This window comes from Oncorhynchus clarkii, chromosome 9 (assembly GCF_045791955.1).
Source record: "Oncorhynchus clarkii lewisi isolate Uvic-CL-2024 chromosome 9, UVic_Ocla_1.0, whole genome shotgun sequence".
Taxonomy (NCBI): domain Eukaryota; kingdom Metazoa; phylum Chordata; class Actinopteri; order Salmoniformes; family Salmonidae; genus Oncorhynchus; species Oncorhynchus clarkii.
In genome coordinates, this window is record NC_092155.1 from 100894 (window position 1) to 341580 (window position 240687).

Genomic DNA, 240687 nt, shown 5'->3' on the forward strand with positions numbered 1-240687 from the left:
CCAATAACAAGGCATAGCCTAGTCGGGAACGGCCCAACAACAAGGCATAGCCTAGTCGGGAACGGCCCAACAACAAGGCATAGCCTAGTCGGGAACGGCCCAACAACAAGGCATAGCCTAGTCGGGAACGGCCCAACAACAAGGCATAGCCTAGTCGGGAACGGCCCAATAACAAGGCATAGCCTAGTCGGGAACGGCCCAATAACAAGGCATAGCCTCGTCGGGAACAGACTAATAAAAAGGCCTAGTCTGGAACGGCCCAATTACAAGGCATAGCCTAGTCAGGAACGGACCAATAACAAGGCCTAGTCGGGAACGCAGGAAATCAACCAGTGAAGAGCATGCAGACAATACAAGCCTTTTATTTAAACTACAATCGACAGATTGGAAAGCAAATGTCTCCTGCTGAAATAGAATACTCTATGCTGTAGGCTGCCAAAATATTTGATCAACTTCCAAGTATTGTTCTACAGAGAAGTGTAACAGGGAAAAGCTATTGGCACGAATGCTTCGGCCATCACCTGCCCGTGTCACCTGCCCGTGACCTGAGTCAGTGAAACTGGAAACTATTTTCTTTGACTAATTTCCTCATATTGTACCCACAACACACCTGGGCTTAAACTATTGATGGATTCAATACAATGTCATTTTTATTGATCTCAGATTCTCAGTGTCAAAGTAGCCTGTAATTTCGATCATTTGTGCAGTATATAAAAAGTCTCCAGTCATGTAAAATTCCATAGAATTGTATGAAATTAATTGATAAAAGACTACATTTTTCCCGGGACCAGGCTACTAATTTTACCCCCATGTGTGCAACTTTTGGCTCCCAAGTGGAGCAGCGGTCTAACAGGCTGACTACACCGCTTGCGTTGCAAAATAAATGTAGAAATCTGTTACTCAATTACTGCACCCAATCAGTTCTATTTCTGACGCAGATCACACTGCCAGTCCTGCCTCTCCCATCTCCTCATTGGTTTATAGAAGCAGGTACCCAGGTGCCATCTCCTCATTGGTTATACCCACATGGGTGACTGAAAGACGAACGAGGTCAGTGGCGGTAATGCACCTAATTTATGAAACGCAACAAGTCAAGAAGAAAAAGCCTGGAAGGAAGAGAGATGACTAGAAACGATTCAGTTGACCGTTTTATGTGTGGATTAATTGTCGTAGTAGAAGACCTTGTGCATTTCATGTCAAATAACTCATCGTTTATATCCAAGAACAAATTAGCTAGCAACAACAAGCTAGCTAAATAGGACAAATTATCGAGCAAGTGCAAGCTAACTAGCTAAAGTGCCATAAATGTTTAATGCTTTTCGACCTGTCCCCAAATTAATATCATTGGTCGAGTTTGTTTGGATTTTTTAACCTGCGTGTCGTGATTGCGTTTGGTGTGAGGGGACAAAATACATTTACGCACGATGACGCACGCGCGCAGCCGGTTTGGGTTCCATGTAAGGCACTGCATCTCAGTAGTCTAAGGCACTGCATCTCAGTAGTCTAAGGCACTGCATCTCAGTAGTCTAAGGCACTGCATCTCAGTAGTCTAAGGCACTGCATCTCAGTTGGCCCGGCATCGTGCGGGTTCGGCAGGTGTAGGCCGTCATTATAAAAAAAAAAAATGTATATTCTGAATTGCCAAGTTAAATAAAGGTTAAATAAAAAAACTTCTGTATGTGCCTCTACACTACACTATTATTTAAAAAATATCCCAGTACCTCAGAGGTCACCTCCCTCTCACATTTTGTTCCGCCCCTCAAATTATACCAATGTAACAGCCTGAGAGCACTGGACAGGTTACAACCACATGGAACCATATAGTCAACATTCCATGAGCATTCCACAGGTCACATTTAGGATACAAAAAAACAGATTAAGATTAGGGTTAATGTAATAATGACGTGGTCAGACAGGATACCAAAGACACTTTTATTTCTGTATTGTCATGGAAGAACACACAGTCGGTCCCACACTGGCCTGTTGTAACTCAGGGACAAGCTGCAAAAACACACTACTCCATCTCCGCAGTGAAAAATCTCTGAGTGAGAGAGGCAGAGATGGGAGTGGAGGGAGGGAGAAAACGTTCTCTCCCTCCACTCCACTCCAGTCTCTCCCTCCAGTCTCTCCCTCCACTCCACTCCAGTCTCTCCCTCCACTCCACTCCAGTCTCTCCCTCCACTCCACTCCAGTCTCTCCCTCCACTCCACTCCAGTCTCTCCCTCCACTCCACTCCAGTCCAGTCTCTCCCTCCACTCCACTCCAGTCCAGTCTCTCCATCCTCCATCTCTTCACAGGGTGATCTTTGTGTTGCGGAAGCTGGAATTATCCCTAAGAAGAAAACACAGATCAATAAACAGAATTCTCCTTAGAGACAACACAAAACACTGAGTGGTCGTTGTGTGTCCACGATGGTGTTAGGTGGGAGTGTGTGTGTGAATCGTACTTGAGGCTGTCGTTGTGTGTCTTGTACTCCATGATGGTGTTGGGAGGGAGGTTCAGAACGCGTCGAAGAGTGTCTCGGATTCTAGATGTCGTCACCTGATCGCTGGCCGTCTTATTCCATATAGACAAGATGTCTTCCTGTAAACAACAAGAACATTACACACTAACCCTGATCGCTGGCTGTCATATAGACAGGATGTCTTCCTAGAGAAACACACATTACACTGACCACTCGATATTCGCGTTCACAAGTCAAACGCTCGTTGTCGAGTCATCGAGGGCTCCCCTGCTCCCCCTCTTCGAGAGGGAATCCTTTGCCAACTTTGTGCCCTTAGTAGTAGGGATGTGACATTTAAAATGTTTAAACACATTTTGGATCGTTAACGTTTAGAAAAAAATCCCTAACCGAAAACCTTTTTATTACAGTTATCCCAAAACTACCACTCGCAGGCCACTAACATACATACAATTACATTTCACAAATACTGTAAGTAGGAGATCGGAATCTTTCAAATTATTTGGATATAAAGCGCTCCGCAACTCATCGTTAACAGCTGAAAAAAAATTCTAGAGTGAGACGGGGAAGTGACATCATCAGTCCTGTATGAACTGACTGAAATGGAGGCAGTACAGATGCTGAAAGGGAGGCGCCGTGAGACCAAACCCGCTTCTGGCAGCCGTGAGATAAGGGACGGAGGGAGTAAGGCATATCTAGAACCAGACTACTAGATACCAATGGTATAGAATGTCAGCTTCAATACCCATAAGGAGTATCTAGAACCAGACTTGTTGGATGTCTGTGAACACGCGGTCATGTATCACATTGAAGTGGGAAACGAAGTACGTACTGACAACATGGAGGAATAACCCATGTTATACTAACCCTAACCCCTAACCCAACAAGCCATCACATATAAGTGGGAAGTGAAGTACGTACTGACAACATGGAGGAATAACCCATGTTATACTAACCCTAACCCCTAACCTCTAACCCAACAAGCCATCACATTGAAGTGGGAAGCGAAGTACGTATTGACAACATGGAGGAGAGGGAGGTGAGCGCCGCCTGGTAGGGTTTCCACTAGTTACCACAGACAAAATTGGCTATATTGTAAAAATGTATGAAAACAAGCTTAGCAGTGTGGTTAAGGTTAGGGTTAACGTTAGCAGTGTGGTTCAAATTCAAATTTATTTATATAGCCCTTCGTACATCAGCTGATATCTCAAAGTGCTGTACAGAAACCCAGCCTAAAACCCCAAACAGCAAGCAATGCAGGTGAAGAAGCACGGTGGCTAGGAAAAACTCCCTAGAAAGGCCAAAACCTAGGAAGAAACCTAGAGAGGAACCAGGCTATGTGGGGTGGCCAGTCCTCTTCTGGCTGTGCCGGGTGGAGATTATAACAAAACATGGTCAAGATGTTCAAATGTTCATAAATGACCAGCATGGTCGAATAATAATAAGGCAGAATAGTTGAAACTGGAGCAGCAGCACAGCCAGGTGGACTGGGGACAGCAAGGAGTCATCATGTCAGGTATTCCTGGGGCATGGTATTCCTGGTTAAGGTTAGGGTTAACGTTAGCAGTGTGGTTAAGGTTAGGGTTAACGTTAGCAGTGTGGTTAAGGTTAGGGTTAACGTTAGCTGTGTGGTTAAGGTTAGGGTTAACGTTAGCAAATTAAAGTTTGTCACATGCGTCGAATACAACAAGTGTAAACATTACCTTGAAATGCTTAATTACAAGCCCTTAACAGTGCAGTTCAAGAAATAGAGTTAAGAAAAAAATGACCAAGTAGACTAAAACAATAATTAATAATAAAAAGTATATATACAGGGGACACCGGAGTCAGTGTGCGGGTTAGCATGTTATTGGAGGTCATTTGTACATGTAGGTTAATAACCTCTTGAAGCTAGGGGGCACTATTTTTATGTTTGGAAAAATAACGTTCCCAAAGTAAACGGTCTATTTCTCAGGACCAGATGCTAGAATATGCATATAATTGACAGATCAGGATAGAAATCACTCTAAAAGGTTCCAAAACTGTAAAAATATTCTGTGAGTATAACAGAACTGATATTGCAGGCGAAAGGCTTAGGATAATCCAATCAGGAAGTGCCTCTTATTTTGAGACCTCTGTGTTCCTATGCAGGACTGTCCTCCATTTAAAGGGATATCAATCAGATTATTTTTCTGTGGCTTCCCTAAGGTGTCAAGTCTTTAGACATAGTTTCAGGCTTTTATTTTGAAAAATGAGCATGAAGGATCACATTGCGTAAGTGGAGAGGTGGGGGCTCTCAGAGTGAGTTGGTGCGCAATTGAGTCAACCGGCCATTGTTCCTCCCGCTGTTATGGAAAAAGCTACATACTCGGTTGATATATTATCGAATATTTTAAACTACCTGAGGAATGATTATAAAAAACGTTTGACATGTTTCTGTGGATATTATGAAAACTATTTGGAATTTCCGTCTGCGTTGTCGTGACTGGTCTTTTCTGTGGATTTCTGAACATAAACAAACAAACGTCGGTATTTTGGGTAGAAAAATCATCTTTATGGAAAAAAAGGAACGTTTGTTGTGTAACTGGGAGTCTCGTGAGTGAAAACATCCGAAGATCAAAGGTAAACGATTAATTTGATTGCTTTTCTGATTTTCGTGACCAAGCTTCCTGATGCTTAGCCTAGCATAGCATTATGTACACTATCGATAAACTTACACTAACGCTTGGATTGCCTTCACTGTAATGCATAATTTCAAAATCTGAGACAACAAGGTGATTAACAAAAGGCTAAGCTGTGTTTCAAAATATTGCATAGTGAATTCATGAATATGAATATTTCCTAGTAATATTATTTGACTGTTGCGCTATGCTTTTCAGTGGTTGCAGACGAAAATGATCCCGCTACAGGGATGCCTTTTGGACCCAGACTTGGTGCTCCGGTACTGCTTGCCGTGTGGTAGCAGGGAGAACAGTGTATGACTTGATGATGAGTCTGACAATTTTATGGGCTTTCCTTAGACACCGCCTATTATATAGGTCCTGGATGGCAGGAAGCTTGGCCCCAGTGATGTACTGGGCCGTACACACTACCCTCTGTAGTGCCTTATGGTCAGATGCTGAGCAGTTACCATACCAGACAGTGATGCAACTAGTCAGGATGCTATCGATGTTGCAGCTGTAGAAATTTGAGGATCTGGAGACCCATGCCAAATCTTTTCAGTCTCCTGAGGGGGAAAAGGTTTTGTTGTGCCCTCTTCACCAATTTCTTGGTATGTTTGGACCATGACGGAAAGGCTCTGGAGCAACGAACCACCCTTGCTGTCTCTGCCTGGCCGGTTCCCCTCTTTCCACTGGAATTCTCTGCCTCTAACCCTGTTACAGGGGCTGAGTCACTGGCTTTCTGGTGCTCCTTCATGCCATCCCTAGGAGGGGTGCGTCACTTGAGTGGGTTGAGTCACTGATGTGATCTTCCTGTCTGGGATGTGCCCCCCCTTGGGTTGTGCCGTGGCGGAGATCTTTGTGGGCTATACTCGGCCTGGTCTCAGGATGGTAAGTTGGTGGTTGAAGATATCCCTCTAGGGGTGTGGGGGCTGTGCTTTGGCAAAGTGGGTGGGGTTATATCCTTCCTGTTTGGCCCTGTCCGGGGGTATCATCGGATGGGGCCACAGTGTCTCCTGACCCCTCCCGTCTCAGCCTCCAGTATTTATACTGCAGTAGTTTATGTGTCGGGGGGGCTAGGGTCAGTTTGTTATATCTAATTCTCCCTTTCTCTCTCTCGGAGGACCTGAGCCCTAGGACCATGCCTCAGGACTACCTGGCATGACTCCTTGCTGTCCCCAGTCCACCTGGCCGTGCTGCTGCTCCAGTTTCAACTGTTCTGCCTGCAGCTATGGAACCCTGGCCTGTTCACCGGGCGTGCTACCTGTCCCAGACCTATTATTTGACCATGCTGGTCATTTCTGAACATCTTGGCCACCATGTTCTGTTATAATCTCCACCCGGCACAGCCAGAAGAGGACTGGCCACCCCTCATAGCCTGGTTCCTCTCTAGGTTTCTTCCTAGGTTTTAGCCTTTCTAGGGAGTTTTTCCTAGCCAACGTGCTTCAACACCTGCATTGCTTGCTGTTTGGGGTTTTAGGCTGGGTTTCTGTACAGCACTTTGAGATATCAGCTGATGTACGAAGGGCTATATTAATACATTTGATTTGATGATGGTGTCCACATCACCAACGAACTTGAAACTCTCGACCAGCTCCACTACAGCCCCATCGATGTTAGGGTTAAGGTTTAAAACCATATTTTAAGAAGAGAAAAATGTAAAAAATAGTTGGGTTTTATGATTTTGTGGCTGTGGTAACTAGTGACAACCAATAGCCAGGAATGTGGTAGATTGAGCTGTATTGCGCCATGCGCCAAACCACACGTGTGTGTGGTGTGTGTGTACGTACCTGGAAGCGAATAGAGACCACCACCCCACAGATCTCCTCTCCCACCATGAACTGTTCTCCCAACATGGCCAGAATAATGTTCTCCCAGAACCTGCTGGCCAGACCTGTCAACAACAACAATATTAACAACATGGCCAGAATAATGGTCTCCCAGAACCTGCTGGCCAGACCTGTCAACAACAAGTGGTGTCAGATTTCACCTCCTGTTTCACACAGTAGACATTCTCCAGTGCTTCTGAAAATCAGGACTACTGCTCAATTCAAGCCATTTTAATCTAGTGTCCACAGATCGATTTCTAAGCAAAATGGCGGTCGGAACCAGTACCAGAACGTCCCTTAAGCCGACGTAGCTAGATAGTTGGCTAAGTTAGCTACTGTAGCTATCCAGTACGTGTTGTGATGTAGCTAGTTCGTTAGCTAGGCTAGCTACTGTAGCTATCCAGTACCACCTCCAGTATGTGTTGTGATGTAGCTAGTTCGTTAGCTAGGCTAGCTACTGTAGCTATCCAGTACCTCTTCCAGTATGTGTTGTGATGTTGCTAGTTCGTTAGCTAGGCTAGCTACTGTAGCTATCCAGTACTTCCTCCAGTATGTGTTGTGATGTAGCTAGTTCGTTAGCTAGGCTAGCTACTGTAGCTATCCAGTACTTCCTCCAGTATGTGTTGTAGCTAGTTCATTAGCTAGGATAGCTACTGTAGCTATCCAATAGCTCCTCCAGTATGTGTTGTGATGTAGCTAGTTCGTTAGCTAGGCTAGCTACTGTAGCTATCCAATAGGTCCTCCAGTAGGTGTTGATGTAGCTAGTTCATTAGCTAGGCTAGCTACTGTAGCTATCCAGTACCTCTTCCAGTATGTGTTGATGTGATGTCTACACTTGAAGGGAGATTTAGAGAATGGTAAAAGACAACATGAGAAGCAAAGCGAACAGGTTGTGTCTTATAATAACAACAGACCTTTCCGCAGCCTGATGATCCACTTCCCTCCGTTCTTATTAGCTTCATCCTGGAGGGTTACACACACACACACACACACACAGTGAATACCAAAAAGGTATGGTTATACTGGATGGGATGCTATCATACTGATGGACTCACCATCTTAGAGACACACACCTCCCACATTATACCTATATATAATAAACATTTAAAAAATAATATCATCTATATACAGTTGTGGCCAAAAGTTTTGAGAATGACACAAATATTAATTTCCACAAAGTTTGCTGCTTCAGTGTCTTTCGATATTTTTGTCAGATGTTACTATGGAATACTGAAGTATAATTACAAGCATTTCATACGTGTCAAATGCTTTTATTGACAATTACATGAAGTTGATGCAAAGAGTCAATATTTGCAGTGTTGACCCTTCTTTTTCAAGACCTCTACAATCTGCCCTGGCATGCTGTCAATTAACTTCTGGGCCACATTCTTGCATAATCAATGCTTAGAGTTTGTCAGAATTTGTGGCTTTTTGTTTGTCCACCCGCCTCTTGAGGATTGACCACAAGTTCTCAATGGGATTAAGGTCTGGGGAGTTTCCTGGCCATGAACCCAAAATAACGATGTTTTGTTCCCGAGCTACTTAGTTATCACTTTTAGATTATGACAAGGTGCTCCATAATGCTGGAAAAGGCATTGTTCATCACCAAACTGTTCCTGGATGGTTGGGAGAAGTTGCTCTCGGAGGATGTGATGGTACCATTCTTTATTCATGGCTGTGTTCTTAGGCAAATTGTGAGTGAGCCCACTCCCTTGGCTGAGAAGCAACCCCACACATGAATGGTCTCAGGATGCTTTACTGTTGGCATGACACAGGACTGTTGGTAGCTCTCACCTTGTCTTCTCCGGACAAGCTTTTTTCAGGATGCCCCAAACAATCGGAAAGGGGATTCATCAGAGAAAATGACTTTACCCTAGTCCTCAGCAGTCCAATCCCTGTACCTTTTGCAGAATATCAGTCTGTCCCTGATGTTTTTCCTGGAGAGAAGTGGCTTCTTTGCTGCCCTTCTTGACACCAGGCCATCCTCCAAAAGACTTCGCCCCAAGCATACTTCCAAAGTTGTGGCAAAATGGCTTAAGGACAACAAAGTCAAGGTATTGGAGTGGACATCATAAAGCCCTGACCTCAATCCCATAGAAAATGTGTGGGCAGAACTGAAAAGGTGTGTGCGAGCATGGAGGCCTACAAACCTGACTCCGTTACACCAGCTTTGTCAGGAGGAATGGGCCAAAATTCAACCAATTTATTGTGGGAAGCTTGTGGAAGGCTACCCGAAACATTTGACCCAAGTTAAACAATTGAAAGGCAATGCTACCAAATACTAATTGAGTGTATGTAAACTTCTGACCCACTGGGAATGTGATGAAAGAAATAAAAGCTGAAATAAATCATTCTCTCTACTATTATTCTGACATTTCACATTCTTCAAATAAAGTGGTGATCCTAACTGACATTAGACAGGGAATCTTTACTTGGATTAAATGTCAGGAATTGTGGCTACGGTGTATGTAAACTTCTGACTTCAACTGTATATATATTAATAACAATGTATTTATCTACATGTTACCTCCCACATTATACCTATATATAATAATATAATGTGTATATCTACATGTTACCTCCCACATTATACCTATATATAATAATAATAATAATAATATATATCTACATGTTACCTCCCACATTATACCCATATATAATAATAATATAATGTATATATCTACATGTTACCTCCCACATTATACCTATATATATATAATAAGTGTATATATCTACATGTTACCTCCCACATTATACCTATATATAATAATAATAATAATAATATATATCTACATGTTACCTCCCACATTATACCCATATATAATAATAATATAATGTGTATATAGACATGTTACCTCCCACATTATACCTATATATATAATAAGTGTATATATCTACATGTTACCTCCCACATTATACCTATATATAATAATAATATAATGTGTATATATCTACATGTTACCTCCCACATGGGTTTGATTCCCTCTTTAAACAGGTGGAAGTCAGAGTGGCCAGTCAGATCTCCCGGTCGCACCAGGTGACTGTAGAATTTCCAGAACTGCTCCACCTGGCAACCAATCACAGCACAAGATAACATCAACCAATCAGCTGGTCACATCCTAACCCTATCAACCACATGTTAAACACAGTGTGTATATGATGAGTGTTAGTGGTGTGTGTGTGTATATGATGCGTGTTAGTGGTGTGTGTACTGACCGATGCGTGTTGGTGGTGTGTGTGTGTGTATATGATGCGTGTTAGTGGTGTGTTTCCTGACCTGATGCGTGTTGGTGGTGTGTGTGTGTATATGATGCGTGTTAGTAGTGTGTGTGTACTGACCGATGCGACCGTGCCGATCTGTCTGATGTTCTGTTCATAACTCTGTGTGTTGGCGGGCCGGGACGGAGTCCTCCGAGAATACCACAAGGTATAGTTATACTGGAGAGGATGTTCCCCTACTGCAGGACTCACCGTCTAACACACACACAGTCAGTATGAGTACCACAAGGTATAGTTATACTGGAGAGGATGTTCCCCTGCACACACACACAGTATGAGGCATTAGCTATAAAACAGGTTACACAGGCTTAATCTGCAAGGATTACTTGAACCCAAATATTAAATCAGATTTGAGGGAAAATAGGATAGATGAGCACAGATAGGCTGACAGAGGGAGGCTGACAGAAGGAGGGGGATGAATCCCATTTGTTCCCATCTGGTCAAGTCTGTCAGTGATGCCAGTTGTAGAATGTAAAGTAATGCTTCAATTCATATTTAAGGAATGGATGTGGTATATTATTACGTATTTCTTTCAAATAGACTGTTGTTGGCAATTAGCACATTTTGCAGGTTGGATTAGTGAAAATATATACGATGAAATGAAAAATCTACAGTACCAGTCAAAGGTTGGGACACCTTCTCATTCAAGGGTTTTTCTTAATTTATTACTATTTTCTACATTGTAGAATAATAGTGAAGACATCAGAACTATGAAATAACACATATGGAATCATGTAGTAACTCCCCCCAAAAAGTGTTAAACAAATCTAAATATATTTGACATTTCTTCAAAGTAGGCACCCTTTGCCTCGATGACAGCGTTGCATACTCTTGGCATTCTCTCAACCAGCTTCACCTGAAATGTTTTCCAACAGAAGGAGTTCCCACATATGCTGAGCACTTATTGGCTGCTTTACCTTCACTCTGGGGTCCAACTCATCCCAAACCATTTCAATTGGGTTGAGGTCGGGTGATTGTGGAGGCCAGGTCATCTGATGCAGCACTCCATCACTCTCCTTCTTGGTCAAATAGCCTTTACACAGCCTGGAGGTGTGTTGGATCATTGTCCTGTTGAAAAACAAATGATAGTCCCACTAAATGCAAACCAGATGGGATGGCATATCACTGCATAATGCTGTGGTAGTCATGCTGGTTAAGTGTGCCTTGAATTCTCAATAAATCACAGACAGTGTCACCAGCATAGCACCCCCACCTTCACACCTCCTCCACCATGCTTCACGGTGGGAACCACACATGCGGAGATCATCCGTTCACCTACTCAGTCTCTCACAAAGACACGGCGGTTGGAACCAAGAATCTCAAATTTGGACTCATCAGACCAAAGGACAGATTTCTACCGGTCTAATGTCCATTGCTTGTGTTTCTTGGCCCAAACAAGTCTCTTCTTATTGGTGTCCTTTAGTAGTGGTTTCTTTACAGCAATTCGACCATGAAGGCCTGATTCACGCAGTCTCCTCTGAACAGTTGATGTTGAGATGTGTCCGTTACTTGAACTCTGTGAAGCATTTATTTGGGCTGCAATCTGAGGCTGGTAACTCTAATGAACTTATCCTCTGCAGCAGAGCTCCTGGGTCTTCCTTTCCTGTGGAGGTCCTCATGAGAGCCAGGTAACTCTAATGAACCTATCCTCTGCAGCAGAGGTAACTCTGGGTCTTCCTTTCCTGTGGCGGTCCTCATGAGAGCCAGGTAACTCTAATGAACCTATCCTCTGCAGCAGAGCTCCTGGGTCTTCCTTTCCTGTGGCGGTCCTCATGAGAGACAGTTTCATGAAGGTGTTTGATGGTTTTTGCGACTGCACTTGAAAAAACGTTCACAGTTCTTAATTTTCCAGATTGACTGACCTTCATGTCTTAAAGTAACGGACTGTCGTTTCTTTTTGACAATTTGTACTGTTCTTGCCATAATATGGACTTGGTATTTTACCAAATAGGGCTATCTTCTGTATACCACCCCTACCTTGTCACGACACAACTGATTGGCTCAAATGCATTGAGGAAAGAACTTCCACAAATTAACGTTTAACAAGGCACACCTGTTAGTTTAAATGCATTCCAGGTGACTACCTTGTGAAGCTGGTTGAGATAATGCCAAGAGTGTGCAAAGCTGTCATCAAGGCAAAGGTGGCTACTTTGAAGAATCTCAAATATATTTTGATTTGTTTAACACTTATTTGGTTACTACATGATTCCATTTGTTATTTCATAGTTTTGATCTCTTCGCTATTATTCTACAATGTAGAAAATAGCTCAAATAAAGAAAAACCCGTTAATAAGTAGGTGTCCAAACTTTTGACTGGTACTGTATGCGTGATTGTGTGTTTAGTGTGTGTTGCGTACCTTGCGTCGATTGTTGTTGATGGAGCAGTCTTCCTCCCGGTTACAGACCGTCTCATCCTGATCCTCTGGGTCGTCATCTTTCAGACTGGGGGGAGAGAATATACACACACATTATACACCCTAACACTCCTGATCCCCTGGGTCGTCATCTTTCAGACTGGGGGGAGAGAATATACACAGAGTGTACAAAACATTATGCTCTTTCCATGACAGACTGACTAGGTGAATCTGTGTGAAAGCTATGATCCATTGCTGTCACTTATCAAATCCGCTTCAAATCAGTGTAGATAAAGGGGAGGAGACGGATTAAAGAATGATTTTTAAATCTTGAGACATGGATTATAATCTCTGGTGGACAGATTCGCATGTAAACAACGACTCACGTAGAATGTGACTACGGGTAGCAGTAGTTCCTCGTTTTGGGGAACGATCATTTGGACGAATCAGGATTAGGCCGGCTGGCTTATTGCACCAGCTGGCTGTGTAACGAGTGTGGCTTTATGACAATAAGGCAAAAACGGGAGTAAGCAAGAAGGAGTCGACTGGGAATGGCAAGAGGAATGTCGAGTTGTCCTGAAAACATGGTAAGCTAACGTTACTGAGTGTCAAGCTAGTTAGCTTGTTGGTTAGCAAGCTAAGTAGTTGCGTTTTACAACCAGACTGTCAGTTTTACACATAGCTAGCTAGATAATGAACTAAAGTGCAATTATCAGAACCCATTATCTAGCGTATGGTAGCTATATCTGTCAGATGTAAAGCAAGGAGGATCATGGGATGTATCAGAAGCTATGCATGTTGACTAACTACCACACGTTAGCTAGATCCAATTAGCTAGCTACAGCCTACAGATGTAACCGGAATAATCTGGGATCTGGAGAGATGGCAGTTAGATGGTCAGAAAGCGTTACCCCAGCCACTAGCAGCTGATGACCTTGGTGATGTGGAGCCAGCATCACCCCAGCCACTAGTATCTCTGTAGCACCTGGAGATGGACTGATAGGGGTAGTGAGTGTGCTTGAAAGTGAGCCCTCACCCCTGACCTCCCACTGATCCAGGGCCTCCTGCCTAACCAGTCTCTCTGACAGGGAGTTACTGCAGGATTATACAGCCCTGACCTCCCACTGCCCCAGGGCCTCCTGCCTAACCCTAACTACAGTCTCTCTGACAGGGAGTTACTCCAGGATTATACAGCCCTGACCTCCCACTGGCCCAGGGCCTCCTGCCTAACCCTAACCACAGTCTCTCTGACAGGGAGTTACTCCAGGATTATACAGCCCTAACCTTAACCCATATTATCCAGGGCCTCCTGCCTAACCCATATTATCCAGGGCCTCCTGCCTAACCCATATTATCCAGGGCCTCCTGCCTAACCCATATTATCCAGGGCCTCCTGCCTAACCCATATTATCCAGGGCCTCCTGCCTAACCCATATTATCCAGGGCCTCCTGCCTAACCCATATTATCCAGGGCCTCCTGCCTAACCCATATTATCCAGGGCCTCCTGCCTAACCCATATTATCCAGGGCCTCCTGCCTAACCCATATTATCCAGGGCCTCCTGCCTAACCCATATTATCCAGGGCCTCCTGCCTAACCCATATTATCCAGGGCCTCCTGCCTAACCCTAACCCATAACATATTATCCAGGGCCACTGGTTGAATTGGATGTACTCAAATTGATGCGCTCTCCTCCCAGACTTTTCTAAAAACATAGTGTCCATCCTCTGTCCCCAGGTGAGTCTGCTGGGCTATGGAACTCTAGAGCAGCCACCCTGTTCAGTCATCTCTGAGAAAGGATGTAACTAGCTAACCCTTTCAATTGCCACATTGTGGGGATGACCAATGCAGTAAAGTTTGGTATAAAACTCATTTTCCAATTGTTAGATTACCGAATAAATACTTTTTCTTAGGATGTTTGGCATGTTGGTTTTCACTTGGTTTCTTTTTTTACTTATGTGGTAACTTCAACATCAAGCACTGAGTTTATGAGGTTAGTGTGGATGAAGGGGAGGAGACAGGTTAAAGAAGGATTTTTAAGCCTTGAGACAATTGAGACATGGATTGTGTACCGGTCATTCTGAAAGTATTCAGACCCCTTTACTTTTGGATGAAATTCAGCTCTCTTCCTAGAGCTGGCCACCTGCCCAAACTGGGAGAGAAGGGCCTTGGTCAGGGAGGTGACCAGGAACCCGATGGTCACTGACAGAGCTCCAGAATTCCTCTTTGGGGATGGGAGAGCCTTCCAGAAGGACAACCTTCTCTGCAGCACTCCACCAATCAGGTCTTTATGGTTGAGTGGCCAGACAGAAGCCACTCCTCAGAAAAAGGCCCAACAGCCCGCTTAGAGTTTGCCAAAAGGCACCTAAAGGACTCTGAGACAATGAGAAACAATATTCTCTGGTCTGATGAAACCAAGATTGAACTCTTTGGCCTAAATGTCAAGCGTCACGTCTGGAGGAAACCTGGCACCATCCCTATGGTGAAGCATGGTGGTGGCAGCATCATGCTGTGGAGATGTTTTCAGTGGCAGGGACTGGGAGACTAGTCAGGATCAAGGGAAAGATGAACGGAGCAAAGTACAGAGAGATCCTTGAGAAAAACCTGCTCCAGAGCGCTCAGGACCTCAGACTGGGGCAAAGGTTCACCTTCCAACAGGACAACAACCCTAAGCACACAGCCAAGACAACGCAGGAGTGGCTTCAGGACAATTCTCTGAATGTCCTTTAGTGGCCAAGCCAGAGTCCGGACATGAGCCCGATCGAACATCTCTGGAGAGACCTGAAAATAGTTGTGCAGCGGCACTCCCCATCCAACCTGACAGAGCTAGAGAGGATCTGCAGAGAAGAATGGGAGAAACTCCCCAAATACGGGTTTGCCAAGCATGTAGCATCATACCTAAGAAGACTTGAGGCTGTAATTGCTGCCTAAGGTGCTTCAACAAAGTACAGAGTAAAGGGTCTGAATACTCATGTAAATGTGATATTGCAGTTCTTTTATTTTTAATAATATTGCACACAAAAATAAACCTGTTTTTGCTTTGTCATTGTGTGGTATTGTGTGTATTGATGGGGAAAAAACAAATCAATTTTAGAATAAGGCTGTAACATAATAAAATGTGTAAGTCAAGAGTTGTGAATACTTTCCTAATGCACTGTGCATTAGTGCCTGGCACACTGCCTGGCACACTGCCTGGCACACTGCCTGGCACACTGCCTGGCACACTGCCTGTCAATCATCTTGCTGCTTTAGACTGGAACTGATGCTTTGTGGTTTTATACTGCCGTATTCAGACCCCTTTACTTTTGGATGAAATTCAAAATAAATATTTGAACATTTCAAGTTATTAATTCATGTTCAGGGGTTACTGCGTGTTCAGGGGTCACGGCGTGTTCAGGGGTCACGGCGTGTTCAGGGGTCACGGCTAGGGGATACTGTGTGTTCAGGGTTACGGCTAGGAATTACTGCGTATTCAGGGGTTTACGGCGTGTTCAGGGGTTTACGGCGTGTTCAGGGGTTTACGGCGTGTTCAGGGGTTTACGGCGTGTTCAGGGGTTTACGGCGTGTTCAGGGTTACATATTGAGAAAGAGGGACACGTTTTGTTTAGGTTTTACACATTTTTCTAAATAAAATATAGTTAACCATGACCAGAAAATGTTTCACTTTTGATGGGTAGGAACCAGTCATTTATGGCACCGTGGGTCACCACAACATGCACCCAGGCAAACAGTGATATCGCTCACCGGGGAAATCTCGTTTAGCGCAGCTGGCATTGTGATGCAGAAGAATGAGTTGAGCACGGTGCTCAATATAACCAATTGTAGCTGGCAGCATGAAAAATGTCCTCAAATAATGGCTTTTTCGCAGTTACTTCAAAACTATGGCAAGCAGCTGGGACATACGATAATGTTATAAAAACAGGCCTCCATGGCGGATTCAATATAGTATTTTCAGTGGAGCCAGGCCTGACTTAAATAGTTACCACTTCCATGTAGTTTACAACCACGCAAGGGTTGCTGTTAGCTAACGTTACCTAATTGGCGGACTGTGGGTAGATGTTACCTAATTGGTGACCGTGGGTAGATGTTACCTAATTGGTGACCGTGGGTAGATGTTACCTAATTGGTGACCGTGGGTAGATGTTACCTAATTGGTGACCGTGGGTAGATGTTACCTAATTGGTGACCGTGGGTAGATGTTACCTAATTGGTGACCGTGGGTAGATGTTACCTAATTGGTGACCGTGGGTAGATGCTACCTAATTGGTGACCGTGGGTAGATGCTACCTAATTGGTGACGGTCGGTAGATGCTACCTAATTGGTGACTGTCGGTAGATGCTACCTAATTGGTGACTGTCGGTAGATGCTACCTAATTGGTGACTGTGGTTAGATGCTACCTAATTGGTGACTGTGGGTAGATGTTACCTAATTGGTGACTGTCGGTAGATGCTACCTAATTGGTGACTGTCGGTAGATGCTACCTAATTGGTGACTGTCGGTAGATGCTACCTAATTGGTGACTGTCGGTAGATGCTACCTAATTGGTGACTGTCGGTAGATGCTACCTAATTGGTGACTGTGGGTAGATGCTAAAACAACTAACATCGTGGTTAGCATCATGGCTAGCGCAGACCGATAACTTACTGTTCAAATTGATTCATCTCAGCGTCGAGCAGTCTTCTTCACAGAGAAGCGAACCTCACGACAACAAGGAGAGTTGATGGGTTTAAACGTTAATCGTTTATCGTTTATTAACCCGCTGGTTACGTTCACTCGCTTCAAACAACACGCAAGATAGCTGGTCGCGGTGCAACTGAAGTTCCACACAGCCGCGGTTCCGCTTGTTAACGGAAGCAGACGGGTCGGTGTATGGGACAAACGGAACGAAGTTGAACACGGAATGCCTCAGCTCCGTTCATTTCTCGAATGTATTGATGATGTTGGTTGGATGGATGGATGGACGGATCTATGGCCTGCTTTCCTATTTTAGATAATTCATAATAAACATAATGTAATACATGTTGCGGACCGGTATGCCCAGGCAGTATCTGAAGAACTGTAGCAGTAATATCATGGTCCACCACAGGAGGGCGCTTTTACCTCAGTTGTTCTAGTCTGTTCTGTCGTCAGTAGATGTAACACAAGCCTGGCAATGACAGTGGTGAAGGTTTGCAATTTTGGGACTTTTCTATTAGTTTATTAAGCCAGGCAAGCACAAACAAGCACATATAAAGTATTTGATTTATTTTGGACATCAGAGCAACCTTGAGTGAAACTTATGAGTCAGAAAAAGGATGTTCATATGATAGGCAAGATAATGTATACAAAACCGTGCAGAACATATCCAACTGACAATATCCTAAAGAAAGTTAACTATGGAGTCAAAGTTGGAGCAGAAATAACAAAATGACAGTTAATGAATGTGTATGCTTAATCCAGTATACACTAATGTATTAAACAACAGACAAAATTCACATTCTACAGAACAACGGCAGAGTTATATCTTAAGTGTAAAACTAATAATGACTCAATAATCCTTTCTAAGAATAAAGTCTGGAAGTTGTGGGCGGAGCTAAAATGTTGTCTGTCAGAAGTATTACAATGTAAACGTACTTTTAATCCGTCTGTCTGCATATTTCAAGACATGACATTTGGGGGTGTAGTGAGATACCCAATGGGCTGGATGATTCTCTTCTCATGACATATATTAAGAACTAGGAAATCCACTCCCCTGGCCAGTCCTGACAATAAGACCGCAGAAACCTGCCCACATCCTGGTTCACTCTCCCCACCTGCCCATTACTCTCGGGGTGAAAACCTGAGGTGAGGCTGATCGAGACCCCCAGACGTTCCATGAACGCCCTCCAGACTCTCGAAGTGAACTGGGGACCTAGATCAGACACTATATCCTCAGGCACCCCGTAGTGCCGGAAGACGTGTGTAAACAAGGCCTCCGCAGTCTGTAGTGCCGTAGGGAGACCGGGCAGAGGGAGGAGACGACAGGACTTAGAAAAACGATCCACAATGACCAGGATCGTGGTGTTTCCCTGTGAAGGAGGAAGATCAGTTAGAAAATCCACTGACAGGTGTGACCAAGGCCGTTGTGGAACGGATAAGGGATGTAGCTTACCTCTGGGCAGGTGTCTAGGAGCCTTACACTGGGCACACACCAAGTAGGAGGAAACATAAACCCTCACGTCCCGAGCCAAGGTGGGCCACCGGTACTTCCCAGTCAGAAAGCGCACCGTCCTGCTGATCCCTGGATGACCAGAGGAGGGTGACGTGTGGGCCCAATAGATCAACTGGTCACGGAGGGCAGACGGAACGTACAGACGCCCGACGGGACACTGGAGTGGAGCGAGCTCTGTACGTAACGCCTGCTCAATGTCCGCGTCCAGCTCCCACATGACTGGCGCTACCAGGCAGGAGGCCGGGAGAATAGGAGTCCGATCCATGGACCGCTCCTCTGTGTCATATAGCCGGGACAGTGCGTCTGCCTTCACATTCTGGGAACCTGGTCTGTAGGACAGGGTGAACACAAAACAGGTAAAAAAAACAAAACATGGCCCACCTTGTCTGATGAGGATTCAGTCTACTAGCTGCCCGGATGTACTCCAGGTTGCGGTGGTCAGTCCAGATGAGGAAAGGGTATTTCGCCCCCTCAAGCCAATGTCTCCACACCTTCAGGGCCTTTACCACAGCTAACAACTCCCGGTCCCCCACATCATAGTTTTCTCCGCCGGACTGAGCTTCTTCGACAAGAAAGCGCAGGGGCGGAGCTTCAGTGGCGTGCCCGAGCGCTGTGAAAGCACGGCTCCAACCCCAGCCTCGGACACGTCCACCTCCACTATGAACGCCAAAGAGGGGTCCGGATGTGCCAACACGGGATCCGAGGTAAAGAGAGCCCTCAGGTGACTAAAAGCCCTGTACGCCTCAGTCGACCACTTCAAAAGTACAGGACCCCCCTTCAGCAGTGAGGTAATGGGAGCAGCCACCTGGCCAAAACCCCAGATAAATCTCCGGTAGTAAACCCTAAAAACCGCTGCACCTCCTTTACCGTGGTGGGAGTCGGCCAATTACACACAGCTGAAATGCAATCACTTTCTATCTCCACCCCTGATGTGGAAATGCGGTACACTAGGACAGAGACGGCTTGCTGAAAGAACAGGCATTTCTCAGCCTTGACGTACAGGTCATGCTCCAACAGTCGTCCAAGTACCCTGCTCACCAAGGACACATGCTCGGCGAGTGTAGCGGAGTATATCAGAATGTCATGTTTCAAGCAGACCACCATGGTCCGTGTGCCCAAGAACACAAAGGCAATCTGCCTAAATGACTACAGACCGGTAAAGATGTATATAGAGGTGTGGTGTAAATAGAGGGGGGTGGTGTATATAGAGGTGTTTATAGAGGAGGTGGTGTATATAGAGGTGTGGTGTATATATAGGTGTATATATAGGTGTGGTGTATATAGAGGTGTATATAGAGGTGTGGTGTGTAGAGAGGTGCAGTGTGTATAGAGGTGTATATAGAGGTGTGGTGTATATAGAGGTGTGGTGTGTATAGAGGTGTGGTGTATATAGAGGTGTGGTGTATATAGAGGTGCGGTGTGTATAGAGGTGTATATAGAGGTGTGGTGTATATAGAGGTGTATATAGAGGTGTGGTGTGTATAGAGGTGCGGTGTGTATAGAGGTGTATATAGAGGTGTGGTGTGTATAGAGGTGTATATAGAGATGTGGTGTGTATAGAGGTGTGGTGTATATAGAGGTGTGGTGTATATAGAGGTGTATATAGAGGTGTGGTGTATATAGAGGTGTATATAGAGGTGTGGTGTATATAGAGATGTGGTGTATATAGAGGTGTATATAGAGGTGTGGTGTATATAGAGATGTGGTGTATATAGATGTGTGGTGTGTATAGAAGTGTGGTGTGTATAGAGGTGTGTTGTATCTAGAGGTGTGGTGTGTATAGAGGTGTATATAGAGGTGTGGTGTATATAGAGATGTGGTGTATATAGAGGTGTATATAGAGGTGTGGTGTATGTAGAGGTGTATATAGAGGTGTGGTGTGTAGAGGTATAAAGTGGTGTGGTGTGTATAGAGGTGTATATACAGGTGTGGTGTATATAGAGGTGTGTATAGAGGTGTATATAGAGGTGTGGTGTGTAGAGAGGTATATAGAGGTGTTTATAGAGTAGGTGGTGTATATAGAGGTGTTTATAGAGGAGGTGGTGTATATAGAGATGTTTATAGAGGATGTGGTGTATATAGAGGTGTGTATAGAGGTGGTGTATTTAGAGGTGTATATAGAGGTGTTTATAGAGGAGGTGGTGTATATAGAGGTGTTTATAGAGATGGTGTATATAGAAGTGTGTATAGAGGATGTGGTGTGTATAGAGGAGGTGGTGTATATAAAGGTGTTTATAGAGGAGGTGGTGTATGTAGAGGTGTTTATAGAGGTTTGGTGTATATAGAGGTGTTTATAGAGGCGGTGGTGTATATAGAGGTATTTATAGAGGTTTGGTGTATATAGAGGTGTTTATAGAGGAGGTGGTGTATATAGAGGTGTTTATAGAGGAGGTGGTGTGTATAGAGTGGTTTATAGAGGAGGTGGTGTATATAGAGGTGTTTATAGAGATGGTGTATATAGAGGTGTTTATAGAGGTGGTGTGTATAGAGGAGGTGGTGTATATAAAGGTGTTTATAGAGGAGGTGGTGTATATAGAGGTGTTTATAGAGGAGGTGGTGTATATAGAGGTGTTTATAGAAGAGGTGGTGTATATAGAGGTGTGTATAGAGGTGGTGTATGTAGAGGTATTTATAAAGGAGGTGGTGTTGTATAGAGGTGTTTATAGAGGAGGTGGTGTATATAGAGGTGTTTATAGAGGAGGTGGTGTACTATATAGAGGTGTTTATAGAGGAGGTGGTGTACTATATAGAGGTGTATAGAGGTGTTTATAGAGGAGGTGGTGTATATAGAGGTGTTTATAGAGGAGGTGGTGTGTATATAGGTGTTTATAGAGGAGGTGGTGTATATAGAGATGTTTATAGAGGAGGTGGTATATGTAGAGGTGTTTATAGAGGAGGTGGTGTATGTAGAGGTGTTTATAGAGGAGGTGGTGTATGTAGAGGTGTTTATAGAGGAGGTGGTGTATATAGAGGTGTTTATAAAGAAGGTGGTGTATGGAGAGATGTTTATAGAGGAGGTGGTGTATGTAGAGGTGTTTATAGAGGAGGTGGTGTGTATATAGGTGTTTATAGAGGAGGTGGTGTATATAGAGATGTTTATAGAGGAGGTGGTATATGTAGAGGTGTTTATAGAGGAGGTGGTGTATGTAGAGGTGTTTATAGAGGAGGTGGTGTATGTAGAGGTGTTTATAGAGGAGGTGGTGTATATAGAGGTGTTTATAGAGGAGGTGGTGTGTATATAGGTGTTTATAGAGGAGGTGGTGTATATAGAGGTGTTTATAGAGGAGGTGGTGTATGTAGAGGTGTTTATAGAGGAGGTGGTGTGTATATAGGTGTTTATAGAGGAGGTGGTGTATATAGAGATGTTTATAGAGGAGGTGGTATATGTAGAGGTGTTTATAGAGGAGGTGGTGTATGTAGAGGTGTTTATAGAGGAGGTGGTGTATGTAGAGGTGTTTATAGAGGAGGTGGTGTATATAGAGGTGTTTATAGAGGAGGTGGTGTGTATATAGGTGTTTATAGAGGAGGTGGTGTATATAGAGATGTTTATAGAGGAGGTGGTATATGTAGAGGTGTTTATAGAGGAGGTGGTGTATGTAGAGGTGTTTATAGAGGAGGTGGTGTATGTAGAGGTGTTTATAGAGGAGGTGGTGTATATAGAGGTGTTTATAAAGAAGGTGGTGTATGGAGAGATGTTTATAGAGGAGGTGGTGTATGTAGAGGTGTTTATAGAGGAGGTGGTGTGTATATAGGTGTTTATAGAGGAGGTGGTGTATATAGAGATGTTTATAGAGGAGGTGGTATATGTAGAGGTGTTTATAGAGGAGATGGTGTATGTAGAGGTGTTTATAGAGGAGGTGGTGTATGTAGAGGTGTTTATAGAGGAGGTGGTGTATATAGAGGTGTTTATAGAGGAGGTGGTGTACTATATAGAGGTGTTTATAGAGGAGGTGGTGTATGTAGAGGTGTTTATAGAGGAGGTGGTGCATATAGAGGTGGTGTACTCTATAGAGGTGTTTATAGAGGAGGTGGTGTATATAGAGGTGTTTATAGAGGTGGTGTTTATAGAGGAGGTGGTGTGTATAGAGGGGTTTATAGAGGAGGTGGTGTATATAGAGGTGTTTATAGAGATGGTGTTTATAGAGGTGGTGTATATAAAGGTGTTTATAGAGGAGGTGGTGTATATAGAGGAGGTGGTGTTTATAGAGATGGTGTATATAGAGGTGTTTATAGAGGTGGTGTATATAGAGGTTTTTATAGAGGAGGTGGTGTATATAGAGGTGCTGATCCCTGACTGTTTGTCCTTTCCTTCCCATCCTCTTAGCGCTCCAATCCACATTCTGACCCAGCTCAGCTGGTTACCCCTGACAACGCTGTGTGTGTGTGTGAGAGAGAGTTGTGAGTAGTCAGGCAGGTTTTTAGTAAGTTATTTATTCTTGTTTTCTGCAGTTAGAGATAATCAGTAATGCTGTATGTATTCTGGAAGGACCACTGCAGGAGCGTAACATGGCTGTTGCTGTTGTCAGTCTCTCAGAGTTCTCAGGATATAGTTCTCCCTCTCCAGCTGGGCGTTCCTTTCTGATAGTTCTTTAATCTGTTCCCATAGCAACTCCACTTCCTCTCTGACCGCCAGCATCAGGTGGGTCTTTACAAGGTCCTGAGTGGACAAATATTAAGAACACCATGACAGACTGACCAGGTGAATCCTATGATCCTTCTTGATGTCACTTGTGAAATCCACTTCAGTGTAAGTAAAGGGGAGGAGACAGGTTAAAGAAGGATTTTTAAGCCTTGAGACATGGATTGTGTATGAGCAAGAGGAAGGATTTAAGTGCCTTTGAACGGGGTATGGTAGTAGTGGTATCCCAATATACCTTGTCAATATATAACTATCACTATATAACAATATACTGTGTCAATATATAACTATCACTATATAACAATATACCTTGTCAATATATAACTATCACTATATAACAATATACCTTGTCAATATATAACTATCACTATATAACAATATACCTTGTCAATATATAACTATCACTATATAACAATATACCTTGTCAATATATAACTATCACTATATAACAATATACCTTGTCAATATATAACTATCACTATATAACAATATACTGTGTCAATATATAACTATCACTATATAACAATATACCTTGTCAATATATAACTATCACTATATAACAATATACCTTGTCAATATATAACTATCACTATATAACAATATACCTTGTCAATATATAACTATCACTATATAACAATATACTGTGTCAATATATAACTATCACTATATAACAATATACCTTGTCAATATATAACTATCACTATATAACAATATACCTTGTCAATATATAACTATCACTATATAACAATATACCTTGTCAATATATAACTATCACTATATAACAATATACCTTGTCAATATATAACTATCACTATATAACAATATACTGTGTCAATATATAACTATCACTATATAACAATATACTGTGTCAATATATAACTATCACTATATAACAATATACCTTGTCAATATATAACTATCACTATATAACAATATACTGTATCAATATTTAACTAGAGATATAGAACACACTGTAAACTGTGTGGTTTATAATCTGGGTGGTGGTGAACTCAACGAAGCGCCCCTTGACAGGAACCTTGAGTGGGTATCGATCACAGATACGTAGCATCTCATCATATTTCAACTAGCCATAAAAGTGATGATGACTGTTTTCTGACCAGTATAGCCGTCCCACCAGTTCCTGTGGGTTTTGCAGAAGACGTCATTGGGGGAGGTTGCCTATGTCTGGACTTGCCGCGTGGACCAATCAGGACGAAGACCTGGGTTTTGAAGTTACGAGTGGGGGGGTATCACAGAGGAATAGGCGGTAAAACCGCGGTGGTACCTGACGTAAGTGGAAGGGTTAGCGGCAGCTACAGCCTTCATATCCCTTGAGGTAGTTTTCAGAACGTTGATTGCTGAATCGAGATCGGATCTCTTCCCTTACTTGCGAGGCTCACCAATACGGAGGTAAATATCGCCATCCTTGGAACAGTAATCGTCTGTTGATCAGTACCTTTAGCTTGTTCGAAGTGAGCGCCACTGTAAATTAGCTTCTTCATGCTAGCTAAGTGTTGCTTCTTGTATCATGTACTGTGATTGGTTGATAGGTTGATAAGGTTGATCGTTCCAAAACCATTGGAGGGGGTGAGCATGGTACCTCCCGGGCAGTTTGCGTTGGGGAGGTTCCAGCCTGAACCGAAATCTACAAGGTGTCGAAATCGTTCCCCATGTTGACTCCCACTGTTGTGTCAAGTTGTCTGGATGTTCTTTGGGTGGTGGACCATTCTAGATACACACAGGAAACTGTTGAGCGTGAAAAACCCAGAAGCATTGTAGTTCTTGACACAAACCGGTGCACCTGGCACCTTCTATCCTACCCCGTTCAAAGGCACTTACATATTTTGTCTTGCTCATTCACCCTCTGAACGGCACACATACCATCCATGTCTCAAAATCCTTCTTTAACCTGTCTCCTCCCCTTCATCTAGACGTGGATATCACAATAAGGTTATTACACAAGAGACCTAGATATCACAATAAGGTTATTACACAACAGAGACCTAGATATCACAATAAGGTTATTACACAACAGACCTAGATATCACAATAAGGTTATTACACAACAGACCTAGATATCACAATAAGGTTATTACACAACAGAGACCTAGATATCACAATACAGACATCACAATAAGGTTATTACACAACAGACCTAGATATCACAATACAGACATCACAATAAGGTTATTACACAACAGACCTAGATATCACTATACAGACATCACAATAAGGTTATTACACAACAGACCTAGATATCACAATAAGGTTACTACACAACAGACCTAGATATCACAATACAGACATCACAATAAGGTTATTACACAACAGACCTAGATATCACAATACAGACATCACAATAAGGTTATTACACAACAGACCTAGATATCACAATAAGGTTATTACACAACAGACTAGATATCACAATACTACATGACATCACAATAAGGTTATTACACAACAGACCTAGATATCACAATACATGGCATCACAATAAGGTTATTACACAACAGACCTAGATATCACAATACATGGCATCACAATAAGGTTATTACACAACAGACCTAGATATCACAATACATGGCATCACAATAAGGTTATTACACAACAGACCTAGATATCACAATACATGACATCACAATAAGGTTATTACACAACAGACCTAGATATCACAATAAGGTTATTGCACAACAGAGACCTACCATTGCTTGCTCTATCTTGTTGTCTATTGCGATCATGCTGCTGCTCGACCCACTGCAAAGACAAAATAAACCAGTCAGAATATGTTGACGTGTGTCTAGGTTCAGTGTCATGTGGTGGCACATGGTTCACATTAATGCTATTCCTAAATCAAACACCTCAAACAATCTAACATATTCCACTGCAGCAAAAACACACACACACCAATCTAAAATGGCACCCTGTTCCCTACATAGTACATAGACCAGGGTGCCTTCACAGTCTTTGTTAGATCACACAGCACAGAGGCACAGAGCCAGAGACCCACTTCTAACCCAGCCAGCTACCCTAACCCCACAGAGCCAGAGACCGAACTCTAACCCAGCCAGCCACCCTAACCCCACAGAGCCAAAGACCCAACTCTAACCCAGCCAGCTACCCTAACCGCTAACCCCACAGAGCCAGAGGCCCAACTCTAACCCAGCCAGCTACACTAACCCCATAGAGCCAGAGACCCAACTCTAACCCAGCCAGCCAGCTACCCTAACCCCTAACCCCACAGAGCCAGAGACCCAACTCTAACCCAGCCAGCCAGCTACCCTAACCCCACAGAGTCAGAGACCCAACTCTAACCCAGCCAGCCAGCTACCCTAACCCCACAGAGCCAGAGACCCAACTCTAACCCAGCCAGCTACCCTAACCCCACAGACCCAGAGACCCAACTCTAACACAGCCAGCTACCCTAACCCCACAGAGCCAGAGACCCAACTCTAATCCAGCCAGCCAGCTACCCTAACCCCATAGAGCCAGAGACCCAACTCTAACCCAGCCAGCTACCATAACCCCACAGAGCCAGAGACCCACCTCTAACCCAGCCAGCTACGCTAACCCCACAGAGCCAGAGACCCAACTCTAACACAGCCAGCTACCCTAACCCCACAGAGCCAGAGACCCAACTCTAACCCAGCCAGCCACCCTAACCCCACAGAGCCAGAGACCCAACTCTAACCCAGCCAGCCAGCTACCCTAACCCCACAGAGCCAGAGACCCAACTCTAATCCAGCCAGCTACCCTAACCCCACAGAGCCAGAGACCCAACTCTAACCCAGCCAGCTACCCTAACCCCACAGAGCCAGATACCCACCTCTAACCCAGCCAGCTACCCTAACCCCACAGAGCCAAAGACCCAACTCTAACCCAGCCAGCTACCCTAACCGCTAACCCCACAGAGCCAGAGGCCCAACTCTAACCCAGCCAGCTACACTAACCCCATAGAGCCAGAGACCCAACTCTAACCCAGCCAGCTACCCTAACCAGTAACCCCACAGAGCCAGAGACCCAACTCTAACCCAGCCAGCTACCCTAACCCCACAGAGCCAGAGACCCAACTCTAACCTAGCCAGCTGCCCTAACCCCACAGAGCCAGAGACACAACTCTAACCCTGCCAGCTACCCTAACCCCACAGAGCCAGAGACCCAACTCTAACCCAGCCAGCCACCCTAACCCCACAGAGCCAGAGACCCAACTCTAACCCAGCCAGCCAGCTACCCTAAGCCCACAGAGCCAGAGACCCAACTCTAATCCAGCCAGCTACCCTAACCCCACAGACCCAGAGACCCACTTCTAACCCAGCCAGCTACCCTAACCCCACAGAGCCAGAGACCCACCTCTAACCCAGCCAGCTACCCTAACCCCACAGAGCCAGATGAGACCCACCTCTAACCCAGCCAGCTACCCTAACCCCTAACCCCACAGAACCAGAGACCCAACTCTAACCCAGCCCCAGCCATCCAGTTGATCCCAGATGAGAGCAGGCTTTGTCTGTGGATTTAGATTATGCAGATTACTTCCTGATTCTATCCACATGTCTCATTGGCAAATCATCACTTTACTTTCCGCATGGCGGAGTCTCCTGTCGGAGCATGGCGGAGTCTCCTGAAGTGTGAGCTCACAGAGCCAGAGACCCAACTCTAAACCAGCCCCAGCCAGCTACCCTAACCCCATAGAGCCAGAGACCCAACTCTAACCCAGCCCCAGCCAGCTACCCTAACCCCACAGAGCCAGAGACCCAACTCTAACCCAGCCAGCTACCCTAAACCCATAGAGCCAGAGACCCAACTCTAACCCAGCCCCAGCCAGCTACCCTAACCCCATAGAGCCAAAGACCCAACTCTAAACCAGCCCCAGCCAGCTCCCCTAACCCCATAGAGCCAGAGACCCAACTCTAACCCAGCCCCAGCCAAAACCCTAACCCCATAGAGCCAGAGACCCAACTCTAACCCAGCCCCAGCCAGCTACCCTAACCCCACAGAGCCAGAGACCCAACTCTAACCCAGCCCCAGCCAGCTAACCTAAACCCATAGAGCCAGAGACCCAACTCTAACCCAGCCCCAGCCAGCTACCCTAACCCCATAGAGCCAGAGACCCAACTCTAACCCAGCCCCAGCCAGCTACCCTAACCCCATAGAGCCAGAGACCCAACTCTAACCCAGCCCCAGCCAGCTACCCTAACCCCACAGAGCCAGAGTCCCAACTCTAAACCAGCCCCAGCCAGCTACCCTAACCCCATAGAGCCAGAGACCCAACTCTAACCCAGCCCCAGCCAGCTACCCTAACCCCACAGAGCCAGAGACCCAACTCTAACCCAGCCAGCTACCCTAACCCCATAGAGCCAGAGACGCAACTCTAAACCAGCCCCAGCCAGCTACCCTAACCCCATAGAGCCAAAGACCCAACTCTAACCCAGCCCCAGCCAGCTACCCTAACCCCATAGAGCCAGAGACCCAACTCTAACCCAGCCCCAGCCAGCTACCCTAAACCCATAGAGCCAGAGACCCAACTCTAACCCAGCCCCAGCCAGCTACCCTAACCCCATAGAGCCAGAGACCCAACTCTAACCCAGCCCCAGCCAGCTACCCTAACCCCATAGAGCCAGAGACCCAACTCTAACCCAGCCCCAGCCAGCTACCCTAACCCCTAACCCTATAGAGCCAGAGACCCAACTCTAACCCAACCAGCTACCCTAACCCCATAGAGCCAGAGACCCAACTCTAACCCAGCCCCAGCCAGCTACCCTAACCCCCTAGCGCCAGAGACCCAACTCTAACCCAGCCAGCTACCCTAACCCCACAGAGTCAGAGACCCAACTCTAACCCAGCCCCAGCCAGCTACCCGAACCCCACAGAGCCAGAGACCCAACTCTAACCCAGCCAGCTACCCTAACACCACAGAGCCAGAGACCCAACTCTAAACCAGCCCCAGCCAGCTACCCTAACCCCACAGAGCCAGAGACGCAACTCTAACCCTGTTAGCTACCCTAACCTCACAGAGCCAGAGACCCAACTCTAACCCAGCCAGCTACCCTAACCCCACAGAGCCAGAGACCCAACTCTAACCCAGCCAGCTACCCTGACACCACAGAGCCAGAGACCCAACTCTAAACCAGCCCCAGCCAGCTACCCTAACCCCACAGAGCCAGAGACACAACTCTAACCCAGTTAGCTACCCTAACCCCACAGAGCCAGAGACCCAACTCTAACCCACCCAGCCAGCTACCCTAACCCCTAACCCCACAGAGCCAGAGACCCAACTCTAACCCAGCCAGCTACCCTAACCCCACAGAGCCAGAGACCCAACTCTAACCCAGCCAGTTACCCTAACCCCACAGAGCCAGAGACCCAACTCTAACCCAGCCAGCTACCCTAAGCCCACAGAGCCAGAGACCCAACTCTAACCCAGCCCCAGCCAGCTAGTTGAACACAGATGAGAGCAGGCTTTGTCTGTGGATTTAGATTCTCACGAGGGACCATTCTGCCTCTCCCACACACCACACTGTACTGCACTCTCATTGGCTCACACAGGCACAACCTCACTTCCAAACCCCACCCACTCAGTGCCTCAGCCAATGACAACATTCTCAGCTGCCCACTCGCTAGGAGTATGCTGATTATCTCTCTCTTTAGAATAAAGAAACACAGCTCTCCCACCCAACAGAAACATGACTGAGGTCAAATACACTCACTGTCCCAGAGGGGGATCTAACCCACACATACCACCATACCTGTCATCCCCCGGCAGATGGAAGCCCCCCCCGGAGCCGAACATGGACCAGCCCGAAGGAGTCTGGATGGGTGTCAAACTGGGTGGGAACACACCATCTCTATCCTGTAGGGGGGAGCTGGGCTGGGAATTAGACACTCTCAACAGGGACTAGACAGGGGGAGAGAGAGAGAGAGAGAAGAAGAAACAGTGAACGGCTTTAAAACACCTCTGTGTGTGTGTGTGTGTGTGTGTGTGTGTGTTCTCACCCTCCCGGTAGCGTCCACATCCAGGCGTAGAGGAGGGGGGATGTTCCGTGGGCGGGGGCTGGGTGGAGGGGGCGTGGAGTTGACCAATCGTAAGTGGAGTCTGTCCAGGTGTGTGGGGGAGGACGGGCCGCTGTGGAGGAGGAGGGGCTTCAGCCCTCCAAACCTCTCCCCATCTGACCCTATTGGCTGGGCCAGCAAGTGGGAGGTACCCTGAGAGTGCACAAGGTGTCCCGTCCTGAGCGCACGCACGTTCCCCAGCAGCCCGCCTGCAGCCCCTCCCCTCTCTAGACCAATCCCCTCAAGCGACTCCAGAGAGTGGGCGTGTCTCATGCTGTCGATCACCCGTCTAAGCCCCAACCCTTCCTCTCGTTCCAGGAAGTCAGTGCAGGTCCATCGCCCCCGGTGATAGGGTTCTCCGTGGCCCTGGCCCAATCGGACGACACGGAACCTGGATCCCTGTCCCGTGGCATCTTGGGAGTTGCATTTCCTCAGCGAGAGGGGAGTCGTCGGCTGGGAGGTGCTTCCCTGCTGGTGGAAGGGGCCAGGCTGGGAGGAAGCAGTGGATTGGCTGGAGGACGGAGGGGAGGGATTTGATTGGCTAGAGGCCTGGGCAGGGGGTGGGGCTTCCCCGGAGCTCTGAGTGTAGTCTGACGTCACACTGGTAATCTGGAAGCCACTCCTCTTCTTCCCTCCACTCATCTAAACACACAGAGACAGAGACACACAGTGAGAGCTGGATGTGCCAGCAGGGCTAGTGTGTGTGTGTGTTTTGATAAGTGGGGGGTTAAGGTTACTGTTAACTGACAGTGGTAGGGTACAGCAGTCAACCACAGAGGGTTACTGTTAACTGACAGTGGTAGGGTACAGCAGTCAACCACAGAGGGTTACTGTTAACTGACAGTGGTAGGGTACAGCAGTCAACCACAGAGGGTTACTGTTAACTGACAGTGGTAGGGTACAGCAGTCAAACACAGAGGGTTACTGTTAACTGACAGTGGTAGGGTACAGCAGTCAACCACAGAGGGAGTGGCAGGGAGCAGCTATTGCACAACACTGGGCTAGCTGTGTGTGTGTGTGTGTGTGTGTGTGTGTGTGTGTGTTCAGGTTATGCAGCACTGACAGATATAAACCAGTTTACCAACATTACTAAATAATTATGACTTAGAAGAAACAGGTGGTATTTCTGCTTCATGACAAACACCAGAGACAAACACCAGATCTCACAACAGCTGGATTGGTGTCAACTAAGCACATCATATGATATAACAATCTGATACCTGGATAGGTGTTTAACAAAAAAACAGGCCCAATAACCATGATTTATGAGCGTTAGTAAAAATAAAAGAAAAGAAGATGAGTTTCTCTGAAATCCTCCCAGATGTTCCCTAGTAAAGTCATACTTGGTTACATTCATATGGCTATTTCACTGTCAGTTATAGACTCACTCCTCTACCTTGTTCTACCTTCTTGTGCTAAGTTGAGGGAAGGATAAATCTTTTCTAATCTTTTGATGAGTTTATTTTTTTTATTTATTTTTATTTTTTTTATTTCACCTTTATTTAACCAGGTAGGCTAGTTGAGAACAAGTTCTCATTTGCAACTGCGACCTGGCCAAGATAAGGCATAGCAGTGTGAACAGACAACACAGAGTTACACATGGAGTAAACAATTAACAAGTCAATAACACAGTAGAAAAAAAAAGGGGGAGTCTATATATACATTGTGTGCAAAAGGCATGAGAAGGTAGGCAAATAATTACAATTATGCAGATTAACACTGGAGTGATAAATGATCAGATGGTTATGTAAAGGTAGAGATAGAGATATTGGTGTGCAAAAGAGCAGAAAAATAAATAAATAAAAACAGTATGGGGATGAGGTAGGTGAAAATGGGTGGGCTATTTACCAATAGACTATGTACAGCTGCAGCGATCGGTTAGCTGCTCAGATAGCAGATGTTTGAAGTTGGTGAGGGAGATAAAAGTCTCCAACTTCAGCGATTTTTGCAATTCGTTCCAATCACAGGCAGCAGAGAACTGGAACGAAAGGCGGCCAAATGAGGTGTTGGCTTTAGGGATGATCAGTGAGATACACCTGCTGGAGCGCGTGCTACGGATGGGTGTTGCCATCGTAACCAGTGAACTGAGATAAGGCGGAGCTTTACCTAGCATGGACTTGTAGATGACCTGGAGCCAGTGGGTCTGGCGACGAATATGTAGCGAGGGCCAGCCGACTAGAGCATACAAGTCGCAGTGGTGGGTGGTATAAGGTGCTTTAGTGACAAAACGGATGGCACTGTGATAAACTGCATCCAGTTTGCTGAGTAGAGTGTTGGAAGCAATTTTGTAGATGACATCGCCGAAGTCGAGGATCGGTAGGATAGTCAGTTTTACTAGGGTAAGTTTGGCGGCGTGAGTGAAGGAGGCTTTGTTGCGGAATAGAAAGCCGACTCTTGATTTGATTTTCGATTGGAGATGTTTGATATGGGTCTGGAAGGAGAGTTTAGAGTCTAGCCAGACACCTAGGTACTTATAGATGTCCACATATTCAAGGTCGGAACCATCCAGGGTGGTGATGCTGGTCAGGCGTGCGGGTGCAGGCAGCGAACGGTTGAAAAGCATGCATTTGGTTTTACTAGCGTTTAAGAGCAGTTGGAGGCCACGGAAGGAGTGCTGTATGGCATTGAAGCTCGTTTGGAGGTTAGATAGCACAGTGTCCAAGGACGGGCCGGAAGTATATAGAATGGTGTCGTCTGCGTAGAGGTGGATCAGGGAATCGCCCGCAGCATGAGAAACATCATTGATATATACAGAGAAAAGAGTCGGCCCGAGAATTGAACCCTGTGGCACCCCCATAGAGACTGCCAGAGGACCGGACAGCATGCCCTCCGATTTGACACACTGAACTCTGTCTGCAAAGTAATTGGTGAACCAGGCAAGGCAGTCATCCGAAAAACCGAGGCTACTGAGTCTGCCGATAAGAATACGGTGATTGACAGAGTCGAAAGCCTTGGCAAGGTCTATGAAGACGGCTGCACAGTACTGTCTTTTATCGATGGCGGTTATGATATCGTTTAGTACCTTGAGCGTGGCTGAGGTACACCCATGACCGGCTCGGAAACCAGATTGCACAGCGGAGAAGGTACGGTGGGATTCAAGATGGTCAGTGATCTGTTTGTTGACTTGGCTTTCGAAGACCTTAGATAGGCAGGGCAGGATGGATATTGGTCTGTAACAGTTTGGGTCCAGGGTGTCGCCCCCTTTGAAGAGGGGGATGACTGCGGCAGCTTTCCAATCCTTGGGGATCTCAGACGATATGAAAGAGAGGTTGAACAGGCTGGTAATAGGGGTTGCGACAATGGCGGCGGATAGTTTCAGGAATAGAGGGTCCAGATTGTCAAGCCCAGCTGATTTGTACGGGTCCAGGTTTTGCAGCTCTTTCAGAACATCTGCTATCTGGATTTGGGTAAAGGAGAACCTGGAGAGGCTTGGGCGAGTAGCTGCGGGGGGGGGGGGGAGCTGTTGGACGAGGTTGGAGTAGCCAGGCGGAAGGCATGGCCAGCCGTTGAGAAATGCTTGTTGAAGTTTTCGATAATCATGGATTTATCGGTGGTGACCGTGTTACCTAGCCTCAGTGCAGTGGGCAGCTGGGAGGAGGTGCTCTTGTTCTCCATGGACTTCACAGTGTCCCAGAACTTTTTGGAGTTGGAGCTACAGGATGCAAACTTCTGCCTGAAGAAGTTGGCTTTAGCTTTCCTGACTGACTGTGTGTATTGGTTCCTGACTTCCCTGAACAGTTGCATATCGCGGGGACTGTTCGATGTTAGTGCAGTCCGCCACAGGATGTTTTTGTGCTGGTCGAGGGCAGTCAGGTCTGGAGTGAACCAGGGGCTATATCTGTTCTTAGTTCTGCATTTTTTGAACGGAGCATGCTTATCTAAAATGGTGAGGAAGTTACTTTTAAAGAAAGACCAGGCATCCTCAACTGACGGGATGAGGTCAATGTCCTTCCAGGATACCCGGGCCAGGTCGATTAGAAAGGCCTGCTCACAGAAGTGTTTTAGGGAGCGTTTGACAGTGATGAGGGGTGGTCGTTTGACTGCGGCTCCATAGCGGATACAGGCAATGAGGCAGTGATCGCTGAGATCCTGGTTGAAGACAGCGGAGGTGTATTTGGAGGGCCAGTTGGTCAGGATGACGTCAATGAGGGTGCCCTTGTTTACAGAGTTAGGGTTGTACCTGGTGGGTTCCTTGATGATTTGAGTGAGATTGAGGGCATCTAGCTTAGATTGTAGGACTGCCGGGGTGTTAAGCATATCCCAGTTTAGGTCACCTAACAGAACAAACTCTGAAGCTAGATGGGGGGCGATCAATTCACAAATGGTGTCCAGGGCACAGCTGGGAGCTGAGGGGGGTCGGTAGCAGGCGGCAACAGTGAGAGACTTATTTCTGGAGAGAGTAATTTTCAAAATTAGTAGTTCGAACTGTTTGGGTATGGACCTGGAAAGTATGACATTACTTTGCAGGCTATCTCTGCAGTAGACTGCAACTCCTCCTCCTTTGGCAGTTCTATCTTGACGGAAGATGTTATAGTTGGGTATGGAAATCTCAGAATTTTTGGTGGCCTTCCTGAGCCAGGATTCAGACACGGCAAGGACATCAGGGTTAGCAGAGTGTGCTAGAGCAGTGAGTAAGACAAACTTAGGGAGGAGGCTTCTGATGTTGACATGCATGAAACCAAGGCTTTTTCGATCACAGAAGTCAACAAATGAGGGTGCCTGGGGACATGCAGGGCCTGGGTTTACCTCCACATCACCCGCGGAACAGAGAAGGAGTAGTATGAGGGTGCGGCTGAAGGCTATCAAAACTGGTCGCCTAGGGCGTTGGGGACAGAGAATAAGAGGAGCAGGTTTCTGGGCATGGTAGAATATATTCAGGGCATAATGCGCAAACAGGGGTATGGTGGGGTGCGGGTACAGCGGAGGTAAGCCCAGGCACTGGGTGATGATGAGAGAGGTTGTATCTCTGGACATGCTGGTTGTAATGGGTGAGGTCACCGCATGTGTGGGGGGTGGGACAAAGGAGGTAACAGGGGTATAAAGAGTGGAACTAGGGGCTCCATTGTAAACTAAAACAATGATAACTAACCTGCACAACAGTATACAAGGCATATTGACATTTGAGAAAGACATACAGCGAGGCATACAGTAATCACAGGTGTTGAATTGGGAGAGCTAGCTAAAACAGTAGGTGAGACAACAGCTAATCAGCTAGCACAACAACAGCAGGTAGAATGGCGATTGATTAGGCAGAGAGGGTCGGATTAACTACACACAGAGCCTAAGTGCGGCTGGGGCCGACAGATAAAACATAAACAAGCAGAATGGATTACCGTGATTAATGGACAGTCCAGCATGCATCAGCTATGTAGCCAAGTGATCAGTGTCCAAGGGGCAGCGGTGGATGGGGCAGGGAAGCTGGACTGGCGAGTGTTATCCAGGTTAGAAAACTAACAATGACCAAATAGCTTGTAGCCAGTTAGCTGGTTAGCTTCTGGAGGTTCTTGAGTGTGTTCTAAAAATGTAAAGATAATAGCGGTTCCGTATCACATTGGGTGAGGCAGGTTACCGGAAGGTATAAACAAATTAAAAATCGAAAAGGGATAGAAAGTAAATATGGGTTCAGTGAGTGTTTGGGACGCGGCGATTCAGACGGTTAGCAGGCCTGTGCTAACAAGCTAACAGTTAGTAGACGGTGCTAAACACGGTAGCAGTTAGCGGACCGGGCTAAACAAGCTAGCAGTTAGCAGGCCGAATTTGCAAGCAAGGAGATAGCAAGGGCTAGAGAGTTAGCCTTTGGGGACGTCGCGATGGGGGTATCTGTTTATTCCTCTTCATGCAGTGACATCGATGGACCGGTCGTGGGTCTGGATATTGTAGCCCAGGAGCTCAAAATGTTCCGTTTGCGATGGGAATCCGGGGATGAAAAATAAAATAAAATAATAAATAGGTCCGTTATGCTCTGGTTAGAGTCGCGTTGTTCGAACTGGCGAGAGCTTTCCGAGCTGAAGGTTAGCTGATGACCGGTTAGCTGAAGACCGCTAGCAATGTTTTGCTGAAGCCGGTAGTTCGTTGGCTAGCTTCAGTTGAGGGGTTCCAAGGTCCGAAGTAAATATAAATACTTTAGGAAAAATAGCTACGTTGGGTGAGGCGGGTTGCAGGAGAGTATTTAGAAGAAGTTGAGGTTCAGCAAAAAGTTTTAAAGATATGTGAAGAAAAAAAAACGAAAACAAACGATATATACAAGGGACACAACACGACAATACGTCCTACTGCTACGCCATCTTGGAGAGAAGTTGAATGTGAACTCTACTCCGTTAAGGAAGACTTTCAGCGTTACGGGAAAACGCAGCGCGAATCTCACCCCCTTGTTGTACAGCTCATAGAATGCAGCCCGGTCCTTGGTCACCTCGCTGTAGTAGCTGGCCGGTCCTTGGTCACCACGCTGTAGTAGCTGGCCGGTCCTTGGTCACCTCGCTGTAGTAGCTGGCCGGTCCTTGGTCACCTCGCTGTAGTAGCTGGCCGGTCCTTGGTCACCTCGCTGTAGTAGCTGGCCGGTCCTTGGTCACCACGCTGTAGTAGCTGGCCGGTCCTTGGTCACCTCGCTGTAGTAGCAGCCCGGTCCTTGGTCACCACGCTGTAGTAGCTGGCCGGTCCTTGGTCACCTCGCTGTAGTAGCTGGCCGGTCCTTGGTCACCTCGCTGTAGTAGCTGGCCGGTCCTTGGTCACCTCGCTGTAGTAGCTGGCCGGTCCTTGGTCACCTCGCTGTAGTAGCTGGCCGGTCCTTGGTCACCTCGCTGTAGTAGCTGGCCGGTCCTTGGTCACCTCGCTGTAGTAGCTGGCCGGTCCTTGGTCACCTCGCTGTAGTAGCTGGCCGGTCCTTGGTCACCTCGCTGTAGTAGCTGGCCGGTCCTTGGTCACCTCGCTGTAGTAGCTGGCCGGTCCTTGGTCACCTCGCTGTAGTAGCTGGCCGGTCCTTGGTCACCTCGCTGTAGTAGCTGGCCGGTCCTTGGTCACCTCGCTGTAGTAGCTGGCCGGTCCTTGGTCACCTCGCTGTAGTAGCTGGCCGGTCCTTGGTCACCTCGCTGTAGTAGCTGGCCGGTCCTTGGTCACCTCGCTGTAGTAGCTGGCCTTGTCTTGGTCACCTCGCTGTAGTAGCTGGCCGGTCCTTGGTCACCTCGCTGTAGTAGCTGGCCGGTCCTTGGTCACCTCGCGGTAGTAGCTGGACGGTCCTTGGTCACCTTGCTGTAGTAGCTGGCCGGTCCTTGGTCACCTTGCTGTAGTAGCTGTAGTAGCTGGCCGGTCCTTGGTCACCTTGCTGTAGTAGCTGTAGTAGCTGGCCAGTCCTTGGTTACCTTGCTGTAGTAGCAGCCCGGTCCTTGGTCACCTTGCTGTAGTAGCTGGCCAGTCCTTGGTCACCTTGCTGTAGTAGCTGGCCGGTCCTTGGTCACCTCGCTGTAGTAGCTGGCCGGTCCTTGGTCACCTTGCTGTAGTAGCTGGCCGGTCCTTGGTCACCTTGCTGTAGTAGCTGGCCGGTCCTTAGTCACCTTGCTGTAGTAGCTGTAGTAGCTGGCCGGTCCTTGGTCACCTCGCTGTAGTAGCTGGCCGGTCCTTTGTCACCTTGCTGTAGTAGCTGGCCGGTCCTCGGTCACCTCGCTGTAGTAGCTGGCCGGTCCTTGGTCACCTTGCTGTAGTAGCTGGCCGGTCCTTGGTCACCTTGCTGTAGTAGCTGGCCGGTCCTTGGTCACCTTGCTGTAGTAGCTGTAGTAGCTGGCCGGTCCTTGGTCACCTCGCTGTAGTAGCTGGCCGGTCATTTGGCACCTTGCTGTAGTAGCTGGCCGGTCCATGGTTACTTTGCTGCAGTAGCTGGCCGGTCCTTGGTCACCTTGCTGTAGTAGCTGGCCGGTCCTTGGTCACCTTGCTGTAGTAGCTGGCCGGTCCTTGGTTACCTTGCTGCAGTAGCTGTAGTAGCTGGCCGGTCCTTGGTCACCTCGCTGTAGTAGCTGGCCGGTCCTTGGTCACCTCGCTGTAGTAGCTGGCCGGTCCATGGTCACCTCGCTGTAGTAGCTGGCCGGTCCTTGGTCACCTCGCTGTAGTAGCTGGCCGGTCCTTGGTCACCTCACGGTAGTAGCTGGCCGGTCCTTGGTCACCTTGCTGTAGTAGCTTGCCGGTCCTTGGTCACCTCGCTGTAGTAGCTGTAGTAGCAGCCCGGTCCTTGGTCACCTCGCTGTAGTAGCTGTAGTAGCTGGCCGGTCCTTGGTCACCTCTCTGTAGTAGCTGTAGTAGCTGGCCGGTCCTTGGTCACCTTGCTGTAGTAGCAGCCCGGTCCTTGGTCACCTTGCTGTAGTAGGTGGCCAGTCCTTGGTCACCTTGCTGTAGTAGCTGGCCGGTCCTTGGTCACCTTGCTGTAGTAGCTGTAGTAGCTGGCCGGTCCTTGGTCACCTCGCTGTAGTAGCTGGCTGGTCCTTGGTCACCTTGCTGTAGTAGCTGGCCAGTCCTTGGTCACCTTGCTGTAGAAGCTGGCCGGTCCTTGGTCACCTTGCTGTAGTAGCTGTAGTAGCTGGCCGGTCCTTGGTCACCTCGCTGTAGTAGCTGGCCGGTCCTTGGTCACCTAGCTGTAGTAGCTGGCCGGTCCTTGGTCACCTAGCTGTAGTAGCTGGCCGGTCCTTGGTTACCTTGCTGCAGTAGCTGGCCGGTCCTTGGTCACCTTGCTGTAGTAGCTGGCCGGTCCTTGGTCACCTTGCTGTAGTAGCTGGCCGGTCCTTGGTTACCTTGCTGCAGTAGCTGTAGTAGCTGGCCGGTCCTTGGTTACCTTGCTGCAGTAGCTGTAGTAGCTGGCCGGTCTTTGGTCACCTTGCTGTAGTAGCTGGCCGGTCCTTGGTCACCTTGCTGTAGTAGCTGGCCGGTCCTTGGTCACCTTGCTGTAGTAGCTGGCCGGTCTTTGGTCACCTTGCTGTAGTAGCTGGCCGGTCCTTGGTCACCTTGCTGTAGTAGCTGGCCGGTCCTTGGTTACCTTGCTGTAGTAGCTGTAGTAGCTGGCCGGTCCTTGGTCACCTTGCTGTAGTAGCTGGTCGGTCCTTGGCTACCTTGCTGTAGTAGCTGGCCGGTCCTTGGTTACCTTGCTGTAGTAGCTGTAGTAGCAGCCCGGTCCTTGGTCACCTTGCTGTAGTAGCTGTAGTAGCTGGCCGGTCCTTGGTCACCTTGCTGTTGTAGCTGGCCGGTCCTTGGTCACCTTGCTGTAGTAGCTGTAGTAGCTGGCCGGTCCTTGGTCACCTCGCTGTAGTAGCTGGCTGGTCCTTGGTTACCTTGCTGCAGTAGCTGTCCGGTCCTTGGTCACCTTGCTGTAGTCGCTGTAGTAGCTGTCCGGTCCTTGGTCACCTTGCTGTAGTAGCTGTAGTAGCTGGCCGGTCCTTGGTCACCTCGCTGTAGTAGCTGTAGTAGCTGGCCGGTCCTTGGTCACCTCGCTGTAGTAGCTGTAGTAGCTGGCCGGTCCTTGGTCACCTCGTTGTAGTAGCAGGCCGGTCCTTGGTCACCTTGCTGTAGTAGCTGGCCGGTCCTTGGTTACCTTGCTGTAGTAGCTGGCTGGTCCTTGGTTACCTTGCCGTAGTAGCTGTAGTAACTGGCCAGTCCTTGGTTACCTTGCTGTAGTAGCTGTAGTAGCTGGCCAGTCCATGGTTACCTTGCTGTAGTAGCTGTAGTAGCTGGCCGGTCCTTGGTTACCTTGCTGTAGTAGCTGGCCAGTCCTTGGTCACCTTGCTGTAGTAGCTGTAGTAGCTGGCCGGTGCTTGGTCTCCTTGCTGTAGTAGCTGTAGTAGCAGCCTGGTCCTTGGTCACCTTGCTGTAGTAGCTGGCCGGGTCCTTGGTTACCTTGCTGTAGTAGAAGGCCGGTCCTTGGTTACCTTGCTGTAGTAGCTGGCCGGTCCTTGGTCACCTTGCTGTAGTAGCTGGCCGGTCCTTGGTCACCTTGCTGTAGTAGCTGGCCGGTCCTTGGTTACCTTGCTGTAGTAGTTAGCTGGTCCTTGGTTACCTTGCTGTAGTAGCTGTAGTAGCTGGCCGGTCCTTGGTTACCTTGCTGTAGTAGAAGGCCGGTCCTTGGTTACCTTGCTGTAGTAGCAGTAGTAGCTGGCCAGTCCTTGGTTACCTTGCTGTAGTAGCTGGCCAGTCCTTGGTTACCTTGTTGTAGTAGCATCCCGGTCCTTGGTCACCTTGCTGTAGTAATCAAATGTATTTATATAGCCCTTCGTACATCACCTGATATCTCAAAGTGCTGTACAGAAACCCAGCCTAAAACCCCAAACAGCAAGCAATGCAGGTGTAGAAGCAGCCCGGTCCTTGATCACCTCACTGTAGTAGCAGCCCGGTCCTTGGTCACCTTGTTGTAGTAGCTGGCCGGTTCTTAGTCACCTTGCTGTAGTAGCTGTAGTAGCTGGCCAGTCCTTGGTTACCTTGCTGTAGTAGCAGTAGTAGCTGGCCAGTCCTTGGTTACCTTGCTGTAGTAGCATCCCGGTCCTTGGTCACCTCGCTGTAGTAGCTGGCCGGTCCTTGGTCACCTTGCTGTAGTAATCAAATGTATTTATATAGCCCTTCGTACATCAGCTGATATCTCAAAGTGCTGTACAGAAACCCAGCCTAAAACCCCAAACAGCAAGGAATGCAGGTGTAGAAGCAGCCCGGTCCTTGGTCACCTCACTGTAGTAGCAGCCCGGTCCTTGGCCACCTTGTTGTAGTAGCTGGCCGGTCCATAGTCACCTTGCTGTAGTAGCAGCCCGGTCCTTGGTCACCTTGCTGTAGTAGCTGGCCGGTCCTTGGTTACCTTGCTGTAGTAGCTGGCCAGTCCTTGGTTACCTTGCTGTAGTAGCTGTAGTAGCAGCCCGGTCCTTGGTTACCTTGCTGTAGTAGCACTAGTAGCAGCCCGGTCCTTAGTCACCTTGCTGTAGTAGCAGCCCGGTCCTTGGTTACCTTGCTCTAGTAGCTGGCCGGTCCTTGGTTACCTTGCTGTAGTAGCTGTAGTAGCAGCCCGGTCCTTGGTTACCTTGCTGTAGTAGCTGTAGTAGCAGCCGGGTCCTTAGTCACCTTGCTGTAGTAGCAGCCCGGTCCTTGATCACCTTGCTGTAGTAGCTGGCCGGTCCTTGGTTACCTTGCTGTAGTAGCTGTAGTAGCAGCCCGGTCCTTGGTTACCTTGCTGTAGTAGCTGGCCGGTCCTTGGTCACCTTGCTGTAGTAGCTGTAGTAGCAGCCCGGTCCTTGGTTACCTTGCTGTAGTAGCTGTAGTAGCAGCCCGGTCCTTGGTTACCTTGCTGTAGTAGCTGGCCGGTCCTTGGTCACCTTGCTGAAGTAGCTGTAGTAGCAGCCCGGTCCTTGGTTACCTTGCTGTAGTAGCTGTAGTAGCAGCCCGGTCCTTGGTCACCTTGCTGTAGTAGCTGCCCAGTACTTGGTTACCTTGCTGTAGTAGCTGGCCGGTCCTTGGTCACCTCGCTGTAGTAGCTGGCCGGTCCTTGGTCACCTTGCTGTAGTAGCTGGCCAGTCCTTGGTTACCTTGCTGTAGTAGCAGCCCGGTCCTTGGTCACCTTGCTGTAGTAGCTGTAGTAGCTGGCCGGTCCTTGGTCACCTCGCTGTAGTAGCTGGCCGGTCCTTGGTCACCTTGCTGTAGTAGCTGGCCGGTCCTTGGTCACCTTGCTGTAGTAGCTGTAGTAGCTGGCCGGTCCTTGGTCACCTTGCTGTAGTAGCTGTAGTAGCAGCCCGGTCCTTGGTCACCTCGCTGTAGTAGCTGGCCGGTCCTTGGTCACCTTGCTGTAGTAGCTGTAGTAGCTGGCCGGTCCTTGGTCACCTTGCTGTAGTAGCAGCCCGGTCCTTGGTTACCTTGCTGTAGTAGCTGCCCAGTACTTGGTTACCTTGCTGTAGTAGCAGCCCGGTCCTTGGTCACCTCGCTGTAGTAGCTGGCCAGTACTTGGTTACCTTGCTGTAGTAGCTGCCCAGTACTTGGTTACCTTGCTGTAGTAGCTGGCCGGTCCTTGGTTACCTTGCTGTAGTAGCTGGCCGGTCCTTGGTCACCTCGCTGTAGTAGCTGGCCAGTACTTGGTTACCTTGCTGTAGTAGCTGCCCAGTACTTGGTTACCTTGCTGTAGTAGCTGGCCGGTCCTTGGTCACCTCGCTGTAGTAGTTGGCCGGTCCTTGGTCACCTTGCTGTAGTAGCTGGCCAGTCCTTGGTTACCTTGCTGTAGTAGCAGCCCGGTCCTTGGTCACCTCGCTGTAGTAGCTGTAGTAGCTGGCCGGTCCTTGGTTACCTTGCTGTAGTAGCTGGCCGGTCCTTGGTCACCTCGCTGTAGTAGCTGGCCGGTCCTTGGTCACCTCGCTGTAGTAGCTGGCCGGTCCTTGGTCACCTCGCTGTAGTAGCTGTAGTAGCTGGCCGGTCCTTGGTCACCTCGCTGTAGTAGCTGGCCGGTCTCTGGTCACCTTGCTGTAGTAGCTGGCCGGTCCTTGGTCACCTTGCTGTAGTAGCTGGCTGGTCCTTGGTCACCTTGCTGTAGTAGCAGCCCGGTCCTTGGTCACCTCGCTGTAGTAGCAGCCCGGTCCTTGGTCACCTCGCTGTAGTAGCTGGCCGGTCCTTGGTCACCTTGCTGTAGTAGCTGGCCGGTCCTTGGTCACCTTGCTGTACTAGCTGGCTGGTCCTTGGTCACCTCGCTGTAGTAGCAGCCCGGTCCTTGGTCACCTCGCTGTAGTAGCAGCCCGGTCCTTGGTCACCTCGCTGTAGTAGCTGGCCGGTCCTTGGTCACCTTGCTGTAGTAGCTGTCCGGTCCTTGGTCACCTCGCTGTAGTAGCAGCCCGGTCCTTGGTCACCTCGCTGTAGTAGCAGCCCGGTCCTTGGTCACCTCGCTGTAGTAGCAGCCCGGTCCTTGGTCACCTCGCTGTAGTAGCTGGCCGGTCCTTGGTCACCTTGCTGTAGTAGCTGGCCGGTCCTTGGTTACCTTGCTGTAGTAGCTGGCCGGTCCTTGGTCACCTTGCTGTAGTAGCATCCCGGTCCTTGGTCACCTCGCTGTAGTAGCTGGCCGGTCCTTGGTCACCTTGCTGTATTAGCTGGCCGGTCCTTGGTCACCTTGCTGTAGTAGCTGGCCGGTCCTTGGTCACATCGCTGTAGTAGCTGGCCGGTCCTTGGTCACCTCGCTGTAGTAGCTGGCCGGTCCTTGGTCACCTTGCTGTAGTAGCTGGCCGGTCCTTGGTCACCTTGCTGTAGTAGCTGGCCGGTCCTTGGTCACCTTGCTGTAGTAGCTGGCCGGTCCTTGGTCACCTCGCTGTAGTAGCTGGCCGGTCCTTGGTCACCTCGCTGTAGTAGCTGGCCGGTCCTTGGTCACCTTGCTGTAGTAGCTGGCCGGTCCTTGGTCACCTTGCTGTAGTAGCTGGCCGGTCCTTGGTCACCTTGCTTTAGTAGCTGGCCGGTCCTTGGTCACCTCGCTGTAGTAGCTGGCCGGTCCTTGGTCACCTCGCTGTAGTAGCTAGGGATCAGCCGGAGTTCAGACCCTTGGAACTCAAGTGTTTTTCTGTTGCTGAGCAGAGGACACTATCCTTCACTGAGTATTGATGGAACCTCACCAGCAACCTCAGGTGACTGTGACAGCATCTCCTCCCCCAAGATCTCCATCAACAGATTAGCAGTAAAGGTGGTAGGTAGCCTGTGGTAGTTTCACTATCTCGGGCAGGCCTGTGATTTTGATGGTTTGGTATCTTGATGGTTTGGTATCTTCTCCAGTACCCATGTCAGTTGATGAGGGACTCCTGAGTCTTCTCCAGTACCTGAGTCTTCTCCTGTACCCATGTCAGTTGGTGAGGGATTCCCGAGTCTTCTCCAGTACCCATGTCAGTTGGTGAGGGATTCCCGAGTCTTCTCCAGTACCCATGTCAGTTGGTGAGGGAATCCTGAGTCTTCTCCAGTACCCATGGCAGTTGGTGAGGGATTCCTGAGTCTTCTCCAGTACCCATGTCAGTTGGTGAGGGACTCCTGAGTCTTCTCCAGTACCCATGTCAGTTGGTGAGGGAATCCTGAGTCTTCTCCAGTACCCATGTCAGTTGGTGAGGGACTCCTGAGTCTTCTCCAGCCCAGTAACCCAATCGCCCATGTCAGTTGGTGACATTTCCAAGTCTGTAACCTGTACTCCCTGGGCTTTCACATCAATTTCAAGTTCTGCAAAAGGTTCATTGAATGTACTTATTTAGCACTTTCATGATAGCCACTACTGCTGGAACATTGTAGATACATCAGCCTTGTACCTGGTGTTGACTGTGTTTGGTGCTGGTTGTTGTTCCGGTTTACGTTGAGAAACAGCTACTAGCAACATGGGTCCGATCTTTTACTTCTCTGATATACAAATATTAGGCCAGTGTTAATATTAATATTTAAATATTAGGCCAATGTTAACATTTAAATATTAGGCCAGTGTTAATATTCATATTTAAATATTAGGCCAATGTTAACATTTAAATATTAGGCCAGTGTTAATATTAATATTTAAATATTAGGCCAGTGTTAATATTAATATTTAAATATTAGGCAATGTTAACATTTAAATATTAGGCCGGTGTTAATATTAATATTAGGCCAGTGGTAATTTTAACATTTAAATATTAGGCCAGTGGTAATGTTAACATTTAAATATTAGGCCAGTGTTAATATTAATATTTAAATATTAGGCCAATGTTAACATTTAAATATTAGGCCGGTGTTAATATTAATATTAGGCCAGTGGTAATGTTAACATTTAAATATTAGGCCGGTGTTAATATTAATATTAGGCCAGTGGTAATTTTAACATTTAAATATTAAGCCAGTGTTAATATTAATATTTAAATATTAGGCCAATGTTAACATTTAAATATTAGGCCGGTGTTAAAATTAATATTAGGCCAGTGGTAATGTTAACATTTAAATATTAGGCCGGTGTTAATATTAATATTAGGCCAGTGGTAATTTTAACATTTAAATATTAGGCCAGTGTTAATATTAATATTAGGCCAGTGGTAATTTTATAGCATTTTAAGCAAAAAAAAGGGTGATAATATTGAGTGATATTTGCGCACCTCACTCCATTACTCACCCAGAACAGGAAGCTCGAGCTACAGTCTATATCATAACTAGACCAGTTGGTAACTCTACAGTCTATATCATAACTAGACCAGTTGGTAACTCTACAGTCTATATCATAACTAGACCAGTTGGTAACTCTACAGTCTATATCATAACTAGACCAGTTGGTAACTCTACAGTCTGTGTATCAAACTAGACCAGTTGGTAACTCTACAGTCTATATCATAACTAGACCAGTTGGTAACTCTACAGTCTGTGTATCAAACGAGACCAGTCGGTAACTCTACAGTCTGTGTATCAAACTAGACCAGTTGGTAACTCTACAGTCTGTGTAACATACCTAGACCAGTTAACTCTCCAGTATGTGTATGATAACTAGAACAGTTAACTCTACAGTCTGTGTATCATACCTACAGTAGGACCGTTGTTAAGGTCTTCATAGAGGACAGCTATAACCCTAAGTATTACTGTTATCGGTTCAACAATCACTCAGCTACGTGCTTGAATGTAATTCCGCTCAGTGACGTCACCGGTAATAACGTACAACGAAGCCTCTATACAGCCTGACCCATCAACAAGTTCCGTCCATTTCAATACAATCCCTTCTCTCCCTCCCCCTTCACAGAGCTCTTCAGATGCACAACTTTCTTTGGTATTGTTTTTCCTTCTTGGTAGAGTTTGTTTCAGGCGAAAGACGACGTACCTTGTTTGATGGTCGCCTCTATGACTTACATGACGACATCTCATCACAGCCGAACAGACACACTGCATAACCTTCACCAGTTGGATGTTGGGATAAATAAATGTCAACTTTATAAAATCAGACTTTTATAAAAATGGTAGAAAGAGTTGGAAAAGTACTCCTCGCCCAATCGCCGCTAGCTCTATCGGCCGTAGCTCCCGTTTCCAGGCTCACCCCACGGTTATAATATCCCGTTGGACCGGAGAGATGAGCAGGGACCGTACTTGGATCAGGGCATGGGGCAAAGGGTGAGGGTCTGCTGCAGTCCCGGTCCGCCCTGTACTAGCAGCTCTTCCATGGAGCCCCGACAGAGACAGGCATCAGTAGAGGAGCCACGGAAAGGGAGAGCAGGCTGGAGTTATCTGTTAGCTGGCCTGGGACAAGTGAGTTAACTAACTACAGTAACTAACTACATTCTAGTTTTAACTAGCTTCTTCTGCTTTCCGCGGTGTCTGTCCGTCTTTACTCTCCCTCCACCCGTCTCTCTCTCCAGGAAAAAGAAGGGTAGCGTTCTGCTCTCACACTATCTACATGTTTATTTATCTTTAGCAAACTGTTGACAACTTTCATAAACCCGGAAGTTCCGCTCCGTGTTTATGGCGCCCTGGCGGTCCCTGCTGGCCAGATCAAAGTACTGCTGTCTCCCTCCAGCGGATGGCGTTTTTTCGTTGTTTTTTCGAAGTGGGATGGGGTCTGATGCCATCGAAGAGGCGTGTGTACACGTGGGGAACTTGGTGTAGAGATATCGGAGGAGCAATGATTTTTTTTTATTTAACCTTAATTTAACGAGGCAAGTCAGTTATTTTCAATGACGGCCTACCAGGGCGCCTTGTTCAGGGGCAGAATGACAGATTTTGACCTTGTCTTCTCAGGGATTTGATCCAGCAACCTTTCAGTTACTGACCCAACGCACTAGGCTACCTGCCATCCCTAACGTATCCCGTATAGCCCGGTGTTATTATTATTATTGAATTTTTTTCACCTTTAACCAGGTAGGTTAGTTGAGAACAAGTTCTCATTTACAAATGTGACCTGGCCAAGATAAAGCAAAGCAGTGCAACACAAACAACAACAACACAGAGTTACACATGGAATAAACAAGCATACAGTCAATAACACAATAGAAAAGTCTATACAGTGTGTGCAGATGAGGTTAGGATAACGGAGGTAAGGCAATAAATAGGCCATAGTGGCGAAATAATTACAATTTAGCAATTAAACACTGGAGTGATAGATGTGCAGAAGATGAATGTGCAAATAGAGATACTGGGGTGCAAAGGAGCAAAATAAATAAAATAGATAACAGTATGGGGATGAGGTAGTTGGATGGGCTGCTTACAGATGGGCTATGTACAGGTGCAACGATCTGTGAGTTGCTCTGTCAGCTGGTGCTTAAAGTTAGTGAGGGAGATATGAGTCTCCAGCTTCAGTGATTTTTGCAGTTCGTTCCAGTCATTGCCAGCAGAGAACTGGAAGGAAGGGCGCCTGTAGCCGGGTGTTATTAATGATAATAGCCCGTAGCTGTGTGTTATTCATGATAATAGCCCGTAGCTCTGTGTTATTCATGATAATAGCCTGTAGCCGGGTGTTAATAATGATACTAGCCCGTAGCTTTGTGTTATACATGATAAGAGCCTGTAGCTGTGTGTTATTCATGATAATAGCCTGTAGCTGTGTGTTATTCATGATAATAGCCCGTAGCTGTGTGTTATTCATGATAATAGCCCGTAGCTGTGTGTTATTCATGATAATAGCCTGTAGCTGTGTGTTATTCATGATAATAGCCCGTAGCTGTGTGTTATTCATGATAATAGCCCGTAGCTGTGTGTTATTCATGATAATAGCCCGTAGCCGGGTGTTATTAATGATACTAGCCCATGGCTGTGTGTTATTAATGATAGGAGCCCGTAGCCGGGTGTTATTAATGATAATAGCCCGTAGCTGTGTGTTATTCATGATAATAGCCCGTAGCTGGGTGTTATTAATGATAATAGCCCGTAGCTGCGTGTTATTCATGATAATAGCCCGTAGCTGTGTGTTATTCATGATAATAATAGCCCGTAGCTGTGTGTTATTCATGATAATAGCCTGTAGTTGTGTGTTATTCATGATAATAGCCTGTAGCTGTGTGTTATTCATGATAATAGCCCGTAGCTGTGTGTTATTCATGATAATAGCCCGTAGCTGTGTGTTATTAATGATAATAGCCCGTAGCTGTGTGTTATTCATGATAATAGCCCGTAGCTGTGTGTTATTAATGATAATAGCCCGTAGCTGTGTGTTATTAATGATAATAGCCTGTAGCTGTGTGTTATTCATGATAATAGCCCGTAGCTGTGTATTATTAATGGTAATAGCCCGTAGCTGTGTGTTATTCATGATAATAGCCTGTAGCTGTGTGTTATTCATGATACTAGCCCATAGCTGTGTGTTATTCATGATAATAGCCCGTAGCCGGGTGTTATTAATGATAATAGCCCATAGCCGGGTGTTATTAATGATAATAGCCCGTAGCTGTGTGTTATTCATGATAATAGCCCGTAGCTGTGTGTTATTCATGATAATAGCCTGTAGCTATGTGTTATTAATGGTAATAGCCTGTAGCTGTGTGTTATTCATGATACTAGCCCGTAGCCGGGTGTTATTCATGATAATAGCCCGTAGCTGTGTGTTATTCATGATAATAGCCCGTAGCTGTGTGTTATTCATGATAATAGCCCGTAGTTGTGTGTTATTCATGATAATAGCCCGTAGCTGTGTGTTACTCATGATAATAGCCTGTAGCTGTGTGTTATTCATGATAATAGCCCATAGCCGGGTGTTATTAATGATAATAGCCCGTAGCTGTGCGTTATTCATGATAGTAATAGCCGGTAGCTGTGTGTTATTCATGATACTAGCCCGTGGCTGTGTGTTATTAATGATAATAGCCCGTAGCTGTGTGTTATTCATGATAATAGCCTGTAGCTGTGTGTTATTCATGATACTAGCCCATAGCTGTGTGTTATTCATGATAATAGCCCGTAGCCGGGTGTTATTAATGATAATAGCCCATAGCCGGGTGTTATTAATGATAATAGCCCGTAGCTGTGTGTTATTCATGATAATAGCCCGTAGCTGTGTGTTATTCATGATAATAGCCTGTAGCTATGTGTTATTAATGGTAATAGCCTGTAGCTGTGTGTTATTCATGATACTAGCCCGTAGCCGGGTGTTATTCATGATAATAGCCCGTAGCTGTGTGTTATTCATGATAATAGCCCGTAGCTGTGTGTTATTCATGATAATAGCCCGTAGTTGTGTGTTATTCATGATAATAGCCCGTAGCTGTGTGTTACTCATGATAATAGCCTGTAGCTGTGTGTTATTCATGATAATAGCCCATAGCCGGGTGTTATTAATGATAATAGCCCGTAGCTGTGCGTTATTCATGATAGTAATAGCCGGTAGCTGTGTGTTATTCATGATACTAGCCCGTGGCTGTGTGTTATTAATGATAATAGCCTGTAGCTGTGTGTTATTCATGATACTAGCCCGTAGCTGTGTGTTATTCATGATACTAGCCCGTAGCTGTGTGTTATTCATGATACTAGCCCGTGGCTGTGTGTTATTAATGATAATAGCCTGTAGCTGTGTGTTATTCATGATAATAGCCTGTAGCTGTGTGTTATTCATGATAATAGCCCGTAGCTGTGTGTTATTCATGATAATAGCCCGTAGCTGTGTGTTATTGATGATAATAGCCTGTAGCTGTGTGTTATTCATGTTAATAGCCCGTATCCGGGTGTTATTCATGATAATAATAGCCCGTAGCTGTGTGTTATTCATGATAATAACCTGTAGCCGAGTGTTATTCATGATAATAACCTGTAGCCGGGTGTTATTAATGATAATAGCCCATAGCTGTGTGTTATTCATGATAATAATAGCCCGTAGCTGTGTGTTATTCATGATAATAGCCTGTAGCTGTGTTATTCATGATAATAGCCCGTAGCTGTGTGTTATTCATGATAGTAATAGCCGGTAGCTGTGTGTTATTAATGATAATAGCCCGTAGCTGTGTGTTATTCATGATACTAGCCCGTAGCCAGGTGTTATTAATGATAATAGCTCGTAGCTGTGTGTTATTCATGATAATAGCCTGTAGCCGGGTGTTATTAATGATAATAGCCCGTAGCTGCGTGTTATTAATGATAATAGCCCGTAGCTGTGTGTTATTCATGATAATAGCCTGTAGCTGTGTGTTATTCATGATAATAGCCTGTAGCCGGGTGTTATTAATGATAATAGCCCGTAGCTGCGTGTTATTAATGATGATAGCCCGTAGCTGTGTGTTATTCATGATAATAGCCCGTAGCCAGGTGTTATTAATGATAATAGCCCGTAGCTGCGTGTTATTAATGATGATAGCCCGTAGCTGTGTGTTATTCATGATAATAGCCCGTAGCCAGGTGTTATTAATGGTAATAGCCTGTAGCTGTGTGTTATTCATGATACTAGCCCGTAGCCGGGTGTTATTCATGATAATAGCCCGTAGCTGTGTGTTATTCATGATAATAGCCCATAGCTGTGTGTTATTCATGATAATAGCCCGTAGCTGTGTGTTATTCATGATAATAGCCTGTAGCTGTGTGTTATTCATGATAATAGCCCGTAGCTGTGTGTTATTCATGATAATAGCCTGTAGCTGTGTGTTATTCATGATAATAGCCCATAGCCGGGTGTTATTAATGATACTAGCCCGTAGCTGTGTGTTATTAATGATAGGAGCCCGTAGCCGGGTGTTATTAATGATAATAGCCCGTAGCTGTGTGTTATTCATGATAATAGCCCGTAGCTGGGTGTTATTAATGATAATAGCCCGTAGCTGCGTGTTATTCATGATAATAGCCCGTAGCTGTGTGTTATTCATGATAATAATAGCCCGTAGCTGTGTGTTATTCATGATAATAGCCTGTAGTTGTGTGTTATTCATGATAATAGCCTGTAGCTGTGTGTTATTCATGATAATAGCCCGTAGCTGTGTGTTATTCATGATAATAGCCCGTAGCTGTGTGTTATTAATGATAATAGCCCGTAGCTGTGTGTTATTCATGATAATAGCCCGTAGCTGTGTGTTATTAATGGTAATAGCCCGTAGCTGTGTGTTATTAATGGTAATAGCCCGTAGCTGTGTGTTATTCATGATAATAGCCTGTAGCTGTGTGTTATTCATGATACTAGCCCATAGCTGTGTGTTATTCATGATAATAGCCCGTAGCCGGGTGTTATTAATGATAATAGCCCATAGCCGGGTGTTATTAATGATAATAGCCCGTAGCTGTGTGTTATTCATGATAGTAATAGCCGGTAGCTGTGTGTTATTAATGATAATAGCCTCTAGCTGTGTGTTATTCATGATAATAGCCCGTAGCCGAGTGTTATTAATGATAATAGCCGTAGCTGTGTGTTATTCATGATACTAGCCCGTAGCCAGGTGTTATTAATGATAATAGCCCGTAGCTGTGTGTTATTCATGATGATAGCCCGTAGCTGTGTGTTATTCATGATAATAGCCCGTAGCTGTGTGTTATTCATGATAATAGCCCGTAGCTGTGTGTTATTCATGATAATAGCCTGTAGCCGGGTGTTATTAATGATAATAGACCGTAGCTGCGTGTTATTAATGATAATAGCCCGTAGCTGTGTGTTATTCATGATAATAGCCCGTAGCTGTGTGTTATTCATGATAATAGCCCGTAGCTGTGTGTTATTCATGATAATAGCCCGTAGCTGTGTGTTATTCATGATAATAGCCTGTAGTTGTGTGTTATTCATGATAATAGCCTGTAGCTGTGTGTTATTCATGATAATAGCCCGTAGCTGTGTGTTATTCATGATAATAGCCCGTAGCTGTGTGTTATTAATGATAATAGCCCGTAGCTGTGTGTTATTCATGATAATAGCCCGTAGCTGTGTGTTATTAATGATAATAGCCCGTAGCTGTGTGTTATTAATGGTAATAGCCCGTAGCTGTGTGTTATTAATGGTAATAGCCCGTAGCTGTGTGTTATTCATGATAATAGCCTGTAGCTGTGTGTTATTCATGATACTAGCCCATAGCTGTGTGTTATTCATGATAATAGCCCGTAGCCGGGTGTTATTAATGATAATAGCCCATAGCCGGGTGTTATTAATGATAATAGCCCGTAGCTGTGTGTTATTCATGATAGTAATAGCCGGTAGCTGTGTGTTATTAATGATAATAGCCTGTAGCTGTGTGTTATTCATGATAATAGCCCGTAGCCGAGTGTTATTAATGATAATAGCCGTAGCTGTGTGTTATTCATGATACTAGCCCGTAGCCAGGTGTTATTAATGATAATAGCCCGTAGCTGTGTGTTATTCATGATGATAGCCCGTAGCTGTGTGTTATTCATGATAATAGCCCGTAGCTGTGTGTTATTCATGATAATAGCCCGTAGCTGTGTGTTATTCATGATAATAGCCTGTAGCCGGGTGTTATTAATGATAATAGACCGTAGCTGCGTGTTATTAATGATAATAGCCCGTAGCTGTGTGTTATTCATGATAATAGCCCGTAGCCGGGTGTTATTAATGATAATAGCCCGTAGCTGTGTGTTATTCATGATAATAGCCCGTAGCTGTGTGTTATTCATGATAATAGCCCGTAGCTGTGTGTTATTCATGATAATAGCCTGTAGCTATGTGTTATTAATGGTAATAGCCTGTAGCTGTGTGTTATTCATGATACTAGCCCGTAGCCGGGTGTTATTCATGATAATAGCCCGTAGCTGTGTGTTATTCATGATAATAGCCCATAGCTGTGTGTTATTCATGATAATAGCCCGTAGTTGTGTGTTATTCATGATAATAGCCCGTAGCTGTGTGTTACTCATGATAATAGCCTGTAGCTGTGTGTTATTCATGATAATAGCCCATAGCCGGGTGTTATTAATGATAATAGCCCGTAGCTGTGCGTTATTCATGATAGTAATAGCCGGTAGCTGTGTGTTATTCATGATACTAGCCCGTGGCTGTGTGTTATTAATGATAATAGCCTGTAGCTGTGTGTTATTCATGATACTAGCCCGTAGCTGTGTGTTATTCATGATACTAGCCCGTGGCTGTGTGTTATTAATGATAATAGCCTGTAGCTGTGTGTTATTCATGTTAATAGCCCGTATCCGGGTGTTATTCATGATAATAATAGCCCGTAGCTGTGTGTTATTCATGATAATAACCTGTAGCCGGGTGTTATTCATGATAATAACCTGTAGCCGGGTGTTATTAATGATAATAGCCCATAGCTGTGTGTTATTCATGATAATAATAGCCCGTAGCTGTGTGTTATTCATGATAATAGCCTGTAGCTGTGTTATTCATGATAATAGCCTGTAGCTGTGTGCTATTCATGATAATAGCCCGTAGCCGGGTGTTAATGATAATAGCCTGTAGCTGTGTGTTATTCATGATAATAGCCTGTAGCTGTGTGTTATTCATGATAATAGCCCGTAGCCGGGTGTTATTAATGATAATAGCCCATAGCCGGGTGTTATTAATGATAATAGCCCGTAGCTGTGTGTTATTCATGATAGTAATAGCCGGTAGCTGTGTGTTATTAATGATAATAGCCCGTAGCTGTGTGTTATTCATGATACTAGCCCGTAGCCAGGTGTTATTAATGATAATAGCTCGTAGCTGTGTGTTATTCATGATAATAGCCTGTAGCCGGGTGTTATTAATGATAATAGCCCGTAGCTGCATGTTATTAATGATAATAGCCCGTAGCTGTGTGTTATTCATGATAATAGCCCGTAGCTGTGTGTTATTCATGATAATAGCCTGTAGCCGGGTGTTATTAATGATAATAGCCCGTAGCTGCGTGTTATTAATGATGATAGCCCGTAGCTGTGTGTTATTCATGATAATAGCCCGTAGCCAGGTGTTATTAATGATAATAGCCCGTAGCTGTGTGTTATTCATGATAATAGCCTGTAGCTGTGTGTTATTAATGGTAATAGCCTGTAGCTGTGTGTTATTCATGATACTAGCCCGTAGCCGGGTGTTATTCATGATAATAGCCCGTAGCTGTGTGTTATTCATGATAATAGCCCATAGCTGTGCGTTATTCATGATAATAGCCCGTAGCTGTGTGTTATTCATGATAATAGCCTGTAGCTGTGTGTTATTCATGATAATAGCCCGTAGCTGTGTGTTATTCATGATAATAGCCTGTAGCTGTGTGTTATTCATGATAATAGCCCATAGCCGGGTGTTATTAATGATAATAGCACGTAGCTGTGTGTTATTCATGCTAGTAATAGCCGGGAGCTGTGTGTTATTCATGATACTAGCCCGTGGCTGTGTGTTATTAGTGATAATAGCCTGTAGCTGTGTTATTCATGATAATAATAGCCCGTAGCTGTGTGCTATTCATGATAATAGCCCGTAGCCGGGTGTTAATGATAATAGCCCGTAGCTGTGTGGTATTCATGATAATAGCCCGTAGCTGTGTGTTATTAATGATAATAGCCTGTAGCTGTGTGTTATTAATGATAATAGCCTGTAGCTGGGTGTTATTAATGATAATAGCCCGTAGCTGTGTGTTATTCATGATAATAGCCCGTAGCTGTGTGTTATTAATGATAATAGCCCGTAGCTGTGTGTTATTAATGATAATAGCCTGTAGCTGTGTGTTATTAATGATACTAGCCCGTAGCTGTGTGTTATTCATGATAATAGCCCATAGCTGTGTGTTATTCATGATAATAGCCCGTAGCTGTGTGTTATTCATGATAATAGCCCGTAGCTGTGTGTTATTAATGATAATAGCCTGTAGCTGTGTGTTATTAAGGATAATAGCCCGTAGCTGTGTGTTATTCATGATAATAGCCTGTAGCTGTGTGTTATTCATGATAATAGCCCATAGCCGGGTGTTATTAATGATAATAGCACGTAGCTGTGTGTTATTCATGCTAGTAATAGCCGGGAGCTGTGTGTTATTCATGATACTAGCCCGTGGCTGTGTGTTATTAGTGATAATAGCCTGTAGCTGTGTTATTCATGATAATAATAGCCCGTAGCTGTGTGCTATTCATGATAATAGCCCGTAGCCGGGTGTTAATGATAATAGCCCGTAGCTGTGTGGTATTCATGATAATAGCCCGTAGCTGTGTGTTATTAATGATAATAGCCTGTAGCTGTGTGTTATTAATGATAATAGCCTGTAGCTGGGTGTTATTAATGATAATAGCCCGTAGCTGTGTGTTATTCATGATAATAGCCCGTAGCTGTGTGTTATTAATGATAATAGCCCGTAGCTGTGTGTTATTAATGATAATAGCCTGTAGCTGTGTGTTATTAATGATACTAGCCCGTAGCTGTGTGTTATTCATGATAATAGCCCATAGCTGTGTGTTATTCATGATAATAGCCCGTAGCTGTGTGTTATTCATGATAATAGCCCGTAGCTGTGTGTTATTAATGATAATAGCCTGTAGCTGTGTGTTATTAAGGATAATAGCCCGTAGCTGTGTGTTATTCATGATAATAGCCCGTAGCTGTGTGTTATTCATGATAATAACTCATAGCTGTGTGTTATTCATGATATCAGAGGCTCTTATTGCTTGTCAATCCAATCCAGAATTTAATTCTCTCATTTTATTGCATTCTCTAGACAATCAACTCCAAGGAAGCAAGCTGGTGTTTTGACCAGGGAATGGTGGTGAAAAGGGGTCTGAGCTGGTGCCTCTTGCAGCTGAGGCCACATCCCTGACAGTGGATGTGATGAGGTGACAAGATGGCGGCTGAGGCCACATCCGTGACAGTGGATGTGATGAGGTGACAAGATGGCGGCTGAGGCCACATCCCTGACAGTGGATGTGATGAGGTGACAAGATGGCGGCTGAGGCCACATCCCTGACAGTGGATGTGATGAGGTGACAAGATGGCGGCTGAGGCCACATCCCTGACAGTGGATGTGATGAGGTGACAAGATGGCGGCTGAGGCCACATCCCTGACAGTGGATGTGATGAGGTGACAAGATGGCGGCTGAGGCCACATCCCTGACAGTGGATGTGATGAGGTGACAAGATGGCGGCTGAGGCCACATCCCTGACAGTGGATGTGATGAGGTGAAGAGAGAATTTAGCCTACTTTATTTTCTCAGATTATTTGACCGGCATCTACCCATTATGTCATATCCTGAATGGGATGGTTGTCTCTGGACAGCCAATAACAGATAAGAACAATATATCCTGAATGGGATGGTTGTCTTTGGACAGCCAATAACAGATAAGGAACAGCAACATAAAGAACCTTGATCATAGGATTGTCAACCCTCCAGTTTGGCCTAGAGTCTCCTAAAATTGGACTTCATATCCTGAGGAATCATCAACCGCCTTAATGAAATGAATGTATTACCAAATCAAATTTTATTGGTCACATACGTGTTTAGCAGATGTTATTGAGGGTGTAGCGAAATGCTTGTGCTTCTAGTTCAGTGTCACGCCCTGACCTTAGAGATCCTTATTTATTCTCGATGTTTGGTTAGGTCAGGGTGTGACTCGGGTGGGAAAATTCGGTGTTTTCTATTTATTTGTTGTTTTGCCGAATGTGTGGTTCCCAATCAGAGGCAGCTGTCTATCGTTGTCTCTGATTGGGGATCATATATAAGTTGTGATTTTCCATTTGGGTTTTGTGGGGGTGTTGTTTTCTGTTTAGTGTCTGACGGAACTGTTCACTTTTGAATGTTATTTTTGTTTGAGTGTTTCTTGAAAATAAATATCATGAACACTTTCCACGCTGGTCCATTCTTCCTTCCACCGTCGACGAGCGTTACAGTCAGACAGTGCAGTAATATATAACAATTTCACAACAAATACCTAATACACACAAATCTAAGTAATGGAATAATAATATATGAATATATGGACAAGCAATGTCAGAGCGGCATAGACTAAGATACAGAAGATAGTATAGAATGCAGTATATACAGCGCCTTGCGAAAGTATTCGGCCCCCTTGAACTTTGCGACCTTTTGCCACATTTCAGGCTTCAAACATAAAGATATAAAAGTGTATTTTTTTGTGAAGAATCAACAACAAGTGGGACACAATCATGAAGTGGAACGACATTTACTGGATATTTCAAACTTTTTTAACAAATCAAAAACTTAAAAATTGGGTGTGCAAAATTATTCAGCCCCTTTACTTTCAGTGCAAACTCTCTCCAGAAGTTCAGTGAGGATCTCTGAATGATCCAATGTTGACCTAAATGACTAATGATGATAAATACAATCCACCTGTGTGTAATCAAGTCTCCGTATAAATGCACCTGCACTGTGATAGTCTCAGAGGTCCGTTAAAAGCGCAGAGAGCATCATGAAGAACAAGGAACACACCAGGCAGGTCCGAGATACTGTTGTGAAGAAGTTTAAAGCCGGATTTGGATACAAAAAGATTTCCCAAGCTTTAAACATCCCAAGGAGCACTGTGCAAGCGATAATATTGAAATGGAAGGAGTATCAGACCACTGCAAATCTACCAAGACCTGGCCGTCCCTCTAAACTTTCAGCTCATACAAGGAGAAGACTGATCAGAGATGCAGCCAAGAGGCCCATGATCACTCTGGATGAACTGCAGAGATCTACAGCTGAGGTGGGAGACTCTGTCCATAGGACAACAATCAGTCGTATATTGCACAAATCTGGCCTTTATGGAAGAGTGGCAAGAAGAAAGCCATTTCTTAAAGATATCCATAAAAAGTGTCGTTTAAAGTTTGCCACAAGCCACCTGGGAGACACACCAAACATGTGGAAGAAGGTGCTCTGGTCAGATGAAACCAAAATTGAACTTTTTGGCAACAATGCAAAACGTTATGTTTGGCGTAAAAGCAACACAGCTCATCACCCTGAACACACCATCCCCACTGTCAAACATGGTGGTGGCAGCATCATGGTTTGGGCCTGCTTTTCTTCAGCAGGGACAGGGAAGATGGTTAAAATTGATGGGAAGATGGATGGAGCCAAATACAGGACCATTCTGGAAGAAAACCTGATGGAGTCTGCAAAAGACCTGAGACTGGGACGGAGATTTGTCTTCCAACAAGACAATGATCCAAAACATAAAGCAAAATCTACAATGGAATGGTTCAAAAATAAACATATCCAGGTGTTAGAATGGCCAAGTCAAAGTCCAGACCTGAATCCAATCGAGAATCTGTGGAAAGAACTGAAAACTGCTGTTCACAAATGCTCTCCATCCAACCTCACTGAGCTCGAGCTGTTTTGCAAGGAGGAATGGGAAAAAATTTCAGTCTCTCGATGTGCAAAACTGATAGACATACCCCAAGCGACTTACAGCTGTAATCGCAGCAAAAGGTGGCGCTACAAAGTATTAACTTAAGGGGGCTGAATAATTTTGCACGCCCAATTTTTCAGTTTTTGATTTGTTAAAAAAGTTTGAAATATCCAATAAATGTCGTTCCACTTCATGATTGTGTCCCGCTTGTTGTTGATTCTTCAAAAAAAAAATACAGTTTTACATCTTTATGTTTGAAGCCTGAAATGTGGCAAAAGGTCGCAAAGTTCAAGGGGGCTGAATACTTTCGCAAGGCACTGTACATATGAGATAAGTAATGCATAGACTAAGATACAGAAGATAGTATAGAATGCAGTAAACACATATGAGATGAGCAATGCAAGATATGCAAACATTATTAAAGTGACTAGTGTTCCATTTATTAACTTGTTGTTCAAGTCTGTATGTAGGCAGCAGCCTCTGTGCTTGTGATGGCTATACAACGTTAAATTACTTGTGTAATATCCTGAAAATTATTTCAGTCCAAGTTGTCAACCCTACTTGAAGTTACTGATGTTGTAAAATTAAGCTGCTGATACCTGTAAATGTAACTAATGTGTTTTTGTTTGGTTTCCATCACAGAATTGGATGGGCAATCGCAATGTGTCACATCACCTGTCCTCATGCAATTTGTTTTGCAGGGAACACCTGAGACAAAACAAGAGTATGTTCTTTCATAGTGAAATATTTATACATACAGTGCCTTCAGAAAGTATTCACACCCTTTGTTATTGCAAGCATAAATAAGTTCAGGAGTAAAAATGTTCTTAACAAGTCACATAATAATATACATGGACTCTCTGTGTGTATCAAGGCACAAGGCAAGACCCAAATACAGATACAGTAGGCAGAGGGTTGGAGTCTTACAATGTTTATTAATCCAAAGGGGTAGGCAAGAGAATGGTCGTGGACAGGCAAAAAGGTCAAAACAAGATTAGAGTCCAGGAGGTACAGAGTGGCAGAAAGGCTTGTGGTCAAGGCAGGCGGGTACAAAGTCCATAAACAAGCAAGGGTCAAAACCAGGAGGACTAGAAAAAGGAGAATTCAAAAAGCAGGAAAACGGGAAAACCGCTGGTTGACTTGGAACATATAAGACGAACTGGTACAGAGAGACAGGAAAAACAGGGATAAATACACTGGCACAGAGAGACAGGAAAAACAGGGATAAATACACTGGCACAGAGAGACAGGAAAAACAGGGATAAATACACTGGTACAGAGAGACAGGAAACACAGGGATAAATACACTGGCACAGAGAGACAGGAAACACAGGGATAAATACACTGGTACAGAGAGACAGGAAACACGGATAAATACACTGGCCCAGAGAGAAAGGAAACACAGGGATAAATACACTGGCACAGAGAGACAGGAAACACAGGGATAAATACACTGGCCCAGAGAGACAGGAAACACAGGGATAAATACACTGGCACAGGGAGACAGGAAACACAGGGATAAATACACTGGTACAGAGAGACAGGAAACACAGGGATAAATACACTGGTACAGAGAGACAGGAAACACAGGGATAAATACACTGGCCCAGAGAGACAGGAAACACAGGGATAAATACACTGGCCCAGAGAGACAGGAAACACAGGGATAAATACACTGGCACAGAGAGACAGGAAACACAGATAACTACACTGGCCCAGAGAGACAGGAAACACAGGGATAAATACACTGGTACAGAGAGACAGGAAACACAGGGATAAATACACTGGTACAGAGAGACAGGAAACACAGGGATAAATACACTGGCCCAGAGAGACAGGAAACACAGGGATAAATACACTGGTACAGAGAGACAGGAAACACGGATAAATACACTGGCCCAGAGAGACAGGAAAAACAGGGATAAATACACTGGCACAGAGAGACAGGAAACACGGATAAATACACTGGCCCAGAGAGACAGGAAACACAGGGATAAATACACTGGCACAGAGAGACAGGAAACACGGATAAATACACTGGCACAGAGAGACAGGAAACACAGGGATAAATACACTGGCACAGAGAGACAGGAAACACAGGGATAAATACACTGGCCCAGAGACACAGGAAACACAGGGATAAATACACTGGTACAGAGCGACAGGAAACACAGGGATAAATACACTGGTACAGAGCGACAGGAAACACAGGGATAAGTACACTGGGGAAAACAAGCAACACCCGGAGGGGGTGGACAATAACGAGGACAGGTGAAACCGATCAGGTTGTGACAGCGTGCAATAGTGTTTAACTTGATTTTTGAATGACTACCTTATCGCTGTACCAGGGTAAACCTACACAAAACACAGCCCTTATTTTAAGTGTTTCTAAAATCCCCTATGGGAAAAACAAATGGAGGAAGAATGATTGGAACCATTTCCCTCTTTGTCCGCTAGGCTTTATGGGTATTATGACACCTCCACTGTGGGGCTCTATAAAAAGGCACTAAAGTGAATAAATGAACGTTATGTGCTGAAGTGTTAAGTTCTGCAGAAATTTCAACACAACACATCACGGAGTACCACTGTTCATATTTTCAAGCATAGTGGTGGCTGCATCATGTTATGGGTATGGGTCACAGTTTAGTGCCAACCCCTTTGAACTCCACCCAACACAGGATGTAATGTTCTCCAGCACACAACCCCAACACAGAAGACCAGGACAGGTAAGTATGCGCAAGGATACGTTTAATTTTTAACATGGATTGGACTCCCTCAGTATCGGGCATGTGAAAGTGACACTGCTACACACTGAATTATTCTGATATGGCCCTGCAACAATATACACTATGTATACACAAAAGTATGTGGATTACACCTTCAAAATGAGTGGATTCTGCCATTTCAGCCACTCCCGTTTCTGACCGGTGTATAAAATTGAGCACAATAGCCATGCAATCGCTATAGACGAACATTGGCAGTAGAATGGCTGAAGAGCTCAGTGACTTTCAACGTGGCACCGTCATAGGTTGCCACATTTCCAACAAGTCAGTTCCTCAAATTTCTGCACTGCTAGAGCTGCCCCGGTCAACTGTAAGTGCTGTTATTGTGAAGTGGAAATGTCTTGGAGCAACAACAGCTCAGCTGCGAAGTGGTAGGCCACACAAGCTCACAGAACAGGACCGTTGAGTGCTGAAGCATGTAAAAATCGTCTATCCTTGGTTGCAATACTCACTACCAAGTTCTAAACTACTTCTGGAAGCAAGTCAGCACAAGTACTGTTCGTCGGGAGCTTCATGAAATGGGTTTCCATGGCCGAGCAGCCGCACACAAGCCTAAGATCACCATGTGCAATGCCAAGCATCGGCTAGAGTGGTGTAAAGCTTGCCGCTATTAGACTGGAGCATTGGAAACGCTCTCTAGAGTGATGAATCACGCTTCACCATCTGGCAGACCAATGGATGAATCTGTATTGGGGCAGGAGAACACTACCTGCCCCAATACATAGTGCCAACTGTAAAGTTTGGTGGAGGAGGAATAATTATCTGGGGTTGCTTTTCATGTTTCAGACTAGGCTCCTTAGTTCCAGTGAAGGGAAATCTTAACATTACAGCATTCAATGACATTCTAGATGATTCTGTGCTTCCAACTTTGTGGCAACAGTTTGGGGAATATCCTTTCCTGTTTCAGCATGACAATGACCCCAGCATGACAAGAACTTGACTGGCCTCCACAGAGCCCTGACCTCAACCCCATTGAACACCTTTGGAAGGACTTCGAATGCTGACTATGAGCCAGGCCTAATCGCCCAACAACAGTGCCCGACCTCACGAATGCTCTTGTTGCTGAATGGAAGCAAGTTCCTGCAGCAATGTTACAACATCTAATGGAAAGCCTTCCCAGAACAGTGGAGGCTGTTATTGCAGCAAGAACTACATAATAATGCCCATGATTTTGGAATGAGATGTTTGACGAGCAGGTGGCCACATACTTTTGGTCATGTAGTGCGGTTATTCTAAGGGAAGGCGGACAACATGGTGAAAGGCACTCTAGTGCTGCACACAATATGGGACCCACCCTTGACCCTGCTCTACCCCTCTACAGGACTCTACTGATATGGGACAAAATGGGACATCGCGGTCTAGCGACTCCTGTGGTGGGCCGAGGCGCATGCATGCTCGGCCGTGGTCGCCAGGTTTATGGTGTTTCCTCCAACACATTGGTGTGGCTGGCTTCCGGGTTGGATGGGCATTGTCTCAAGAAGCAGTGCGGCTAGGTTGGGTTGTGTTTCTGAGGACGCATGGCTCTCGACCTTCGCCTCTCCCGAGTTCGTACAGGAGTTGCAGCGATGAGACAAGACTGTATCTACCAATGGGACATCACGAAATTGGGGAGAAAAAAAGGGGTAAAAGTTTTTTTAAATGAAATAGAATAAATAAAAGAGTTATTAAAGTGACTATGCATAAGTACTAATAGAGGAGCAGCAGAATAGAAGCTTTCCAAGTTATGGGTATGCTTGTCATCGTTAAGGACTGGGGAGCTTTTCAGGATGAAAATAAATGGAATGGAGCTGAGCACAGGCAAAATCCTAGAAGAAAACCTGGTTCAGTCTGCTTTCCACCAGACACTGGGAGAATAATTCACTTTTCAGCAGGACAATAACCTAAAACACAAGGCCAAATATACAGTGGAGTTACTTACCAAGACGACATTGAATCTTCCTGAGTGGCCTAGTTACAGTTTTGACTTAAATCTACTTGAAAATCTAGGGCAAGACCTGAAAATGGTTGTCTAGCATTGATCAACAACCAACTTGACAGAGCTTCAAGAATTTTGAAAATAATGAACGGGCAAATGTTGCACAATCCAGATTAGCTCTTAAAGACTTACCCAGAAAGACTTACAGCTGTAATCGCTGCCAAAGCAGATTCTAATATGTATCGACTCAGGGGTGTGAATAGTTATGTAAATGAGATATTTCTGTATTTCATTTTCAATAGATTTGCCAAAAATGCCTAAGAACATGTTCTCATTATGGGGTATTGTGTGTAGATAGGTGAGAAAAATGTATTTAACACATTTTGAATTCAGATTGTAACACAAGAAAATGTGGAATAAGTCAAGGGGTATGAATACTTCAGAAAGGCAAGATGACAACATCAGGGTTAGTATGTAGGGCGTAGTGTGTAGGGTTTAGGGTGTTGGGCGTAGTCTGTAGGGTGTTGGGCGTAGTCTGTAGGGTTTAGGGTGTTGGGGGTAGTCTGTAGGGTTTAGGGTGTTGGGGGTGTAGTCTGTAGGGTTTAGGGTGTTGGGGGTAGTCTGTAGGGTTTAGGGTGTTGGGGGTAGTCTGTAGGGTTTAGGGTGTTGGGGGTAGTCTGTAGGGATTAGTGTGTATGGTGTTGGGCGTACGCTGTAGGGTTTAGGGTGTAGGGTGTTGGGCGTAGTCTGTAGGGTGTTGGGCGTAGTCTGTAGGGTTTAGGGTGTTGGGCGTAGTCTGTAGGGTGTTGGGGGTAGTCTGTAGGGTTTAGGGTGTTGGGCGTAGTCTGTAGGGTTTAGGGTGTTGGGGGTAGTCTGTAGGGTTTAGGGTGTTGGGGGTGTAGTCTGTAGGGTTTAGAGTGTTGGGGGTAGTCTGTAGGGTTTAGGGTGTTGGGGGTAGTCTGTAGGGTTTAGGGTGTTGGGGGTAGTCTGTAGGGATTAGTGTGTATGGTGTTGGGCGTACGCTGAAGGGTTTAGGGTGTAGGGTGTTGGGCGTAGTCTGTAGGGTGTTGGGCGTAGTCTGTAGGGTTTAGGGTGTTGGGGTAGTCTGTAGGGATTAGTGTGTATGGTGTTGGGCGTACGCTGTAGGGTTTAGGGTGTAGGGTGTTGGGCGTAGTCTGTAGGGTGTTGGGCGTAGTCTGTAGGGTTTAGGGTGTTGGGCGTAGTCTGTAGGGTGTTGGGGGTAGTCTGTAGGGTTTAGGGTGTTGGGCGTAGTCTGTAGGGTGTTGGGGGTAGTCTGTAGGGTTTAGTGTGTAGGGTGTTGGGGGTAGTCTGTAGGGTTTAGTGTGTAGGGTGTTGGGCGTAGTCTGTAGGGTTTAGGGTGTAGGGTGTTGGGCGTAGTCTGTAGGGTTTAGGGTGTAGGGTGTTGGGTGTAGTCTGTAGGGTTTAGGGTGTTGGGCGTAGTCTGTAGGGTTTAGGCTGTAGGGTGTTGGGCGTAGTCTGTAGGGTTTAGGGTGTTGGGCGTAGTCTGTAGGGTTTAGGGTGTAGGGTGCTGGGCGTAGTCTGTAGGGTTTAGGGTGTAGGGTGTTGGGCGTAGTCTGTAGGGTTTAGGGTGTTGGGCGTAGTCTGTAGGGTTTAGGGTGTAGGGTGCTGGGCGTAGTCTGTAGGGTTTAGGGTGTAGGGTGTTGGGCGTAGTCTGTAGGGTTTAGGGTGTTGGGCGTAGTCTGTAGGGTTTAGGCTGTAGGGTGTTGGGCGTAGTCTGTAGGGTTTAGGGTGTTGGTGGTAGTCTGTAGGGTTTAGTGTGTAGGGTGTTGGGCGTAGTCTGTAGGGTTTAGGGTGTAGGGTGTTGGGCGTAGTCTGTAGGGTTTAGGGTGTAGGGTGCTGGGCGTAGTCTGTAGGGTTTAGGGTGTAGGGTGTTGGGCGTAGTCTGTAGGGTGTTGGGTGTTGGGCGTAGTCTGTAGGGTTTAGGGTGTTGGTGGTAGTCTGTAGGGTTTAGTGTGTAGGGTGTTGGGCGTAGTCTGTAGGGTTTAGGGTGTAGGGTGTTGGGCGTAGTCTGTAGGGTTTAGGGTGTGGAATAAGTCAAGGGGTATGAATACTTTCTGAAGGCACAGGACACCAATCAATCACAATCAAAAGGTTCTGTCCCAAGTACAAAACAAGATTCAGTATAGAGAATGTTATTTTATGTTTTCAGTTTGAATATTTTCTTTGTATGCACTGTTTGACAACACGATCATGTCATGCCTTGTTTTGTCATTCATGATTCCGCTGTTTGAAAAATGGTCTTCTGGCTTGTTCCTGTAGGATTACCCTTTATGTTTCTAGGTAGAACCCTCAAAGACCCCTTTAGAACTACCGTTTTCCCATACAGAAGGTGAAAAGCCTTTTCCTTCTACTGTAACAAAGGGTTCTACATGGAACTCTTCATCCGAGAGGTTATTCATGTCTTTGTGAGAAACCACTTTGGAAATAACAATTTTCATTGCATGGCACTATCCACAAGAATGGGTTATTACCATGATGTCCAGGGTTAATCCACAAGAATGGGTTATTACCATGATGTCCAGGGTTAATCCACAATAATGGGTTATTACCATGATGTCCAGGGTTAATCCACAAGAATGGGTTATTACCATGATGTCCAGGGTTAATCCACAAGAATGGGTTATTACCATGATGTCCAGGGTTAATCCACAAGAATGGGTTATTACCATGATGTCCAGGGTTAATCCACAAGAATGGGTTATTACCATGATGTCCAGGGTTAATTCACAAAGTATCTTTGGCTGGGAAAAATGGCTGTGTGTTTTTTGGATTTGGTGGTGATCTAACATAATCATATGTTGTGTTTTCGCTGTATTTTTCTAAATCGGACATGATGGGTAGATTAACAAGATGTTTATCTTTCATTTGCTGTATTGGTTAATGTGTGAAAGCTACATATTTCTAAAACATATTTTTTAAATTTCCCGTGCTGCCTTTTCAGCAGAATGTTGTGTGGGGGGGGGGGGTTCGTGTGTCCTAGACAGGTTTTAAACGCTAGTAAAACTAAATGCATGCTCTTCAACCAATTGTTGCCCGCACCCGCCTGCCAGACTAGCATCACTACTCTGGACGGCTCTGATTTAGAACACGTGGATAACTACAAATACCTAGGTGTCTGGTTAGACTGTAAACTCTCCTTCCAGACTTACATTAAGCAGCTCCAATCCAAAATTAAATCTAGAATCAGCTTCCTATTTCGCAACAAAGCCTCCTTCACTCATGCTGCCAAACATACCCTCGTAAAACTGACTATCCTGACGATCCTTGACTTTGGCGATGTCATTTACAAAATAGCCTCCAACACTCTACTCAGCAAATTGGATGTAATCTATCACAGTGCCATCCGTTTTGTCACCAAAGCCCCATATACTACCTACCACTGCGACCTGTATGCTCTCGTTGGCTAGCCCTCGCTACATATTCGTCGCCAAACCCACTGGCTCCAGGTCATCTATAAGTCTTTGCAAGGTAAAGCCCTGCCTTATCTCAGCTCACTTGCCAGGTGTATCTCACTGTTCAAAGCCAACACTTCCTTCACCGCCTTTCCTTCCAGTTCTCTGCTGCCAATGACTGGAACGAACTGCAAAAAAAAAAAATCACTGAAGCTTATATCTCCCTCTCTAACTTTAAGCATCTGTCAGAGCAACTTACTGATCACTGTATCTGTACACAGCCAATCTGTAAATAGCACACCCAACTAACTCATCCCCATATTGTCATATTATGAAACTGGGCTCCACGGAGGAATTAACTTCTTCTTATGAGAAAATAACATTGTTAAAAAAATGTGTGTCTCTACTATCTACAGGGATTTCAGAGCACTCTCGTCTGAGTGTACCAGAGCGCAGAATACCAGAGCACAGTAACCTAATAAACAAATAACCACATTTTGTTAATAAAATAAAGATCTTAAAAAAAAATGCTGACTTTGATTTAGTTATGGATCCATAATGATTACTATGGGAATAAATATCACTGATTTATAGAAAATTTGGAACAAAGTTGTCTAATGAAGGCAAACAATTTAGAATCCTGCAATCCTGTAGCCTACTTCCGACAATCATGTTGTAGAGTGCCATATTTTCCATTCCATCCTAACGGAAACATTTAGGATTTTGTTTTTCTCTGAATGGAAACACCACAATATTAATCAAATTAATTAAAACAAATTTCTTAAAATCAATCCCATGCTGGTAAAGACAGCACCTCCAGACATGAGCATTCTCTCAATAAATCCTTTTTCTCCACCCCTATTCTTAAAGTCATAAATTTGCCTACATTTTGTGTATCATTTTCCCAAAAAAAAAAAAAAAAGACTAATCAAATGTTTTTTAAAGATGCCCTCTGGTGGTCAAACTAGCATTAACTAGCATTAAATGAAAAAAATGGCTGACAATTAAATAACGTGCCACAGAATGCTGCAGCAGCTCACAGTGCTGCGAGTATGACTTTTAAAGGAGGAACCACTGTACCACCTGGGTCCTGTTTCAGTAGTACTGAAATTAGACATTCATGTTATACCGTCAAGCCCTGGTGTTTTTCCAGACTGAACAGATTTAATTGCCTCAAGAAGTTCCTCCTCTGTAACACACAGGTCTTTATGTACATTTGTTAATTTTACATTATTATTAGGAAAGAAATCCTGACATCATTCAGTGGAAATGGAGGAGACAAAATAAAAATATGCTTAAACTATTTAACTTCCTCTTTCAAAGTATAATTTGGTGAATCATGGATGACTCCGTCATGTGTAACGAGTTTCTGTAAATTGTTGTTGGTAGCATTTCTATGTTCAAATTTCTATGTTCAAAATTTTCCATCCAATTCACTTTATTTTTGTAATACATTACACTTGATCGTTATTGAATAAGTATTTCCATTTCTTTGTGTTTTTCCTCTAACCTAAACTCAGCAAAAAAAGAAAAGTCCTTTTTTCAGGACCCGGTCTTTCAAAGTTAATTCGTAAAAATCCAAATAACTTCACAGATCTTCATTGTAAAGGGTTTAAACACTGTTTCCCATACTTGTTCAATGAACCATAAACAAATAATGAACATGCACCTGTGCAACGGTCTTTAAGACACTAACAGCTTACAGACGGTAGGCAATTAAGGTCACAGTTATGAAAACGTAGGACACTAAAGAGGCCTTACTACTGACTGATAAACACCAAAAGAAAGATGCCCAGGATCCATGCTCATCTGTGTGAACGTGCCTTAGGCATGCTGCAAGGAGGCATGAGGACTGCAGATGTGGCCAGGGCAATAAATAGCAATGTCCATAATGTGAGACGCCTAAGAAAACGCTACAGGAAGACAGGACGGACAGCTGATCGTCCTTGCAGTGGCAGACCCCGTGTAACAACACCTGCACAGGATCGGTACATCTGAACATCACACCTGTGGGACAGGTACAGCATGGTAACAACAACTGCCCGAGTTACACCAGGAACACACAATCCCTCCATCAGTGCTGACTGTCCGCAATAGGCTGAGAGAGGCTGGGCAGAGGGCTGGTATGCCTGTTGTAAAGGCAGGTCCTCAGCAGATACCATCAGTGCTCAGACTGTTCACAATAGGCTGAGAGAGGCTGGGCAGAGGGCTGGTAGGCCTGTTGTAAGGCAGGTCCTCAGCAGATACCATCAGTGCTCAGACTGTTCACAATAGGCTGAGAGAGGCTGGGCAGAGGGCTGGTATGCCTGTTGTAAAGGCAGGTCCTCAGCAGATACCATCAGTGCTCAGACTGTTCACAATAGGCTGAGAGATGCTGGGCAGAGGGCAGGTAGGCCTGTTGTAAGGCAGGTCCTCAGCAGACGTCACCGGCAACAACGTCGCCTATGGGCACAAACCCACAGTGGCTGAATCAGACAGGACAGGCAAAAAGTGCTCTTCACTGACGAGTTGTGGTTTTGTCTCATTAGGGGTGATGTTCGGATTCGCTTTTATCATCGAAGGAATGAGCGTTACATCGAGGCCTGTACTCTGGAACGGGATCGATTTGGAGGTGGAAGGTCCGTCATGGTCTGGGGCGGTGTGTCACAGCATCATCGGACTGAGCTTGTTGTCATTGTAGGCAATCTCAACGCTGTGCGTTACAGGGAAGACACCCTCCTCCCTCATGTGGTACCCTTCCTGCAGGCTCATCCTGACATGACCCTCCAGCATGACAATGCCACCAGCCATACTGCTCGTTCTGTGCGTGATTTCCTGCAAGACAGGAAGGTCAGTGTTCTGCCATGGCCAGCGAAGATCCTGGATCTCAATTCCATTGAGCACGTCTGGGACCTGTTGGATCGGGGGGTGAGGGCTAGGGCCATTCTCCCCAGAAATGTCCGGGAACTTGCAGGTGCCTTGGTGGAAGAGTGGGGTACCATCTCACAGGAAGAACTGGCAAATCTGGTGCAGTCCATGAGGAGGAGATGCACTGCAGTGCTAAATGCCGCTGGTAGCCAACCCCCCCCCCCCCCCCCCCCCCCTTTGTTCAGGGACACATTATTCCATTTCTGTTAGTCACATGTCTGTGGAACTTGTTCAGTTTATGTCTCAGTTGTTGAATCTTGTTAAATTCATCAAATATTTACACATTTTAAGTTTGCTGAAAATAAACGCAGTTTGACAGTGAGGACGTTTCTATTTTTGCTGAGTTTATTGTACCTCTATAGCAGTTTCCATCTACCTGTGCTGTTACTTACTCAATTTCCTTTATTAGTCTAATCTCTTTAGCCTAATAAACTGCTTTGAGTAGACTGTTGCTACTACCAGACCACAGCTAATTTACATACTTAGAACCCTACAGGCCCTTACAGAAACCTACAAGACTTGACAGAACCCTGCAGAACCATATAGGACCCCACAGAACCATACAGGACACCACAGAACTTGACAAAAACCAGAAAGAACATTACAGGACCCTCTAGAACCCTACATAACTCAATTTTTATTTTATTTATTTCATTTCACCTTTATTTAACTAGGTAGGCCAGTTGAGAACAAGTTCTCACAACTGTGACCTGGCCAAGATAAAGCAAAGCAGTGCGACAAAAACAGAGTTACACATGGGATAAACAAACGTACAGTCAATAACACAATAGAACATCTGTATATAGTGTGTGCAAATTAAGTAAGGAGGTAAGGCAATAAATAGGCCAATAGTGGCAAAGTAATTACAATTTAGCAATTTACATTGGAGTGATAGATGTGCAGATGATGATGTGCAAGTAGAAGTTCTGGTGTGCAAAAGAGCAGAAAAAAACATCCCCATATTTATTTTTTGTTGTTGAGGTAGGTAGTTGGTTGGTTGTATGGGATATTTACAGATGGACTGTGTACAGCTGCAGCAATCTACAAGCTGTTCTGACAGCCAATGCCAGAATGTCATTGGCAGCAGAGAACTGGAAGGAAAGGCGGCCAAAGCAGGTGTTCGCTTTGGGGATGACCAGTGAAATATACCTGCTGGAGCGCATGCTACGGGTGGGTGTTGCTATAGTGACAAGTGAGCTGAGATAAGGCGGGGCTTTACCTAGCAAAGACTTATTGATGACCTGGAGCCAGTGGGTTTGGCGACGAATATGTATCGAGGACCAGCCAACGAGAGCATACAAGTCACAGTGGTGGGTAGGTTATGGGGCTTTGGTGACAAAACGGATGGCACTGTGATACACTACATCCAATTTGCTAAGTAGAGTGTTATGTGAATGACATCGCCGAAGTCAAGGATTAGCAGGATAGTCAGTTTTACGAGGGTGTGTTTGGCAGCATGAGTGAAGTAGGCTTTATAGCGAAAAAGGAAACCGATTCTAGATTTAATTTTGGATTAGAGACGCTTAATGCGAGTCTGGAAGGAGAGTTTACAGTCTAACCAGACACCGAGGTTTTTGTAGTTGCAAGTCGGACGGGCAGGTGCGGGCAACAATTGGTTGAAGAGCATGCATTTAGTTTTACTTGCATTTAAAAGCTGTTGAGACCACGGAAGGAGTGTTGTATGGCATTGAAACTCATTTGGAGGTTTGTTAACACAGTGTCCAAAGAAGGGCCAGATGTATACAGAATGGTGTTGTCTGCGTAGAGGTGGATCAGAGAATCACCAGCAGCAAGAGCGACATCATTGATATATACAGAGAAAAGAGTCGGCCCGAGAATTGAACCCTGTGGCACCCCCATAGAGATTGCCAGGAGTCCGGACAACAGGCCCTCCAATTTTACACACTGAACTCTGAGAAGTAGTTGGTGAGCCAGGCGAGGCAGTCATTAGAGAAACCGAGGCTACTGAGTCTGCCGATAAGAATATGGTGATTGACAGAGTCTGTAACAGTTTGGCTCTAGAGTGTCTTCCCCTTTGAAGAGGGGGATGACCAGCTCTTTCAGCTCTTTCAGCTGTCTGGATTTGGGTGAAGGAGAAGCAGGGGGGGGGGCGCGCTTGGGCCAGTTGCTGCGGGGGAGGTGCTGAGCTGTTGGCCCGGGGGTTGGGGTAGCCAGATGAAAAGTGTGGCCAGCCGTAGAGAAATGCTTATTGAAATTCTCTATTATCATGGAGCATTGGGCAGCTGAGAGGAGGTGCTCTTGTTCTCCATGGACTTTAGTGTCCCAAAACTTTTTGGAACTAGAGCTGCAGGATGCAAATTTCTGTTTGAAAAAGCTAGTCTTAGCTTTCCTGACTGACTGTGTATAGTGGTTCCTGGCTTCCCTGAAAAGTTGCATATCGCAGGGACTATTCGAGGCTAGTGCAGCTCACCATAGGGTGTTTTTGTGCTGGTCAAGGGCAGTCAGGTCTGGAGTGAACCAAGGGCTACATCTGTTCTTAGTTCAACATTTTTTGAAAGGGACATGCTTATTTAAGATGGTGAGGAAAGCCCTTATAAAGAACGACCAGGCATCCTCTACTGACGGGACGAGGTCAATATCCTTCCAGGATACCCGGGCCAGTTTGATTAGAAAGGCCTGCTCGCTGAAGTGTTTTAGGGAGCGCTTGACAGCGATGATGGGTGGTCATTTGACCACGGACCCGTAACGGATGAGGCAGTGATCGCTGAGATCCTGGTTGAAAACAGCAGAGGTATTTAAAGGGCAAGTTGGTCAGGATGATATCTATGAGGGTGCCCATGTTTACGGATTTGGGGTTGTACCTGGTAGGTTCCTTGATCATTTGTGTGAGATTGAGGGCATCTAGCTTAGATTGTAGGACGGCCGGGGTGTTAAGCATATCCCAATTTAGGTCACCTAGCAGTACGAATTCTGACGATAGATCGGGGGAAATCAATTCACATATGGTGTCCAGGGCACAGCTAAGAGCTGAGGGGGGTCTATAACAAGCTGCAACAGTGGGGGACTTATTTCTGGAGAGATGGATCTTTAAAAGTAGAAGCTCTAATTGTTTGGGCATAGACCTGGATAGTATGACAGAACTCTGGAGGCTCTCTCTACAGTAGATTGCAATTCCGCCTCCTTTCGCAGTTCTGTCTTGACGGAAAATGTTGTAATTGGGGATGGAAATCTCAGAATTTTTGGTGGTCTTCCTAAGCCAGGATTCAATCACGGCAAGGAGATCAGGGTTGGCAGAGTGTGCTAAAGCAGTGAATAAAACAAACTTGGAGAGGCTTCTGATGTTAACATGCATGAAACCAAGGATTTTACGGTTGCAGATGTCAACAGATGAGGGCGAATGGGAGTGATGCTGGGGGCTGCAGGGTATGGGTTAACCTCTTCATCACCAGAGGAACAGAGGAGGAATGGGATGAGGGTACGGCTAAATGCTATAAGAATTGGTCGTCTAGTGCTTTGGGAACAGAGAATGAAAGGAGCAGATTTCTGGGCGTGGTAGGATAGATTCAGGGCATAGTGTACAGACAAGGGTATGGTAGGGTGCGAGTACAGTGGAGGTAAACCTAGGCATTGAGTGACGATGAGAGGGGTTTCATCTCTGGAAGCGCCAGTTAAGCTAGGTGCGGTCTCCGGATGTGTGGGGGGGTGGGACAAGGGGGCTATCTGAGGCATGTTGAGCAGGACTAGGGGCTCCGCTGCAAAATAAAACAATGAGAGCTGCCCTAAACAACAGTATACAAGGCATATTGAAGTTAGAGAAAGGCATAAAGCAATCACAGGTGTTGATTGGGAGAGCCATAGACCGGGTGAGACAACAGGTAAACAGCTAGGACAACAACAGCTGGTAAATGGCAATGAATGGGCAGGGAGGGTCAGTTAACTACACACAGGGCCTGAGTTAGAGGCTGGGACCAACAGATAAACTAAATGAAGTACCGTGTTAATGAACAGTCCAGCAGGCATCAGCTGTGTAGCCGAGTGGTCATAGGGTCCAATGAGCAGCAAAGATGAAACAGGGAGTTGTTCGGTTACTACGCAAGGCGAGCGGGAGACACGGCGTTCAGGAAGCTAGCGGGCCAGGGCTAGCAGATGGATCAACACCAACGAGGCAGAGGCCGGTTGAGAGCACATCGGCCGAATTACATCAGTAGACCAGCAGACCAGTCGTGATGGATCGGCGGGGCTCCTTGTCAACAAAGGGTTCAGGCCAATTGGCAAGAGAGGTATTGTAGTTGGTGTACTTCGTTTGCTAACCGGGAAATGGGCCTAGCTCGAGGCTAGCTGTTGCATGCTTCTGGACAGGGTCGTTAGCAACAATAGCCACTCGGTAGGAACTAGCTAGCTGCGAAGATCCAGTGTAATGGTCCAGAGATTGCGGCAGGAATCCGGTGATGTAGTGGAAGGAAAAAAGCAGTCCGATATGCTCAGGGCTGATATGGTGCTGTGCAGACTGGCAGATATTATCCAGGCTAAAGTGGCTGGAGTCCGAGCTAAAGGTAAAGACCGCTAGCAGTGGCTAACAATGACTAAAAAGCTAGTAGCTAATTAGGTCTAAAAAATAGCAGATCTGTACCACATTGGGGGCGGGTTGCAGGAAGTTTTTTTAATTAGAAAATGGAGAGAAAAAAAAGAGATTGAAATATAATGAAATGTATACAACAAAAAATATAATAATAATAATAATAATAATAATAATAATAATAATAATAATATTTACATGGGACAAAAACAAACACGTCTTACTGCCCACCATCTTGGTACTAACTAACCCTACAGGACCCCACAGAATCCTACATGACCCTCTAGAACCCTACACAACACTACAGGACACTCTAGAACCCTACATAACTCTATAGAACCCAACAGAACCCTCTAGAACCCCAACTAATCCTACAGAACCCCAACTAATCCTACAGAACCTTAACTAATCCTACAAAACCCCAACTAATCCTACAGAACCCCAACTAATCCTACAGAACCCCAACTAATCCTACAGAACCCCAACTAATCCTACAGAACCCTCTAGAACCCTACAGATGACCCTACAGGACACTCTAGAACCCTACATAACTCTATAGAACCCAACAGAACCCTCTAGAACCCCAACTAATCCTACAAAACCCCAACTAATCCTACAGAACCCCAACTAATCCTACAGAACCCCAACTAATCCTACAGAACCCCAACTAATCCTACAGAACCCCAACTAATCCTACAGAACCCTCTAGAACCCTACAGATGACCCTACAGGACCCTCTAGAACCCTACATAACTTTACAGGATCCTACATAACCCCCTAGAACCCTACATAACTCTATAGAACCCTACAGGACCCTCTATAACCCTCTAGAACCAGACAGGACCCTCTAGAACCAGACAGGACCCTCTAGAACCAGACAGGACCCTCTAGAACCAGACAGGACCCTCTAGAACCAGACAGGACCAGACAGGACCCTCTAGAACCAGACAGGACCCTCTAGAACCAGACAGGACCCTCTAGAACCAGACAGGACCCTCTAGAACCAGACAGGACCCTTGAGAACCCTACATCAACTCCACAGAACTCTACATAACGCCACAGGATCCTACAGAAGCCTAACCTTCAGCTAGAACTCTTACCTAGAAGGTGTTGCAACTGCTTTGGATTTGTCTGTAAAGCTTATTTTCCTGCTGATTACAGGTGTGGATGCACATATCTAGATGAAGTGGAGGTGTTTGTCTGGTGCAATGCCGTAGTTGTCCTTGTTGTCTTCAAACACCGTAGTGAGGCCCTCCAGGTAGAGAGAATGGAGACAGTCTATATCATCTTTAGTGGGAGAGGGGGTCTGGACCACTGGAATAGGCCTACCCACTGGAGAGAGAGAGAGATGAGAGAGAGCGAGAGATGAGAGGGGGTCTGGACCACTGGAATAGGCCTTCCCACTGGAGAGAGCGAGAGACGAGAGGGGGTCTGGACCACTGGAATAGGCCTACCCACTAGAGAGAGAGAGAGCGTGTGAGAGATGAGAGGGGGTCTGGACCACTGGAATAGGCCTATCCACTAGAGAGAGAGAGGTGAGAGATGTGAGAGGTGAGCGAGGGGTGAGAGAGAGATGTGAGAGGTGAGCGAGGGATGGAAGAGAGGTGTGAGAGAGATGTGAGAGGTGAGGGATGAGAGAGGTGAGGGATGTGAGGTGAGAGAGAGAGAGGTGAGAGGTGAGGGATGAGAGAGAGTTGAGTGTGTGTCTTACCAACAGTGTGTATGGGCTCTCTGTAGGGCAGTAGACCGAAGCTGTATTGGAACACTCCTCGTCCGGTGAACATTGGCAGCGCCACTCCCATGAGCCTTTGCAAGTGGTCCTGGAGCCAGCGGAGCGGCGAACCGGCAGGGTTGGTCATCTGGTCGAAGAGCTCATTCTCCCCAAAGGAGAACACAGGTACTAGCTGGGCCCTACGAGACATTATATATACTGGACATTACACAAACCAGCAGGGTTGGTCATCAGCTTGTTTTCCCCTGAAGGAGAACACAGGTACTAGCTGGGTCCTATAGGACAATAACTGGTGGTGCCACTTTCCCCTTACTCTCAATAACTGGGGGTGCCACTTTCCCCTTACTCTCAATAACTGGTGGTGCCACTTTCCCCTTACTCTCAATAGCTGGTGGTGCCACTTTCCCCTTACTCTCAATAACTGGTGGTGCCACTTCCCCCTTACTCTCAATAACTGGTGGTGCCACTTCCCCCTTACTCTCAATAACTGGTGGTGCCACTTCCCCCTTACTCTCAATAACTGGTGGTGCCACTTCCCCTTACTCTCAATAACTGGTGGTGCCACTTCCCCCTTACTCTCAATAACTGGTGGTGCCACTTCCCCCTTACTCTCAATAACTGGTGGTGCCACTTCCCCCTTACTCTCAATAACTGGTGGTGCCACTTCCCCCTTACTCTCAATAACTGGTGGTGCCACTTCCCCCTTACTCTCAATAACTGGGGGTGCCACTTCCCCCTTACTCTCAATAACTGGTGGTGCCACTTTCCCCTTACTCTCAATAACTGGTGGTGCCACTTTCCCCTTACTCTCAATAACTGGGGGTGCCACTTCCCCCTTACTCTCAATAACTGGTGGTGCCACTTTCCCCTTACTCTCAATAACTGGGGGTGCCACTTCCCCCTTACTCTCAATAACTGGGGGTGTCACTTTCCCCTTACTCTCAATAACTGGTGGTGCCACTTTCCCCTTACTCTCAATAACTGGGGGTGCCACTTCCCCCTTACTCTCAATAACTGGTGGTGCCACTTTCCCCTTACTCGCAATAACTGGGGGTGCCACTTCCCCCTTACTCTCAATAACTGGGGGTGCCACTTCCCCCTTACTCTCAATAACTGGGGGTGCCACTTCCCCTTACTCTCAATAACTGGTGGTGTCACTTCCCCCTTACTCTCAATAACTGGGGGTGCCACTTCCCCCTTACTCTCAATAACTGGGGGTGCCACTTCCCCCTTACACTTAATAACTGGGGGTGCCACTTCCCCCTTACTCTCAATAACTGGTGGTGCCACTTTCCCCTTACTCTCAATAACTGGGGGTGCCACTTCCCCCTTACTCTCAATAACTGGTGGTGCCACTTTCCCCTTACTCTCAATAACTGGGGGTGCCACTTCCCCCTTACTCTCAATAACTGGGGGTGCCACTTCCCCCTTACTCTCAATAACTGGGGGTGCCACTTCCCCCTTACTCTCAATAACTGGGGGTGCCACTTCCCCTTACTCTCAATAACTGGTGGTGTCACTTCCCCCTTACTCTCAATAACTGGGGGTGCCACTTCCCCCTTACTCTCAATAACTGGGGGTGCCACTTCCCCTTACTCTCAATAACTGGTGGTGTCACTTCCCCCTTACACTTAATAACTGGGGGTGCCACTTCCCCCTTACTCTCAATAACTGGGGGTGCCACTTCCCCCTTACTCTCAATAACTGGGGGTGCCACTTCCCCCTTACTCTCAATAACTGGGGGTGCCACTTCCCCCTTACACTTAATAACTGGGGGTGCCACTTCCCCCTTACTCTCAATAACTGGGGGTGCCACTTCCCCCTTACTCTCAATAACTGGGGGTGCCACTTCCCTCTCTATTTTGGCCAACTCTTGCATGCAGAACTGCTGTAACTCAGCAACATGTGGGTTTTCCAGCATGAACTGCTATAACTCAGCAACATGTGGGTTTTCCAGCATGAACTGCTCATTTCAAGTCCTGCTACAACATCTCAGTTGGGATTAGGTCTGGACTTTGACTAGGCCATTCCAGAAATTCAAATGTATTTTTTTTAACCATTTTCACGTAGACTTGATTGTGTGTTTTGGATCATTGTATTGCTGAATGACCCAGCTGAGCTTCAGCTCACAGACGGATGGCCTGACATTCTCCTGTATAATTCTCTGATACAGAGCAGAATTCATGGTTCCATCTATTAAGGCAAGTTGTCCAGGTCCTGAGGCAGCAAAGCATCCCACTACCACCACCATGCTGACCCCAAACCATCCCACTACCACCACCATGCTGACATAAACTAGAATAACATATTAAAGTGGTTCAACTGGGACCAGCTGGATATTAACATATACACTGGGACCAGCTGGATATTAACATATACACTGGGACCAGCTGGATATTAACATATACACTGGGACCAGCTGGATATTAACATATACACTGGGACCAGCTGGATATTAACATATACACTGGGACCAGCTGGATATTAACATAAACACTGGGACCAGCTGGATATTAACATAAACACTGGGACCAGCTGGATATTTACATAAACACTGGGACCAGCTGGATATTAACATAAACACTGGGACCAGCTGGATATTAACATTACACTGGGACCAGCTGGATATTAACATATACACTGGGACCAGCTGGATATTAACATATACACTGGGACCAGCTGGATATTAACATAAACACTGGGACCAGCTGGATATTAACATTACACTGGGACCAGCTGGATATTAACATAAACACTGGGACCAGCTGGGCATTAAGGAACACCACAAACATACAGTACATTAAAATCAAACACACCACATGTATTGAATCTAGTAATTCAATATTACTGTGTTTCAAACATGTTTCAGACCTATCTGTATTCCAAACCTACCAGTGTTTAAAATCTACCCATGTTTCAGATGTTTCCCACTTACCCGTGTTTTAAACCTACATATGACGTGTTTTAAGACTTCCTGTGTTCCCACCTACCCGTGTTTTAAGACTTCCTGTGTTCCCACCTACTCGTGTTTTAAGACTTCCTGTGTTCCCACCTACCCGTGTTTTAAGACTTCCTGTTTTCTCACCTACCCGTGTTTTAAGACTTCCTGTGTTCCATCCTACCCGTGTTTTAAGACTTCCTGTGTTCCCACCTACCCGTGTTCAGACTTCCTGTGTTCCCACCTACCCGTGTTTTAAGACTTCCTGTGTTCCCACCTACCCGTGTTTTAAGACTTCCTGTGTTCCCACCTACCCGTGTTTTAAGACTTCCTGTGTTCCCACCTACCCGTGTTCAGACTTCCTGTGTTCCCACCTACCCGTGTTTTAAGACTTCCTGTGTTCCCACCTACCCGTGTTTTAAGACTTCCTGTGTTCCCACCTACCCGTGTTTTAAGACTTCCTGTGTTCCCACCTACCCGTGTTTTAGTGCCAGTTTGATGAATCCCTTGCGGTGTAGAATCTGAAGGGTGAGAGCACCTGGCCGGGCGTCTAGAGCCTCTGGAGCCCCCCCTATAGCCACCACCGCCACATTACCTCCTCTAGGAGCTGAGAGCAGGTAGGACAGGCTGGCTTTCTCACTGGATACCAGACCTGGCATGAACACATAATACACACATCACACACACATTATACACACACACCGTAACCCTAATTACACACACACACAAACACCTTAACCCCAATTACACACACACACACACACACAAACACCTTAACCCTTATTTCTCACACACTCACACACACACACCTTAACCACAAATACACACAAACATTACACACCCTAATTACACACACACACAAACCCTACTTACATAGACACCTTAACCCCAAATACACACACACACACACACACACATTACACACCATAATCACACACACACACACCTTAACCCAAAATACACACACACATTACACACACACACCTTAACCCCAATTACACACACACACCTTAACCCCAATTACACACACACAAACACCTTAACCCTTATTTCACACACACACACACACACACACACCTTAACCCCAAATACATATACACACAAACATTACACACCCTAATTACGCACACACACACATTATACACACACACACACACACACCTTAACCCCAAATACACATACACACACACACATTACACACCCTAATTACACACACACACACACACGCTACTTACATAGACACCTTAACCCCAAATACACACATTACACACCATAATTACACACACACACACACACACACACACCGTAACCCCAATTACACACACACCCTAATTACTTACACACACTACCACATGTGATTTTCCATGTACACACACACACGCGTGATTTTCCATGTGTAAAGATATATGGTGCTTCCTAAAGGTTTGTAAAGGTCAGTACATTTCAAATATGCTAATGTATTCAGGATGTTCCCCTGTAGACACAGAGACATGTATTCAAGATGTTCCCCTGTAGACACAGAGAGAGAGAGATGTATTCAGGATGTTCCCCTGTAGACACAGAGAGAGAGAGACATGTATTCAGGATGTTCCCCTGTAGACACAGAGAGAGAGAGATGTATTCAGGATGTTCCCCTGTAGACACAGAGAGAGAGAGAGACATGTATTCAAGATGTTCCCCTGTAGACACAGAGAGAGACATGTATTCAGGATGTTCCCCTGTAGACACAGAGAGAGAGACATGTATTCAAGATGTTCCCCTGTAGACACAGAGAGAGACATGTATTCAAGATGTTCCCCTGTAGACACAGAGAGAGAGACATGTATTCAGGATGTTTCCCTGTAGACACAGAGAGAGAGACATGTATTCAAGATGTTCCCCTGTAGACACAGAGAGACATGTATTCAGGATGTTCCCCTGTAGACACAGAGAGACATGTATTCAGGATGTTCCCCTGTAGACACAGAGAGAGAGAGACATGTATTCAGGATGTTCCCCTGTAGACACAGAGAGAGAGAGACATGTATTCAGGATGTTCCCCTGTAGACACAGAGAGAGAGAGACATGTATTCAGGATGTTCCCCTGTAGACACAGAGAGAGAGAGACATGTATTCAAGATGTTCCCCTGTAGACACAGAGAGAGACATGTATTCAGGATGTTCCCCTGTAGACACAGAGAGAGAGACATGTATTCAAGATGTTCCCCTGTAGACACAGAGAGAGACATGTATTCAGGATGTTCCCCTGTAGACACAGAGACATGTATTCAAGATGTTCCCCTGTAGACACAGAGAGAGAGAGATGTATTCAGGATGTTCCCCTGTAGACACAGAGAGAGAGAGATGTATTCAGGATGTTCCCCTGTAGACACAGAGAGAGAGAGACATGTATTCAAGATGTTCCCCTGTAGACACAGAGAGAGACATGTATTCAGGATGTTCCCCTGTAGACACAGAGAGAGAGACATGTATTCAAGATGTTCCCCTGTAGACACAGAGAGAGACATGTATTCAGGATGTTCCCCTGTAGACACAGAGAGAGAGACATGTATTCAGGATGTTTCCCTGTAGACACAGAGAGAGAGACATGTATTCAAGATGTTCCCCTGTAGACACAGAGAGACATGTATTCAGGATGTTCCCCTGTAGACACAGAGAGAGAGAGACATGTATTCAGGATGTTCCCCTGTAGACACAGAGAGAGAGAGACATGTATTCAGGATGTTCCCCTGTAGACACAGAGAGAGAGAGACATGTATTCAGGATGTTCCCCTGTAGACACAGAGAGAGAGACGTATTCAGGATGTTCTGAAGGCGATCCTGTAGACACAGAGAGACAGGAACTGTTGACACTGACGGAAACACACAGACACGTTAGTACACGCCCAGTCAGTCTCTGGCCTATTGTGAAACAGAGTGGAGTCAGTTTGTCTGGCGGTGTGTGTCAGTGTCACCTACTTGGTCAGCGTTGTCAGATTTTGCAACAGAAACTTTCACAACAGGAAAACCCTGCGGCAGCAAATACAGCGTGTACACACCCACACATGATGTAGTCCCTGAAGAAGGGTACTAACCTCTACACATGATGTAGTCTCTAAAGAAGGGTACTAACCTCCACACATGATGTAGTCCCTAAAGAAGGGTACTAACCTCCACACATGATGTAGTCCCTAAAGAAGGGTACTAACCTCTACACATGATGTAGTCCCTAAAGAAGGGTACTAACCTCCACACATGATGTAGTCTCTAAAGAAGGGTACTAACCTCTACACATGATGTAGTCCCTGAAGAAGGGTACTAACCTCCACACATGATGTAGTCCCTAAAGAAGGGTACTAACCTCCACACATGATGTAGTCCCTGAAGAAGGGTACTAACCTCCACACACGATGTAGTCCCTGAAGAAGGGTACTAACCTCCACACATGATGTAGTCCCTGAAGAAGGGTACTAACCTCCACATATGATGTAGTCCCTAAAGAAGGGTACTAACCTCCACACATGATGTAGTCCCTGAAGAAGGGTACTAACCTCCACACATGATGTAGTCCCTGAAGAAGGGTACTAACCTCCACACATGATGTAGTCCCTGAAGAAGGGTACTAACCTCCACACATGATGTAGTCTCTAAAGAAGGGTACTAACCTCCACACATGATGTATGTAGTCCCTGAAGAAGGGTACTAACCTCCACACATGATGTATGTAGTCCCTAAAGAAGGGTACTAACCTCCACACATGATGTATGTAGTCCCTAAAGAAGGGTACTAACCTCCACACATGGTGTAGTCTCTAAAGAAGGGTACTAACCTCCACACATGGTGTAGTCTCTAAAGAAGGGTACTAACCTCCACACATGATGTAGTCTCTAAAGAAGGGTACTAACCTCCACACGTGATGTAGTCCCTAAAGAAGGGTACTAACCTCCACACGTGATGTAGTCTCTGAAGGGTACTAACCTCCACACATGATGTAGTCTCTGAAGAAGGGTACTCTGAACCAGAATGGCAGCATCAGGAGGTAGGGGGTCATTCCAGGGAACAGCGAGGTGAACCCTGACGCCTCCGTACAGAAGTTCCCAAAACCCCCCGCCACCAGAACACCATGGGGGTGGAACCCAAAGATGTAGTTAGAACCAGGGTCCAGATCCACCGTCTTTATGAGCTGGGGGGGGGGGGGGGGGGGCAACAGGTACTGTAATTAGAATCCTCGGCGTGGGTCCTAACCTTAACTCAGGACCCCCCCTCCCGGACCTGCACATAAAGGACCCACACTGAGAGGACCTACATCCAGACCACAGCACCACCAGCCACATCCACACACCCCACCCCAACCAATCAACCCTTCCCCCCCAAGTCAACCATGCCCACACCTCATTTTGGCCCACTCAGATCAGACCTATGCCCCTCCTGCCCACCCCATGCCTCCCACTCCCACAAAGAGGGCCTCAATATAGAAGTCACACATACGCCCAGGCCGTGAGCAGGCAAACAGGCTCGTGCCAATGGCATTTACCAGATGCTCAGCAGGCTCTGCTCACACTTACTGGTCTGAGGCCAAACCACACGACCAACAACATTGGACACTTTATGGAACACAAAGCCTTCACAATCTCATCCTGGAATATCCAAGGCCTGAGGTCATCTGCCTTTGGCCTAAAGAGCAGGAACCTGGACTTCATCAAAGAAATCAGAAATAAAGACATTGTCATCCTACAAGAAACCTGGTATAGAGGAGACCCACAGGGTTACAGAGAGCTGGTCATCCCATCCACCACACTACCAGGTGAGTGGTATAGAGGAGACGGACCCACAGGGTTACAGAGAGCTGGTCATCCCATCCACCAAACTACCAGGAGGAGAGAGCTACCGGGAGTAAAACAGGGAATGGACTCAGGGGGTTTGCTAATTTGGTATAGAGCAGAACTAACTCACTATGACATTAAATCAAAAACAGGAACATTTTACATTTGGCTAGAAATTCTAAAGGAAATGATCTCTGGGTTGGCGGGGTTGGCGCCCGCCCCCCCCCCCCCGCGGTGGCGGAGGTCTTTGTGGGCTATACTCAGCCTTGTCTCAGGATGGTAAGTTGGTGGTTGAAGATATCCCTCTAGTGGTGTGGGGGCTGTGCTTTGGCAAAGTGGGTGGGGTTATATCCTTCCTGTTTGGCCCTGTCCGGGGGTGTCCTCGGATGGGGCCACAGTGTCTCCTGACCCCTCCTGTCTCAGCCTCCAGTATTTATGCTGCAGTAGTTTATGTGTCGGGGGGCTAGGGTCAGTTTGTTATATCTGGAGTACTTCTCCTGTCCTATTCGGTGTCCTGTGTGAATCTAAGTGTGCGTTCTCTAATTCTCTCCTTCTCTCTTTCTCTCTCTCAGAGGACCTGAGCCCTAGGACCATGCCCCAGGAATACCTGACATGATGACTCCTTGCTGTCCCCAGTCCACCTGGCCGTGCTGCTGCTCCAGTTTCAACTGTTCTGCCTTATTATTATTCGACCATGCTGGTCATTTATGAACATTTGAACATCTTGACCATGTTCTGTTATAATCTCCACCCGGCACAGCCAGAAGAGGACTGGCCACCCCACATAGCCTGGTTCCTCTCTAGGTTTCTTCCTAGGTTTTGGCCTTTCTAGGGAGTTTTTCCTAGCCACCGTGCTTCTACACCTGCATTGCTTGCTGTTTGGGGTTTTAGGCTGGGTTTCTGTACAGCACTTTGAGATATCAGCTGATGTACGAAGGGCTATATAAATAAATTTGATTTTGATTTGATCTCAACAGAGAAAAATGTCCTCCTGTGTGCTACCTATATCCCCCCACCAGAACTCCCATACTTTAATGAAGACAACTTCTATAGGAGGGGTACACCTATAGATCATCTCTTGGCAGTAGTACTGTAGACTACTTTATCACTGACCTCAACCCAGAGTCTCTCAGAGCATTCAGTCAGCCCACTGACAGCCCTATCAGACCACAGCAAAATCACAATGTACTTGAACAGAGCAATACTCAACCATGAGTCATCAAAGCTGAACAAACAACTATTAAGAAATGCTACAGATGGAAGGGTACAAACCTACCAAACAACTATTGGCCAACAACAAATCCAATCCCTCCTAGACAACTTCCTGGACAAAATGTTTTCCTGCAATAGTGAAGGTGTAAAATTAACAGTAGGAAGCCTGAACAATATATTTGACCTATCAGCTAACATCATATTTAAATTCCGGCAGAAAACCTAAGACAAATTACAACAATGAGAAACGGTTTGATGAAGAATGTAAAAACCTCAAAAAGAAATTGAGAAACCTATCCAAACAAAAACACAGAACCAGAAAACCCGAGACACACCTTCACTATGGTGAATCACTAAAACAATACAGAAATACACTACGGAAAAAGAAGGAACAGCATGTCAGAAATCAGCTCAATGTATTTGAAGAATCCATAGAATCAAACCACTTCTGGGAAAATTGGAACAAAATGGAGATGTATGGGTAAACCACTTCTCCAATCTTTTTGTCTCTATAACAAAGAACAAACAGCAAAAACATATACATGATCAAATACAAATCTTAGAATCAACTATTGAAGACTACCAGACTACCATTCTCCAATTACATTGAATGAGTTACAGGACAAAATAAAAACCCTCCAACCCAAAAAGGCCTGTGGTGTTGATGGTATCCTCAATGAAATTATAAAATATACAGACCACGAATTCCAATTGGCTATACTTAAACTCTAACACCATCCCACAAACTTGGACAAAACACCCAATTGCGACTGTATGCAGAATTCTGCAAAAATATACTCTGTGTACAACGCAAAACTCCAAAAAATGAATGCAGAGCAGAGATAACATACCTGACTATGTACAGACTCAGTGAGCATAACCTTGCTATTGAGAGGCACCGCCTCAGTCTTCTCTTGAGAGCCAGGTCTGCCTATGAGCTGACTGCCCACAAAATGAGGTGGAAACTGAGCTGCACTTCCTAACCTCCTGCCAAATGTATGACCATATCAGAGACACATATTTCCCTCAGATTACACAGATCCACAAAGATTTAGAAAATAAGTCAAACTGATAAACTCCCATATCTCCTGGGTGAAATACCACAGTGTGCAAACACAGTTGCATGATGTGTGGCCTGTTGCCATGACAAAAGGGCAACCAGTGGAGCACAAACAACATTGTAAATACAGTCGTGGCCAAATGTTTTGAGAATGACACAAATATCTGCATCAGTTTGTATGATGGCAATTTGCATTTACTCCAGAATGTTATGAAGGGTGATCAGATAAATTGTAATTCATTTCAAAGTTCATCTTTGCCATGCAAATTAACTGAATCCCCAAAAAACATTTCCTCTGCATTTCAGCCCTGCCACAAAAGGACCAGCTGACATGTCAGTGATTCTCTCGTTAACACAGGTGTGAGTGTTGACAAGGACAAGGCTGGAGATCACTCTGTCAGAGTTCAAATAACAGACTGGAAGCTTCAAAAGGGGCGGCAGGGTAGCCTAGTGGTTAGCGCGTTGGACTAGTAACCGGAAGGTTGCAAGTTCAAATCCCCAAGCTGACAAGGTACAGATCTGTCGTCTGGCACCTGAACAGGCAGTTCCTAGGCCGTCATTGAAAATAAGAATTTGTTCTTAACTGACTTGCCTAGTAAAATAAAATAAAAAGGAGGGTGGTCATTTTTCTTCCTCTGTCAACCATGGTTACCTGCAAGGAAACACGTGCTTTGCACAAAAAGGGCTTCACAGGCAAGGATATTATATTGCTGCCATTGCACCTAAATCAACCATTTATCGGATCATCAAGAACTTCAAGGAGAGCGGTTCCAATTGTTGTGAAAAAGGCTTCAGGGCGCCCAAGAAAGTCCAGCAAGCGCTAGGACCGTTGCCTTAAGTTGATTCAGTTGCGGGATCGGGGCACCACCAGTACAGAGCTTGCTCAGGAATGGCAACTCCCCAGACCTTAATCCCATTGAGAACTTGTGGTCAATCCTCAAGAGGCAGATGGACAAACAAAAAGCCACAAATTCTGACAAACTCTAAGCATTGATTATGCAAGAATGGGCTGCCATCAGTCAGGATGTGGCCCAGAAGTTAATTGACAGCATGCCAGGGCGGATTGCAGAGGTCTTGAAAAAGAAGGGTCAACTCTGCATTAACTTCATGTAATTGTCAATGAAAGCCTTTTGACACCTATGAAATGCTAGTAATTATACTTCAGTATCCATAGTAACATCTGACAAAAATATCTGAAGACACTGAAGCAGCAAACTTTGTGGAAATTAATATTTGTGTCATTCTCAAAACTTTTGGCCACGACTGTACTACCTGTATTTATCTGTTCATTTAATTTCCCTTTCATACTTCAACTACTTGCACATTGCTACAACACTGGACATAGCCAATAATATAACATCACTGGACATAGCCAATAATATAACATCACTGGACATAGCCAATAATATAACATTTGAAATGTCCATATTCTTTTAAAACGACAAAGCCCTTTGAATTGAGAGAGAGGGAGAGAGAGATGGAGAAAGCCCTTTGAATTGAAATGAGAGGGAGAGAGAGATGGAGAAAGCCCTTTGAATTGAAATGAGAGGGAGAGAGAGATGGAGAAAGCCCTTTGAATTGAAATGAGAAAGAGAGAAAGCCATTTGAATTGAGAGAGATGGGGGGAAAAGGAAGGAAGTTTGGGCTGAGCAGCATGAGCCTCTTGCAGAGCAGTATTGCTTAGACACAGGTTTCATTGAAATGAATGGGAGCGTCTCACACTCTGCAAAAGTTACGGCCCAAGTAGAAGGCCTGTTAGGGGTCAGTCTTACATTTAGAGGGAAGTAGTCTCTGAAGTGTTTCCAGACACTGCAGTTCCGAAGCCACTCTGACCTCCGACCCCCGCTGGTGGGTGTGTCCCTGTCCAGATACAGCCAACCAGCATACAGCGCCGCCAGAACCCACCAATCAGAGACGCACAGCAACACATACCCTGCTAGACAACACTGGGCTGGGGGATGAGGGGGGGAAATAGGGCAGACATGTTATTGGTCATTTACTCGCTGGGGGGAGGAAAATAAGGTCACATGTTTGATAAAGGAGAGCAGAGAGCAAATGTGTGTGTGTGTGTATATATATATATATATATGTCCATTCTCACCCACACATACCCCTGTCCCCTAACAAGGTGACCCCAGCTTCACTACAGAGACAAAGGTAATGCATGGTCTGCATTGGAAGCACAGCGGTGATGTGGTCTCAGTGCATTCAACAGACTCTGGGAGGTGCATGGTGCTGTGGTACAGAGATGGATCTGACCTCTGGGAGGTGCATGGCGCTAGGGTTAGAGGGTAAGGGTTAGAGGGTAAGGGTTAGAGGGTTACACTATACAACCATAACCACTGATCTAGGACCAGATCACCCTGCCCCAGTCCTAACCTGAACCATTAGATATTAACCTAACCACTGATCTAGGACCAGTCATAACCTGAACCATTAGATACTAACCAAACCACTGATCTGGGACCAGTCCTAACCTGAACCATTAGATACTAACCTAACCACTGATCTAGGACCAGTCCTAACCTGAACCATTAGATACTAACCTAACCACTGATCTAGGACCAGCCCTAACCTGAACCATTAGATACTAACCAAACCACTGATCTAGGACCAGTCCTAACCTGAACCATTAGATACTAACCTAACCACTGATCTGGGACCAGTCCTAACCTGAACCATTAGATACTAACCTGGGACCAGTCCTAACCTGAACCATTAGATACTATACCAATTTACAGAAGCCAGGTCATGAAGGAAGGCTTGCTCATTAAAGTGTTTTAGCAAGCGTCTATGACAAATCAGGATAGGTCGTTTCACTGAGCAGCCATTACGAACACAGTGTGTAAAACAGTAATCACTAAGATAATTACAGAAAACACCAGACTGATACCTATCAGGATTATTTGTGAGGATAACATCGAGGAGAGAAGCCTTTTCTGGGTGTTTGGAGTCATACCTTGTGGGATTGGTGATAATCTGAGAAAGATTTAGAGAGTCCCATTGCCTTAGGACTTGGTCAGGTGGTTTAAGCCCATCCCAGTTTAGGTCACCTAGCAGGACAAATTCAGGCTTCGTGTAAGGGGCCAGGAGAAAGCTTAGGGCAGGTAGGGTACAGGCCAGTGCTGATGGAGGACGATAGCACCCAGCAACAGTCAACAAAGTGCTATTTGAAAGTTTAATGCTTAAAACCAGCAAATCAAATAGTTTGGGGACAGACTTGGTGGAGACAACCGAGCACTGAAGGTGATCCTTGGTAAAGATTGTCACTCCCCCACCTTTAGAAGATCTGTGTTGCCAAAAAAAGGTTATAACCAGAAAAGTTAACATCAGTGTACAAAACACTCTTTCTGAACCACGTCTCAGTAATGACCAACACATCTGGATTGGAGCTGTGAACCCACACTTTCAATTTTTTATTTTACCTTTATTTAACTATCAGTGAAGCAGTGAAGCAGATAGAGCACAAGTCAGAATTGGGGCTAGCAACAGTAGATGGGCAAGGGTGTACATGCACATTTCCAGATATCATCAACACTAATACAATCAAGGCACGGCAGAGGACAGGGAGAGCTCTGCAGTGCTGATTTATGACACCTCAATGTGCATCAGATGGCAACAAGATCATATTGTACAGCAATTTCATCAGGTAACATGAATACAAAGCCGGCGAGAGGTGGTTAAAATAGGATGGGAGGACAAAAGTCTGTGTAACCAACCAGGTGTGGGAACAAACAGTCTGTCCCACGGTTGGGTAAAGAAAGTTTGTAGTCAACAAAACATGCAGGACTCATGAGGCAAATAGCAAAATGTACAAGAAAAAAATGTAATATATAACGACTTGAGGCTAGCCATTGTAAGTTCAGAGTCACTCGCCCCAACAGTGCCTGTGTGCTGGAGGATAACGAAAGCTGGGGAGAAGGGTGAGTGTGGTGGAGGTACCTGTACCAGACAGGAGGAGACAGGAGAGGGCAGACAGTGAACAGAGAGGGGTGAGTGTGGTGGAGGTAGCTGTACCAGACAGGGGGAGACAGACCAGGGAGGGAGGGGAGTGTGGTGGAGGTACCTGTACCAGACAGCAGGAGACGGGAGAGGGCAGACAGTGAACAGAGAGGGGTGAGTGTGGTGGAGGTAGCTGTACCAGACAGCAGGAGACAGGAGAGGGCAGACAGTGAACAGAGAGGGGTGAGTGTGGTGGAGGTACCTGTACCAGACAGGAGGAGACAGACCAGGGAGATAGGGGAGTGTGGTGGAGGTAGCTGTACCAGACAGGGGGAGACAGACCAGGGAGAGAGGGGAGTGTGGTGGAGGTAGCTGTACCAGACAGGGGGAGACAGACCAGGGAGAGAGGGGAGTGTGGTGGAGGTAGCTGTACCAGACAGGGGGAGACAGGCCAGGGAGAGAGGGGAGTGTGGTGGGGGTAGCTGTACCAGACAGGGGGAGACAGACCAGGGAGAGAGGGGAGTGTGGTGGAGGTAGCTGTACCAGACAGGGGGAGACAGGCCAGGGAGAGAGGGGAGTGTGGTGGGGGTAGCTGTACCAGACAGGGGGAGACAGACCAGGGAGAGAGGGGAGTGTGGTGGAGGTAGCTGTACCAGACAGGAGGAGACAGGAGAGGGCAGATGGTGAACCTGTCTTTTAATCAGGGGACTCCATGACATCTCCTGTCCTCCATCTGTATTAACCTGTCTTTTAATCATGCTTCCAAGATGGTGTAGCAGTGCAGACGTGGTTTGTTGTCCTCTCGTTTACTTTGTCTTCTTTTTGTGTGTGTGTGCACACATTTATTTTTCAATCTCTTTTTCCATTTTTAAATTAAATATACCTTCCGGTAACCCGCCTCACTCAATGTGACACGGATCCGCAATTTTTTGTTAGACCCTATAGCCAAAACTTTCCTCAGAAGGTAGCCAGCTAATTAGCTAAGTTACTAGCTATTTAATCATTGTTAGCCACTGCTAGTGGCCTTTACCCTCTGCTCAGGCACCAGCCGTTTTTTTTAGCCTGGATAATACCTGCCAGCCTCTGACTGTTTTTCTCCACTACAACGCCAGATTCCTGCCGACCATTGATCATCACAGCTAGCTATCTTCAACTGAGTGACCCAGCCCAGAAGCTAGCCCTGAGCCAGGCGCATCTCCCGGCTAGCAAACAAAATTCCCAAAACTACAATAACTCTTTCGCCATCTTGCCCTGCCCCTTCGTCGACACGGCGCCCCGCCGTACCACCACGACTGGTCCGCAGATGTAATTCCATCAGCTGTGCCTTCAACCGGCCTTTGCCAGACGACGGAGCAGACGCTTCTACCTACCCCGGATTACTAACTTTAAATGCCGTGTCTCCCGCGTGCTAGTGTAGCAACGCCTACCTAGCGGCTTCCCTGTTCCTTCTATTGACCGCATAGCTGATGCCTGCTGGACTGTTCATTTATCACGGTACTTCACTTTGTTTATCTGTCGGCCCCAGCCTCCAAATCAGGCCCTAAGTGTAGTTAACCGACCCGCTCTGTCCATTCATCGCTATTTTACCTGTGTGTAGTTAACCGACCCGCTCTGTCCATTCATCGCTATTTTACCTGTGTGTAGTTAACCGACCCTCTCTGTCCATTCATCACCATTTTACCTGTTGACTTAGCTGATTAGCTGTTGTTGTCTTACCCGTTGTGGACTTAGCTAGCTCTCCCAATCAACACCTGTGGTTGTTTTATACCTCGCTTTATGTCTCTCTCAAATGTCAATATGCCTTGATAAGTATCTTAAACAACAGTATACATTGTTTTAGTTTACTGCGGAGCCCCTAGTCCCACTGTACATGCCTGAGATACCTCCTTTGTCCCACCTCCCACACATGCGGTGACCTCACCTAGTAGACCCAGCATTCCCAGAGATGCAACCTCTCTTATCTGTAACCGAAAAGCCTTGGTTTCATGCATGTTAACATCTGAAGCCTCCTCCCTAAGTTTGTTTTACTCACTGTTTAAGCACACTCCGCCAACCCTGATCTCCTTGCCGTGTCTGAATCCTGGTTTAAGAAGGCCACCAAAAATTCTGAGATGTCAATACTCAAGTACAACATTTTCCGTCAAGATAGAACTGCCAAAGGGGGAGGAGTTGCAATCTACTGCAGAGATAGCTTGCAAAGTTCTGTCATACTTTCCAGGTCTATGCACAAACAGTTTGAACTTCTAATTTTAAAAATGAATCTCTCCAGAAATAAGTCTCTGACTATTGCCACCTGCTACCGACCCCCCTCAGCTCCCAGCTGTGCCCTGGACACCATATGTGAATTGATTGCCCCTCATCTATCTTCAGAGTTCGTTCTGTTAGGTTACCTAAACTGGGATATGCTTAACACCCCAGCAGTCCTACAATCTAAGCTAGATGCCCTCAATCTCACACAAATTATCAAGGAACCCACCAGGTACAACCGTAATTACATAAACATGGGCACCCTCATAGATATCATCCTGACCAACTTGCCCTCCAAATACACCTCTGCTGTTTTTAATCAGGATCTCAGCGATCACTGCCTCATTGCCTGCATCCGCTATGGGTCCGCGGTCAAGCGACCACACCTCATCACTGTCAAACGCTCCATAAAACACTTCTGCGAGCAGGCCTTTCTAATCGACCTGGCCCAGGTATCCTGGAAGGATATTGACCTCATCCCGTCAGTCGAGGATGCCTGGTCGTTCTTTAAAAGTGCTTTCCTGAGGGATCACGTGACCCTTGAACGAGATGGCCGCATGAACTAAGAGCTCCGCACAAGTAGTTTCCAATTCCTAATCTTACCTCCACTCCAAGTTCACACTCATTTAGCTTTAGCAAGAAAAAGTCATGGCGGCTACAAAAGGCGACACTACAGGTGACATTTTTACCCGGACTCGAGTATTAGCGACGGAAAAAGCCTCCAAGAAGAAGCTAGCTTCAGAAAAAACTAGCGCCATTAGCCAGGAGCAAGAGAACCCGCTCCCCCACGAGGCACAACGAATGCCAACCTCGCACTCTGTCGAAGACATCCTTTCTGAGTTGAGATCCCAACATACAGAACTAAACACTAAATTAGATGCCATTAATTCTCAGCTCAGTGCGATAGGGGGCAAGGAGACAATCCTGGAAAACGCTTTGCCTGACATCAACAACAAGATAACCATAAACACGGGGCGCCTGGACGAGGCAGAGGGGCGAATCCTATCCATGGAAAACTTATTGACAGATGCCATGGAAACAATAGCATATGCTAAAAAGAAAATTGAGCATCTGGAAGAGAAAACAGAGGACCTGGAAAACAGGGTGCGAAGGAATAATTGTGTTCTATTCAATCTGGGCGAAAAAGAAGAGGGAAACATGCCACTGATCCGCTACCTGCAAGACAAACTTCCCGAGTGGCTCCACCTGCCCACCGACAGGCCCATAGAACTCGAGAGAGCTCACCGAGCACTGAGGCCCCCACCAGCAGCCAGACAACCAGCGCGCCCAATCACCATACGTTTCCTGAGATTCACCGACAAGGAACGAGTCCTACAGGCGGCGAAAAACAACACCATCACAGTGGGAAACGCCAAACTCGCTTTACACCAGGACCTGTCAGCTGGAATACGCCGAAAGCGGCGAGAATTTGACGAAGTGAAGAAATACTCCATTGACCGAGGCATCTTCAGGGGATTCAAATACCCAAACGAGCTCAGGATTCTTCACCAAGGAGCCTTGCGACACTTCAAAACTCCCGAAGAGGCAAAACGTTTTTTGAAAGACAATCCTGGCCAATGAGAAACAGACCAATGACTAAATGCGATTAATGCCATTACTAAAGGAGGTAAGACGACAATCCAATCCAATCCAATCTTGGATCCAAGATGGCGTAGCAGTAGGACGTATTGTCGTGTTGTGTCCCTTGTATATATCGTTTGTTTTCGTTTTTTTTTCTTCACATATCTTTAAAACTTTTTGCTGAACCTCAACTTCTTCTAAATACTCTCCTGCAACCCGCCTCACCCAACGTAGCTATTTTTCCTAAAGTATTTATATTTACTTCGGACCTTGGAACCCCTCAACTGAAGCTAGCCAACGAACTACCAGCTTCAGCAAAACATTGCTAGCGGTCTTCAGCTAACCGGTCATCAGCTAACCTTTAGCTCGGAAAGCTCTCGCCAGTTCGAACAACGCGACTCTAACCAGAGCATAACGGACCTATTTATTATTTTATTTTATTTTTCATCCCCGGATTCCCATCGCAAACGGAACATTTTGAGCTCCTGGGCTACAATATCCAGACCCACGACCGGTCCATCGATGTCACTGCATGAAGAGGAATAAACAGATACCCCCATTGCGACGTCCCCAAAGGCTAACTCTCTAGCCCTTGCTATCTCCTTGCTTGCAAATTCGGCCTGCTAACTGCTAGCTTGTTTAGCCCGGTCCGCTAACTGCTACCGTGTTTAGCACCGTCTACTAACTGTTAGCTTGTTAGCACAGGCCTGCTAACCGTCTGAATCGCCGCGTCCCAAACACTCACTGAACCCATATTTACTTTCTATCCCTTTTCGATTTTTAATTTGTTTATACCTTCCGGTAACCTGCCTCACCCAATGTGATACGGAACCGCTATTATCTTTACATTTTTAGAACACACTCAAGAACCTCCAGAAGCTAACCAGCTAACTGGCTACAAGCTATTTGGTCATTGTTAGTTTTCTAACCTGGATAACACTCGCCAGTCCAGCTTCCCTGCCCCATCCACCGCTGCCCCTTGGACACTGATCACTTGGCTACATAGCTGATGCATGCTGGACTGTCCATTAATCACGGTAATCCATTCTGCTTGTTTATGTTTTATCTGTCGGCCCCAGCCGCACTTAGGCTCTGTGTGTAGTTAATCCGACCCTCTCTGCCTAATCAATCGCCATTCTACCTGCTGTTGTTGTGCTAGCTGATTAGCTGTTGTCTCACCTACTGTTTTAGCTAGCTCTCCCAATTCAACACCTGTGATTACTGTATGCCTCGCTGTATGTCTTTCTCAAATGTCAATATGCCTTGTATACTGTTGTGCAGGTTAGTTATCATTGTTTTAGTTTACAATGGAGCCCCTAGTTCCACTCTTTATACCCCTGTTACCTCCTTTGTCCCACCCCCCACACATGCGGTGACCTCACCCATTACAACCAGCATGTCCAGAGATACAACCTCTCTCATCATCACCCAGTGCCTGGGCTTACCTCCGCTGTACCCGCACCCCACCATACCCCTGTTTGCGCATTATGCCCTGAATATATTCTACCATGCCCAGAAACCTGCTCCTCTTATTCTCTGTCCCCAACGCCCTAGGCGACCAGTTTTGATAGCCTTCAGCCGCACCCTCATACTACTCCTTCTCTGTTCCGCGGGTGATGTGGAGGTAAACCCAGGCCCTGCATGTCCCCAGGCACCCTCATTTGTTGACTTCTGTGATCGAAAAAGCCTTGGTTTCATGCATGTCAACATCAGAAGCCTCCTCCCTAAGTTTGTCTTACTCACTGCTCTAGCACACTCTGCTAACCCTGATGTCCTTGCCGTGTCTGAATCCTGGCTCAGGAAGGCCACCAAAAATTCTGAGATTTCCATACCCAACTATAACATCTTCCGTCAAGATAGAACTGCCAAAGGAGGAGGAGTTGCAGTCTACTGCAGAGATAGCCTGCAAAGTAATGTCATACTTTCCAGGTCCATACCCAAACAGTTCGAACTACTAATTTTGAAAATTACTCTCTCCAGAAATAAGTCTCTCACTGTTGCCGCCTGCTACCGACCCCCCTCAGCTCCCAGCTGTGCCCTGGACACCATTTGTGAATTGATCGCCCCCCATCTAGCTTCAGAGTTTGTTCTGTTAGGTGACCTAAACTGGGATATGCTTAACACCCCGGCAGTCCTACAATCTAAGCTAGATGCCCTCAATCTCACTCAAATCATCAAGGAACCCACCAGGTACAACCCTAACTCTGTAAACAAGGGCACCCTCATTGACGTCATCCTGACCAACTGGCCCTCCAAATACACCTCCGCTGTCTTCAACCAGGATCTCAGCGATCACTGCCTCATTGCCTGTATCCGCTATGGAGCCGCAGTCAAACGACCACCCCTCATCACTGTCAAACGCTCCCTAAAACACTTCTGTGAGCAGGCCTTTCTAATCGACCTGGCCCGGGTATCCTGGAAGGACATTGACCTCATCCCGTCAGTTGAGGATGCCTGGTCTTTCTTTAAAAGTAACTTCCTCACCATTTTAGATAAGCATGCTCCGTTCAAAAAATGCAGAACTAAGAACAGATATAGCCCCTGGTTCACTCCAGACCTGACTGCCCTCGACCAGCACAAAAACATCCTGTGGCGGACTGCACTAACATCGAACAGTCCCCGCGATATGCAACTGTTCAGGGAAGTCAGGAACCAATACACACAGTCAGTCAGGAAAGCTAAAGCCAACTTCTTCAGGCAGAAGTTTGCATCCTGTAGCTCCAACTCCAAAAAGTTCTGGGACACTGTGAAGTCCATGGAGAACAAGAGCACCTCCTCCCAGCTGCCCACTGCACTGAGGCTAGGTAACACGGTCACCACCGATAAATCCATGATTATCGAAAACTTCAACAAGCATTTCTCAACGGCTGGCCATGCCTTCCGCCTGGCTACTCCAACCTCGTCCAACAGCTCCCCCCCCCCCCGCAGCTACTCGCCCAAGCCTCTCCAGGTTCTCCTTTACCCAAATCCAGATAGCAGATGTTCTGAAAGAGCTGCAAAACCTGGACCCGTACAAATCAGCTGGGCTTGACAATCTGGACCCTCTATTCCTGAAACTATCCGCCGCCATTGTCGCAACCCCTATTACCAGCCTTTTCAACCTCTCTTTCATATCGTCTGAGATCCCCAAGGATTGGAAAGCTGCCGCAGTCATCCCCCTCTTCAAAGGGGGCGACACCCTGGACCCAAACTGTTACAGACCAATATCCATCCTGCCCTGCCTATCTAAGGTCTTCGAAAGCCAAGTCAACAAACAGATCACTGACCATCTTGAATCCCGCCGTACCTTCTCCGCTGTGCAATCTGGTTTCCGAGCCGGTCACGGGTGTACCTCAGCCACGCTCAAGGTACTAAACGATATCATAACCGCCATCGATAAAAGACAGTACTGTGCAGCCGTCTTCATAGACCTTGCCAAGGCTTTCGACTCTGTCAATCACCGTATTCTTATCGGCAGACTCAGTAGCCTCGGTTTTTCGGATGACTGCCTTGCCTGGTTCACCAATTACTTTGCAGACAGAGTTCAGTGTGTCAAATCGGAGGGCATGCTGTCCGGTCCTCTGGCAGTCTCTATGGGGGTGCCACAGGGTTCAATTCTCGGGCCGACTCTTTTCTCTGTATATATCAATGATGTTTCTCATGCTGCGGGCGATTCCCTGATCCACCTCTACGCAGACGACACCATTCTATATACTTCCGGCCCGTCCTTGGACACTGTGCTATCTAACCTCCAAACGAGCTTCAATGCCATACAGCACTCCTTCCGTGGCCTCCAACTGCTCTTAAACGCTAGTAAAACCAAATGCATGCTTTTCAACCGTTCGCTGCCTGCACCCGCACGCCTGACCAGCATCACCACCCTGGATGGTTCCGACCTTGAATATGTGGACATCTATAAGTACCTAGGTGTCTGGCTAGACTCTAAACTCTCCTTCCAGACCCATATCAAACATCTCCAATCGAAAATCAAATCAAGAGTCGGCTTTCTATTCCGCAACAAAGCCTCCTTCACTCACGCCGCCAAACTTACCCTAGTAAAACTGACTATCCTACCGATCCTCGACTTCGGCGATGTCATCTACAAAATTGCTTCCAACACTCTACTCAGCAAACTGGATGCAGTTTATCACAGTGCCATCCGTTTTGTCACTAAAGCACCTTATACCACCCACCACTGCGACTTGTATGCTCTAGTCGGCTGGCCCTCGCTACATATTCGTCGCCAGACCCACTGGCTCCAGGTCATCTACAAGTCCATGCTAGGTAAAGCTCCGCCTTATCTCAGTTCACTGGTTACGATGGCAACACCCATCCGTAGCACGCGCTCCAGCAGGTGTATCTCACTGATCATCCCTAAAGCCAACACCTCATTTGGCCGCCTTTCGTTCCAGTTCTCTGCTGCCTGTGATTGGAACGAATTGCAAAAATCGCTGAAGTTGGAGACTTTTATCTCCCTCACCAACTTCAAACATCTGCTATCTGAGCAGCTAACCGATCGCTGCAGCTGTACATAGTCTATTGGTAAATAGCCCACCCATTTTCACCTACCTCATCCCCATACTGTTTTTATTTATTTATTTTTCTGCTCTTTTGCACACCAATATCTCTATCTCTACCTTTACATAACCATCTGATCATTTATCACTCCAGTGTTAATCTGCATAATTGTAATTATTTGCCTACCTTCTCATGCCTTTTGCACACAATGTATATATAGACTCCCCTTTTTTCTACTGTGTTATTGACTTGTTAATTGTTTACTCCATGTGTAACTCTGTGTTGTCTGTTCACACTGCTATGCCTTATCTTGGCCAGGTCGCAGTTGCAAATGAGAACTTGTTCTCAACTAGCCTACCTGGTTAAATAAAGGTGAAATAAAAAATAAATAAATAAATAAATATAGCCGATATCCAGAGATCCACCCCCTAAATGTCATTATAGCCGTCCAATTTATATTTATTGTCCTTTAACTGAGAGGGATGGGCTGTATAGCCTAACCTAGGCCTACTAATGTTTCAGCCTACTTTTATTTCCCTGTTTTTTTGTTGTTGCTATTATTACCTGGGGTTCCCTATGTCCCTTGGGGGAGGCATATGTAGGCTGGGCTATTGATTTTATTTTTCTCCTCTCTTTTACTGGGGTCTGGACGAGGACAACTGTGTTATTTACTCAATGCGGGGTGGAGAGGATGAGGCATTTCTTTGGTGGGGAGAAGGATACGTTGTGCGTTGCTAACTGTTCCCGGTTTTTGTTTTATTCGGAACACAGAATTGAGACTGAGCGCGGGGGTAATAGATCCAACGGGATATGTCGAGTTGTTTGGGAACTCGGCTGGGGTGTTCAGAGATTATTATTTTATGTACACCATTTATTTTCCTTTTATGTGAACGCAGCTGTAATTACTATCCACTTTTACCCAGCGATGACTTGCACTAAAGTTCGATTACTGCTCGATGACGATGACTAGTACCTTAAATCTATTGACATGGAACTGCCATGGTCTAGGGCATGCAATAAAACGAAAAAAGATACTATGTGCTCTAAAAAAGGAAAAAGCAGACATTGCGCTATTACAAGAGACACACCTCTGTGATGCTGAACATGCCAAACTCCGCAGAGCTTGGGTGGGACAGGTGTATTTCTCATCTTTCAAATCAAACAGTAGAGGCACAGCCATACTTATCCATACAAATGTTCCATTCATAATTGACAAAAACATATCTGATCCGGAGGGGAGATTTATTTTGATAACTGGGTCACTATATGGTCAACCAATTACTATATTAAACATGTACGCCCCTAACACAGATACTCCTGCCTTCATGTCAAAAATTATAACCCTGTTCAATGAGCATTGTGTCTCCTTTGGCGTGGTGGCCGGAGATTTTAATTGTACCCTTAACCCAACCCTAGACAAATCATCTCAAGTCCCCACCACAAATCCTAGATCTGCAAAGATGTTGAACTCTCTTACTAAAGAGATGGGACTGATAGATATCTGGAGAGAGAATAATAGCTCATCTATGGACTATACATACTACTCTAATGTCCATAACACCTACTCCCGTATAGATTACATTTTTATCCCAAAGAGTTTCATAAATTCAGCCACATGTACAATCGGACCCATAGCACTTTCAGATCACGCCTTTGTCCACCTCTGCTTTGACCTCTGCAAAAACATCCCGAGGTCAAAGAGCTGGAAATTCAACACCTCCATGCTATCAAATGACGAGTTCCATACATTGGTAACTACATGGATAGACAACTACACACAAGACAATAAAGACTCTCCTGTTTCTCCGGCCACAATGTGGGACGCTGCTAAAGCCACACTAAGAGGTCATCTAATTGCATATGCTTCCTCTAAGAAAAAAGCAATAGAAGCACACAGGCTAGATCTTGAGAGGGAGCTGGAACGCTGTGAAAAAATACATAAACAATCCCTAGACAGCACCTCCTGGAGGTTAAAGCAGCCAAAGCCAAACTGAATTTGGACTACACTCGGGAGATAAAAAAAAAAGTTTTCTTTACTAAACAGAAATACCATGAGTATAGCAATAGGCCCAGTAGATTGCTTGCTTACCAATTAAAAAAGGTGCAGTCAGAGCGTACAATCATGGCTATCCGAACAGCAGACGAGGTCACATATGACCCAAAAAATATCAATTTAACTTTTCATGATTTTTACTGCAAACTATATACCTCTGAGAGAAAACTCACAGAGGCAGAACTCCACTCTTTCCTAGAGGGAATCTCGCTACCTAAACTATCAGAGACCGACCAGGAAGATCTCAACTCCCCCTTCACTCCTGGAGGCAATTACCTCCATGCCACCTAATAAGTCCCCAGGCCCAGATGGATTCCCCAGAGAGTTCTACAAAGCTTTTTGGCCCCAGCTCAGCCCTATCTTCATGCCAATGCTGGAGGATTTTTGTTTTTGTTTTGAGGATTTTTTGTTTTTGTTTTTTGAGTTCTCCCAGACTCAATGCACACAGCTCGCATTACAGTGTTGCTAAAAAAGGACAAGGACCCCCTATCCTGCTCGTCCTTCCGGCCCATAAGCTTGTTGGATTTCGACTATAAAATAATTACCAAATTGCTCGCCAAAAGACTAAACACTCTTCTTCCCAAAATAATAAAAGCGGACCAAACTGGATTTATTAGAGACAGATACTCTTCTGATAACATTCGCCGTCTTTTTGATATTATTGATCAAGTAAACGCACAAAAGACCCTGTCCTGCTGGCTTCACTGGATGCTGAGAAGGCGTTTGACAGGATGGAGTGGAGCTTTCTGTTTTCAGTCTTAGAAAAGTTCAATATGGGCCCAAATTTTATTAAATGGATCAAATCACTATACTCTCATCCAAATGCCATGGTGACTACTAATGGACTGAACTCTGACAGATTCCCTCTGGAACGGGGCACAAGACACGGGTGCTCGCTGTCCCTACTGCTCTACTTGTTGGGGGCGGAGCCTCTGGCAGAGCTGATAAGGAGCAATCCAAGTATTATGGGTGTTTCTGCAGGTGGCCTGCAGCACAAGATTTCGCTTTACGCGGATGATGTCTTGCTCTACATATCCAACCCTGAGAAATCCCTCCCTCTCATTTTAGACACAATTGCTCAGTATGGCAAGTTTTCAGGTTATAAGATCAATTTTAACAAATCCACCGTCTGCCCTCTCAATATTACACTCACCAGCTCTATGAAGACACTTTGTCCTTTCCAATGGAAAACACATGGGTTTCAATACCTCGGGATCTTCATAACACTAGATCTGAATAGCCTTTTTAAGGAAAATTATCTTCCACTCCTGGATCGAATCAAGAACGATCTCCAAACCTGGATCTCCCTCCCAATTAGCTTAGTAGGAAGACTTAATGTAATCCGTATGAACGTCCTCCCTAGACTAAACTACTTATTTCAGATGCTCCCATGCTATCTCCCAGTTTCCTTCTTCAAAACAACTAACCAAAGCATCACCAAATTTAATAAAATGCAATAAAAAACCTAGGATCAAGTTTTCCACTTTATCAAAACCTGAATCTAAAGGTGGTCTTGCCCTTCACTCCCTTCAACTGTACTACTGGTCTGCCCAAATCCGCAACATGCTAACATGGATCACAAACAGACAAGAGTCAACGTGGATTCAGATAGAAGCCCAATCCTGTGGTTCATTGCCCTTAAGTTCAATTATATTAATTAATAACTTTAGTGAAGTGGGCAACATAGCCAAAACCTTTGCGATTTACAGCACCCAACTAGCGTGGAGGGACTGTAAGAAATACCTGGGCATTTCCTCCCAAATATGTTCTCACTCGCCTATAGTAGGCAACCCAGACTTGCCAAAAGCCCTGAGGGATGCCAACTTTAATCTTTGGCATACTCTAGGAATCAGGAACTTTTCAGACCTATTTCATCAGAAAACCACTACACTGAAATCCTTTCAAGAGCTCTGCAGTGAATTCGATGTGCCAAGATCCCATTTTTTTAAATATCTTCAAATTAGACATGTAATTTCCTCATTTACCTCCAAGAGGAGGTTTAGAACTCAGTTGAATGAAGTTGAAACCCTTCTTGTCACAGCACAATCCATTAAAGGCAAAATATCATACATCTATAGACTCCTTTCTGAGAAAGGAAGCTCCTCCTTTACTCCTTTGAAAATAATCTGGGAAAAGGACCTTGGTCTGACTATCAGTGATGAGTTATGGGCGGAGGTTTGCGACAGGGTATACTGCTCCTCTACCAGTGTAAAAATGAAAGAATCTAATTACAAATTTTTGTACAAATTTTATTATACTCCTTTGAGACTCCATAGAATGAAAACAGATATGTCTCCTAACTGTAAAAGATGTACCTCTGAAAGTGGAACCTATATGCATGTATTTTGGAGCTGTAGGGAGATTTGCTTATGACTATTACATGCTTTGCTAAGAAATGTATTCTTCTATTGTGGGCCTCTAATACCCCTCCTACATTTAAAATGTGGATTGACCAGATTGTTGACTCTCTTCCTCTTGAAAAGCTCACTTATGACCTCCACAAGAGACAGCCCAAGTTTGATAGACTCTGGTCTCCACTATTCAACTATATTTCAAACTGGACAGAGTGAACGGGGTGACTAGGGAAATGCGCAGATACATGTTGTGTAAGGTACTGTAAAACCTAAAAACGAATTATTGGCCCGTCGTCTCAGCGAATGCTTGAATTATTGGCCCGTCGTCTCAGCGAATGCTAGAAATATTGGCCCGTCGTCTCAGCGAATGCTTGAATTATTGGCCCGTCGTCTCAGCGAATGCTTGAATTATTGGCCCGTCGTCTCAGCGAATGCTTGAAATATTGGCCCGTCGTCTGATAAGCTGATAAGCTGATAAGAACCTTGATAGTGCGTACGTATGTATGTATGTATATATATATATATATATATATGTACCAAGGAAAATATATAGATTAAGAAAAATAAATGCTTTTATTTGACTATCATTCATTTTAATTGTATTTTTATTTTTTCAAAAGTATTATTATTATTATTATTATTATTTTTTTAAAGCCTGTCACATCTGTGAATGTGGAATGTGTTTTGTTGGTTGATTGAAAAACAAGAAAACTTAATACAACTTTTAATAAATAAATAAAAATAAACAAGTGCTTTCCTCACCATCTTAAATCAGCCCGTCAGTCGAGGATGCCTGGTCATTCTTTAAAAGTAACTTCCTCTCCATTTTAGAAAAGCATGCCCCTTTCAAAAAATGTAGAACAAAGAACAGATATAGTCCTTGGTTCACTCCAGACCTGACTGCCCTTGACCAGCACAAAAACATCCTGTGGCGGACTGCAATAGCATCGAATAGTCCCCGCGATATGCAACTGTTCAGGGAAGTCAGGAACCAATACACGCAGTCAGTCAGGAATGCAAATGCTAGCTTTTTCAAACAGAAATTTGCAGCCTGTAGCTCAAACTCCAAAAGGTTTTGGGACACTGTAAAGTCCATGGAGAACAAGAGCACCTCCTCCCAGCTGCCCACTGCATTGAGGCTAGGCGACACGGTCACCACCGATAAATCCATGATAATGGAACATTTCAATAAGTATTTCTCTACGGCTGGCCATGCTTTCCTCCTGGCTAACCCAACCCCGGCCAAAAGCTCCATCCCCCTCGCAGCTACTTGCCCGAGCCTCCCCAGCCTCTCCTTCACCCAAATCCAGATAGCTGATGTTCTGAAAGAGCTGCAAAACCTGGACTCCTACAAATCAGCTGGGCTCGACAATCTGGACCCTCTCTTTCTAAAATTATCCGCCACCATTGTTGCAACCCCTATTACCAGTCTGTTCAACCTATTTTTCCTTTCTTTCCGAAATCCCTAAAGATTGGAAAGCAGCCGCGGTCATCCCCCTCTTCAAAGGGGGTGACACTCTAGACCCAAACTGTTACAGACCTACATCCATCCTGCCCTGCCTTTCTAAGGTCTTTGAAAGCCAAGTTAATAAACAGATCACTGACCATTTCGAATCCCATCGTACCATCTCCCCTGTGCAATCCGGTTTCCGAGCTGGTCATGGGTGCACCTCAGCCACACTCAAGGCACTAAACAATATCGTAACCGAGATCTAACGTTAGCTAGCAGGAATCTTCTTAGCTAGCAAGTTCGAGTTCAAACGTTATCAGTAGCAAGCTGGCTAACATTACATCCTATCAAACCTTATCGTCAGGTGCCACATTAGCTATGTAAATCTTCCTCTCCATGACATTACTTCAGATTAGGGAGAGGCTGTGTATTTAGCGAGCAACATCACATTACCCAGTAGGGAGAGGCTGTGTATTTAGCTAGCTACATCACATTACCCAGTAGGGAGAGGCTGTGTATTTAGCTAGCTACATCACATTACCCAGTAGGGAGAGGCTGTGTATTTAGCTAGCTACATCACAGTATCACAGCTAGCAGACCACACCTTGTTGTCTCTGGGTAATTAGACATAACTGTAAAATATTACACTGACCAAGGATGAACCTGGCCTTTGCCCGTCATGTCATCGGGCGAAAGCGGCCTTCACGGCGCCCGGGCGAGATGAATCAAACCCCCTCATTGGTAAACACGCCTTCATGACGCCCGGGCGAGATTAATCGAACCCCCTCATTGGTAAACACGCCTTCATGACGCCCGGGCGAGATGAATCAAACCCCCTCATTGGTAAATAGGCCTTCACGGCGCCCGGGCGAGATTAATCAAACCCCCTCATTGGTAAACACGCCTTCATGACGCCCGGGCGAGATGAATCGAACCCCCTCATTGGTAAATAGGCCTTCATGACGCCCGGGCGAGATGAATCAAACCCCCTCATTGGTAAACAAGCCTTCATGACGCCCGGGCGAGATGAATCAAACCCCCTCATTGGTAAACAAGCCTTCATGACGCCCGGGCGAGATGAATCAAACCCCCTCATTGGTAAACAAGCCTTCATGACGCCCGGGCGAGATGAATCAAACCCCCTCATTGGTAAATAGGCCTTCATGACACCCGGGCGAGATGAATCAAACCCCCTCATTGGTAAATAGGCCTTCATGACGCCCGGGCGAGATGAATCAAACCCCCTCATTGGTAAACACACCTTCATGACGCTGGGCGAGATTAATCAAACCCCCTCATTGGTAAATAGGCCTTCATGACGCCCGGGCGAGATGAATCAAACCCCCTCATTGGTAAACATTGGAATGCAAGTAATCCAGGCCCAACCCATCCATACAATTCCCGACTCAATTCCAAATATTGTTTTGGACAACACTGATTTTATGACCAATATTATCCAATTAACACTTTGTAGTCAATTTTGCCACTAGAATGAATGACTCATATTAATACCACATAGTTTATACCTGAAAAGTTGATTCTAGGAGGCAGTATAATGGGTTAGTCAGATCTATTGGCAATTCACAGTTTGACTATTTACTCTATTTGCAACAAACTGATTGATCGAACCTTGAGAACATCACAACACTCTCAGCTAATCTCCAACACACAGAGAGAGAGAGACTCAGTGAAGAACAAACACTATTGTAAATAAAACCTGTTTATTTATTTTCCCTTTTGTACTTGAACTATTTGCACATCATTACAACACTGTATATATCCTATATCCTACATAATATGACATTTGAAATCTCATCAAAATTATTTTGGAACTTTTGTAAGTGTAATGTTTACTGTACATATTTTGTTAATTTCACTTTTGTTTATATATTTCACTTGCGTTGGCAATGTAAACATATGTTTCCTACGCCAGTAAAGCCCTTAAACTGAAATTGACTCACCTAGCGCAAGGAAAGAGAAGACCCACTGCAGCACGGCGGCTGTCTGGAGTCTCCTCCGCAGCGGGATGTTCAGCGGAGCGAACAGGATCTTCATCTCGGGAAACACACGACCTTTCCGGCTACAAGGTTTTAATCTGCCTGGTCCCGTTCTGTCTGTCTGGCTGCGGGTGTGTGAGAGAGAACACGTTGTTGTTTTGAGTGATAGCTCCTGATTTTCTTCAACAAAGTTCTGAAACGCACGGGTCAGGCTCGTGCAGCACCGTGGAAGTTCCGTTATCAACGTTACTCGGTTGTTGCTGGTTTTTAGTTAACCTTTCTAGTTTCAGTGACGGAGTTAATATCTGCAAACGAACTTTAGAAATTAACTAATAGAATAAGTCACCTGCAAGAGGACTCTCCACTCCACGTCACGACCTTCTTCCCGGAATGGAACCGTGTCAACCAATCAAAGGAGAGGAGAGGTCGGGAGGACAGATTTATACCAGAATAATAATAAATAGTAGTTTAAACTCTAGTTATTTATAATAATAATAGTAGTAGACCGAAACTCTAGTTATTTATAATAATAAGTAGTAGTAGACCTAAAGTCTAGTTATTTATAATAATAGTAGACATAAACTCTAGGTATTTATAATAATAATTAGTAGCTTAAACTCTGGTTATTTATAATAATAGTAGGCCTAAACTCTAGTAATTTATAATAATAATTAGTAGCTTAAACTCTAGTTATTTATAATAATAAGTAGTAGTAGACCTAAAGTCTAGTTATTTATAATAATAATTTGTAGCTTAAACTCTAGTTATTTATAATAATAATAATAGTAGACCTAAACTCTAGTTATTTATAATAATAAGTAGTAGTAGACCTAAAGTCTAGTTATTTATAATAATAGTAGACATAAACTATAGTTATTTATAATAATAAATAGTAGCCTAAACTCTATCTTATAATTAGTAGTAGAATAATTAGTAGTAGACCTAAACTCTAGTTATTTATAATAATAGAAGGCTTAAACTCCTAGTTATTTATAATAATAATTAGTAGTAGGTCTAAACTCTAGTTATTTATAATAATAGAAGGCTTAAAATCTAGTTATTTATAATAATAATTAGTAGTAGGTCTAAACTCTAGTTATTTATAATAATAGAAGGCTTAAACTCTAGTTATTTATAATAATAGAAGGCTTAAACTCTAGTTATTTATAATAATAATTAGTAGTAGGTCTAAACTTTAGTTATTTATAATAATAGTAGACCTAAACTCTAGTTATTTATAATAATAGTAGACCTAAACTCAATTTATTTATAATAATAAATAGTAGACCTAAACTCTAGTTATTTATTATAATAATAAGTAGTAGGCCTAAACTCTAGTTATTTATAATAATAATAATAGTAGACCTAAACTCTAGTTATTTATAATAATAATAGACATAAACTCTAGTTATTCATAATAATAAGTAGTAGACCTAAACTCTAGTTATTTATAATAATAATAGACATAAACTCTAGTTATTCATAATAATAAGTAGTAGACCTGAACTCTAGGTATTTATAATAATAATTAGTAGCTTAAACTCTAGTTATTTATAATAATAATAGTAGACCTAAACTCTAGTTATTTATAATAATAATTAGTAGCCTAAACTCTAGTTATTTATAATAATAATAATAGTAGACCTAAACTCTAGTTATTTATAATAATAAATAGTAGACCTAAACTCTAGTTATTTATTATAATAATAAGTAGTAGGCCTAAACTCTAGTTATTTATAATAATAATAGACATAAACTCTAGTTATTTATAATAATAATTAGTAGCCTAAACTCTAGTTTATGTATAATAATAATAAATAGTAGACCTAAACTCTAGTTATTTATAATAATAATAATAGTAGACCTAAACTCTAGTTATTTATAATAATAATAAGTAGTAGTCCTAAACTCTAGTTATTTATAATAATAATTAGTAGCCTAAACTCTAGTTTATGTATAATAATAATAAATAGTAGACCTAAACTCTAGTTATTTATTATAATAATAAGTAGTAGGCCTAAACTCTAGTTATTTATAATAATAATAGACATAGACTCTAGTTATTCATAATAATAAGTAGTAGACCTAAACTCTAGTTATTTATAATAATAATAGACCTAAACTCTAGTTATTTATAATAATAATAAGTAGTAGTCCTAAACTCTAGTTATTTATAATAATAATTAGTAGCCTAAACTCTAGTTATTTATAATAATAATAATAGTAGACCTAAACTCTAGTTATTTATAATAATAATAAGTAGTAGTCCTAAACTCTAGTTATTTATAATAATAATTAGTAGCCTAAACTCTAGTTTATGTATAATAATAATAAGTAGTAGACCTAAACTCTAGTTATTTATTATAATAATAAGTAGTAGGCCTCTACTCTAGTTATTTATAATAATAATAGTAGACCTAAACTCTAGTTATTTATTATAATAGTAAGTAGTAGGCCTCTACTCTAGTTATTTATAATAATAGTAGTAGACCTCTACTCTAGTTATTTATAATAATAATAGTAGACCTAAACTCTTGTTATTTATTATAATAGTAAGTAGTAGGCCTCTACTCTAGTTATTTATAATAATAATAGTAGACCTAAACTCTAGTTATTTATAATAAATAGTAGTAGACCTAAACTCTAGTTATTTATAATAATAATTAGTAGCCTAAACTCTAGTTATTTATAATAATAATTAGTAGTAGTCCTAAACTCTAGTTATTTATAATAATAATAGTAGTAGACCTAAACTCTAGTTATGTATAATAATAATAAGTAGTAGGCCTCTACTCTAGTTATTTATAATAATAATAATAGTAGACCTAAACTCTAGTTATTTATAATAATAATTAGTAGTAGGTCTAAACTTTAGTTATTTATAATAATAGTAGACCTAAACTCTAGTTATTTATAATAATAGTAGACCTAAACTCAATTTATTTATAATAATAAATAGTAGACCTAAACTCTAGTTATTTATAATAATAATAATAGTAGACCTAAACTCTAGTTATTTATAATAATAATAATAGTAGACCTAAACTCTAGTTATTTATAATAAATAGTAGGCCTAAACTCTAGTTATTTATGAAGGGTTAGACTAGACTAGACTAATGTTGTAGGTATGACGTTCCAGCAGGGTTAGGTGGTTCTGTAATGGTAGTGTTGTCTATCAGCAGGGTTAGGTGTTATCTATCAGCAGGGTGAGGTGGTTCTGTAATGGTAGTGTTATCTATCAGCATGGCTAGGTGGTTCTGTAATGGTAGTGTTATCTATCAGCAGGGTTAGGTGGTTCTGTAATGGTAGTGTTGTCTATCAGCAGGGTTAGGTGGTTCTGTAATGGTAGTGTTGTCTATCAGCATGGTTAGGTGGTTCTGTAATGGTAGTGTTGTCTATCAGCAGGGTTAGGTGTTATCTATCAGCAGGGTTAGGTGGTTCTGTAATGGTAGTGTTATCCCCCCCCCCCCCCCCCCCTCAGAACAGCCTCAGTTTGTCGGGTCATGGACTCTACATTGTGTCAAAAGTGTTCCATAGGGAAGCTGACCCATACTTCCCACTGTTGTCAAGTTGGCTGGATGTCCTTTGGGTGGTGGACCATTGATACACACAGGAAACGGTTGAGTGTTAAAAACCCAGCAGAGTTGCAGTTCTTGCACCTGGCACCTTCTATCCTACCCCGTTCAAAGGAACTTACATATTTTGTCTTGCTCATTCACCCTCTGAATGGCACATGTACACAATCCATGTCTCAATTGTCTCAAGGCTTAAAAATCCTGTCTCCTCCCCTTCATCTACACAATTTGAAGTGGATTTAACAAGTGACATAAATAAGGGATTGTAGCTTTCACCTGATCAGTCTACGTCATGGAAAGAGCAGCTGTTCATAATGTGTTGTGTACTCTGTGAAAATGAGGCCCCTGGAATCTGTGGCGCTGCAGTAGTATTAGTAGTGTTGCCATCTATCAAGTCTGGTGTGCTGCAGTCTCTCTCAGGATCCACCAGAGGGAGCACACAGACCACAGAATCCACTGGACACCTCCATTACAGATAACCGTTTGTGTTCTGGTACAAAGCTTGTAGCCTGCAGCCAGAACAGGAGATACAGCGGCCTCTGAAACACTCCTCTCTCCATCTCTTTATCTCTCTCCACCTCTCCATCTCTCTATCTCTCTCTATCTCTCTCCATCTCTCCATTTCTCTCTCTCTCCATCTTTCTCTCCAACTCTCTCTCCATCTCTCTCTCTCTCTCCATCTCTCCCTCCATCTCTCTCTCAATCTCTCTCCCTCCACTTCTCCCTCCATCTCTCTCTCTCCATCTCTCACTCTCCATCTTTCTCTCTCTCATTCTCTCTCCACCTTTTCATCTCTCTCTCCATCTCTCACTCTCTATCTTTCTCTCCATCTCTCTATCCACACGTTGAAATGCAGTCTGTCTTCTGTGGCCAAACTGTCATTCTGTTTATCATTTCAGGTCCACACACACAGGTTGTTGAGGTTATAATGGAGGGTAGTAGGGGTGGGGCCAGATGGGATAGATGTGTCCTATTGGCGGAGAGCAGGGGCTGATTATGACGTGGACATGTATCCAGGCTCGAGCCCGTTTTACCGCAGTATCGTCGCGCCGCAGTAGAACAGAACAGTCAGTCTCGCATCGTCTGTGACTGTAGATTAGTCTTCTATCGATAGACTATAGCACCTGTCGTCATCACCGGTGTTTTGAAAAGCCTAGCATTTATTCTGAAACACCTCGCGCATTTTACCGGACTAGACAGACAGATAACGGTCATTATCGGGACATCTCATTTTACCGCGCCAGACAGCCAGAATCCTCATTTTTAGTTGATACCGAGTACAAACTGCCGCACGATACGCAACGGGCACCATGAACAACAAGGAAGATGAGCGCGTGGACACCGGAGTCAAGGAGCCATACTTCTGGAACCCTCGGACACACGAGTTCCTGGGCCGGACCGCAAGCAGCTGGGGTCAGTCAGTCTCTCTCTCTCTGTCTCTCCCTCTCTCTCTCTCTCTCTCTCTCTCTCTCTCTCTCTCTGTCTCTGTCTCTGTCTCTGTCTCTGTCTCTGTCTCTGTCTCTGTCTCTCTCTCTCTCTCTGTCTCTGTCTCTCTCTGTCTCTCTCTCTCTCTGTCTCTCTCTCTCTCTCTCTCTCTCTCTCTCTCTCTCTCTCTCTCTCTCTCTCTCTCTCTCAGATGGTTTGAATCTGTCCAGTGATCCTTCATGCGAGTAGCCCCCCTCCTTTCAGTCCAGTAGGCTGACATTATATGATGTGTGTTGTGTGTTTAAGGCTGTGGCTGTAATTACAAGCAAATAACTGCCGGTCTCATGGTAATTGACCGTTAATGAACATAAACACCTTTCGCATCTTCCACACAGCCTACAAGCCACTGATGAAGACCTTTGGAACGTCTACGTTTAAAAAAGACTAATAAATCCATGTAATATAGTCTACACCATCACAATAAATCCATGTAATATAGCCTACACCATCACAATAAATCCATGTAAAATAGTCTACACCATCACAATAAATCCATGTAATATAGTCTACACCATCACAATAAATCCATGTAAAATAGTCTACACCATCACAATAAATCCATGTAATATAGTCTACACCATCACAATAAATCCATGTAATATAGTCTACACCATCACAATAAATCCATGTAATATAGTCTACACCATCACAATAAATCCATGTAAAATAGTCTACACCATCACAATAAATCCATGTAATATAGTCTACACCATCACAATAAATCCATGTAATATAGTCTACACCATCACAATAAATCCATGTAATATAGCCTACACCATCACAATAAATCCATGTAATATAGCCTACACCATCACAATAAATCCATGTAATATAGTCTACACCATCACAATAAATCCATGTAATATAGCCTACACCATCACAATAAATCCATGTAATATAGTCTACACCATCACAATAAATCCATGTAATATAGCCTACACCATCACAATAAATCCATGTAATATAGCCTACACCATCACAATAAATCCATGTAATATAGCCTACACCATCACAATAAATCCATGTAATATAGCCTACACCATCACAATAAATCCATGTAATATAGCCTACACCATCACAATAAATCCATGTAATATAGTCTACACCATCACAATAAATCCATGTAATATAGCCTACACCATCACAATAAATCCATGTAATATAGCCTACACATCACAATAAATCCATTATTTATTTTAGACAGGTCTAAAGAAACATGATATGAAGAAAATGTGGTCTATTTCAGAAGAACAGAATAGCATACTCTGAGTTGTCCTGATGTTATGGCTCCCGAGTGGCGCAGCGGTCTAAAGCACTGCATCTCAGTGCTAGAGGCGTCACGACAGACCCTGGTTTGATCCCGGGCTGTGTCACAACCGGCCGTGATCAGGAGTCCCATAGGGTGGTGCACGAAACACTAGCCTATGTCAGTCTACTATCTATGTCCTATTCTATTGGTCAACTTGTCCTTCTGTACCAGAAAGACATTTTCCGAACATACTCTGGGACATTTGTGGAATGCGATAGATCCAAAATTAATACAACCACTTGCATCAAAAAAACTTTGACAAGCAATGAGGTAATAGCAGAACTTTTAGCTTAAAATGTGAACATACTATGAGGCTATTTCTTCACGTTATGAGCGCAGCAATGCGCACACGGGAGTGGACTATAAGCGCAAATGTTCCAAAATGCAATCAATTCATGGGAAAACATAATTCTCAAAAGTGAGTGCGATTCTGCATGTAATGGTTTATTATAAAGGTGCATTTTATGGTGAAAATGATCTTCCCCAAACTGGAAACTCAAGCTCCTCCTGTGTAGTTAGGCTCTGTACCCAGTGTAAAGAGGATTAATGTGCTTCATTAGAAATACTTATTTAATACTAAACTTATTCAAACATATAGGACTATGGGCTAGACTACATGAGGTGTGATACTAACCTTATAGTACTATGGGCTAGACTACATGAGGTGTGATACTAACCTTATAGGACTATGGGCTAGACTACATGAGGTGTGATACGAACCTTATAGTAAGTACTATGGGCTAGACTACATGAGGTGTGATACTAACCTTATAGGACTATGGGCTAGAGTACATGAGGTGTGATACTAACCTTATAAGACTATGGGCTAGACTACATGAGGTGTGATACTAACCTTATTAAAACATATAGGACTATAGGCTACATGAGGTGTGATACTAACCTTATAGGACTATGGACTAGACTTCATGAGGTGTGATACTAACCTTATAGGACTATGGACTAGACTACATGAGGTGTGATACTAACCTTATAGGACTATGGGCTAGACTACATGAGGTGTGATACTAACCTTATAGGACTATGGGCTAGACTACATGAGGTGTGATACTAACCTTATTGAAACATATAGGACTATAGGCTACATGAGGTGTGATACTAACCTTATAGGACTATGGACTAGACTTCATGAGGTGTGATACTAACCTTATAGGACTATGGACTAAACTACATGAGGTGTGATACTAACCTTATAGGACTATGGGCTAGACTACATGAGGTGTGATACTAACCTTATAGGACTATGGACTAGGCTACATGAGGTGTGATACTAACCTTATAGGACTATGGGCTAGACTACATGAGGTGTGATACTAACCTTATAGGACTATGGACTAGACTACATGAGGTGTGATACTAACCTTATAGGACTATGGACTAGACTACATGAGGTGTGATACTAACCTTATAGGACTATGGGCTAGACTACATGAGGTGTGATACTAACCTTATAGGACTATGGACTAGGCTACATGAGGTGTGATACTAACCTTATAGGACTATGGGCTAGACTACATGAGGTGTGATACTAACCTTATAGGACTATGGACTAGACTACATGAGGTGTGATACTAACCTTATAGGACTATGGACTAGACTACATGAGGTGTGATACTAACCTTATAGGACTATGGGCTAGGTTACATGAGGTGTGATACTAACCTTATAGGACTATGGGCTAGACTACATGAGGTGTGATACTAACCTTATAGGACTATGGGCTAGACTACATGAGGTGTGATACTAACCTTATAGGACTATGGACTAGGCTACATGAGGTGTGATACTAACCTTATAGTACTATGGGCTAGACTACATGATGTGTGATACTAACCTTATAGTACTATGGGCTAGACTACATGATGTGTGATACTAACCTTATAGTACTATGGGCTAGACTACATGATGTGTGATACTAACCTTATAGTACTATGGGCTAGACTACATGAGGTGTGATACTAACCTTATAGGACTATGGACTAGACTACATGAGGTGTGATACTAACCTTATAGGACTATGGGCTAGGTTACATGAGGTGTGATACTAACCTTATAGGACTATGGGCTAGACTACATGAGGTGTGATACTAACCTTATAGTACTATGGGCTAGGTTACATGAGGTGTGATACTAACCTTATAGGACTATGGGCTAGGCTACATGAGGTGTGATACTAACCTTATAGGACTATGGGCTAGGTTACATGAGGTGTGATACTAACCTTATAGGACTATGGGCTAGGCTACATGAGGTGTGATACTAACCTTATAGGACTATGGGCTAGACTACATGAGGTGTGATACTAACCTTATAGTACTATGGGCTAGGCTACATGAGGTGTGATACTAACCTTATAGGACTATGGGCTAGGCTACATGAGGTGTGATACTAACCTTATAGGACTATGGACTAGACTACATGAGGTGTGATACTAACCTTATAGTACTATGGGCTAGACTACATGAGGTGTGATACTAACCTTATAGGACTATGGACTAGGCTACATGAGGTGTGATACTAACCTTATAGGACTATGGGCTAGGTTACATGAGGTGTGATACTAACCTTATAGGACTATGGGCTAGACTACATGAGGTGTGATACTAACCTTATAGGACTATGGGCTAGGTTACATGAGGTGTGATACTAACCTTATAGGACTATGGGCTAGACTACATGAGGTGTGATACTAACCTTATGGGACTATGGACTAGGCTACATGAGGTGTGATACTAACCTTATAGGACTATGGGCTAGACTACATGAGGTGTGATACTAACCTTATAGGACTATGGGCTAGGCTACATGAGGTGTGATACTAACCTTATAGTACTATGGGCTAGACTACATGAGGTGTGATACTAACCTTATATGACTATGGGCTAGGCTACATGAGGTGTGATACTAACCTTATAGGACTATGGACTAGACTACATGAGGTGTGATACTAACCTTATCGGACTATGGGCTAGGCTACATGAGGTGTGATACTAACCTTATTAAAACATATAGGACTATGGGCTAGGCTACATGAGGTGTGATACTAACCTTATTAAAACATATAGGACTATGGGCTAGACTACATGAGGTGTGATACTAACCTTATAGGACTATGGACTAGGCTACATGAGGTGTGATACTAACCTTATAGGACTATGGGCTAGGCTACATGAGGTGTGATGAGGTGAGAATGGACCATTATTATGCACCAGTTTCGAAACAGGTGCAAAATAGATGTCATCTATGCACTTAAATAGTGAATGAAGGTTTATTTTCTCATGGTTCATTTTCCTGCCAGCCAGGTAGGCTATACTCCTGTTGTAAAGAGAAGCAATGTGCTTAATATTAGCAAAGTTGAGAAATAAATATAGTAGGCATAGCCTATAGATAGCTGATGGGATCCTCCTCTTTTTATTAGAGGCCATCACTCTGTTTTCTCCCGCATTTACATAGCCTATAGAAATGTTGGTCAACATGAGCTCATGAGCTCTCATGAAGTGTTTGATTAGTTTTCCAATTAGATTTGTATTGATGTCAGAGTGATTAGAGGGACAATAGAGTGCTGAGTACCAGGCAGTTAGCAAGTTTGGTAGGTTACTAATGACCAGCAGCAGCATCAGAGCTTGATTACCAGAGCCTAATTACCATGACTCGTAACCGCCGGTATGGTGGTCACCATAACAGCTCTAGTTGAGGGACGCTCCTCACACACTCACAGGTGGGACACACACACATACAGGCTGATCTGATGAGGATGCTGTCATTCTGCTCAATCTGTACTAGAGGAGGGTTACAGAGGGGGGAGAGGAGAGATAGAGGACAGAGAGAGAGGGGGGTAGAAAGAAAGGATAGAGAGAGAGGGGGAGAGAGAAAGAGGACAGAGAGAGAGAGATAGAGGACAGAGAGAGGGGGGGGTAGAAAGAAAGGACAGAGAGAGAGGACAGAGAGAGAAAGAGGACAGAGAGAGAGGGGGGGTAGAAAGAAAGGACAGAGAGAGAGGGGGGAGAGAGAGAGAGGACAGAGAGAGAGGGGGGTAGAGAGAAAGGACAGAGAGAGTGGGGGGGAGAGAGGGGAGAGTGAGAGATAGAGGACAGAGAGAGAGGGGGGTAGAGAGAAAGGACAGAGGGAGTGGGGTGGAGAGAGAGAGGGCAGAGAGAGAGAGAGAGATAGAGGACAGAGAGAGAGGGAGAATGAGGACAGAGAGAGAGAGAGAGAGAGAGAGAGAGAGAGAGAGAGAGAGAGAGAGATAGATAGAGAGAGAGTGTATGTGATGACTAGTCTAATCTGGATTAAAGTAGAATTTGATTCGTCTGTTTAATCTGGCTGCTGAGCGTCTGCTGCTGGACGGAATATAGAACACAAAACATAGAACACATAATATAGAACTCAGAATATAGAACTCAGAATATAGAACTCAGAACACAGAACATAGAATATAGAACATAACACAGAACTCAGAATCTAGAACACAGAACATAGAACACAGAATATAGAACTCAGAATATAGAACATAGAACACAGAACATAGAACTCAGAATATAGAACACAGAACATAGAACTCAGAATATAGAACATAGATCATAGAACTCAGAATGTAGAACATAGAACATAGAACTCAGAATATAGAACTCAGAATATAGAACATTGAACACAGAACATAGAACTCAGAATATAGAATGTAGAACACAGAACAGAACACAGAACTCATAATCGAGAACACAGAACACAAAATATAGAACATAGAACACAGAAAATAGAATACAGAACACGGAATACAGTCCAGTATCTGTTCTGTTCTCTACAAACACACACACCCTTGCGTGAGGGTTGTTCTTGGTATGACTCTGTATAATCCATGTATAATCTTTATTCTAAAGAGGAGGGCGAGATGGAGGCCGGATGAGAGGGAGGGGGATGAGAGGGAGGGCGGATGAGAGGGAGGAGAGGATGAGAGGGAGGGAGGCTGAGAGGGAGGAGAGGATGAGAGGCAGGGAGGATGAGAGGGAGGGAGGCTGAGAGGGAGGAGAGGATGAGAGGCAGGGAGGATGAGAGGGAGGGAGGATGAGAGGGAGGGTGAGAGGGAGGAGAGGATGAGGGGGAGGGAGGAGAGGATGAGAGGGAGGATGAGAGGGAGGGAGGATGAGAGGGAGGATGAGAGGGAAGATGAGAGGGAGGGCGAGAGGGAGGGGAGGGCGAGAGGGAGGAGAGGATGAGAGGGAGGGAGGATGAGAGGGAGGAGAGGATGAGAGGGAGGAGAGGATGAGAAGGAGGAGAGGATGGGAGGGAGGGAGGATGAGAGAGGAGGAGGATGAGAGGGAGGAGAGGATGAGAGGGAGGAGAGGATGAGAGAGCAAACAGAAAGCAGCATTCTAAATAAACCATCTGAAATGATTAATCAGGATCAGAATGCATTCAGGAGAGGTACTGGACACAGGATCAGAATGCATTCAGGAGAGGTACTGGACACAGGATCAGAATGCATTCAGGAGAGGTACTGGACACAGGATCAGAATGCATTCAGGAGAGGTACTGGACACAGGATCAGAATGATCCTCACAGTGAAATGGTTAATGACCAGTCCTTAACCAACAGGTGTAGACCTCACAGTGAAATGCTGACTGACCAGCCCTTAACCAACAGGTGTAGACCTCACAGTGAAATGCTGACTGACCAGCCCTTAACCAACAGGTGTAGACCTCACAGTGAAATGCTGACTGACTAGCCCTTAACCAACAGGTGTAGACCTCACAGTGAAATGCTGACTGACCAGCCCTTAACCAACAGGTGTAGACCTCACAGTGAAATACTGACTGACAAGCCCTTAACCAACAGGTGTAGACCTCACAGTGAAATGCTGACTGACCAGCCCTTAACCAACAGGTGTAGACCTCACAGTGAAATGCTGACTGACCAGCCCTTAACCAACAGGTGTAGACCTCACAGTGAAATACTGACTGACCAGCCCTTAACCAACAGGTGTAGACCTCACAGTGAAATGCTGACTGACCAGCCCTTAACCAACAGGTGTAGACCTCACAGTGAAATACTGACTGACCAGCCCTTAACCAACAGGTGTAGACCTCACAGTGAAATACTGACTGACCAGCCCTTAACCAACAGGTGTAGACCTCACAGTGAAATGCTGACTGACCAGCCCTTAACCAACAGGTGTAGACCTCACAGTGAAATGCTGACTGACCAGCCCTTAACCAACAATGCAGTTCAAGAAATATAGTTAATAAAATATTTACTAAATAAACTATGGTAAAAAAAAAGTAATACAATTAAAATCCACTCACCGGACCCATATTTATTTTCAATCTCTTTTCGATTTTTAATTCGATTATACCTTCGGGTAACCTCACCCAATGTGATACGGAATCGCTATTATGTTTAATTTTTAGAACACATTCAAGAACCTCCAGAAGCTAACCAGCATACTAGCTTACAAGCTATTAAGTCATTGTTAGCCACTGCTAGCGGCTTTTACCATCTGCACAGTCAGCCAGTTTTTTTTAGTCTGGATAACTGTCTCTCCACAACAACGCCGGATTCCTGCCGTAATCCCTGGACCACTACTTCTGATCTTCACAGCTAGCTTGCACGCAGTACCGAAGCTATCCCTGAGGCCCACTTCCCGGGCTACTCAGCTGTTCACCCGAACCCCACTCATACACGGCTAGAGCCCAATACTCCACCGGATCCTGGCTGTAAACTTGACTACATAGCTGATGCCTGCTGGACACTGATCACTTGGCTATGTAGCTGATGCCTGCTAGACTGTCCATTAATCGCGGTACTCCATTCTGTTTGTTTATGTTTTTGTCTGTCGGCCCCAGCCGCACTCAGGCTCTGTGTGTAGTTAATCCGACCCTCTCTGCCTAGTCAACGCCATTTTACCTGCTGTTGTTGTGCTAGCTGGTTAGCTGTTGTTGTCTCACCTGCTGTTTTAGCTAGCTCTCCCAATCAACACCTGCGATTACTGTATGCCTCGCTGTGTCTCTCTCAAATGTCAATATGCCTTGTATACTGTTGTTTATGGTAGTTATCATTGTTTTAGTTTACAATGGAGCCCCTAGTTCCACTCTTCATACCTCTGATACCTCCTTTGTCCCACCTCCCACACATGCGGTGACCTCACCCATTACAACCAGCATGTCCAGAGATACAACCTCTCTTATCATCACCCAGTGCCTGGGCTTACCTCCGCTGTACCCGCACCCCACCATACCCCTGTCTGCACATTATGCCCTGAATATATTCTACCATGCCCAGAAATATGCTCCTTTTATTCTTTGTCCCCAACGCTCTAGGCGACCAGTTTTGATAGCCTTTAGCCGCACCCTCATACTACTCCACCTCTGTTCCGCGGGTGATGTGGAGTTAAACCCAGGCCCTGCATGTCCCCAGGCACTCTCATTCGTTGACTTCTGTGATCGAAAAAGCCTTGGTTTCATGCATGTCAACATCAGAAGCCTCCTCCCTCAGTTTGTTTTACTCACTGCTTTAGCACCCTCTGCTAACCCTGATGTCCTTGCCGTGTCTGAATCCTGGCTTAGGAAGGCCACCAAAGATTCTGAGATTTCCATACCTAACTATAACATTTTCCGTCAAGATTAACTGCCAAAGGGGGAGGAGTTGCAGTCTACTGCAGAGATAGCCTGCAAAGTAATGTCATACTTTCCAGGTCCATACCCAAACAGTTCGAACTACTAATTTTAACCTGTTGAGTCTATGGGGGCGCTATTTCATTATTGGATAAAAAAACGTGCCCGTTTTAAGCGCAATATTTTGTCACGAAAAGATGCTCGACTATGCATATAATTGACAGCTTTGGAAAGAAAACAGTCTAACGTTTCCAAAACTGCAAAGATATTATCTGTGAGTGCCACAGAACTCATGCTACAGGCGAAACCAAGATGAAACTTCAAACAGGAAATGAGCAGAATTTCTGAAGCTCTGTTTTCCAATGTCTCCTTATATGGCTGTGGATGCACCAGGAACGAGCCTGCGCTTTCTGTCGTTTCTTCAAGATGTCTGCAGCATTGTGACGTATTTGTAGGCATATCATTGGAAGATTGGCCATAAGAGACTACATTTTCCAGGGGTCCGCCCGGTGTCCTTTGTCTAAATTGGTGCGTAATCTTCAGTTGCGGTCATTTCCTCCTGGGATTCAGGACAGAAAGCACACTTCCACGAATGATATATCATCGAAGAGATATGTGAAAAACACCTTGAGGATTGGTTCTAAACAACGTTTGCCATGTTTCAGTCGATATTATGGCGTTAATTTGGAAAAAAGTTCGGCGTTTTGATGACTGGATTTTCGGTTTCTTTTGGTAGCCAAACGTGACGCACCAAATGGAGCGATTTCTCCTAAACAAATAATCTTTCAGGAAAAACTGAACATTTGCTATCTAACAGTCTCCTCATTGAAAACATCTGAAGTTCTTCAAAGGTCAATTATTTTATTTGAATGCTTTTCTGGTTTTTGTGAAAATGTTGCGTGCTGAATGCTAACGCTAATGCTAACGCTAAATGCTACGCTAGCTAGCTACTGTTACACAAATGATTGTTTTCCTATGGTTGAGAAGCATATTTTGAAAATCTGAGATGACAGTGTTGTTAACAAAAGGCTAAGCTTGAGAGCTAGCATATTTATTTCATTTAATTTGCGATTTTCATGAATAGTTAACGTTGCGTTATGGTAATGAGCTTGAGTCTGTATTCACGATCCCGGATCCGGGATGGCTAAGTGCAACTGGTTTTACTCTCTCCAGAAATAAGTCTCTCACTGTTGCCACCTGCTACCAACCCCCCTCAGCTCCCAGCTGTGCCCTGGACACCATTTGTGAATTGATCGCCCCCCATCTAGCTTCAGAGCTTGTTCTGTTAGGTGACCTAAACTGGGATATGCTTAACACCCCGGCAGTCCTACAATCTAAGCTAGATACCCTCAATCTCACACAAATTATCAAGGAACCCACCAGGTACAACCGTAATTACATAAACATGGGCACCCTCATAGATATCATCCTGACCAACTTGCCCTCCAAGTACACCTCCGCTGTCTTCAACCAGGATTTCAGCGATCACTGCCTCATTGCCTGTATCCGCTACGAATCCGCAGTCAAACGACCACCTCTCATCACTGTCAAACGCTCCCTAAAACACTTCTGCGAGCAGGCCTTTCTAATCGACCTGGCCCGGGTATCCTGGAAGGATATTGACCTCATTCCGTCATTCGAGGATGCCTGGTCATTCTTTAAAAGTAACTTCCTCTCCATTTTAGATAAGCATGCTCCGTTCAAAATATGCAGAACTAAGAACAGATATAGCCCTTGGTTCACTCCAGACCTGACTGCCCTCGACCAGCACAAAAAACATCCTGTGGCGGACTGCAATAGCATCGAATAGTCCCCACGATATGCAACTGTTCAGGGAAGTCAGGAACCAATACACGCAGTTAGTCAGGAAAGCCAAGGCCAGCTTCTTCAGGCAGAAATTTGCATCCTGTAGCTCTAACTCCAAAAAGTTCTGGGACACTGTAAAGTCCATGGAGAACAAGAGCACCTGCTCCCAGCTGCCCACTGCACTGAGGCTAGGTAACACGGTCACCACCGATAAAACCATGATTATCGAAAACTTGAACAAGCATTTCTCAACGGCTGGCCATGCCTTCCTCCTGGCTACTCCAACCTCGGCCAACAGCTCCGCCCTCCCCCGCAGCTACTCGCCCAAGCCTCTCCAGGTTCTCCTTTACCCAAATCCAGATAGCAGATGTTCTGAAAGAGCTGCAAAACCTGGACCCGTACAAATCAGCTGGGCTTGACAATCTGGACCCTCTATTTCTGAAACTATCCGCCGCCATTGTCGCAATCCCAATTGCCAGCCTGTTCAACCTCTCTTTCATATCGTCTGAGATCCCCAAGGATTGGAAAGCTGCCGCAGTCATCCCCCTCTTCAAAGGGGGAGACACCCTGGACCCAAACTGTTACAGACCTATATCCATCCTGTCCTGCCTATCTAAGGTCTTCGAAAGCCAAGTCAACAAACAGGTCACTGACCATCTCGAATCCCACCGTACCTTCTCCGCTGTGCAATCTGGTTTCTGAGCCGGTCACGGGTGCACCTCAGCCACGCTCAAGGTCCTAAACGATATCATAATCGCCATCGATAAAAGACAGTACTGTGCAGCCGTCTTCATCGACCTGGCCAAGGCTTTTGACTCTGTCAATCACCATATTCTTATCGGCAGCCTCGGTTTTTCTAATGACTGCCTTGCCTGGTTCACCAACTACTTTGCAGACAGAGTTCAGTGTGTCAAATCGGAGGGCCTGTTGTCCGGTCCTCTGGCAGTCTCTATGGGGGTGCCACAGGGTTCAATTCTCGGGCCGACTATTTTCTCTGTATATATCAATGATGTTGCTCTTGCTCCGCGCGATTCCCTGATCCACCTCTACGCAGACGACACCATTCTGTATACTTCCGGCCCTTCCTTGGACACTGTGCTATCTAACCTCCAAACGAGCTTCAACGCCATACAACACTCCTTCCGTGGCCTCCAACTGCTCTTAAACGCTAGTAAAACCAAATGCATGCTTTTCAACTGTTCTCTGCCTGCACCCGCACGCCCGACTAGCATCACCACCCTGGATGGTTCCGACCTAGAATATGTGGACATCTATAAGTACCTAGGTGTCTGGCTAGACTGTAAACTCTCCTTCCAGACTCATATCAAACATCTCCAATCTAAAATCAAATCTAGAGTTGGCTTTCTATTCCGCAACAAAGCCTCCTTCACTCACGCCGCCAAACTTACCCTAGTAAAACTGACTATCCTACCGATCCTCGACTTCGGCGATGTCATCTACAAAATAGCTTCCAATACTCTACTCAGCAAACTGGATGCAGTTTATCACAGTGCCATCCGTTTTGTTACTAAAGCACCTTATACCACCCACCACTGCGACCTGCATGCTCTAGTCGGCTGGCCCTCGCTACATATTCGGCGCCAGACCCACTGGCTCCAGGTCATCTACAAGTCCATGCTAGGTAAAGCTCCGCCTTATCAGTTCACTGGTCACGATGGCAACACCCACCTGTAGCACGCGCTCCAGCAGGTGTATCTCACTGATCATCCTTAAAGCCAACACTTCATTTGGCCGCCTTTCGTTCCTGTTCTCTGCTGCCTGTGACTGGAATGAATTGTAAAAATCAATGAAGTTGGAGACTTTTATCTCCCTCACCAACTTCAAACATCTGCTATCTGAGCAGCTAATCGATCGCTGCAGCTGTACATAGTCTATTGGTAAATGGCCCACCCAATTTACCTACCTCATCCCCATACTGTTTTTATTTATTTACTTTTCTGCTCTTTTGCACACCAGTATCTCTACCTGTACATGACCATCTGATCATTTATCACTCCAGTGTTAATCTGCAAAACTCCTCATGCCTTGTGCACACAATGTCTTTTTTTTCTACTGTGTTATTGACTTGTTAATTGTTTACTCCATGTGTAGCTCTGTGTTGTCTGTTCACACTGCTATGCTTTATCTTGGCCAGGTCGCAGTTGTAAATGAGAACTTGTTCTCAACTAGCCTACCTGGTTAAATAAAGGTGAAATAAAAAATAACACAAGAAAATTACATAACAATACCATGGGTTCTATATACAGGGGGCACCGGTACCGAGTTTGCGGGGATACAGGTTAGTCCACGGCATAGACTACCAAGATAACTCTCGATTATAATCACAGTCGTGTATACACCCCCCCACCCTGTATATCCCCCCCACCCTGCATATCCCCCCCACCAGATATATATCTCTCCTGGAGAGAGTTTGCTGCACTGAAAGTAAAGGGGCTGAATAATTTTGCACGCCCAATTTTTCAGTTTTTGATTTGTTAAAAAAGTTTGAAATATCCAATAAATGTCGTTCCACTTCATGATTGTGTCCCACTTGTTGTTGATTCTTCACAAAAAAATACAGTTTTATATCTTTATGTTTGAAGCCTGAAATGGGGCAAAAGGTCGCAAAGTTCAAGGGGGCCGAATACTTTCGCAAGGCACTGTACAGTCGCTGTGGGGACGACGTCCTCGATGCACTTGTTGATGAAGCCAGTGACTGAGGTGGTATACTCCTCAATGCCATCAGAAGAATCCCAGAACATATTCCAATCTGTGCTAGCAAAAGAGTCCTGGAGCTTAGCATTCGCGTCATCTGACCACTTCCGTATTGAGCAAGTCACTGGTACTTCCTGCTTTAGTTTTTGCTTGTAAGCAGGAATCATGAGGATGTAATATTGGTCAGATTTGCCAAATAGAGGGCAAGGGAGAGCTTTGTACTCGTCTCTGTGTGTGGAGCAAAGGTGGTCCAGAGTTTTTTTCCCTCTGGTTGCACATTTAACATGCTGGTAGAAATGAGGTAAAACTGATTTAAATTTGCCTGCATTAAAGTCCCCGGCCACTAGGAGCACCGCTTCTGGATTTTCTTGTTTGCTTATGACCTTATACAGCTGGTTGAGTGTGGTCTTAGTGCCAGCATCGGGTTTGTGGTGGTAAATAGACGACTACCAATAATACAGATGAGAACACTCTTGGTAGATAGTGTGGTCTACAGTTTATCATGAGGTATTCTACCTCAGGCGAGCAATACCTCGAGACTTCTTTAATATTAGACATCGTCACCAACAGTTATTGACAAATACACCCTCGCCTCTCGTCTTACCAGAGGTAGATGCTCTGCCGATGCACTGAGAAGTCAGCCAGCTCTATTTTATCCATGTCATCGTTCAACCATGTCTCTTTGAAACAGAAGATATTACAATTTTTAATGTCCCATTGGTAGTATAGTTTTAATAGTAGATCGTCCAGTTTGTTTTCCAATGATTGCACGTTAGCAAGAAGAACGGATGGCAGTGGAAGAGGAGGAGAGAGAGAAGATAGAGGAGAGAGGAAAAAAGAGGAAGAGGAGGAGAGAGAGATGTGGAGGAGAGAGATGATAAAGAGAAAGATGGGAGCAGAGAGAGATGGAAGAGGAGGAGAGAGAGGAAGAGGAGGCGAGAGAGAGACAGAAAGAGGAGAGACAGAAAGAGGAGGAGAGAGAGAGGGGGAGGAGGTTAGAGAGAAGAAGAGGAGGAGAGAGAGGTGAAAGAAGGAGAGAGATGAAGAGCGAAATGGGAGGAGAGAGAGAAGAGCGAGATGGGAGATGAGAGAGAAATGGGAGCTGAGGAGAGAGCGAGAAGATAGATGAGACGAGAGAGAGATGAGGAGGGGGAGAGGAGAGAGCGAGAGAGATGGGAAGGAAGGAGAGAGGGAGAAGGAGAGGAGAGAGAGGAGAGATGAAAGATGAGAGATGAAGAGAAATATAGGAGGGGAGAGAGATGGGAGGATAGAGAGAGGAGAGAGAGAGAGAGAGAGAGAGAGAGATGAGAGGGAGAAGAGAGTGTTGGGAGGTGAGAGGGAGGAAGAGGAGGGGAGAGATGGGAGGCAAGGAGAGAGAGATGGGAGGGGAGGAAGAGGAGGAGAGCGATGGGAGGGGAGGAGAGAGAGGATAGAGAGAAGAGAAAGATGGGAAGGGAGAGAGATGGGAGGGGAGGAAGAGGAGGAGAGAAAGATGGTAGGGGAGGAAGAGGAGGAGAGAGATGGGAGCTTGAAGAGAGAGAGGATAGAGAGGAGAGGAGAGAGAGATGAGAGGAGAGGTTGCCGCCATGTTGAATGTTCTTCCTTCAGGACTGACGGTCACACACACATACACACAAGCCTAAGGCTCAGATGACTCATAATAGACTCCCACAACAGAGAAAGAGATAGAGAGGGGAAGAGAGAGAGAGGGGGGGGGTAGTTTAACTGAGCCTGATGCTAACTGGTTAGCCAGTTGAAAAGAGCCTGATGCTAACTGGTTAGCTAGTTGAATAGAGATCATAGATCTGAATGACTGAAATATTCTTATTAAATACTTTTTTCTTTACATAGTTGAATGTGCTGACAACAAAATCACACAAAAATTATCAATGGAAATCAAATTTATCAACCCATGGAGGTCTGGATTTGGAGTCACACACAAAATTAAAGTGGAAAACCACACTACAGGCTGATCCAACTTTGATGTAATGTCCTTAAAACAAGTCAAAATGAGGCTCAGTATTGTGTGTGGCCTCCACGTGCCTGTATGACCTCCCTACAACGCCTGCGCATGCTCCTGATGAGGTGTCTCCTGGTAGCGCCTCCATGCTCTGGACACTACGCTGACAGACACAGCAAACCTTCTTGCCACATCTCGCATTGATGTGCCATCCTGGATGAGCTGCACTACCTGAGCCACTTGTGTGGGTTGTAGACTCCGTCTCATACTACCACTAGAGTGAAAGCACCGCCAGCATTCAAAAGTGACCAAAACATCAGCCAGGAAGCATAGGAACTGAGAAGTGGTCTGTGGTCACCCCCTGCAGAACCACTCCTTTATTGGGGGTGTCTTGCTAATTGCCTATAATTTCCACCTGTTGTCTATTCCATTTGTACAACAGCATGTGAAATTTATTGTCAATCAGTGTTGCTTCCTAAGTGGATAGTTTGATTTCACAGAAGTGTGATTGACTTGGAGTTACATTGTGTTGTTTAAGTGTTCCCTTAATTTTTTTGAGCAGTGTAGTTAGTAACATCATTAACTGGTTAGCTTGTTGAACAGAGAGTCTGTAGTAGCATCAATAGCTTGTTAGCTGGTTGAACAGAGAGTCTATAGTAGCATCAATAGCTTGTTAGCTGGTTGAACAGTGTCTGAGTTGAATGAACGCTTTTGTCTGGGAGAGATTACAACCAGACACACACACACAGAGTATATTTTGTTGAACACTTTTTTGGTTACTACATGATTCCATATGTGTTATTTCATAGTTTTGATGTCTTCACTATTATTCTACAATGTAGAAAATAGTAAAAATAAAGAAAAACCCTTGAATGAGTAGGTGTGTCCCAACGTTTGACTGGTACTGTAGATGTGTGACCCGATTCAGGAAACTAGGCCAGTCACGACTTCACAAGAGAGCCATTTGAATGTAAATATATATTTTTTTATCGAAATGCATTTTTTGGCAGAAATGCCTTCTGGAACATGTGAACTTTCATGTGCCTTAATAACAAACTTGTATGCCGTCTGTAAATACAAATATAATTTTTAAATTACGAGGCTTGTTGGTTTAGCCACAGAAAAAGGCAGCCCAAACAGTTCATATATTGTGATGACATTTTTGTTGGTTTTGGACTTCGATAAGGTTTTTTTCCACTGTTCGGGCACACACCAGTTTGTACCTTCTTCTGTGATTGGTCAACAGATTCTGCACCAAACATCTTAGTTAGATCTTCTCAGCAACAACGTCAAAATCAAAGACAGATCGATTCTGACTATTTGGAGGAAGTGTATACTGGCTACGGCGTCTCAAAATGGACAAACAGTACTATTACATGTTTTTTTCAAGCGAAAGCAGTAGCGAGCACACTCTTTGGTCGGTTGATGCCTTTAGAAGCATACACACTTGTTTTTGGTTTTTAAATTGTGCTCCTCTCGTGTGTGTGTGTGTGTGTGTGTGTGTGTGTGTGGGTGTGGGGGGGTGTGAGTAAGTGAGACGGGAAACAGAAAGCGATTACAGCCCCTCCCCCACATCATCATTCCTACAGCAGTATGTAGGTTACAGAGAGAGAAGGAGGAGAGGAAAGGAGGAGACGAGAGGAGGAGACGAGAGGAAGAGACGAGAGGGAGAAAGGGAGGTGGGGAGAGAAGGGAGAATGGGAGGTGGGGAGAGAGAGGGAGAAATGGAGGTGGGGAGAGAGAGGGAGGTGGGGAGAGAGAGGGAGAAAGGGAGGTGGGGAGAGAGAGGGAGAAAGGGAGGTGGGGAGAGAGGGGGAGAGAGGGAGGTGGGGAGAGAGAGGGAGAAAGGGAGGTGGGGAGAGAGAGGGCGGTGGGGAGAGAGAGGGAGAAAGGGAGGTTGGGAGAGAGAGGGAGGTGGGGAGAGAGAGGGAGAAAGGGAGGTGGGGAGAGAGAGGGAGGTGGGGAGAGGAGTGAGAAAGGTAGGTGGGGAGAGAGAGGGAGAAAGGGAGGTGGGGAGAGGAGGGAGAAAGGGAGGTGGGGAGAAAGGGAGGTGGGGAGAGGAGGGAGAAAGGGAGGTGGGGAGAGGAGGGAGAAAGGGAGGTGGGGAGAGAGAGGGGGAAAGGGAGGTGGGGAGAGGAGGGAGAAAGGGAGGTGGGGAGAGGAGGGAGAAAGGGAGGTGGAGAGAGGAAGGAGAAAGGGAAGTGGGGAGAGAGAGGGAGAAAGGGAAGTGGGGAGAGAAGGGAGAAAGGGAGGTGGGGAGAGAGAGGGAGGTGGGGAGAGGAGGGAGAAAGGGAGGTGGGGAGAGAGGGAGAAAGGGAGGTGGGGAGAGAGAGGGAGGTGGGGAGAGAGGGAGAAAGGGAGGTGGGGAGAGGAGGGAGAAAGGGAGGTGGGGGGAGAGAGAGGGAGGTGGGGAGAGGAGGGAGAAAGGGAGGTGGGGAGAGAGAGGGAGGTGGGGAGAGAGGGAGAAAGGGAGGTGGGGAGAGGAGGGAGAAAGGGAGGTGGGGGGAGAGAGAGGGAGGTGGGGAGAGGAGGGAGAAAGGGAGGTGGGGAGAGAGAGGGAGGTGGGGAGAGAGGGAGAAAGGGAGGTGGGGAGAGGAGGGAGAAAGGGAGGTGGGGAGAGAGAGGGAGGTGGGGAGAGAGGGAGAAAGGGAGGTGGGGAGAGGAGGGAGAAGGGAGTTGGGGAGAGAGAGGGAGGTGGGGAGAGAGAGGGAGAAAGGGAGGTGGGGAGAGGAGAGAGAAAGGGAGGTGAGGAGAGAGAGGGAGGTGGGGAGAGAGGGAGAAAGGGGGTAGAGAGAGAGGGAGAAAGGGAGGTGGGGAGAGAGAGGGAGAAAGGGAGGTGAGGAGAGAGAGGGAGGTGGGGAGAGAGGGAGAAATGTGGTAGGGAGAGAGAGGGAGAAAGGGAGGTGGGGAGAGGAGGGAGAAAGGGAGGTGAGGAGAGAGAGGGAGGTGGGGAGAGAGGGAGAAAGGGGGTAGGGAGAGAGAGGGAGAAAGGGAGGTGAGGAGAGAGAGGAAGAAAGGGAGGTGAGGAGAGAGAGGGAGGTGGGGAGAGAGGGAGAAAGGGAGGTGGGTAGAGGAGGGAAATGGAGATAGAGAGGAAGAGGTACAGAAATGGAAGGAGGGAAAACAGGGAAAGGGAGAGGGAGAGAGAAACAGGGAGAGAGAAACAGGGAGAGAGAAACAGGGGGAGGGAGAGGGAGAGAGAAACAGGGAGAGAGAAACAGGGGGAGGGAGAGGGAGAGAGAAACAGAGGGAGAGAGAAACAGAGGGAGAGAGAAACAGGGAGAGAGAAACAGGGGGAGGGAGAGGGAGAGAGAAACAGAGGGAGAGAGAAACAGAGGGAGAGAGAAACAGGGAGAGAGAAACAGGGGGAGGGAGAGGGAGAGAGAAAAAGGGAGAGAGAAACAGTGGGAGGGAGAGGGAGAGAGAAACAGAGGGAGAGAGAAACAGGGAGAGAGAAACAGGGGGATGGAGAGGGAGAGAGAAACAGAGGGAGAGAGAAACAGGGGGAGGGAGAGAGAGAGAGAAACAGAGGGAGAGAGAAACAGGGAGAGAGAAGGAATGAACAGCCTTGGGTATATTCTAGTGTAATATACTGGTATGGTCAGTCTAGCTGTATTGAGAAGGTACTGCTCTGTTTCAGCTGGTATGGTCAGTTTAGCTGTATGGAGGAGAAGGTACTGCTCTGTTTCAGCTGGTATGGTCAGTCTAGCTGTATGGAGGAGAAGGTACTGCTCTGTTTCAGCTGGTATGGTCAGTCTAGCTGTATGGAGAAGGTACTGCTCTGTTTCAGCTGGTATGGTCAGTTTAGCTGTCTGTTTCAGCTGATGGTGTGTGTTTGTGTGTGTTCCAGGTCTGATCCTGCTGTTCTACCTGGTGTTCTATATATTCCTTGGTGGAATGTTCGTCCTGACCATGTACGTGATGCTGCTAACACTGGACGACTATAAACCTACCTACCAGGACCGCCTTGTTACCCCAGGTACAGACACCCACCTTTTTAAAACATTTTTTACCTTTATTTAACCAGGCAAGTCAGTTTTTTTTTTTTTTTTACCTTTATTTAACCAGGCAAGTCAGTTTTTTTTTTTTTTTTCAATGACGGCCTAGTGGGTTAACTGCCTGTTCAGGGGCAGGACGACAGATTTGTACCTTGTCAGCTCGGGGGTTTGAACTTGCAACCTTCCGGTTACTAGTCCAACACTCTAACCACTAGGCTACCCTGCCACCCCACCTACCAGGACCGACTCGCTACCCCAGGTACAGACACACCTACCAGGACTTCCTCGTTACCCCAGGTACAGACACACCTACAAGGACCACCTCATAACCCCAGGTACAGACACACACCTACCAGGACCTCCTCGTTACCCCAGGTACAGACACACCTTCCAGGACCACCTCGTTACCCCAGGTACAGACACACCTACCAGGACCTCCTCGTTACCCCAGGTACACAAACACCTACCAGGTCCGTCTCGTTACCCCAGGTACAGACACACACCTACCAGGACCTCCTCGTTACCCCAGGTACAGACACACACCTACCAGGACCTCCTCGTTACCCCAGGTACAGACACACCTACCAGGACCGCCTCGTTACCCCAGGTACAGACACACCTACCAGTATCGCCTCGTTACCCAAGGTACACAAACACCTACCAGGACCGCCTCGTTACCCCAGGTACAGACACACCTACCGGTATCACCTCGTTACCCAAGGTACACAAATACCTACCAGGACCTCCTCGTTACCCCAGGTACACAACATCTACCAGGACCGCCTTGTTTCCCCAGGTACACAAACACCTACCAGGACCGCCTCGTTACCCCAGGTACAGACACACCTACCAGGACCTCCTCATAACCCCAGGTACAGACACACCTACCAGGACCTCCTCGTTACCCCAGGTACAGACACACCTACCAGGACCTCCTCGTTACCCCAGGTACAGACACACCTACCAGGACCTCCTCGTTACCCCAGGGACAGACACACCTACCAGGACCACCTCGTTACCCCAGGTACAGACACACACCTACCAGGACCTCCTCATAACCCCAGGTACAGACACACCTACCAGGATTTCCTCGTTACCCCAGGTACAGACACACCTACCAGGACCGCCTCGTTACCCCAGGTACAGACACACCTACCAGTATCGCCTCGTTACCCCAGGTACACAAACACCTACCAGTATCGCCTCGTTACACAAGGTACACAAACACCTACCAGGACCGCTTCGTTACCCCAGGTACACAAACACCTACCAGGACCGTCTCGTTACCCCAGGAACAGACACACACCTACCAGGACCTCCTCGTTACCCCAGGTACAGACACACACCTACCAGGATCTCCTCGTTACCCCAGGTACAGACACACCTACCAGGACCGCCTCGTTACCCCAGGTACAGACACACCTACCAGTATCGCCTCGTTACCCAAGGTACACAAACACCTACCAGGACCGCCTCGTTACCCCAGGTACAGACACACCTACCAGGACCTCCTCGTTACCCCAGGTACAGACACTCACCTACCAGGACCAACTCGTTACCCCAGGTACAGACACACCTACCAGGACCTCCTCGTTACCCCAGGTACAGACACACCTACCAGGACCGACTCGTTACCCCAGGTACAAACACACCTACCAGGACCTCCTCGTTACCCCAGGTGCAGACACACATACCAGGACCACCTCGTTACCCCAGGTACAGACACACCTACCAGTATCGTCTCGGTACCCAAGGTACACAAACACCTACCAGGACCTCCTCATTACCCCAGGTACACAAACACCTACCAGTATCGCCTCGTTACCTTAGGTTCAGACACACCTACCAGTATCGCCTCGTTACCTCAGGTACAGACACACCTACCAGGACCTCCTCGTTACCCCAGGTACAGACACACACCTACCAGGACCGACTCGTTACCCCAGGTACAGACACACCTACTAGTATCGCCTCGTTACCTCAGGTACAGACACACCTACCAGGACCTCCTCGTTACCCCAGGTACAGACACGCACCTACCAGGACCGACTCGTTACCCCAGGTACAGACACACCTGCCAGGACCGACTCGTTACCCCAGGTACAGACATACACCTACCAGGACCGCCTCGTTACCCCAGGTACAGACACACCTACCAGGACCGCCTCGTTACCCCAGGTACAGACACACCTACCAGGACCTCCTCGTTACCCCAGGTACAGACACACACCTACCAGGACCTCCTCGTTACCCCAGGTACAGACACACCTACCAGGACCTCCTCGTTACCCCAGGTACAGACACACCTACCAGGACGTCTCGTTACCCCAGGTACAGACACACACCTACCAGGACCTCCTCGTTACCCCAGGTACAGACACACCTACCAGTACCTCCTCGTTAACCCAGGTACAGACACACTTACCAGGACCTCCTCGTTAACCCAGGTACAGACACACTTACCAGGACCTCCTCGTTTCCCCATGTACATACACACCTACCAGTACCTCCTCGTTACCCCAGGTACAGACACACCTACCAGGACCTCCTCGTTACCCCAGGTACAGACCCACCTACCAGGACGTCTCGTTACCCCAGGTAAAGACACACACCTACCAGGACCTCCTCGTTACCCCAGGTACAGACACACCTACCAGTACCTCCTCGTTAACCCAGGTACAAACACACTTACCAGGACCTCCTCGTTACCCCATATACAGACACACACCTACCAGGACCTCCTCGTTACCCCAGGTACAGACACACCTACCAGGACCTCCTTGTTACCCCAGGTACAGACACACCTACCAGGACCTCCTCGTTAACCCAGGTACAGACACACACCTACCAGGACCGACTCGTTACCCCAGGTACAGACACACCCACTAGTATCGCCTCGTTACCTCCGGTACAGACACACCTACCAGGACCTCGTTACCCCAGGTACAGACACACACCTACCAGGACCTCCTCGTTACCCCAGGTACAGACACACCTACCAGGACCTCCTCGTTACCCCAGGTACAGACACACACCTACCAGGACCGCCTCGTTGCCCCAGGTACAGACACACCTACCAGGACCTCCTCGTTACCCAAGGTACACAAACACCTACCAGGACCGCCTCGTTAACCCAGGTACAGACACACACCTACCAGGACCACCTCATAACCCCAGGTACAGACACACTTACCAGGACCTCCTCGTTACCCCATGTACAGACACACACCTACCAGGACCTCCTCGTTACCCCAGGTACAGACACACACCTACCAGGACCGCCTCGTTACCCCAGGTACAGACACACACCTACCAGTATCACCTCGTTACCCAAGGTACACAAACACCTACCAGGACCTCCTTGTTACCCCAGGTACAGACACACCTACCAGGACCTCCTCGTTACCCCAGGTACAGACACACACCTACCAGGACCTCCTCGTTACCCCAGGTACAGACACACACCTACCAGGACCTCCTCGTTACCCCAGGTACAGACACACACCTACCAGGACCGCCTCGTTACCCCAGGTACAGACACACCTACCAGTATCGCCTCGTTACCCAAGGTACACAAACACCTACCAGGACCGCCTCGTTACCCCAGGTACAGACACACCTACCAGGACCTCCTCGTTACCCCAGGTACAGACACTCACCTACCAGGACCAACTCGTTACCCCAGGTACAGACACACCTACCAGGACCTCCTCGTTACCCCAGGTACAGACACACCTACCAGGACCGACTCGTTACCCCAGGTACAAACACACCTACCAGGACCTCCTCGTTACCCCAGGTGCAGACACACATACCAGGACCACCTCGTTACCCCAGGTACAGACACACCTACCAGTATCGTCTCGGTACCCAAGGTACACAAACACCTACCAGGACCTCCTCATTACCCCAGGTACACAAACACCTACCAGTATCGCCTCGTTACCTTAGGTACAGACACACCTACCAGTATCGCCTCGTTACCTCAGGTACAGACACACCTACCAGGACCTCCTCGTTACCCCAGGTACAGACACACACCTACCAGGACCGACTCGTTACCCCAGGTACAGACACACCTACTAGTATCGCCTCGTTACCTCAGGTACAGACACACCTACCAGGACCTCCTCGTTACCCCAGGTACAGACACGCACCTACCAGGACCGACTCGTTACCCCAGGTACAGACACACCTGCCAGGACCGACTCGTTACCCCAGGTACAGACATACACCTACCAGGACCGCCTCGTTACCCCAGGTACAGACACACCTACCAGGACCTCCTCGTTACCCCAGGTACAGACACACACCTACCAGGACCTCCTCGTTACCCCAGGTACAGACACACCTACCAGGACCTCCTCGTTACCCCAGGTACAGACACACCTACCAGGACGTCTCGTTACCCCAGGTACAGACACACACCTACCAGGACCTCCTCGTTACCCCAGGTACAGACACACCTACCAGTACCTCCTCGTTAACCCAGGTACAGACACACTTACCAGGACCTCCTCGTTAACCCAGGTACAGACACACTTACCAGGACCTCCTCGTTTCCCCATGTACAGACACACCTACCAGTACCTCCTCGTTACCCCAGGTACAGACACACCTACCAGGACCTCCTTGTTACCCCAGGTACAGACCCACCTACCAGGACGTCTCGTTACCCCAGGTAAAGACACACACCTACCAGGACCTCCTCGTTACCCCAGGTACAGACACACCTACCAGTACCTCCTCGTTAACCCAGGTACAAACACACTTACCAGGACCTCCTCGTTACCCCATGTACAGACACACACCTACCAGGACCTCCTCGTTACCCCAGGTACAGACACACCTACCAGGACCTCCTTGTTACCCCAGGTACAGACACACCTACCAGGACCTCCTCGTTACCCCAGGTACAGACACACACCTACCAGGACCGACTCGTTACCCCAGGTACAGACACACCCACTAGTATCGCCTCGTTACCTCCGGTACAGACACACCTACCAGGACCTCGTTACCCCAGGTACAGACACACACCTACCAGGACCTCCTCGTTACCCCAGGTACAGACACACCTACCAGGACCTCCTCGTTACCCCAGGTACAGACACACACCTACCAGGACCGCCTCGTTGCCCCAGGTACAGACACACCTACCAGGACCTCCTCGTTACCCAAGGTACACAAACACCTACCAGGACCGCCTCGTTAACCCAGGTACAGACACACACCTACCAGGACCACCTCATAACCCCAGGTACAGACACACTTACCAGGACCTCCTCGTTACCCCATGTACAGACACACACCTACCAGGACCTCCTCGTTACCCCAGGTACAGACACACACCTACCAGGACCGCCTCGTTACCCCAGGTACAGACACACACCTACCAGTATCACCTCGTTACCCAAGGTACACAAACACCTACCAGGACCTCCTTGTTACCCCAGGTACAGACACACCTACCAGGACCTCCTCGTTACCCCAGGTACAGACACACACCTACCAGGACCTCCTCGTTACCCCAGGTACAGACACACACCTACCAGGACCTCCTCGTTACCCCAGGTACAGACACACACCTACCAGGACCGACTCGTTACCCCAGGTACAGACACACCTACCAGGACCTCCTCGTTACCCCAGGTACAGACACACACCTACCAGGACCTCCTTGTTACCCCAGGTACAGACACACCTACCAGGACCTCCTCGTTACCCCAGGTACAGACACACACCTACCAGGACCTCCTCGTTACCCCAGGTACAGACACACACCTACCAGGACCTCCTCGTTACCCCAGGTACAGACACACACCTACCAGGACCGACTCGTTACCCCAGGTACAGACACACCTACCAGGACCTCCTCGTTACCCCAGGTACAGACACACACCTACCAGGACCTCCTTGTTACCCCAGGTACAGACACACCTACCAGGACCTCCTCGTTACCCCAGGTACAGACACACACCTACCAGGACCTCCTCGTTACCCCAGGTACAGACACACACCTACCAGGACCTCCTCGTTACCCCAGGTACAGACACACCTACCAGGACCTCCTCGTTACCCCAGGTACAGACACACCTACCAGGACCGACTCGTTACCCCAGGTACAGACACACCTACCAGGACCTCCTCGTTACCCCAGGTACAGACACACCTACCAGTACCTCCTCGTTAACCCAGGTACAGACACACTTACCAGGACCTCCTCGTTAACCCAGGTACAGACACACTTACCAGGACCTCCTCGTTTCCCCATGTACAGACACACCTACCAGTACCTCCTCGTTACCCCAGGTACAGACACACCTACCAGGACCTCCTCGTTACCCCAGGTACAGACACACCTACCAGGACGTCTCGTTACCCCAGGTACAGACACACACCTACCAGGACCTCCTCGTTACCCCAGGTACAGACACACCTACCAGTACCTCCTCGTTAACCCAGGTACAGACACACTTACCAGGACCTCCTCGTTACCCCATGTACAGACACACCTACCAGGACCTCCTTGTTACCCCAGGTACAGACACACCTACCAGGACCTCCTCGTTACCCCAGGTACAGACACACACCTACCAGGACCGACTCGTTACCCCAGGTACAGACACACCTACTAGTATTGCCTCGTTACCTCCGGTACAGACACACCTACCAGGACCTCGTTATCCCAGGTACAGACACACACCTACCAGGACCTCCTCGTTACCCCAGGTACAGACACACCTACCAGGACCTCCTCGTTACCCCAGGTACAGACACACACCTACCAGGACCGCCTCGTTGCCCCAGGTACAGACACACCTACCAGGACCTCCTCGTTACCCAAGGTACACAAACACCTACCAGGACCGCCTCGTTAACCCAGGTACAGACACACACCTACCAGGACCACCTCATAACCCCAGGTACAGACACACTTACCAGGACCTCCTCGTTACCCCATGTACAGACACACACCTACCAGGATCGCCTCGTTACCCCAGGTACACAAACACCTACCAGGACCGCCTCGTTACCCCAGGTACAGACACACACCTACCAGTATCACCTCGTTACCCAAGGTACACAAACACCTACCAGGACCTCCTTGTTACCCCAGGTACAGACACACCTACCAGGACCTCCTCGTTACCCCAGGTACAGACACACACCTACCAGGACCTCCTCGTTACCCCAGGTACAGACACACCTACCAGGACCTCCTCGTTACCCCAGGTACAGACACTCACCTACCAGGACCTCCTCGTTACCCCAGGTACAGACACTCACCTACCAGGACCAACTCGTTACCCCAGGTACAGACACACCTACCAGGACCTCCTCGTTACCCCAGGTACAGACACACCTACCAGGACCGACTCGTTACCCCAGGTACAAACACACCTACCAGGACCTCCTCGTTACCCCAGGTGCAGACACACATACCAGGACCACCTCGTTACCCCAGGTACAGACACACCTACCAGTATCGTCTCGGTACCCAAGGTACACAAACACCTACCAGGACCTCCTCATTACCCCAGGTACACAAACACCTACCAGTATCGCCTCGTTACCTTAGGTACAGACACACCTACCAGTATCGCCTCGTTACCTCAGGTACAGACACACCTACCAGGACCTCCTCGTTACCCCAGGTACAGACACACACCTACCAGGACCGACTCGTTACCCCAGGTACAGACACACCTACTAGTATCGCCTCGTTACCTCAGGTACAGACACACCTACCAGGACCTCCTCGTTACCCCAGGTACAGACACGCACCTACCAGGACCGACTCGTTACCCCAGGTACAGACACACCTGCCAGGACCGACTCGTTACCCCAGGTACAGACATACACCTACCAGGACCGCCTCGTTACCCCAGGTACAGACACACCTACCAGGACCTCCTCGTTACCCCAGGTACAGACACACCTACCAGGACCTCCTCGTTACCCCAGGTACAGACACACACCTACCAGGACCTCCTCGTTACCCCAGGTACAGACACACCTACCAGGACCTCCTCGTTACCCCAGGTACAGACACACCTACCAGGACGTCTCGTTACCCCAGGTACAGACACACACCTACCAGGACCTCCTCGTTACCCCAGGTACAGACACACCTACCAGTACCTCCTCGTTAACCCAGGTACAGACACACTTACCAGGACCTCCTCGTTAACCCAGGTACAGACACACTTACCAGGACCTCCTCGTTTCCCCATGTACAGACACACCTACCAGTACCTCCTCGTTACCCCAGGTACAGACACACCTACCAGTACCTCCTCGTTACCCCAGGTACAGACCCACCTACCAGGACGTCTCGTTACCCCAGGTAAAGACACACACCTACCAGGACCTCCTCGTTACCCCAGGTACAGACACACCTACCAGTACCTCCTCGTTAACCCAGGTACAAACACACTTACCAGGACCTCCTCGTTACCCCATATACAGACACACACCTACCAGGACCTCCTCGTTACCCCAGGTACAGACACACCTACCAGGACCTCCTTGTTACCCCAGGTACAGACACACCTACCAGGACCTCCTCGTTACCCCAGGTACAGACACACACCTACCAGGACCGACTCGTTACCCCAGGTACAGACACACCCACTAGTATCGCCTCGTTACCTCCGGTACAGACACACCTACCAGGACCTCGTTACCCCAGGTACAGACACACACCTACCAGGACCTCCTCGTTACCCCAGGTACAGACACACCTACCAGGACCTCCTCGTTACCCCAGGTACAGACACACACCTACCAGGACCGCCTCGTTGCCCCAGGTACAGACACACCTACCAGGACCTCCTCGTTACCCAAGGTACACAAACACCTACCAGGACCGCCTCGTTAACCCAGGTACAGACACACACCTACCAGGACCACCTCATAACCCCAGGTACAGACACACTTACCAGGACCTCCTCGTTACCCCATGTACAGACACACACCTACCAGGACCTCCTCGTTACCCCAGGTACAGACACACACCTACCAGGACCGCCTCGTTACCCCAGGTACAGACACACACCTACCAGTATCACCTCGTTACCCAAGGTACACAAACACCTACCAGGACCTCCTTGTTACCCCAGGTACAGACACACCTACCAGGACCTCCTCGTTACCCCAGGTACAGACACACACCTACCAGGACCTCCTCGTTACCCCAGGTACAGACACACACCTACCAGGACCTCCTCGTTACCCCAGGTACAGACACACACCTACCAGGACCGCCTCGTTACCCCAGGTACAGACACACCTACCAGTATCGCCTCGTTACCCAAGGTACACAAACACCTACCAGGACCGCCTCGTTACCCCAGGTACAGACACACCTACCAGGACCTCCTCGTTACCCCAGGTACAGACACTCACCTACCAGGACCAACTCGTTACCCCAGGTACAGACACACCTACCAGGACCTCCTCGTTACCCCAGGTACAGACACACCTACCAGGACCGACTCGTTACCCCAGGTACAAACACACCTACCAGGACCTCCTCGTTACCCCAGGTGCAGACACACATACCAGGACCACCTCGTTACCCCAGGTACAGACACACCTACCAGTATCGTCTCGGTACCCAAGGTACACAAACACCTACCAGGACCTCCTCATTACCCCAGGTACACAAACACCTACCAGTATCGCCTCGTTACCTTAGGTACAGACACACCTACCAGTATCGCCTCGTTACCTCAGGTACAGACACACCTACCAGGACCTCCTCGTTACCCCAGGTACAGACACACACCTACCAGGACCGACTCGTTACCCCAGGTACAGACACACCTACTAGTATCGCCTCGTTACCTCAGGTACAGACACACCTACCAGGACCTCCTCGTTACCCCAGGTACAGACACGCACCTACCAGGACCGACTCGTTACCCCAGGTACAGACACACCTGCCAGGACCGACTCGTTACCCCAGGTACAGACATACACCTACCAGGACCGCCTCGTTACCCCAGGTACAGACACACCTACCAGGACCTCCTCGTTACCCCAGGTACAGACACACCTACCAGGACCTCCTCGTTACCCCAGGTACAGACACACACCTACCAGGACCTCCTCGTTACCCCAGGTACAGACACACCTACCAGGACCTCCTCGTTACCCCAGGTACAGACACACCTACCAGGACGTCTCGTTACCCCAGGTACAGACACACACCTACCAGGACCTCCTCGTTACCCCAGGTACAGACACACCTACCAGTACCTCCTCGTTAACCCAGGTACAGACACACTTACCAGGACCTCCTCGTTAACCCAGGTACAGACACACTTACCAGGACCTCCTCGTTTCCCCATGTACAGACACACCTACCAGTACCTCCTCGTTACCCCAGGTACAGACACACCTACCAGGACCTCCTCGTTACCCCAGGTACAGACCCACCTACCAGGACGTCTCGTTACCCCAGGTAAAGACACACACCTACCAGGACCTCCTCGTTACCCCAGGTACAGACACACCTACCAGTACCTCCTCGTTAACCCAGGTACAAACACACTTACCAGGACCTCCTCGTTACCCCATGTACAGACACACACCTACCAGGACCTCCTCGTTACCCCAAGTACAGACACACCTACCAGGACCTCCTTGTTACCCCAGGTACAGACACACCTACCAGGACCTCCTCGTTACCCCAGGTACAGACACACACCTACCAGGACCGACTCGTTACCCCAGGTACAGACACACCCACTAGTATCGCCTCGTTACCTCCGGTACAGACACACCTACCAGAACCTCGTTACCCCAGGTACAGACACACACCTACCAGGACCTCCTCGTTACCCCAGGTACAGACACACCTACCAGGACCTCCTCGTTACCCCAGGTACAGACACACACCTACCAGGACCGCCTCGTTGCCCCAGGTACAGACACACCTACCAGGACCTCCTCGTTACCCAAGGTACACAAACACCTACCAGGACCGCCTCGTTAACCCAGGTACAGACACACACCTACCAGGACCACCTCATAACCCCAGGTACAGACACACTTACCAGGACCTCCTCGTTACCCCATGTACAGACACACACCTACCAGGACCTCCTCGTTACCCCAGGTACAGACACACACCTACCAGGACCGCCTCGTTACCCCAGGTACAGACACACACCTACCAGTATCACCTCGTTACCCAAGGTACACAAACACCTACCAGGACCTCCTTGTTACCCCAGGTACAGACACACCTACCAGGACCTCCTCGTTACCCCAGGTACAGACACACACCTACCAGGACCTCCTCGTTACCCCAGGTACAGACACACACCTACCAGGACCTCCTCGTTACCCCAGGTACAGACACACACCTACCAGGACCGACTCGTTACCCCAGGTACAGACACACCTACCAGGACCTCCTCGTTACCCCAGGTACAGACACACACCTACCAGGACCTCCTTGTTACCCCAGGTACAGACACACCTACCAGGACCTCCTCGTTACCCCAGGTACAGACACACACCTACCAGGACCTCCTCGTTACCCCAGGTACAGACACACATCTACCAGGACCTCCTCGTTACCCCAGGTACAGACACACACCTACCAGGACCGACTCGTTACCCCAGGTACAGACACACCTACCAGGACCTCCTCGTTACCCCAGGTACAGACACACACCTACCAGGACCTCCTTGTTACCCCAGGTACAGACACACCTACCAGGACCTCCTCGTTACCCCAGGTACAGACACACACCTACCAGGACCTCCTCGTTACCCCAGGTACAGACACACACCTACCAGGACCTCCTCGTTACCCCAGGTACAGACACACCTACCAGGACCTCCTCGTTACCCCAGGTACAGACACACCTACCAGGACCGACTCGTTACCCCAGGTACAGACACACCTACCAGGACCTCCTCGTTACCCCAGGTACAGACACACCTACCAGTACCTCCTCGTTAACCCAGGTACAGACACACTTACCAGGACCTCCTCGTTAACCCAGGTACAGACACACTTACCAGGACCTCCTCGTTTCCCCATGTACAGACACACCTACCAGTACCTCCTCGTTACCCCAGGTACAGACACACCTACCAGGACCTCCTCGTTACCCCAGGTACAGACACACCTACCAGGACGTCTCGTTACCCCAGGTACAGACACACACCTACCAGGACCTCCTCGTTACCCCAGGTACAGACACACCTACCAGTACCTCCTCGTTAACCCAGGTACAGACACACTTACCAGGACCTCCTCGTTACCCCATGTACAGACACACCTACCAGGACCTCCTTGTTACCCCAGGTACAGACACACCTACCAGGACCTCCTCGTTACCCCAGGTACAGACACACACCTACCAGGACCGACTCGTTACCCCAGGTACAGACACACCTACTAGTATTGCCTCGTTACCTCCGGTACAGACACACCTACCAGGACCTCGTTATCCCAGGTACAGACACACACCTACCAGGACCTCCTCGTTACCCCAGGTACAGACACACCTACCAGGACCTCCTCGTTACCCCAGGTACAGACACACACCTACCAGGACCGCCTCGTTGCCCCAGGTACAGACACACCTACCAGGACCTCCTCGTTACCCAAGGTACACAAACACCTACCAGGACCGCCTCGTTAACCCAGGTACAGACACACACCTACCAGGACCACCTCATAACCCCAGGTACAGACACACTTACCAGGACCTCCTCGTTACCCCATGTACAGACACACACCTACCAGGATCGCCTCGTTACCCCAGGTACACAAACACCTACCAGGACCGCCTCGTTACCCCAGGTACAGACACACACCTACCAGTATCACCTCGTTACCCAAGGTACACAAACACCTACCAGGACCTCCTTGTTACCCCAGGTACAGACACACCTACCAGGACCTCCTCGTTACCCCAGGTACAGACACACACCTACCAGGACCTCCTCGTTACCCCAGGTACAGACACACACCTACCAGGACCTCCTCGTTACCCCAGGTACAGACACACACCTACCAGGACCGACTCGTTACCCCAGGTACAGACACACCTACCAGGACCTCCTCGTTACCCCAGGTACAGACACACACCTACCAGGACCTCCTTGTTACCCCAGGTACAGACAAACCTACCAGGACCTCCTCGTTACCCCAGGTACAGACACACACCTACCAGGACCTCCTCGTTACCCCAGGTACAGACACACACCTACCAGGACCGACTCGTTACCCCAGGTACAGACACACCTACCAGGACCTCCTCGTTACCCCAGGTACAGACACACACCTACCAGGACCTCCTTGTTACCCCAGGTACAGACACACCTACCAGGACCTCCTCGTTACCCCAGGTACAGACACACACCTACCAGGACCTCCTCGTTACCCCAGGTACAGACACACACCTACCAGGACCTCCTCGTTACCCCAGGTACAGACACACACCTACCAGGACCGACTCGTTACCCCAGGTACAGACACACCTACCAGGACCTCCTCGTTACCCCAGGTACAGACACACACCTACCAGGACCGCCTTGTTACCCCAGGTACAGACACACCTACCAGGACCTCCTCGTTACCCCAGGTACAGACACACACCTACCAGGACCTCCTCGTTACCCCAGGTACAGACACACCTACCAGGACCTCCTCGTTACCCCAGGTACAGACACACCTACCAGGACCGACTCGTTACCCCAGGTACAGACACACCTACCAGGACCTCCTCGTTACCCCAGGTACAGACACACCTACCAGGACCGACTCGTTACCCCAGGTACAGACACACCTACCAGGACCTCCTCGTTACCCCAGGCACTGACACACCCTAATCTCTTACCATCTCTGTTGTACTGTAGGTATGATGATCCGTCCACGGGGCGAGGCCATGGAGATCCTCTACAACACCAAGGACACAGAGAGCTTTGACATCTATGCCCAGACACTGAACAACTTCCTCGAATGTAAGCCGTTAATAAACAAAAAACATACATCGACTAAAACAATAAACATAACATTAATGACATCACACGTCCTCAGACCCACTTTTCCACCGTGTGCCGTGTTTTCCACCAGTACATAGAGTAGCCAACCAAATAGAAAGAGTAGCCAGCCAAGCTACTGGGTAAAAAAACAATTGGTGGCCTTTGGTACATTCAACTGCCTTGATTTCAACTCAAATATAAAATTGATTGAATACTTTAAGTTTTAAGTTTACTTAAGTTTACTTACGTAAAACTAAGTTTACCTCCCAGGTTGGAAAAATGTGTTGTTGTATTGTGTAGAATGACATGACTTTACAATTTAAATGACTGCAAATGTCGAAATTCAGTGTATTGTTAGTTGTTTTGAATATTGTCTAGACCTATATGATCTGGGGTATTTTCTGAGTAAGATAACCTTTTTGAACATTTAACCTGTCTTCATTTGAGGTTAAAGTCTTATGTCAAGTAGAATTATGTATTTTATTCTAACAGAAAATAAAGTAAAGAGGCTGTGGTTTAGCTGTGTTTTTGTAGTGATCACCTAGCAAGAGGCTGTTATTTAGCTGTGATCACCTAGCAAGAGGCTGTTATTTAGCTGTGATCACCTAGCAAGAGGATGTTATTTAGCTGTGATCACCTAGCAAGAGGATGTTATTTAGCTGTGATCACCTAGCAAGAGGATGTTATTTAGCTGTGCTTTTGAAGTGATCACCAATCTATAGGCTTTTTTGTTAGCTGTGATCACCTAGCAACAGGGTGTTGTTTAGCTGTGATCACCTAGCAAGAGGCTTTTGTTTAGCTGTGTTTTTGTAGTGATCACCAAGCTAGAGGCTTCTTTTTTTAGCTGTGATCACCTAGCAACATGCTGTTGTTTAGCTGTGTTTTTGAAGTGATCACCAAGCTAGAGGCTTCTTTTTTTAGCTGTGATCACCTAGCAAGAGGCTATTGTTTAGCTGTGATCACCTAGCAACAGGCCGTTGTTAAGCTTTGATCACCTAGCAAGTGGCTGTTATTTAGCTGTGATAACCTAGCAACAGGCTGTTGTTTAGCTGTGATCACTTAGCAAGAGGATGTTGTTTAGCTGTGATCACCTAGCAAGAGGATGTTGTTTAGCTGTGTTTTTGTAGTGATCATCAAACAAGAGGATGTCGTTTTTTTGTGATCACCAAGCAAGAGGATGTTGTTTAGCTGTGTTTTTGTAGTTATCACCAAGCAAGAGGCTGTTGTTTAGCGGTGTTTTTGTAGTGATCACCAATTAACAGACTGTCGTTTAGGTGTGATCACCTAGCAACAGGCTGTTGTTTAGCTGTGATCACCAAGCTAGAGGCTTTTCTTTAGCTGTGGTCACCCAGCAACAGGCCGTTGTTTAGCTGTAATCACCTAGCAACAGGTGGTTGTTTCACTGTGATCACCTAGCAACAGGCTGTTGTTTAGCTGTGTTTTTGTAGTGATCACCTAGCAACATGCTGTTGTTTAGCTGTGTTTTTGTAGTGATCACCAAGCAAGAGGATGTCGTTTTTTTGTGATCACCAAGCAAGAGGATGTTGTTTAGCTGTGATCACCTTGCAAGAGGCTGTTATTTAGCTGTGTTTTTGTAGTGATCACCTAGCAACATGCGGTTGTTTAGCTGTGTTTTTGTAGTGATCACCAAGCAAGGGGCTGTTGTTTAGCTGTGATCACCTTGCAAGAGGTTGTTGTTTAGCTGTGTTTTTGTAGTGATCACCAAGCAAGAGGCTGTTATTTAGCTGTGATAACCTAGCAAGAGGCTGTTGTTTAGCTGTATTCACCAAGCTAGAGGCTTTGCTTTAGCTGTGATCACCAAGCAATAGGCCGTTGTTTAGCTCTGATCAACTGGCAACAGGGTGTTGTTAAGCTGTGATCACCTAGCAACAGGCTGTTGTTTAACTGTTATCACCAAGCTAGAGGCTTTTCTTTAGCTGTGATCACCCAGCAACAGGGCGTTGTTTAGTTGTAATCACCTAGCAACAGGTGGTTGTTTAGCTGTGATCACCTAGCAACAGGCTCTTCTTTAGCTGTATTCACCAAGCTAAAGGCTTTCCTTTAGCTGTGATCACCCAGCAACAGGCCGTTGTTTAGTTGTAATCACCTAGCAACAGGTGGTTGTTTAGCTGTGATCACCTAGCAACAGGCTGTTCTTTAGCTGTGGTCACCCAGCAATAGGCCGTTGTTTAGCTGTAATAACCTAGAAACAGGTGGTTGTTTACCTGTGATCACCTAGCAACATGCTGTTGTTTAGCTGTGTTTTTGTAGTGATCATCAAGCAAGAGGCTGTCATTTAGCTGTGATCACCTAGCAACAGGCTGTTGTTTACCTGTGATCACCTAGCAACAGGCTGTTGTTTAGCTGTGTTTTTGTAGTGATCATCAAGCAAGAGGCTGTCATTTAGCTATGATGACCAAGCAAGACGCTGTTGTTCAGCTTAGTTTTCGTAGTGATCACCAAGCTAGAGTTTTTTTTGTTGCTGTGATCACCTAGCAACAGACTGTTGTTTAGCTGTGATCACCTAGCAAGAGGCTGTTGTTTAGCTGTGTTTTTGTAGTGATCATCAAGCAAGAGAATGTCGTTTATCTGTTATCACCAAGCAAGAGACTGTCGTTTAGCTGTGATCAACCAGCAACAGGCCATTGTTTAGCTGTAATCACATAGCAACAGGTGGTTGTTTAGCTGTGTTTTTGTATTGATCACCAAGCAACAGACTGTCGTTTAGCTGTGATCAACCAGCAACAGGCCATTGTTTAGCTGTAATCACATAGCAACAGGTGGTTGTTTAGCTGTGTTTTTGTATTGATCACCAAGCAAGAGGCTGTTATTTAGCTGTGTTTTTGTAGTGATTATCAAGCAAGAGGCTGTTGTTTAGCTGTGTTTTTGTAGTGATCACCAAGCAACAGACTGTTGTTTACCTGTGATCACCTAGCAACAGGCTGTTGTTTAACTGTGATCACCAAGCAAGAGGCTGTTGTTTAGCTGTGTTTTTGTAGTGATCATCAAGCAAGAGGCTGTCATTTAACTGTGATCACCTAGCAACAGGCCGTTGTTCAGCTGTGATCACCTAGCAACAGGCTGTTGTTTAGCTGTGATCACCTAGCAACAGGCTGTTGTTTAACTGTGATCATCAAGCAAGAGGCTGTCATTTAGCTATGATTACCAAGCAAGAGGCTGTTGTTTAGCTGTGTTTTTGTAGTGATCACCAAGCTAAAGGCTTTTTTTTTTTAGCTGTGACCACCTAGAAACAGGCTGTTGTTTAGCTGTGATCACCTAGCAAGAGGCTGTTTGTTTAGTTGTGTTTTTTTAGTTATCACCGAGCAAGAGGCTGTTATTTAGCTGTGTTTTTGTAGTGATCACCAAGCAACAGACTGTCGTTTAGCTGTGATCAACCAGCAACAGGCCGTTGTTTAGCTGTAATCACATAGCAACAGGTGGTTGTTTAGCTGTGTTTTTGTAGTGATCACCAAGCAAGAGGCTGTTATTTAGCTGTGTTTTTGTAGTGATCACCAACCAACAGACTGTCGTTTAGGTGTGATCACCTAGCAACAGGCTGTTGTTTAACTGTGATCACCAAGCAAGAGGCTGTTATTTAGCTGTGTTTTTGTAGTGATTATCAAGCAAGAGGCTGTTATTTAGCTGTGTTCTTGTAGTGATCACCAAGCAACAGACTGTCGTTTAGCTGTGATCACCTAGCAATAGGCTGTTGTTTAGCTGTGATCACCAAGCAAGAGGCTGTTGTTTAGCTGTGTTTTTGTAGTGATCACCAAGCAAGAGGCAGTTGTTTAGCTGTGATCACCTAGCAAGGGGCTGTGGTTTAGCTGTGATCACCTAGCAAGTGGCTGTTGTTTAGCTGTGATCACCTAGCAACAGGCTGTTATTTAGCTGTGATCACCAAGCTAGAAGCTTTTCTTTAGCTTTGATCACCTAGCAACAGGCTGTTCTTTAATTGTGTTTTTGTAGTGATCACCTAGCAACATGCTGTTGTTTATCTGTGTTTTTGTAGTGATCACCAAGCAAGAGGCTGTTGTTTAGCTGTGATCACCTAGCAAGAGGCTGTTGTTTAGCTGTGATCACCTAGCAAGAGGCTGTTGTTTAATTGTGTATTTGTAGTTAACACCAAGCAAGAGGCTGTTATTTAGCTGTGTTTATGTAGTGATCACCAAGCAACAGACTGTCGTTTAGGTGTGATCACCTAGCAACAGGCTGTCGTTTAACCGTGATCACCAAGCAAGAGGCTGTTCTTTAATTGTGTTTTTGTAGTGATCACCTAGCAACATGCTGTTGTTTAGCTGTGTTTTTGTAGTGATCACCAAGCAAGAGGCTGTTGTTTAGCTGTGATCACCAAGCTAGAGGCTTTTCTTTAGCTGTGATCACCTAGCAACAGGCCTTTGTTTAGCTGTGATCACCTAGCAACAGGCTGTTGTTTAGCTGTGTTTTTGTAGTGATCACCAAGCAAGAGGCTTTCATTTAGCTGCGTTTTTGTAGTGATCACCAAGCAACAGATTGTCGTTTAGCTGTGATAACCTAGCAAGAGGCTGTGTTTTGCTGTATTCACCAAGCTAGAGGCTTTCCTTTAGCTGTGATCACCAAGCTAGAGGCTTTTCTTTAGCTGTGATCACCCAGCAACAGGCTGTTGTTTAGCTGTAATCACATAGCAACAGGTGGTTGTTTAGCTGTGTTTTTGTAGTGATCACCAAGCAAGAGGCTGTTATTTAGCTGTGTTTTTGTAGTGACCACCAAGCAACAGACTGTCGTTTAGGTGTGATCACCTAGCAACAGGCTGTTGTTTAACTATGATCACCAAGCAAGAGGCTGTTGTTTAGCTGTGATCACCTAGCAACAGGCTGTTGTTTAGCTGTGTTTTTGTAGTGATCACCAAGCTAGAGGCTTTCCTTTAGCTGTGATCACCTAGCAACAGGCCGTTGTTCAGCTGTGATCACCTAGCAACAGGCTGTTGTTTAGCTGTGATCACCTAGCAACAGGCTATTGTTTAACTGTGATCACCAAGCAAGAGGCTGTTGTTTAGCTGTGTTTTTGTAGTGATCACCAAGCAAGAGGCTGTTGTCTAGCTGTGATCACCTAGCAAGTGGATGTTGTTTAGCTGTGATCACCAAGCTAGCAGCTTTTCTTTAGCTGTGATCACCTAGCAACCGGCTGTTGTTTAGCTGTGTTTTTGTAGTGATCACCTAGCAACATGCTGCTGTTTAGTTGTGTTTTTGTAGTGATCACCAAGCAAGAGGCTGTTGTTTAGCTGTGATCATCTAGCAACAGGCTGTTGTTTAGCTGTGATTCCTAGCAAGAGGCTGTTGTTTAGCTGTGATAACCAAGCAAGAGGCTATTCTTTAGCTTTGATCACCTAGCAACAGGCTGTTGTTTAGCTGTGATCACCTAGCAACAGGCCATAGTTTAGCTGTGATCACCAAGCAAGAGGCTGTTGTTTAGCTGGGTGTTTGTAGTGATCATCAAGCAAGAGGATGTTGTTTAGCTGTGATCACCTAGCAAGAGGCTGTTGTTTAGCTGTGATCACCTTGCAACAGGCTGTTTTTTTAGCTGTGATCACCTAGCAACAGGCTGTTGTTTAGTTGTGATCACCTAGCAACAGGCTATTGTTTAGCTGTGATCACCTTGCAACAGGCTATTTTTTTAACTGTGATCACCAAGCAAGAGGCTGTTGTTTAGCTGTGTTTTTGTAGTGATCATCAAGCAAGAGGCTGTCATTTTGCTATGATGACCAAGCAAGAGGCTGTTGTTTAGCTGTGTTTTTGTAGTGATCACCAAGCAAGAGGCTGTTGTTTAGCTGTGATCACCTAGCAAGTGGATGTTGTTTAGCTGTGATCACCAAGCTAGAAGCTTTTCTTTAGCTGTGATCACCTAGCAACCGGCTGTTGTTTAGCTGTGTTTTTGTAGTGATCACCTAGCAACATGCTGCTGTTTAGCTGTGTTTTTGTAGTGATCACCAAGCAAGAGGCTGTTGTTTAGCTGTGATCATCTAGCAACAGGCTGTTGTTTAGCTATGATGACCTTGCAACAGGCTGTTGTTTAGCTGTGATTCCTAGCAAGAGGCTGTTGTTTAGCTGTGATCACCAAGCAAGAGGCTATTCTTTAGCTTTGATCACCTAGCAACAGGCTGTTGTTTAGCTGTGATCACCTAGCAACAGGCCATAGTTTAGCTGTGATCACCTAGCAACAGGCTGTCGTTTAACCGTGATCACCAAGCAACAGGCTGTTGTTTAGCTGTGTTTTTGTAGTGATCACCAAGCAAGAGGCTGTTGTTTAGCTGTGATCACCAAGCTAGAGGCTTTTCTTTAGCTGTGATCACCTAGCAACAGGCCTTTGTTTAGCTGTGATCACCTAGCAACAGGCTGTTGTTTAGCTGTGTTTTTGTAGTGATCACCAAGCAAGAGGCTTTCATTTAGCTGCGTTTTTGTAGTGATCACCAAGCAACAGATTGTCGTTTAGCTGTGATAACCTAGCAAGAGGCTGTGTTTTGCTGTATTCACCAAGCTAGAGGCTTTCCTTTAGCTGTGATCACCAAGCTAGAGGCTTTTCTTTAGCTGTGATCACCCAGCAACAGGCTGTTGTTTAGCTGTAATCACATAGCAACAGGTGGTTGTTTAGCTGTGTTTTTGTAGTGATCACCAAGCAAGAGGCTGTTATTTAGCTGTGTTTTTGTAGTGACCACCAAGCAACAGACTGTCGTTTAGGTGTGATCACCTAGCAACAGGCTGTTGTTTAACTATGATCACCAAGCAAGAGGCTGTTGTTTAGCTGTGATCACCTAGCAACAGGCTGTTGTTTAGCTGTGTTTTTGTAGTGATCACCAAGCTAGAGGCTTTCCTTTAGCTGTGATCACCTAGCAACAGGCCGTTGTTCAGCTGTGATCACCTAGCAACAGGCTGTTGTTTAGCTGTGATCACCTAGCAACAGGCTATTGTTTAACTGTGATCACCAAGCAAGAGGCTGTTGTTTAGCTGTGTTTTTGTAGTGATCACCAAGCAAGAGGCTGTTGTCTAGCTGTGATCACCTAGCAAGTGGATGTTGTTTAGCTGTGATCACCAAGCTAGCAGCTTTTCTTTAGCTGTGATCACCTAGCAACCGGCTGTTGTTTAGCTGTGTTTTTGTAGTGATCACCTAGCAACATGCTGCTGTTTAGTTGTGTTTTTGTAGTGATCACCAAGCAAGAGGCTGTTGTTTAGCTGTGATCATCTAGCAACAGGCTGTTGTTTAGCTGTGATGACCTTGCAACAGGCTGTTGTTTAGCTGTGATTCCTAGCAAGAGGCTGTTGTTTAGCTGTGATAACCAAGCAAGAGGCTATTCTTTAGCTTTGATCACCTAGCAACAGGCTGTTGTTTAGCTGTGATCACCTAGCAACAGGCCATAGTTTAGCTGTGATCACCAAGCAAGAGGCTGTTGTTTAGCTGGGTGTTTGTAGTGATCATCAAGCAAGAGGATGTTGTTTAGCTGTGATCACCTAGCAAGAGGCTGTTGTTTAGCTGTGATCACCTTGCAACAGGCTGTTTTTTTAGCTGTGATCACCTAGCAACAGGCTGTTGTTTAGTTGTGATCACCTAGCAACAGGCTGTTGTTTAGCTGTGTTTTTGTAGTGATCACCAAGCTAGAGGCTTTCCTTTAGCTGTGATCACCTAGCAACAGGTCGTTGTTCAGCTGTGATCACCTAGCAACAGGCTATTGTTTAGCTGTGATCACCTTGCAACAGGCTATTTTTTTAACTGTGATCACCAAGCAAGAGGCTGTTGTTTAGCTGTGTTTTTGTAGTGATCATCAAGCAAGAGGCTGTCATTTTGCTATGATGACCAAGCAAGAGGCTGTTGTTTAGCTGTGTTTTTGTAGTGATCACCAAGCAAGAGGCTGTTGTTTAGCTGTGATCACCTAGCAAGTGGATGTTGTTTAGCTGTGATCACCAAGCTAGAAGCTTTTCTTTAGCTGTGATCACCTAGCAACCGGCTGTTGTTTAGCTGTGTTTTTGTAGTGATCACCTAGCAACATGCTGCTGTTTAGCTGTGTTTTTGTAGTGATCACCAAGCAAGAGGCTGTTGTTTAGCTGTGATCATCTAGCAACAGGCTGTTGTTTAGCTATGATGACCTTGCAACAGGCTGTTGTTTAGCTGTGATTCCTAGCAAGAGGCTGTTGTTTAGCTGTGATCACCAAGCAAGAGGCTATTCTTTAGCTTTGATCACCTAGCAACAGGCTGTTGTTTAGCTGTGATCACCTAGCAACAGGCCATAGTTTAGCTGTGATCACCAAGCAAGAGGCTGTTGTTTTTGTAGTGATCATCAAGCAAGAGGATGTTGTTTAGCTGTGATCACCTAGCCAGCGGCTGTTGTTTAGCTGTGATCACCTTGCAACAGGCTGTTTTTTTTAGCTGTGATCACCTAGCAACAGGCTGTTGTTTAGCTGTGATCACCTAGCAACAGGCTGTTGTTTAGCTGTGATCACCAAGCTAGAGGCTTTTCTTTAGCTGTGATCACCCAGCAACAGGCCGTTGTTTAGCTGTAATCACATAGCAACAAGTGGTTGTTTAGCTGTGATCACCAAGCAAGAGGCTGTTGTTTAGCTGGGTTTTTGTAGTGATCATCAAGCAAGAGGATGTTGTTTAGCTGTGATCACCTAGCAAGAGGCTGTTGTTTAGCTGTGATCACCTTGCAACAGGCTGTTTTTTTTTATAGCTGTGATCACCTAGCAACAGGCTGTTGTTTAGCTGTGATCACCTAGCAACAGGCTGTTGTTTAGCTGTGATCACCAAGCTAGAGGCTTTTCTTTAGCTGTGATCACCCAGCAACAGGCCGTTGTTTAGCTGTAATCACATAGCAACAATTGGTTGTTTAGCTGTGATCACCAAGCAAGAGGCTGTTGTTTAGCAGTGTTTTTGTAGTGATCACCAAGCATGAGGCTGTTGTTTAGCTGTAATCACCAATCTAGAAGATTTTCTTTAGCTGTGATCACCTAGCAACAGGCTGTTGTTTAGCTATGATCACCTAGCAACATGCTGTTGTTTTGCTGTAATCACCAAGCTAGAAGCTTTTCTTTAGCTGTGATCACCTAGTAACAGGCTGTTGTTTAATTCTGTTTTTGTAGTGATCACCTTGCAACATGCTGTTGTATAGCTGTGTTTTTGTAGTGATCACCTAGCAAGTGACTGTTGTTTAGCTGTGATCACCAAGCTAGAAGCTTTTCTTTAGCTGTGATCACCTAGCAACAGGCCATAGTTTAGCTGTGATCACCAAGCAAGAGGCTGTTGTTTTTGTAGTGATCATCAAGCAAGAGGATGTTGTTTAGCTGTGATCACCTAGCCAGAGGCTGTTGTTTAGCTGTGATCACCTTGCAACAGGCTGTTTTTTTTAGCTGTGATCACCTAGCAACAGGCTGTTGTTTAGCTGTGATCACCTAGCAACAGGCTGTTGTTTAGCTGTGATCACCAAGCTAGAGGCTTTTCTTTAGCTGTGATCACCCAGCAACAGGCCGTTGTTTAGCTGTAATCACATAGCAACAAGTGGTTGTTTAGCTGTGATCACCAAGCAAGAGGCTGTTGTTTAGCTGGGTTTTTGTAGTGATCATCAAGCAAGAGGATGTTGTTTAGCTGTGATCACCTAGCAAGAGGCTGTTGTTTAGCTGTGATCACCTTGCAAGAGGCTGTTGTTTAGCTGTGATCACCTTGCAACAGGCTGTTTTTTTTTATAGCTGTGATCACCTAGCAACAGGCTGTTGTTTAGCTGTGATCACCTAGCAACAGGCTGTTGTTTAGCTGTGATCACCAAGCTAGAGGCTTTTCTTTAGCTGTGATCACCCAGCAACAGGCCGTTGTTTAGCTGTAATCACATAGCAACAAGTGGTTGTTTAGCTGTGATCACCAAGCAAGAGGCTGTTGTTTAGCAGTGTTTTTGTAGTGATCACCAAGCATGAGGCTGTTGTTTAGCTGTAATCACCAATCTAGAAGATTTTCTTTAGCTGTGATCACCTAGCAACAGGCTGTTGTTTAGCTATGATCACCTAGCAACATGCTGTTGTTTTGCTGTAATCACCAAGCTAGAACCTTTTCTTTAGCTGTGATCACCTAGTAACAGGCTGTTGTTTAATTCTGTTTTTGTAGTGATCACCTTGCAACATGCTGTTGTATAGCTGTGTTTTTGTAGTGATCACCTAGCAAGTGACTGTTGTTTAGCTGTGATCACCAAGCTAGAAGCTTTTCTTTAGCTGTGATCACCTAGTAACATGCTGTTGTTTAATTCTGTTTTTGTAGTGATCACCTTGCAACATGCGGTTGTATAGCTGTGTTTTTGTAGTGATCACCTAGCAAGTGACTGTTGTTTAGCTTTGATCACCTAGCAACAGGCTGTTGTTTAGCTATGATCACCTAGCAACATGCTGTTGTTTAGCTGTAATCACCAAGCTAGAAGCTTTTCTTTAGCTGTGATCACCTAGCAACAGGCTGTTGTTTAGCTGTGTTTTTGTAGTGATCACCAAGCAAGAGGTTGTTGTTTAGCTGTGATCATCTAGCAACAGGCTGTTGTTTAGCTGTGATCACCTAGCAACAGGCTGTTGTTTAACTGTGATCACCTTGCAAGAGGTTATTGTTTAGCTGTGTTTTTGTAGTGATCATCAAGCGAGAGGCTGTCATTTAGCTATGATGACCAAGCAAGAGGCTGTTGGTTAGCTGTGTTTTTGCAGTGATCACCAAGCAAGAGGCTGTTGTTTAGCTGTGATCACCTAGCAAGAGGCTGTTGTTTAGCTGTGATCACCTAGCAACAGGCTGTTGTTTAGCTGTGTTTTGTAGTGATCACCTAGCAACATGCTGTTGTTTAGCTATGTTTTTGTAGTGATCACCAAGCAAGAGGCTGTTGTTTAGCTGTGATCACGTAGCAACAGGCTGTTGTTTAGCTGTGTTTTGTAGTGATCACCTAGCAACATGCTGTTGTTTAGCTATGTTTTTGTAGTGATCACCAAGCAAGAGGCTGTTGTTTAGCTATGATGACCAAGCAAGGGGTTGTTGTTTAGCTGTGTTTTTGTAGTCATCACCAAGCAAGAGGCTGTTGTTTAGCTGTGATCACCTAGCAACAGGCTGTTGTTTAGCTGTGATCACCAAGCAAGAGGCTGTTGTTTAGCTGTGATCACCTAGCAACAGGCTGTTGTTTAGCTGTGATCACCTAGCAACAGGCTGTTGTTTAGCTATGATGACCTTGCAACAGGCTGTTGTTTAGCTGTGATCACCTAGCAACATGCTGTTGTTCAGCTGTGTTTTTGTAGTGATCATCAAGCAAGAGGCTGTCATTTAGCTATGATGACCAAGCAAGAGGCTGTTGTTTAGCTGTGTTTTTGTAGTGATCACCAAGCAAGAGGTTGTTGTTTAGCTGTGTTTTTGTAGTGATCACCAAGCAAGAGGCTGTTGTTTAGCTGTGATCACCTAGCAACAGACTGTTGTTTAGCTGTGTTTTTGTAGTGATCACCTAGCAACAGGTGGTACTTTAGCTGTGTTTTTGTAGTAAACACCAAGCAAGAGGCTGTTGTTTAGCTGTGATCACCTAGCAACAGGCTGTTGTTTAGCTGTGATCACCTAGCAACAGGCTGTTGTTTCGCAGTGTTTTTGTAGTAATCACCAAGCAAGAGGCTGTTGTTTAGCTGTGATCACCTAGCAACAGGCTGTTGTTTAGCTGTGATCACCTAGCAACATGCTGTTGTTTAGCTATGATGACCTTGCAACAGGCTGTTGTTTAGCTGTGATTCCTAGCAAGGGGCAGTTGTTTAGCTGTGATCACCAAGCAAGAGCCTATTCTTTAGCTTTGATCACCTAGCAACAGGCTGTTGTTTAGCTATGATAACCTAGCAACATGCTGTTGTTTAGCTGTAATCACCAAGCTAGAAGCTTTTCTTTAGCTGTGATCACCTAGTAACAGGCTGTTGTTTAATTCTGTTTTTGTAGTGATCACCTTGCAACATGCTGTTGTATAGCTGTGTTTTTGTAGTGATCACCTAGCAAGTGACTGTTGTTTAGCTTTGATCACCAAGCTAGAATCTTTTCTTTAGCTGTGATCACCTAGCAACAGGCTGTTGTTTAGCTGTGTTTTTGTAGTGATCACCAAGCAAGAGGTTGTTGTTTAGCTGTGATCATCTAGCAACAGGCTGTTGTTTAGCTGTGATCACCTAGCAACAGGCTGTTGTTTAACTGTGATCACCTTGCAAGAGGTTATTGTTTAGCTGTGTTTTTGTAGTGATCATCAAGCAAGAGGTTGTTGTTTAGCTGTGTTTTTGTAGTGATCACCAAGCAAGAGGCTGTTGTTTAGCTGTGATCACCTAGCAAGAGGCTGTTGTTTAGCTGTGATCACCTAGCAACAGGCTGTTGTTTAGCTGTGTTTTTGTAGTGATCACCTAGCAACATGCTGTTGTTTAGCTGTGTTTTTGTAGTGATCACCAAGCAAGAGGCTGTTGTTTAGCTGTGATCATCTAGCAACATGCTGTTGATTAGCTGTGATCACCTAGCAACAGGCTGTTGTTTAACTGTGATCGCCTTGCAAGAGGTTGTTGTTTAGCTGTGTTTTTGTAGTCATCACCAAGCAAGAGGCTGTTGTTTAGCTGTGATCACCTAGCAACAGGCTGTTGTTTAGCTGTGATCACCTAGCAACAGGCTGTTGTTTAGCTATGATGACCTTGCAACAGGCTGTTGTTTAGCTGTGATCACCTAGCAACAGGCTGTTGTTTAGCTGTGATCACCTAGCAACAGGCTGTTGTTTAGCTGTGATCACCTAGCAACATGCTGTTGTTTAGCTATGATGACCTTGCAACAGGCTGTTGTTTAGCTGTGATCACCTAGCAAGAGGCTGTTGTTTCATTCTGTTTTTGTAGTGATCACCTAGCAACATGCTGTTGTTTAGCTATGATGACCTTGCAACAGGCTGTTGTTTAGCTGTGATCACCTAGCAACAGGCTGTTGTTTAGCTGTGCTTTTGTAGTGATCATCAAGCAAGAGGCTGTCATTTAGCTATGATGACCAAGCAAGTGGCTGTGTTTTAGCTGTGATCACCAAGCTAGAAGCTTTTCTTTAGCTGTGATCACCTAGCAACAGGCTGTTGTTTTGCTGTGTTTTTGTAGTGATCACCTAGCAACAGGCTGTTGTTTAGCAGTGTTTTTGTCGTAATTACCAAGCAAGAGGCTTTTGTTTAGCTGTGATCACCTAGCAACAGGCTGTTGTTTAGCTGTGATCACCTAGCAACATGCTGTTGTTTAGCTATGATGACCTTGCAACAGGCTGTTGTTTAGCTGTGATTCCTAGCAAGGGGCAGTTGTTTAGCTGTGATCACCAAGCAAGAGCCTATTCTTTAGCTTTGATCACCTAGCAACAGGCTGTTGTTTAGCTATGATAACCTAGCAACATGCTGTTGTTTAGCTGTAATCACCAAGCTAGAAGCTTTTCTTTAGCTGTGATCACCTAGTAACAGGCTGTTGTTTAATTCTGTTTTTGTAGTGATCACCTTGCAACATGCTGTTGTATAGCTGTGTTTTTGTAGTGATCACCTAGCAAGTGACTGTTGTTTAGCTTTGATCACCAAGCTAGAATCTTTTCTTTAGCTGTGATCACCTAGCAACAGGCTGTTGTTTAGCTGTGTTTTTGTAGTGATCACCAAGCAAGAGGTTGTTGTTTAGCTGTGATCATCTAGCAACAGGCTGTTGTTTAGCTGTGTTTTTGTAGTGATCACCAAGCAAGAAGTTGTTGTTTAGCTGTGATCATCTAGCAACAGGCTGTTGTTTAGCTGTGATCACCTAGCAACAGGCTGTTGTTTAACTGTGATCACCTTGCAAGAGGTTATTGTTTAGCTGTGTTTTTGTAGTGATCATCAAGCAAGAGGTTGTTGTTTAGCTGTGTTTTTGTAGTGATCACCAAGCAAGAGGCTGTTGTTTAGCTGTGATCACCTAGCAAGAGGCTGTTGTTTAGCTGTGATCACCTAGCAACAGGCTGTTGTTTAGCTGTGTTTTTGTAGTGATCACCTAGCAACATGCTGTTGTTTAGCTGTGTTTTTGTAGTGATCACCAAGCAAGAGGCTGTTGTTTAGCTGTGATCATCTAGCAACATGCTGTTGATTAGCTGTGATCACCTAGCAACAGGCTGTTGTTTAACTGTGATCGCCTTGCAAGAGGTTGTTGTTTAGCTGTGTTTTTGTAGTCATCACCAAGCAAGAGGCTGTTGTTTAGCTGTGATCACCTAGCAACAGGCTGTTGTTTAGCTGTGATCACCTAGCAACAGGCTGTTGTTTAGCTATGATGACCTTGCAACAGGCTGTTGTTTAGCTGTGATCACCTAGCAACAGGCTGTTGTTTAGCTGTGATCACCTAGCAACAGGCTGTTGTTTAGCTGTGATCACCTAGCAACATGCTGTTGTTTAGCTATGATGACCTTGCAACAGGCTGTTGTTTAGCTGTGATCACCTAGCAAGAGGCTGTTGTTTCATTCTGTTTTTGTAGTGATCACCTAGCAACATGCTGTTGTTTAGCTATGATGACCTTGCAACAGGCTGTTGTTTAGCTGTGATCACCTAGCAACAGGCTGTTGTTTAGCTGTGCTTTTGTAGTGATCATCAAGCAAGAGGCTGTCATTTAGCTATGATGACCAAGCAAGTGGCTGTGTTTTAGCTGTGATCACCAAGCTAGAAGCTTTTCTTTAGCTGTGATCACCTAGCAACAGGCTGTTGTTTTGCTGTGTTTTTGTAGTGATCACCTAGCAATAGGTGGTTGTTTAGCTGTGTTTTTGTAGTGATCACCAAGCAAGAGGCTGTTGTTTAGCTGTGATCACCTAGCAACAGGCTGTTGTTTAGCTGTGATCACCTAGCAACAGGCTGTTGTTTAGCAGTGTTTTTGTCGTAATTACCAAGCAAGAGGCTTTTGTTTAGCTGTGATCACCTAGCAACAGGCTGTTGTTTAGCTGTGATCACCTAGCAACATGCTGTTGTTTAGCATTGATTCCTAGCAAGAGGCTGTTGTTTAGCTGTGATCACCAAGCAATAGGCTATTCTTTAGCTTTGATCACCTAGCAACAGGCTGTTGTTTAGCTGTGATCACCAAGCAAGAGGCTGTTGTTTAGCTGGGTTTTTGTAGTGATCATCAAGCAAGGGGATGTTGTTTAGCTGTGATCACCTAGCAAGAGGCTGTTGTTTAGCTGTGATCACCTTGCAAGAGGCTGTTGTTTAGCTGTGATCAATAAGCAACAGGCTGTTGTTTAGCTGTGTTTTTGTAGTGATCACCAAGCAAGAGGCTGTTGTTTAGCTGTGATCATCTAGCAACATGCTGTTGATTAGCTGTGATCACCTAGCAACAGGCTGTTGTTTAACTGTGATCGCCTTGCAAGAGGTTGTTGTTTAGCTGTGTTTTTGTAGTCATCACCAAGCAAGAGGCTGTTGTTTAGCTGTGATCACCTAGCAACAGGCTGTTGTTTAGCTGTGATCACCTAGCAACAGGCTGTTGTTTAGCTATGATGACCTTGCAACAGGCTGTTGTTTAGCTGTGATCACCTAGCAACAGGCTGTTGTTTAGCTGTGATCACCTAGCAACAGGCTGTTGTTTAGCTGTGATCACCTAGCAACATGCTGTTGTTTAGCTATGATGACCTTGCAACAGGCTGTTGTTTAGCTGTGATCACCTAGCAAGAGGCTGTTGTTTCATTCTGTTTTTGTAGTGATCACCTAGCAACATGCTGTTGTTTAGCTATGATGACCTTGCAACAGGCTGTTGTTTAGCTGTGATCACCTAGCAACAGGCTGTTGTTTAGCTGTGCTTTTGTAGTGATCATCAAGCAAGAGGCTGTCATTTAGCTATGATGACCAAGCAAGTGGCTGTGTTTTAGCTGTGATCACCAAGCTAGAAGCTTTTCTTTAGCTGTGATCACCTAGCAACAGGCTGTTGTTTTGCTGTGTTTTTGTAGTGATCACCTAGCAACAGGCTGTTGTTTAGCAGTGTTTTTGTCGTAATTACCAAGCAAGAGGCTTTTGTTTAGCTGTGATCACCTAGCAACAGGCTGTTGTTTAGCTGTGATCACCTAGCAACATGCTGTTGTTTAGCTATGATGACCTTGCAACAGGCTGTTGTTTAGCTGTGATTCCTAGCAAGGGGCAGTTGTTTAGCTGTGATCACCAAGCAAGAGCCTATTCTTTAGCTTTGATCACCTAGCAACAGGCTGTTGTTTAGCTATGATAACCTAGCAACATGCTGTTGTTTAGCTGTAATCACCAAGCTAGAAGCTTTTCTTTAGCTGTGATCACCTAGTAACAGGCTGTTGTTTAATTCTGTTTTTGTAGTGATCACCTTGCAACATGCTGTTGTATAGCTGTGTTTTTGTAGTGATCACCTAGCAAGTGACTGTTGTTTAGCTTTGATCACCAAGCTAGAATCTTTTCTTTAGCTGTGATCACCTAGCAACAGGCTGTTGTTTAGCTGTGTTTTTGTAGTGATCACCAAGCAAGAGGTTGTTGTTTAGCTGTGATCATCTAGCAACAGGCTGTTGTTTAGCTGTGTTTTTGTAGTGATCACCAAGCAAGAAGTTGTTGTTTAGCTGTGATCATCTAGCAACAGGCTGTTGTTTAGCTGTGATCACCTAGCAACAGGCTGTTGTTTAACTGTGATCACCTTGCAAGAGGTTATTGTTTAGCTGTGTTTTTGTAGTGATCATCAAGCAAGAGGTTGTTGTTTAGCTGTGTTTTTGTAGTGATCACCAAGCAAGAGGCTGTTGTTTAGCTGTGATCACCTAGCAAGAGGCTGTTGTTTAGCTGTGATCACCTAGCAACAGGCTGTTGTTTAGCTGTGTTTTTGTAGTGATCACCTAGCAACATGCTGTTGTTTAGCTGTGTTTTTGTAGTGATCACCAAGCAAGAGGCTGTTGTTTAGCTGTGATCATCTAGCAACATGCTGTTGATTAGCTGTGATCACCTAGCAACAGGCTGTTGTTTAACTGTGATCGCCTTGCAAGAGGTTGTTGTTTAGCTGTGTTTTTGTAGTCATCACCAAGCAAGAGGCTGTTGTTTAGCTGTGATCACCTAGCAACAGGCTGTTGTTTAGCTGTGATCACCTAGCAACAGGCTGTTGTTTAGCTATGATGACCTTGCAACAGGCTGTTGTTTAGCTGTGATCACCTAGCAACAGGCTGTTGTTTAGCTGTGATCACCTAGCAACAGGCTGTTGTTTAGCTGTGATCACCTAGCAACATGCTGTTGTTTAGCTATGATGACCTTGCAACAGGCTGTTGTTTAGCTGTGATCACCTAGCAAGAGGCTGTTGTTTCATTCTGTTTTTGTAGTGATCACCTAGCAACATGCTGTTGTTTAGCTATGATGACCTTGCAACAGGCTGTTGTTTAGCTGTGATCACCTAGCAACAGGCTGTTGTTTAGCTGTGCTTTTGTAGTGATCATCAAGCAAGAGGCTGTCATTTAGCTATGATGACCAAGCAAGTGGCTGTGTTTTAGCTGTGATCACCAAGCTAGAAGCTTTTCTTTAGCTGTGATCACCTAGCAACAGGCTGTTGTTTTGCTGTGTTTTTGTAGTGATCACCTAGCAATAGGTGGTTGTTTAGCTGTGTTTTTGTAGTGATCACCAAGCAAGAGGCTGTTGTTTAGCTGTGATCACCTAGCAACAGGCTGTTGTTTAGCTGTGATCACCTAGCAACAGGCTGTTGTTTAGCAGTGTTTTTGTCGTAATTACCAAGCAAGAGGCTTTTGTTTAGCTGTGATCACCTAGCAACAGGCTGTTGTTTAGCTGTGATCACCTAGCAACATGCTGTTGTTTAGCATTGATTCCTAGCAAGAGGCTGTTGTTTAGCTGTGATCACCAAGCAATAGGCTATTCTTTAGCTTTGATCACCTAGCAACAGGCTGTTGTTTAGCTGTGATCACCAAGCAAGAGGCTGTTGTTTAGCTGGGTTTTTGTAGTGATCATCAAGCAAGGGGATGTTGTTTAGCTGTGATCACCTAGCAAGAGGCTGTTGTTTAGCTGTGATCACCTTGCAAGAGGCTGTTGTTTAGCTGTGATCAATAAGCAACAGGCTGTCGTTTAGCTGGGTTTTTGTAGTGATCACCAAGCAAGAGGCTGTCATTTAGCTGTGATCACTTAGCAACAGGCTGTTGTTTAGCTGTGATCACCTAGCAACAGGCTGTTGTTTAGCTGCGTTTTTGTAGTGATCACCTAGCAACATGCTGTTGTTTAGCTGTGTTTTTGTAGTGATCACCAAGCAAGAGGCTGTTGTTTAGCTGTGATCATCTAGCAACATGCTGTTGATTAGCTGTGATCACCTAGCAACAGGCTGTTGTTTAACTGTGATCGCCTTGCAAGAGGTTGTTGTTTAGCTGTGTTTTTGTAGTCATCACCAAGCAAGAGGCTGTTGTTTAGCTGTGATCACCTAGCAACAGGCTGTTGTTTAGCTGTGATCACCTAGCAACAGGCTGTTGTTTAGCTATGATGACCTTGCAACAGGCTGTTGTTTAGCTGTGATCACCTAGCAACAGGCTGTTGTTTAGCTGTGATCACCTAGCAACAGGCTGTTGTTTAGCTGTGATCACCTAGCAACATGCTGTTGTTTAGCTATGATGACCTTGCAACAGGCTGTTGTTTAGCTGTGATCACCTAGCAAGAGGCTGTTGTTTCATTCTGTTTTTGTAGTGATCACCTAGCAACATGCTGTTGTTTAGCTATGATGACCTTGCAACAGGCTGTTGTTTAGCTGTGATCACCTAGCAACAGGCTGTTGTTTAGCTGTGCTTTTGTAGTGATCATCAAGCAAGAGGCTGTCATTTAGCTATGATGACCAAGCAAGTGGCTGTGTTTTAGCTGTGATCACCAAGCTAGAAGCTTTTCTTTAGCTGTGATCACCTAGCAACAGGCTGTTGTTTTGCTGTGTTTTTGTAGTGATCACCTAGCAATAGGTGGTTGTTTAGCTGTGTTTTTGTAGTGATCACCAAGCAAGAGGCTGTTGTTTAGCTGTGATCACCTAGCAACAGGCTGTTGTTTAGCTGTGATCACCTAGCAACAGGCTGTTGTTTAGCAGTGTTTTTGTCGTAATTACCAAGCAAGAGGCTTTTGTTTAGCTGTGATCACCTAGCAACAGGCTGTTGTTTAGCTGTGATCACCTAGCAACATGCTGTTGTTTAGCATTGATTCCTAGCAAGAGGCTGTTGTTTAGCTGTGATCACCAAGCAATAGGCTATTCTTTAGCTTTGATCACCTAGCAACAGGCTGTTGTTTAGCTGTGATCACCAAGCAAGAGGCTGTTGTTTAGCTGGGTTTTTGTAGTGATCATCAAGCAAGGGGATGTTGTTTAGCTGTGATCACCTAGCAAGAGGCTGTTGTTTAGCTGTGATCACCTTGCAAGAGGCTGTTGTTTAGCTGTGATCAATAAGCAACAGGCTGTCGTTTAGCTGGGTTTTTGTAGTGATCACCAAGCAAGAGGCTGTCATTTAGCTGTGATCACTTAGCAACAGGCTGTTGTTTAGCTGTGATCACCTAGCAACAGGCTGTTGTTTAGCTGCGTTTTTGTAGTGATCACCTAGCAACATGCTGTTGTTTAGCTGTGTTTTTGTAGTGATCACCAAGCAAGAGGCTGTTGTTTCGCTGTGATCATCTAGCAACAGGCTGTTGTTTAGCTGTGATCACCTAGCAACAGGCTGTTGTTTAACTGTGATCGCCTTGCAAGAGGTTGTTGTTTAGCTGTGTTTTTGTAGTCATCACCAAGCAAGAGGCTGTTGTTTAGCTGTGATCACCTAGCAACAGGCTGTTGTTTAGCTATGATGACCTTGCAACAGGCTGTTGTTTAGCTGTGATCACCTAGCAAGTGGCTGTTGTTTAGCTGTGATTCCTAGCAACAGGCTATTGTTTAGCTGTGATCACCTAGCAAGAGGCTGTTGTTTCATTCTGTTTTTGTAGTGATCACCTTGCAACATGCTGTTGTTTAGCTGTGTTTTTGTAGTGATCACCAAGCAACGGGCTGTCGTTTAGCTGTGATCACCTAGCAACAAGCCTTTGTTTAGCTGTGATCACCTAGCAACAGGCTGTTGTTTAGCTGTGATCACCTAGCAAGAGGCTGTTGTTTAGCTGTGTTTTTGTAGTGATCACCAAGCAACGGGCTGTTGTTTAGCTGTGATCACCTAGCAACAAGCTTTTGTTTAGCTGTGATCACCTTGCAAGAGGCTCTTGTTTAGCTGTGTTTTTGTAGTGATCACCAAGCAAGATGCTGTTGTTTAGTTGTGCTTTTGTAGTGATCGCCAAGCAAGAGGCTGTTGTTTAGCTGTGATCACCTAGCAACAGGCTGTTGTTTAGCTGCGATCACCTAGCAACAGGCTGTTGTTTCACTGTGTTTTTGTAATGATCATCAAGCAACAGACAGTTGTTTAGCTGTGATCACCTAGCAACAGGCTGTTGTTTTGCTGTGTTTTTGTAATGATCACCTAGCAACAGGCTGATGTTTAGCTGTGATCACCTAGCAACAAGCTGTTGTTTAGTTGTGTTTTTGTAGTGATCACCAAGCAGAATGCTGTTGTTTAGTTGTGTTTTTGTAGTGACCACCAAGCAAGAGGCTATTGTTTAGCTGTGATCACCTAGCAACAGGCTGTTGTTTAGCACTATTTTTGTAATGATCACCAAGCAAGGGGCTGGTGTTTAGCTGTGATCACCTAGCAACAGGCTGTTGTTTAGCTGTGATCACCTAGCAACAGGCTGATGTTTAGCTGTGATCACCTAGCAAGAGGCTGTTGTTTAGCTGTGATCACCTAGCAAGAGGCTGTTGTTTAGCTGTGATCACCTAGCTACAGGCTGTTGTTTAGCAGTGTTTTTGTAGTGATCACCAAGCAAGAGGCTGTTGTTTAGCTGTGATCACCTAGCAAGTGGCTGTGATTCCTAGCAACAGACTATTGTTTAGCTGTGATCACCTAGCAAGAGGCTGTTGTTTCATTCTGTTTTTGTAGTGATCACCTTGCAACATGCTGTTGTTTAGCTGTGTTTCTGTAGTGATCACCAAGCAACGGGCTGTCGTTTAGCTGTGATCACCTAGCAACAAGCTTTTGTTTAGCTGTGATCACCTAGCAACAGGCTGTTGTTTAGCTGTGATCACCTAGCAAGAGGCTGTTGTTTAGCTGTGTTTTTGTAGTGATCACCAAGCAACGGGCTGTCGTTTAGCTGTGATCACCTAGCAACAAGCTTTTGTTTAGCTGTGATCACCTTGCAAGAGGCTCTTGTTTAGCTGTGTTTTTGTAGTGATCACCAAGCAAGATGCTGTTGTTTAGTTGTGCTTTTGTAGTGATCGCCAAGCAAGAGGCTGTTGTTTAGCTGTGATCACCTAGCAACAGGCTGTTGTTTAGCTGCGATCACCTAGCAACAGGCTGTTGTTTCACTGTGTTTTTGTAGTGATCATCAAGCAACAGGCAGTTGTTTAGCTGTGATCACCTAGCAACAGGCTGTTGTTTTGCTGTGTTTTTGTAATGATCACCTAGCAACAGGCTGATGTTTAGCTGTGATCACCTAGCAACAAGCTGTTGTTTAGTTGGGTTTTTGTAGTGATCACCAAGCAGAATGCTGTTGTTTAGTTGTGTTTTTGTAGTGACCACCAAGCAAGAGGCTGTTGTTTAGCTGTGATCACCTAGCAACAGGCTGTTGTTTAGCACTATTTTTGTAATGATCACCAAGCAAGGGGCTGGTGTTTAGCTGTGATCACCTAGCAACAGGCTGTTGTTTAGCTGTGATCACCTAGCAACAGGCTGATGTTTAGCTGTGATCACCTAGCAAGAGGCTGTTGTTTAGCTGTGATCACCTAGCAAGAGGCTGTTGTTTAGCTGTGATCACCTAGCTACAGGCTGTTGTTTAGCAGTGTTTTTGTAGTGATCACCAAGCAAGAGGCTGTTGTTTAGCTGTGATCACCTAGCAACAGGCTGTTGTTTAGCAGTTTTTTAAAAAGTGATCACCTAGCAACAGGCTGTTGTTTAGCCGTGATCACCTAGCAACAAGCTGTTGTTTAGCTGTGTTTTTGTAGTGATCACCAAGCAAAGTGCTATTGTTTAGTTGTGTTTTTGTTGTGATCAACAAGCAAGAGGCTGTTGTTTAGCTGTGATCACCTAGCAACAGGCTGTTGTTTAGCTGTGATCACCTAGCAAGAGGCAGTTGTTTAGCTGTGTTTTTGTAGTGATCACCAAGCAAGAGGCTGTTGTTTAGCTGTGATCACCTAGCAACATGCTGTTTCTTAGCTGTGATCACCTAGCAACAGGCTGTTGTTTAGCACTGTTTTTGTAGTGATCACCTAGCAAGAGGCTGTTGTTTAGCTGTGATCACCTAGCAACATGCTGTTTCTTAGCTGTGATCACCTAGCAACAGGCTGTTGTTTAGCACTGTTTTTGTAGTGATCACCAAGCAAGAGGCTGTTGTTTAGCTGTGATCACCTAGCAACAGGCTGTTGTTTAGCTGTGATCACCTAGCAAGAGGCTGTTATTTAGCTGTGTTTTTGTAGTGATCACCTAGCAACAGGCTGTTGTTTAGCTGTGATCACCTAGCAAGAGGCTGTTATTTAGCTCTGTTTTTGTAGTGATCACCAAGCAAGAGGCTGTTGTTTAGCTGTGATCACCTAGCAACAGGCTGTTGTTTAGCAGTGTTTTTGTAGTGATCACCAAGCAAGAGGCTGTTGTTTTGCTGTGATCACCTAGCAACAGGCTGTTGTTTAGCTGTGATCACCTAGCAACAGGCTGTTTCTTAGCTGTGATCACCTAGCAAGAGGCTGTTATTTAGCTGTGTTTTTGTAGTGATCACCAAGCAAGAGGCTGTTGTTTAGCTGTGATCACCAAGCTAGAACCTTTTCTTTACCTGTGATCACCTAGCAACATGCTGTTGTTTAGCTATGTTTTTGTAGTGATCACTAAGCAAGAGGTTGTTGTTTATCTGTGATCATCTAGCAACCGGCTGTTGTTTAGCTGTGATTACCTAGCAACAGGCTGTTGTTTAGCTGTTATTCCTAGCAAGAGGCTGTTGTTTAGCTGTGATCATCTAGAAAGAGGCTGTTCTTTAGCTTTGATCACCTAGTAAGAGGCTATGGTTTAGCTGTTATCACCAAGCAAGAGGCTGTTGTTTAGCTGTGAACACCTAGCAACAGACTGTTGTTTAGCTGTGATCACCAAGCAACAGGCCATTGTTTAGCTTTGATCACCTATCAAGAGGCAGTTGTTTAGCTGTGATCACCGAGCAAGAGGCTGTGGTTGAGCTGTGATCACCTAGCAACAGGCTGTTGTTTAGCAGTGTTTTTGTAGTGATCACCAAGCAACGGGCTGTCGTTTAGCTGCGATGACCTAGCAACAGGCTGTTGTTTAGCTGTGATCACCTAGCAGGAGGCTGTTGTTTAGCTGTGATCACCTAGCAACCGGCTGTTGTTTAGCAGTGTTTTTGTAGTGATCACCAAGCAACAGGCTGTTGTTTAGCTGTGATCACCTAGCAACAGGCTTTTGTTTAGCTGTGATCACCTAGCAAGAGGCTGTTGTTTAGCTGTGATCACCTAGCAACAGGCTGTTGTTTAGCTGTGATCACCTAGCAAGAGGCTGTCGTTTAGCTGTGTTTTTGTAGTGATCACCAAGCAAAATGCTGTTGTTTAGTTGTGTTTTTGTTGTGATCACCAAGCAAGAGGCTGTTGTTTAGCTGTGATCACCTAGCAACAGGCTGTTGTTTCGCAGTGTTTTGTAGTGATCACCAAGCAAGGGGCTGTTGTTTAGCTGTGATCACCTAGCAAGAGGCGGTTGTTTAGCTGTGTTTTTGTAGTGATCACCAAGCAAGAGGCTGTTGTTTAGCTGTGATCACCTAGCAACAGGCTGTTGTTTAGCACTGTTTTTGTAGTGATCACCTAGCAACAGGCTGTTGTTTAGCTGTGATCACCTAGCAAGAGACTGTTGTTTAGCAGTGTTTTTGTAGTGATCACCAAGCAAGAGGCTGTTGTTTTGCTGTGATCACCTAGCAACAGGCTGTTGTTTAGCTGTGATCACCAAGCTAGAACCTTTTCTTTACCTGTGATCACCTAGCAACATGCTGTTGTTTAGCTATGTTTTTGTAGTGATCACTAAGCAAGAGGTTGTTGTTTAGCTGTGATCATCTAGCAACAGGCTGTTGTTTAGCTGTGATCACCTAGCAACAGGCTGTTGTTTAGCTGTGATTCCTTGCAACAGTATGTTGTTTAGCTGTGATCACCTAGCAAGAGGCTGTTCTTTAGCTTTGATCACCTAGCAAGAGGCTGTGGTTTAGCTGTTATCACCAAGCAAGAGGCTGTTTTCTTTAGCTGTGAACACCTAGCAAGAGGCTGTTGTTTAGCTGTGATCACCTAGCAACAGACTGTTGTTTAGCTGTGATCACCAAGCAACAGGCCATTGTTTAGCTTTGATCACCTAGCAAGAGACAGTTGTTTAGCTGTGATCAGCTAGCAAGAGGCTGTGGTTGAGCTGTGATCACCTAGCAACAGACTGTAGTTTAGCTGTGATCACATAGCAAGAGGCTGTTGTTTAGCTGTTTTTGTAGTGATCATCAAGAGAGAGGATTTCGTTTAGCTGTGATCACCAAGCAACAGGCCATTGTTTCGTTTTGAGCACCTAGCAACAGGCTGTTGTTTAGCACTTTTTTTTTGTGATCACCAAGCAAGAGGCTGTTGTTTAGCTGTGTTTTTGTAGTGATCACCAAGCAAGAGGCTGTTGTTTAGCTGTGATCACCTAGCAAGAGACTTGTTTAGCAGTGTTTTTGTAGTGATCACCAAGCAAGAGGCTGTTGTTTAGCTGTGATCACCTAGCAAGAGGCTGTGGTTGAGCTGTGATCACCTATCAACAGGCTGTTGTTTAGCTGTGATCACCTAGCAAGAGGCTATTATTTAGCTGTGTTTTTGTAGGGATCACCTAGCAACATGCTGTTGTTTAGCTGTGTTTTTGTAGTGATCACCAAGCAAGAGGCTGTTGTTTAGCTGTGATCACCTAGCAAGAGACTGTTGTTTAGCAGTGTTTTTGTAGTGATCACCAAGCAAGAGGCTGTTGTTTTGCTGTGATCACCTAGCAACAGGCTGTTGTTTAGCTGTGATCACCTAGCAACAGGCTGTTTCTTAGCTGTGATCACCTAGCAAGAGGCTGTTATTTAGCTGTGTTTTTGTAGTGATCACTAAGCAAGAGGTTGTTGTTTAGCTGTGACCATCTAGCAACAGGCTGTTGTTTAGCCGTGATCACCCAGCAACAGGCTGTTGTTTAGCTGTGATCACCTAGCAACATGTTGTTGTTTAGCTGTGATCACCTAGAGACAGGCTGTTGTTTAGCATTGTTTTTGTAGTGATCACCAAGCAAGAGGCTGTTGTTTAGCTGTGATCACCTAGCAACAGGCTGTTGTTTAGCTGTGATCACCTAGCAAGAGGCTGTTGTTTAGCTGTGATCATCTAGCAACAGGCTGTTGTTTAGCCGTGATCACCTAGCAACAAGCTGTTGTTTAGCTGTGATCATCTAGCAAGAGGCTGTTGTTTAGCTGTGTTTTTGTAGTGATCACCAAGCAAAATGCTGTTGTTTAGTTGTGTTTTTGTTGTGATCACCTAGCAACAGGCAGTTGTTTAGCTGTGATCACCTAGCAACAGGCTGTTGTTTCGCAGTGTTTTTCTTGTGATCACCTAGCAACAGGCTGTTGTTTAGCTGTGATCACCTAGCAAGAGGCTGTTGTTTAGCTGTGATCATCTAGCAACAGGCTGTTGTTTAGCCGTGATCACCTAGCAACAAGCTGTTGTTTAGCTGTGATCACCTAGCAAGAGGCTGTTGTTTAGCTGTGTTTTTGTAGTGATCACCAAGCAAAATGCTGTTGTTTAGTTGTGTTTTTGTTGTGATCACCTAGCAACAGGCTGTTGTTTAGCTGTGATCACCTAGCAACAGGCTGTTGTTTCGCAGTGTTTTTCTAGTGAACACCTAGCAACATGCTGTTGTTTAGCTGTGTTTTTCTAGTGATCACCAAGCAAGAGGCTGTTGTTTTGCTGTGATCACCTAGCAACAGGCTGTTGTTTAGCTGTGATCACCTAGCAACAGGCTGTATCTTAGCTGTGATCACCTAGCAAGAGGCTGTTATTTAGCTGTGTTTTTGTAGTGATCACCAAGCAAGAGGCTGTTGTTTAGCTGTGATCACCAAGCTAGAACCTTTTCTTTACCTTTGATCACCTAGCAACATGCTGTTGTTTAGCTATGTTTTTGTAGTGATCACTAAGCAAGAGGTTGTTGTTTATCTGTGATCATCTAGCAACAGGCTGTTGTTTAGCTGTGATTACCTAGCAACAGGCTGTTGTTTAGCTGTTATTCCTAGCAAGAGGCTGTTGTTTAGCTGTGATCATCTAGAAAGAGGCTGTTCTTTAGCTTTGATCACCTAGCAAGAGGCTATGGTTTAGCTGTTATCACCAAGCAAGAGGCTGTTGTTTAGCTGTGAACACCTAGCAAGAGGCTGTTGTTTAGCTGTGATCACGTAGCAACAGACTGTTGTTTAGCTGTGATCACCAAGCAACAGGCCATTGTTTAGCTTTGATCACCTATCAAGAGGCAGTTGTTTAGCTGTGATCACCGAGCAAGAGGCTGTGGTTGAGCTGTGATCACCTAGCAACAGGCTGTTGTTTAGCAGTTTTTTTTAAGTGATCACCTAGCAACAGGCTGTTGTTTAACTGTGTTTTTGTAGTGATCACCAAGCAACGGGCTGTCGTTTAGCTGCGATGACCTAGCAACAGGCTGTTGTTTAGCTGTGATCACCTAGCAGGAGGCTGTTGTTTAGCTGTGATCACCTAGCAACAGGCTGTTGTTTAGCAGTGTTTTTGTAGTGATCACCAAGCAACAGGCTGTTGTTTAGCTGTGATCACCTAGCAACAGGCTTTTGTTTAGCTGTGATCACCTAGCAAGAGGCTGTTGTTTAGCTGTGATCACCTAGCAACAGGCTGTTGTTTAGCTGTGATCACCTAGCAAGAGGCTGTCGTTTAGCTGTGTTTTTGTAGTGATCACCAAGCAAAATGTTGTTGTTTAGTTGTGTTTTTGTTGTGATCACCAAGCAAGAGGCTGTTGTTTAGCTGTGATCACCTAGCAACAGGCTGTTGTTTCGCAGTGTTTTGTAGTGATCACCAAGCAAGGGGCTGGTGTTTAGCTGTGATCACCTAGCAACATGCTGTTGTTTAGCTGTGATCACCTAGCAAGAGGCGGTTGTTTAGCTGTGTTTTTGTAGTGATCACCAAGCAAGAGGCTGTTGTTTAGCTGTGATCACCTAGCAACAGGCTGTTGTTTAGCACTGTTTTTGTAGTGATCACCTAGCAACAGGCTGTTGTTTAGCTGTGATAACCTAGCAAGAGACTGTTGTTTAGCAGTGTTTTTGTAGTGATCACCAAGCAAGAGGCTGTTGTTTAGCTGTGATCACCTAGCAAGAGACTGTTGTTTAGCAGTGTTTTTGTAGTGATCACCAAGCAAGAGGCTGTTGTTTTGCTGTGATCACCTAGCAACAGGCTGTTGTTTAGCTGTGATCACCTAGCAACAGGCTGTTTCTTAGCTGTGATCACCTAGCAAGAGGCTGTTATTTAGCTGTGTTTTTGTAGTGATCACTAAGCAAGAGGTTGTTGTTTAGCTGTGATCATCTAGCAACAGGCTGTTGTTTAGCTGTGATCACCTAGCAACAGGCTGTTGTTTAGCTGTGATTCCTTTCAAGAGTCTGTTGTTTAGCTGTGATCACCTAGCAAGAGGCTGTTCTTTAGCTTTGATCACCTAGCAAGAGGCTGTGGTTTAGCTGTTATCACCAAGCAAGAGGCTGTTTTCTTTAGCTGTGAACACCTAGCAAGAGGCTGTTGTTTAGCTGTGATCACCTAGCAACAGACTGTTGTTTAGCTGTGATCACCAAGCAACAGGCCATTGTTTAGCTTTGATCACCTAGCAAGAGACAGTTGTTTAGCTGTGATCAGCTAGCAAGAGGCTGTGGTTGAGCTGTGATCACCTAGCAACAGACTGTAGTTTAGCTGTGATCACCTAGCAAGAGACTGTTGTTTAGCTGTTTTTGTAGTGATCATCAAGAGAGAGGATTTCGTTTAGCTGTGATCACCAAGCAACAGGCCATTGTTTAGTTTTGAGCACCTAGCAACAAGCTGGTGTTTAGCTGTGATCACCTAGCAAGAGGCTGTGGTTTAGCTGTTATCACCAAGCAAGAGGCTGTTTTCTTTAGCTGTGATCACCTAGCAAGAGGCTGTTGTTTAGCCGTGATCACCTAGCAACAGGCTGTTGTTTAGCCGTGATCACCTAGCAAGAGGCTGTTGTTTAGCTGTGTTTTTGTAGTGATCACCAAGCAAAATGCTGTTGTTTAGTTGTGTTTTTGTTGTGATCACCTAGCAACAGGCTGTTGTTTAGCCGTGATCACCTAGCAAGAGGCTGTTGTTTAGCTGTGTTTTTGTAGTGATCACCAAGCAAAATGCTGTTGTTTAGTTGTGTTTTTGTTGTGATCACCTAGCAACAGGCTGTTGTTTAGCTGTGATCACCTAGCAACAGGCTGTTGTTTCGCAGTGTTTTTCTAGTGATCACCTAGCAAGAGGCGGTTGTTTAGCTGTGTTTTTGTAGTGATCACCAAGCAAGAGGCTGTTGTTTAGCTGTGATCACCTAGCAACAGGCTTTTGTTTAGCACTGTTTTTGTAGTGATCACCTAGCAACAGGCTGTTGTTTAGCTGTGATAACCTAGCAAGAGACTGTTGTTTAGCAGTGTTTTTGTAGTGATCACCAAGCAAGAGGCTGTTGTTTAGCTGTGATCACCTAGCAAGAGACTGTTGTTTAGCAGTGTTTTTGTAGTGATCACCAAGCAAGAGGCTGTTGTTTTGCTGTGATCACCTAGCAACAGGCTGTTGTTTAGCTGTGATCACCTAGCAACAGGCTGTTTCTTAGCTGTGATCACCTAGCAAGAGGCTGTTATTTAGCTGTGTTTTTGTAGTGATCACTAAGCAAGAGGTTGTTGTTTAGCTGTGATCATCTAGCAACAGGCTGTTGTTTAGCTGTGATCACCTAGCAACAGGCTGTTGTTTAGCTGTGATTCCTTTCAAGAGTCTGTTGTTTAGCTGTGATCACCTAGCAAGAGGCTGTTCTTTAGCTTTGATCACCTAGCAAGAGGCTGTGGTTTAGCTGTTATCACCAAGCAAGAGGCTGTTTTCTTTAGCTGTGAACACCTAGCAAGAGGCTGTTGTTTAGCTGTGATCACCTAGCAACAGACTGTTGTTTAGCTGTGATCACCAAGCAACAGGCCATTGTTTAGCTTTGATCACCTAGCAAGAGACAGTTGTTTAGCTGTGATCACCTAGCAACAGGCTGTTGTTTCGCAGTGTTTTGTAGTGATCACCAAGCAAGGGGCTGGTGTTTAGCTGTGATCACCTAGCAACATGCTGTTGTTTAGCTGTGATCACCTAGCAAGAGGCGGTTGTTTAGCTGTGTTTTTGTAGTGATCACCAAGCAAGAGGCTGTTGTTTAGCTGTGATCACCTAGCAACAGGCTTTTGTTTAGCACTGTTTTTGTAGTGATCACCTAGCAACAGGCTGTTGTTTAGCTGTGATAACCTAGCAAGAGACTGTAGTTTAGCAGTGTTTTTGTAGTGATCACCAAGCAAGAGGCTGTTGTTTAGCTGTGATCACCTAGCAAGAGACTGTTGTTTAGCAGTGTTTTTGTAGTGATCACCAAGCAAGAGGCTGTTGTTTTGCTGTGATCACCTAGCAACAGGCTGTTGTTTAGCTGTGATCACCTAGAAACAGGCTGTTTCTTAGCTGTGATCACCTAGCAAGAGGCTGTTATTTAGCTGTGTTTTTGTAGTGATCACTAAGCAAGAGGTTGTTGTTTAGCTGTGATCATCTAGCAACAGGCTGTTGTTTAGCTGTGATCACCTAGCAACAGGCTGTTGTTTAGCTGTGATTCCTTTCAAGAGTCTGTTGTTTAGCTGTGATCACCTAGCAAGAGGCTGTTCTTTAGCTTTGATCACCTAGCAAGAGGCTGTGGTTTAGCTGTTATCACCAAGCAAGAGGCTGTTTTCTTTAGCTGTGAACACCTAGCAAGAGGCTGTTGTTTAGCTGTGATCACCTAGCAACAGACTGTTGTTTAGCTGTGATCACCAAGCAACAGGCCATTGTTTAGCTTTGATCACCTAGCAAGAGACAGTTGTTTAGCTGTGATCAGCTAGCAAGAGGCTGTGGTTGAGCTGTGATCACCTAGCAACAGACTGTAGTTTAGCTGTGATCACCTAGCAAGAGACTGTTGTTTAGCTGTTTTTGTAGTGATCATCAAGAGAGAGGATTTCGTTTAGCTGTGATCACCAAGCAACAGGCCATTGTTTAGTTTTGAGCACCTAGCAACAAGCTGGTGTTTAGCTGTGATCACCTAGCAAGAGGCTGTGGTTTAGCTGTTATCACCAAGCAAGAGGCTGTTTTCTTTAGCTGTGATCACCTAGCAAGAGGCTGTTGTTTAGCTGTGATCATCTAGCAACAGGCTGTTGTTTAGCCGTGATCACCTAGCAAGAGGCTGTTGTTTAGCTGTGTTTTTGTAGTGATCACCAAGCAAAATGCTGTTGTTTAGTTGTGTTTTTGTTGTGATCACCTAGCAACAGGCTGTTGTTTAGCTGTGATCACCTAGCAACAGGCTGTTGTTTCGCAGTGTTTTTCTAGTGATCACCTAGCAACATGCTGTTGTTTAGCTGTGTTTTTGTAGTGATCACTAAGCAAGAGGTTGTTGTTTATCTGTGATCATCTAGCAACAGGCTGTTGTTTAGCTGTGATTACCTAGCAACAGGCTGTTGTTTAGCTGTTATTCCTAGCAAGAGGCTGTTGTTTAGCTGTGATCATCTAGAAAGAGGCTGTTCTTTAGGTTTGATCACCTAGTAAGAGGCTATGGTTTAGCTGTTATCACCAAGCAAGAGGCTGTTGTTTAGCTGTGAACACCTAGCAAGAGGCTGTTGTTTAGCTGTGATCACCTAGCAACAGACTGTTGTTTAGCTGTGATCACCAAGCAACAGGCCATTGTTTAGCTTTGATCACCTATCAAGAGGCAGTTGTTTAGCTGTGATCACCGAGCAAGAGGCTGTGGTTGAGCTGTGATCACCTAGCAACAGGCTGTTGTTTAGCAGTGTTTTTGTAGTGATCACCAAGCAACGGGCTGTCGTTTAGCTGCGATTACCTAGCAACAGGCTGTTGTTTAGCTGTGATCACCTAGCAGGAGGCTGTTGTTTAGCTGTGATCACCTAGCAACCGGCTGTTGTTTAGCAGTGTTTTTGTAGTGATCACCAAGCAAGAGGCTGTCGTTTAGCTGCGATGACCTAGCAACAGGCTGTTGTTTAGCTGTGATCACCTAGCAAGAGGCTGTTGTTTAGCTGTGATCACCTAGCAACAGGCTGTTGTTTAGCTGTGATTACCTAGCAAGAGGCTGTCGTTTAGCTGTGTTTTTGTAGTGATCACCAAGCAAAATGATGTTGTGTTTTTGTTGTGATCACCAAGCAAGAGGCTGTTGTTTAGCTGTGATCACCTAGCAACAGGCTGTTGTTTCGCAGTGTTTTGTAGTGATCACCAAGCAAGGGGCTGTTGTTTAGCTGTGATCACCTAGCAAGAGGCGGTTGTTTAGCTGTGTTTTTGTAGTGATCACCAAGCAAGAGGCTGTTGTTTAGCTGTGATCACCTAGCAACAGGCTGTTGTTTAGCACTGTTTTTGTAGTGATCACCTAGCAACAGGCTGTTGTTTAGCTGTGATCACCTAGCAAGAGACTGTTGTTTAGCAGTGTTTTTGTAGTGATCACCAAGCAAGAGGCTGTTGTTTTGCTGTGATCACCTAGCAACAGGCTGTTGTTTAGCTGTGATCATCTAGCAACAGGCTGTTTCTTAGCTGTGATCACCTAGCAAGAGGCTGTTATTTAGCTGTGTTTTTGTAGTGATCACTAAGCAAGAGGTTGTTGTTTAGCTGTGATCATCTAGCAACAGGCTGTTGTTTAGCTGTGATCACCTAGCAACAGGCTTTTGTTTAGCACTGTTTTTGTAGTGATCACCTAGCAACAGGCTGTTGTTTAGCTGTGATAACCTAGCAAGAGACTGTTGTTTAGCAGTGTTTTTGTAGTGATCACCAAGCAAGAGGCTGTTGTTTAGCTGTGATCACCTAGCAACAGGCTTTTGTTTAGCACTGTTTTTGTAGTGATCACCTAGCAACAGGCTGTTGTTTAGCTGTGATAACCTAGCAAGAGACTGTTGTTTAGCAGTGTTTTTGTAGTGATCACCAAGCAAGAGGCTGTTGTTTAGCTGTGATCACCTAGCAAGAGACTGTTGTTTAGCAGTGTTTTTGTAGTGATCACCAAGCAAGAGGCTGTTGTTTTGCTGTGATCACCTAGCAACAGGCTGTTGTTTAGCTGTGATCACCTAGCAACAGGCTGTTTCTTAGCTGTGATCACCTAGCAAGAGGCTGTTATTTAGCTGTGTTTTTGTAGTGATCACTAAGCAAGAGGTTGTTGTTTAGCTGTGATCATCTAGCAACAGGCTGTTGTTTAGCTGTGATCACCTAGCAACAGGCTGTTGTTTAGCTGTGATTCCTTTCAAGAGTCTGTTGTTTAGCTGTGATCACCTAGCAAGAGGCTGTTCTTTAGCTTTGATCACCTAGCAAGAGGCTGTGGTTTAGCTGTTATCACCAAGCAAGAGGCTGTTTTCTTTAGCTGTGAACACCTAGCAAGAGGCTGTTGTTTAGCTGTGATCACCTAGCAACAGACTGTTGTTTAGCTGTGATCACCAAGCAACAGGCCATTGTTTAGCTTTGATCACCTAGCAAGAGACAGTTGTTTAGCTGTGATCACCTAGCAACAGGCTGTTGTTTCGCAGTGTTTTGTAGTGATCACCAAGCAAGGGGCTGGTGTTTAGCTGTGATCACCTAGCAACATGCTGTTGTTTAGCTGTGATCACCTAGCAAGAGGCGGTTGTTTAGCTGTGTTTTTGTAGTGATCACCAAGCAAGAGGCTGTTGTTTAGCTGTGATCACCTAGCAACAGGCTTTTGTTTAGCACTGTTTTTGTAGTGATCACCTAGCAACAGGCTGTTGTTTAGCTGTGATAACCTAGCAAGAGACTGTAGTTTAGCAGTGTTTTTGTAGTGATCACCAAGCAAGAGGCTGTTGTTTAGCTGTGATCACCTAGCAAGAGACTGTTGTTTAGCAGTGTTTTTGTAGTGATCACCAAGCAAGAGGCTGTTGTTTTGCTGTGATCACCTAGCAACAGGCTGTTGTTTAGCTGTGATCACCTAGAAACAGGCTGTTTCTTAGCTGTGATCACCTAGCAAGAGGCTGTTATTTAGCTGTGTTTTTGTAGTGATCACTAAGCAAGAGGTTGTTGTTTAGCTTTGATCATCTAGCAACAGGCTGTTGTTTAGCTGTGATCACCTAGCAACAGGCTGTTGTTTAGCTGTGATTCCTTTCAAGAGTCTGTTGTTTAGCTGTGATCACCTAGCAAGAGGCTGTTCTTTAGCTTTGATCACCTAGCAAGAGGCTGTGGTTTAGCTGTTATCACCAAGCAAGAGGCTGTTTTCTTTAGCTGTGAACACCTAGCAAGAGGCTGTTGTTTAGCTGTGATCACCTAGCAACAGACTGTTGTTTAGCTGTGATCACCAAGCAACAGGCCATTGTTTAGCTTTGATCACCTAGCAAGAGACAGTTGTTTAGCTGTGATCAGCTAGCAAGAGGCTGTGGTTGAGCTGTGATCACCTAGCAACAGACTGTAGTTTAGCTGTGATCACCTAGCAAGAGACTGTTGTTTAGCTGTTTTTGTAGTGATCATCAAGAGAGAGGATTTCGTTTAGCTGTGATCACCAAGCAACAGGCCATTGTTTAGTTTTGAGCACCTAGCAACAAGCTGGTGTTTAGCTGTGATCACCTAGCAAGAGGCTGTGGTTTAGCTGTTATCACCAAGCAAGAGGCTGTTTTCTTTAGCTGTGATCACCTAGCAAGAGGCTGTTGTTTAGCTGTGATCATCTAGCAACAGGCTGTTGTTTAGCCGTGATCACCTAGCAAGAGGCTGTTGTTTAGCTGTGTTTTTGTAGTGATCACCAAGCAAAATGCTGTTGTTTAGTTGTGTTTTTGTTGTGATCACCTAGCAACAGGCTGTTGTTTAGCTGTGATCACCTAGCAACAGGCTGTTGTTTCGCAGTGTTTTTCTAGTGATCACCTAGCAACATGCTGTTGTTTAGCTGTGTTTTTGTAGTGATCACTAAGCAAGAGGTTGTTGTTTATCTGTGATCATCTAGCAACAGGCTGTTGTTTAGCTGTGATTACCTAGCAACAGGCTGTTGTTTAGCTGTTATTCCTAGCAAGAGGCTGTTGTTTAGCTGTGATCATCTAGAAAGAGGCTGTTCTTTAGCTTTGATCACCTAGTAAGAGGCTATGGTTTAGCTGTTATCACCAAGCAAGAGGCTGTTGTTTAGCTGTGAACACCTAGCAAGAGGCTGTTGTTTAGCTGTGATCACCTAGCAACAGACTGTTGTTTAGCTGTGATCACCAAGCAACAGGCCATTGTTTAGCTTTGATCACCTATCAAGAGGCAGTTGTTTAGCTGTGATCACCGAGCAAGAGGCTGTGGTTGAGCTGTGATCACCTAGCAACAGGCTGTTGTTTAGCAGTGTTTTTGTAGTGATCACCAAGCAACGGGCTGTCGTTTAGCTGCGATTACCTAGCAACAGGCTGTTGTTTAGCTGTGATCACCTAGCAGGAGGCTGTTGTTTAGCTGTGATCACCTAGCAACCGGCTGTTGTTTAGCAGTGTTTTTGTAGTGATCACCAAGCAAGAGGCTGTCGTTTAGCTGCGATGACCTAGCAACAGGCTGTTGTTTAGCTGTGATCACCTAGCAAGAGGCTGTTGTTTAGCTGTGATCACCTAGCAACAGGCTGTTGTTTAGCTGTGATTACCTAGCAAGAGGCTGTCGTTTAGCTGTGTTTTTGTAGTGATCACCAAGCAAAATGATGTTGTGTTTTTGTTGTGATCACCAAGCAAGAGGCTGTTGTTTAGCTGTGATCACCTAGCAACAGGCTGTTGTTTCGCAGTGTTTTGTAGTGATCACCAAGCAAGGGGCTGTTGTTTAGCTGTGATCACCTAGCAAGAGGCGGTTGTTTAGCTGTGTTTTTGTAGTGATCACCAAGCAAGAGGCTGTTGTTTAGCTGTGATCACCTAGCAACAGGCTGTTGTTTAGCACTGTTTTTGTAGTGATCACCTAGCAACAGGCTGTTGTTTAGCTGTGATCACCTAGCAAGAGACTGTTGTTTAGCAGTGTTTTTGTAGTGATCACCAAGCAAGAGGCTGTTGTTTTGCTGTGATCACCTAGCAACAGGCTGTTGTTTAGCTGTGATCATCTAGCAACAGGCTGTTTCTTAGCTGTGATCACCTAGCAAGAGGCTGTTATTTAGCTGTGTTTTTTGTAGTGATCACTAAGCAAGAGGTTGTTGTTTAGCTGTGATCATCTAGCAACAGGCTGTTGTTTAGCTGTGATCACCTAGCAACAGGCTGTTGTTTAGCTGTGATTCCTTGCAAGAGTATGTTGTTTAGCTGTGATCACCTAGCAAGAGGCTGTTCTTTAGCTTTGATCACCTAGCAAGAGGCTGTGGTTTAGCTGTTATCACCAAGCAAGAGGCTGTTTTCTTTAGCTGTGAACACCTAGCAAGAGGCTGTTGTTTAGCTGTGATCACCTAGCAACAGACTGTTGTTTAGCTGTGATCACCAAGCAACAGGCCATTGTTTAGCTTTGATCACCTAGCAAGAGACAGTTGTTTAGCTGTGATCAGCTAGCAAGAGGCTGTGGTTGAGCTGTGATCACCTAGCAACAGACTGTAGTTTAGCTGTGATCACCTAGCAAGAGGCTGTTGTTTAGCTGTTTTTGTAGTGATCATCAAGAGAGAGGATTTCGTTTAGCTGTGATCACCAAGCAACAGGCCATTGTTTAGTTTTGAGCACCTAGCAACAATCTGGTGTTTAGCTGTGATCACCTAGCAACAGGCTGTTGTTTAGCACTTTTTTTGTTGTGATCACCAAGCAAGAGGCTTTTGTTTAGCTGTGTTTTTGTAGTGATCACCAAGCAAGAGGCTGTTGTTTAGCTGTGATCACCTAGCAAGAGACTTGTTTAGCAGTGTTTTTGTAGTGATCACCAAGCAAGAGGCTGTTGTTTAGCTGTGATCACCTAGCAAGAGGCTGTGGTTGAGCTGTGATCACCTATCAACAGGCTGTTGTTTAGCTGTGATCACCTAGCAAGAGGCTATTATTTAGCTGTGTTTTTGTAGGGATCACCTAGCAACATGCTGTTGTTTAGCTGTGTTTTTGTAGTGATCACCAAGCAAGAGGCTGTTGTTTAGCTGTGATCACCTAGCAAGAGACTGTTCTTTAGCAGTGTTTTTGTAGTGATCACCAAGCAAGAGGCTGTTGTTTTGCTGTGATCACCTAGCAACAGGCTGTTGTTTAGCTGTGATCACCTAGCAACAGGCTGTTTCTTAGCTGTGATCACCTAGCAAGAGGCTGTTATTTAGCTGTGTTTTTGTAGTGATCACTAAGCAAGAGGTTGTTGTTTAGCTGTGACCATCTAGCAACAGGCTGTTGTTTAGCCGTGATCACCCAGCAACAGGCTGTTGTTTAGCTGTGATCACCTAGCAACATGCTGTTGTTTAGCTGTGATCACCTAGAGACAGGCTGTTGTTTAGCATTGTTTTTGTAGTGATCACCAAGCAAGAGGCTGTTGTTTAGCTGTGATCACCTAGCAACAGGCTGTTGTTTAGCTGTGATCACCTAGCAAGAGGCTGTTGTTTAGCTGTGATCATCTAGCAACAGGCTGTTGTTTAGCCGTGATCACCTAGCAACAAGCTGTTGTTTAGCTGTGATCACCGAGCAAGAGGCTGTGGTTGAGCTGTGATCACCTAGCAACAGGCTGTTGTTTAGCAGTGTTTTTGTAGTGATCACCAAGCAACGGGCTGTCGTTTAGCTGCGATTACCTAGCAACAGGCTGTTGTTTAGCTGTGATCACCTAGCAGGAGGCTGTTGTTTAGCTGTGATCACCTAGCAACCGGCTGTTGTTTAGCAGTGTTTTTGTAGTGATCACCAAGCAAGAGGCTGTCGTTTAGCTGCGATGACCTAGCAACAGGCTGTTGTTTAGCTGTGATCACCTAGCAAGAGGCTGTTGTTTAGCTGTGATCACCTAGCAACAGGCTGTTGTTTAGCTGTGATTACCTAGCAAGAGGCTGTCGTTTAGCTGTGTTTTTGTAGTGATCACCAAGCAAAATGATGTTGTGTTTTTGTTGTGATCACCAAGCAAGAGGCTGTTGTTTAGCTGTGATCACCTAGCAACAGGCTGTTGTTTCGCAGTGTTTTGTAGTGATCACCAAGCAAGGGGCTGTTGTTTAGCTGTGATCACCTAGCAAGAGGCGGTTGTTTAGCTGTGTTTTTGTAGTGATCACCAAGCAAGAGGCTGTTGTTTAGCTGTGATCACCTAGCAACAGGCTGTTGTTTAGCACTGTTTTTGTAGTGATCACCTAGCAACAGGCTGTTGTTTAGCTGTGATCACCTAGCAAGAGACTGTTGTTTAGCAGTGTTTTTGTAGTGATCACCAAGCAAGAGGCTGTTGTTTTGCTGTGATCACCTAGCAACAGGCTGTTGTTTAGCTGTGATCATCTAGCAACAGGCTGTTTCTTAGCTGTGATCACCTAGCAAGAGGCTGTTATTTAGCTGTGTTTTTGTAGTGATCACTAAGCAAGAGGTTGTTGTTTAGCTGTGATCATCTAGCAACAGGCTGTTGTTTAGCTGTGATCACCTAGCAACAGGCTTTTGTTTAGCACTGTTTTTGTAGTGATCACCTAGCAACAGGCTGTTGTTTAGCTGTGATAACCTAGCAAGAGACTGTTGTTTAGCAGTGTTTTTGTAGTGATCACCAAGCAAGAGGCTGTTGTTTAGCTGTGATCACCTAGCAACAGGCTTTTGTTTAGCACTGTTTTTGTAGTGATCACCTAGCAACAGGCTGTTGTTTAGCTGTGATAACCTAGCAAGAGACTGTTGTTTAGCAGTGTTTTTGTAGTGATCACCAAGCAAGAGGCTGTTGTTTAGCTGTGATCACCTAGCAAGAGACTGTTGTTTAGCAGTGTTTTTGTAGTGATCACCAAGCAAGAGGCTGTTGTTTTGCTGTGATCACCTAGCAACAGGCTGTTGTTTAGCTGTGATCACCTAGCAACAGGCTGTTTCTTAGCTGTGATCACCTAGCAAGAGGCTGTTATTTAGCTGTGTTTTTGTAGTGATCACTAAGCAAGAGGTTGTTGTTTAGCTGTGATCATCTAGCAACAGGCTGTTGTTTAGCTGTGATCACCTAGCAACAGGCTGTTGTTTAGCTGTGATTCCTTTCAAGAGTCTGTTGTTTAGCTGTGATCACCTAGCAAGAGGCTGTTCTTTAGCTTTGATCACCTAGCAAGAGGCTGTGGTTTAGCTGTTATCACCAAGCAAGAGGCTGTTTTCTTTAGCTGTGAACACCTAGCAAGAGGCTGTTGTTTAGCTGTGATCACCTAGCAACAGACTGTTGTTTAGCTGTGATCACCAAGCAACAGGCCATTGTTTAGCTTTGATCACCTAGCAAGAGACAGTTGTTTAGCTGTGATCACCTAGCAACAGGCTGTTGTTTCGCAGTGTTTTGTAGTGATCACCAAGCAAGGGGCTGGTGTTTAGCTGTGATCACCTAGCAACATGCTGTTGTTTAGCTGTGATCACCTAGCAAGAGGCGGTTGTTTAGCTGTGTTTTTGTAGTGATCACCAAGCAAGAGGCTGTTGTTTAGCTGTGATCACCTAGCAACAGGCTTTTGTTTAGCACTGTTTTTGTAGTGATCACCTAGCAACAGGCTGTTGTTTAGCTGTGATAACCTAGCAAGAGACTGTAGTTTAGCAGTGTTTTTGTAGTGATCACCAAGCAAGAGGCTGTTGTTTAGCTGTGATCACCTAGCAAGAGACTGTTGTTTAGCAGTGTTTTTGTAGTGATCACCAAGCAAGAGGCTGTTGTTTTGCTGTGATCACCTAGCAACAGGCTGTTGTTTAGCTGTGATCACCTAGAAACAGGCTGTTTCTTAGCTGTGATCACCTAGCAAGAGGCTGTTATTTAGCTGTGTTTTTGTAGTGATCACTAAGCAAGAGGTTGTTGTTTAGCTTTGATCATCTAGCAACAGGCTGTTGTTTAGCTGTGATCACCTAGCAACAGGCTGTTGTTTAGCTGTGATTCCTTTCAAGAGTCTGTTGTTTAGCTGTGATCACCTAGCAAGAGGCTGTTCTTTAGCTTTGATCACCTAGCAAGAGGCTGTGGTTTAGCTGTTATCACCAAGCAAGAGGCTGTTTTCTTTAGCTGTGAACACCTAGCAAGAGGCTGTTGTTTAGCTGTGATCACCTAGCAACAGACTGTTGTTTAGCTGTGATCACCAAGCAACAGGCCATTGTTTAGCTTTGATCACCTAGCAAGAGACAGTTGTTTAGCTGTGATCAGCTAGCAAGAGGCTGTGGTTGAGCTGTGATCACCTAGCAACAGACTGTAGTTTAGCTGTGATCACCTAGCAAGAGACTGTTGTTTAGCTGTTTTTGTAGTGATCATCAAGAGAGAGGATTTCGTTTAGCTGTGATCACCAAGCAACAGGCCATTGTTTAGTTTTGAGCACCTAGCAACAAGCTGGTGTTTAGCTGTGATCACCTAGCAAGAGGCTGTGGTTTAGCTGTTATCACCAAGCAAGAGGCTGTTTTCTTTAGCTGTGATCACCTAGCAAGAGGCTGTTGTTTAGCTGTGATCATCTAGCAACAGGCTGTTGTTTAGCCGTGATCACCTAGCAAGAGGCTGTTGTTTAGCTGTGTTTTTGTAGTGATCACCAAGCAAAATGCTGTTGTTTAGTTGTGTTTTTGTTGTGATCACCTAGCAACAGGCTGTTGTTTAGCTGTGATCACCTAGCAACAGGCTGTTGTTTCGCAGTGTTTTTCTAGTGATCACCTAGCAACATGCTGTTGTTTAGCTGTGTTTTTGTAGTGATCACTAAGCAAGAGGTTGTTGTTTATCTGTGATCATCTAGCAACAGGCTGTTGTTTAGCTGTGATTACCTAGCAACAGGCTGTTGTTTAGCTGTTATTCCTAGCAAGAGGCTGTTGTTTAGCTGTGATCATCTAGAAAGAGGCTGTTCTTTAGCTTTGATCACCTAGTAAGAGGCTATGGTTTAGCTGTTATCACCAAGCAAGAGGCTGTTGTTTAGCTGTGAACACCTAGCAAGAGGCTGTTGTTTAGCTGTGATCACCTAGCAACAGACTGTTGTTTAGCTGTGATCACCAAGCAACAGGCCATTGTTTAGCTTTGATCACCTATCAAGAGGCAGTTGTTTAGCTGTGATCACCGAGCAAGAGGCTGTGGTTGAGCTGTGATCACCTAGCAACAGGCTGTTGTTTAGCAGTGTTTTTGTAGTGATCACCAAGCAACGGGCTGTCGTTTAGCTGCGATTACCTAGCAACAGGCTGTTGTTTAGCTGTGATCACCTAGCAGGAGGCTGTTGTTTAGCTGTGATCACCTAGCAACCGGCTGTTGTTTAGCAGTGTTTTTGTAGTGATCACCAAGCAAGAGGCTGTCGTTTAGCTGCGATGACCTAGCAACAGGCTGTTGTTTAGCTGTGATCACCTAGCAAGAGGCTGTTGTTTAGCTGTGATCACCTAGCAACAGGCTGTTGTTTAGCTGTGATTACCTAGCAAGAGGCTGTCGTTTAGCTGTGTTTTTGTAGTGATCACCAAGCAAAATGATGTTGTGTTTTTGTTGTGATCACCAAGCAAGAGGCTGTTGTTTAGCTGTGATCACCTAGCAACAGGCTGTTGTTTCGCAGTGTTTTGTAGTGATCACCAAGCAAGGGGCTGTTGTTTAGCTGTGATCACCTAGCAAGAGGCGGTTGTTTAGCTGTGTTTTTGTAGTGATCACCAAGCAAGAGGCTGTTGTTTAGCTGTGATCACCTAGCAACAGGCTGTTGTTTAGCACTGTTTTTGTAGTGATCACCTAGCAACAGGCTGTTGTTTAGCTGTGATCACCTAGCAAGAGACTGTTGTTTAGCAGTGTTTTTGTAGTGATCACCAAGCAAGAGGCTGTTGTTTTGCTGTGATCACCTAGCAACAGGCTGTTGTTTAGCTGTGATCATCTAGCAACAGGCTGTTTCTTAGCTGTGATCACCTAGCAAGAGGCTGTTATTTAGCTGTGTTTTTTGTAGTGATCACTAAGCAAGAGGTTGTTGTTTAGCTGTGATCATCTAGCAACAGGCTGTTGTTTAGCTGTGATCACCTAGCAACAGGCTGTTGTTTAGCTGTGATTCCTTGCAAGAGTATGTTGTTTAGCTGTGATCACCTAGCAAGAGGCTGTTCTTTAGCTTTGATCACCTAGCAAGAGGCTGTGGTTTAGCTGTTATCACCAAGCAAGAGGCTGTTTTCTTTAGCTGTGAACACCTAGCAAGAGGCTGTTGTTTAGCTGTGATCACCTAGCAACAGACTGTTGTTTAGCTGTGATCACCAAGCAACAGGCCATTGTTTAGCTTTGATCACCTAGCAAGAGACAGTTGTTTAGCTGTGATCAGCTAGCAAGAGGCTGTGGTTGAGCTGTGATCACCTAGCAACAGACTGTAGTTTAGCTGTGATCACCTAGCAAGAGGCTGTTGTTTAGCTGTTTTTGTAGTGATCATCAAGAGAGAGGATTTCGTTTAGCTGTGATCACCAAGCAACAGGCCATTGTTTAGTTTTGAGCACCTAGCAACAATCTGGTGTTTAGCTGTGATCACCTAGCAACAGGCTGTTGTTTAGCACTTTTTTTGTTGTGATCACCAAGCAAGAGGCTTTTGTTTAGCTGTGTTTTTGTAGTGATCACCAAGCAAGAGGCTGTTGTTTAGCTGTGATCACCTAGCAAGAGACTTGTTTAGCAGTGTTTTTGTAGTGATCACCAAGCAAGAGGCTGTTGTTTAGCTGTGATCACCTAGCAAGAGGCTGTGGTTGAGCTGTGATCACCTATCAACAGGCTGTTGTTTAGCTGTGATCACCTAGCAAGAGGCTATTATTTAGCTGTGTTTTTGTAGGGATCACCTAGCAACATGCTGTTGTTTAGCTGTGTTTTTGTAGTGATCACCAAGCAAGAGGCTGTTGTTTAGCTGTGATCACCTAGCAAGAGACTGTTCTTTAGCAGTGTTTTTGTAGTGATCACCAAGCAAGAGGCTGTTGTTTTGCTGTGATCACCTAGCAACAGGCTGTTGTTTAGCTGTGATCACCTAGCAACAGGCTGTTTCTTAGCTGTGATCACCTAGCAAGAGGCTGTTATTTAGCTGTGTTTTTGTAGTGATCACTAAGCAAGAGGTTGTTGTTTAGCTGTGACCATCTAGCAACAGGCTGTTGTTTAGCCGTGATCACCCAGCAACAGGCTGTTGTTTAGCTGTGATCACCTAGCAACATGCTGTTGTTTAGCTGTGATCACCTAGAGACAGGCTGTTGTTTAGCATTGTTTTTGTAGTGATCACCAAGCAAGAGGCTGTTGTTTAGCTGTGATCACCTAGCAACAGGCTGTTGTTTAGCTGTGATCACCTAGCAAGAGGCTGTTGTTTAGCTGTGATCATCTAGCAACAGGCTGTTGTTTAGCCGTGATCACCTAGCAACAAGCTGTTGTTTAGCTGTGATCACCTAGCAAGAGGCTGTTGTTTAGCTGTGTTTTTGTAGTGATCACCAAGCAAAATGCTGTTGTTTAGTTGTGTTTTTGTTGTGATCACCTAGCAACAGGCTGTTGTTTAGCTGTGATCACCTAGCAACAGGCTGTTGTTTCGCAGTGTTTTTCTAGCGATCACCTAGCAACAGGCTGTTGTTTAGCTGTGATCACCTAGCAACAGGCTGTTTCTTAGCTGTGATCACCTAGCAAGAGGCTGTTATTTAGCTGTGTTTTTGTAGTGATCACCAAGCAAGAGGCTGTTGTTTAGCTGTGATCACCAAGCTAGAACCTTTTCTTTACCTGTGATCACCTAGCAACATGCTGTTGTTTAGCTATGTTTTTGTAGTGATCACTAAGCAAGAGGTTGTTGTTTATCTGTGATCATCTAGCAACAGGCTGTTGTTTAGCTGTGATTACCTAGCAACAGGCTGTTGTTTAGCTGTTATTCCTAGCAAGAGGCTGTTTTTTAGCTGTGATCATCTAGAAAGAGGCTGTTCTTTAGCTTTGATCACCTAGCAAGAGGCTATGGTTTAGCTGTTATCACCAAGCAAGAGGCTGTTGTTTAGCTGTGAACACCTAGCAAGAGGCTGTTGTTTAGCTGTGATCACCTAGCAACAGACTGTTGTTTAGCTGTGATCACCAAGCAACAGGCCATTGTTTAGCTTTGATCACCTATCAAGAGGCAGTTGTTTAGCTGTGATCACCGAGCAAGAGGCTGTGGTTGAGCTGTGATCACCTAGCAACAGGCTGTTGTTTAGCAGTTTTTTTTAAGTGATCACCTAGCAACAGGCTGTTGTTTAACTGTGTTTTTGTAGTGATCACCAAGCAACGGGCTGTCGTTTAGCTGCGATGACCTAGCAACAGGCTGTTGTTTAGCTGTGATCACCTAGCAAGAGGCTGTTGTTTAGCTGTGATCACCTAGCAACAGGCTGTTGTTTAGCAGTGTTTTTGTAGTGATCACCAAGCAACAGGCTGTTGTTTAGCTGTGATCACCTAGCAACAGGCTTTTGTTTAGCTGTGATCACCTAGCAAGAGGCTGTTGTTTAGCTGTGATCACCTAGCAACAGGCTGTTGTTTAGCTGTGATCACCTAGCAAGAGGCTGTCGTTTAGCTGTGTTTTTGTAGTGATCACCAAGCAAAATGTTGTTGTTTAGTTGTGTTTTTGTTGTGATCACCAAGCAAGAGGCTGTTGTTTAGCTGTGATCACCTAGCAACAGGCTGTTGTTTCGCAGTGTTTTGTAGTGATCACCAAGCAAGGGGCTGGTGTTTAGCTGTGATCACCTAGCAACATGCTGTTGTTTAGCTGTGATCACCTAGCAAGAGGCGGTTGTTTAGCTGTGTTTTTGTAGTGATCACCAAGCAAGAGGCTGTTGTTTAGCTGTGATCACCTAGCAACAGGCTGTTGTTTAGCACTGTTTTTGTAGTGATCACCTAGCAACAGGCTGTTGTTTAGCTGTGATAACCTAGCAAGAGACTGTTGTTTAGCAGTGTTTTTGTAGTGATCACCAAGCAAGAGGCTGTTGTTTAGCTGTGATCACCTAGCAAGAGACTGTTGTTTAGCAGTGTTTTTGTAGTGATCACCAAGCAAGAGGCTGTTGTTTTGCTGTGATCACCTAGCAACAGGCTGTTGTTTAGCTGTGATCACCTAGCAACAGGCTGTTTCTTAGCTGTGATCACCTAGCAAGAGGCTGTTATTTAGCTGTGTTTTTGTAGTGATCACTAAGCAAGAGGTTGTTGTTTAGCTGTGATCATCTAGCAACAGGCTGTTGTTTAGCTGTGATCACCTAGCAACAGGCTGTTGTTTAGCTGTGATTCCTTTCAAGAGTATGTTGTTTAGCTGTGATCACCTAGCAAGAGGCTGTTCTTTAGCTTTGATCACCTAGCAAGAGGCTGTGGTTTAGCTGTTATCACCAAGCAAGAGGCTGTTTTCTTTAGCTGTGAACACCTAGCAAGAGGCTGTTGTTTAGCTGTGATCACCTAGCAACAGACTGTTGTTTAGCTGTGATCACCAAGCAACAGGCCATTGTTTAGCTTTGATCACCTAGCAAGAGACAGTTGTTTAGCTGTGATCACCTAGCAACAGGCTGTTGTTTCGCAGTGTTTTGTAGTGATCACCAAGCAAGGGGCTGGTGTTTAGCTGTGATCACCTAGCAACATGCTGTTGTTTAGCTGTGATCACCTAGCAAGAGGCGGTTGTTTAGCTGTGTTTTTGTAGTGATCACCAAGCAAGAGGCTGTTGTTTAGCTGTGATCACCTAGCAACAGGCTGTTGTTTAGCACTGTTTTTGTAGTGATCACCTAGCAACAGGCTGTTGTTTAGCTGTGATAACCTAGCAAGAGACTGTTGTTTAGCAGTGTTTTTGTAGTGATCACCAAGCAAGAGGCTGTTGTTTAGCTGTGATCACCTAGCAAGAGACTGTTGTTTAGCAGTGTTTTTGTAGTGATCACCAAGCAAGAGGCTGTTGTTTTGCTGTGATCACCTAGCAACAGGCTGTTGTTTAGCTGTGATCACCTAGCAACAGGCTGTTTCTTAGCTGTGATCACCTAGCAAGAGGCTGTTATTTAGCTGTGTTTTTGTAGTGATCACTAAGCAAGAGGTTGTTGTTTAGCTGTGATCATCTAGCAACAGGCTGTTGTTTAGCTGTGATCACCTAGCAACAGGCTGTTGTTTAGCTGTGATTCCTTTCAAGAGTCTGTTGTTTAGCTGTGATCACCTAGCAAGAGGCTGTTCTTTAGCTTTGATCACCTAGCAAGAGGCTGTGGTTTAGCTGTTATCACCAAGCAAGAGGCTGTTTTCTTTAGCTGTGAACACCTAGCAAGAGGCTGTTGTTTAGCTGTGATCACCTAGCAACAGACTGTTGTTTAGCTGTGATCACCAAGCAACAGGCCATTGTTTAGCTTTGATCACCTAGCAAGAGACAGTTGTTTAGCTGTGATCAGCTAGCAAGAGGCTGTGGTTGAGCTGTGATCACCTAGCAACAGACTGTTGTTTAGCTGTGATCACCTAGCAAGAGGCTGTTGTTTAGCTGTTTTTGTAGTGATCATCAAGAGAGAGGATTTCGTTTAGCTGTGATCACCAAGCAACAGGCCATTGTTTAGTTTTGAGCACCTAGCAACAAGCTGTTGTTTAGCTGTGATCACCTAGCAACAGGCTGTTGTTTAGCACTTTTTTTTTAGTGATCACCAAGCAAGAGGCTGTTGTTTAGCTGTGTTTTTGTAGTGATCACCAAGCAAGAGGCTGTTGTTTAGCTGTGATCACCTAGCAAGAGACTTGTTTAGCAGTGTTTTTGTAGTGATCACCAAGCAAGAGGCTGTGGTTGAGCTGTGATCACCTAGCAACAGGCTGTTGTTTAGCTGTGATCACCTAGCAAGAGGCTATTATTTAGCTGTGTTTTGTAGGGATCACCTAGCAACATGCTGTTGTTTAGCTGTGTTTTTGTAGTGATCACCAAGCAAGAGGCTGTTGTTTAGCTGTGATCACCTAGCAAGAGACTGTTGTTTAGCAGTGTTTTTGTAGTGATCACCAAGCAAGAGGCTGTTGTTTAGCTGTGATCACCTAGCAACAGGCTGTTGTTTAGCTGTGATCACCTAGCAACAGGCTTTTGTTTAGCTGTGATCACCTAGCAAGAGGCTGTTGTTTAGCTGTGATCACCTAGCAACAGGCTGTTGTTTAGCTGTGATCACCTAGCAAGAGGCTGTTGTTTAGCTGTGTTTTTGTAGTGATCACCAAGCAAAATGCTGTTGTTTAGTTGTGTTTTTGTTGTGATCACCAAGCAAGAGGCTGTTGTTTAGCTGTGATCACCTAGCAACAGGCTGTTGTTTCGCAGTGTTTTGTAGTGATCACCAATCAAGGGGCTGGTGTTTAGCTGTGATCACCTAGAGACAGGCTGTTGTTTAGCATTGTTTTTGTAGTGATCACCAAGCAAGAGGCTGTTGTTTAGATGTGATCACCTAGCAACAGGCTGTTGTTTAGCTGTGATCACCTAGCAAGAGGCTGTTGTTTAGCTGTGATCATCTAGCAACAGGCTGTTGTTTAGCCGTGATCACCTAGCAACAAGCTGTTGTTTAGCTGTGATCACCTAGCAAGAGGCTGTTGTTTAGCTGTGTTTTTGTAGTGATCACCAAGCAAAATGCTGTTGTTTAGTTGTGTTTTTGTTGTGATCACCGAGCAACAGGCTGTTGTTTAGCTGTGATCACCTAGCAACAGGCTGTTGTTTCGCAGTGTTTTTCTAGTGATCACCTAGCAACATGCTGTTGTTTAGCTGTGTTTTTGTAGTGATCACCAAGCAAGAGGCTGTTGTTTAGCTGTGATCACCTAGCAAGAGACTGTTGTTTAGCAGTGTTTTTGTAGTGATCACTGCCTCATTGCCTGTATCCGCTACGGAGCCGCAGTCAAACGACCACCCCTCATCGCTGTCAAACGCTCCCTAAAACACTTCTGTGAGCAGGCCTTTCTAATCGACCTGGCCCGGGTATCCTGGAAGGACATTGACCTCATCCTTCAGTTGAGGATGCCTGGTCTTTCTTTAAAAGTAACTTCCTCACCATTTTAGATAAGCATGCTCCGTTCAAAAAATGCAGAACTAAGAACAGATATAGCCCCTGGTTCACTCCAGACCTGACTGCCCTCGACCAGCACAAAAACATCCTGTGGCGGACTGCAATAACATCGAATAGTCCCCGCGATATGCAACTGTTCAGGGAAGTCAGGAACCAATACACACAGTCAGTCAGGAAAGCTAAAGCCAACTTCTTCAGGCAGAAGTTTGCATCCTGTAGCTCCAACTCCAAAAAGTTCTGGGACACTGTGAAGTCCATGGAGAACAAGAGCACCTCCTCCCAGCTGCCCACTGCACTGAGGCTAGGTAACACGGTCACCACCGATAAATCCATGATTATCGAAAACTTCAACAAGCATTTCTCAACGGCTGGCCATTCCTTCCGCCTGGCTACTCCAACCTCGGCCAACATCCCCCCCCCCCCCCCCCCGCAGCTACTCGCCCAAGCCTCTCCAGGTTCTCCTTTACCCAAATCCAGATAGCAGATGTTCTGAAAGAGCTGCAAAACCTGGACCCGTACAAATCAGCTGGGCTTGACAATCTGGACCCTCTATTCCTGAAACTATCCGCCGCCATTGTCGCAACCCCTATTACCAGCCTGTTCAACCTCTCTTTCATATCGTCTGAGATCCCCAAGGATTGGAAAGCCGCCGCAGTCATCCCCCTCTTCAAAGGGGGCGACACCCTGGACCCAAACTGTTACAGACCTATATCCATCCTGCCCTGACTATCTAAGGTCTTCGAAAGCCAAGTCAACAAACAGGTCACTGACCATCTCGAATCCCACCGTACCTTCTCCGCTGTGTAATCTGGTTTCCGAGCCGGTCACGGGTGTACCTCAGCCACGCTCAAGGTACTAAACGATATCATAACCGCCATCGATAAAAGACAGTACTGTGCAGCCGTCTTCATAGACCTTGCCAAGGCTTTCGACTCTGTCAATCACCGTATTCTTATCGGCAGACTCAGTAGCCTCGGTTTTTCGGATGACTGCCTTGCCTGGTTCACCAATTACTTTGCAGACAGAGTTCAGTGTGTCAAATCGGAGGGCATGCTGTCCGGTCCTCTGGCAGTCTCTATGGGGGTGCCACAGGGTTCAATTCTCGGGCCGACTCTTTTCTCTGTATATATCAATGATGTTTCTCATGCTGCGGGCGATTCCCTGATCCACCTCTACGCAGACGACACCATTCTATATACTTCCGGCCCGTCCTTGGACACTGTGCTATCTAACCTCCAAACGAGCTTCAATGCCATACAGCACTCCTTCCGTGGCCTCCAACTGCTCTTAAACGCTAGTAAAACCAAATGCATGCTTTTCAACCGTTCGCTGCCTGCACCCGCACGCCTGACCAGCATCACCACCCTGGATGGTTCCGACCTTGAATATGTGGACATCTATAAGTACCTAGGTGTCTGGCTAGACTCTAAACTCTCCTTCCAGACCCATATCAAACATCTCCAATCTAAAATCAAATCAAGAGTCGGCTTTCTATTCCGCAACAAAGCCTCCTTCACTCACGCCGCCAAACTTACCCTAGTAAAACTGACTATCCTACCGATCCTCGACTTCGGCGATGTCATCTACAAAATTGCTGCCAACACTCTACTCAGCAAACTGGATGCAGTTTATCACAGTGCCATCCGTTTTGTCACTAAAGCACCTTATACCACCCACCACTGCGACTTGTATGCTCTAGTCGGCTGGCCCTCGCTACATATTCGTCGCCAGACCCACTGGCTCCAGGTCATCTACAAGTCCATGCTAGGTAAAGCTCCGCCTTATCTCAGTTCACTGGTTACGATGGCAACACCCATCGGTAGCACGCGCTCCAGCAGGTGTATCTCACTGATCATCCCTAAAGCCAACACCTCATTTGGCCGCTTTTCGTTCCAGTTCTCTGCTGCCTGTGACTGGAACGAATTGCAAAAATCGCTGAAGTTGGAGACTTTTATCTCCCTCACCAACTTCAAACATCTGCTATCTGAGCAGCTAACCGATCGCTGCAGCTGTACATAGTCTATTGGTAAATAGCCCAGCCATTTTCACCTACCTCATCCCCATACTGTTTTTATTTTTGTTTATTTATTTATTTTTCTGCTCTTTTGCACACCAATATCTCTATCTCTACCTTTACATAACCATCTGATCATTTATCACTCCAGTGTTAATCTGCATAATTGTAATTATTCGCCTACCTTCTCATGCCTTTTGCACACAATGTATATAGACTCCCCTTTTTTCTACTGTGTTATTGACTTGTTAATTGTTTACTCCATGTGTAACTCTGTGTTGTCTGTTCACACTGCTATGCCTTATCTTGGCCAGGTCGCAGTTGCAAATGAGAACTTGTTCTCAACTAGCCTACCTGGTTAAATAAAGGTGAAATATTTTTTTTTTTTTTAAAAGCAAGAGGTTGGTGTTTTGCTGTGATCACCTAGCAACAGGCTGTTGTTTAGCTGTGATCACCTAGCAACAGGCTGTTTCTTAGCTGTGATCACCTAGCAAGATGCTGTTATTTAGCTGTGTTTTTGTAGTGATCACTAAGCAAGAGGTTGTTGTTTAGCTGTGATCATCTAGCAACATGCTGTTGTTTAGCTGTGATCACTTAGCAACAGGCTGTTGTTTAGCTGTGATTCCTAGCAAGAGGCTGTTGTTTAGCTGTGAACACCTAGCAAGAGGCTGTTGTTTAGCTGTGATCATCTAGCAACAGGCTGTTGTTTAGCTGTGATCACCTAGCAACAGGCTGTTGTTTAGCTGTGATTCCTAGCAAGAGGCTGTTGTTTAGCTGTGATCACCTAGCAAGAGGCTGTTCTTTAGCTTTCATCACCTAGCAAGAGGCTGTGGTTTAGCTGTTATCGCCAAGCAAGAGGCTGTTGTTTAGCTGTGAACACCTAGCAAGAGGCTGTTGTTTAGCTGTGATCACCTAGCAAGAGGCTGTTGTTTAGCTGTGATCACCTAGCAACAGACTGTTGTTTAGCTGTGATCACCAAGCAACAGGCCATTGTTTAGCTTTGATCACCTAGCAAGAGACAGTTGTTTAGCTGTGATCACCTAGCAAGAGGCTGTGGTTGAGCTGTGATCACCTAGCAACAGACTGTTGTTTAGCTGTGATCACCTAGCAAGAGGCGGTTGTTTAGCTGTTTTTGTAGTGATCATCAAGAGAGAGGATGTCGTTTAGCTGTGATCACCAAGCAACAGGCCATTGTTTAGCTTTGATCACCTAGCAACAAGCTGTTGTTTAGCTGTGATCACCTAGCAAGAGGCTGTTGTTTAGCTGTGTTTTTGTAGTGATCACCAAGCAAAATGCTGTTGTTTAGTTGTGTTTTTGTTGTGATCACCAAGCAAGAGGCTGTTGTTTAGCTGTGATCACCTATCAACAGGCTGTTGTTTCGCAGTGTTTTTGTAGTGATCACCAAGCAAGGGGCTGGTGTTTAGCTGTGATCACCTAGCAACAGGCTGTTGTTTAGCTGTGATCACCTAGCAACATGCTTATGTTTAGCTGTGATCACCTAGCAACAGACTGTTGTTTAACTGTGATCACCAAGCAAGAGGCTGTTGTTTAGCTGTGTTTTGTTGTGATCACCAAGCAAGAAGTTGTTGTTTAGCTGTGATCACCTAGCAACAGACTGTTGTTTAGCTGTTTTTTAAAAGTGATCACCTAGCAACAGGCTGTTGTTTAACTGTGTTTTTGTAGTGATCACCAAGCAACGGGCTGTCGTTTAGCTGTGATCACCAAGCTAGAGGCTTTTTTATTTATTTAGCTGTGATCACCTAGCAACAGGCTGTTGTTTAGCTGCGATCACCAAGCAAGAGGCTGTTGTTTAGCTGTGATCACCTAGCAGGAGGCTGTTGTTTAGCTGTGTTTTTGTAGTGATCACCAAGCAAGAGGCTGTTGTTTTGCTGTGATCACCTAGCAACAGGCTGTTGTTTAGCTGTGATCACCTAGCAAGAGGCTGTTATTTAGCTGTGTTTTTGTAGGGATCACCTAGCAACATGCTGTTTAGCTGTGTTTTTATAGTGATCACCAAGCAAGAGGCTGTTGTTTTGCTGTGATCACCTAGCAACAGGCTGTTATTTAGCTGTGATCACCTAGCAACATGCTGTTTCTTAGCTGTGATCACCTAGCAAGAGGCTGTTATTTAGCTGTGTTTTTGTAGTGATCACTAAGCGAGAGGTTGTTGTTTAGCTGTAATCACCTAGCAAGAGGCTGTTGTTTAGCTGTGTTTTTGTAGTGATCACCAAGCAAGAGGCTGTTGTTTAGCTGTGATCACCTAGCAACAGGCTGTTGTTTAGCAGTTTTTTGAAAAGTGGTCACCTAGCAACAGGCTGTTGTTTAGCCGTGATCACCTAGCAACAAGCTGTTGTTTAGCTGTGATCACCTAGCAAGAGGCTGTTGTTTAGCTGGGTTTTTGTAGTGATCACCAAGCAAAATGCTGTTGTTTAGTTGTGTTTTTGTTGTGATCACCAAGCAAGAGGCTGTTGTTTAGCTGTGATCACCTAGCAACAGGCTGTTGTTTCGCAGTGTTTTGTAGTGATCACCAAGCAAGGGGCTGGTGTTTAGCTGTGATCACCTAGAAACAGGCTGTTGTTTAGCTGTGATAACCTAGCCAGAGGCTTTTATTTAGCCGTGTTTTTGTAGTGATCACCTAGCAACATGCTGTTGTTTAGCTGTGTTTTTGTAGTGATCACCAAGCAAGAGTCTGTTGTTTAGCTGTGATCACCTAGCAACAGGCTGTTGTTTAGCAGTGTTTTTGTAGTGATCACCAAGCAAGAGGCTGTTGTTTTGCTGTGATTACCTAGCAACAGGCTGTTGTTTAGCTATGTTTTTGTAGTGATCACTAAGCAAGAGGTTGTTGTTTAGCTGGGATCATCTAGCAACAGGCTGTTCCTTAGCTGTGATCACCTAGCAAGAGGCTGTTATTTAGCTGTGTTTTTGTAGTGATCACCAAGCAAGAGGCTGTTGTTTAGCTGTGATCACCTAGCAACAGACTGTTTCTTAGCTGTGATCACCTAGCAACATGCTGTTGTTTAGCTATGTTTTTGTAGTGATCACTAAGCAAGAGGTTGTTGTTTAGCTGTGATCATCTAGCAACAGGCTGTTGTTTAGCTGTGATTACCTAGCAACAGGCTGTTGTTTAGCTGTGATTCCTAGCAAGAGGCTGTTGTTTAGCTGTGATCATCTAGAAAGAGGCTGTTCTTTAGCTTTGATCACCTAGCAAGAGGCTATGGTTTAGCTGTTATCACCAAGCAAGAGGCTGTTGTTTAGCTATGTTTTTGTAGTGATCACTAAGCAAGAGGTTGTTGTTTAGCTGTGAACACCTAGCAACAGATTGTTGTTTAGCTGTGATCACCAAGCAACATGCCATTGTTTAGCTGTGATCACCTAGCAAGAGGCTGTTGTTTAGCAGTGTTTTTGTAGTGATCACCGAGCAAGAGGCTGTTGTTAAGCTGTGATCACCTAGCAACATGCTGTTGTTTAGCTGTGATCACCTAGCAACAGGCTGTTGATTAGCACTGTTTTTGTAGTGATCACCAAGCAAGAGGCTGTTGTTTAACTGTGCTTTTGTAGTGATCACAAAGCAAGAGGCTGTTGTTTAGCTTTGATCACCTAGCAAGAGACTGTTGTTTAGCAGTGTTTTTTTAGTGATCACCAAGCGAGAGGCTGTTGTTTTGCTGTGATCACCTAGCAACAGGCTGTTGTTTAGCTGTGATCACCTAGCAACAGGCTGTTTCTTAGCTGTGATCACCTAGCAAGAGGCTGTTGTTTAGCAGTGTTTTTGTAGTGATCACCAAGCAACAGGCTGTTGTTTAGCTGTGATCACCTAGCAAGAGGCTGTTGTTTAGCTGTGATCACCTAGCAAGAGGCTGTTGTTTAGCAGTTTTTTAAAAAGTGGTCACCTAGCAACAGGCTGTTGTTTAGCCGTGATCACCTAGCAACAAGCTGTTGTTTAGCTGTGATCACCTAGCAAGAGGCTGTTGTTTAGCTGTGTTTTTGTAGTGATCACCAAGCAAAATGCTTTTGTTTAGTTGTGTTTTTGTTGTGATCACCAAGCAAGAGGCTGTTGTTTAGCTGTGATCACCTAGCAACAGGCTGTTGTTTCGCAGTGTTTTGTAGTGATCACCAAGCAAGGGGCTGGTGTCTAGCTGTGATCACCTAGCAACATGCTGTTGTTTAGCTGTGATCACCTAGCAAGAGGCGGTTGTTTAGCTGTGTTTTTGTAGTGATCACCAAGCAAGAGGCTGTTGTTTAGCTGTGATCACCTAGCAACAGGCTGTTGTTTAGCACTGTTTTTGTAGTGATCACCTAGCAAGAGGCTGTTGTTTAGCTGTGATCACCTAGCAACATGCTGTTGTTTAGCTGTGATCACCTAGCAACAGGCTGTTGTTTAGCACTGTTTTTGTAGTGATCACCAAGCAAGAGGCTGTTGTTTAGCTGTGATCATCTAGCAACAGGCTGTTGTTTAGCTGTGATAACCTAGCCAGAGGCTTTTATTTAGCTGTGTTTTTGTAGTGATCACCTAGCAACATGCTGTTGTTTAGCAGTGTTTTTGTAGTGATCACCAAGCAAGAGTGTTGTTTTGTTGTGATCACCTAGCAACAGGCTGTTGTTTAGCTGTGATCACCTAGCAACAGGCTGTTCCTTAGCTGTGATCACCTAGCAAGAGGCTGTTATTTAGCTGTGTTTTTGTAGTGATCACCAAGCAAGAGGCTGTTGTTTAGCTGCGATCACCTAGCAACAGACTGTTTCTTAGCTGTGATCACCTAGCAACATGCTGTTGTTTAGCTATGTTTTTGTAGTGATCACTAAGCAAGAGGTTGTTGTTTAGCTGTGATCATTTAGCAACAGGCTGTTGTTTAGCTGTGATTACCTAGCAACAGGCTGTTGTTTAGCTGTGATTCCTAGCAAGAGGCTGTTGTTTAGCTGTGATCATCTAGAAATAGGCTGTTCTTTAGCTTTGATCACCTAGCAAGAGGCTATGGTTTAGCTGTTATCACCAAGCAAGAGGCTGTTGTTTAGCTGTGAACACCTAGCAAGAGGCTGTTGTTTAGCTGTGATCACCTAGCAAGAGGCTGTTGTTTAGCAGTGTTTTTGTAGAGATCACCAAGCAAGAGGCTGTTGTTTAGCTGTGATCACCTAGCAACAGACTGTTGTTTAGCTGTGATCACCAAGCAACATGCCATTGTTTAGCTTTGATCACCGAGCAAGAGGCTGTTGTTTAGCTGTGATCACCTAGCAACATGCTGTTGTTTAGCTGTGATCACCTAGCAACAGGCTGTTGATTAGCACTGTTTTTGTAGTGATCACCAAGCAAGCGGCTGTTGTTTAGCTGTGATCACCTAGTAACAGGCTGTTGTTTAGCAGTGTTTTTGTAGTGATCACCAAGCAAGAGACTGTTGTTTTGTTGTGATCACCTAGCAACAGGCTGTTGTTTAGCTGTGATCACCTAGCAACAGGCTGTTCCTTAGCTGTGATCACCTAGCAAGAGGCTGTTATTTAGCTGTGTTTTTGTAGTGATCACCTAGCAACATGCTGTTGTTTAGCTGTGTTTTTGTAGTGATCACCAAGCAAGAGGCTGTTGTTTAGCTGTGATCACCTAGCAACAGGCTGTTGTTTAGCAGTGTTTTTGTAGTGATCACCAAGCAAGAGGCTGTTGTTTTGCTGTGATTACCTAGCAACAGGCTGTTGTTTAGCTATGTTTTTGTAGTGGTCACTAAGCAAGAGGTTGTTGTTTAGCTGGGATCATCTAGCAACAGGCTGTTCCTTAGCTGTGATCACCTAGCAAGAGGCTGTTATTTAGCTGTGTTTTTGTAGTGATCACCAAGCAAGAGGCTGTTGTTTAGCTGTGATCACCTAGCAACAGACTGTTTCTTAGCTGTGATCACCTAGCAACATGCTGTTGTTTAGCTATGTTTTTGTAGTGATCACTAAGCAAGAGGTTGTTGTTTAGCTGTGATCATCTAGCAACAGGCTGTTGTTTAGCTGTGATTACCTAGCAACAGGCTGTTGTTTAGCTGTGATTCCTAGCAAGAGGCTGTTGTTTAGCTGTGATCATCTAGAAAGAGGCTGTTCTTTAGCTTTGATCACCTAGCAAGAGGCTATGGTTTAGCTGTTATCACCAAGCAAGAGGCTGTTGTTTAGCTGTGAATACCTAGCAACAGATTGTTGTTTAGCTGTGATCACCAAGCAACATGCCATTGTTTAGCTGTGATCACCTAGCAACATGCTGTTGATTAGCACTGTTTTTGTAGTGATCACCAAGCAAGAGGCTGTTGTTTAGCTGTGTTTTTGTAGTGATCACAAAGCAAGAGGCTGTTGTTTAGCTTTGATCACCTAGCAAGAGACTGTTGTTTAGCAGTGTTTTTTTTAGTGATCACCAAGCGAGAGGCTGTTGTTTAGCTGTGATCACCTAGCAACAGGCTGTTGTTTAGCTGTGATCACCTAGCAACAGGCTGTTTCTTAGCTGTGATCACCTAGCAAGAGGCTGTTGTTTAGCAGTGTTTTTGTAGTGATCACCAAGCAACAGGCTGTTGTTTAGCTGTGATCACCTAGCAAGAGGCTGTTGTTTAGCTGTGATCACCTAGCAACAGACTGTTGTTTAGCTGTGATCACCAAGCAACATGCCATTGTTTAGCTTTGATCACCGAGCAAGAGGCAGTTGTTTAGCTGTGATCACCTAGCAACATGCTGTTGTTTAGCTGTGATCACCTAGCAACAGGCTGTTGATTAGCACTGTTTTTGTAGTGATCACCAAGCAAGCGGCTGTTGTTTAGCTGTGATCACCTAGTAACAGGCTGTTGTTTAGCAGTGTTTTTGTAGTGATCACCAAGCAAGAGACTGTTGTTTTGTTGTGATCACCTAGCAACAGGCTGTTGTTTAGCTGTGATCACCTAGCAACAGGCTGTTCCTTAGCTGTGATCACCTAGCAAGAGGCTGTTATTTAGCTGTGTTTTTGTAGTGATCACCTAGCAACATGCTGTTGTTTAGCTGTGTTTTTGTAGTGATCACCAAGCAAGAGGCTGTTGTTTAGCTGTGATCACCTAGCAACAGGCTGTTGTTTAGCAGTGTTTTTGTAGTGATCACCAAGCAAGAGGCTGTTGTTTTGCTGTGATTACCTAGCAACAGGCTGTTGTTTAGCTATGTTTTTGTAGTGGTCACTAAGCAAGAGGTTGTTGTTTAGCTGGGATCATCTAGCAACAGGCTGTTCCTTAGCTGTGATCACCTAGCAAGAGGCTGTTATTTAGCTGTGTTTTTGTAGTGATCACCAAGCAAGAGGCTGTTGTTTAGCTGTGATCACCTAGCAACAGACTGTTTCTTAGCTGTGATCACCTAGCAACATGCTGTTGTTTAGCTATGTTTTTGTAGTGATCACTAAGCAAGAGGTTGTTGTTTAGCTGTGATCATCTAGCAACAGGCTGTTGTTTAGCTGTGATTACCTAGCAACAGGCTGTTGTTTAGCTGTGATTCCTAGCAAGAGGCTGTTGTTTAGCTGTGATCATCTAGAAAGAGGCTGTTCTTTAGCTTTGATCACCTAGCAAGAGGCTATGGTTTAGCTGTTATCACCAAGCAAGAGGCTGTTGTTTAGCTGTGAATACCTAGCAACAGATTGTTGTTTAGCTGTGATCACCAAGCAACATGCCATTGTTTAGCTGTGATCACCTAGCAACATGCTGTTGATTAGCACTGTTTTTGTAGTGATCACCAAGCAAGAGGCTGTTGTTTAGCTGTGTTTTTGTAGTGATCACAAAGCAAGAGGCTGTTGTTTAGCTTTGATCACCTAGCAAGAGACTGTTGTTTAGCAGTGTTTTTTTTAGTGATCACCAAGCGAGAGGCTGTTGTTTAGCTGTGATCACCTAGCAACAGGCTGTTGTTTAGCTGTGATCACCTAGCAACAGGCTGTTTCTTAGCTGTGATCACCTAGCAAGAGGCTGTTGTTTAGCAGTGTTTTTGTAGTGATCACCAAGCAACAGGCTGTTGTTTAGCTGTGATCACCTAGCAAGAGGCTGTTGTTTAGCTGTGACCACCTAGCAACAGGCTGTTGTTTAGCAGTTTTTTAAAAAGTGGTCACCTAGCAACAGGCTGTTGTTTAGCCGTGATCACCTAGCAACAGGCTGTTGTTTAGCTGTGATCACCTAGCAAGAGGCTGTTGTTTCGCAGTGTTTTGTAGTGATCACCAAGCAAGGGGCTGGTGTTTAGCTGTGATCACCTAGCAACATGCTGTTGTTTAGCTGTGATCACCTAGCAAGAGGCGGTTGTTTAGCTGTGTTTTTGTAGTGATCACCAAGCAAGAGGCTGTTGTTTAGCTGTGATCACCTAGCAACAGGCTGTTGTTTAGCACTGTTTTTGTAGTGATCACCTAGCAAGAGGCTGTTGTTTAGCTGTGATCACCTAGCAACATGCTGTTGTTTAGTTGTGATCACCTAGCAACAGGCTGTTGATTAGCACTGTTTTTGTAGTGATCACCAAGCAAGAGGCTGTTGTTTAGCTGTGTTTTTGTAGTGATCACAAAGCAAGAGGCTGTTGTTTAGCTTTGATCACCTAGCAAGAGACTGTTGTTTAGCAGTGTTTTTTTAGTGATCACCAAGCGAGAGGCTGTTGTTTAGCTGTGATCACCTAGCAACAGGCTGTTGTTTAGCTGTGATCACCTAGCAACAGGCTGTTTCTTAGCTGTGATCACCTAGCAAGAGGCTGTTGTTTAGCAGTGTTTTTGTAGTGATCACCAAGCAACAGGCTGTTGTTTAGCTGTGATCACCTAGCAACAGGCTGTTGTTTAGCAGTTTTTTAAAAAGTGGTCACCTAGCAACAGGCTGTTGTTTAGCCGTGATCACCTAGCAACAGGCTGTTGTTTAGCTGTGATCACCTAGCAACAGGCTGTTGTTTAGCAGTTTTTTAAAAAGTGGTCACCTAGCAACAGGCTGTTGTTTAGCCGTGATCACCTAGCAACAGGCTGTTGTTTAGCTGTGATCACCTAGCAAGAGGCTGTTGTTTAGCTGTGTTTTTGTAGTGATCACCAAGCAAAATGCTTTTGTTTAGTTGTGTTTTTGTTGTGATCACCAAGCAAGAGGCTGTTGTTTAGCTGTGATCACCTAGCAACAGGCTGTTGTTTCGCAGTGTTTTGTAGTGATCACCAAGCAAGGGGCTGGTGTTTAGCTGTGATCACCTAGCAACATGCTGTTGTTTAGCTGTGATCACCTAGCAAGAAGCGGTTGTTTAGCTGTGTTTTTGTAGTGATCACCAAGCAAAATGCTTTTGTTTAGTTGTGTTTTTGTTGTGATCACCAAGCAAGAGGCTGTTGTTTAGCTGTGATCACCTAGCAACAGGCTGTTGTTTCGCAGTGTTTTGTAGTGATCACCAAGCAAGGGGCTGGTGTTTAGCTGTGATCACCTAGCAACATGCTGTTGTTTAGCTGTGATCACCTAGCAAGAAGCGGTTGTTTAGCTGTGTTTTTGTAGTGATCACCAAGCAAGAGGCTGTTGTTTAGCTGTGATCACCTAGCAACAGGCTGTTGTTTAGCACTGTTTTTGTAGTGATCACCTAGCAAGAGGCTGTTGTTTAGCTGTGATCACCTAGCAACATGCTGTTGTTTAGCTGTGATCACCTAGCAACAGGCTGTTGTTTAGCACTGTTTTTGTAGTGATCACCAAGCAAGAGGCTGTTGTTTAGCTGTGATCACCTAGCAACAGGCTGTTGTTTAGCTGTGATAACCTAGCCAGAGGCTTTTATTTAGCTGTGTTTTTGTAGTGATCACCTAGCAACATGCTGTTGTTTAGCAGTGTTTTTGTAGTGATCACCAAGCAAGAGTGTTGTTTTGTTGTGATCACCTAGCAACAGGCTTTTGTTTAGCTGTGATCACCTAGCAACAGGCTGTTCCTTGGCTGTGATCACCTAGCAAGAGGCTGTTATTTAGCCGTGTTTTTGTAATGATCACCAAGCAAGAGGCTGTTGTTTAGCTGCGATCACCTAGCAACAGACTGTTTCTTAGCTGTGATCACCTAGCAACATGCTGTTGTTTAGCTATGTTTTTGTAGTGATCACTAAGCAAGAGGTTGTTGTTTAGCTGTGATCATCTAGCAACAGGCTGTTGTTTAGCTGTGATTACCTAGCAACAGGCTGTTGTTTAGCTGTGATTCCTAGCAAGAGGCTGTTGTTTAGCTGTGATCATCTAGAAAGAGGCTGTTCTTTAGCTTTGATCACCTAACAAGAGGCTATGGTTTAGCTGTTATCACCAAGCAAGAGGCTGTTGTTTAGCTGTGAACACCTAGCAAGAGGCTGTTGTTTAGCTGTGATCACCTAGCAAGAGGCTGTTGTTTAGCAGTGTTTTTGTAGAGATCACCAAGCAAGAGGCTGTTGTTTAGCTGTGATCACCTAGCAACAGACTGTTGTTTAGCTGTGATCACCAAGCAACATGCCATTGTTTAGCTTTGATCACCGAGCAAGAGGCTGTTGTTTAGCTGTGATCACCTAGCAACATGCTGTTGTTTAGCTGTGATGACCTAGCAACAGGCTGTTGATTAGCACTGTTTTTGTAGTGATCACCAAGCAACATGCTGTTGTTTAGCTGTGATCACCTAGCAACAGGCTGTTGTTTAGCAGTGTTTTTGTAGTGATCACCAAGCAAGAGACTGTTGTTTTGTTGTGATCACCTAGCAACAGGCTGTTGTTTAGCTGTGATCACCTAGCAACAGGCTGTTCCTTAGCTGTGATCACCTAGCAAGAGGCTGTTATTTAGCTGTGTTTTTGTAGTGATCACCTAGCAACATGCTGTTGTTTAGCTGTGTTTTTGTAGTGATCACCAAGCAAGAGGCTGTTGTTTAGCTGTGATCACCTAGCAACAGGCTGTTGTTTAGCAGTGTTTTTGTAGTGATCACCAAGCAAGAGGCTGTTGTTTTGCTGTGATTACCTAGCAACAGGCTGTTGTTTAGCTATGTTTTTGTAGTGGTCACTAAGCAAGAGGTTGTTGTTTAGCTGGGATCATCTAGCAACAGGCTGTTCCTTAGCTGTGATCACCTAGCAAGAGGCTGTTATTTAGCTGTGTTTTTGTAGTGATCACCAAGCAAGAGGCTGTTGTTTAGCTGTGATCACCTAGCAACATGCTGTTGTTTAGCTGTGATGACCTAGCAACAGGCTGTTGATTAGCACTGTTTTTGTAGTGATCACCAAGCAAGCGGCTGTTGTTTAGCTGTGATCACCTAGCAACAGGCTGTTGTTTAGCTGTGATCACCTAGCAACAGGCTGTTCCTTAGCTGTGATCACCTAGCAAGAGGCTGTTATTTAGCTGTGTTTTTGTAGTGATCACCAAGCAAGAGACTGTTGTTTAGCTGCGATCACCTAGCAACAGACTGTTTCTTAGCTGTGATCACCTAGCAACATGCTGTTGTTTAGCTATGTTTTTGTAGTGATCACTAAGCAAGAGGTTGTTGTTTAGCTGTGATCATCTAGCAACAGGCTGTTGTTTAGCTGTGATTACCTAGCAACAGGCTGTTGTTTAGCTGTGATTCCTAGCAAGAGGCTGTTGTTTAGCTGTGATCATCTAGAAAGAGGCTGTTCTTTAGCTTTGATCACCTAGCAAGAGGCTATGGTTTAGCTGTTATCACCAAGCAAGAGGCTGTTGTTTAGCTGTGAACACCTAGCAAGAGGCTGTTGTTTAGCTGTGATCACCTAGCAAGAGGCTGTTGTTTAGCAGTGTTTTTGTAGAGATCACCAAGCAAGAGGCTGTTGTTTAGCTGTGATCACCTAGCAACAGACTGTTGTTTAGCTGTGATCACCAAGCAACATGCCATTGTTTAGCTTTGATCACCTAGCAAGAGGCTGTTGTTTAGCAGTGTTTTTGTAGTGATGACCGAGCAAGAGGCTGTTGTTTAGCTGTGATCACCTAGAGACAGGCTGTTGTTTAGCACTGTTTTTGTAGTGATCACCAAGCAAGGGGCTGTTGTTTAGCTGTGTTTTTGTAGTGATCACCAAGCAATAGGCTGTTGTTTTGCTGTGATCACCTAGCAACAGGCTGTTTCTTAGCTGTGATCACCTAGCAAGAGGCTGTTATTTAGCTGTGTTTTTGTAGTGATCACTAAGCAAGAGGTTGTTGTTTAGCTGTGATCATCTAGCAAAAGGCTGTTGTTTAGCTGTGATCACCTAGCAACAGGCTGTTGTTTAGCTGTGATTCCTAGCAAGAGTCTGTTGTTTAGCTGTGATCACCTAGCAAGAGGCTGTTCTTTAGCTTTGATCACCTAGCAAGAGGCTGTGGTTTAGCTGTTATCACCAAGCAAGAGGCTGTTTTCTTTAGCTGTGAACACCTAGCAAGAGGCTGTTGTTTAGCTGTGATCACCTAGCAACAGACTGTTGTTTAGCTGTGATCACCAAGCAAAAGGCCAGTGTTTAGCTTTGATCACCTAGCAAGAGACAGTTGTTTAGCTGTGATCACCTAGCAAGAGGCTGTGGTTGAGCTGTGATCACCTAGCAACAGACTGTTGTTTAGCTGTGATCACCTAGCAAGAGGCTGTTGTTTAGCTGTTTTTGTAGTGATCATCAAGAGAGAGGATGTCGTTTAGCTGTGATCACCAAGCAACAGGCCATTGTTTAGTTTTGATCACCTAGCAACAAGCTGTTGTTTAGCTGTGATCACCTAGCAACAGGCTGTTGTTTAGCACTTTTTTTTTTAGTGATCACCAAGCAAGAAGCTGTTGTTTAGCTGTGTTTTTGTAGTGATCACCAAGCAAGAGGCTGTTGTTTAGCTGTGATCACCTAGCAAGAGACTGTTGTTTAGCAGTGTTTTTGTAGTGATCACCAAGCAAGAGGCTGTTGTTTAGCTGTGATCACCTAGCAAGAGGCTGTGGTTGAGCTGTGATCACCTAGCAACAGGCTGTTGTTTAGCTGTGATCACCTAGCAAGAGGCTATTATTTAGCTGTGTTTTTGTAGGGATCACCTAGCAACATGCTGTTGTTTAGCTGTGTTTTTGTAGTGATCACCAAGCAAGAGGCTGTTGTTTAGCTGTGATCACCTAGCAAGAGACTTGTTGTTTAGCAGTGTTTTTGTAGTGATCACCAAGCAAGAGGCTGTTGTTTTGCTGTGATCACCTAGCAACAGGCTGTTGTTTTGCTGTGATCACCTAGCAACAGGCTGTTGTTTAGCTGTGATCACCTAGCAACAGGCTGTTTCTTAGCTGTGATCACCTAGCAAGAGGCTGTTATTTAGCTGTGTTTTTGTAGTGATCACTAAGCAAGAGGTTGTTGTTTAGCTCTGATCATCTAGCAACAGGCTGTTGTTTAGCCGTGATCACCTAGCAACAAGCTGTTGTTTAGCTGTGATCACCTAGCAAGAGGCTGTTGTTTAGCTGTGTTTTTGTAGTGATCACCAAGCAAAATGCTGTTGTTTAGTTGTGTTTTTGTTGTGATCACCAAGCAAGAGGCTGTTGTTTAGCTGTGATCACCAAGCAACAGGCTGTTGTTTCGCAGTGTTTTTGTAGTGATCACCAAGCAAGGGGCTGGTGTTTAGCTGTGATCACCTAGCAACAGGCTGTTGTTTAGCTGTGATCACCTAGCAACATGCTGTTGTTTAGCTGTGATCACCTAGAGACAGGCTGTTGTTTAGCACTGTTTTTGTAGTGATCACCAAGCAAGAGGCTGTTGTTTTGCTGTGATCACCTAGCAACAGGCTGTTGTTTAGCTGTGATCACCTAGCAACAGGCTGTTTCTTAGCTGTGATCACCTAGCAAGAGGCTGTTATTTAGCTGTGTTTTTGTAGTGATCACTAAGCAAGAGGTTGTTGTTTAGCTGTGATCATCTAACAACAGGCTGTTGTTTAGCCGTGATCACCTAGCAACAAGCTGTTGTTTAGCTGTGATCACCTAGCAAGAAGCTGTTGTTTAGCTGTGTTTTTGTAGTGATCACCAAGCAAAATGCTGTTGTTTAGTTGTTTTTGTTGTGATCACCAAGCAAGAGGCTGTTGTTTAGCTGTGATCACCTAGCAACAGGCTGTTGTTTCGCAGTGTTTTTGTAGTGATCACCAAGCAAGGGGCTGGTGTTTAGATGTGATCACCTAGCAACAGGCTGTTGTTTAGCTGTGATCACCAAGCAACAGGCTGTTGTTTCGCAGTGTTTTTGTAGTGGTCACCAAGCAAGGGGCTGGTGTTTAGCTGTGATCACCTAGCAACAGGCTGTTGTTTAGCTGTGATCACCAAGCAACAGGCTGTTGTTTCGCAGTGTTTTTGTAGTGGTCACCAAGCAAGGGGCTGGTGTTTAGCTGTGATCACCTAGCAACAGGCTGTTGTTTAGCTGTGATCACCTAGCAACATGCTGTTGTTTAGCTGTGATCACCTAGAGACAGGCTGTTGTTTAGCACTGTTTTTGTAGTGATCACCAAGCAAGAGGCTGTTGTTTTGCTGTGATCACCTAGCAACAGGCTGTTGTTTAGCTGTGATCACCAAGCAACAGGCTGTTTCTTAGCTGTGATCACCTAGCAAGAGGCTGTTATTTAGCTGTGTTTTTGTAGTGATCACCAAGCAAGGGGCTGGTGTTTAGCTGTGATCACCTAGCAACAGGCTGTTGTTTAGCTGTGATCACCTAGCAACATGCTGTTGTTTAGCTGTGATCACCTAGAGACAGGCTGTTGTTTAGCACTGTTTTTGTAGTGATCACCAAGCAAGAGGCTGTTGTTTTGCTGTGATCACCTAGCAACAGGCTGTTGTTTAGCTGTGATCACCAAGCAACAGGCTGTTTCTTAGCTGTGATCACCTAGCAAGAGGCTGTTATTTAGCTGTGTTTTTGTAGTGATCACTAAGCAAGAGGTTGTTGTTTAGCTCTGATCATCTAGCAACAGGCTGTTGTTTAGCCGTGATCACCTAGCAACAAGCTGTTGTTTAGCTGTGATCACCTAGCAAGAGGCTGTTGTTTAGCTGTGTTTTTGTAGTGATCACCAAGCAAAATGCTGTTGTTTAGTTGTGTTTTTGTTGTGATCACCAAGCAAGAGGCTGTTGTTTAGCTGTGATCACCAAGCAACAGGCTGTTGTTTCGCAGTGTTTTTGTAGTGATCACCAAGCAAGGGGCTGGTGTTTAGCTGTGATCACCTAGCAACAGGCTGTTGTTTAGCTGTGATCACCTAGGAACATGCTGTTGTTTAGCTGTGATCACCTAGAGACAGGCTGTTGTTTAGCACTGTTTTTGTAGTGATCACCAAGCAAGAGGCTGTTGTTTTGCTGTGATCACCTAGCAACAGGCTGTTGTTTAGCTGTGATCACCTAGCAACAGGCTGTTTCTTAGCTGTGATCACCTAGCAAGAGGCTGTTATTTAGCTGTGTTTTTGTAGTGATCACTAAGCAAGAGGTTGTTGTTTAGCTGTGATCATCTAACAACAGGCTGTTGTTTAGCCGTGATCACCTAGCAACAAGCTGTTGTTTAGCTGTGATCACCTAGCAAGAGGCTGTTGTTTAGCTGTGTTTTTGTAGTGATCACCAAGCAAAATGCTGTTGTTTAGTTGTGTTTTTGTTGTGATCACCAAGCAAGAGGCTGTTGTTAAGCTGTGATCACCTAGCAACAGGCTGTTGTTTCGCAGTGTTTTTGTAGTGATCACCAAGCAAGGGGCTGGTGTTTAGATGTGATCACCTAGCAACAGGCTGTTGTTTAGCTGTGATCACCAAGCAACATGCTGTTGTTTAGCTGTGATCACCTAGAGACAGGCTGTTGTTTAGCACTGTTTTTGTAGTGATCACCAAGCAAGAGGCTGTTGTTTAGCTGTGATCACCTAGCAACAGGCTGGTGTTTTGCTGTGATCACCTAGCAACAGGCTGTTGTTTAGCTGTGATGACCTAGCAACAGGCTGTTTCTTAGCTGTGATCACCTAGCAAGATGCTGTTATTTAGCTGTGTTTTTATAGTGATCACTAAGCAAGAGGTTGTTGTTTAGCTGTGATCATCTAGCAACATGCTGTTGTTTCGCTGTGATCACTTAGCAACAGGCTGTTGTTTAGCTGTGATTCCTTGCAAGAGGCTGTTGTTTAGCTGTGATCACCTAGCAAGAGGCTGTTCTTTAGCTTTGATCACCTAGCAAGAGGCTGTGGTTTAGCTGTTATCACCAAGCAAGAGGCTGTTGTTTAGCTGTGAACACCTAGCAAGAGGCTGTTGTTTAGCTGTGATCACCTAGCAACACACTGTTGTTTAGCTGTGATCACCAAGCAACAGGCCATTGTTTAGCTTTGATCACCTAGCAAGAGGCTGTTCTTTAGCTTTGATCACCTAGCAAGAGGCTTTGGTTTAGCTGTTATCGCCAAGCAAGAGGCTGTTGTTTAGCTGTGAACACCTAGCAAGAGGCTGTTGTTTAGCTGTGATCACCTAACAAGAGGCTGTTGTTTAGCTGTGATCACCTAGCAACAGATTGTTGTTTAGCTGTGATCACCAAGCAACAGGCCATTGTTTAGCTTTGATCACCTAGCAAGAGACAGTTGTTTAGCTGTGATCACCTAGCAAGAGGCTGTGGTTGAGCTGTGATCACCTAGCAACAGACTGTTGTTTAGCTGTGATCACCTAGCAAGAGGCTGTTGTTTAAGTGTTTTTGTAGTGATCATCAAGAGAGAGGATGTCGTTTAGCTGTGATCACCAAGCAACAGGCCATTGTTTAGCTTTGATCACCTAGCAACAAGCTGTTGTTTAGCTGTGTTTTTGTAGTGATCACCAAGCAAAATGCTGTTGTTTAGTTGTGTTTTTGTTGTGATCACCAATGCAAGAGGCTGTTGTTTAGCTGTGATCACCTATCAACAGGCTGTTGTTTCGCAGTGTTTTTGTAGTGATCACCAAGCAAGGGGCTGGTGTTTAGCTGTGATCACCTAGCAACATGCTGATGTTTAGCTGTGATCACCTAGCAACAGACTGTTGTTTAACTGTGATCACCAAGCAAGGGGCTGTTGTTTAGCTGTGTTTTTGTTGTGATCACCAAGCAAGAAGTTGTTGTGTAGCTGTGATCACCTAGCAACAGGCTGTTGTTTAGCAGTTTTTTTAAAGTGATCACCTAGCAACAGGCTGTTGTTTAACTGTGTTTTTGTAGTGATCACCAAGCAACGGACTGTCGTTTAGCTGTGATCACCAAGCTAGAGGCTTTTTTATTTATTTAGCTGTGATCACCTAGCAACAGGCTGTTGTTTAGCTGCGATCACCAAGCAAGAGGCTGTTGTTTAGCTGTGATCACCTAGCAGGAGGCTGTTGTTTAGCTGTGTTTTTGTAGTGATCACCAAGCAAAAAACTGTTGTTTAGTTGTGTTTTTGTAGTGATCACCAAGCAAGAGGCTGTTGTTTAGCTGTGATCACCTAGCAACAGGCTGTTGTTTCACAGTGTTTTTGTAGTGATCACCAAGCAAGGGGCTGATGTTTAGTGGTGATCACCTAAAAACACACTCTTTTTTAGCTGTGATCACCCAGCAACATGCTGATGTTTAGCTGTGATCACCTAGCAACAGGCTGTTGTTTACCTGCTATCACCTAGCAAGAGGCTGTTGTTTAGCTTTGATAACCTAGCAACAGGCTGTGTTTGAGCTGTGATCACCTAGCAACAGACTGTTGTTTAACTGTGATCACCAAGCAAGAGGCTGTTGTTTAGCAGTGTTTTTGTAGTGATCACCAAGCAAGAGGCTGTTGTTTAGCTGTGATCACCTAGCAACAGGCTGTTGTTTAGCTGTGATCACCTAGCAACAGGCTTTTGTTTTGCATTGTTTTTGTAGTGATCACCAAGCAAGGGGCTGGTGTTTAGCTGTGATCACCTAGCAACAGGCTGTTGTTTAGCTGTGATCACCTAGCAACATGCTGATGTTTAGCTGTGATCACCTAGCAACAGGCTGTTGTTTAGCTGTGATCACCTAGCAAGAGGCTGTTGTTTAGCTGTGATCACCTAGCAACAGGCTGTTGTTTAGCAGTGTTTTTGTAGTGATCACCAAGCAAGAGGCTGTTGTTTAGCTGTGATCACCTAGCAACAGGCTGTTGTTTAGCTGTGATCACCTAGCAACAAGCTGTTGTTTAGCTGTGATCACCTAGCAAGAGGCTGTTATTTAGCTGTGTTTTTGTAGTGATCACCAAGCAAGAGGCTGTTATTTAGCTGTGTAAGTTTGGAGTGATCACCAAGCAACACGTGATGTTAGAGTTAGAAAAACAAATACCCTCTGGATTCATGTAAATAATCATCATATCATTCTGACATTTAACCTTAGGTGACTTTGTAGTTAACATTTCATTAAGAATTTTTTTGGGAAACCCTTTTCATCCACTGTACCATTATGCTTTTTATTAGCATCATCGCTAAGGGCTACACAAAGGTTAGACGTGCGCACCGCACACACAGACGGGGGAAGCCTTGTTGCCTCTTCAGGAAGTTGTTGGATCACTGATGCCTTCTGTTCATGTTTTATGATAAATCTCTCCCTCCTCCCTGTAAAGAAATGAGACCGCAACCATCCACAGCGTACACAATCTGTATCAGGAGGTGGGACTATCAGCAGACTGTGTTTTCCTGTTCATCGCGTTGTGAGACTCACTTAGATTATTAATTTGAAGATACAGCAGTAGTAATACAAGGATATAACATCTATAGAAGAGAAGGGAATGCTTATGGGGGAGTTGTTGCTGTATATTCAGAGTCATATCTCTGTAATGTTTATAGGGGAGGAGTTACTCTATATATTCAGAGCCATATCCCTGTAATGTTTATAGGGGAGGTGTTGCTGTATATAATCACACCTCTATAGGGGAGGTGTTGTTGTATATATTCAGAGCCATATCCCTGTAATGTTTATAGGGGAGGTGTTGTATATATTCAGAGCCATATCCCTGTAATGTTTATAGGGGAGGTGTTGCTGTATATTCAGAGCCATATCCCTGTAATGTTTATAGGGGAGGTGTTGTTGTATATATTCAGAGTCATATCCCTGTAATGTTTATAGGGGAGGTGTTGCTGTATATTCAGAGCCATATCCCTTTAATGTTTATAGGGGAGGTGTTGCTGTATATATTCAGAGCCATATCCCTGTAATGTTTATAGGGGAGGTGTTGTATATATTCAGAGTCATATCCCTGTAATGTTTATAGGGGAGGTGTTGTATATATTCAGAGCCATATTCCCTGTAATGCTTAGAGAAGATCTTAAGTGTTATTGAAGTGTTGTGGTTGCATGTTCACTTGGCACATCTAAAGCCTTTTCTTTTGGAGTGTTGCTATAGTTACCACCAAGTGGTAACAGTCAGTGTCTAAATAACAGTCCATTAGTGTGGGAGAGGTGGAAAATGACAAACTTCCTGGCATTGATTGAAAGCTACTGAGGATGGTAGCTGACTCTATAGCCACTTCTATCTGTCATATCTTTAATCTGAGCCAAGAGGAAGGTTTTTGTCCTCAGGCCTGGAGGGAAGCCAAAGTCATTCTTCTACCCAAGAGTGGTAAAGCGGCCTTTACTGGTTCTAACAGCAGACCTATATATAAGCTTGCTGCCAGCTCTTAGTAAACTGTTGGAAATGTTTGACCAAATACAATGCTATTTCTCTGTAAACAAATTAACAGACTTTCAGCATGCTTATAGAGAAGGGCCCTCAACATGTACTGCATTGACACAAATGACTGATGATTGGTTAAAATAAACTGATAATAAGAAGATTGTGGGAGCTGTACTGTTAGATTTCAGTACAGCCTTTGATATTATTGACCATAACCTGTTGTTGAGAAAACTTGTGTTATGGCTTTTCAACCTCTGCCATATCGTGTTTTCCGAGCTATTTATCTAATAGAACTCAAAGAGTTTTCTTTAATGGAAGCTTCTCAAATGTCAAACATGTAAAGTGTGGTGTACCGCAGGGCAGCTCCCTGGGCCCTCTACTCTTTTCTATTTTTTACCAATGACCTGCCACTGGCATTAAACAAAGCATGTGTGTCCATGTATGCTGATGATTCAACCCTACACGCATCAGCAACCACAGCTAATGAAGTCACTGAAACCCTTAACAAAGAGTTGCAGTCTGTTTTGGAATGGGTGGCCAGTAATAAACTGGTCCTGAATTACTTGGCGTTACCTTAGATTGTAAATTGTCATTGTCAAAACATACACTGCCATTCAAAAGTTCGGGGTCACTAAGAAATTTCCTTGTTTTTGAATGAAAAGCTACTTTTTTTTGGTCCATTAAAATAACATCAAATTGATCAGATATACAGTGTAGACATTGTTAATGTTGTAAATTACTTTTGTTGCTGGAAATGGCTGATTTTTAATGGAATATCTACATAGGCGTGCAGAGGCCCATTATCAGCAACCATCACTCCTGTGTTCCAATGGCACGTTGTGTTAGCTAATCCAAGTTTAACATTTTAAAAGGCTAATTGATCATTAGAAAACCCTTTTGCAATTATGTTAGCACAGCTGAAAACTGTTCTGATTAAAGAAGCAATAAAACTGACCTTCAGACTAGTTGAGTATCTGGAGCATCAGCATTTGTGTGTTCGATTACAGGCTCAAACTGGCAAGAAACAAAGACCTTTCTTCTGAAACTCGTCAGTCTATTCTGGTTCTGAGAAATGATGGCTATTCCATGCAAGAAATTTCCAAGAAACTGAAGATCTCGTACAACTCTGTGTACAACTCCCTTCACAGAACAGCGCAAACGGGCTCTAACCAGAATAGAAAAAGGAGTGGGAGGCCCCGGTGCACAACTGAGCAAGAGGACAAGTACATTAGAGTGTCTAGTTTGAGAAACAGACGCCTCACAAGTCCTCAACTGGCAGCTTCATTAAATAGTACCCGCAAAACACCAGTCTCAACGTCAACAGTGAAGAGGCGACTCCGGGATGCTGGCCTTCTAGGCCGAGTTGCAATGAAAAAGCCATATCTCAGACTGGCCAATAAAAAAGATTAAGATGTACAAAAGAACACAGACACTGGACAGAGGAAGAATGTATAGAAGTGTTATGGACAGACGAATCTAAGTTTGAGGGGTTTGGATCACAAACAAGAACATTTGTGAGACGCAGAAAAAATGAAAAGATGCTGGAGGAGTGCTTGACGCCATCTGTCAAGCATGGTGGAGGCAATGTGATGGTCTGGGGGTGCTTTGGGGATGGTAAAGTGGGAGATTTGTTCAGGGTAAAAGGGATCTTGAAGAAGGAAGGCTATCACTCCATTTTGCAACGCCATGCCATACCCTGTGGACGCCGCTTAATTATGAGCCAATTTCCTCCTACAACAGGACAATGACCCAAAGCACAGCTCCAAACTATGCAAGAACTATTTAGGGAAGAAGCAGTCAGCTGGTATTCTGTCTACAATGGAGTGGCCAGCACAGTCACCGGATCTCAACCCTATTGAGCTGTTGTGGAGCAGTTTGGCCGTATGGTACGTAAGAAGTGCCCATCAAGCCAATCCAACTTGTGGGAGGTGCTTCAGGAAGCATGGGGTGAAATCTCTTCAGATTACCTCAACACATTGACAACTGGTTTCATCAGACCAGAACATTTTGTCCTTTAGGTGCCTTTTGGCTCCAAGCGGGCTGTCATGTGTCTATTACTGAGTGGCTTCTATTTGGCCACTCTACCATAAAGGCAAATTCATTTAATTAAAACTTTTAAATGAGAAGTAGTGTAGGGAATATGAAGTGGAAAAATTAACCTGCTGAAAATGAGTCTGTAACCGGCTGATTAGCCGACACTAATGGAAAACACTGGTGTGTGTGTGTGTGTGTTTTAAAGCCCTTTACCAGGCTATAATATAAGATGTTATGACTAACAAAGTGTGTGTGTGTGTGTGTGTGTGTGTGTGTGTGTGTGTGTGTGTGTGTGTGTGTGTGTGTGTGTGTAGCCTACAACAACTCCCTGCAGGTCCAGAACAACGATGAGTGCCCCCCTGATAATTACTTCATCCAGGAGGACAGTGGAGAGGTGAGGAACATCTAACCTCTGACCCCTAACCTCATACCTGAACCAAGTTCCTTAGGTTAAACTATAGATGACAACAGTTGCTCTTTGTGTAGTCTTTGTTTGAATCTTCCTGTCCAGCGACAACATTTAACAACTACCTAGGGACAGCGCTCGATACAAACCGTATCGCAGAGGATCTGCGTTATAGTGTGATTGAAATTGAAATTCCTGAGTTCGTGTAGACTGCGTTCACAGTAAACACAGCATATTGGTTAGGGTTAACCTACCCCATTCACAGTAAACACAGCATATTGGTTAGGGTTAACCTACCCCATTCACAGTAAACACAGCATATTGGTTAGGGTTAACCTACCCCATTCACAGTAAACACACCATATTGGTTAGGGTTAACCTACCCCATTCAAACCGTATCGCAGAGGATCTGCGTTATAGTGTGATTGAAATTGAAATTCCTGAGTTCGTGCCGGCTCGGGTGCTGAGCCCATGCAGCTGGGAGGTATCCACATCTCGACCAGTGCGTTCGAGACCTGGGCTCGGGACAGTAAACACAGACGCTACCTTTAACCCTCACTGTTTCTGGTAATCATAGTGAAACCATTTCTTTTTTAATTTTTCGTTCACCTTTTACACCTGTTGTTTTGGGCCATCCCTGGCTAGTTTGTCATAATCCTTCCATTAATTGGTCTAAATTCTATCCTCTCCTGGAACGTCTCTTGTCATGTGAAATGTTTAATGTCTGCTATCCCTCCTGTTTCCTCTGTCTCTTCTTCACAGGAGGAGCCTGGTGAACAGGGGTGCCGGAGGAATATCACGATCTGCGCACGGTGTTCAGTCGGTCCAGGGCCACCTCTCTTCCTCCACACCGGTCGTATGATTGTAGTATTGATCTCCTTCCGGGAACCACCCCCCCCCGGGGTAGACTATTAGGGTTAACCTACCCCATTCACAGGTTAGGGTTAACCTAACCCACACTCCGTTCACAGTAAACACAGCCATATTGGTTAGGGTTAACCTACCCCATTCACAGTAAACACAGTATATTGGTTAGGGTTAACATATAAACACAGCATATTACCTTTTCTCCCCCGTTAGGTAAACACCTACCTATGTATTGGTTCAACCTACCCCATTCACAGTAAACACACCATATTGGTTAGGGTTAACCTACCCCATTCACAGTAAACACAGTATATTGGTTAGGGTTGGGGTTAACCTATCCCATTCACAGTAAACACAGAATATTGGTTAGGGTTAACCTACCCCATTCACAGTAAACACACCATATTGGTTAGGGTTAACCTACCCCATTCACAGTAAACACAGCATATTGGTTAGGGTTAACCTACCTCTACCCCATTCACAGTAAACACAGCATATTGGTTAGGGTTAACCTACCCCATTCACAGTAAACACAGCATATTGGTTAGGGTTAACCTACCCCATTCACAGTAAACACAGCATATTGGTTAGGGTTAACCTACCCCATTCACAGTAAACACAGCATATTGGTTAGGGTTAATCTACCCCATTCACAGTAAACACATCATATTGGTTAGGGTTAATCTACCCCATTCACAGTAAACACAGCATATTGGTTAGGGTTAACCTACCCCATTCACAGTAAACACAGCATATTGGTTAGGGTTAACCTACCCCATTCACAGTAAACACAGCATATTGGTTAGGGTTAACCTACCCCATTCACAGTAAACACAGCATATTGGTAAGGGTTAACCTACCCCATTCACAGTAAACACAGCATATTGGTTAGGGTTAAGGTTAACCTACCCCATTCACAGTAAACACAGCATATTGGTTAGGGTTAACCTACCCCATTCACAGTAAACACACCATATTGGTTAGGGTTAACCTAACCCATTCACAGTAAACACAGCATATTGGTTAGGGTTAACCTACCCCATTCACAGTAAACACAGCATATTGGTTAGGGTTAACCTACCCCATTCACAGTAAACACAGCATATGTCGGCTCACTCAGAAATTACCTTAAAATTTAAATCGAGCTATAACGCAGAACTATAACGCAGAACAAGGAAGAACTAGTTAGCTGGCTAAATCTGCAACATTTACAGTAAACACAGCATATTGGTTAGGGTTAACCTAACTACCCCTACTCAGGGAAGAACTAGCTAGCTGGATAAATCGACCTCTACCCAAGGAAGAACTAGCTTGCTGGCTAATTCTCCCCCGACCCAGGGAAGAACTAGCTAGCTGGCTAAATCTACCCCTACCCAGGGAAGAACTAGCTAGCTGGCTAAATCTGCCACATTTACAGACATGTTGATTGATGTATCCTGTCAAATACACAATGCTCTAACCACTCGGCTACCTGCTGGTTACAGGCCCAACGCTCTAACCACTAGACAACCTGCTTGTTACTGAGCGGACGCTCTAACCACTAGACTACCTGCTGGTTACTGGCCCAACACTCTAACCACTAGGCTACCTGCTGGTTACTAGTTCAACACTCTAACCACTAGACAACCTGCTGGTTACTGAGCCGACGCTCTAACCACTCGACTACCTGCTGGTTACTGGCCCAACGCTCTAACCATTAGGCTACCTGCTGGTTACTGGCCCAACCCTCTAACCACTAGGCTACCTGCTGGTTACTGGCCCAACACTCTAACCACTAGGCTACCTGCTGGTAACTGCCCCAACGCTCTAACCACTAGACTACCTGCTGGTTACTGGCCCAACGCTCTAACCACTAGACTACCTGCTGGTTACTGGCCCAACGCTCTAACCAATAGACTACCTGCTGGTTACTGGCCAAACACTCAAACCACTAGACTACCTGCTGGTTACTGGCCCAACACTCCAACCACTAGACTACCTGCTGGTTACTGGCCCAATGCTCTAACCACTAGACTACCTGCTAGTTACGAGTCCAACGCTCTAACTCTAACCACTCTAACTCTAACCACTCTAACCCTAACCACTCTAACCACTCTATCTCTGACCACTCTAACCCTAACCACTCTAACCACACTAACCACTCTAACCACTCTAACCCTAACAACTCTAACCACACTAACCACTCTAACTCTAACCACCCTAACCACTCTAACCACTAATCACCCTCTAACCACTAATCACTCTAACCTCTAATCACCCTCACCCTCACCCTAACCATCCTAACCACCCTCACCATAACCACTCTAACTCTAACCACTCTAACTCTAACCACTCTAACTCTAACCACTCTAACCACCCTAACCACCCTAACTCTAACCACTCTAACCACCCTAACCACCCTCACCCTAACCACTCTAACTCTAACCACCCTCACTCTAACCACTCTAACCACTCTTAACTCTAACCGCTCTAACCACTCTAACCACCCTAACTCTAACCACTCTAACCAACCTAACACTAACCACTCTAACTCTAACCACCCTAACCACTCTAACTCTAACCACCCTAACCACACTAACTCTAACCACCCTAACCACTTTAACTCAAACTACTCTAACTCTAACCACTCTAACCACCCTAACCACTTTAACTCTAACCACTCTAACCACTCTAACTCTAACCACCCTAACTCTAACCACTCTAACCACTCTAACTCTAACCACCCTAACCACTCTAACTCTAACCACTCTAACTCTAACCACTCTAACTCTCACCACCCTAACCACTTTAACTCTAACCACCCTAACCACACTAACTCTAACCACTCTAACTCTAACCACCCTAACCACTTTAACTCTAACCACTCTAACCACTCTAACCACCCTAACCACACTAACTCTAACCACCCTAACCACACCAACTCTAACCACTCTAACTCTAACCACCCTAACCACTTTAACTCTAACCACTCTAACTCTAACCACCCTAACCACTTTAACTCTAACCACTCTAACCACTCTAACTCTAACCACTCTAACCACCCTAACCACTCTAATCACTCTAACCACTCTAACTCTAACCACCCTAACCACACTAACTCTAACCACCCTAACCACTCTAACTCTAACCACTCTAACCACCCTAACCACTCTAACTCTAACCACCCTAACCACTCTAACTCTAACCACTCTAACTCTAACCATCCTAACCACTCTAACTCTCACCACCCTAACCACTCTAACCACCCTAACCACACTAACTCTAACCACCCTAACCACACTAACTCTAACCACTCTAACTCTAACCACCCTAACCACTTTAACTCTAACCACTCTAACTCTAACCACCCTAACCACTTTAACTCTAACCACCCTAACCACTCTAACCACTTTAACTCTAACCACTCTAACTCTCACCACCCTAACCACTCTAACCACCTTAACCGCTCTAACTCTAACCACCCTAACCACAGTAACTCTAACCAGTCTAACCACCCTAACCACTCTAACCACTCTAACTCTAACCACCCTAACCACTTTAACTCTAACCACTCTAACTCTAACCACCCTAACCACTCTAACTCTCACCACCCTAACCACTCTAACCACTCTAACCACACTAACTCTAACCACCCTAACCACACTAACTCTAACCAGTCTAACCACTCTAACTCTAACCACCCTAACCGCTCTAACTCTAACCACCACTCTCACCACTCTAACTCTAAACACCCTAACCACCCTAACCACTCTAACCACCCTAACACTAACCACTCTAACCAACTTAACCACCCTCACCCTAACCACTCTAACTCTAACCAGCCTCACCCTAACCACTCTAACCACCCTAACACTAACCACCCTAACACTAACCACTCTAACCAACCTAACTCTAACCACTCTAACTCTAACCACCCTCACTCTAACCACCCTCACCCTAACCACCCTCAATCTAACCACCCTCACCCTAACCACTCTAACTCTAACCACCCTCACTCTAACCACCCTAACACTAACCACCCTAACCACTTTAACCACTCTAACTCTATCCACCCTAACCACTCTAACCACCCTAACCACTCTAACTCTAACCCCCTAACCACTCTAACCACCCTAACACTAACCACCCTAACACTAACCACCCTAACCACCCTAACACTAACCACTCTAAAAATAACCACCTTAACACTAACCACCCTAACACTAACCACCCTAACCACTCTTACACTAACCACTCCAACCACCCTAACTCTAACCACTCTAACCACCCTCACTCTAACCACTCTAACCACCCTAACCACTCTAACTCTAACCACCCTAACTCCAACTACCCTAACCACTCTAACCACCCTAACCACTCTAACCACCCTAACACTAACCACTCTAACCAACTTAACCACCCTCAACCTAACCACTCTAACTCTAACCAGCCTCACCCTAACCACTCTAACCACCCTCACCCTAACCACCCTAACACTAACCACCCTAACACTAACCACTCCAACCAACCTAACTCTAACCACTCTAACTCTAACCACCCTCACTCTAACCACCCTCACCCTAACCACCCTCAATCTAACCACCCTCACCCTAACCACTCTAACACTAACCACCCTAACACTAACCACCCTAACACTAACCACCCTAACCACTCTAACCACCCTAAGTCTATCCACCCTAACCACTCTAACCACCCTAACCACTCTAACTCTAACCCCCTAACCACTCTAACCACCCTAACACTAACCACCCTAACACTAACCACCCTAACCACCCTAACACTAACCACTCTAACACTAACCACCCTAACACTAACCACCCTAACACTAACCACCCTAACCACTTTAACCACCCTAACCACTCTAACCACCCTAACCACTCTAACCACCCTAACATTAACCACTCTAACTCTAACCACCCGAACCACTCTAACTCTAACCACCCTAACCACTCTAACCACCCTAACATTAACCACTCTAACTCTAACCACCCTAACCACTCTTACTACCCTAACCACTCTAACTCTAACCACTCTAACCACCCTAACACTAACCACCCTGACCACTCTTACCACCCTAACTTTATCCACCCTAACCACTCTAACCACCCTAACCACTCTAACTCTAACCACCCTAACCACTTTAACCACCCTACCTCTATCCACCCTAACCACTCTAACCACCCTAACTCTAACCACCCTAACCACTCTAACACTAACCACCCTAACACTAACCACCCTAACACTAACCACTCTAACCACCCTAACTCTAACCACTCTAACCACTCTAACTCTAACCACCCTAACCACTCTAACTCTAACCACCCTAACCACTCTAACACTAACCACCCTAACACTAACCACCCTAACACTAACCACTCTAACCACCCTAACTCTAACCACTCTAACCACTCTAACTCTAACCACCCTAACCACTCTAACTCTAACCACCTAACCACTCTAACCACTCTAACCACCCTAACACTAACCACCCTAACCACTTTAACCACCATAACTCGATCCACCCTAACCACTCTAACCACCCTAACCACCCTAACCACCCGAACACTAACCACCCTAACACTAACCACCCTAACACTAACCACCCTAACTACTTTAACCACCCTAACTCTATCCACCCTAACCACTCTAACCACCCTAACCACTCTAACTCTAACCACCCTAACACTAACCACCCTAACCACCCTAACACTAACCACTCTAACCACCCTAACCACTCTAACCACCCTAATTCTAACCACTCTAACTCTAACCACCCTAACCACTCTAACTCTAACCACCCTCACTAACCACTCTAACCACCCTCACCCTAACCACCCTAACACTAACCACTCTAACCACCCTAACACTAACCACTCTAACCACTCTAAACACTCTAACTCTAACCACCCTAACCACACTAACTCTAACCAGTCTAACCACTCTAACCACCCTAGCTCTAACCACCCTAACCACACTAACTAACCACCCTAACCACTCTAACTCTAACCACCCTAACCACTCTAACTCTAACCACCCTAACCACCCTAACCACTCTAACCACTTTAACTCTAACCACCATAACCACTTTAACTCTAACCACCCTAACCACTCTAACCACTTTAACCACCCTAACCACTCTAACCACTCTAACTCTAACCCCTCTAAACACTCTAACTCTAACCACTCTAACTCTACCACCCTAACTCTAACCACTCTAACCACTCTAACTCTAACCACTCTAACCACTCTAACTCTAACCACTTTAACTCTAACCACCCTAACCACTCGAACCACCCTAACTCTAACCACTCTAACTCTAACCACCCTAACTCTAACCACCCTAACTCTAACCACCCTAACTCTAACCACTCTAACTCTAACCACCCTAACTCTAACCACTCTAACTCTAACCACCCTAACTCTAACCACTCTAACTCTAACCACAATAACCACTCTAACTCTAACCACTCTAACCACTTTAACTCTAACCACCCTAACCACTCTAACCACCCTAACCACCCTAACCACTCTAACCACCCTAACTCTAACCACCCTAACCACCGTAACCACTCTAACACTAACCACTCTAACCACCCTCATTCTAACCACCCTCACCATCCTCACTCTAACCATCCTCACTCTAACCACCCTAACACTAACCACCCTAACACTAACCACCCTAACCACCCTAACACTAACCACCCTAACCACCCTAACACTAACCACCCTAACCACACTAACCACCCTTACACTAACCACCCTAACCACTCTAACCACCCTAATACTAACCACCCTAACCACTCTAACTCTAACCACCCTAACCACTCTAACTCTAACCACCCTCACCCTAACCACCCTAACTCTAACCACCCTAACCACCCTAACACTAACCACTCTAACCATCCTAACCACTCTAACTCTAACCACCCTAACCACCCTAACCACTCTAACTCTAACCACCCTAACCACCCGAACACTAAGCACCCTAACACTAACCACCCTAACACAGGGTGGTTAGAGTGGTTAGGGTGGATAGAGTTAGGGTGGTTAAAGTAGTTAGGGTGGTTAACTACTTTAACCACCCTAACTCTATCCACCCTAACCACTCTAACCACCCTAACCACTCTAACTCTAACCACCCTAACCACTCTAACCACCCTAACACTAACCACCCTAACACTAACCACCCTAACCACCCTAACACTAACCACTCTAACCACCCTAACCACTCTAACCACCCTAATTCTAACCACTCTAACTCTAACCACTCTAACCACCCTAACCACTCTAACTCTAACCACCCTAACCACTCTAACTCTAACCACCCTCACTAACCACTCTAACCACCCTCACCCTAACCACCCTAACACTAACCACTCTAACCACCCTAACACTAACCACTAACTCTTACCACCCTAGCCACCCTAACACTAACCACTCTTACCACCCTAACCACTCTAACACTAACCACTCTAAACACTCTAACTCTAACCACCCTAACCACACTAACTCTAACCAGTCTAACCACCCTAACCACACTAACTAACCACCCTAACCACTCTAACTCTAACCACCCTAACCACCCTAACCACTCTAACCACTTTAACTCTAACCATCATAACCACTTTAACTCTAACCACCCTAACCACTCTAACCACTTTAACCACCCTAACCACTCTAACCACTCTAACTCTAACCCCTCTAAACACTCTAACTCTAACTCTAACCACCCTAACTCTAACCACTCTCACCACTCTAACTCTAACCACTCTAACCACTCTAACTCTAACCACTCTAACCACTTTAACCCTAACCACCCTAACTCTAACCACTCTAACTCTAACCACCCTAACTCTAACCACCCTAACTCTAACCACCCTAACTCTAACCACTCTAACTCTAACCACCCTAACTCTAACCACTCTAACTCTAACCACCCTAACTCTAACCACTCTAACTCTAACCACAATAACCACTCTAACTCTAACCACTTTAACTCTAACCACCCTAACCACTCTAACCACCCTAACTCTAACCACCCTAACCACTCTAACCACCCTAACCACCCTAACCACTCTAACCACCCTAACTCTAACCACTCTAACTCTAACCACCCTAACTCTAACCACTCTAACCACTCTAACTCTAACCACTCTAACTCTAACCACTCTAACCACTTTAACTCTAACCACCCTAACTCTAACCACTCTAACTCTAACCACCCTAACTCTAACCACCCTAACTCTAACCACCCTAACACTAACCACCCTAACACTAACCACATTAACCACCCTAACCACTCTAACACTAACCACTCTAACCACCCTCATTCTAACCACCCTCACCATCCTCAGTCTAACCATCCTCACTCTAACCACCCTAACACTAACCACCCTAACACTAACCACCCTAACCACCCTAACCACCCTAACACTAAGCACCCTAACCACCCTAACCACACTAACCACCCTTACACTAACCATCCTAACCACCCTAATACTAACCACCCTAACCACCCTAACCCTCTAACCACCCTAACCACTCTAACTCTAACCACCCTCACTAACCACTCTAACCACCCTCACCCTAACCACCCTAACACTAAGCACTCTAACCACCCTAACACTAACCACTCCAACCACTCTAAACACTCTAACTCTAACCACCCTAACCACACTAACTCTAACCAGTCTAACCACTCTAACCACCCTAGCTCTAACCACCCTAACCACACTAACTAACCACCCTAACCACTCTAACTCTAACCACCCTAACCACTCTAACTCTAACCACCCTAACCACCCTAACCACTCTAACCACTTTAACTCTAACCACCATAACCACTTTAACTCTAACCACCCTAACCACTCTAACCACTTTAACCACCCTAACCACTCGAACCACTCTAACTCTAACCCCTCTAACCACTCTAACCACTCTAACTCTAACCACTCTAACCACTCTAACTCTAACCACTTTAACTCTAACCACCCTAACCACTCTAACCACCCTAACTCTAACCACTCTAACTCTAACCACCCTAACTCTAACCACCCTAACTCTAACCACCCTAACTCTAACCACTCTAACTCTAACCACCCTAACTCTAACCACCCTCACCATCCTCAGTCTAACCATCCTCACTCTAACCACCCTAACACTAACCACCCTAACACTAACCACCCTAACCACCCTAACCACCCTAACACTAACCACCCTAACCACCCTAACACTAACCACCCTAGCCACACTAACCACCCTTACACTAACCACCCTAACCACCCTAATACTAACCACCCTAACCACCCTAACCCTCTAACCACCCTAACCACTCTAACTCTAACCACCCTCACTAACCACTCTAACCACCCTCACCCTAACCACCCTAACACTAAGCACTCTAACCACCCTAACACTAACCACTTTAACCACCCTAACCACTCTAACCACTCTAACTCTAACCCCTCTAAACACTCTAACTCTAACCACTCTAACCACTCTAACTCTAACCACTCTAACCACTTTAACTCTAACCACCCTAACCACTCTAACCACCCTAACTCTAACCACTCTAACTCTAACCACCCTAACTCTAACCACTCTAACTCTAACCACTCTAACCACTTTAACTCTAACCACTCTAACCACTTTAACTCTAACCACCCTAACCACTCTAACCACCCTAACCACCCTAACCACTCTAACCACCCTAACTCTAACCACCCTAACCACCCTAACCACTCTAACACTAACCACTCTAACCACCCTCATTCTAACCACCCTCACCATCCTCACTCTAACCATCCTCACTCTAACCACCCTAACACTAACCACCCTAACACTAACCACCGTAACCACCCTAACACTAACCACCCTAACACTAACCACCGTAACCACCCTAACACTAACCACCCTAACCACCCTAACCACCCTAACACTAACCACCCTAACCACACTAACCACCCTTACACTAACCACCCTAACCACTCTAACCACCCTAATACTAACCACTCTAACCACTCTATCTCTAACCACCCTAACCACTCTAACTCTAACCACCCTCACCCTAACCACCCTAACTCTAACCACCCTAACCACCCTAACACTAACCACTCTAACCATCCTAACCACTCTAACTCTAACCACCCTAACCACCCTAACCACTCTAACCACCCTAACCACCCGAACACTAAGCACCCTAACACTAACCACCCTAACACAGGGTGGTTAGAGTGGTTAGGGTGGATAGAGTTAGGGTGGTTAAAGTAGTTAGGGTGGTTAACTACTTTAACCACCCTAACTCTATCCACCCTAACCACTCTAACTCTAACCACCCTAACACTAACCACCCTAACACTAACCACCCTAACCACCCTAACACTAACCACTCTAACCACCCTAACCACCCTAACCACCCTAATTCTAACCACTCTAACTCTAACCACCCTAACCACTCTAACTCTAACCACCCTAACCACTCTAACTCTAACCACCCTCACTAACCACTCTAACCACCCTAACACTAACCACCCTAACTCTTACCACCCTAGCCACCCTAACACTAACCACTCTTACCACCCTAACCACTCTAACACTAACCACTCTAAACACTCTAACTCTAACCACCCTAACCACACTAACTCTAACCAGTCTAACCACTCTAACCACCCTAGCTCTAACCACCCTAACCACACTAACTAACCACCCTAACCACTCTAACTCTAACCACCCTAACCACCCTAACCACTCTAACCACTTTAACTCTAACCACCATAACCACTTTAACTCTAACCACCCTAACCACTCTAACCACTTTAACCACCCTAACCACTCTAACCACTCTAACTCTAACCCCTCTAAACACTCTAACTCTAACCACTCTAACTCTAACCACCCTAACTCTAACCACTCTCACCACTCTAACTCTAACCACTCTAACTCTAACCACTCTAACCACCCTAACTCTAACCACTCTAACTCTAACCACCCTAACTCTAACCACTCTAACTCTAACCACCCTAACTCTAACCACTCTAACTCTAACCACAATAACCACTCTAACTCTAACCACTTTAACTCTAACCACCCTAACCACTCTAACCACCCTAACTCTAACCACCCTAACCACTCTAACCACCCTAACCACTCTAACCACCCTAACTCTAACCACTCTAACTCTAACCACCCTAACTCTAACCACTCTAACCACTCTAACTCTAACCACTCTAACTCTAACCACTCTAACCACTTTAACTCTAACCACCCTAACTCTAACCACTCTAACTCTAACCACCCTAACTCTAACCACCCTAACTCTAACCACCCTAACACTAACCACCCTAACACTAACCACATTAACCACCCTAACCACTCTAACACTAACCACTCTAACCACCCTCATTCTAACCACCCTCACCATCCTCACTCTAACCATCCTCACTCTAACCACCCTAACACTAACCACCCTAACACTAACCACCCTAACCACCCTAACCACCCTAACACTAACCACCCTAACACTAACCACCCTAACCACACTAACCACCCTTACACTAACCACCCTAACCACCCTAATACTAACCACCCTAACCACCCTAACCACTCTAACCACCCTCACCACCCTAACTCTAACCACCCTAACCACCCTAACACTAACCACTCTAACCATCCTAACCACTCTAACTTTAACCACCCTAACCATTCTAACTCTAACCACCCTAACCACTCTAACTCTAACCACCCTAACCACTCTAACCACCCTAACCCCTCTAGCCACCCTAACCCCTCTAACCACCCTAACCACTCTAACTCGAACCACTCTAACCACCCTAACCCCTCTAACCACCCTAACCACTCTAACTCTAACCACCCTAACCACTCTAACTCTAACCACCCTAACCACTCTAACTCTAACCACCCTAACCACTCTAACTCTAACCCCCCTAACCACCCGAATATAACATATATTGTATAGAATAATATGATGTTCAATCCTAGGTGAGGAACAACCCTAAGCGTTCGTGTCAGTTTAATCGTTCCACTCTAGAGGAGTGTTCTGGGATCACAGACCGGACCTACGGTTACCAGAAGGGACAACCCTGTGTTCTCATCAAACTGAACCGGGTAAACACACACACACCCCCCCCACCCCCCCCACACACACACACACACACACACACACACACACACACACACACCATCACACATACACACACACACGCACCTGCTAACCCCCCTGGTAAACCTTGACCTCCAACCTCTGTCCTCAGGTGATCGGGATGCTTCCAGGGAAGGACGGCCAATCTCCCTATGTCACCTGTGGAGCCAAGGTCAGGCTGGCTATGTCACCCTTATGTATTGTTGGAACTCTGCATGTCTCTTCATCATGTGTTTCACTCATCTTTACCTTTTAATGTCATCATTCCCGTCTCTCTCTCTCTCTCTCTCTCTCTCTCTCTCTCTGTGTTTTTGTCTTTCATCCCTCCATTATCAGAGATATAAAGTGGGGCAAGATGAATGGGTAAGACTGACCTGGAGAATGATAGATAGACAACTTTCAGAAAGTATTTACAGGCCTTAGCAAATTTCTTAAAAGTAAAAAACAGAAATACCTTATTTACATAAGTATTCAGACCCTTTGCGATGAGACTCGAGCTCAGGTGCATCCTTTTTCCATTGATCATCCTTGAGATGTTTCTACAACTTGATTGGACTCCACCTGTGGTAAATTAAATTAATTGGACATGATTTGGAAATATAAGGTCCAACTGTTGACAGTGCATGTCAGAGCAGAAACCAAGCCATGAGGTCGAAGGAATTGTCCATAGAGGTCCAAGACAGGATTGTGTCGAGGCACAACAAGGCACTAACATAATACTTCAAATAATGTGGCAAAGGAATTAATGTTTTGTCCTGAGACCCATTCTATCCTGAATACAGTGTTCTGTTTGAACCATTCTATCCTGAATACAGTGTTCTGTTTGAACCATTCTATCCTGAATACAGTGTTCTGTTTGAACCATTCTATCCTGAATACAGTGTTCTGTTTGAACCATTCTATACCTGAATACAGTGTTCTGTTTGAACCATTCAATCCTGAATACAGTGTTCTGTTTGAACCATTCTATCCTGAATACAGTGTTCTGCTTGAACCATTCTATCCTGAATACAGTGTTCTGTTTGAACCATTCTATCCTGAATACAGTGTTCTGTTTGAACCATTCTATCCTGAATACAGTGTTCTGTTTGAACCATTCTATCCTGAATACAGTGTTCTGTTTGAACCATTCTATCCTGAATGCAGTGTTCTGTTTGAACCATTCTATCCTGAATACAGTGTTCTGTTTGAACCATTCTATCCTGAATACAGTGTTCTGTTTGAACCATTCTATCCTGAATGCAGTGTTCTGTTTGAACCATTCTATCCTAAATACAGTGTTCTGTTTGAACCATTCTATCCTGAATACAGTGTTCTGCTTGAACCATTCTATCCTGAATACAGTGTTCTGTTTGAACCATTCTATCCTGAATACAGTGTTCTGTTTGAACCATTCTATCCTGAATACAGTGTTCTGTTTGAACCATTCTATCCTGAATACAGTGTTCTGTTTGAACTATTCTATCCTGAATACAGTGTTCTGTTTGAACCATTCTATCCTGAATACAGTGTTCTGTTTGAACCATTCTATCCTGAATACAGTGTTCTGTTTGAACTATTCTATCCTGAATACAGTGTTCTGTTTGAACCATTCTATCCTGAATACAGTGTTCTGTTTGAACCATTCTATCCTGAATACGAAGTGTTCTGTTTGGGGCAAATCCAATACAACACATTACTGACAACCACTCTCCATATTTTCAAGCATAGTGGTTTTTCAGGATAAAAGGACAAATTTCCACCGGTCTAATGTCCATTGCTCGTGTTTCTTGGTCCAAGCAAGTCTCTTCCTCTTATTGGTGTCTGTTACTTGAACTCTGTGAAGCATTTATTTGGGCTGCAATTTCTGATGCTGGTAACTCTAATGAACTTATCCTCTGCAGCAGAGCTCCTGGGTCTTCCTTTCCTGTGGCGGTCCTCATGAGAGCCAGTTAACTCTAATGAACTTATCCTCTGCAGCAGAGGTAACTCTGGGTCCTCCTTTCCTGTGGCGGTCCCCATGAGAGCCAGTTAACTCTAATGAACTTATCCTCTGCAGCAGAGGTAACTCTGGGTCCTCCTTTCCTGTGGCGGTCCTCATGAGAGCCAGTTAACTCTAATGAACTGATCCTCTGCAGCAGAGGTAACTCTGGGTCCTCCTTTCCTGTGGCGGTCCTCATGAGAGACAGTTTACTCTAATGAACTTATCCTCTGCAGCAGAGGTAACTCTGGGTCTTCCTTTCCTGTGGCGGTCCTCATGAGAGCCAGTTTCATCACAGTGTTTGATGGTTTTTGCGACTGCACTTGAAGAAACTTTTCAAAGTTCTTAATCTTCCGCATTGACTGACCTTCATGTCTCTTAGTAAGTAATGATGGACTGACCTTCATGTCTCTTAAAGTAATGATGGACTGACCTTCATGTCTCTTAAAGTAATGGTGGACTGACCTTCATGTCTCTTAAAGTAATGATGGACTGACCTTCATGTCTCTTAAAGTAATGATGGACTGACCTTCATGTCTCTTAAAGTAATGATGGACTGACCTTTATGTCTCTTAAAGTAATGATGGACTGACCTTCATGTCTCTTAAAGTAATGATGGACTGACCTTCATGTCTCTTAAAGTAATGATGGACTGACCTTCATGTCTCTTAAAGTAATGATGGACTGACCTTCATGTCTCTTAAAGTAATGATGGACTGACCTTCATGTCTCTTAGTAAGTAATGATGGACTGACCTTCATGTCTCTTAGTAAGTAATGATGGACTGACCTTCATGTCTCTTAAAGTAATGGTGGACTGACCTTCATGTCTTAAAGTAATGATGGACTCTTGTTTCTCTTTTCTTATTTGAGCTGTTCTTGCCATAATATGGACTTGGTCTTTTACCAAATATCAATCAATCAAATGTATTTATAAAGCCCTTTTTACATCAGCCGATGTCAAAAAGTGATTTACAGAAACCCAGCCTGAAACCCCAAACAGCAAGCAATGCAGATGTAGAAGCACGGTGGCTAGGAAAAAACTCTCTAGAAAGGCCAGAACCTAGGAAGAAACCTAGAGAGGAACCAGGCTCTGAGGGGTGGCCAGTCCTCTTCTGGCTGTGCCGGGTGGAGATTATAACAGAACATGGTCAAGATGTTCAAACGTTCATAGATGACCAGCAGGGTCAGATAATAATAATCACTGTGGTTGTAGAGGGTGCAACAGGTCAGCACCTCAGGAGTAAATGTCAGTTGGCTTTTCATAGCCGATCATTGAGAGTATCTCTACTGCTCCTGCTGTCTCTAGAGAGTTGAAAACAGCAGGTCCAGTGAACAGGTCAGTGGTCCATAACCGCAGGCAGAACAGCTTCACAAGCTTATTCACCTTCACGAGTGCAGTCTCAGTGCTATGACGGGGTCTAAAACCAGACTGAAGCGTTTCGTATACATTGTTTGTCTCCAGGAAGGAAGTGAGTTGCTGCGCAACAGCCTTTTCTTTTTTTAAATCTGAGAGGAATGGAAGATTCGAAATAGGCTGATAGTGTTTTATATTTTCTGGGTCAAGGTTTGGCTTTTTCAAGAGAGGCTTTATTATTGCCACTTTTAGTGAGTTTGGTACACATCCGGTGGATAGAGAGACGTTTATTTTGTTCAACATAGGAGGGCCAAGCACAGGAAGCAGCTCTTTCAGTAGTTTAGTTGGAATAGGGTCCAGTATGCAGCTTGAAGGTTTAGAGGCCATGATTATTTTCATCATTGTGTCAAGAGATATAGTACTAAAACACTTGAGCGTCTCTCTTGATCCTAGGTCCTGGCAGAGTTGTGCAGACTCAGGACAACTGAGCTTTGGAGGAATATGCAGATTTAAAGAGGAGTCCGTAATTTGCTTTCTAATGATCATGATCTTTTCCTCAAAGAAGTTAATGAATATATCACTGCTGAAGTGAAAGCCATCCTACGCTTAGTTAGCTTTGCGACAGTATCAAAAATAAATGTTGGATTGTTCTTATTCTCCTCTATGCTTTATCTTGGCCAGGTCTCAGTTGTAAATGAGAACTTGTTCTCAGCTTGCCTACCTGGTTAAATAAAGGTGAAATTAAAAAATTAATTAAAAAATAGGATGATCGAGCAGCAGTGAAAGACTTCCAGTTTGGTGTGGCACCATTTCCGTTCCAATGTTCTGGAAACTTCAGAGCTCGGGTATTTTCTTTATACCAGGGAGCTAGTTTCTTATGACAAATGTTTTTTGGTTTTCTGCGACTGCATCTAGGGTATTACGCAAGGTTCAATTTAGTTCCTCAGTTAGGTGGATAACCGATTTTTGTACTCTGATGTCCTTGGGTAGGTGGAGGGAGTAAAATAGGGCTATCTTCTGTATCCAACCCCTACCATGTCACAACACAACTGATTGGCTCAAACACATTAAGGAAAGAAATTCCACAAATTAACTTTTAACAAGGCACACCTGTTATTTGAAACACATTCCAGGTGACTACCTCACGAAACTGGTTGAGAGAATGCCAAGTGTGTGCAAAGCTGTCATCAAGGGAAAGGGTGGCTACTGTGAAGAATCTCAAATATAAAATATATTTTAATTTGTTTGACACTTCGTTTGGTTACTACATGATTCCATGTGTTATTTCATAGTTTTGATGTCTTCACTATTATTCTACAATGTAGAAAATAGTATATATAAAGGAAAACCCTTGAATGAGTAGGTGTGGTGCTGTATGTAACTTAGATATTTCTGTATTTAATTTGTACATTTGTAAAAATGTCTAAAAACATGTTTTCACTTTGTCATTATGGGATATTGTGTGCAGATGGGTGAGAAACAAATCAATGTAATCCATTTTGAAATTAGGCTGTAACACAACAAAATGAGTCAAGGGTATGAATACTTTCTGAAGGCCCAGCAGATAGAGATATAGATAGATAGAACAGATAGATATATAGATATAGATGGATATATAGATAGATATAGATAGATATTTTATAGATAGATATAGATATATATATATATATATAGATATAGAGGTATAGATATATATATAGATATAGAGATATAGATAGATATATAGATATAGAGATAGCGATATAGATAGATATATATATATATATAGATATATAGATAGATAGATAGATATATAGATACAGTTAGATATAGAGATAGCGATATAGATATAGATAGATATATATATAGATATAGATAGATATAGAGATAGCGATATAGATAGATATATAGATATAGATATAGATAGATATATATATAGATATAGATAGATATATATATATAGATATAGATATAGATAGTTAGATATATATATATATATAGATATAGATATAGATAGTTAGATATATATATATATAGATATAGAGATATAGATAGATATATAGATATAGAGATATAGATAGATATATAGATATAGAGATATAGATAGATATATAGATATAGTTAGATATAGATATAGAGATATAGATAGATATATATATATAGATATAGATAGTTAGATATATATATATATATATATATAGATATAGATAGTTAGATATATATATATATAGATATAGAGATATAGATAGATATATAGATATAGTTAGATATAGATATAGAGATATAGATAGATATAGTTAGATATAGAGATAGCGATATAGATAGATAAAGCCTAAATCTGTCAATGTGCCCTTGAGCAAGGCACTTGACCTTAATTGCTCCTGTAAGTCGCTCTGCTAAAATGTAATAGATACGAGTTCAACCAATAGAATTATCAATAGAAAGCTGACTATGTGTGTCTACAGAAAGAGGACAGTGATGCGATCGGAGACGGAACCTTTAACCTCATGACTCTGTGTGTGTCTACAGAAAGAGGACAGTGATGCGATCGGAGAGTTGGCCTACTACCCTCCCAACGGAACCTTTAACCTCATGTACTTCCCCTACTATGGCAAGAAGGCCCAGGTACACAGAGTCACACAGCCCTTCACCAGTGTTGCCCCCATTCAGTCAGAGCCATGAAGTACACGAGGATGGACAGACTTTTCTAGATCTAGAGCTGTACTCATCATCATTCTATGTCCAAAATGTCTAGTTTTCTGCATAGGTTATCTAAATATACCTCTTTATCGGTTCAATTGTCATTTAAATGAATGATGTACATTGATTCTTTAAGAGTTGTATGTATGTATAAATATATATATATATATATACACAAATATATTATATTTATTTAAATATATTTATATATATTATAAAATCTGAGGGGGCACGTGCCTTTTGACGCAACTGCCCTTTACTATGCTGAATATCTTCTTTAACTTGTTTCTCTCTCTGTGTTTCTCTCTCTCTGTGTTTCTCTCTGTGTTTATCTCTCTCTGTGTGTTTCTCTCTCTCTCTGTGTTTCTCTCTGGGTTTCTCTCTGTGTTTATCTCTCTCTGTGTTTCTCTCTCTGTGTTTATCTCTCTCTGTGTTTCTCTCTGTGTTTATCTCTCTCTGTGTGTTTCTCTCTCTCTGTGTTTCTCTCTGTGTTTCTCTCTCTGTGTTTCTCTCTCTGTGTTTCTCTCTCTCTGTGTTTCTCTCTCTCTGTGTGTTTCTCTCTCTGTGTTTCTCTCTCTCTGTGTTTCTCTCTGTGTTTCTCTCTATCTGTGTGTTTCTCTCTCTGTGTTTCTCTCTCTCTGTGTTTCTCTCTCTCTGTGTGTTTCTCTCTGTGTTTCTCTCTCTCTGTGTGTTTCTCTCTCTCTGTGTGTTTCTCTCTGTGTTTCTCTCTGTGTTTCTCTCTCTCTCTGTGTTTCTCTCTCTCTGTGTTTCTCTCTCTCTCTCTGTGTTTCTCTCTCTCTGTGTTTCTATCTCTCTGTGTTTCTCTGTGTGTTTCTCTCTCTGTGTGTTTCTCTCTGTGTTTCTCTCTCTGTGTGTTTCTCTTTCTGTGTTTCTCTCTGTGTGTTTCTCTTTCTGTGTTTCTCACTCTGTTTCTCTCTCTCTGTTTCTCTTTCTGTGTTTCTCTCTCTCTATGTTTCTCTCTCGCTGTGTTTCTCTGTGTGTTTCTCTCTCTCTGTGTTTCTCTCTCTCTCTGTGTGTTTCTCTCTCTCTGTGTGTTTCTCTCTGTGTTTCTCTCTGTGTTTCTCTCTCTCTCTGTGTTTCTCTCTCTCTGTGTTTCTCTCTCTCTCTCTGTGTTTCTCTCTCTCTGTGTTTCTATCTCTCTGTGTTTCTCTGTGTGTTTCTCTCTCTGTGTGTTTCTCTCTGTGTTTCTCTCTCTGTGTGTTTCTCTTTCTGTGTTTCTCTCTGTGTGTTTCTCTTTCTGTGTTTCTCACTCTGTTTCTCTCTCTCTGTTTCTCTTTCTGTGTTTCTCTCTCTCTCTGTGTTTCTCTCTCTGTGTTTCTCTCTCTGTGTGTTTCTCTCTCTCTGTGTTTCTCTCTCTGTGTGTTTCTCTCTCTGTATGGATGTAGCTGAACTACTCCCAGCCCCTGGTAGCAGTGAAGTTCCTCAACATCTCTCTGAATACAGATGTGAATGTTGAGTGTAAGATCAACTCCAACACACTGAAGACCGGTGGAGAGAGAGACAAGTTCGCTGGACGCGTCTCTTTCAAACTCAGAATCACCTCACCTAAGAACTAGACCACTAAACACCACACACACACACACACACACACACACACACACACACACACACACACACACACACACACACACACACACACACACACACACACACACACACACACACACACACACACACACACACACACACACACACACACACGTTACTGCCACATGTAGGACCATATCAGACCCCTGGAAATGGAGACCAGGAGGAGAGGGAAGGATGAAAGGAGGTCCAATGTGTCTCCTTCTTCATCTGTCTCTCTCCCTCTCTGTCTCTTCCTCTCTCTCTCTGTATCTCTCCCTCTCTTTTTCTCTCTGTCTCTTCCTCTTTCTCTCTCTCTGTCTCTTCCTCTCTCTCTCTGTATCTCTCCCTCTCTTTTTCTCTCTGTCTCTTCCTCTTCCTCTCTCTCTCTGTATCTCTCCCTCTCTGTCTTTCTCTCTCTCTATCATTCTACTCATCCCTCTCTCTTTCGGTCTGTCTCTCTCCCTCTCTTTTTCTCTCTCTTTCTCTCTCCCTCTGTCTTTCTCTCTCTCTATCATTCTACTCATCCCTCTCTCTTTGTCTGTCTCTCTCCCTCTCTGTCTCTCCCTCTCTCTCTCTGTATCTCTCCCTCTCTGTCTTTCTCTCTCTATCATTCTACTCATCCCTCTCTTCTGTCTGTCTCTCTCCCTCTCTCTCTTTCTCTCTCTCCATCAGTCTGCTCATCCCCCTCTCTAATCTGTTTTTCTGTAATCCTCATCAACGCCCCTCCCCCTGCCCTCTGCTCTTCCTCATTTTCCCACTCTCCACCTTTCTACATCGAATAATTATGCTTTTCTCTTCCTCCTCTTCCTCCTCCTCTTAGGGTTCTTAGTAACTTATCAAACAATTTTTATTTTTTGTGTGTTGATGAATTTGGTCTTTAATTTAATTTATACTTTTGAAATGGATGTCTCCTTTATCTGAAATGAAAGCCTTCTACGGCGCGGGCGCACACACACACACACACACACACACACACACACACACACACACACACACACACACACACACACACACACACACAAAGTCCAGGATATTTTTGTTGTTTTCAGTCCATTTAATCAGAGAATGTTTCTTCAACAATATATATGACATATATCAGAGTGGGTGACTGAGTGTAAATAGATATTTTCTTGTGGATGCTTTAGACACATAGAGGATTTGAGATTTAAAATAAAAGATGGCATGATGATATGATACCTATGAATTTTCCAACGCTGTAAGATTAATAAAGAGTTAAGTAGTGTCAGGTAAACAGAGTGAAGGGTAAAGGTTAGAGGTTAAGACAGAGTAATGGTTAGAGTAGAGATAGAGGCGGCTGGCTAACAGACAGACTTTTAGTAATGTCAGTTAGTGTGTTTTATCTTCTGTTCAGTTTGTTGTGGTAGAGCTGCTCTGTTAGCCGCTAGGTCCTGGTGTCCTGGTTGGCCAGCTAGCTGTTAGCCGCTAGATCCTGGTTAGCCAGCTAGCTGTTAGCCATACTGCTAGGTTCTGGTTAGCTAGCTGTTAGCCCCTAGGTCGCTAGGTCCTGGTTAGCTAGCTGTTAGCCACTAGATCATATAGGTCCTGGGTACCTAGCTGTAAGACATATCGCTAGGTCACTAGTTGCTAGGTCAGTTTGAATACCTGTGGTGCGTTTGAATACTTTAAGGGAAGTGGACGATATATTGAGATGATATTGGGGCAATATCGGGGTAATACTGGGGTGATATTGGGGCAACACTGGGGTGATATTGAGGTAATATTGGGGCAATACTGGGGCGATATTGGGGCAATACTGGGGCGATATTGGGGCAATACTGGGGCGATATTGGGGTAATATTGGGGCAATACTGGGGCGATATTTGGGTAATATTGGGGTGATATTGGTGTAATATTGTGGTGATACTGGGGCAATATTGGGTTGATACTGGGGCAATACTGGGGCGATATTGGGTTGATACTGGGGTGAAGCAGGGGTAATATTGGGGTAATGCTGGGTCTATATTGGGGTGATATTGGGGTAATACTGGGTCTATATTGAGGTGATACGGGGTAATACTGGGTTGATATTGGGGTAATACTGGGTCGATATTGTGGTAATACTGGGTTGATATTGGGGTGATACTGGGTCGATATTGAGGTGATACGGGGTGATATTGGGGTAATACTGGGTCTATATTGAGGTGATACGGGGTGATACTGGGTTGATATTGGGGTAATACTGGGTCGATATTGTGGTAATACTGGGTTGATATTGGGGTGATACTGGGTCGATATTGAGGTGATACTGGGTTGATATTGGGGTGATACTGGGTCGATATATCAAGGGGATTTCTGCTTTTAATGTCTTTCTTTTTTATTCTGTTTCTCCACTCGTTTATTTGTGCTGTGTTTGTTTGTGTGTCATCAGCTTAGTGGCGGTTTAGAACACAACATTGTGTACAGTTACCACGGCAACCACAGCATCAGGCCGGAGTCTCGCCCTAACTTCACCACACACCCGCCACTCACACTGTTGTGCCACATGTGAGCCTTTCGTCTTGCTGTTGGTCATGCCCCTTTAATCTCTAAACCAATCCTTTCCCTTTAAACAGTGATGCCACTTCCTGGTCTGGGCTGTCTGACCAATCAGAGCCCAGCCTGTCTCCATCCCTCCATCTTAGTAAGAATTTGTTTTCTTTTCATTTGTTCTCAATTCCTTTTCTGTGCAACGTTCAGCAGATACAAACTAGATGTGGTTAATAATGACATCATCTGTATTACTGCCTCAGATATTCCATGTGGAACCTTCTGAAGAATATTGCTGTAAAAACAAGAAATAAAAAGATTTTGTGTTTAAAAGGTTTGTCTCGAGTGCTTTGAGAGAAAGGAGAGGGATGAAAGAGAGTGTGGCTCATTTAAGATGTATATATCTCCTCTCACATTACCCAGGATGCACCTTACTACACCAGAAGTAAAACCTAGCTAGATATAAGAGTTATCAGGATCAGATATGACACATTTATACCAGACCAGACCCAGATATAGACAGTATCTGTGTGATTGAGATAGATGGATACATTTAGAGACGATAGATAGTACACACATGACCAAGGAGGTCAAGGTTAGGCTGGAGGCTAGGTATCGTGTCTGTAATTGTGTGTATAAAACACACAGCAGGTTATATAAACAGAGTGACTGTAGCTGACAAAAGAGAAGAGACCTTATATAAGAACATATGAATAATACTGATGCTGTACAGAGAGAAAGATGGATGGATGGGAGGAGGGAGGGAGACCAGGGTTAGGACATATGAAGAGAGGAGGGAGGGAGGGAGGGGGGAGGCCAGGGTTAGGACATATGAAGAGAGGAGGGAGGGAGGGAGGGGGGGGGGGGGGGGGCAGGGTTAGGACATATGAAGAGAGGAGGGAGGGAGGAGACCAGGGTTAGGACATATGAGGAGAGGAGGGAGGGAGGGAGGCCAGGGTTAGGACATATGAAGAGAGGAGGGAGGGAGGAGACCAGGGTTAGGACATATGAGGAGAGGAGGGAGGGAGGGAGGCCAGGGTTAGGACATATGAAGAGAGGAGGGAGGGGGGGAGGCCAGGGTTAGGACATATGAAGAGAGGAGGGAGGGAGGAGGCCAGGGTTAGGACATGAAGAGAGGAGAGACCAGGGTTAGGACATATGAAGAGAGGAGGGAGGAGGCCAGGGTTAGGACATATGAAGAGAGGAGGGAGGGAGGGAGGGAGGGAGGGAGAGGGCCAGGGTTAGGACATATGAAGAGAGGAGGGAGGAGGCCAGGGTTAGGACATATGAAGAGATGAGGGAGGGAGGAGGCCACGGTTAGGACATATGAAGAGAGGAGGGAGGGAGGGAGACCAGGGTTAGGACATTTGAAGAGAGGAGGGAGGGAGGAGGCCAGGGTTAGGACATATGAAGAGAGGAGGGAGGGGGGAGGCCAGGGTTAGGACATATGAAGAGAGGAGGGAGGGAGGAGACCAGGGTTAGGACATATGAAGAGAGGAGGGAGGGAGGAGGCCAGGGTTAGGACATATGAAGAGAGGAGGGAGGGGGGAGACCAGGGTTAGGACATATGAAGAGAGGAGGGAGGGAGGAGGCCAGGGTTAGGACATATGAAGAGAGGAGGGAGGGGGGGAGGGCAGGGTTAGGACATATGAAGAGAGGAGGGAGGGAGGAGGCCAGAGTTAGGACATATGAAGAGAGGAGGGAGGGAGGGAGGGGGGGGGGGGCAGGGTTAGGACATATGAAGAGAGGAGGAGGCCAGGGTTAGGACATATAAAGAGAGGAGGGAGGGAGGAGGCCAGGGTTAGGACATATGGAGAGGAGGGAGGGAGGAGGCCAGGGTTAGGACATATGAAGAGAGGAGGGAGGGAGGAGGCCAGGGTTAGGACATATGAAGAGAGGAGGGAGGGAGGGAGGGAGGGCAGGGTTAGGACATATGAAGAGATGAGGGAG

At 45.2% G+C, this 240687-nt stretch overlaps 4 protein-coding genes across 7 annotated transcripts; 1 reads left to right on the top strand and 3 right to left on the bottom strand.

The window, feature by feature from the left end:
• Nucleotides 1-1913: 1913 nt before the first annotated feature.
• LOC139417045 (eukaryotic translation initiation factor 4E type 2-like) lies at nucleotides 1914-17408 on the bottom strand. 3 transcript variants are annotated; one of them, XM_071166279.1, is made up of 9 exons: nucleotides 17209-17408; nucleotides 12566-12650; nucleotides 10269-10403; nucleotides 9892-9996; nucleotides 7844-7892; nucleotides 6891-6994; nucleotides 2447-2583; nucleotides 2267-2331; nucleotides 2189-2233 (listed from the first exon to the last, which is right to left on the bottom strand). In XM_071166279.1, exons 1-8 carry the CDS (start codon nucleotides 17223-17225, stop codon nucleotides 2292-2294), a joined length of 672 nt encoding a protein of 223 aa, XP_071022380.1. In that variant the 5' UTR covers nucleotides 17226-17408; the 3' UTR covers nucleotides 2189-2233; nucleotides 2267-2291. The 3 variants fall into 3 exon arrangements, with proteins under 3 accessions (XP_071022381.1, XP_071022380.1, XP_071022382.1); XM_071166281.1 differs by having other exon boundaries at nucleotides 2210-2228; XM_071166280.1 differs by having other exon boundaries at nucleotides 1914-2331.
• A 5761-nt stretch (nucleotides 17409-23169) lies between these two features.
• On the bottom strand, nucleotides 23170-46855 carry LOC139415743 (TSC22 domain family protein 4-like). The gene is made up of 5 exons (XM_071163817.1): nucleotides 46216-46855; nucleotides 30381-31079; nucleotides 30134-30282; nucleotides 26096-26147; nucleotides 23170-23411 (listed from the first exon to the last, which is right to left on the bottom strand). The coding sequence occupies exons 2-5, from the start codon at nucleotides 31077-31079 to the stop codon at nucleotides 23277-23279; spliced, it is 1035 nt and encodes a 344-aa protein (XP_071019918.1). The 5' UTR covers nucleotides 46216-46855; the 3' UTR covers nucleotides 23170-23276.
• A 28271-nt stretch (nucleotides 46856-75126) lies between these two features.
• Nucleotides 75127-106414, bottom strand: LOC139415744 (2-acylglycerol O-acyltransferase 2-A-like). Its single transcript, XM_071163818.1, has 6 exons — nucleotides 105963-106414; nucleotides 87650-87828; nucleotides 82761-82965; nucleotides 79281-79455; nucleotides 75845-76044; nucleotides 75127-75465 (listed from the first exon to the last, which is right to left on the bottom strand). Exons 1-6 carry the CDS (start codon nucleotides 106054-106056, stop codon nucleotides 75311-75313), a joined length of 1008 nt encoding a protein of 335 aa, XP_071019919.1. The 5' UTR covers nucleotides 106057-106414; the 3' UTR covers nucleotides 75127-75310.
• Nucleotides 106415-110628: 4214 nt separating this feature from the next.
• On the top strand, nucleotides 110629-236731 carry LOC139415745 (ATPase Na+/K+ transporting subunit beta 2a). Of its 2 annotated transcripts, XM_071163819.1 has the most exons (9): nucleotides 110629-110986; nucleotides 130324-130452; nucleotides 144362-144466; nucleotides 215550-215629; nucleotides 228506-228631; nucleotides 228778-228837; nucleotides 229002-229028; nucleotides 234490-234585; nucleotides 236067-236731. In XM_071163819.1, the coding sequence occupies exons 1-9, from the start codon at nucleotides 110884-110886 to the stop codon at nucleotides 236235-236237; spliced, it is 897 nt and encodes a 298-aa protein (XP_071019920.1). In that variant the 5' UTR covers nucleotides 110629-110883; the 3' UTR covers nucleotides 236238-236731. The 2 variants fall into 2 exon arrangements, with proteins under 2 accessions (XP_071019920.1, XP_071019921.1); XM_071163820.1 differs by lacking the exon at nucleotides 229002-229028.
• Nucleotides 236732-240687: the final 3956 nt, after the last annotated feature.

Excerpts from the sequence above, each read along its gene's own strand:
- LOC139417045 (XM_071166280.1), bottom strand. Across the intron at positions 6,995-7,843 it reads GATCATCAGGCTGCGGAAAG|GTCTGGCCAGCAGGTTCTGG; the intron begins GTCTGTTGTTAT and ends TGTTGTTGACAG. Across the intron at positions 2,584-6,890 it reads TGGTCTCTATTCGCTTCCAG|GAAGACATCTTGTCTATATG; the intron begins GTACGTACACAC and ends TGTTGTTTACAG.
- LOC139415743 (XM_071163817.1), bottom strand. The coding sequence starts at position 31,079 with ATGAGTGGAGGGAAGAAGAGGAGTGGCTTCCAGATTACCAGTGTGACG. Across the intron at positions 30,283-30,380 it reads ATGTGGACGCTACCGGGAGG|TCCCTGTTGAGAGTGTCTAA; the intron begins GTGAGAACACAC and ends CCCCCTGTCTAG. Across the intron at positions 23,412-26,095 it reads ACAAGATAGAGCAAGCAATG|GACCTTGTAAAGACCCACCT; the intron begins GTAGGTCTCTGT and ends TTGTCCACTCAG.
- LOC139415744 (XM_071163818.1), bottom strand. The coding sequence starts at position 106,056 with ATGAAGATCCTGTTCGCTCCGCTGAACATCCCGCTGCGGAGGAGACTC. Across the intron at positions 87,829-105,962 it reads CTTCTCTTTCCTTGCGCTAG|CCCAGTGTTGTCTAGCAGGG; the intron begins GTGAGTCAATTT and ends CTCATCCCCCAG. Across the intron at positions 75,466-75,844 it reads AGAGCCCATACACACTGTTG|TGGGTAGGCCTATTCCAGTG; the intron begins GTAAGACACACA and ends CTCTCTCTCCAG.
- LOC139415745 (XM_071163819.1), top strand. The coding sequence starts at position 110,884 with ATGAACAACAAGGAAGATGAGCGCGTGGACACCGGAGTCAAGGAGCCA. Across the intron at positions 215,630-228,505 it reads TCCAGGAGGACAGTGGAGAG|GTGAGGAACAACCCTAAGCG; the intron begins GTGAGGAACATC and ends GTTCAATCCTAG. Across the intron at positions 228,838-229,001 it reads ATGTCACCTGTGGAGCCAAG|AGATATAAAGTGGGGCAAGA; the intron begins GTCAGGCTGGCT and ends CTCCATTATCAG.